At 41.4% G+C, this 280,772-nt stretch overlaps 11 protein-coding genes across 30 annotated transcripts; 3 read left to right on the top strand and 8 right to left on the bottom strand.

Annotated features, from left to right (window-relative positions):
- Positions 1-503: 503 nt before the first annotated feature.
- On the bottom strand, positions 504-25,470 carry slain2 (SLAIN motif family, member 2). 4 transcript variants are annotated; one of them, XM_078168541.1, is made up of 9 exons: positions 24,848-25,470; positions 21,612-21,754; positions 13,266-13,433; positions 12,413-12,586; positions 11,964-12,317; positions 11,705-11,851; positions 6,001-6,039; positions 5,344-5,551; positions 1,391-1,606 (listed from the first exon to the last, which is right to left on the bottom strand). In XM_078168541.1, the coding sequence occupies exons 1-9, from the start codon at positions 25,327-25,329 to the stop codon at positions 1,540-1,542; spliced, it is 1,782 nt and encodes a 593-aa protein (XP_078024667.1). In that variant the 5' UTR covers positions 25,330-25,470; the 3' UTR covers positions 1,391-1,539. The 4 variants fall into 4 exon arrangements, with proteins under 4 accessions (XP_078024668.1, XP_078024667.1, XP_078024666.1 ...); XM_078168540.1 differs by lacking the exon at positions 6,001-6,039 and adding an exon at positions 10,354-10,437; XM_078168539.1 differs by lacking the exon at positions 6,001-6,039 and adding an exon at positions 10,354-10,440.
- Positions 25,471-26,378: 908 nt separating this feature from the next.
- anapc4 (anaphase promoting complex subunit 4) lies at positions 26,379-38,968 on the bottom strand. Of its 2 annotated transcripts, none has more exons than XM_033620688.2 (28): positions 38,690-38,968; positions 37,691-37,806; positions 37,497-37,602; positions 37,270-37,402; positions 37,102-37,176; positions 36,983-37,009; positions 36,828-36,872; positions 36,624-36,708; positions 33,886-33,993; positions 33,598-33,768; positions 33,456-33,520; positions 33,254-33,296; positions 33,064-33,140; positions 32,863-32,963; positions 32,728-32,779; positions 32,558-32,613; positions 31,333-31,379; positions 31,186-31,242; positions 31,037-31,093; positions 30,857-30,950; positions 30,602-30,699; positions 28,814-28,875; positions 28,673-28,711; positions 28,485-28,586; positions 28,323-28,400; positions 28,049-28,198; positions 26,955-27,078; positions 26,379-26,762 (listed from the first exon to the last, which is right to left on the bottom strand). In XM_033620688.2, the coding sequence occupies exons 2-28, from the start codon at positions 37,796-37,798 to the stop codon at positions 26,526-26,528; spliced, it is 2,397 nt and encodes a 798-aa protein (XP_033476579.2). In that variant the 5' UTR covers positions 37,799-37,806; positions 38,690-38,968; the 3' UTR covers positions 26,379-26,525. The 2 variants fall into 2 exon arrangements, with proteins under 2 accessions (XP_033476579.2, XP_033476578.2); XM_033620687.2 differs by having other exon boundaries at positions 28,049-28,216.
- Positions 38,969-55,125: 16,157 nt separating this feature from the next.
- palld (palladin, cytoskeletal associated protein) lies at positions 55,126-125,546 on the top strand. 6 transcript variants are annotated; one of them, XM_033621388.2, is made up of 23 exons: positions 55,127-55,324; positions 58,374-59,363; positions 85,094-85,269; positions 85,625-85,691; positions 86,556-86,673; positions 86,798-86,860; positions 88,254-88,395; positions 88,529-88,552; positions 89,250-89,369; positions 91,577-92,036; positions 94,796-94,831; positions 111,054-111,734; positions 112,574-112,718; positions 113,063-113,164; positions 114,800-114,832; positions 115,864-116,085; positions 117,418-117,567; positions 117,957-118,045; positions 119,111-119,243; positions 122,191-122,398; positions 122,501-122,666; positions 123,604-123,737; positions 123,849-125,546. In XM_033621388.2, the coding sequence occupies exons 2-23, from the start codon at positions 58,375-58,377 to the stop codon at positions 124,007-124,009; spliced, it is 4,419 nt and encodes a 1,472-aa protein (XP_033477279.2). In that variant the 5' UTR covers positions 55,127-55,324; position 58,374; the 3' UTR covers positions 124,010-125,546. The 6 variants fall into 6 exon arrangements, with proteins under 6 accessions (XP_033477283.2, XP_033477279.2, XP_033477280.2 ...); XM_033621389.2 differs by lacking the exon at positions 114,800-114,832; XM_033621390.2 differs by lacking the exon at positions 94,796-94,831 and having other exon boundaries at positions 55,128-55,324.
- Positions 95,953-132,505, bottom strand: cbr4 (carbonyl reductase 4). Of its 3 annotated transcripts, XR_013491695.1 has the most exons (8): positions 132,371-132,505; positions 130,517-130,674; positions 130,098-130,218; positions 129,818-129,954; positions 128,549-128,683; positions 128,213-128,448; positions 97,576-97,654; positions 95,953-96,465 (listed from the first exon to the last, which is right to left on the bottom strand). XR_013491695.1 is itself a non-coding variant. In XM_078168543.1 (7 exons), exons 3-7 carry the CDS (start codon positions 130,659-130,661, stop codon positions 128,270-128,272), a joined length of 717 nt encoding a protein of 238 aa, XP_078024669.1. In that variant the 5' UTR covers positions 130,662-130,674; positions 132,165-132,250; positions 132,371-132,489; the 3' UTR covers positions 127,773-128,269. The 3 variants fall into 3 exon arrangements, 2 of the variants coding, with proteins under 2 accessions (XP_078024669.1, XP_033477151.2); XM_078168543.1 differs by lacking the exons at positions 95,953-96,465; positions 97,576-97,654 and adding an exon at positions 132,165-132,250 and having other exon boundaries at positions 127,773-128,448; positions 132,371-132,489; XM_033621260.2 differs by lacking the exons at positions 95,953-96,465; positions 97,576-97,654 and having other exon boundaries at positions 127,773-128,448.
- Positions 132,506-137,864: 5,359 nt separating this feature from the next.
- On the bottom strand, positions 137,865-185,115 carry sh3rf1 (SH3 domain containing ring finger 1). Of its 2 annotated transcripts, XM_033621822.2 has the most exons (12): positions 184,838-185,115; positions 183,449-183,954; positions 160,366-160,641; positions 159,710-159,805; positions 157,464-157,769; positions 151,753-151,863; positions 146,836-146,963; positions 145,907-146,077; positions 143,812-144,095; positions 143,401-143,717; positions 141,953-142,308; positions 137,865-141,809 (listed from the first exon to the last, which is right to left on the bottom strand). In XM_033621822.2, the coding sequence occupies exons 2-12, from the start codon at positions 183,827-183,829 to the stop codon at positions 141,641-141,643; spliced, it is 2,595 nt and encodes an 864-aa protein (XP_033477713.1). In that variant the 5' UTR covers positions 183,830-183,954; positions 184,838-185,115; the 3' UTR covers positions 137,865-141,640. The 2 variants fall into 2 exon arrangements, with proteins under 2 accessions (XP_033477713.1, XP_033477716.1); XM_033621825.2 differs by lacking the exon at positions 151,753-151,863.
- Positions 185,116-194,673: 9,558 nt separating this feature from the next.
- nek1 (NIMA-related kinase 1) lies at positions 194,674-220,189 on the bottom strand. Of its 5 annotated transcripts, none has more exons than XM_033621863.2 (36): positions 220,130-220,189; positions 219,571-219,728; positions 219,369-219,465; positions 219,148-219,245; positions 218,680-218,763; positions 218,512-218,579; positions 218,335-218,421; positions 217,837-217,891; positions 217,330-217,530; positions 217,156-217,228; positions 215,165-215,316; positions 214,861-214,926; positions 214,489-214,548; positions 214,359-214,406; positions 214,138-214,218; positions 212,751-212,929; positions 212,548-212,667; positions 212,360-212,462; positions 209,698-209,784; positions 209,024-209,107; positions 208,821-208,898; positions 206,585-206,680; positions 206,269-206,484; positions 206,127-206,180; positions 205,771-206,011; positions 204,368-204,475; positions 203,610-203,786; positions 203,244-203,447; positions 203,037-203,142; positions 202,398-202,474; positions 202,088-202,305; positions 201,375-201,532; positions 200,300-200,697; positions 198,530-198,663; positions 198,292-198,424; positions 194,674-195,561 (listed from the first exon to the last, which is right to left on the bottom strand). In XM_033621863.2, the coding sequence occupies exons 2-36, from the start codon at positions 219,685-219,687 to the stop codon at positions 195,548-195,550; spliced, it is 4,272 nt and encodes a 1,423-aa protein (XP_033477754.1). In that variant the 5' UTR covers positions 219,688-219,728; positions 220,130-220,189; the 3' UTR covers positions 194,674-195,547. The 5 variants fall into 5 exon arrangements, with proteins under 5 accessions (XP_033477754.1, XP_033477749.1, XP_033477751.1 ...); XM_033621858.2 differs by having other exon boundaries at positions 204,368-204,493; XM_033621860.2 differs by having other exon boundaries at positions 204,368-204,493; positions 219,571-219,719; positions 220,130-220,181.
- Positions 220,190-222,725: 2,536 nt separating this feature from the next.
- fbxl5 (F-box and leucine-rich repeat protein 5) lies at positions 222,726-230,970 on the top strand. Its single transcript, XM_033622319.2, has 11 exons — positions 222,726-222,861; positions 224,281-224,496; positions 225,324-225,419; positions 225,636-225,831; positions 226,340-226,525; positions 226,668-226,793; positions 227,300-227,454; positions 227,542-227,624; positions 227,744-228,475; positions 229,068-229,216; positions 229,879-230,970. The coding sequence occupies exons 1-11, from the start codon at positions 222,778-222,780 to the stop codon at positions 229,953-229,955; spliced, it is 2,100 nt and encodes a 699-aa protein (XP_033478210.1). The 5' UTR covers positions 222,726-222,777; the 3' UTR covers positions 229,956-230,970.
- A 1,914-nt stretch (positions 230,971-232,884) lies between these two features.
- Positions 232,885-254,859, bottom strand: cc2d2a (coiled-coil and C2 domain containing 2A). Of its 2 annotated transcripts, XM_078168544.1 has the most exons (39): positions 254,664-254,859; positions 254,544-254,575; positions 254,330-254,411; positions 254,053-254,106; positions 253,769-253,849; positions 253,519-253,663; positions 253,112-253,203; positions 252,843-252,944; positions 252,672-252,752; positions 252,380-252,589; positions 252,095-252,251; positions 251,857-251,993; positions 251,629-251,760; positions 247,996-248,205; positions 247,750-247,856; positions 247,499-247,639; positions 247,114-247,270; positions 244,640-244,911; positions 244,197-244,374; positions 243,906-244,059; positions 243,588-243,735; positions 242,783-242,921; positions 242,153-242,356; positions 241,966-242,058; positions 241,775-241,866; positions 240,523-240,690; positions 240,333-240,390; positions 240,118-240,227; positions 238,844-238,940; positions 238,657-238,755; positions 238,384-238,560; positions 237,292-237,495; positions 237,096-237,185; positions 236,899-237,012; positions 234,394-234,528; positions 234,183-234,305; positions 234,041-234,099; positions 233,780-233,957; positions 232,885-233,590 (listed from the first exon to the last, which is right to left on the bottom strand). In XM_078168544.1, exons 4-39 carry the CDS (start codon positions 254,056-254,058, stop codon positions 233,405-233,407), a joined length of 4,836 nt encoding a protein of 1,611 aa, XP_078024670.1. In that variant the 5' UTR covers positions 254,059-254,106; positions 254,330-254,411; positions 254,544-254,575; positions 254,664-254,859; the 3' UTR covers positions 232,885-233,404. The 2 variants fall into 2 exon arrangements, with proteins under 2 accessions (XP_078024670.1, XP_033478303.1); XM_033622412.2 differs by having other exon boundaries at positions 254,544-254,859.
- Positions 254,860-255,157: 298 nt separating this feature from the next.
- Positions 255,158-257,323, top strand: LOC117254264 (uncharacterized). 2 transcript variants are annotated; one of them, XM_033622415.2, is made up of 4 exons: positions 255,158-255,446; positions 255,564-255,814; positions 255,988-256,126; positions 256,323-257,323. In XM_033622415.2, exons 1-4 carry the CDS (start codon positions 255,198-255,200, stop codon positions 257,061-257,063), a joined length of 1,380 nt encoding a protein of 459 aa, XP_033478306.2. In that variant the 5' UTR covers positions 255,158-255,197; the 3' UTR covers positions 257,064-257,323. The 2 variants fall into 2 exon arrangements, with proteins under 2 accessions (XP_033478306.2, XP_033478304.2); XM_033622413.2 differs by having other exon boundaries at positions 255,158-255,814.
- A 133-nt stretch (positions 257,324-257,456) lies between these two features.
- LOC117253712 (uncharacterized) lies at positions 257,457-266,343 on the bottom strand. 2 transcript variants are annotated; one of them, XM_033621334.2, is made up of 8 exons: positions 266,055-266,343; positions 265,860-265,897; positions 265,100-265,190; positions 262,331-262,531; positions 260,993-261,129; positions 260,620-260,886; positions 260,320-260,528; positions 257,457-260,205 (listed from the first exon to the last, which is right to left on the bottom strand). In XM_033621334.2, the coding sequence occupies exons 1-8, from the start codon at positions 266,328-266,330 to the stop codon at positions 259,721-259,723; spliced, it is 1,704 nt and encodes a 567-aa protein (XP_033477225.1). In that variant the 5' UTR covers positions 266,331-266,343; the 3' UTR covers positions 257,457-259,720. The 2 variants fall into 2 exon arrangements, with proteins under 2 accessions (XP_033477225.1, XP_033477227.1); XM_033621336.2 differs by having other exon boundaries at positions 260,033-260,201.
- Positions 266,344-270,764: 4,421 nt separating this feature from the next.
- c1qtnf7 (C1q and TNF related 7) lies at positions 270,765-277,123 on the bottom strand. The gene is made up of 3 exons (XM_033621291.2): positions 276,906-277,123; positions 274,588-274,824; positions 270,765-271,620 (listed from the first exon to the last, which is right to left on the bottom strand). Exons 1-3 carry the CDS (start codon positions 276,925-276,927, stop codon positions 270,992-270,994), a joined length of 888 nt encoding a protein of 295 aa, XP_033477182.1. The 5' UTR covers positions 276,928-277,123; the 3' UTR covers positions 270,765-270,991.
- Positions 277,124-280,772: the final 3,649 nt, after the last annotated feature.

Here is a 280,772-nt window from a genome sequence, read left to right on the forward strand (position 1 = left end):
AGGTGTGGTATGTCTTTTTGCAACATTCGTTCAAGCTTCCCACTGAATCTGAGCTTTGACAGAGGCACCTCTCTTTAATAAATAGTTTCATTTACAGAATGAGTAATTAGTTATAAATATGAAGGCGCATTTTAAACATTTTTAAAGCAATTATAAATGTATTGATTTTAATTACAAAAAAACCCAAAACAAACAGGCAAGCAAATCAATCAAGCAGAGATGCAAAATTGCAAATAATATTGGCAAAACCAGAAATTGGCACAAAATGATAAACAAACAAACAAAACACGATGTTCAAACTCAAGTGAAACTTTAAATTATAGGCACTAGTTTCATAACACCCACCACACCATTTACCAGAACAGCTTCCCTAACACTGGCACACCTTTCGATTTGTTTTTATAGCACAAGAGGTAAAAGCCAGGAAAACTTATTCAACTTGTTCTCAAGACATTGTTCCATATTCTTTTCATGGCATGAATGATAGACACAGACAGAAATCTGTTGAGGGAATTTAATGGACCACATCAAAGTTTTCTCGATTTAACTGGCTGAATGGGTGATCGGGGACATAATATGTTATTGAGTTCAGGTTTCTTTGTTTCTGATATAACTCAGACCTGATGTCAAGCTGTTCTTAAACTGACCAATCTTAGCACTTCAATGGAAAAGTATAATCTTGGCAAAATGTGGTACAAGTCAGAAATGAGGCTTTGGCCGAGGTGTTATCAATCACCCGGGTTTCTCACAAGCTCTGATTTGACACTTTGAAAACAATAAAAGGCTTTGGAGACTTAGCTTGCAGTTGAGGTTTAAAAATGTACATTTTTAACAATTGTAATCTTAAAAGAAAATACTGATATGGATGTTTGGACATATGTTTTTCTTTAAATAATTTGAATAAATAATTTCCAAAACAAACTTGTGCATACATTCTGGCTGATTTTACAAGAGGAGAAGATTCTTAAACGTCATACCCACACAGAGGTGCTTTCACTGTTGCAAGACATCAACAACTCTCTAACATTACGGGACATTTCACCTGCACAGCATCATCATAGAGATCGCTCACCAACATCTGTTAAACACAGAGCATAAAGAGAGAAATGCGTGGAAACATTTCAACCTGAGGGAGGTGGAAAAAGGAACAAGGAAGAGGAGTGGGAGGAAAGCTGGGTAATGAAGTGATATAGACTGTCTGACAGATGATTGCAGTCAAACCAAGGCAGGTGATGTGTCCTCTGCTGGCTGAGCTGGAGTCGGGCTGGTTTCTTTGGCATTTTCTGGGCTGTCTGTCTGCACTATATGCCTGACGCCTCCAGAGCCAGACCCCACAGAGGAACACGATGGGGGGTCCTCTTTGACGCGATGTGGACACTGTCCTCTCCTTTTTCAAATTCTGGATTGTATATATTTTGGGACATAGTCTCTCTCTTTCTTTCTTCACTGAAAAATGTATCTAGGTAGATAAAGTGCCATATTGTAATGTCTGCCTCCTTGTGTTGATAGTTTGACTGGAGAGCCCCCTGCTGGCCCAATTCAGTAACAACCTTCTCTCCAGTTGTCACCTGCACCGCTGCCATATGTCCGAGGAACAGGAAGAGATCTGAGGAGATGAGAAAGGGCATATTCAGGGGAATATGTTGGTTAAATTTTGTCTACAGCAATATAGACTAATTATCCAAGTGCAAGATGTATACACCAATATTTTACACCGTATAACTAATAATTGTTTCTTCAAATTCTTACATATTTAAAAACAAATATAATTTTTGAAAATGGTTAACCAGAATCTTTGACACTTTTGTTTGACCATTGTATATGTTCATGGATTTATTCTACTCAAATGAAAGATTATATACATTGAATTAAACTAATAGTAATATCAAAAAATGCATTGTGAACTTGTTGATTCTATACGGTAAATTTTACACATGTAAATGCAAAATAACAAAAGTTGCTCACAATTTCACTGGATTTCATGTGAATTTATAGAATATATTAAGACTCTCAAACATAAACACTAAACGCTAAACTCCTTGAAGAAGTGTAACACATTAAAAAAAAAAAAAAAAAAAAAAAAACAATATTGAAGTTAATTTATCCCAATTCTATATTTATTTATTTAAGGAAATATTTAACCTCCCAAATGACCATTATCATCATCAATACTCACCCCCTGATATGCAGAATTTGTGAGAAAGACTTTTTTGTTGCATATCTCCAGTAAATGAATTATGAATTTATAAGAATCCACATTTAACAACAGCAAAATTACATCAAAACATGTGTTAACAAACTCAAACAAAAGTTGTGCAGTATTATCCAAGTCTCATTTATCCTGCTGTGTGTATATATATTCAGTATTTGCCATACAGACAGTCCTTTTCCACAGGGAACTGAATTAAAAGTGAAACTTGTGTATTCTATCTTTGAAGCCAGACTCCATTGACAAAAATTAATTTTACTTTACAGCAGGTGCTGCTCTACCACTGCCTTGATCTGTAGATTGTTTGCGTTATTGTGTGACTTTGGTGAATCCGAACTCATCTTTTAAAACACCAAAGTCAGCTACATGAATGGCCTTTCAGTTTGGTGGCATACCTGTGGGAGTTGTTATCTCAGACTCAGCTCTGCCACAACACAACCACACTGCTCCACCTTGTGTTAAGATATATCATAACAAAAAAAAAAAATCATTTGTCATAGAATAGCATGTCATACAAAACTTTCATATAAATGTCATAGTCTAGTAAGTCATGAAAAAATCATTTTAAAAGTCATAGTTAGAAGTCATAAAATAATAAAAAATAAGTCTTAGTATAGTATTTCATAAAAACGAGTGTCAAAAAGTCGCAGTATAGTATGTTATTAAAATTTTTATTAAAAAGTCATACTATAGTATGTCATTAAAAATTTCATTTTAAAAAGTCATAGTACATGTCATGAAATAATTCATTAAAAGTCATAGTATAGTATGTCATGCAAAGTAATTTAAAAGTCAGGATAGTATGTGATTTAAAGCTATAGTGTATAACTTCTACAGGTCCGTAAATGTCCGTTTCACCCAAGCCACTACTAGAGGAGATGACACAATGCTGATTAAGCCAATCGGCTCCTCTAACATCTCGCGGTATTTTTCAATATATATCATTTTTAGTTTGCGTGTCGACCGGCGACATTCCCGCGCTGGCGCAGAGAAAATGCTTCCTCACAACAAGAAGGGAGGGGGAGGAAGAGCGGAGAGTGTCATAGCAAGAGGTAGAGCTCAGGTAGAAAGAGAAAGCAACATGGCGGAGAAGCGGCCGAGACACGGTTCAGAAGTGGATCCTACCACAAAGAAAAAGCCTGGATGTTCAGCTGAAGGTCTATTAGCAAAGAAGGAAAGTGACCGACGGAGAAGGCAAACAAGGATTTGTACTGGCGTCACTTTTCCTCGGTGGAGAGCCCTGAAGGAAGAAATTGGGCTGAGGGCAGACACGGATGTTGCCTTGCTGCTGTTGGATAAGTAAGTGACTTGGTTTATAATTATATTATGAGTAGTATGTGTTGCTGTTACATGTACTGGACCTAGTACTTTATTATTTTCTTGGAAATGGTGCTATGAACGTAACGTAATGTTAGCAGCCTGGTGTTCGCCACGGTGTGTAGCATTGTGTACATGGTGTGAAGCGAGTGTTACTCTGTTTACACGGTGTGTGGCGACAGGCGAGTATTACCCTGTGTACAGTGTGTGGTGACTGGCGAGTGTTACTCTGTGTACACAGTGTGTGGCGAGTGTTACTCTGTGTACATGGAAGTGCCGCCGGCTTATTAGTTGTAATAACGCATTATCCGCTGGGAGGCGACAGAAGTTACACACTATAGCTTTAACAAATCATTAAAAAGTCGTAGTAGAGTATGTCATAAAAAAAGTCATTAAAAAGTTATAGTATGTCATTAAAAATTGTATTAAAGAAAAGTCAGTTTAGTATGTAATTCATTTAAAAGTCATCCAAGTTGGTCTTCAGAAAATTCATCAAAAAGTTCTATTATGGTATGTCATGAAAAATGTCATTAAGTCATAGTATAGTATGTCATCAAAATTTCCATTCAAAACAAGTCATAGTATACTGTGTTGTAATTTTTTTAATTAAAATATTCATAGTATGTTATAAAAACATTAATAAAAAGTCATAGTATAGCATGTCATCAAGATTTTCATTAAAAAAAAGTCATAGTATAGTATGTTATTAAAAAAATAATTTAAAAAAGTCATAATCTAGTATTTCATAGAAAGTCATTAAAAAGTCATAGGTATGTATTTAAAATTTAATTTAAAAAGTCATAGTATCGTATGTCATAAAAAAGTCTCATAAGTCATAGTATAGTTTGTCATTAAAAAATTATTTAAAAAAGTCAAAGTATATTATAACAAAAAAGTCATTAAACAATCATAGTATAGTGTGTCATCAAAAATTTCAATAACAGCGTCATAGTATAGTATGTCGTTAAGAATTTCATTTAAAAACTCAGTATAGTAGGTCATCAAGAATTTCATTAAAAAAGTCAGTATAGTGCTTCATTAAAAAAAAAAAAGTCATTAAAAAGTCATTGGTGTGTCATTTAAAATGTCATTTAACAAAGTCAAAGCATAGTATGTCATTAAAAAAGTCTTTGAAAAGTCATCGTATAGTATGTCATTAAAAAGTCATGGTATAATATGATGTTGAAAATTTCACTGAAAAGTCATAATGTCTTCAAACAAGTCATTAAATTATCAGTATAATATGTCCCTAAAAAAGCCAGTATAGTATGTCATAAAAGTCATTAAAAAGTTATAGTTTACTATGTCATTAAAAAAATCATTAAAAAATACAGTATACTATCTCATTAAAAAAAGTCATAGTACTGTATGGCATTCAAAGTTTTGGCAAGGTAAAAATCACTGTTATCGTCAGTGGAGTCCGGCTCTGAAGAGAGCATAGATAAGTTTAACTATAGGAGTTCAGTTCTCCAAGGAAAGGGCTGTTTGTTTGGAAAATACTGAACATACGACTGGATAAGTGAGACTTGGATTACACTGCATGAGCTGTGTGAGAGTTTGTTCGATATAGTTTTGCTGTTGCTAAAAACAGACCCTATGATTTCAGTTAATTAAGAATTTTCTTTGTTTTTATATTCATCATTAACCAGAGTTATGTGAGAAAAACAAAGTGTCCTTCCTGAATTTATGTTTCTCTACCATTACATTGAGTCCATGTCTGAAATATTTGTATATTTGGATTTTTTTTTTCTCAATAAAGGTTAAAAGAAAAAGAAATGCAAGATGGTGTCAAGTTGTTTCGTCTGTTGCGTACATACCTGCGCACAGGCTGGGCCAATTTGCTGCGAGGCAGAGGGATCCCCCCTCCTGCAGAAGCACTGGGACGGGGCAGGCCACTGCGAGGAGGAGCCAGGGAGCGTGTGGGGGTGGAGGTGGCAGAACCGGGGTTAGACGTAGCCTTTACTGGTTGCCTCAAAGCCAGTGGGGAGGGGGTGGCTGGAGTTCGCAGCTTACTGGGAGAGGGGACTGAGGACAGGCAGAGCAGAAATATAGTCAGATAGAACTGGATTATGTTATACAGTCTTTATATGCTTTCATAGGTTTCAGTCTGTCAGTAGTTTAACAATGAAGTAATGATCACAATGGTGTGAGATAGATATGATTCACATTCAGTATAGCAAAAAATATCTATCAAACATATGTAGATCTTTCTCAACCACATCCATCACAAATGAAGTCAAACCTGTTATAATGCGAGTTTAGACTACAAAATAAACTCTATTAAAAACATTTAAAAAAAGAACATAAAAGCTAATCTACTCATCTTATTGATGTGTTGACAGAATGAGGTGACACACACATACTGCACTAGTGAAAACCAGAAGCACATAATATAGCACGACATCAATACAACCATGGCGTGGAACCACAATCACAATATTCAAAAAAGGTGGAAACCCTCAGTGAATACTCACTGAAATCACCTTCTTCTCCAAAGCAACAGGAGAGTGGGACTAGACAAAGACGAAGACAACAGAGACAGGCCTTAATTCAGAGCTGGGAGGAAGGTGCTGAGGGTGGGCTTCAATGTGGTGTCTCTCACTGCCTGTTTGTTCTCTTAAACTGTGACGTGACATGGACCCCTGACCAATATGAGCAACAATCCTACTCCTAACCTGTGAAGTGTGAAGAGCCCCACAGGTGTAGCAGTGCATAGTGATGGGACAGCAACGGAGTCAGGAGTGTGCTGAGGGACACTCTGTTTGTGCACGTGTAACGTAGCCTTTGGTGAGTCAGTAACACCTCAATGAGTCTACTGAAGTAGATGTGATGCTAAATTACACAATATATTAAGGATACCTGGCATCAGGCACCATTTCAAAACTCATATTCTAATATATAAGTATATGCTCAGTTGCAAGTTTATTAGGTACACCTGGATAAAAGTGATACAGTCTAATACCTGGCATGACCGGGCCTGCAGTAAATCACAAGTTAATGAAAGTTATAATGTTCCAGTTTTGTTCAACCTGTTTTTAAGAGGTGCTGATTCAACTTAATAATCATTTTGGAGGCTGTAGTTTGTAAGGCTGTTGAGCTATATATACAGAGGAGACAGGGTATGAAATTAACAAAATATTTTGGGGGCAATTTTGGCCCCCACGGTCTAAAAAACGGGGGCATTTTCAAAATGTTTGGGGGCCATCAAAAAATTGTAATTATGTTCTAACAATAAGCACATGAAAAGCAAAACCAACTAAGATAGTGTCTTCACTCTTCAGTAGAAACCACTATAAATGAAATAAATAATGGGTTACATAAAGTTATGGTTGCAAAATATCACTCAGGTTTCCTATAATTCAACCAGTTTAAATGTGATGATTTAACCATTAATCCACTGATAGCAGTACTAATGTTTCACCACATTACAGTTACTTTTACTGTTAAAAAGGCCAAATTACTATAAATTCCTTAGATGCAATCCTGGAAATAAGTTAATTTAAAATTTAACATTCATTCTACCTTAATTTTTCATTAATTTGTCATTGTGTAGACACAGATCACTCAAGAAATGGTTAATTTATACTTATGGTACAGCAAAGCCCCCTCCCCTTCTCTGTCAGATTACTCTCACGTAATCAGTGCAATCTCGTTGATTATGTCTGGAAAATGAGTTGTAGACGTGACGGTAAATTAATTTAATGAAAATAAAATGATACTTAAAACTTGGGGGCAATTTTGTCCCCTGGAACATGGCTTTTGGGGGCATTCTTGGATAAATTGCGGGCCAAATGGCCTGTGGCCCTTGCTAATTTCTGCCACTAAGAGGAGTGTGTCTATTATTAAGGCTACCCTCACTGATATAAATGGGGCGGACAAAATAATAGAGATACGTCAGCTAAGGCTGGGTGATATGGAGAAAATCAAATATCACAATAGTTTTGACCAGTAGTAGCTCAGTCCATAGGGACTTGGGTTGGGAACCGGAGGGTCGCCTGTTCAAGTCCCCGTCCGGACCAAATATGGAGCGTGGACTGGTGGCTGGAGAGGTGCCAGTTCACCTCCTGGGCACTGCTGAGGTGCCCTTGAGCAAGGCACCTAACCCCCCAACTGCTCGTGGCACCTGTCCATGGCAGCCCCCTCACTCTGACATCTCTCCACTTCGTGCATGTATAGGTCCTGTTTGTGCATGTGTGTGTATATGGACCTGTGTGTTAATGACAACAGAGTGAAAAAATGTAATTTCCCCTCAGAGGTATATAAAATTTTTAAAAATTAATTAATTAAATCAAATCTCGATTTATATATTGTTGGGTTAACTATTGACGCTTTCACTTAATACCTACACAATGAGATTTTTGATATACAATCACCAGTAAAGTGGATATAATGACTAAGTGTTTAAAGGCAAATAAACAGCTAGAATAGTCAGGTAAGTGCAAAAAATTATATTACTGAAGCCTTTAAAACCAGCAGAGGACAACACTTAGGATATCCAAAATCTAAGATGATATCTAGTCTCACATCACTATTTCAATATAATATCAATGTATTGCCCAGCCCTACTCAGTACAGTTCAACATCACCACAAACTGCAGCTCCCTTAAATGATGATACAGTTCAATTATTACAAAACACTTTCAACAAAACCTGAACGTTCAAGTCTTAATTAAGGTAGAATTTAGTGTAGGACTGCTTAGACTGCATTAGTTGTAGCTAGGTGTACCTAATAAACTGGCAGCTGTATAAAATATAAACATTTTAAACAAAAATGTGATACAGCAAAAATATATAAACATGACAAAATATTTATGTTGATCACTTTTGAGAAGGTTTTCAAATTAGAGACATCTAATTTGGGGATGAAATATTTAATATATTCTGCTAGTACAGAATATTATGTATAATGTGGTCACCCTTCAGTAATAAATTCTGCCATTGTCACTGCTAGGACTAAAAAATCAAACCAAAGGCACGCACATCTCACCGTGGGAGGGCAGGTGCTGAGCTGATAGTCATAGATGAAAAAATGGTGAATGACTCGCAACACTGCAGGACTCTTTGCAGAAAAAAATATAATTTATTTATTGCACCGTGACGTACGTTTCGAGCTGCGTGCTCTTCGTCAGACCAGACTGCTAGGACTATCACAGACAACCAATTTATTTGCCTCTTAATACAGATTGTTTATAGGAAAATGTTGGTTTTTAAAGTTACCAACTTTTTATTATATGTTGCTTTTTTTACTGTTTTTTTTACCCCTTTTCTGCTGTAACAGTGTAAGTTTCCTCACTTTTGGAATAATAAAGAATTATCTGATTTTATTTTCTCGTCTGGCAAATAAGCACCACATATCACTGCATGACACGGCTGTCCAGATGACTAACAATGAAAAGCAGTTTATAAGGTTGAAAAACTTTTTCACTTCATGTGTTTTTTGCACTTCATGTACACAGATATGTAATGAAGACAACATGAATGTCTCAGTGTAAGCTATTTGTTAATGATGCAAGGAAAGCAGGAAGGGCAAAGATCTTGGTGTAATTGAAGTTAAGCTCAAGGCACAAACACATGAATGGCACTTTTCTATTGAAGTAATGTGACTGTCAACCATGGACCAGCAACAGCACAGAATCACTGTTTTGACACTCTGAGCCGATATGAATGGTTTTAGATTTTTACAGCAACATGTCAACACAATCCTCGTGAATTAGCTTTGACCTTTAAAGGTCCAGTGTGTAGGATTTAGGGGACTCCGTTGGCAGAGAAAGAATATAAAATAATAAGTATGTTTTCTTTAGTGTATAATCACCTGAAATAAGTATCATCATGTTTTTGTTACCTTAGATTGAGCCATTTATACCTACATAGGCAGCAGGTCCTCGTCCACAGAAGTCGCCATACTGTACCACCATTTTTTTTTTTGCAGAGGCCCAGAACAGACAAACCAAACACTGGCTCTAGATAGGGCCATTAAGGTTTTCACATTGGCCTATCCGCGATAACACAAACTGCATCGGAAAAACACTGATTTTCAATATGAAACGGCCTCATTCGGTGTTTTCACATGTTTATAATAACAGTCTGTTTGCTTTGGAGAGGAGGAGACCACTGTGGATAATTTGGTTCCCGATTAAAAACCTCCTGAAAGTCTGGATCTGAAGTTGTCAGAGAAAAAAGGAGAGCACACATGAGTAGGTGCTGAGCGAGTGGACTATCTGCAACGAGCCGAACAGCGTTGGAGAAACACTGATTTGTAACGTGAAACTGTTTTATTCAGTGTTTTGGCTGCTTTTAGTAACCTGGTCTGTTTGTCTTGGAGAGAAGGACACCTCTGTGGATAATTTGGCTCCAAGTAAAAACCTCCTGAACAATGAACACTGAGGGAATCCTAACCAGAAGTTCACGTTTGGTTGCATTCTGCAATCCTCACCACTAGATACCGCTAAATCCTCCACACTGCTCCTTTAAACTGTGAACGTTAACTCCTTTTAGTATGATGGCATACTCGTAGGAGTTAGAAACTCAAGCTCAACTCTGCCAACAACCACCCTGCTCCACTTCTTTCTTTTTTCCTCACAAAGAAAGCAACAAAAACAGAGGCTAAACCTGCACACAGATCAAAGCTGGCAACTAGTGCATTAACGCATCTTCTTCAAATCCATTTCAGCTCCATAGAACATAGCCTTTTCACCATATACACTCTATGTGCATCAGCAGTCTATGCCTTAAGTACACAGGCAACTTTAATATGTCATAAACTGTGCAAATGACTGTGAGTGAGATCAATTTCACAGCCTCCAGCTGATTTACGAACAGGCCGTTACCTCTCAGGGCAGTAGGACTTTGGAGGTGCTGTTTAGGTTTCGGGGAGGAGCGAGAAGGGGTCGAGTATCTCGGGAGTTGAGCTGCTGCTGGAAAAAAGGGAAATTTCAGCATGGGAGTCAGACTTCACTCTGCCTGAGTATCACAGCATTACTGGAGAAATAAAAAGGGTGCCGTTGAGGCAATGAAGGCTGTGGAAGCCTGCGATGCAACTTGAGGCCACTAGGGGGCTCTACAGTCAAACATCCACAGGCAGCAGACAGAGCAAAGTGCCAGTGCCATCGTCAGGTTTAACAGCCAATCAACCAGTCTCAGCACAAACAGAGAAATTGAGGCTGGTTTTGGTTACACATGCTTTACAGTGAAGAAGTCAGTGAAAGAGGCAGAGATGGAAGTGTCTCACATGCCCAGTGCAGCCAAAGCTCAGATAGAAAAACTCATCATCAGGATATTAAACCTGACAGCTGAAGAATTACATCTGTTTTGGATGAAGTATACAAACAAAAAATTAAGAAAGATTCCGCCGTAAATTTCAAATATCAGCTTTAACATATGAAAAGTCCAAAGGCTCAAGCCACACGAACACCCTGCCCCTCAGGAGGCTGGTTAGGACAGGATAAAGGCAGTCGCTACACGTTTAACCAGCTGAAACCTGCTCTTTGACCCCTGTCCTCTCTGTCCCTAGGAAGAGAAGGATTACCGTTTCTGGATTAAGGACAACACCATTATCTTTATCTCCCATTACAGGATTACATCAAATGGATAGTCTTAATCCGAAGAGGTGGGATTCTCAAGCTCTCAAAGAACATAAAACCCTTGGACACAAATGTAAAACAATGATAGTGTCGCTGATACCAAGAGTCGCTCCAGATTCTCAGTGTTGCTGGCGCCATGCTCTAATTCTGAAGGATGAGTGCGTTTCTTTGAAGTGAAAGTTATGCCAGGGTGATAAGAGGAAGGAGGCGTGTGAATAAAAGATATTACAACTGAAAATGATCAAAGACAAAGAGGATCCCCAAACGCCAAAGCCATGGCACTACAAAGCAGCACAGTCCTTGTAGTGTAGGTGCAGCCAGAAGGATTAACAGAATTCCCACTCGCACAATGACTAACAAGAGATTACACAGCCTGTCGTGTTTCTGAGTGTTCAGTGTACTTGGAGAGCAAAACAAATATTAATATAATGTCAGCTGACAACACAGTGATAACAACAATGAATGTGACAATCTGAGTCTGGAAGCTACTGAAATCTAAAGATTAATTTATAACTTTGAAGGGTTTCTGTGTTTTGCAGTAAAACGGATTCAAATACAAATATGACAGGTTTTTGTATGTGTCTGTCACAATACTCACTAGCAGACTGGTTCTGGTGTCGAGGAGAGCCACCGTTTGGCACTTGCAGGTTGGACTCACAGCTGCGGCTGTTCTTGACGGGCTCTGGGGCCTGGGCTGTCGCTGCTGAGGAGCGTGTGAGGTTGGGAAGACTACGACGCAGCTTTTCTACAACAGCAACAATAGTAGAGAGTTAGATCAGGCAAAATAATAATTTCCTGAATCACATATTGAACAGCTTATGTCCAGCACTTCCTGAACCTCTGCTGGCTCTGTTTACCTTCATTCTTCACCACATTGGTCTGCAAGTCGTGCCCGTGGCCCTGCAGCGAGTGGCGAGGCTGCTGCAGGCGGCTAATGATGGGCTGAGGCGAGCCACGGCTGTGGCTGTATTCGATAGAGCGGGCAGGGGAGCGAGAGCGGGGCGAATTCCTAGGTGAGGCGCGGGGAGAGTGTCGAGGGGAGGGGCTGAAGCGGTTGGAGGGCAGGTGGAAGGCCGGGTGCACCGCCTCTTCTTCATCCTCCAAACTGTGTGCATCCAGCTCCTGGTCACTGAAGGTGCTGCGCCGCAATGAGTGGCAGGACGAACCTGAGCTCCGCCTTGATGCTGTTGCAGCGTAATCTTGTCTCAAACCTGACAAACATGCATACACTCAGTTACAACACCCTATAAACAAAGTGGTATGGTCACAGAAAACTACTGGAGATGACAGTGGTGCAGGTACATACTCTCTTCCTGCATGCGTGCCAGTATCTGGACATCAGTGACATCATTGAGTTTGTAGGTATTTGAGGAGCCCACTGAGTCCTCATCCATTTCTGAGGTGCTCAGTTCACTGTCCACTGATGACTGCGGGCTCACAGCTGGAGGATTCCTCTCTGCTGTTGCATTTCGCTGGTGTGCTGGCAAGAAAACCATTTGGGAACACTTTAGTGACACATACCCAACAACAGATACTCTGTAATTGTTAGGGGCCAAGTCTACCAAAGAGATTTTTTCCCTGGGGCCAGTATATTTTTTAAATTCTTTGTGATAGGAATGCCACATATTTACGCTGCGCTACAAACACTACCAGCATGATGAGATGCAGGGTGTGAATTCTGCTCTGAATGCTGCTGGTTGGGTTTTTTTCCCTGAGCGCTGAGAATTGAAAAATGTTAAACTGTGGATAAAAACACTGCGCTCGTCACAGTCACTTCATACGTTCAGTCACAGTGGAGGAGGGACACATACCATGAAGACAACCATCACATCTTACATGCACAAGTGCTGAATAACAACAACAGAGGAAAATCTGTTAATATACTAATATTTATATAAGATATTTATATATGTTTCCTCTCATGAACCCACACAGATCATCAGGTCTGTCCTTTCTCCCTGCGTGCTTCAGCCTTACTCTCATCCAAAACAAGTACTCTACCTTGTACTGACAAGTTTACTTCCGCAGATTTTCTGTATCATAGCAACCAGATGCAACCAAAGTGCTCTCAAGGGCTTCCAGCTGGGCGTTTGCGGAGGAGCGCCTGGCATTGTCAGCAGGGAAAACGGGGCCTTAGTGAACTACAAAGAGACACATACCTGCATTCCCGGGCATTAGTTGCTGTCTGACAATGGGCACTCTGCTGGGGGTTGAGGAGGGGGAGTTGAAGCCACTGCTGTACGGGCTGTTGGCTGCGTTTGTGCTATATGGGCTTCCATAGCCCTGCTGGTTGTAGGGGCTTCCATACAGGCTCCTGCGCTTGTTGGCTGCAAACAGAACCAAAACATCAGTCAGTAGATGCTCACTCTTTGACATTACTCTGCATTAGGGCAGACAAAATAATGTTATGTAGTCTGAAGATCCACAACCAAAACTTTGCACAAAGAAATTTAGAAGATTACTAAGATAAACCAAGTCATTGTTGGCTTTGAACAGAAAACGCGACAAAGAAATGTTAGTGGTGAACACACCAAAATCAAGCAATACATTGTAACCTCTTAATTTGATCAGTACTTGTCTATTCATTCCGTTGCAGCAATGCTGAATCATTGCATATATGTCTGAAATGTCACATAATTTCTTTGTTCATGCTGCTATACCTCTACTTTATCACAGATTAGTGCAATTTTGTTTCCGATAACAGTGAGTTAAAACTATCAGCAAAAGGTAAAAATGTATGGCTGTCCCCAAAATAGTGATTCTTTATGAACATCTGGGGCCATATGCATCAATGATGTGTATGCACAAAAACCATGTGTACGCCTTTTCCCGCACATAAACTGGTATTTATAAAGGAGGAATGTGTTGTGAGAATGTGTGCACTTCACGCATTCTTTAGACCAAGTCTATGCATGGTTTTAGCTGAGACAGCTGTGAGTAATAAGGACATTAATATTAACTGAGAGACTCTGTCAAATGTCAATCAAAGACACAAATATAAAGTTAATTTCAAATTAATTATGAGAGATGAATTTCATCATTATTTCTATTTACATTCATCTCCCTGTTAGTGATTGTTTAATGTTTTCCTGTGAAGTACTTTGTAAAGCCAGTTTCAACATAAGCATTCTGAATGAATCATTGATGATCCTGATGATTGAGATTTTACCATGATGATGCTCTGCAGAAATATGAATTAGTGGTACGAACAAACTGCCACTGCTGCGCCTAATGACAGCAGCTCTGGTTGGAGAACCTCGCTGATGCTACACAGTGGGTGACACGGCACTCTCTTTTATTTCTCATTGACAGGTCTAATAAATGTTGGAAGTGCACAAGTATCAATATGCAAATGTATGTTTAAGGGCATTTCTATTATGGCGAACAGTGGGTGTGGAAATGACGCTTGTAAACGTGCCCATCGCCACAACAATCGAGATTTATAAAACAGAATCAGGCTTATGCATGGCTTTATAAATCTGATAAAAAGAATGCCTTTGTGCGTACACACAGTTTTAGTCGTGAGTCAGCACAGAGTTTTATGCATTTGGCCCCTGGAAAATACCAGCCTACAAAATGTCAGTGGTAGCAGATGGGTGAAATGTAGAGGTCAAGATGCTTCGTTTTTGGGGAGGAACCAAGTTCTGAAAACTTAACCGCCACTGTTTCATGTGCCCAGTGTGTTAACATACTACATCTATACACTGTGACCCATAAAACACCCAGACAAAGGCTATTGCCCATTCCAGTATTTACAACGCCAGCAGTGTCTGCTCATAGCCGGCACCTTTATGAAAGCTCTACAGTGTGCTGGCAGTCTGGTCGAGTCTCTTCAACCATATGCTGAGTATGGGCCTGATAGAGAGTTCCTACATCATCAGGCGGGGAGACACACTTAACAATGCATGGCATTCAATAAAGACGCACAAAGAACAATGCGATTCTCTGTGAAATCCAACGAAGCAGCAGTCAAAGGCTCCAGTCTACAGAGTCCCTGGTCTCAGTCATGAGATCAGACTCTGCACAGGCTGTTGTGCACTGGGATAGGTTGGTGGTTTGAATGGTTGATGTCTCTGAGCCTATTTAGACTAACATTTAACACACATTTTAGGGTGATCCGATTACAAGGGGACAGCGCTACATACATATCTAAACAACCACCAAGACTCATTGTGATCCGATCACTTTAACCACTGACTGAGGTGGTCTGGGATGCATTTGACTACATATCTTTTGTAGTGTCAACACTTATACATCCCGGGGCGTCTGTGGCTTAGTGGTAGAGCAGGCGCCCCATGTACAAGGCTGTTGTCGCAGCAGCCCGGGTTCAACTCCAGCCTGTGGCCCTTTGCTACATGTCACTCCCTCTCTCTCTCTCCCCCTTTCACACTTGCCTGTCCTATCCATTAAAGGCTAAAAATGCCCCAAAAAAATATCTAAAAAAAACCAAAAACACTTATACATCCCGATGTGTCCCAAACAAGGACTACGTTATCAAAACAGGACTTGGTGGTTGTTTTGGTGCGGTAAAAGCTTTATAACTCAAAAGTCAAATTGGACAAAATGTTGCGTGACCATCCAAGGTTTTGCTCTATGGAAAGAGGTCTTGAATCCTGCAGACAGTAATATCTCCAGCTGTACTGACATGACTAGCAAGCATGCTACAGAGCAGCTAGCAAAAGTGTGGACATAATAACTCAGCATGGGGCAGTAACAAAATCTGAACACAAATGGTCAGCTGGAGACGCAAAATAAGCAGAGGTGTGAACAGCGAGGTGTCTCGGCTGTCCACTTGTGTTCGGATCACAGAAATGCATGTTAAGACTAGGTCTAAACAAGCTCTCTGAGTCCACTTGTTTATCCATCCCTCTGTTTCTTTCTTTCTCTGACTGGATGTGTTTACACAGCTGGGTGGTGACTGAAGGGGAAGCCTTTTAAGATCAGCTGCCTCCTCTTTCCAATCGCTCCTTCCACTTTCTCCCTCTCCTCCTGCTCTGCACTCTGTCCTGCTGCATTATTTAGGAAATACCATCATGTCCACTCTGCTGCCATCCACACGGATCAGCTGTTGAGGAATGTCAACAACACTGCAACATGTAGGTCTGTATGCTATGCACTTAAAAAAAAGATACCCAATGTTTTCCATTTGAGAAAGAGAGGTCAACAGATTAATACAGTCCACCTGGTGAAACTAACCCCCAATATCAAGAGTCAAGATTAAACTGTGCCTGTCAAGCTCCACTGTGTACTCTCAAACATAACGACATGCCTGTGAGTGCTTACAAACATGAATCATCCCTTGTGTCTGTGCACTATGGAGGTAAAGGAGTCACACTTGCTATGATTAAGAAAATATTTCCCTTGACATTAAACAGTCTAAACTGGCTCAGACTTTGGAGGTCATTAGATGACAACGTGTCCTATCACAACAACTTGAGCGGCACATTGTAACGAAAAAAGACACAGATCAGTCTGAAGGGATCCACAGCCCAGGGACCAACCAAAATAGACTGTCCTCAAATTCTCATGTCCTAAAACAAGAAGTCAGAAGAAGAGAGAAGAACTGCTGTGACAGTTTCGATTTACTGTGATATGAAATTGTATTAGAGGACTTTCCGTCTTGGCATTTCAACTGCGGAAAATTCAGAGCAGTTTCCACGGGCCAAGAAAAAAACCCCCTAAAGGAAGCCAGTACACAACAATATAAAATGAAGGTCTGGAGGGCCTAAATGGTGAAGACGAAATGGAAGACAACACTTGGCACTGAGGTCTACTTGTTATAAAAAAGAGAAGACATTAGGCTTAAAACAGCTGCAGGGAGCTTCAAGAATATCACAAGAAAAGAGCAAACAGAGAAGCTTTTGTAAATAAGAGAGATGAATACCATACAGCAGAAAAAGGTTCAAACTGGCAGAGACACGCAAGAAGGCGGTGAACTAAATGTACAGTACGAGGTCAAAGCTTTTGAGAGTTGGAGAAGAGCAGGTCAGCTATGTAACTGTGGCTGGGACCTCTCTGGTCTTGCATGAGCACTGGATCAACAGTGCAGGACAGCTGTCAAAGCAGCAGAATGAAAAAAAAAACGGTTTAATTGTTCAGCTTAGGCAACATGTGTTCTGACTTCTTACCGGGATGACATGAGTAAAGTAGTGCTGTCTGACTAGTGCAACTCAAAGCCATCTCCTCCCTGCTCTTAGTTATATAACTGAGGCATGTCATCTGGGGATATGATTTAAACAGGGTGTGCACAGAGACAAAAGGCTTGGTCACTACTGACACACTTAAACTAACGTGTTTAAAATATGTGGATGCACTGTAGTGTGTATACTTGCTGATTGAGCTGGTTAGATTGAAACAAACATTTTCAGGTATAAGGAAGTCGTCACTTTGACTCCAATCTTCCACAAGTGAGGTTGAGATGTTTCTTTTTTTCTTTGTAATTCCTTTGACACAAACTCAACCAACTCCATGGCAACAGGGTTTCCATGCTCCTGTTAGAGACCGGGTGTGAAGGAGAGTAGCCGGGAGCCATGAGGGTGTGTCTGTGGTGAGTCTCTTTCACTCACAGACACAAATGCTCTCAGACTGTGCTGCTTAAGATCTGCTTTGTGTGCAGACTTTTTTCTTTCTTTCAAAAATCTTTACGTTCTTGACGTTTATCTGATTTAATTGACATGTCCATCGAATCACAAAACTCCACAGAAAATATGTGTTGCTGGTGTCTTTTAGCAAGCCTTTGTGGAAGTGGTGACAACATCAGTGCCAATTGAGGATAGAGGTGAAGGGAGTGGGGTGGTTGGTATCAGTGACAGGAGGGATATTTTCAGGACCATGGAGGATGACGTTATCCTCCTACCACACCTACAGTGATGAGATCACCACAAATAAGCACACGACCCTAAATCCCACTCAAGTGTCTAGTTATCTATAGTTGGTCAGCTGCAAGACAGATAGCACGCTTTGTTCACTAAGGGTCATCTAAGGCTTTATTTACACAAAGGTTCTGAAGCCTAATTTTTATTATGTTGTGCCTCAGAAATAAGCCTTACCTAAAAGCACAGAAAAAGCCCATAGTAGTCATAACAGAGGGAAAGGAGAAAGAAATTATTATTTCTGTGTTTTGATGAAAGTTGCATTACTGATTCCTTTTTTAAAGAGATTGATCATCAATTAGCCCAAAACAGCCTTTTCCCTCTTTTCTCAGCTTTATCCCTAATCAGACACCCAGTAAACATAACTGATCTTTGAAAAAAGCTGTGCAATTTGGATCCACAAAAGGGCCACAGTCAATCAATTTATCAGCCATTACAAATATACCTTAGTGTCCTTGAATGAGGAGGTCGTTGTGTGTCCAGGTGCCATTCAAGCTCTTGCATAATAGAGCAGAGAAGATCACAACTCTTCCAGTGGACAACCTTCAGCAGCCTATTGCTCAACACGATCCAACTGTCACATGGGCATACCGCTGTCAAAATGGAAATGACCCCTGCTCAGTTTAGCTGCGAGGATTTGAGACCTGCTGTCCTCCTCAGTTAGGGACTACCTATAATTAGTGGCAGTCAAAGGCTCAGAAAACAGACACAGACCAATCAGAGAGGCCCAAACATAAAGTAGACCTGGGTAACATATTAAAGATGAAATCATTGTTTTGTTATGTGTGTTTTATACTGTATACAATGTTGAATTCTCAGTGTAAAGGACAGTGAAACTTAATTAAAACTCCAGTGACATTTATATTTTAAACCTGAACAGCAGCACTACACAGCTCCAACTAAACACTGAGGGGTCCAGATGTCATTCAGACACTGATCAAACTATCAGAGAGTTGATGTGTTTCAGTTATAGCACTAGTTTAACTGCATTCTGGTGCTATAAGATCCTTCAACACAGACCAGTTTAAGATTGTTAGTTCCACCATCTCTATATACCGTCAATTTTTGAGGAGAAAGTGCACTGGAAAAAGGAAAGACTTTGACAGATGTAAATATAAATAAATAAATACTGTACATAGGTCTCACCTAGGTGAGATCATATGGGACAAAATTATAAATATTTTGCAGACCCAGTGGTGAAATATAAATTAAACATCATTTTTAACAAGCACTGCTGCAAAGGAGTAACAAAAGAATAATTCCCCTTTACACTACAAACACTCCAAAAGCCTGATGATGTGCATAGCTTTGAGTGTCTGTCAATCATTTGCTGCACATTCAAGCCTATATCTCAGGAAGGAGACTCCCAAAACATGCACGCATATATTCCTCACAAACCCGCTCAGCTTTCAGTAACTTATAACCACAAGTGGTGATAAATCTCCAAGTCAATGTGCCACTGATTTATTTCTATTAAAATAATCGGTGACTATTTTAGTAGTCAACTAATCGGTTTGAGTCATTTTTCATAGAAAAGTTCTATGAAAGTGCCCCAAAATACTCTTACTGCAGCTTCTTACGTTCAGATATTGGCAGCTTTACACACTCTCCCTTGACAGTGAACTAAAACCCTTTGGCGTGAGTCCAAAACAAGACATTAAATGACGTGATTTTGGGGTTTGGGCGAGACAGACCGACATTTTTCAACATTTTAACACATTTTTCAATGAAACAATTAGTCGACTAATCGAAGAAATAATCAACAGTTTAGTCGACAATGAAAATAATCGTTAGTGGCAGCCCTAGCCTCCACCATTCAGCGATTGACCATACAGGTACACGAGTGCTGTTCCTCTTCCCTTTAGAATAAGGGAAGCTAATCTTCACAATGGAACATTTATGATAGATGATACATCCCTCTGTGCTCTGTTTGTGTGTAGCAGTTATAATAGTAGTTGTAGAAATAAATGGGTAAACATGGAGTAATTTATTGTGTTTTCTTGTGCTACAAAAATCAATAAAAGGAAATAGTAAGATCATTACAGAGGCTCACTGCCATAAATTAAAGCTCTTATATAATTTATTACGATAAGAGGAATCATCACAGCATTTACGGCCCCTGGTTATCAGCCAGCAGGAAGGGACAATTCTGTATTTGTGTACAACCTCTACCTTTGTGGATCAATAATTATTACCCCCACCAAGGAGGTTATAGCTTTGGTTTGGTTTGTTTGACTGATTTTCAGCAGGATTACAGGAAAAACAACTGACCAGATTTTCACGTTACTTGTTTGAAGTGTGTAGCATGAGCCAAGGTAGAACCCATTAAATTTTGGAGTGGATCCAACTCACAAGCTGGATACAGGAATTGTTTTTTCACTGTTGTTAACACTGTGAGATTTGGCATTTTGCCCCAACGGAATAAATGCCATACGTCTTTAAGGTGTAGTGTGTATGATTTGTTGCATCTAGTGATGAGGTTGCAGAACTGAAACTTCTTCCGTATGCTAAGCATGTTGGGGAACTACGGTGGCTGATGCGAGAATGCTAAAACACAAAAATGTGAGCAGCCCTATCTCGAGTGTCACTGCATTCTGAGCTTCTGTAGAACAACATGGTGGACTCTTGGGGGAGGACCTGCTCTGTATTTCGATAAAAACAGCTCATATTAAGTTAACGAAAACAAAATGATTCTTATTTTGATGTGATTATAAAGTAATTAAAACATAATTTTGAATATTATATACTATTTCTGCCAACAGATGTCCCTAAATCCTACACACTGGACCTTTAAAATCCAGTAGATGATAGCAAAGTTCAACAGTAACAAAACAAATATAGAAATAAAATGACTCCATATCACAGTGCACACTGATGCATACCAGTAATCCTCTCAGGCAGCCTGAAGTTGCAAAACTTCACACAGACAGCAGTTGTTATGGAGCACTTGGGGACACTGGTTTCACGGGAGAACCGGTGCAAGAGTAACACCACCACAATGTCAACAATGCTTTTTTCTCAAATTAAGTAGTGGCTATGGAAACATGAATACACATAAATCATGCAAATAATTATACCCTTTCTTACAAATGTGAACCGTCTGCAATTACCTTAACCAGAGTTATTGGTTGTGCTTGCAGTTTTGCACATCACAGAAGGCTGGACGTTTGGCCTTGGTGTAGGTCTGACTCTGCATTTGCCTGATATACAAGAATAATTTACAACTGTCCCGGCAAATTATGTCACCATTTGAGTTCAAATTCTGACAGGGTGTTCAATAACAAACAGCTTTCTAGCAGCTATGGAAAAATCACTGCTCTTTCATTATACTTGCAGTCTTTTACCTGACTACAAGTAGATTCAAAGTGAACTTTAATTGCTTTTATGATTCACATGAAGGGCTCTAATCACTAATGTTATGCGATGAGAAAAATGGAAACTGACAGCAAGAGACTGACGCAGGAGGACTTTCAACAGAGCAACCAACACAAAGAACTCCACTAGTGCTGTTTTGTAGCTCACCTCTACCTTCCAAAGAGAGGGATAAATTAAGTGTATCTCTGAAGTTGTTACTGTTTCTACTACGGCTGCTAAGTTAAGACTACATGTTTCATGTCCACTGCCGTTGTTTACCTGACATGGTGAGGTCCAGTCTGTGGATGAGTGAGCGCTTGGCTGATTCCATCTCAGGACTGGGGTTGTCAAGGGCTTTGCGGCACCACACAATAGGACTCAAGGCTTTTTGCAGGGGACTGTTCACTTTTGCCTCGTACAGCCTGGAAAAATGTGGACAGCATACACAATTGACACTTATATCGCATGTTCACAAAAGCAAAACAAGCAATCGTTACAGAAATATAAACTGTCATCTCTCTTTAACAGTGATCGACTAGGACAGCTCACACCTATCTCGGCTCATATGTGATGTGACCCAGCAGCTCTCAGAGGAAATGAGATCGGGGGGATAACAAGTAATCACAGAATTCCGCAATGTAATTGGCAGATAAGGCGGACAGACAGAAAGCTTTTTTGTGGCTGTGCTTGCCGACTCTAAAAATCACTATTTACTTTTATTCAGATCAATTTCATACTTCAATATTTGAAATCTATTTCTATGTCAATATTTGAAATCTACATAGAGGTGACCTGCAGATACCTTTTAGGCTTGTCAGTATAATTCTCACTCTTACAGTTAACATGTTGCATGTGTTAACTTAGCAAAAAAATGTGGTCGGTCTCTGGGGTCTCCAATAGCAATGAGGACAATGCAACCGTCAGCTCCTGCTGCAGCAAATGTTAAGAATGAACCACTGTCCCTGGCCCAAATTCTTTGGAAAAGTCATTGGGTTCAGTGCATAGTCAGCTGTATTGACTGAGACTATCAAACCCTCCTGATACTGAAGGGAAGACATAAAGGTATAAAATAAGGCTACAGGCTAAATGAATCTACCACTACTTTCCTGTTTGTTGGTTACAGAGGTAATACAATTTGTGTTTGTCCTTAACCACTGAGAAAAAAACAGAAGGGCTTCCACTAGGAAGAGAAATCTGTCAGCAGCTGTCAGCTCTGTTGCAGCCATAGAGGAAGCCTTTTATGATGAAGGCAGAAACATTACAGGCAAAGGAGCACTAGTGCAGAGGAATACAAGCCTGATATCTGGGTCTGCACCTTCTCAACGTTTATCAACACAATGACTATCATTTACATTTGGTGCAGCACATAGTAAATCTCAACTCTCTGACTTCACGCGTCTTGCTCCATACATGAACTCACTGCTCTGACACAATGACATGTGTCATGTCCACATGCAGTTGCTGGGGTGTGACAAGCATCTATTGATAGGCAGAGCACTGTGGGAGCAGGCTGCGTTTTAAATCCAGTCAAATGCTAATTCAGGGATTACAGGAGTCTATGACAAGAGCTGGCGAGAGCTGGGCACTACTGGGTAATCCCAGATATCAATCTGATCCAAAGGGCAGACAAACAGCCAGGGCATAATGAGACTGGCTCTTTGGGCATGAGTGAGCAATGTCTCAAAGTAGTCCGATGTCAAAAGGTTTAGTAGCTGGCACAGGCACACTGCTGCAAGCAACTGAGGGAAGACTTGATGTGCTCTGATGATAAGGAAAATGGGTGGAACAAATAATGTAAACACTTATAACTCTGAAAGAACTTGCATACCGATAAGCAGCATCTATATCCACTCTCTTTATACCATACATGTCATATTCCAGTGGGTTAGTTTCACTGTTCCTTGCCTGCCTGTATTAGGTACATGTTCTCATTTTTTAGGGGCCATTGCTCTTTTTTTTTTTTTTTTTTTTTTTTTAAAACCAATGCACCTACAACTGTTACACAGACGATATATTGCTAAGTGCTGACTGCCAGACCTCTTTCATTGCTCTCAGCTGCTGTGAGCTGGCTTTCCTTTCAACCAACTATGATCTACCTTTGTATTAACTTTAGTAACTGTCATTAAGTTGCATCAGGAGCTACGCCCTGAAGTTGCTTATCATAGCGTCATTATAATAGAAGACGCCAATCAAACAAACCCATCCTAACAGGATGGAGAACAAGGACAGTCTTCTGAGGACGGCACATCATTACCTTCATGTCTAGTCAGTAGCTGATGCCTTACAAATAACTACTCCATTTCTAGACCCTCTGTAAACCCATCTACCAAGTCTCCATGTCTGACATCAGCCGTGTAACACAGACTCTTTTCTGAGTGTAACTCTGCCTCTTTGAGGGATTTCCTTGAGTTGGGATGAGCGGCGAGATTCAGACAGCAGCACAAATCCAATCATACTCTGGAGTTTCAAGGATTACACTTCTAAAGTGTATCTATGCAAAGCCCCCTAACCCTAAAAGCACAGTTACATTACAAACACAATGTATAGGGAGAGGATTAAGAACACGAGTGTGGATGAACATGTAGGCTGATGTAACAGCAGAAAAAACAGATGGAACACTGGCACAGTTTTTGCCCATATTAAATAAGTGCAGACTACTTTGAGTGATGGTGCTCTGTCTGTTTTTTGTCTTTGTCAGCACTGTGCACCTTTTTTGGAGTTGTACGCACTGCTCTTTTTCATCACTGAATAACAGCAGACCAACATGATGTCATCCTTATCCAGGGATGCTATCAATAGCCATTGTTTGTAATCCCCACAAAAACAATGCTCATGAGCAGCTTTCTGACACTGACATCTATTCCTCCATGATGGGATGACAGTCCTATTTCACATCTCTTGCTGTCTCACTTGCTGCGGAGCACTTGTGGCTGTGTGCCAGCTGGTGTGCTGAAGGGAATTCAGAGGAGGAATATAACCATGGCTACCTCTCCCACATGGCTGCTAGGCAGGAAAACAACTTTCAGTTTTTTTTTGACTGTACACACTGATCTCCTGCCACCGCTGCCATGCCAAGCCAAGCCAATCTGCCACACATCATTAACAACAAAACGGTTCAACAGATGATCGGGGACTTCACGGTCCAGACAGCTGAGAGCCTCAGAGGCCTGCTTGATCAGTATCGGGAAAAAATGCCCAAACTCTACGCAAGGTATGAGATAATGGGTAGAGATTTGGCATTGTTTGTATGACAACGCATGTCTAGTATGATAACAGTCCGAGAATGGGCTTGTCATCGCCCACATGACTTGCCAAACAACACCCTTCAGTCAGTGATCCACAATGACACTCCTTCAGCACAGATGACTTCAGATTTCAGGCAAACTACTGAGAAGATGAAGAGGATGTTTATGCCAGACGTTTGTCGTGTTGGCTAACGTGTAGAGCAGCTGTCACCCAGCTCTGAAGACACAGACACGACAGGAAAGGCAAGATACCTCCCAAAGACAACTCACCAGCTGTCCTCGTCTTCGTTTAGACAATCCATGTCTTCGAGGTCTAATATTTCCACTTCGTCTAGGATCGATGTTTCCCCTTCGTCTGAATAAACCCCGATGTCTGAATAACGTGAGTTCATACTCGGCAGAGAGGCGGCAGCCGATGCCCCCTCATAATCATACGCCCTCCTGAAACTGATTCCGTCGTAAGACAGTCTGGGGCTCAAACAGCGGTTATTCTCCAACAGCCCACCGTAGCCTCCCGTTCCGACGAACCCCACCCCAGGGAAGCCGGCCAGACCGGCTGCCATCCCCGCTGTCAGAGACGACGAGTCGTATCCGTCGCTGAGGGGTCTGTGGTTCCCTGACATCGCTCCGGACGAGGACAACATCGTCGACCGACTCCGAAGCTGTTCATTTTGCTGTTCGAGTTTCTTCACCAAGTCCTGGAGCTTCCGCACCTCCAAGTCCGCGTTGATATTTGAGTTGATATCCTCCATAGCGGCTCCTCAGCCCTACGAAAATAGGCGATGGTCTGTGGTGTTTCTAGTCGTTTCTCCGCCGACAGTCTCTTTGTTTCTGTTAACTTCACTGTTCTCTACGTGTTCAAAGAAGACACTTTGGTGTTACACTGACTTAAAAACCTCAACACCGTCATCTTCTCCGGTTAATCGTGGTTGCGGGCAGGGTCGAGGCCATTTTCATAATACTCGTCACCAACTGTGAAAGACCAACAGGCGGCGGCTAACGTACGTCACTTCGTACAGTGTCGGGAGCGAGCACGTAACCAACACCTATTTGCACGTGCACGGATAACTACTCCGGTACAGACGCGTTTATCATTATTTCGCTACGGAAAGGTCGTTTTTACACACGCTTTAAAGTGGAATATGATTATTAAATTCAGCATTTGGGTAATCAAATAATAAAATATAAAATAACTCGACTATTTCTTGACTTGATTATATTTTTAATCTAATAATTTCGTCAATAACTCACAGGAACGCAGTCTTGATTCATTCCTACAAGAAAATATAAAATGAATGGCATGGTGACATAAATGATAAATAACTCAAACGTATCAGTACTATCAAAAAGGGCGAAAGAAATCATTGTATTCTTGTGATTTTGTCACTTTATTCATCTTGATGTAGCAATTTTATTCTATTTTATCTTTTTATTTACTTATATATTTTTCCCCTTTTATCTTGTTTTTGTCTTGTGCTGCTGTGATATTTGAATTTCCCCTCTAGAGGATTCAATAAAGTATATCTTGTCAATGTGTTCAAAGATGTCTTGTAAATTGTATGCCTTGTTTTCTTTTTCTTTATTTTGTGTTGTTTTGTTTGTTTGTTTTTTATTGTTCTTTTTCTTCCTGCTTTGTTGTATTTTAGGAAGCCTTCTGTAACATCTTGGCCAAGGGATTACAGATGAAAAATGGCAATTTGGCTAATTCTGGCATTGTCATACCATGTGTATTTATTAATTTGCACTGTCCCTTCTAATTTAAACTAAACTAAACTAAGAAAAAAACAAGGTTACAAACTACTTAAACAAATATGAACACTACAACCTGTTTATTTTCATATACAAACATTACATGTATTTCAGGATGTTGTAAAAAAGAATCTTTTTCAACAAGCAAAACCTGGATTTATATCTTATATTTATGTCACTTGTTTCTGTGATTACAGTCTCAAGAGAGTTCCAGGGCTTCCTCTGACTCCAGATGCTCCTCAGGTTTTTTAAACACATCTCTTTGTTCTCCAGCTTCATCTATAGTCTCCACGCTCTCCTCTCCCTGCCCCTCACTGGTCATAGTTGTGTCCAGCCCCTCCTGGTCAGCGCTGGCATTCTGCGACTCATTTCCCTCATCATCTTCATCTTCTACATCCATCTCAAAAACACGAATGTGCCTGAGATTGGCACTTAGCTGCCAGGAAAGAAAAAGTAAACATTAGGAGACAGTCCACTGGCAGAAAAAAAAAGGTTTCATTTGACCTTACTGATCTCTATAACAAAATGTAGGAATGTTCCAGTACAGTTCATTCACACATAACACCCCAAATTGACATTCCCACACACTAAATATAATGGGAAGTTCAAGATGTATAATTTGTCTTACCACACAGGCCACTTTGCGGATTCCGTTGACAGCTACAAACTGAGCCTTCATGTTTTCCAGTTCACGCCACTGATTCCCCAACACCAGGCCCTGGCACGGGATGGCACTGCTCTGCTGGTCCAGCCTAACATTGGTCACATGCAACATCTTTATTCCTCATCTCTGCTGTCTTCGGAAAATAATAACTATAATAATAATAATTTTATAAACATAGCACCTTTAAAAACAGATGTTACAAAGTGCTTTGACAGAAAAAGCAAAACAGAAACAGGATACTCAGAAAGCAATATAGCAAAGGAAAGCCGAATGGCCCTACCAAACACAAGCGAGACAAAACTAAAGTAAAGTTAGCATAAAGTTAAAACAAGACAAAAATGCAAGTTGCAAATTGGCAACATAAAGAAATCCTCCCCCCAAAAAGTAAAAGCAATAAAAGGAGAACATAAAAACCAATAAAAGACATAAAAATATGATCATATAAAAGCAAGTCTATAAAGATGGATTTTAGGAAGTGATCAAAAAGAAGTCACTGATTCTGTGAGCCATATCTCGTCAGGTAGGTCGTTCCTAAGCCGAAAGGCAAGGTCACCTTTAGATTTAAGCCTTAACTTTGGAGTGGCCAGAATGGTCCCACCTGAGGATCTAAGGCTGCAAACTGGCTCATATGGGGTCAACATTTCTGCCAAGCTGCTTGGGGCCTGACATAAACCACTTTGAAAGCAATCAGTAAAATGTTAAAATCAATTCTATAACGAACAAGAAACCAATGGAGAGAAGTCAGGACTGGGGTGATGTGATGTCGTCTGTTAAAACCAGTAAGAAGCCTAGATGCTGCACTCTGAACAAGTTGGAGGCAAAAAGTGACCCCTAGTTGATGCCACAGAGGAGGAGGTTACAGTAGTCTAGTCTGGATAAAATTAGTACGTGAATAACTTTCTCCAAGTCTGAGTGTGAGAGCACTGATTTCATTTTTGAGATAGTTCTTCTATACAAGAAGCAGGACTTTACAACTTTTTTTATGAATGGCCTAAATTATATTAAAGTTTGAAGTTTCAAAAATATTTTTAATCCAGTCACTGCTAATCCTAACTCACCTCTGGTTAGGCTCCCAGTTGAATTCAGTCTCACAGCTCAGGGTGGAAGCAAGAGGAATCTGAGCCAGGACACGCTTTCTGTTCTCTTCTTCTGATCCTTGCAAGACCACAGTTAGCATTTCATCGTCATAGAAACGAGCATCCAGGCAGCTGTATATGTAATTAGGCCTGAAAATGAGAATGATGGTAGCAACACCTTCATAGCTGAGGAAAGATTTTGATTTTATATTGGTTTTACAAATAAATTGGTAGGAATGACATGAGAGGCACTTACTGGACTGCAGCACTGTCATCATCTGCATTGTCAAGATGGTGGCTGAGGTCAATGGATATGACACTGTTGGGGATATGTCTGTGCGAGCAAAACAAATATAATTACGAACAGATTAAATACACAAAGAAACTCACACATGCACCCACAATCACACAAACGTACCTGTTTGGGTCAGTTCCTTTTCGTAACAGGTAAAGCTTGGAGGGTGAAATCTCCGGCATGCAGAACACAACATGGTGCATTTTGGCTTTCTTATCATTCCACCTGCAGAAATCAAGAAAAATCATAAATGCAAACATCTTACTGAACAAACCATTAGGATACACCTGGATGTTTTTTGTTTTACGTACAAAGATGGGAGTTCAAAGAGTCGTGGAGTGTTTTCAGAGCTGGAAAGACAATGAACATGGACAAATAAATACAACTTTTATCACATTATTTCATCTATATTTCAAATTATACAGATTAATAACAGAGATACATGATCATACCTCTCTGGCACAGTGTACAGGGGCAAAAAGACAGCCTGTTTCACGGACTTCCCAATCACTTCCTGCATACAAATAAACAAACAATAAATAAGCAACATGAAGAACAAGAGATAAAGCTAAAACGTTTTCATTTTAACAAATCTAAAGTTTATATTTAAAAGGCCAGGGTTCCTACACATTTTTAACAATGAAAATATGGTAGGCATGGAAAGAGCGGTGCCTTAATAAACTGTTCTGTGTTAGTCATCTTTTCTGGTGTAGAAGTCAAAGAAATGTCACAATGTAGCAAGGACAAAAAAAGATTCAGACTCAATTCTGGACTTCAAAAATCTCTATTTTACATGTTGCATGGCTGCACAGATGGTGAAAAACTGTGCAAATGCATAGAGTGTAAAAAGTGCAAATGTTTCAGTCCATGTTGGACTTTACTCAGTACAGAACATTTTGCACATTTTTTAATTGTATGTGCAGCCCTGCAACATGTAAAATAGAGATTTTTAAGGTCCAGACTTGAGTCTGAATCTTTTTTTGTGCATGTCTTCCTTTGCTACACTGTAACAATGAACTTTTAAAACTTTTTCATAACTTTTCCATAATATTTTATCCCATTTCCATGACTCTATTTTGACTTTACACACACTTACTAAGCATTTGCGGACAAACAAACTGCAGGCACTTGCTAACTTTACTTGCTCTTTAGACACTGCTGTTGCCAACTAGCTGTATGTCTATGTCAATACACCAGACGGATATTTGCAAAATGTCAAAGCTGAACCCCTTTTTGGGGGATAGAAAACTGAAGATCATATAGATGTCGATGCAACTTGACAAGTGTTTGCATTATAATTTTGAGAAGGTTGTATGCATTTATTTTTTGTTAAATAAACATTTGTTTTATAGACATACCCATGTCTAATAATATTTTGCGACCTTGCCTGAACCTGGACGTTCACAATACCTTAATAAATTAAGGTTGATCTGATCGCTGTCATGTCCCTTCAGTCAAATCAAATATGTATATTTCGTTGAATCCGGGTATCTGTAATCGAATCATTAGGCTGAGTGTCGTCTGAAAATAACTAACTTGTTAATAGTCAACTGTTTGATCTACAAGCTAAGATTTAGGTTTAGATGACATTGTGATGCTGCTCTCCCCCTCAAGCTAACATTAGTTATCAGTAGTAACTGTCACTAGCATCATTTACCACACTGACAGTGAATATTTAGTATCTTATGTGCCTAAAATCTCAGTGTGAAAGCTTTAGTTAACCCGTTACGTTTTCCTGTTTCTCTTCTAATGTGCCCAAAAGGGTGTGTGGCCTTCGTGATGACATGATGCTGCTCTAGTCTTCGTGTATCACGTGATACTAGTGGTGTTTTAACAGCCAGCAGTGCAGCTTTAGATTTTAAATTAGATATACAAGGAATGTATTTTGCACGTTATGGGATTTTTATGACCATATTTTAAACAAAACCCAACAATGTATATTTAAAACTTTTCCAAAACAATCTGTTAATTCCAAACCATTTTCCAGCCTGGAAAACAGTCTTTCCTTTTTTTCCAGGACATTTGCCATGCCAATCTGCATTACACAGTATTGAGGCTACAGTATGTTTAAAATGCTGTAGGAAAGGTTTCGATCTACATAACGGAACAGACAGAACAGAACGGGCAACACTGTTTCTATTCTCAAGGTCTATCTCAATGTTACATTTTCAGAGTGTTTAATTCCAGACTCTGAGGAAGAGGAAGGAAAAAGAGGAAGATGGACAGCACACAAAACTCACTGCAGGTTTCTGTAGACACTGCTCGATCACATTCTCCATCATCCTCTTGACGAAGTGCAAAGATTTTTGGGGAAATGAAGGAAACAGCAAAGGGCTCTCTACAGTAAATAAACCAGTTTCTCTGTTAGTTCAGGCAGTGGTATTTGAAGGTAAGCCAACACTCAGACTACCTGAGACCCTGTTTATCACCAAACAAACCATAAACGTCTAATTAAAAAACATTTCTGCATTTCTGTAGTCAAGATTATAGTTCACCCTTCAGGTGTGTGCTCTCCTGTAAAAACTTCAGCCACTGGTTTCCCTTTGTATTGGGAGGAGACACGAGGTCTTCATCCTCGTCCTTCAGGTACTGCAGATGAAAGAGAAACCAGAATGTTGTAGGACAGCAGCTTCATTCAAAAACACGTGAAGCTAATGCAACACAAAACCACTTACCTGACCAACACGTTCTACGTTGAAGTACTTCCCTTTGCGATCAAAGAGTTCTTCATTCTGTTAAACAAGAGGGCAATTAAACTCGCTTTGTTTCAAAACAAGAGCAAATGTATTTAATTTTCATCACAAAGCCATTATGCTGATCTCACCTCACTGAAATGCTCAGACAAAAAGTCAGCAACAAAGGCAATGTCTTTCTGAGTCATCTAAAGGGTAAACCAACAAGTTAAGATTATAAAACGATCTCAGGGACATTTTAAAAATCACAAATCTCTCTCTTATCTTTGATAACTCACCTTGTTAAGTTCTGGTGGTACATGCTCCTCACACATTCTTAGCATGGCTGTAGGGAAACAAGAGTTTGAGCAAAAAAAAGAAACTGTTTTGACAAACTAGTGCATATCAAATTGCATGTATGCACACAATGATACATGTCTCTATCACCAAGTCAAACTCCTGCACATTTAGGCCCCGATCACATAGAAAGTGTTTTGCGGGTTGCAAAAGGTGAGGCGCACCACACTGCCTTTTTTTTAAAAAACTGAATCCCGGGGCGTCGTGGCTTAGTGGTAGAGCAGGTGCCCCATGTGCAAGGCTGTTGCCGCAGCGGCCCGGGTTCGACTCCAGCCTGTGGCCCTTTGCTGCATGTCACTCCCTCTCTCTCTCCTCCCTTCACGCTTGACTGTCCTATCAAATAAAGGCTAAAAATGCCCCAAAAAATATCTTAAAAAAAAAAAAAATTCCCAAGTAAAAAACAAAAAAAAACAAAATCATGCTTGCTGCACCTTTTTATTGTTGCCAGGCAACCACCCCGTCACGTCCTTACACTAACCTTCCCATGTAATCAATCTACTGTTTATTCCCCCAGTAACTAGTATCTAGTTCCTAAAATGGACAGAGTACCTGCTGTAGCTCTGGTTGAGGGTGAGAGGCTGTCAGTAAATAGTGTGTTGGGCACAGGGAAACAGAGATCTGTGGGGGTACACAAGACCCTAAAAAAAAGAGGGTGGATCATGGGGAGTACCACCAGTTGGTCCAGGAGCTTCTCCTCGATGATGGCTGTTTCCAGGCATATTTTAGGATGACTCAAGGGCAGTTTGACAACCTGCTGTCTATCGTCGGGCCATATATCTCTGGGTATCCAGCAACCGCTACCACCAGTTTCTCCTCCATTGTTTACCAACTATAAACTTGTTGTCTTGACCACCACAGAAAGGCCGCCTCTCAAATAATCTGATTGGACAATGGGAAAAAAGATGACAGAAAAAGAGATGACTTGGGGCGTTTTTCCGCTCTGAGTTTAAGTTTTTTCAACTCAAGGAGTTCAGAGCACTCAAAAAGCAAAAAACGCCAGGCACCTAGAGTGCCGACACACAAGGTGCATCACAAAGCAAAAACCACGAGCAAAAAGCTTCATTCTCATTGAAATTGAACTGAATTACAAAAAGTTGCCTCCAGATGCCAAAACTCTTTCTGTGTGATCAGGGCCTTACTGTATTTGATTAAGTAGTTTATTCTTACCTACATACAACCACCGAAAAAAGGCCTTAAAGTTTTTCATACTCTTGTCGATGACCCTAAATGACAAAACAAAAGCAGTGATTCTCTGCAGAGCAGCAGCAGGATACACAATCTACACAAATCCTAACATTGCTAATGGTACAAGAAGATAATCAATTTATTAAACTTACTGCAGGAGCTCGTTGGCTTTCAAAGAAAATGAGCCCACAGCTGTGATGGCACCTGAGAACATAAAACACACGTGTGGTAGTTGATGATAAAAGGCTGATTTCTTCTTAGTAATCATGCAGGTTAAAGATGCCTACCTTCTATAGCTGCTGAATCCAGACCGAGGGGCTCAAACTTCTGCTTCCACAAGGACATGCCTTTCACCTCACTGAGGTGATACAACAGAGCCTCGGAGCCACTGCAGCGAGAGACAGACAGGGAGAGGTTTTATTTTTGAAGAGAAACCTCAGGTAACAGGCAGCACTGAGGAGAGGTAAAAGAAAAAAGGCTGAAAATACCTCTGCAGGTGGCTGATGACTAACTTCTGGATGCTAGTGTAAGAGGACTCAATGGACTGACCGAGCTTCTTCAAGCCCTGTGGTGAAAACAGGACACACAAACAAACAGTTACAGGAAATCTGCTATGGACTGCATATAAATTACAGTTTAAACACTAAGAGGAGCATTTGCACCACCTCTAACTCTCACCTTGACAGTCAGCTGGTTCATGAGAAGAGCCTGTAGTTCAGGGCTGCATGAAAGCAGAGAGCCAAGGGTTAGAAACATTAGAAGCATCCCTGCAGTCAAAAGAGCAGTTGAACTAACCGGAGAGGTTTTGCCACCATCTACAGGACACTCTAAACATTGCAACATGACAAACAGCAAATACTAACAGAATTTCTCTTCTCACCTTGATTGTCCCCACAGCAAAAGCTCCAGAAATTCATCCTGAACTTGAGTGCTTGTGTTCTTTTCCTACAAACAGGGGAAATTAGACATTTGTTGTACGCTCTCATTTTAGCCAATTTAGACGACAAACTACGACCTCTGACCTGAACAAACTTAGTGAGTCGAAGATCCATCTGCATGAGGATGTCCTCCCAGGCTTCACACATGCACGTGAGTGAGAGGTGCAGGTACTGCAGCAGGGTGGAGATGTGGGTGAACTTGCGTGCCATCCTGGTCACCTCAGGGAGACAGTCTGACAGCAAACCTGTGTCGAGCTGGAAGACAAAGATAAAATAAGCAAATAAAAATGCAATTTAGAGCAGAGATGAGAAAATGAAGGAAAATAGCAGATTTACAAGGAATGGAAAATGAAGCCAAAACATCTGTCGCACCTGAATGTAGCAGATCTCTGGGTTGTTGTCAGCTGACCTGACTTCTGTGATGACAGACAAAGACTTGAGATCACTGGAGAGACTCAGGCTGCGACAAGTTCCCGATACCTGTAAAGTGTCATTACATTAAAAGAGCTGCATAAATGGACGTATTGTTGTAGCCTTCAGATTAAAGTTGCCATTAAGTATCGATACTTAGATACTTTTTCAATACCACGTGTTTAAAACAATACAATCTCCATATATTTGATAAAATCACAAGAACAAAAGTTATTAAAATGTTAAAACAAACCCACCACATGATTGTACCTGCAATGTCTGAACATTGTTAGTAAAAACAGGAAAAAAGGATCATGTTGCGTGCCTAGGACATTTTTCTTTTTGATGTGGTATTGAAAGGAGATATCAAGTATTGTTTTTTGTTTTTAAACTACTACTGTATCAAAGTTTAAAATTCTGATATTGTGACAACCCAACTTCAGATATGAGTTTTATAGATAGATCGATAAATACTTTATTGATCCCGAAGGAAATTCACTTTGCAGCTGCTCCATGCCACACACATTTCAATAAAAATAATACTTAAAATATAAGATCAAAGAAGAGAAAATCCAAGAATAATATAAATGTAGGCATAAAAAATAGAGGTTTAATTATTAAGATCTTTCAGATACCATCATTTTTGTGCCACAGTTACAATTCAATCCATTTTTATTGTTGTGAAGCTCACAGTGTTTACATTTTGTAGAGACTGCATCAGACAAGAGATGATTCAACAGTAGTTGTTGAGGTCAAAGTTTGCCATAGAGAAGCAGCTAAGCTGCCAGGACACTATTGTAATCCTAGGTATTCTTCTTCTTTCTTCTTCCAAGGAAATCATACTTCCCATTAGGGCTGCCACGATTAGTCGACTAATCGATGACTAATCAACTATTAAAATAATCGGTGACTATTTTAGTAGTCGACTAATCGGTTTGAGTCATTTTTCATAGAAAAGTACTATAAAAGTGCCCCAAAATACTCTTACTGCAGCTTCTTACATTCAGATATTGGCAGCTTTACACACTCTCCCGTGACAGTGACCTAAAACCCTTTGGCATGAGTATGAAACAAGACATTAGATGACGTAATTTTGGGGTTTTGGCGAGACAGACCGTCATTTTTCAACATTTTAACACATTTTTCGATGAAATGATTAGTCGACTAATCGAAGAAATAATCAACAGATTAGTCGACAATGAAAATAATCGTTAGTGGCAGCCCTACTTCCCATGGGTGAAAACTCACCAAACTTTGCACAAAGGTCCAGTCTCTTGCCAGATATCCTCAGCTGTAAACTCAAGCCAATAGTCCTGATGGTGGCGCTACAGCAAGCCTCTAAAGTTCAAAACTTTGAAAATTCATAACAAATCAACCATACGTGCTACAACTTCACAACTTTCATCAAACTGTAGCCCCAATACTGAAGAAACTTTTGTACATTTAAACCTATTAAAAATTATGAAGTTCATCATCTTCAGACTGTCCTACAAAAACTATGTTTCTCAGATTTTTGATTTATCAAAAATTTAGCCTACAGTGCATCAAAATGTTTGACTGTAAACGGTACTGTAAACATATACATGCAAATTCTTGCTAAATAAATCTTCAATGTTCATGAAAAAAAGACAAAATTCTAGAGTCATGGTAGATGATGTGTGGCAAATTTCAGAATTTTATCTCAAAGACTGAATTTTTGACAGCATTTTGAATTTTGCTCTAATGTGAACAATTGGAGTCAATGTAAAAATTTTAAACATCAGTTTTTCACTTATGGAGCAAATCAGTCATTGTTACAAACAAATTACCAACATCTCCATACTGTCTAGATGCAATATGTGTAGTTTCAGATTTTTATCTTAACTGAATTTTTTACAGTGGTTTAAAATCTGCCTTTCCATGCATGGATGGCTGCTTTCCTACACAACGTTGAATGGCTTACTCAGTTTGTGAAGCCACTGTTGAGCTGCTACTTGCCAATTAGCTCAGAGCGGTAGATGACCGTCTTAGGTTCCAGAGGTTGCTCAGAATTGCCTAAAAATGCCCGGACCTGACCCATCGCTGCGCAGCAGCTATAATTGTAAGATGTTCCTACAGTGCGATTCAATTTGAGTTTGTCTTCTGTTTTTGCTGTTTGATGACACAATTCTGCACTTCACATCACATTTTTGCCAGCCTTTATTTTATCAGTGTAAACTTGATTCAAGGAGGGGTATGTGACACTCAGAGCACATCTATAATTCCTAGCAGGGATTGTCTGTACACAGCTCTCAACGTGGAGGTGACTGAGCCGGCTGATAGCAGCTAAAAGTGCTTACAGTGCAAACAATTTGAACAACGGCAGTTAACGGTTTTAACCTGGGCGAACTGGAGGGTGTGCGTTATGCTTCTATGATGATGCTGACCCGCCACTGCAGTGCAGAGCAGTAGCAATTAGCTTGCCAGTGGGTACACACACAGGAACTTACATGCACTCACAGTTGGACCAGCTACCACAACAAAAAACGGAGAAGCTTGGATTACAACACACACAAAGGAGGGTGACTTAAGTCTCCGCTCACAAAACCATTACTCCATTATATCTTTAAATAGCAAACAGTTGTTTACTGCTATATCAATGCTCGGACTACAGCTCCTTTAAATCAATTAGTGTGGGAGATGTATCGGACAATTCTTAGGAATGAACCAAAGAGCCTTACCCCTGTTAGAGTGGCAATCTTGTACATCCCATAGGCATAAAGCTCCACAAATCCAGCATCTCCTCCAAGAACAAGTACATTCAGCCTGCATGGAAACAAAATGGGGCGATGAAATAATTTCCATTCCAACTTCAAAAGACAGCTGCATTAGAAGACTCAGATATTGTTTTTCTGTATGTTGCTTAGACATGAGGCTTAATTTACCTGACTTCTCCCAGGAGATTCATTATCTCATCCGACTTTTCCTCACTGTGACACAAAGAAATAAATACAGACGGCTACTATCCAAAAAAACAAACAAACCACATAACAACAGCTGATATCAAACTACTGAGTTATGTATTAAAATACTACCCCACCTGAAGATCTTTGAAGTGGTGCTATAGCTGAGGAAAAACAAAAGTTTATACAAATGTTAATCAATCAATCCAGGATAACTTGCTTTCTTACTATCTGATGCAATTACTGCTCGTGTTACCTCTTGGGGAGTGTTGGTAACTTGGGAAGAAAAAGTTTGGACTCATCTTCTGAGCTGTAGAAGGAGCTGAGGGCACTGAAACACACCAGACAGACCAAACATCCACATTATTCTACAAAACCAGGTGCCCTTTGTGCCACTGGATTCATCCCTGAGCTTTGTGCATACCTGCTCTCCTCTGTCACCTCCATCCAGTGCATGCAGGTTACAGGGTTCTGCATTGGAAACACGTGGAGGATCTCTGCTTTCTCAACACCACACAGGACCACCTGCTTGGTGTCTCCGAGGCTGAAGGCCAAAACTGGAGATTAAAGAGAATCAAAAATTAATACCTATATGTTCCCATCAACAAGTAGAGAATTATTAAGACAATGATGTACACGGTTGTTCCTTACTTTTGCCATCAGGTCGCCAGGCGAGTGCAGTGATCTCCTTCCCAGTATATTCACTGGGTGGTAAACTCCAAACACGCTGGAAACTAGCCAAGCGATGTAGCAGCAACTACAGACAAACACAAACCATAAAATTATAAAACCATAAAAGATACCAAGACATGTTTCAGGATCAAAACAGAATTTTTTCAGCCTACCTCTCCAGTTGTGTTGGCCAAAGCAATAAGATCCCTTTTAGGAGACCATGCCATACACAGTACAGGGTTGGGAAGCTGTTTCTCTCCCACTTGCCGGAAGGCAGGCATCTTGAGGGCTGGAAAATGTGAAAAGTGTCAGTCAGTCGTTATGTTTACAGTTGCACTTGTCTCACAACTACAACGGACAGTCAGGACTGCAGAAAAAAATAACTGGTGCCAGCTGACCCTCCATTCAGGACATAAATTCCTTCAGAGTCAAGAAATGGGCAAGTAGCATTACTGAACACTCAACAATACCTGTGTCTGAGTCTCCCCATGGTAGGTGCTACACAGAAACGACAAGACACAGGTGGTCTCTATGATAAACAACTAACACCAGTCAATAGTGACAGTAACCATCCCTATGGAATAACCCTGTAACACCAGGCAAATACACTACACACTGTGTCTGTCAAACATATTCCAAGCATGCTGTATAAACTGCATATACTGTCTTTGCCATCTACCTCATGTATATAAGCAACCTGTTACATTAATCATGCCATATTTATTTCAACACCCATTGCACTCTGTATCATTGCACTGTTGTAAGACTGTTATCGAACCTGGCCATTACAAATTATTCCTATTTTTCTCATTTCAGTAGAGTTGGATGACCTGCTACTTTACGACCGACAGCTAATTATATCAGCAACTATTTCGATTATTAACATTATTAGTTTGAGCATTTTTTTCAAGCAGAAATGACACACAATTGCTAGTTTTCTCTGTCTAGTGTGACTCTACATTTAAACATTTTGAGGTCTGGATTGTGCTGTTCAAAACAAGAAGTTTGAACATGTTGCTGGCATCTGGGAAATGCAACTAGCTTGTAAAATAAAAAGTGTGCAGCAGGTTGGTAACTTTAGCACTAGCCACGATCTAAACAGCACAGCGATCTAAACTAACTAACTAACTAACTAACTAACCCACTCCAGTGTTTATTAGCTGGACTCTCACCTTTAAGAGTGTACAAATCGCAATCTTCTCTTCCAATGGTCGCTATTATGCTAGTAGGTCTGTTAGCAGCCGACGAAGCTAATGTAGCTAATGGCTAATTTTACGGTCCTGGACATTACAGGCGGCGACATTATAACTCAAACATAGTGCTGTAAAATATTAATACGCCAACACTCTGCTCTGTTCTGCGACACATTGGATTTATGCTTTCTTCTTGATGTTTTCACACTGAAGCGGACAGTAGCGCCATATTTTCGCTGTGACCAATCACTGAGGAGCAACGGGAGGCGCGAGAGGACAAATTTGTTCACAGCGGAAAACGCAATTCGTAAATGGCTGATTGCACTGGAACCAAGGAAAATATAAAAATATAATATCAATGTTATAATATTATGTTTTGAATATAAATTGTAATTCTTCCCTGACTGGGACTGGCTATTAAAAGAATAAGTTATTCTTATTCTGATTAAGTGGAGATGACAAAGAACGCGGGCTCATACTGCCCTCCAGTGGCCAAAGTGAAGACCTGCAGCACACACATGCCTGACAGCGTACAACGAAGCAATCAGAAATGTCATGGATAGAAACTACGGGGGAAAATGTGCAAATTATTTTTCTAGTGGTCAAAACTTAAGACTACAACCCAACATTCTCTGTGTGAACAATATCAGTATTAACATAGTATCTTTACATTTTGTTATCAAGTAACTATTTAGTTGTTTTACTCTAAAAATTGCATGTATTCATAATTTATTTAATTAAACGCTTGTTGGTTAAAGTTGTCCTGAAGTGAACATGGGCGTTTACTATCCTCTAGTGGTCAGAGTGAGAAACTGCAGCACATTAAATCAGTTAAGCCCAGAGCCCTTGAATAGACAAAAGAGTAACAGACTCTTGGTGTATATTTGTTCAGCACTGCCGAGTTTTACCAGTTTTGATATTAGCTCAGTTAAATATGACATTGCTGCGTGATTGTTGAGTGAAGGAGGTTCACAGGATCAAAGTCTGATAACTTATGAGATAGGGATGAATATTTGACAGCCGGTCATATGAAACACAGTAGGCAAATGCTGAGGTTAGCACAACAAAGGCAAATTGGCTTGCCAGTCAGTCACTATGACAAGTGCAAAGTTTCCAGTGTGCTGATCAGTTACAACAGCACCCAACACTGAAATATAAGTAAACATTTTAAGGAACATCTTAAGGAATTATACTGCAGTGATGCTGCGTGCCTCGTGTCAGGAGTGCTGCAGGATGAGGACCATTAATGTGACAGTTCAGGAGTGGCAATAACTATGATGTTACAGGTCCAAGGGTGCATTGTGGTGCAGGGGCGCTCACAGCATGATGCACAAAGATGGTGGGAATTAAATCTGCTCTAAGCCTTGTCTTGCCCTTTTTGGTCTTGGCAAACTGGTCTGCACCAAAATGTGCCTGCAGTGACTTCCCACACACAGCTCACTTTTGTCTACCCACAGACGTATCCCATAGTGGTTGAATGCATACATCTATACATCTGTATTTGGGAACACTTTATACTTACTGAACATGTATACACTCATTATATATCCATGAGACAACTTCAAACAAATGCAATTAAAACTGATGCCACTTGTCATACTTGTGCCCTATCTCACAAGGCAACGTCAGACCCAGGCATATATGTGTGCCTAACCATTTCTCCGCTTTCTTTTTTTTTCTCTTTCAGCACAAGAACAACAGGGGGATGCAATGGAGCCTGAACTCACCCCGCAATGAAACAACCCCCTTACCCTGAGTCTCAACTCCATGGGTTTTGCAAGCCTTTCCCTGTTCCTTATTTTTAATAAACCAAACTGAGCTTCCCAATAGTGTGGTCTTTGTTTGTGGAAATGTGCTAATGCAGCCTATTTGAGAATGATAACCTTACATATTTTTGTTGTAGTAGTCTGTAGTGAGTCTCAGGTTACTCCTGCTGACTTTAGCCAAAAAGAAAATTCTCATCTCTGTGTCAATGAAGAAATTGTGCATGTGTACCTCTCTCTCTAAACGACTGGAACCTCCCCACACAGCACCATGGTGGAGACTGTACGAGAGGACAGCACAGAAGTTGAGTTTATTAGAAATTAATTTGTTATAGTAAATAAGTACATAGTAAAAAGACAAAGATACATAAAATGCATATGTCTATAAACTGCTGCTGCTGCTGCTGCTGCTAGCCCAGTGACCCATTGTGCTGTCACTTAACAGTCATTGGTAGTCACCTGTCGTCGCTCTCCTTCTGTCCCACTGAAAGTAATTTAGATAACATTAGTTATAAATCATTACAACCATTACATTATCAATAAATGTTAGGGTGTGAATACTCTTGACAACCATACAAGACTAAGGACAGAATTGAAAACATAATTTAAAGCAATAAAAGCAACATGCTGTTTCACCAAGGTAAGGAAAGACTAACATATTTAAACAAGGCAGACAACAATTTATGTTATATACACACATTACACATAGTTATACTGTGTAATAATACATTTCTATCATATAATTATCCTACGTCATTAATATACTATACAATAAACCTTTCATTTCAGACAGAAAGAATGAGAAAGAGTAAAGAACAAGGCCTAAATTAACCTTTGTATTGTTCTGACTGTTCCTTCTCTCCTTCCTTTCTCCCTCCCTCCTTCCCTCTTTCTTTCTTTCCTTACCCTCCTTCCCTCTTTCTTTCTTTCCTTCCTCCCTTTCTCTTTTCCTTCCTTCTTCCCCTCCCTCCCTGTCTTTCCTCCCTTCCTTCCTTCCTTCCTCCTTTCCTTTCCTTCCTCCCTTCCTTCTTTCCTTTCTTCCTTCCTTCCTCCATCCCTCCATCCCTCCATCCCTCCTTCATTCCTCTTTTCCTTCTTCCCTCCCCCTTCTCTTTCTTTCCTCCCTTGTTCCTTCCTTCTTTCCTTCCTCCCTCGCTCCTCTCATCTTTCCTCCCTCCTTCCTTCCTTCTTTCCTTCCTCCATCCTCCTTCCCTTCCTTCCTCCATCTTTCTTTTTTCCTTCCTTCTTCCCCTACTTCCCTCTTTCTTCCATCCCTCCTTCTTTCCTTCTCTCCATCCCTCCCTCCCTCCTCTCTTTCTTTCATCCACCCTCCATTCCTTCTGTTCTTCCTTCCTTCTTCCCCTCCCTGTCTTCCCTCCCTCTCCTTCCTCCCTTTCTCTTTTTTCCTTCCTTCTTCGCCAGTCATGTAGAGTTAAGACTTCACATTTAATAAAGATTCAAAAGAGGACCTGATGCTTTGGAGAAGTGGTTATTGTGCTGTATGGCAATGTGGATCTGGTTGTCATTTTTTAAAAATAAAACTGTGTCCTCTGCCAGCTGACTTATTGTAATTTGTCTGCCCATCACAGACACACCTTCCAACTGACTGTTTTTGATAGAGATTGCCAACATTTCTGCTACCAAAATAAATAAAAGCGGTGAACCGCTGCACCCTTGCCGTATGCCACGCTTCACATCAAATCTTGAACAGGTGCCATATCCTAGAGCTACAGAGCTATTTCCCTTATACAGCATCTGGATTGTACTAATAAATCTTTCACCAAAGCCAACATGATGTAAGGTTTCTAACAAAAATGTGTGTTCAACCAAATCGAATGCTTTATAAAAATCTAAAAATAAAATAATTCCGCTGTCCTGAATAATGTAGCTATGGTCCAATAGGTCTAGAGCCAGTCTTATGTTATTGTGGATTGACCTTCCTTTCAAAAAGCTGGACTGCGTCTCACTAATAAAAGATGAAATTCCACTCTTAAGCCTAGCTGCAGCCACCCCGGAAAGTATTTTATAGTCAGTGTTCAGCAGTGTGATTGGTCTTAAATTGTCTAAAAATCTTTTATCTTTGCCAGTTTTTGGGATCAGAGTAATTAGGCCTTGCTTCATCCTCGACATCAGCTCTTTCTTTTCCATGCATTCCATTATGGCACTAAATAACATATTTCTAACGTCTAAAAGTGAGTCCATCTGTAGGCCCTACCTGGGGATTTGTTGATTGTCATTTTCAAAATAACAGAATCCAACTCCCCAATCTTCAGATCTGACTCACACAGCTGTCTGAACGAGTCATTGATACATGGGATAACATATTTAATTTCATCAAAGAAAATGTCAGCATCTACTGCCGAATAATATTTTCTATACATTTCGGATTTTTTCGACCCCATCTGTCATTAAACAAGATATTGAGTTATTCTGTTGCTTGATTTTTTCCAGATTACAAAAATACGAAGAATTCTTCTCCCCTGCCTCAATCCATTTCGCTCTTGATCTTACAAATACCCCTTGAGCTTTTTTTTTTTCCCCGCCACTAGTTTTCCACTTTGTGGCTGAGGCTTCGGACCTTTCCATTTGGCAGATTGATTTTTGTTTTGTGATTCCATTTTCTTTTCCGTCATGGGGATTCAAAATTTTAGTCAAGCCAACTTGGTTTCAGCATGGCGAGCTCCACACAACACACCTGTTCAGCTCGTTATCTTGAATCAGTCCAGTATTATGTGTTTAAACGGCCCGCCAGTAACTTCTAGGAACTATCCTAGGTCTACATGAGTCACGCGACGCCCAAGCATTTCGGACTTCCATTGTCACGACTCTATGGCACTGAGTCCATCATGACAGGCTCACTGACGCTTCCGGGTAACCTTTCAATATAAAAGCACTTTGTTTTTCACTATCATTTGGCACATTAACTCCTATTTTCCCTTCTATTTTAGATAGCTCCCCTGTTCACCTGAGCTAACCTTACCAGGTGACACACACATGTGACATCCCTCTTCCCAAAAACAACAAGCTGCAGACTGACAACATTCCAACATTTAATATCTCTCACATTCTTTTTTTATGGATAATTTGAATTCATCTGTCTCTGACGTAATGAATATAATTTATTATGGGTAAATAACATATATTGTAGCAAGTGGAGAAACAGTCACTGTTTTATAAATTACTTTAATTTTTCTTGTCACGGGAAAAAAGGAACTCTAGCAGGACTGCAAGAGAGATAAGTGTCGACTTTTCTAAACTCTCACTGTTTTGAATTATGATCCTTGCTGTTGGTCTTGATGTTTTCGCCTGGTTTTGTTCAGTGTTGTATAGCTGGTGCTTTAATTTATTAACTTACCCTTATTATTAATCTTATCTTAATCTTATAATTAAATCATTATTTTGCTCTGTATTTTTACATAAGGAACATCCTTCATGAGATGTTGTATGTTCTACGACATTCAACAATATAAATAAATAAAGAAATAAAAAGGAAGAAACAATGTGTGTGTGTGTTTTCTTTTTGTGAGGTTCTATGATTGCTGGTAATACATGTATTGCTTTGTTGTGGAATAGTGCAGATCGTCGCCCTGTCTCCATACGGCTTTTTTTTTTTTTTTACTTTAATGTTTCTTGAGTTTTAGTTTGCGTATACAACCACAAGTAGGCTACAATAATAACTTACCAGAATGGTAAAGAGGAAATTCAAGCAAAGTAAGCAAAAAAAGGTGAGAAATACAACAGTCATGGCTACAAATGTCCATTTTTAACTAAAAGGGTGTGTGCGTATAGGATCTTGAAATTCATAAGTCAGTTAGTCAAAATGTTTTTTCCACTGACTCATAAATCATCTAGTTCTTTATACATTTTTTCATTTTTTCCCATAGTATAAATCTCTAGCATCCAACCATTGTTTTCTTGTAACAGGTTCAGTCTTGTACTAGTTCCTTCTAGTATGTGATGGATTATATCTTGACCACATATCTACCATAATCTATGACATTATCATTTATATTTCCAAGATACATAACCTTGCAGTCATTATGTGTCCACACTGTTGTTTTTATCATTTGTTTTACAGCACTTTGAGATTCCCCGGAATGTAAAGTGCATTATAAATAAAATGTATTATTATTATTATGTGGCTGAAAGACATTTCCTCATATATGGCATCAGAATAAGGAGCTGCATGGGAAATACTTCACAGTCTGTTGTGGGTTAGATATGTTTAATATGTGCACATGCACATGTGTGCAGACATGTATAACTGAATTTTTTTAATATGTGATGTCATTGCTTTTAATATGGTCCTTGGTCTGGTGGTGGGGGCCCTATCTTGTGGAATTATTACTTCTTCTAATTTTCAAGTCTGTTTTCTTTTGCAGTCACATTTTAAATGACCTTTTTCTACGCTTTTAATTTGAAGGCAAACTATCTAACTTCCTGTTATGTTCCGGTTCACTTCACGGAGTGTTTATGTTAAGACCAACGGTGGCTGTCATGTGCTGTTGGTGCCAGAAAGTTCCTTTTGTGGTGGACAAATAAAGATCGTGTGTGAAGAACAGGATGACTTAGTAAAGGAAAACGTGACTACATCCGCTTAGCAGTCAGACAGACTAATATTGATCACTGACACATTATGAGACAAATTAATTGATTTCATATTTTGAAATCTTGTATATAGTCTATGATTTTCTTTTGAACAGAACCTTGCTACAAAGGGTATTATCAGAAAAACATAGTTTCAGTATCAAAAGCAAACTTTTATGCTAAGGAAACTGCTTTTCACATAAAAAAGAAACATTTTCTGTGTATTTTCTACACAAAACCTTTAACCTGGGTGAAACTGAATCAACAGGTTAGTCTGACTTGAATATTTACAGCTATGACAGATAATGACAAGAGAGATGAGATCCAATTTTGTTTTTTTTAATTGATGTACTTGTTGTATTCCAATTGAAAAACAATAAACCAATCAGCTTTTGCTGCATGGCTTGAAAAAAAAAACAAAAAACGGGAGAACCGGAGCACCCGGAGAAAACCCGTCACCCAGATAGTCAACACACAAACTCACAAAGGCTCAGGACCGGAAATCGATCCCTCACCTGTGAGGTTGCGCTGCTGACTCCCAAGGTGGTCCTGAGAGCTCAAGTCCTGTCTCACATGTGTCCAAAAGGTAACCTGGAGGTGACCTGGATGGGATGGGAGGCAGGACATGAGCTCTCTATTGAATTCATGTTGGAAGAAAAAAGCCTCACGCCAATTTTTTCCTCCAACATGAATCCTATGGGCTCTGTGCAGCATTGAGTATTTCCTGTCCTATACTATTGGATTAAGTGATTAATCAGGTGTGCGGCACACCCAGCACACACCTGATTAATCACTTAATCCAATAGCATAGGACAGGAAATACTCATGCCTACTTCCTTTCAGGAAGTAGTGGAGCTGGTGCACAGAGCCCATTATACGTCACCTAAATGGGACTGACCCTCCTGAAGGACTTGGAGATTAGACTGGAAAAGAACCTGCAAATGGTGCTTCTCTGTGGTGTCTTAAGGTGACGTGTAAAGGTGCAGACTGCATAATCCATTTCTGGTTGTTCTTGACATAATGAAACCAGAACGAGCTCTGCACAGCCCCAGAATCTACAGAGGTCCTTGAAAATGGTCTTGTCCAGGCTTTTAAATGTTTCCGGGGTGATATCATAATCAGCTCCCTGGACTTCGGCCCATATCTTTTCAAACAGGCAGTTGATGATGATATGGGGGTCTTTCAAGTGAATGTTGACCTTCACTTTTTTGTAGACCCGCGTAACCAGCTTTTCAACAAGAATTTGGACACAGAGTTTGTTTTTCTCTGTCTTCAAATCCCTGTCTGGTCCTACATGCAGCACAGGTTCAGCATCTGTCTCAGGTACACTGAGTGCTGGTGCTGCTGCTGCTGCTGTTGGTTCTAGTGCTGCTGCTGCTGCTGCTGCTGCTGGTGCTGCTGCTGCTGCTGCTGCTGCTGCTGCTGTTGCTGCTGCTGGTGCTGCTGCTGCTGTTGCTGCTGTTGCTGCTGCTGCTGCTGCTGGTGCTGCTGCTGCTGGTGCTGCTGCTGCTGCTGCTGCTGTTGCTGCTGCTGCTGCTGTTGCTGCTGCTGCAGGTTCTAGTGCTGGTGCTGGTGCTGGTGCGGGTCTGTCCTCTGATCCCTCTAACATCTGCACAGGAGAGAGCCAAGACAGCTTGGAGCTCTCTATCGGTGTAGACGTTAAGCTGTCATCGTCATCAGCCTTCAGATCTGCACGTGTTGTTCTGCAACATAAACTGACTTTGCCCATGAATGATGTTATCATGCTGCAAGCATGTTCCATCATGTGAGTCAGTCTCAGAGTGTCCCACTTGGTGCAGCTGGAGGATCTGATGCTCTTGGCAATCTCCTCAGACATCATCTTAGTTAGAGTCTCAGAGCTGACACCTGGCTCCTGATTGTTGACGCCCAGAACCTGAGCAAAAGCCTCAGGGACTACATTGCCCAGTGTGGACGCAACACTCTCTTCAGTGACCATTTGATTTTCGTCCACATTTGTCAGGGAGTCCTTCAGGTACACCATCAGATCCATGAGCAGCTCTGCCAACATATCTCTGGTGGCCTCATCAGGTTTCCCATCCCTCAGCTTTTGGAGCTGCACTTCTGACAGCTGCTCGAACAATCTCTCCGCAAATGGAAGAACTTGGTCCACTCCCAACTGAGATGACTCTATTGATGGTGTCATGCTGAGTTATTTCTTCCAAACGTCTCGATTTAAAAGAGTCAAGGTGCAGTCTGCAACATTAGTCTGAGTTCAGAAGAATCGACTCTTACTTACTAACTCGCAAAATGTGTATCGTGATGTCACAAAGGCACCAAAGCCATATCGACGTTCCAAACGGTGACATCATCGAATAACCCATACGCTAGCCCCTCCCCCAGAGCGACTGCAGCTTAGCAACCGTTGCTGAGCACCGGAGGAACGCTGTGTGGCACGGGCATTTTGACCGTTTTCAAATTTCTATGTCAAAGAACTTTATTGAATTAAAAGTTACAGTGCTGCTGGTTCCTGACTTTCCCTAAAAACGTCTTTAGCCTATCCTGTTTAGGCCTATTTAAAACGTCATTTAAGCAAATTTGACAAAAGGCATTAAACATGTGATGATTTCTAGGCTACCTACTTCGGCCACAGGCGGTCATAATGATTGCACGGGTTATGCCGCCGATAAATTGATAAATTTATCGCGCTGCAGCAGATGCATCTTGGTTGCTAGGCAACTATCATTGTCTCTGTCAAAAGTTAAAGTCCGGGAGAGAATTCATTCATTTCCGCTCTGTCCGCAGTCTCTCATTCACCGCTATTATGATTCATGATCGCGGTCGACACAAGCACATCGCGCTCGCGAGGCTAACAGCAAAGTGTTATGAAGATGCACCTGAGGCAGCGACCTGCAGACAGCGAGTGTCCTCAGTAGAGGAGGGACAGAGAGCAGGATGAATGACTGATACTGATGTCTGTGTTCTTCATGTTTAGATAACGTGACTTTCTTCACTCAGTATTGTGATGTCAGGAGGAATATTTATTTTATTGACATGTGAAGGAGCTATGTCATTAGTTTGATTAGTTTATTATTTTTGTTTTGTGTTGTTTTATTTTTATTTATTTATTTTTGTGGGTAAACACTAGGGGCACCAGACAGTAGGGAATATAGGTAGCAAGGTGTTAGAGGCAGGTGATGCACCGGGAAGGGGAAATGGTTTTTTACCAGCAGGACAAAGCAGAAAGGCAGCATGGTTTTTGAACATGTTTGTTTGCTGTTGAAAGCTGAAAATAAACCTTCTGAACGGAGCTACTGGCCTGGAAAATGAATTCTTTGACTGCCTGAGTAAGCCTAACTAACCTGGTGCATTTGTGGCCCTTTGTGAGTGGATTTTGAATTTTCTTCAATATTGCTATTTTTTGAAGGAGCTCTTATTTTTGTCTTTTTTGCCCTTTGAACAAATGGCCACAACAACATATTAGATTTGTTTCCACGGAGACATTATTGAGTTTATATAGTGACTTTGTTGTTGTAAACATGACTGTTGCTGCCACAGACTGTATAAAACTATATCCTGTGTAACTGACCTATAAGGAAAGCATCAGGAGGTGAGGTGTGTGCATGTGTGGAGCAGAGGGAGATGCTGGTAGAGAGATAGTGTGTTATTAGATACTGTTAATGTTAGGCTACTTATTATGCTTCTGTGCAGTGATAGCTCTTTTTTATTCTGTTTCTGAATGCGTGTGTGTGTGTGTGTGTGTGTGTGTGTGTGTATAGGCTTATATATAGGCTATATATATGTAGGCCATTATCTGGTTTTAAAATCCAGCCCAGCTGAAATTGAAATTGAATAGCCCTGTCATAGAGCAGGGCTGCTGGTTCCTGACTTTTCCTAAAATTGTCTGTATTTTTATTTAAACCATCATTTAAGCAAATTGGACAAAAGGCATTAAAAATGTGATCATTTCTACCTATTTTGGCCACAGGAGGTCATAAGATAAATTGATCAATTTATTGCGCCGTGGCAGATCCATCTTGGTTGCTAGGCAACTATCACTGTCTCTGCCAAAAGGTAAACTCCGGGAGAGAATTCATTCACAGATTCAAATGTAATCAATTGTTATATTCGTGTTCTGAGCTCTGTTTGTTGAAATAATTAGCGTTTGTTTTGTGTGATGATCAAAAATATTGAGAAAATGTTAAATTAAACTTGTTGAAAGTTACATTTCTGTGTCACTGAATTGAATTGAAAACTTATCCTAACATCATAAATGCATTACTCTCTCTGTGATATTTATTATGAGAGATTATAGAGTTTGGAATTTGGGGGTAAAAATGGCCTCTCATGCATCTTGCTGCGATGGTCTGCCCCACAGGTCCCCATGGTTGACGTGTGGTTATCACAGATATCAGCTGTGCATCCTCTGGAGAAACTGACTCATGATCTCAATAATAAATCAGAGTTCTGGCAACTTTGGGAACCATTACACTTTTTCCTCCAGAAACTCAGTAGCACTTTACTGTATGGTTTCTTTTTTTCAAAACCTATTAGCTAATTCATTCCTAGTTGCAACATACTGCAGCCTTTGTTCTTTTGGGGTGTTTTTTGTTTTTTTTGTATGGATATACTTTCTAAACTCTTCTGTCTTTATGTCTAGGTGTTGTTTATGTTGTAGTTCTGGCAACTTTGGGAACCATTACATGTTTTCATAGTGATTTTTTAACCAGAACAAAATGTCTTGACAAGCCACTGAGGTGTGAATAGGTGAACTTGTTCTGGACGCATGTTCTGAGCTGCAATAAACCAATGTCCAATGGGCTTTGTCTCTTTGGATTTGGCGATCCATTTATTCTCAAAACAACATGCTCACCACAACAAAGACGGGTGACAGCATTGTCCATATGTAATCAATATTCCATTCAGCAATTCAGTTTTAACAAGCTACAAACTTGATGCTTTTCAACATGCTTCCACAACACGGTCAAGAACTGTGCCTCCACATTCCACACAGCTGATTCTCATCACCTGGAGCGTACCTACATGCCCTAACCCCTAACCCTAACCCTAGAGATGGTTGTGGTGAAAATCCCAGTAAATACTCAGACCAGCCCGTCTGGCACCAACAACCATGCCACATTCAAAGTCACTTAAATCACCTTTCTTCATAATTCTGATGCTCTGTTTGAACTTCAGCAGCTCGTCTTCACCATGTCTACATGACTAAATGCACTGAGTTGCTGCCACGTGATTGGCTGATTAGGTATTTGTGTTAATGAGCAGTTAAACAGGTGTACCTAATAAAGTGGCTGGTAAGGGTATATTTATATGTATATATTTACACACACACACATAGAAACAGGGGCGGCTGGCCAATAGAGGGCGATCAGGCGCTGCCCCTCCTTGAGCCACAAAAAAAAGATGATGATAATAAATGTATGATTATCATCATCATTATTGTCGTATATACACACAATATATTAATTATTCTGATGATTTTCACTTGAAACAGCTCATCCTGCCTCTGAATATCCAATCAGCTGCAGTGTGAAGTCACGTTCTGACCCTTTGGGGCGATATCAGCCTGGCTGGAAATCGCCCCGATTCACTCTCATAGACTTTCATGGAAAAGGCTTTTTTTCCCCCTAAATGCAGGCACTCCAATGCAATCTCTATGTGTTCCGGGAGGGCTTGCCCCAACCAGAGCCCTTGAATAGATGGATGTTATATTCTACGGCACTGGTTAAGCCAAGTAAATACATATATGATAGCGTATGATGACTTCTGGTGAATACTTTTAAAACATATTGACCAACTAAAGTAATCAGACATCACAGTGACAGGACCAAAATAACAACAACAACAAACATAATGTAGGTTATTCTTTAGTGGTCACACGTAGAGACTACAACTCAACATTTCAGCATCAATACTGATTATATATTTGTTTTGCATTACAAACAACAACAAAAATACAACAAAATTAATGGAGGTCATTTTAATTATCATTCCTGTCCCTGTATTTATATCTCATTTCATATTTTATTTAATTTTTGTTGTGCTAAACGCTTATTGGATGACAGTGAACATGCATGGGTGTACACTGCCCTCCAGCGGTCAAAATGAGAAACTGCAGCACTTCAAATTAATAAAGTAAACGATAATACTTAAATGACAGGGTAAGACAACCTCCAGTTAATAGTTTCAAAATAAAGTGACCAACGTGAATCAATTAGATGACACTCACCATTGCTCTGTGTGAACATATTATATAAAATAACTTAATCGTTTTACTCAACAAAATAACCAGAGACGTCATCCTCATGTTTTATGTCATATTTCATGTAATTTTTGTTTTGCTAAACGCTAGTTGGAGATGAAAGTTGACCTGGAGATGACAGTGAACATAAATGTTTACTGCCCTCCAATGGCCAAAGTGAGAAACTGCAGCACGTCAAATTAATAATAAAAATAAATTGTCAATAGTTATGAGACAGTGTAGGACAACTTCCAGTGAATAATTTCAAAATATAGTGACCAAACTGAAGCAATCGGATATGACACAAACATAACAGGAATAATTATGACAAACATCATGTAAATTATTCTCTAGTGGTCAAAATGAGACATTTCTGTGTGGAAATATTACAAATATTAACACTGATTATCAGTATTGTTGAGCATTATCATTAAAGCTATTTATATTAAAGTTACCACTTGTGCTAATAGTATCTGTATCAATATTCAATACTTTGTGATCAATAAAAACATATTTTTTAAACAACAGAATAACTGGAGAAGTTATTCTAGTATTCTTGTCAATATATACATATTTCATGTCATATTTAATTGTCTGCATTTTAAATCAAAAGTGATCACTGCCCTCTAGTGGTCACAGTGAGAAAGTGCAGCACATACACTCATCAAGCTAGCGACAGTGCACACAAAGCCCCATATTAGCTTTTCCGCTGAATATTTTCAAAATAAAATGGATGAAATTGACAAATAGGAGTGACAGTAAAATTGTAACATTTTGAGGCGGCAACAGGGTCGATAGTAATTCAGATAATGAAGGTTATTTAGATGCATCAAAGCAGACATGAAGTCCCCCGTGGAGACATTCAGAGCGAACCAAGGGACAAAAAACAATGTAGTGGGGAAGTGGTGGAGTGCACCGGAACTGGATAACTATTAGACTGTATAAAGGTAAATAATAACAATTAGTCTTATAATTATAACAATAACAACAAGAAGACAGAGCTTTTAGTAGTTTTGCATGTGACTACAACATCTATATTTATTTACTAATGCTAACTGTGTAATGTTAGAGGTATCATATATACAGTCTATGGTATGCTAGCTGAGTTAGCTTGTTTTTACAGTACAGTTTACAGTAAACGTGGATGTTTACTGCCCTCCAGTGGACAAAGTGAGGAACTGCAGCACTTCAAATTAGTTAAGTTAACGTCAATACTTACCTGACAGCTTAGAACAACTTCCGGTGAATACTTTCAAAATACAGTGACCAAACCGAACAAATCAGACATGACCGAACAGACGGGAAATACTTATGAAAAACATTGTTTTAATCATTTTCTAGTGCTCACAGTTAGAGACTATAACTCAACATTTATCTGTCATAATTAACACTTTGTAATCGAACCGCTATTTAGCTGTTTTACTCAAAACGTTATTTTAAACACACAAGTCATTGAAGCATTCATAGTTCACTGCCCTCTAGTGGACACAGTGAGGAAGTGCAGCACGTAAATTAATCAAGCTAGCAATAATGCACTAATGGGTAGGACGCGCACAAACAGTGATCACAAAATTACACATTTTTAGGCGGCAACAGTGTCGATATTAATACAGATTATGAAGTTTAGACGTATCAAAGCAGACATAATGCTACCAGTGGTGACACTGAGAATAAAACTTTAAAACATAACAGTTTGCAACTAGCTTTATATATTTAGCTGGCTACTAATAGCTTGTGCGTTTTTTATTTTATTTTTATTTTTTGTGTGTGAAGTGTGTAAGTGTCTTTAATTTCCTTTGTGGCATTTCTGTTTTTGTGCAGCAGTTCTTTCAATCCAAGATAATTTGTTATTGGGTGCCAATAAAAAAAAAACCTAGAACTTAATGAGTCTTTGACATGACATACTAATAAGATTTCAGCTGGACTATTTTCCTCTAAATTCACCTATTATGTGTCAAGACAAGAACTATGTCTGGCCATACAGGCAATACAGGCCTAATATGAGAAGAAAGTCTCTGTGGCACTCAGTAATATTTTTAAACACTGTAGATAAATACTAATCTGTGACGTAAGGGATGGTGTTGTAGTGAGCGCATACAGTGTAAATTAGTGCTGGAAATGTTCCAGTACTATTTAGATCACAGCACAGATACAAGTCTGTATTTTATAAAAGTCACCACTGAATAATGCAGATATTTTTAAGTGATACCTGAGTATCAGTTATTAATAATTTGGGTATAGTGACGAGGAAGTTGAATTTTAGATTGGCTGGTACGTGTGTGTGTTTGTGTGTGTGTGTGTGTGTGTGCAGTAGACAGTTATTACAGTGGAAATTCCTTCCAGACTTATCACTGGCACTTAACTGTAATCAGTAGATTGATGAAGAACCAGAATAGCTCTGAGAGCACAAAATGTGATAGTGGCCTCGAAATAGACCAAGTGAGGCTGCAGGGCCCTCACTGACGTGCCCTTCTAACCCACTGTTTTCACTTTAGTCTGATGTAACTCAGAGAGTTTAAAGGGACAGTTCAACTCAAATTAAAACATATATATTTCTTCTCTAAAGCCTCATTTATAGTCCTTTTACATACAGAAATAGACATGTTCATTTCAAACTTCGTGATCGTCCATGCCTCCCTCATGTTGGTATAGATACATCCAGTAGATGGCACTAGAGGGCAGACTCAAAGGTTTCTGACAACAACAAACAGTTACTGTGGAGGAGGTCATTATAATGTAACGTGTTGTCCACAGCAGTGGTCTCTTAAGCCATTAAATACATTGCAACATGTGGACAGAGAATTCTTTTAACTATATTACCAAATTGTTCTGTTCCATCATTTTAAAAATGTTTTTGTCCTACGATCTATCTTGCTTGAGCTATGCTACACTACCCCAGTGATCGCCAGTGGTGCTCCATTTTGTTCATATCCATAAGCTTTCAGAAAATGTCTATAAATGCAGACAAAAGGAAAGCAGAGTGTTCTGCTACGTGTCCATGATTTAAATCCATTTTTGGTTGTTTGGCCGCGGCCGTTAAGGTCTCACCTTTGATGGGGTTTATGTCCTGGAGCTTCTCGTTGCTGTGCTGTCGATCGTATTATCCGAGGTGTTTCAGACTGAAGTTTGGAAGATGTGTTTTTTTGCATTTTTGTGCTTTCACATTGGTTTTCTCGACGGACACAGGCGAAGTTTCAGCTCTGTGTCCTTACCGCTAGATGCCACTAAATCCTCCACACTGAACCTTTAAAGTACAGTGGATCTGCACCTTATTTGAATATTAGTCCATGAAAGCTGTATTGACCATAACCAAACCCAGTGCTGAACCTTCATGTCAGCACGTGTCTTTGCTAAATCCTCCCAAACCCATTCTAAGATAACTCACTCACAGGTAAGACAGATAAGTGGGTGGTCTGGTCATTGCGTCCACTCAGCTGGACACGTTGGCCACACTGACAAGCTGCTGTCACTTCACTGTGTCACATTAGATGTCTTCACCAGACAAACCATACTGACATATTCAGCAGGATGTTTGATCTCTCGTCATTAATGAAATCTGTGGTTTCAACAGTGGCCAGTGTGCATCGAGAGCTTCTGAACATCGCATGAACCCAACTGTACAGGCTTATAGGTACGTATGGTGGATGTGTGGTGTCAATTATTACAACAGGCTGCACTATTTTCTGTTTACTGTGTTTGATTAATGAAGATTTGTTCTGTAAAAATGTCACCACTACCGTCTGTTCCCCCACACTACCTTAACACTCTCTCTCCTTGCCAATATTCTGGCTGTGAAACCCGAGCCATGGGCCAAATATAGCCCCACACAGTGAGCAGTTAGGGACCGGGACAGATGGGACAGCAGGCCACTGCAGAGGCAGTACGCAATTGGACCCTGAACCTGAGAGATCCTGCTGACAGTCTGACCAATAAGGCTGCTCTTCTGGAAAGAGACGCTTCTTTTTGGCTCATTCTTACTTAATAAACAGAACAAACCTGGAACCACGAAACCAGGAGAGAGCATTTGGACAAATAGCCCACTTTAAGGTACGTTTTGCTCTCTTATTGTTGATACTCTCAGCATTTTATGGCTTGGTGCTTGATTGTTTATGAATAGCATGACCTAAATCATTTAGAGCTGTTTTAAAAGTAGCATTTATATGCAGTGTCAGTCAAATTTGAGCGTTCTCTCATGTTGACTCTGTCATTTAAAACTATTTATGTGTATTAAATGTTACAAATGCAGTGAAAATACTTATAAGAGATGTTTTAGTAAATGTAATAAGGCTTATGAAATCCTAGAGAGAAAAGGGGTTAATGGAAACTCTGACATCACCGACAGTTGTTAACATTCTGTCAATCAGTCGCAGTGTTCAAAATTTTCCACATTCGTATTTAATAAGCACTGCACTGTTGTTATTGTTCTCTTCAGATGACAGACGGTTGTCTTAATGCTTTTACCCAGTGGCTGTCAGCGTACGTGTGTGTGTGCCCAGCTGTACCTGTGTGTGTCTGAAGGTAGCCACTGAGTTTCAAGGACCTCTCTCCTCAGATCAGGGTGGGTGGGGTTGTGCTGCTGCTGTGAAACATAGCCCAGGGGATTAAAAATAACAACAGCTGGTCTTCAGGACGCCATGAGGCTCCGAGTGTCACACTGCGTCATGCGTGTGTCTTCACCAACAGCCTCACAACATGCTATACATCTAGCGTCAACGTCTCGAGAGATCAGAGCTGAAGAAACATTTTGAACTGCATGTGACCTTTTACACATCTGAGGAAAAAAGTGACAGCAGCATAGCATGTGTAAAGTAATACGTAAGGGTGCATCAGGTGGCTTAGATGTATATAGTACATACGGTGTGTGTTTTTGTGCACATTTATTCTGGATTATGGTGAACGATGCTCTTGGCCTCTGTGAAAAAACCCTCCTACAACTGTTTACAAAATGGCGTCCCCCTAGTTTGGAAAATGTCATAGAGTCATGATATGAGCATATGGACACTCATGTGATTTTACATGTTTGAAGAATTAACAGAAAACTATATATACTGGAAACTTCAATTAAAAGCCTAGTCCTGATTTAGCACCAGTCCCTTTTACTACCCCGGTGTGGCTACACATTTAGATAAATAAAGGCCAGTCTCGATCAGATACCTGGTCTGGTTGCCAGGCAGTTCATTTTTATGGAAATTCTTTGGACGTAACCAGGTTGTTGGATACCCACATTAGCTAACATGTGTAAGCTGCTTAGATCGTGCGTGCACATACAAATGTTTGAACGTTAATCATATGGAGAAGTTACACACCTTTAGCTCGGTTAGGTTCTTCACAATTCAGTCATTCAGATCATTTTACTGAAACCATGAGCACCAAAAAAGACTAATTCATTGAGATCTACCGGCCTGGTAAACAAGAGAGATGGAAAAAATAATGGTGACTCCCTACTGTCATAAAGTCAGAATATCACATCCAACAAGCTCAAAGGATAAGTCAATCAATTGATTATCCAAAAAACAACCATTGGACCCTTCAATAATGAAAAAAAATATATATTTTCAACCATAACTGTCAAACAACCATAACAATAATAATTATATTAATAATAATGTTATTTATATAGCACTTTTCAAAATAATAATTTTTTAACATTGTTTTAAAGTAGCTGTACAAAGTAAAAATCAGTAAAATAAAACAAAATCATATAAAAACATTTTTTAAAAGGTTAAGAAAATGCTTTTGTGGGGCGTCGGTGGCTTAGTGGTAGAGTAGGCGCCCCGTGTACAAGGTTGTTGCCGCAGCGACACAGGCTCGAATCCAGCCTGTGGCCCTTTGCTGCATGTCATCCCTTCTCTCTCTCCCCCTTTCACACTTACCTGTCCTGTGCATTAAAGGCAAAAATGCCCCAAAAAATATCTTTAAAAAAAAAAGCTTTTGTATAAAAATAGGTTTTACGAAGTGACTTACAGATAAAAGTGAATTCAGATCACAAACCCTGTGAAAGCTAACTAATGAAAAATGTGTTTTTAGGAGGGATTTAAAGGTTTGGAAAATGTTATTGATTCATGGTGTGAATATGTGGACATTCAGGTGATTTTACATGTTCAGAGAAAGAACAGAAAACTATATATAGTTATATATCCTGAATATTATTGGGCATGGCCTTTTGCTTTAACACCCACTGGTTGATGCAACTGTAGCTCCAGTCTACCAACGGTGTCAGTATTTACATCCAAGCTCAAAGGTTAAGTCGATTAATTGATTAGTTGACTGACAGAAAATTAATCAGTGACTGTTTAAATAGTTGACTAATATGTCATATATCAGTATATATAGATATAGGTTTTTTTATTGGAAAAAAAACAACCACTGGATCCATCAAGAATGAAAATAATTTTTATCTTCAACTGTAACTGTCAAGGGCGGCACAGTGGTATAGTGGTTAACACTCACAGCAAAAGGGTTCCTCATTCAATCCCCGTCTGTGAAAAGAGTTGCATGTAACAGACAGAAAAATTAGTAAAATCAAACAAAATAAGATAAAATAATTATAAAATAATAAATAATAATAATATGATTAGAAAATAATTTTAAGGTTAAGAGAATACTTTTGTATAAAAATAGGTTTTAAGAAGTGACTTACAGGGAAAAGTGAGTTCAGGCCACAAACCCTGTGAAAGCTATCTTATATAAAATGTGTTTTTCAGGGGGATTTAAACAAGGTCTGATCTCCTCAGGGAGGTTGTTCAATAATCTCTGATAATGTGGAGTAAAACATGTGAGATAAGTACAGCAAAGAACAGAGTGATGGGGTGAAATGTCCTGACAGAAGCAGAGCGAGTAAGAAATGCCAGTCATGTTCACTATGACCTCAGTGCAGGCCTCTGCTAATACCCACCAACTGTGTCCAAACAACACTGGCCTGAGTCATCCTGCCAGCTATGGCTGTGAAGTCTATATTTTAAGCTCGACTCCTCTTGTAACTGTTTGGCATTTCCCTTTGTAATGATAATTATCTCATGTACAGTATAAACTGTGCTGTCTACAGCGTGTAAGTGGGTGTCATTCGGTGGTTAATGACAGTCGATGTGTATTTCAGGATGCAGGACGGGAGTTGGAATCAGCCACTCCCCATCTCTCTGCTGCTGAAGGACCCGGCAGGAGGCGGGACTTTGGAGGGCGATGGGGGGGTGTTTTCTGAGGCTTCCTCTGATGGGGAACTCTACCTGGACTCAGTGACAGAGCTGGATTCTGGAGATGGGGACTTTGCAGATCTTACTGCCTTCTTGAGTGCAGAGGAGATTCATCGTAGCCTGGACCTGGCCCTGGAGGCCATTGGTGACACATTTGTATCTGAAGATCCAGGCCCTTCTCATCCTACATCCCAGGAGCAGGCTCTCCCCTCCCCTCCTGTGCCCCCCCAGACTACTGAAAACCTCACCACAAGCCCAAACCTGCAGCACCAGACCAAAGCCCCCTGCCCAGATGACAGTGCAGCAGTTGAAGTCTCTTCCAGCCAGAATGTGGCCATCAGCAAACCAGTACAGGCGTCCAGTGAGGCTCCTGCCCCCGCTGAGAAGGTCGTCCGCCACAAACCCATCCTGCCGGTTTATAAGCAGGATAAACCCAGGCTGGTTCACGAAGGCCTGGAGCTGAATGATCGGGCAGCTTCTGCCACAGAGTTCTGTAGCCGAGCCGCCACGTTCATCGAGGAGCTGTCATCCATCTTTAAAGGTTCTGCTCGTTTGGAGCAGCAGGTGGAGGAGGACTCCTCCTCTCCTGATAGTGGCTATCTGACTCCAAGGAGTAAGCGACCAGTCCCCCAGGGTTCAGTCTCTGCTCCTTCTCTGCCTCCAGGCCAGCAAGAGGAGACGCAGTACAGCCAGTCAGCCACAAGTCTGGAGCATCAACCTGGAGGCTCGACGGAAGTGGCAGCTTCTGGAAAGTACCAAAACTCTGGAACTCCAACCACACATGGACCGCTGTCTCCACCCTGCTTCCTCCAGAAGCTGAAGAGTCAGGAGGTGGCAGAGGGAAGCCCTATTCGTCTGGAATGTAGAGTCATAGGAAACCCCCTGCCGCTCGTCAGGTAAGGTTTGATCTCATTACAACGTCCATTAAGTAACTGTTTTAAAATGAGCTTTAAGGGGAATCACACAATGTTCCTCAGCAGATGTTTGCAGAGTGATCATGGAACTGAAGATGCTAAATATACCTTTTCCTGAGCACTTTAAGGGCTGCTCGTCCATGTTGGTGTGAGCGGTTTACGCTTTGATCTGAAACATATGACTTCTTCAGGTTGGATTTGACACGCACTGTACACTCTGTATTTTTGTGGAAATTTAACTCATATCACATGTTTCAAATTCTGTTTTGCAGAACAAACAGATTCATTTCTTATTATTCCATAAACTGGGAAAGAAATAAAATAAAATGTATATCAAAATTCTTTCCGTAACTACATAAAACAGTGTCAGCGTGGCTGATCCATTTTGTTCTGTTTATATATTCATTAATTTCTGATGATCTACCTCTGCTCTCTCCCACTCATAGCAGTATCTGTTGAGATATCCACACCCACCCCAATACAGTGTAAGAAAATGGAACTTCAACAATTTTCAACCAGCTTTGTATCATAACAATATAGGTAGTACGTGTAAATTAACTTTACTAAACCTTCCTCCATCTTACCAGTGCTGAGATCTCCCAGCTCAATTTTCACTGACTTTAGGACTGTTGCTCGAACTACAGATTTTACTTTCATATTTTCATTTGCGTGCAACTACCCGACACAAAGAGTATAGAAGCGGATCTTGAGAGTCAGACCAAACTCAGAACAAATGGTAATGCTGATCAAATATACACCAAGATTCTGTTACTCTTTTGCCTATTTATTGCCTATAATGTCTAGAGAAACATATTTTAGCACACTGTTTGGCTGTAATACAAAAACTTAAAATTAAAGCCAGACTGTTTCTTGTATTTTAAAAACAGAGTCTGAAAAAACTGAGATGAAACGGTACAACTAAACAGCTGATCGTTGCCTATTTCTGGCCTTAAATGTCTTCAGAAACATATTTACCGTTTAATTGTATTTCCACAACATTTGTTACCAGATGGCAGCCATATTGTTTTCAGTGGATAAACGCTAAGCTTGCATTTATGTCACCCACCAGCTGGAGCATTTATTGGTCTGGTGCAGCCCAGTGCATTCTGGTAGTTGTAGGTTTTCTACCTCTTAAGCAAAAGCAAACACCACTGCCCTTTTCTCTGTTTTCTCTGGTCATGTAGCAACAAATTCAAAAATATTTTTGTCTCTCTACAGTATAGACAGCCCAGTTTCATGAAGCAGTAAAATACTATGTAATAATAGTAATAATAATAATAATAATATATAATTTTTGGTGCTGACTGCATTAAAAATTAATTTAAAACAAACATTGACATTAACAGAAACAGCACAATTGTTACTGTGATAAATCCACAGAATGACAGTTTTCGTAGGGACTGTAATTTTCCAATGCTGAAAACACCACAAACAAAATTCAATTTACCTTCATTGTATTCAGGTGGAGGCAGATAGCTCAAACTACTGCCTCAACTGCCTGCATGGCTATACAACTAGGTAAATGAAAATATCTGTCTTTTTGTAATTTAAGTATAATGATACTTTAAGAAACACTGTTTTCTGTAAAGACAGTAATTTGTTTACCTGCTGAAGTAAAGTCACACACAGGTCAGGTAACATTAGTACAAACTTCAGCGCTAATATTCAAGATATTGGATGAACATGATCCAAAAATGCGCTGACACACAGCACATGAACAGACCTTTATATCACTGTGTCAGTGATGTTGACCAGACCAGGCATCAGGATTCAGCCTCGTTGACCTGGGCCATTAGAGATAAGGTGAGTCTGATGGGAGGCGGCCAGGAGGTGAGAGTTACCCATGTGTTGACAAGCAGGACACCTGGTTTCAAGTTTGAGGGGACTTCCACTCTGTGTCCATTGGTACCTGTGCCAGTTTAAGCAGGGACGCTTGTCTAATTTATGCCTGGGTGAACTGTTATTCCGTTTGAGCGGACAGCACCCCTTGCCCCTGGTTACCTAAAAATACACTCCTCTCTTGTTTCTAGATATATAGATACCTACATATAAAGATCTCTTACAGCTCAGTCAACATGCTTGCTGTTTACTATAGGGACATACCTATGCTAATTAAAGTTGCAGTCTATTTTAAATGTGACGATTTCATGTGATGAAGGACAGTCTTTCTGCAGGTGATAGTTTCAGTGATCCTGGGCCATAATGTCCATATTGATCACCTTTAAACTTTTAAACCCTCATATTCAGAATAATTCCTTCTTATTGCAGCGCTTCATTAAATCACTATTATCTTAAGTCAATATGCCGTTAAGGTTTGGATGTCTTGTGCATCAATTTAGATGCATTTCACTATACGTCAGCCTGATGTGTTTGATGACTTTTGAAAAATGAGTACTTCTTACCCAGTGACAGAAGGAGTACTCAGAGATTTTACTTATGCAGAACACCACAGTGTAAAGATACTGTTAAAAGTAAAAATCCTGCATTCAAAATCTTACATAAATAAAATTGCAAAAGTATTAGCACAAAACTATACTTATAAATACTGAAATTATTTATAAGTATACTGCAGAGTAGGCCCAGAATATTATATATCACTGGATGATAATATTAATGGATTATTGTGTTCATCCCTTTAATGTTATAGCTAGTAAATGTGAAGCTAGCAAATTATTTGAATTTAATTAATTGAATTTAAAATAAATGTAGTGGAGTAAAAAGTACAGTATCAGGGTGTCTACAGGTATCAGACAGTTAAATTTAATGCTTTTTAAAAACCCATTCAATAATAATCCCATACACCTTTTACCAAATTTAGGACAGATTTTTCAACAAATCATGTTTTACTTATTTAAGCATATGTGGTCTTGTGGACAGGTAATTGTTATGTGGGAATAAATCTACATTTTGCCAGCAGGTAAGCTCAAGTATGAAATAAAATGACAGTATTATAGTTTTTTAAAGATTTGTAAGATCAGAAGTGTGGACTTTAACATAGAAAGGCCTCACTCATTTTCACAAAAAGAAATTAAAAAATGGATAAATTAAATTAGGTTAAATGTTTGTGGTAGTTAAGACCTTACAAATTCAAATTTAAGACTATTGATTGACTTTAAGGCCTTATTGTTGTAACAAGACATGTGTAAGACTTTTTAAGGACCTGTGACACCCTGAATATTGGCTTCCAAATGCAATGAAGTACAAAATAAAGTAGCATAAAATAGAAATACTCAACACCTCAAAGTAAGTACGTATCAAGTAAACCTCAAAGTTATACTTAAATAGGCTACAGTACTTGAGTAAATGTACTTACCTAAGGTTATAGTGTTGACCCCTCCAAAGGGTCTGGTAGAGTTAAAGTCATTCACTTACATTAAGTTTTAAGCAGGCAATGTGTTTTTAGGTGTTTGTGTAATCAGAAGACATAATGTCAGTGGCCCAGGACGTGTATCTCCCCAGTAGGCAATGAGGGGCCTCTTCTGCAGCCGTATAAATAGTCCTCAGGCCAACAGGAGCCAGGCACAGGAATTCAGGCAATGCAATGACAAGGCATTTTCAGTCACCAGGCTCTACATCTCCCCACACCTTCTTGGGGAATATGAAGGTAGTGTGTAGCATGTTCAACCACAGGGAAACAGGAGAGCGCAGACATTGTGGCCACACTGACATTATGTAACAGAGGAAATGAATGGAAGGGTCAGAGAGGCGAAGTGGAAAAGTAGTTTTACCTCTATAATGTAATAAGCTGTGTATAGTTTACATATGTCCCGAAACAGGTTGGAAGTTTGTGATCTTCATGCTGTTGTTTCAGAAAGAAACAGAGGGATTTGTGCAGCAGGTTTTGTTGCTTGATCGATGGCGTATTTTGCGGCAGTGCCAGCTCCTTCAGTGACATGCTCTCAGTATTGTCTCTGCAGTTGGGGAAAAAAATAAAAAGTGCAGTGACTTCCTGTGTTGGCTCTTGAGTGCAGACACTAGATGGCAGCAAATGATATATGTTTCAAAACAAAACTGAGCATCTTCTGGAAGTTCTGGAAGTGTAAAAGATACCCACATGGTGACATATTAAGAAGTACATTTGCCAGAAGTGTTAATCATCTGCATCTGTACTGAGATCCCATATTAGCTGAAGGAGAAACCCAATGACAGGGCTTTCTCTGCTGCTGATGTATGCAGTATAAATGAATACAAGGCTTATGGCTTCTGCTACACTGAATTACAAAATGTTTTATTTACGATTTAAGTGCAATATCTGCATTGTGCATAAGGTACTAACTGTAAATATTTGTGGACAAATGCCCAAATATTCTTATTATCTTTCTAAAATTATACATCTCACACTCATGTCTCTAACTCTCACCTGCCTAGCTTCGTGCTAAAATACTAGCATGCAGCAAATAAAAGCAGTTTGTCAGCTAGGTATGACTGACTATATATTGTGCATGTGTGTCTGCAGGTGTGTCTCATCTTTCTTGTCCTTCTTGGTGGTTAGACCTATTTTCATATTCATATATGTTTTGCACGATTCAAAAAAAAAGTTGTGGAAAGTTAATGACTTCTCTTCACCCTTTGTTTCCGAACAACCTATCCTTGAGAGTTTGCTGCCCTTATTTATACACATGTGTATGTGTAAGAGTATAAGAGTATGGAAAAGGTTGAATCAAAATGGCGTATTTAATTTCCAATGGACAACACCTTTGATGCAGTTTCCAAGCAGCTGACACACCTTTTCACCTCCTCGTTCACTCAGGCTAATAAGTTGTTGCTGAGCTGATGCCAGCATTTTGCACGGCCAGTGAAAGAGACATTCCTGGTGGTCGGGGCGCTGGGCGCGGCCTTCCGTGGTCAGCCACAATTTGTCTCGGCCGGAGAGTCTTATGGTGCTGAGCGCCTGGTATTCTTCAGTATATCCTCATGCCTCTCACACACACTGTTTTATGCAATGCTCTGTTCATAATGATGCATCTCTGGTATTGGGATGCGTGTGTGTTTTATCCTTGTGGGAACCACTTTGTGCATTTTTTCAGGCTGAGATCATTTTGGCCTCTTTTTACATCTTCAAGGGGCTAGTTTTGGGTTAAGATTAGTTGTTGGCATGAGAGAATAGGGAATGTATGCAGTCAGTGTTAGACCCTTGTGTATGTGTGTTTGTGTTGTCAAAGAGAGCATTTCTAAACAAAATTGATGGTGTGTGGTCTGGTTGTGCAGAATACCAAACACACTGCGGGTGCCTGATGACTGATTTCTCACTATTTCAGTGCATTGCAATGCAGACAGAGAAAATCCATCTCCAATTGTGGCATGCTCAGCATGCTATTTTAGGCATTTCGTCTGATGCTCTTCCATGTCATTACCCTAACTGCTTGCTGTGCAATCAAGGCATCTCAAGACTTGACTTGGAGTTGAATGAAGAGAGATGGGCAGTTACGGTAAAGAGCAGCCTCAGCTTGTTGGTTTCAAGCGTATATACACAAAACCACAGGGGAAACGTTTGGAACATGAGAGGCTGCCGATGAATTTTGCCATGAAATCTACACAAGGCGGTGTCTCCAACATCAGGAAGAGACAACATTCCATAGATTGATGATGGAATTCGTTGTAACCCCGTTTGAGCTAATATTGACGGAAAGGATCACAGACGGCAGCAGGCACACAGACAAAAAGGACACCCACATGTACATGTAATTCAGGTATTTACTTTTTTGTCTTTGTCGTAATACTTCCTAAATTGTCCCAATTTTTGCATCAATTTCAAAAATCTTTGTTCACAAGGATACAAAAGGCCTCCCACTCTTACAGACATGGTTCATTCCTGGATACCAAACCACTCAGTCAAATTGTGGAATAATTCATTGCTCCACTAGCCTGGAAATCCAGACCCAAATCTAGAATGATTTTGACTCGCTGAGCAAATTCAAATTGTGCTCTCGTGAGAACTCTGGATTTCCAGAGTATTGCTCCACAGCCAGAAGCTCCAAATCACTGTAGTCTGAGGCTTCAGGAAATACCCTGTGCCTCCTCCTGTTCTTTACCTCCTCATAGGTTACCAGTATACCATCTATACCTTGTAATCACAGTTTTTGACAGATGTTGCCCCTGTTGTTTGCCAACTTAGTGAACAGACACAAGTGACATAAAGATGCCAGAGAGTCAAATAATCTAGTTTTATGTTATATTTTTCCTGGTCTAGATGGTATGTAATTTTATGATTGTAGATGTGTTAATTTTTCAGCTCAGTTGCCAGAAGAAATGTTGGCATTGTATGTTTCTGCAAACCACGGATATGTTACATTTGTATGTTTTTTATGAATCATATCAACGTTTCTAAAGTGACATATTTGATGAGCTGACTTGGGGATGTGCAGACCTCTGCAGACTACTGTTTGAGACCAAGAAACAACGAAACTGGTTGTTTTTTAGCGAATTATTGCTGCGTTTTCAGTGACTTTTTAGCAACCAGTGGCTGTGTTACCACTGGGGATAGTGCCTTGAAAAGCGGTTGTTTTTTACTGAGACATTGCTGCTTTTCAAACCAAGATTATGCCACTAAAACCAGGCATTTGAAGCCAAAACATGAAACATAACCACGTGGCTTTTGTGCCAAACCTAACAACACATTACCATTATTGAAGCATGAAATCAGAACACATCTGCTGCATAATAATGTACAAATGTAATGTAGGCAGAGGGAGTAGAGAGTAGGCTGTCATCATGTCCGTCCTCCCCTCCTACTGCCTCTAATGGCGTCTGCTAAAATCAGACTGCGGCGCGTACAGTAACAACCAATGAGAGCCGAGGAGTCTCTTGGCTGTCAATCATGTCAATCACTGCCCGTGAACTGCGGTCAAATTGTCACACCAGGCAGTATTGATCAAATATGAATCAAGATTCTGTGACTGCATTGCCTATTCCATGTCTCACATGTTTTCAGAAACATATTTTAGTGACCGTTAAGCTGTAAAATTAGAAAGTCAGTCCGGGCTGGCGGACAGTGCCTGGTAGTCTGTTTAACGGTATCCAACATGGCTGCTGGGTCACTCATTGGGAATTAGGCAATGCAGTCCCAAAATCTTGATTCATATTTGATCAGCGCGGCCTAGTTTGACATTTTGCCCGCAGTTCAAGGGCAGTTTTTGACATGATTGACAGCTGCTTTAGAGAATCTTCGGCTCTGATTATGTTCACAGGCAGGAGGGCCAATAGAAATGTTAAAAGGCAATGGAGCAGGCAGAGGAATTTTTGTATTTATTTTATGTTTTTGACAGATTATCTGTCTCATTTAGTGCTGTTTAACTGTAGTTTCAGCAAATGTGATAAATTTATTTTATAATCTAAATGGTGAAAGCAACAACTTCATGTCAAGAAAACATATTTATGTAAAAGACGTACAAAGATTTGAGAAAAAATGATAATTTGTAATGGGTTTGGTGTCTTGTTCAGGCAACCATTTTGGTTTCCCAGTTAGTTTCTCATTTCTTCCTTGAAGACTTTTTGACCTACATTGACCTCCTACACTCACACACACACACAAATAAGGAACAGATGCAAACAGTGCCAGCCTGTTCTTTCATTAGTAGTTACTCTACCAGTGAACAGTTACGGTAGCCCTTCCTCCTACATTGTGTGAAACAGACTTAGGATGAGGTCATAGCAGGTGACCCGCTGCTGACTCATGACGTAGCCTGACTGTAATGCTGCCTGTTTGGCCTGTTTCAGGAAGCCCATAATTTTAAATTCTCCCTCATGGGCTCATTTGATCTCTGCAGGAGGAGGGGGAAGGAAAAAGCACTGGTATGTTTATACCTGCTTTTTTAGAAATTTTGTAAGCATGAGGTCATTTCATATTTAAGCTCCAACTAATGAGAGAAGCTGGAACGACTGTGGGGGTGCACTCGTACTTCAGATGAATGCTACACGGGGACTATTTGACATTTGTCATTCCTGAAACATGAAAACATTCACACAAACTTTAACTACAGATACTGTATGGAGAGATTTAGCAATTTGCTGTGAGGCAGTCGGTTTGACGTATTATTTAGTTCTCACCATGCTGATAACTGAAGTGTGTTCATGACTGCGTGCTATACGTGTACAAAGACGTGTTCAAGGCGTTAGTACATTCGAGCTTGTTCGCTGAAGGCCGCCAAAGAATCTAGTGAGGTAACCATAAATAGACAAAGCAACTTTCATGTAATCTATATGACCAATGAACAGATGATACACCTTTGCACCACTAGTGCAGTCAGTGTCAAGTCTGTCTTACTGCAGATTTCACACATAAACACATCAGCAGTAAAACATTCAGATGGACACACGTCACTGCTATTCCACGGTGGTACGTTAATGGCAGTTGTGATGAATGGAGCTGTCCTGTCTAAGCCTCAGCGGTGGCCCCTGGCCCTCTGCTGGCCTGTAGACAGAGTGTGAAGTTTCACCCAACAAGGTGAGACTTTTCCTGCTCCTCCTCTAGCCTCGGAGACCAGAAGGCTCCTGACCTTGACCTCTTATAGCATAGAGAAACAAGACTCACACTAATCCATTTATCCTGTTTGTAAAAACAGCTATTTTGCACATGCTTGCCTCCACCATGGACATACAATATTAAACTAGACAGCTCTGTCCACCTCGTTTAAATTGTGACGTGTGTGTTCTTTCATTTTTCCTTTCAATAAATCTTGAGTAGTCAGTTAAAAACACTGCAGACTTGTAGGGTGAAACAAGGCCACACAGGAGTTTAATTAAAATGTTATTTCTTATTTTGAGCGGTACAGTATTTGACAAAAATTAAGCATGATCTTGTACATACTGAGTGAACTTTAGTGCAAATTACATCTACAGCTGTTAATCAGGAGAGTAAACCTCTAATGTCTAATGTTAGCTTTGCGCATAGACCATACACACAGCCAAAAAGATTCTGGGCTCATTGACAACACCATGTTGAAATCACATTTAGTGCTTAGTGGGTGAGTCTTGTAGACCGTGAAAAAGGATTTGCCACTGCTTCTTTTTTTTTATGTCCTAAAACATTCATAACAATGTTATTTGGATTTACTATATATGACGCTGACACAATAAAAGAAGGAATGTTGTTATTCTGCCTGTAGTATATGGCCAACCTAGATAGGGTCACTAGACAAGAAAGGGTGAAACAACAAAGGGAGCAGTGTAAGAGTAGAAGAAAATGAGATTTGTAGAGAGTTATGTAAGTGGATCAGTGACAGTTGAAGAAGTGGAATACCAGATTTAATATGAAGCATGTCTGTTGCGGACAAAGGCAGCAGTCATGCACAGCAAGAGGATGGTAATCTAAGACAAGCTCAACAGGAGGATGGGCAGAGGACACTCCATAAATCTTAACTCTGCACTAAAGCCTCTCCTCCACACCGAGAGTTAGTGGCAAACATGCACACACTACTGCTGAAGTTGGTTACCATTAACCAGCTCCGGCAAGCCTTGCATGGTCAGTGACACATGAACACTCAAACTACTTTCAGTCAGATCACAACAGCTCAACTTACTTGGGCCTCACAACAAGTATGGGACCGACAGCATCACTATTTCAAGTACAGGACACTGAAAACTTTGGCCAGGTACACATTAGTTAAAGCTGGAGTGCGAACTTTTGTCTCCCCCCTCTGGCAATGAGACTAATCACACAAACACTGTCGACGTATGCCTCTATTGTTTGTCTTCGCTGTCGAAATGTCGTTCAGGAATGTCACCACAGACATCAGACACACAACTCAAGTATACAGTGAAATACAGAGAGCTATCCCTGGCGGCGATAGGTATAATCAGTATTGTGTAAACTTATTTGGTAAGGGCATGAATGTAGCCGACATTCAATTATATATAAGGCCCAGATGCACCAAACCAACATCAAACTAGTGGAGAGGAGGGCCGACTGCATCGCCTCATGTCGTTTGTTTCTCGGCTAAAAAGCTGCACTTGAACACGCCACAAAGACTACAGCCAACAGTCAACTAACACGACATTCTGTGCCTGTGTAAGAGGAACTAACTCTCCACACTAGCAGGCAGCAGTAGTCTGTATTCGTCATTGAAAAAGGGAAACTGGATGACCAAGAGGCCACAGTAGGTTTTGAAAGAACAAATCATATTTACCGTGTGCTAGACTGCTGTTTCTGCTAAAGGGTTCAGTGGCTAAAATAAAGAATCTTACCTAATCTAATAACTTTGTTTCGATCTCACGCCCTCTTGACTTTGGTTTGTTTGCTGTCCTCACTTCTGTTTCTCTTCTCATGCACTGAGCTAAACTACAGAGTGATTTTATTCACTGACAGGGGACAGTCCTAGGCGCCAATTCAACATACTGAATCAGCTGAATAACAGTTGACCAGGGCCGATGAGGGCCGACTAGAGCCAATGATGCTGGACGCAATGCAAAAACTAGGTCAAGTGACGCTCACGGACAGCTGACCACTGGCTTGGTGTGTCAGGGCCTTAAGTGTTCCGCACTCCAGCTTTAAAGTGGTCAACGCATCAGAGATCTGTCAGTGCTCCAGTTTACCTCTGAGACACAAGGGTCCTGTCTGTCTCTGTTCTCAGTCAGGGTTTGTAGTTTTGAGTCATCCAGGCCTCGGGGTCTGTTCCACAGCTGGGCTGTGAACAGTAAGCACTGGGTTACATTCCTCTGTTCACCTGTTAAATGACTCTCTGCTATTCATCATGCTTGATAAGGCATGGCCATTAGATTCAGCTTACAGTAATCTGCCTTTTGATGAGATATTTTAGGCTGTTATTTTTCCTGGACGTCGGATTCCTGCGCAGCTGCCAAAGAGCTGCGTTTGATGTTGAGCCCGATTCAATTACGTGTCTTTGACAATATTGAAGAGGTGGAATTTAGTGCGTGCTGTTGTATGTGTTTGTGTGTCTTGAGTCTGTATAGGAATAGCAGCAGACTCTTTTGGCACTTGAATTTGTAAAATGCTTGTAGATGTGTTGTGCACTTGGCTGAGTGTTGTGTGAAAATCAGAGTCCGTGCAGGGATACTTGTTTTACGAGCATGCGAGAGGTCAAATGGGACTCGTAAAAACAAGCTCCAATCTTCCTTCCCATGTTCATGTGACAGGATAACAGCTGTGTGAATGTTAAACTGTCTTTCATAGAAACTCAAGATACGTCCCTCAGTCTCTCAATGTTTGTCTTTTGCATATCGCTTAAATAAAATACCCCCTTCAGTTCAGTTCAGTGCTTAGGCTCCTGATATCATTAGGAGAGATGGTTGGAGTGGGGGGTCTGCAGGATTCGGTTTCATATGGGGGAAAGAGGAGGAGGTAGAGGGGAAGATGCTCCATGTCTGGCTCATTTGTGTCAGATCAGAGCTCAGATCTTAGTCCATAAATTCAGAGTGTGGAGGAGAGGTCGCAGAGTTCAATCCCTGACTACAGCAATTTCAGCCTGTTGCCTCTGCTGCCTTTTTTTCCCTTCAGTAGTATTTTGTTGGCAGACGTTTCACAGTAATTTCTCACCTTTTTCATTTTCAACGCAGCAGAATTAGAGTGTTACTGAGCTCAGCACTGACCAATGTGCATTCAGTTTGTGAAGTGTCTTATCAGTGTATTGCTCACTTAAAGGGACAGTTCACCAAAATCAAAAATACACATTCTTCATCTTAGCTGTAGTGTTATTTTTCAGTCTAGATCGTTTTGGTGTGAACTGCAGTGTTGGAGATATCGGAGAGAGATGTCTGCCCTCTCTTGAATATAATAGAAATAGTTGGCACTTAGCTTGTGGTGCTAAAAGTGCCAAAAATACATCTGAACAACTCAACAGTGATTTCTATCCAGAAATCATGGCCTGGTTACCAAGATAATAAACAGACCTTGTTGTGTAGGAACTATTTTCTTTCTACCAAACTACACCCGCCAACCATATCACAGCACAGAAGGAAGCGTGCATCTACTGCTAGCTCACCTAGCACTCACTAAGCTGGCTAATATTAAAGCTCAGCTGAAGAGGACATCATTAATGTTTACATCTCGCACTGTCATGAGAAGGAGCCTCTTGTCCATGAGTAGATGAAGGCTTCCTTTTGTGCGGTGAAGCTGCTGGCAGGTGTAGTTCAGTAGAAAGAAAATAGTTACTACTTGAAACTGCTCACAACAAGGTCTGTGGATTATCTTGTGTAACCCGGTCATGATTTCTGTCAAGAGACATTACTGTTGAGTTTTTCAAGTGCATTTTTTGGCACTTTGAGCATCACAAGCTAAGCGCAATCTAGTTCCATTATATTCAAGGGAAGGCAGACATCTCTACGGCCTGTATCTCCAACACTCGGCAACTCACACCAAAACAATCTAGATTGATAAATAGCGGTACAGGTAAGAGGACAAATCTGTATTTTTGATTTGGGGGTGAACCTTCCAGTTTAAGAACATCAAACTGGCTGAGATTTGGCTTTAGAACTGAAACTGTTACTAATGTTGAGGTGTACTATTCAACCACACACCAGGAGAGGAGGTCTGACTGTCATGGACGTTGATCGTTTTGCATTCTTGTGTGTTTGCATGTTTGTGGCAAGGTTGTGGGTGGCTGGTAGATGATGCACATTTGTTTGTTTTTTGGGCATATTTACTTTTCCGGGCCCACAGATGGTCAGAAGTATGTCGCTTCCTCTGTATAAAAACTCTCAAGACAGAAATTGCATCCAGCTTATGCAAATAACAGGACGTCAATTACGACAGGGCAGAGAGGAACTATCAGAAAGAGTGAGTATCTCTATGATGATAGTTAGTCTATGAAAGATAGAGCTGTACAGTGGGTGACTAAGAGTGTAGCCATACTGTACGTGACCACAGATCTGCGCCGTGTGGTTCAGCTATTGCATTAACTCCATCTAATTGTTGTTCCGAGAAAGTTATGATACATACCTTAAAGGAGCACTCACACAGACTGTTATGTGGTTTGTCTGCAGCTGTAATTACTCAGGGGCAGAAAGATCGATGATTGTGGCTGTGGAAGAAGCTATAAAGTTGTAAAGTGATGAAATCCAAAGCACACGATCTGATGTAAACCTCCTCTTTCAGTGCAGGTGTGAGCACATATGTCGAAACCCACTGCAGCGTGGATATTTGAGGAGAGATGTTGGTTTAATTAGGCCCATGATGGCTCCATAAAAATTAAATAATAAATCCTTCACCAGTCAGAATGATACCCATTCATACCCACAGCTAGTTTTTCTAATAAATCACAAAGGCATAAGTACCCTCACTGTTTGTCTCAACAATAATAAGACATCTGATCTTGTTGGCCAGCACTTCCCTTTTGTAGAGACTTCATGTTGCTGTTTAAAAATATGGGCTCATTTATTTTATGTGGCTGGTGTGTTTAATTTCGGGCTCTTCTGAATGTTGCTGTTGTTGGTTTTCATGCTGGATTTATTTGACAGTTGGGAGGACATACTGAGATCGCAGTATGACATCATGAGAGGATATAGTCTCTGTTTTTGTTAGTGTCATTTTGTCTCCTTGGAGCAAAAACAGAAGTTGTCATGACTACATGCCCCCATTTTTTTTGTGACGTCAACTGACCCTTGAAAGACCTTTTTAAACAACGAAACATTATGTGGAAGTGGGTGTCTGATTGAATATGCATTAAGGTTTGGTTGGTGTGTGAGAGAGAAATTATTTTGCTGTTGTTAAGTGTGTGTCAATGTTGTTTTGAGTCCATGTGCACCTGTGTATGTTTGTATGTTAATAAACCCAGGATGTTGCTTGGTGGGAGGAATCTCTTTATTCTTGTTGACTCATATTTTGGAAAGCTGCTTCCATCTGCACACTAAGATTTTTTTTATTCTTGACTCTCTCTTCTCTCTCCGGGGGGAGACCAGTCAGACAAAGCAGTGGGCCTGAGAAGGTCGCTGTCAGTCATTCAGTAATTAATGGGAACATCCAGAGACTGCAAAAGCCCTTCTTCTTATTAACCCATGTTTTATAGTCACTTCGGGGAAGTACGGTGCGTTTCATGTTGTTATCGCTACAAATGGGAGGGAGTTTTTTCACAAACCAGAGGAATTTGAATAAAAGAACCGCATGATTACAGTGTGTGCCACTGGGACAGGACGTTGTTAGGTGTGTGTTCTTCTCATCATAGATTTTTATGTTGTACGATCTCACACACAGACACACACACCCAGTAACAAGCACCATAAATAATCCCATCTGCTACGTCCCAGTGGTATGCTCTCAGATTCTTCATTGACAGTGACCAAAATATCACTAGTTCTATGTGGATTAAAAGAATAATTCAGATTCTCTGATGTGGGGTTTTAAAAGATACTCATCCATAGTCAGTGTACTACCAACAGTAGATGGCGGTCTGCACATACCCAGTTTGAAAGTTGCAAAAGCCAAACAGTGTACTGCTGTGGATGAGGATAGCAGCAAAATGTATTTTAGCTACCTAAAACTATCATTATCAATTTAAGTGTACACTATATTTAGAATATTTTATCCTCCAATGGGGAACAGAACTGAAACTTGTATATAGCCCTTTTACACAGAGATCGTGTTATAGAGTCGCTATGATGTCCCTTCTTTACGCAACAATGGCATCATCCTGCCCCAGTGTGATGTTAGATAGCATGCTGGCATCCTGGAAGCAAAAGAGACGTGACAGACGTGACATCTAACACAAAGCTTTCTAAACAATAACAATGGCATAACATGGCAAAAACAATTATTTACTGTGCGTGTTATATGGCAGCTAATCTCTCCCTCTGCTCAAAGGATAAGGAGCTCCTGGACCTCATTGTCTCCCCGACTTGCGGACATTTTCAGCTGCTGTTCTTCTTCGAGTTAGCTGCTAACTGCTATTGCTGATTTTTAAATCTCTCAGACAAAACATCAAGTCTAGTGGCTTTGAAGAGAGCATAGATAAGTTTCAGTTCAGTTCACTTCCCCATCAGAAAGGGCTGTCTGACAGTAAAGTGGTGAAAATATTCTAAATACACTGTACACTTGATATTTACTTCATACAACAAAACATCTGAACTATCCCTTTAAATCCTGACTGGAGCCCCCGCAGAGAGTCAAACACACCACACCCTTTCATTCTGCTGTGGATTGTAAATCAGACACTAACCCCTCTGGCTCAAAACAAACCACAGATACCAGATTTATATTTGCTGACCAAGGTGAATCCAGCATTTGGAGTGTTTGGGATTATTATATGGTCTCAATTTGTATGTGTATAAGATGACCGGTCACAGTAGCCATGACCATTTGTCTTGTACTTGCCAGGTGCTACCAACTCAAAGTGGTCTATTTAGATCCTGACTTACCCCAGCTATTTTTGTTCAGGCCTAACTGGGGTTTTTTAAATGGCCTACTTAGTTCTGGCATGTGGGTTTCATTAAGTAAGGGCCAGTATATTCAGTGCCCTCTCTTTTTGTATCATGCTGTAGTACGTACTGAAACACTGTCATCTTTTATTTTCATGATTCCCCGGCCCTGTAGCCGCAGATCGGAGCCCCAGAGGTTTCCATGGTGACAGGGTCGTTTGGCTGGAGCCCAGGGTTTGCTGCGGTGCTTTTGATGGTCAGCACACTGTGGCCTAGACTTGTATAGGAGCAGAAAAAGTTTTGTTTTTTTTGTTTGGGAGACAGATTCCACAAAGAAACAGCTAGAATATCCATGCCCTGGCCTTCGCTTGTAAAAATGTACAAAACATATCACATTAAATGACGTTTACCTGTGAGGGGTGGAGAGTTGCAGTGAGTTTGACAATCATAGGAAGGATGTATCCTTGTTGTAAGGAAGAGAAAATCATGGAGACAGTTTGACCGACCGCTGGAATTATATGAATGAATTCAGTGTGGGCAGCGCTGAAACAGTTTTTGTCTTTTAATTGAGTCTTAAATGTATTTTTTCTGCCCTTCTGTCTTGTGTGGAATTTGGCAGTTCGTGGCTGCTCCCTCCCTCTCAGCTGTCTGCTCAGTCCGAGCATTATGTGTATGTCTGACTGAGTGACTCAGAGTGGCAGTCCTGGTGTGAGAGTGTCAGTGGCTCAGTGTGTGTCATGCTGTCAGGAGGAGACGCTCAGTGTGCAACCTAGATAAAGGAAATCATCAGTGACTTTGGTTTTAACTCAGCTGGGAGCAGCGCGACAGCTCAGGTAAGTTTGAAAAATCTCACTTGGCAATTTCCTCTGCTGGTGTACTCACATCAAGCTTACGTGGTAATTGTTGTTTTACTCTGTACAGTCTAGCTATACATCGATTACTATAAAGGGAGATGAGCAGACTCAGGACACACTCACAATGAATAAAAGTACTGTCATGTGGTTGACATCTCATTGAAGCTGGCTAAGGATGTTTGTCTTTTTGGAGAACTTTTAGTTTTTTACTTTGGAAAAAAAGTGATGTTGCTTTCCGAAGACGACAGCTGATGGACTGTGTGGCATTTCTTTTTGAATGAATGAATGAACCTATGAATAAGTTAGTCTATATTGTTGTTTGTGGACAAAAAGAAAGCCCCGTATAACCCACTTCTTTGAAATCTATTGATTTCTGTCGGCCTTCGGACAAAAATGGCTGAAATTAATTTGTGTGTGTGTGTATGTGTGTGTATGTGTCTGTGTGTGCATGTGTGTGTGGGGGCATCCCCATGAGTGCCGAGTTGTTTGTATTTGTAGCTCAGCTGCTGCATATGTCTGTCACTATTTTAGTTCTCTCTCCCTCGCTCACACACACACACACACACACACACACACACACACACACGATTCAACAATTCATTCTTGCACTTACATATAAAGTTGTTTGTTGATTCAAACTGCAGGAACAGTACATACATTGTTCGTATGCATTACCTACTAATAAATTCTTCCTAACCACAGTACAAATTTTACATTTTTCATTACTGCCCATGATGATTCATGAACCATTTGCCTGCTTGGCACACTGACTCTGAGGTCTGCTCTCCTGTGATGCATCACTGGACACTGTCTGTTGATGGACAACATGACGGCAATTTTGCCAGTGTAGCCCACCCTCCCTCCCCCTTGGTTAAAAATTCCTCAGAGGAAAGGATTCTTTGTTGCTTCCGGTCAGAGCTTCGACTGTCATCTGCAGCTGTCTGCTGTCCGGAATATTCCAGTGAACTCTGACCTCTGATCCTGTGCCACCATTAACAGAGCTCCATCATCAGTTGGCTTCTGCTTCATCTATCATCGTGTATCTTCCTGCGTGTATCATCTTTAATCAAGACATTTGTGGCTGCATGCCTTTACGAACACGTAGCAGAGCACTTAGCTCAGTGTCAAATCTGGGATGCTAATATTTATTTTTCTCAGATGACAACACTCAAACAAATAGATGCAATTTAGTAGAGCAAGCGTCAATGTCATTTAATATTATGTAGTTCCAGGAAGCTCAAAACAGTGACATACCAACACCCTTTCACAGCATTAAAACTGTATTTCACTAAAGTGATCCTTACTACAGACTGGTACACTGCCACTGCAAATGTTTGCTTGAAGCAGCACTAAAAAGCTTTTTAGGGGGCAAAACAACAAGCACAATATCACACAAGTGTTTGGCATATTATGCACGAATTACGTTCATATGGAACATAGAACATTAGCATTGAAACTGCTAATCCTTTTCAGGGTTGCGGGGGGCTTGAACTGATCCCAGCTGACCTGCAGGAGGCAGGGTAAAACCTCAAGAGGTCAGCAGATAATCACAGGGTCGACACACAGAGAGACAAATATTCACGCTCAAATTCACACCTATGGGTAATTTAAAGTCAACAATTAACCTAACCTTTGGACCATGGGGAGGAAGCCTTAGAACCCGGGGAACGTACGTTACCATGAGGAGAACGTGCAAACTCCACACAGAAGGGACCCGGCCAGCCAGCAGGTCCGGCCACAGAACACTATAACACAACCATCACAACTCCATAAATATAAATATAACAGGGTCTTGCTATATGTGCCACTATGTTCACCAGCTAGTTGCCAACCTTATCTGTCTGCTATTAGGTGCTGGGCAGGTGGTGTGCAGTGCATTTATTAGAGCAATTCCACGCCTGCTGCAGCTGGTAAAGATGCTGATAGGAGCAGATACATGTACAAATGTAGCTGATGGGAATGCCATTAATTTTGCAGACATTTGGTCATAAACCAATGAACCAATGAAATTTCAGGGAATCACAAACTTAATAAAAATCATCCTAAGGGGTACATGAATGTGTGCTGTGCCAAATTTTCTGGTATCGCATCACTAAAAGCCAAAAATATCGACCTGCTGGTGGCACTAAAGGGAAAGTCAGAGGATCAGGATCAGCCTTGTCTCCCAGAAGTTAATCATTTGAAACAGAAAATATGTTTTGAGGGAAACTTCTAAGGAAGTTACGTTTTCTATTAATAATGACAAAATGTTGCTTATTAACGTGCCTCGCGGGTCGCAAAAAAATGTTGATACTGAATATATCCGCAAATCTTTTTCACTGACAACCATTTTCAGTTGTTTTTTGCCAAGATAGGCAATCCCCACAGAGTATCCACTTGTAGTGACAACATTATTTTTTATTACCTTTTTGTTAACATGTACCTGAAACCACGACATTTCCCAAACCTTAACCAAAGTGCATTTGTTGACTCAATCTAAGACAGTAGTCTGGACACCAACCCAATATTCTAGTGTCAAGGTCCTGCACTTTGTACGTCTGCTCTTATCCCCAACCACCTCATTGTGAAGAAACATTGTCTCTGAACAGAATCCAAGCAGCGATTAAGGTGCCACAACAACATAAAATAAGGCAGCAGTTTAGTAATATACAAACTAACTAAACCCCAACGAACAATTATCCTAGTCGACCTATAGTCGTCATTTAGGGCCATTAGTCGACTAGTCATCCGCATGTTTACGATATTAATTTAATTATTAAGTTACATATTTTGGGGGCTGGGCAACACAATGGTTTGAGTTGAAGGTGTGAGAAAGAATAGTATCAGTAACATTGTTAACACTGCGCTACATTACAGAGAAATAAAAAACCGTACTAATGAACCTTAATTAATATAGGCCTATATTTTATCTGCAAGTGCACGTCACACACTGAGCGAGCCGCCTGTTAATGACGCTGTGGGCTAATGGGCATGTAGCTACTTCCATGTTTCAGATGATACGTCATGTTTGTAGTCGACCAATGAAGATGAGTTTACATATCACCTTGGGTTCGTCCTTCACCTTCTCAAAATGATCCCACACTTTGGATTTCCTGCTCGACATGTTATTAACTAGCCTGTGGAATAACCGCAGGTACCAGCCCTGGAAATTAACCTGACTCCTGTCTGACTGCTGAGCGTGGACACTTCCTGTGTCTGTCCTTTCAAATTAAATTCCCACATGGTCCAGTCATATAGGTTTGGATTTATTTTGACAAGGTTTTTTTTTTTTCTGTGACTAAGCTACCATGATGACCTTTCTGATCGACTAATGTTTGGTCAACTTGGAGACAGCAGTGGATGGATTTATCCTCTGGGGATAATGAATATCGGTACAAAATTTTATAGCAACCCATCCTACAGTTGTTGTGATGTGTCAGTTTGGACCATCCATCATCACAGAAACAGACGGTTCGACCAATATTGCCATCCCTAGAGCCATACTGCTAGCATGGCTAAATACATATTCAGTTCTTTCTTCTCTGTTAAAGAGGACAGATATGTTTGCTGGAGACAGCAGAAAGTCAGCGTGTTAAGTTCCCAGTTTAATGATGGGAATATTTTGTGGGTGGGTTAATGCTGCATTCAGTGGTACCAATATTGGTGCCATTGCATACCTGGAGGGCAGGTAAATTATGCATTATGTGATAAAATGGAAAATGACTACAATAAAGAGAGCTGTGGTGGGAACAAATATTTCGCAGCTTTATTGAGGCTGAACTCTTATCGTCAAGCTACATTCATTGTCTGTGTCAGTCAGCATGCCTGGGAAAGAGAAAACCCAATATGCTTGCCATCTTGTGTTTGCATGAATTAGGAGATTGCTCCGTCGTGGATAATACAACCGACGTTGGTTGCCATAGAGTTTGGATAGTTTCAGTTGACCTCTATTGTAGTTTGTAATTTGGGATAAAGACAGCCTTGATGCCGCTCTTCTTGTCCAGTTGCACTTTGGTTGACTTCTGCGGTCCACAACCTAGAAACTGAGCACTAAGCAAACCCGGGAGTAAAATACAATCATGTCTCAGGAAGTATGCATTTAGTCTACCCATTCTTTATATCCAATATTGATTTTTGATTGACTTGTGGGTGTGTTTTTGCAACCTTGTATCCTGTCAAGGTCGTCTTTGTCAGCCCTGCTCCTTTCTTTTTCTCTTCGCTCTGTGCTCTGGCCTTCGCTCGTTTGGGTTTGTGGTGAAACTGAGCCTGGCTTCATAAAATTTTCCATCAACAGCAGCAAATAACAACAGGGTCAGATGAGGAGAGCGTGGCCCTCAGCACGCACTATGGAGGCCAGGGCAACGGGCTCTGGTTTGGCCCTTCCCGCAGATTGCTCTCTTCTTCTATATGTGAATAGGTTAGTGAAGGGAGCACCATGAAACCGACATCATCCTTCCGTTATTATCTGGGGCATCATCTGGCATCAATTGTCTTAACTGAGACGTGCATAATTGCTTTCTCACATGCAGAGAGCTGGTGACAGGCTGGTTGATTGTAATAGTGGTATGTTTAGTCACCGTCTTGGCTGGGTGCATAAAGAGGTGAGGCGTTACTCTGAAGTCTTTTTTGCATGCATGTTCTGAATAGTTGTGTTTTATGATGGCATTGTGTTAAGAGGAAATGGGTGGTTTAAGATACTTTCTGCCAAGAAATTTGTACCGTCCCTCAGTTTCTCAAAGCACGGGGTGACTTGCTATTCTAACACACCCTGCTTCCCCTCCAAATGAGCCTATTGATGGCCAAGTTCCTTCTACGCCGGCTGGACGGTATGTGACTCAACAAAGTCAACACTCCCCCACTGGAGAGAACGCTGCACGCTGTTTAGGTCTAGCAACATGTTCAGCACATTCCACAGAAATAGAGAGGGGATTAAATAAACATTACCGTCTGTCTCTAAATGAGTTTACTCACTAATTATACATAATAGTAGATCATTAAGGTTGATTAATAAGGGGTTTTTATTGTTATGCTTGTTGGGAATGGTTTGTGCTTCCTCGTTTATCTCAGTCAACCCTTAGAGGAGCTGATGAGTCCTGTTCCCTGCTTCTGTGTTTCGTCAAATTGTGCCCAAACAAATTTACATTTCCATTCCTTTTACTCCTACTGAGCAGATGGTCTGTGGGTTAAATGCAGCAAGGAGAGCCTGGTAGATCTTTCTGCCATAACCAGAATGGAAAACTACTGAAGACATTTAATAAAAAAAAAAAAAAAAACTTGTGATGAATGCCTGAATTACAACTGGAAATGCCGTATTTTATTTCTTGGGATCTGGACAGATTCAGGCCACCCTGTGGAAAACATATCCCCCTGCTGTTTGCTGGCCTCTGTTCACTATAGTTACACACCAAACACACACTTACAGACCCTCCAACAGTTTTAAATTCCCCCATCACAAAAACAATAGTCATTTCCTTTTATGATGTCATGTGTACATACTGGATAAACCCTCTTCTGTATGTGTTTGATTCAACAATGTCCAAATGATTTTCCTATATTGAGGGAGATTTGTATTGCGTGGTCCACATCAAACAGAGAGCCTATGGCTGCAAAGTCCATAGTGAGCCATTTTGATTAATACAGCAAGTGACTTAAAAGAAAGTAGGGAGGTTTAACCAACAAAAGAAACTTGACTTTCCCAAGCAAATCACCAGCAGACATGGCAGTCACCCAAACGAGTTGTTTCCCCTCTTCCCCGCCTGACTATAATCCGGAAAAATGGATTTCAAAACCACACAGACATATTGGTTTGCTCAAACAATAAATTTTTTATTCTCAATCGCCAGCTGCTGTCAGTTTTGTACCAAAGAATTTGGCTTGTGTCATGTAACTATGTCATGTCACACAGGATCTCTGTGTGTATCTTTGAAGAACAAAAACTGTGGTGAGTCACAGCTTAACCCCGAGTCCATTCCATGTACACCAGACAGTTACAGTGGACAACCAGCTCGACTTTAAATGATGACTCCCACCCTGTTCACCATGAATTTAAGCTTCTGGGTGGAGGTTTGTAGTCAGGGTTCCCACGTTAGTGAAATTCCTGAAGAAATTATGAAATTGGAAGAAATGTTTCTCAGCTCTTTCAGTCATTTTCTCTGGCCTGTCTCTTCTCTTAGCCCCTCGTTATTTTCTCTCTCATCCTCCATTTTGAAATTCCATGTCATCAAATAACATCACCTGTCCACAACATAAGCGCATTGTGCCACAATAACAATCATCTGTGAGAAACACAGTGCCCTGTATATAGTAGTAAGGATTACACAAGGCTTTTATGCAACAAATTTGCATCAGTGAGATTTAGTTATCGAATTTCTCAAGGTATTGTTTCAGCCCTAGTTCCTGATATTACAAATTAACTGCTACAAAACACCCACATTTGGTGCCTAAAAAGTTTTGTTGTTAGGTGAACAGTAGTCTGCATTAGTCCAAAGCAGGCAGGCATCACACCTATGTCACACGCTATCCACCACTGCCTCCACCTCCTGATGACAAAGACAGCTCATATACCACGTCACTTAAGAAACGCTGACATGACACATTTGAAACGTACAAATGTAACATATCCGTGTTTTGCAGAAATGTACAATGCCAGCATTTTCCTCTGGTGACTGGGCTGACCTGATCCCTGTGTTGTCATAGCCTTTCTCTGTCTGGACTGTGTGTGTGATGCACAGAAAGCTAAGTGTTTGAAGCGTGGCAGATGACTCTTCACCTTCGTTCCCTTGAGGGCTGAGACACCAGCGGTCTCCCTGCTCGTGCCATGAGCAACTCTTCTTTATTCTCATGTCACGATCTGTTTCCTGTCATTTCACACACTGGCCAGCGCCTGGGTCCGTAATAGTGACAGCCAAGTTTCCGTTGTTTCACTTCATCGAGCGATAACACAGAGAAACTACCCTGAGGTGTCTATTGTACAAGGGGGTTTGATATTAAAACAATGACAGAGAGAGCAGAAACTAAGTGACAAGCCTGCACTGCTCCACCTGTCACTGCCACTGATGAATTGCTCCCTGTGATCCTTCTCAACGATGACAGAGCATATAATTTTTCCTGTCTGACCCGGCCTGACTCATGCTCATTCACCTCCTGTTCCTGTTCTTGCCATTCATACATTCACTTTCCTCGTCTCAGTCTCTGCTCCCACACCCACTCTGTCAGGTGTGAATTCTTGTCTGTTGTCTGAATACTTCGGCTGGTAGATCGCTTTCTGGAACAGTAGTTAGCCCTCTGTTTGACTGACACACCAGAGTGTATAAAATCAAGTAATGGCTATGCAGCAGGATGTTGGGAATTTTTATACAGCCCTCCAAGATAGCTGGAATGTCCTCAGGTCAGGCTTCCGGACAGACAGAGCAGCTGTTCTTCCGGCATTTAGGGAATTCCTGCCCCTCCTCCTGTCAATGCAGAGGTCGGGAGGTGAACAAGACATAAATGTCCTCTCTTTTAATAGGGTGCTGATAGGCTGTACAGTGTGTCAGTGGTGTGTGGGTATCTTGATTTGATGCATCATAATCCACTTTAAAAAGAAGATTAGTGCTGATGAATGCATCAAACAACTCCCACAAATCAAGACATTTGAGGCCAGCGTTTATGCGTATGTGATTGTAGGAGGTGGGTGGTGTGACCCCTGTTGTTTGATCCTGCACTTGATGTGGTACCATGGTGATGAGGGATCTGCTTTAATCATAACACTTGTGAAGAGAGATGAGACAGATGAAGCTGGTCGCGTGGTAGACTCTCTCATCCCTCCTGGGACGCAGATCAGGGAACAAAGCCGGTGTTAGCAGACCCCAGGGAGGTGGTACAAGGCCGAGGCGCCTGTCCAGACACACAGGCTTCTGATTGGAAGGAGGGAAAGGGTGTATCTGCTTCCCGTAACACGGCGTCTCGCCAGTGCCTCAGGGCGGCTGACGTTTGCCAGATATGGAATCTCAGACATGCCCAGAGGATGTGTGAGTGTGTGAATGAGTAGTTATTGGTGTTAGTTAGATTGGCAGGCCTCCATCTTGTTGGGAAAAGGTGTATTTAAGTTCAAGTATTTGTTAACAAGAGTAATGGCCCTTGCTTGTCTGATAAGATTTTATTGAAAGGAAATATTCTTGGCTGCTGCTCTGTAATGAGATTTTTTTTCTGTACTGGAGTATTCATTTCTTTTTGAAAAAAAGCAAAGTAAATATTCAGCCTAAAGGCAATGGTAAAAACATATCACGTATGTAAAGTGCTGCAGGGGTGACGTTTTTTTTTTGTGTGTGTGTCGGCTAACCTGGAGGTTAACGTCACCATGATTCCCTCAACAAAAAGCCTGTGAAATGTTTCCACTGGGTTTTGGATTATTGCGGAAAGTAAGATCTGGGGAAAACAAAAGGTTATGACACCTACATGTTTTAATCAGCAAGATAATCTTCACAAATGAACACAAATTTTATGATTTTTGAAACATAAATGCAAATGCTAGGAGTTCGCTATAAACAAACTACATCATGATCGCATGCCTCAACATTGCCACCACAACAAGGCTGTAAATCCATGTTCAGCGTGACGGCATTCTGTAGTCTCATGTAGCCACTTATTAGCAACCGCCTTTATTAAGACACTTACAGGCTTCAAAATTCACGAGTGGGGTATTTACTGACGCATCTTATGTCGTAGAACAAACTGTAAAGTCTCTTTTTAAGCATGTGTTAACCACAGACCTTATTTCAGGCATCTAACCTAAAAGCTATTCCAAAAACAACGCTGACCTCAGGACAAGGGAAACAGGGGTGCTAAAATGCTAACTCACTTCGTGGTTTTCAGGACTCATTCTTGCACCACTGTATTACGACCCCTTTCTTTGTTAAACTCTGGATCTCTGGGTCGAAAAAGTTTACCATAAACTCTAAACAAAGTTATATGTTGCATTCTTATATCTGGTAGGACTGATGGTTGAACTAGCTAGTTTTCTCTGAAGAACTCTAAGGGAAAGTCAGGAAGAATTGAATGCATAGTTGTACACTGTGACTGTTCCAAAAATAACCCTAGCAACAGTAAATTAAGATGCTTCATTACAGGCAGTATATTCAAAAAATAAGTTTCAAATTATTTTAACAGTTTAAAAGTTTTTCTATTCTGGATAATGCTAGCTGTACCGTATTTATTTCTGAATCAGAAAATGATTAAAATAAAGGCAAAAATAAGGCAAAGTGCTGCAACACTTAAACTCAGAGTAGAAAAACTACAATGAACTGATACTTTTAGAAAGTACTATGACAAATATGTGCAATATAGTTGTTTCAAACATAGCATACAACATAGCACAGTTTGCTAAAGCATTAGCATGGAGCACCAGTACAGGTTACAGAGGGATGAATCTGATGCCTTTGTTCTCATTTACTGGATTACCAGTGTGTAACTCTTCCCAATGCTTTATCAATCCAACTGCAGTTCAAGTGATTACTGTAAGACTCTCTTCAGGAATGCAAAAAAAAAAAAAACAGTTGCTCTGATTGGTTAAAGTTTGTGATTCACCTCCTCCACCAGGTGGTTCTGTGAAGGCCGTGAGCTGCACAACTCTCCTGACATACAGATCTGGAGGGATGGTGACCTGCACACACTGGTGATTGCTGAAGCCTTTGAGGACGACACAGGACGTTATACCTGCGTGGCTTCCAACAGTATCGGAGCAGACAATACCTCTGCTGAGGTGTACATCGAAGGTCAGATGTTGTCATATTAAGAAATGATTGTATTTTTATTTTTAAATCATGTATAAAATTATAATGTTTTACAGCACAAAAGGAATATTGCTTTATGGCACAAAATTGGGCTGCTATTCTTCTGACACAACTGAGCTCTCAAGTCAGTGGATAAAGTTGGACGTGCTAAAAGAACAAGAGGCAATTTCCTTTTTGTACAGAATAAACATTTAAGAAATAAAGTCATAACACAACAATCTTCCAAGGAATCTTTGAGTTTCGAACTCTCATTATTATTGGTATTTTTACTGTTGAATAAATGCCCTGTATCATAAAGAAATAACCAACACTGCTTTCTGTTTTTGTCCCACTGCAGGAGTTTCATCATCAGACTCAGACGGAGAGGGAGCTGTGTCAAAGTCCAGATCAGGAACTATGCCTCAGTACGTGTGTTTTTGCATGACCTCTTGTGACCTAGTGACCCAATGAACCTTGAACCCCTGAACAGGTTAACCGAGCCCCGCAGCAGCTAATCAGGTCTGCTGCCTTTAAGTAGGCCCTTAAGGGACCCTTAAAGAGCCATAAACCCGACCCAGTACACAGGCCACAATCTAAATTATGGGAGGTGCAGAGGGTTAATATGGTAAAACAAAAAAAATCACCCTATCAGGATTGTCCCCTGGACTTATTTCCAAATGTTAAACTTTGTACTCTCTTCTTGCTTTCACTCTCTTTTACTTTTCTTCCTTTTCTCTTGAATCATTTCCTTCTGCTTCATATGGTAACTTATTAATTTGGTGAAAGGTTGGACCAAAGTGCACTTTTTTTTTTTGGCAGATCCAGATGTGGAAGCAGGAACTTTTAAAAAGACCTAACATTACAAAATAATGTAGAAATTACTTGACTGAGAAAAATTATGGCGCACATGTTTATTTTTTCAAGTACATCAGAAACAAGATGCACATGAAAAATCACTAAACTTTTTCTATTGTAACAATAATGCATTTAAAGGATTGTGCATGCTGCCTGACATCACCCGCTCTGTGTTTCTCTAAATGTTTTTGATTATTATCTGTTGTATAAATCTGCCTCCATCTGGCCTATTTCCTGATTCCCTTTCTGTTTACACACTGAAGCCAACATCACTGATATCATCTTAATTGCTGGGGAGACAATTTTCTTTGATTCAAGTATCATATTTTAACTAAAAGCATATCGAGTTGAGAAATGCCTACTTTTTTTTTTCCAGGGAAAGGTTTTTTTTTGTCTGTGTATGTTGGTTCTGATTCATGCTTTGTTCATTGTAGAGTTCAGAAGAAGACTACGTCAATGTCCCTGACGATACGCTCATTGTCACCCAAAACCCCCGAGGTCCTTCCTCGCCGCTCTACCCTGGTCCAGTCCCTGTCTACTCCCCCACAACGGGTAAGCACCTACAGCACAGTGCTGGACAGGAGATCCACACAAGCTCATAAAAGTGGTCAAAAAAGTGGAACATTCTCTCCACTGACATGACGCCTTTCTGAATGGACTCAACCTTGTCTTCTAGATGCAGAGCCCAGTGTCGTCACTGTATGGTGGTGAGGTGTCAGGTCCTCCTGTATTTACCAAGGTAAGTCTGCACACTACATGGTCAAAAGCATATGGACACCCTACCATTTAGCCTCAGAAGAATTTAAGAGGTTGAGCACTGATGTTTGGGAATAAGATCTAGCTTGCAGTTGGCGCTTTCATTCACCCTAAACTGCAGAATGAATAATAAACTATTTCTTAGGATTTTTCTAAGCACAGAGGCACCAGCATGAAACAGTTCCCCAAAATGTTACCACAACATTTGTAGCATACCATCGTCTACAATATTTTGTGTGCAATAAACCTACGATTTCCCTTAATTGGAAGAAAGGGATCCAACCCAAACCATCAAAAACAGCCCAAGATACATGCATACTTACGTACAGTACATCATGCATGCAATACATACACGCATACAGTACATACATAACCTGATACACATGTACCCAGTCTCCTTGCCTTCCCATAATAACAGTATGCAGTGCTGTGGCTTTCAGCAGTGGGGGTCAGATAAAACACAAGCTCAAGAACACCCTCTTCCAGCTCAGACTCTTCAACACTCCCCCAGCTCCCCCTCCCCTCAGGCTGTGGGTCTTGTGATGGCGGGACTGAGACGGGCTGAGGCAGAGCTTCAAACAGCCCTGCCAAACCCACAAGGGTCAGGTCTCTTTCACTCTCATTCAGCCAGTCAGGCCCTAAATCATTTTCCACTTCATTACAAAAAGACATTTGTTTTTCTTCACCTCCACCCGCCTTCCTTTAAAGACTGTCGCGGGCTTTAATCATCTCAATGAGAGGATATTCGCCTCTGATGTCAGCAGCACTGTGATGTCACCCATGCAACACAACCACACACATACACTGTCAGACCCATGATGTGCATTCCACCCCTGGTCTTCCCAAAATATACCCACGAGAAATAGGATGAGGCTCACAGGCACATGTATTTACACTGACACTGAGTGCCTCTTGGTGATGGATATAACAGCCTATGTCGCTCTGGCCCTGTTAACTAGCAGAAGAGACAACACAGTGTTGAAGGTGGCTTCTCCATCAGCCCATATGTTGATGGGTTTTTTTTAGTTCTACTGAATGTTTTTATATATCGGACATCTACCATTCTAGTACCTGTCTCAAAATAGAGAAATGAATCAATTCTTTTTTACCAGTGGGACAGCAACCTGGTGTTCTGTAGTGAAAGAGAGTATTTAAAGACGTTTGTGTCCACTGGCCTCTCAATTCTTCAACTGGTGTTTCTTGATGGCGTGTCATATTCGAAAATCTCTGTCTCCATCTGTCTCCATGCTGTAATTCTGAGACAGATTTATCTTTTTCATTACCGGTTTCAGTCTCTTCTCATTTCCTCGTCATTCTTCACCCACTCGCTCCTTTTTCTCATTACCTCCCTCTTACTTTATCCCTCCTCTGTGCAGCTGCTGCAGGATGCCCAGGCCTCCGAGGGCCAGGTGGTGGTTCTGGAGTGCAGGGTCCGTGGAGGCCCTCCTCTGCAGGTCAGATGGTCCCGTCAGGGAGAGGAGATCCTGGACTCCCCCGATTTTCGTATTCTACAGAAAAGTGAGGCATTCTTCGTAGTGGTCATGAAGCCTATTGTACAGCAGCTGAGTGATTTTAATTATGTATATGCTAATAACCAAAATATTTCTTTCTGTCGTCTCTTCCTTTCTGCCTATCTTATACTGTGAATCAGAGCCTCGATCTGCAGCTGAGCCAGGTATGACACCTCAATTCCTCCCAGGTCTATTGAAATATGACTTTCAATTACAACACTGCTCTCATGTTCCAAGCCACAGGCAGCGGTTAAATTAGTAATGGATTAATAGATGTGTCTGGACACTCAAATTGAGTTTGATGGTTTCATTATCAGTTGCAGCCTCTCACTTGGTCATGACTACACCACAAGTTAATAAGTCTGCGTCCCACAGGACACTCATATCACACCTACAACAGTCACAGGGAGTCCCTGGGAAAGTCTGAGAAACCAGAAACCTCCGACACACACACAAAATCACACATAAACAATGACATACGTGTTCATTTATGTCAGACTTTTCTCACCTTTGTGACTCAGGGGTCATTTCAGGTGTTCCTTTCAGGCTATGCGTCACTCAGACGTCCCTGAACATCTGTGCCTTAGTGTTTAAGTGTGTGTCTGTCTGCTCTTCATGAGTAGTTACATCCATGTGTGTTTTTCTTTTTACCCACTGCTCTGTGTGTCTGACCATGAACAGTGACTCACCAGTCTACCGTGTACATAATTTGTCTTTCTCTATTGTATCTCATTACAAGCAAATCAAGTGCTAACATGTCACTTCAGTCCACACCTGTGCAGCTCACTCTCCGTCTGTGCTTTTAACTCTTATGATCATAAACAATTTGTTCACTAAAGGTGTATTAATGGTCTTTTTTAGAGGAGATCTGCACCTTGGTGATAGCTGAGGCCTTTCCAGAGGACGGAGGTCTATTCTGCTGCACTGCGTCCAACCCGTATGGCTCTGTTAACAGCACAGCCCAACTCACAGTCACTGCAGGTGCGTCCAACACAGGCACAAAGATGGTCAACATATTGTAACCAGGCAGCGTCTGGGTATCAACAAACAGCAGGCACCACAGCTGAACGTTAGGGACAATGTGAGACGGCCTTAAGATGCAGTTCCTCTTTACTCCCACAGAGTCAAAACACCCTCTGTAGCAAGTTAAATTCACTTCAAGCCAAGAGCAACAGGAAGTGTATCTATGTTCCCAGGGTCCTATATTTCCCAGTTCAGTATCTGTCATCACATGTTAATGCTCCTATTGTGTTTGGGTCAAATTTGACCCGTTTCAAGTTAAAATATTTTATAGATATTATCCAGTTAACCCTGACCTTTTGAGGCAATAGTTGAAACTCTGTGACTCTAACCTTACCCTAGACCTCTTTCATAATCTTAACCTGTTGGGTAATGGCAATAGTCAATTAGCCTCCTACTGATTTTCTTATCCTAATAAGTTTAATAATTATTTTTCTCCTTTTTTCATCTTTTGTTTTTCTTTTTCCACTCTTTAAATTGGTTATTTAATTGGTTGACTAACTCTTATTGTGTTCAGTTTAGTGCTGAAATAGTTAAGTTGTTCTCCATTTAAAAAAGAGTTACTATTATCTAGACTAAGACCTATGCCAGTGCAATGTCATGACCCCCAGAGTGATGACTATAGTCCACTAACCCAGTGGTTCTTAACCAGGGGTCTGGGGAACCTCAGGGGTCCTTAAATAAGTTCCAGGGGTTCCCCAGAATAATGGGGAATAGTTTATTTTCACTATTTAATTTACCATAATAGTGGGCCCAGTATAAGAGTCATAAGAGTGACTGTTCTGGTTTCACTTTCTCCTTACTCTCTCCTCACTTTCTCCTCAACTGTAACAACATAAATGACAACCATAAAATTCTTATTTCACAACCAAATTCTTTTCTGATGGAGGTCCCTAAAGCGGAGTCTTATGAAATTAGGGTCTGTGACTTAATGAGTATCAATTTAGGGGTCCTTGACACAGAAAAGGTTAAGAACCACTGCCCTTTCCTAACCCATGTCATATTAAGTGAATACACAGCTGGGCAACATCTTTTTCAAGCTCCCATGATGTGCTATATAAAACTAGGGCCCGTGGGACCGTGAGAACATAGGAATGACACCCAACAACCAGCTAACAACATGTCAAATTAACTAGCATATTGCTCACACCAGCAACAAGCTGCTCAACCCACCAAGCAAGGGCCAAACAATCATCTTCAGCTACTTCATCTTGGCAAGTGACAGATCATACACTCCTGTCTATTACATCATGTACAGTAATACATCCTGTTAAGCTAACTAGCATGCTGCCTGAGCCACCAAGTAAACCAAACACCAAACAACATTTCAAGCCAGCCAAGCCAGGGTTTTTCGAGCTTCAGTCACAGATGATGTCATCGAGCATAAACCAACTCTAGGCTTCAAAACAATCCTTTGGAAACCTACTGGTGATGTCCCAAGACTATACACTGATCCTGTTCTACAGTTACATTTAACAGCACTGCTTAAAGGGTCTCTTTCCTCAAACAAGAGTAATATTATTCCACACAGATACATTTATTTTTAACTTCAATCCTTCATGGTCACCGATAATGTCCTATAAACAGTAGTGATCATCAGTACATTTTCTAAAATGCTCCCGATGTAAGAACAGATCTTTTTTTATTGTCAGATGAAGCTGCAAATTTCTCATCTTCAAAGTTTTTAGTCCACAACAAATGTAACTAGCAAATGAATCAGGGCTTGGTTAAACCAACTGCTGACAGTCCAGTAAATCCCTGGGGGTCGGGTGGTTTGGGGTCAGTTATAAAAGTGATGTTTCATGTTTACAAGATGACCACATTTTGTCGTTTTTATGATTGTGTAGTCTGTGTTTGAGAGGGGCGAGAGGTGTCAGCTGATGAGCAGCTCTTTGCGAGTACAGCAGGACACAAATATTTCTGTGTGTATCCTCACAGACAGAACTGTGTATGTACTGTGCAGGGCTCATTGCACAGTTTAAGGAAAGGATGAATAAACAGAAATTGCATCAGCCTGACTGGACCCAGCTGCTGCTTTAGATCAGATCAGCTGTGGTACAGTTGTGTGTGTGTGAAATCTCCATCTACTGATTTATGTTGGTGGCCAGGAGAAAAACTAAACATCCCAGTCCAACATTTTCCACTTTTCTTTTGTTTGTTTCCTCCAGGCGTTGAGGACTCATCCAGTAATGGCATGTCTGGTGATAGCTCAGGGTTTGAGGATGTGGCAGCCTTCCCCCCTCCTCCCCCACCAACAGAAATCAGCCTCCTAGAGCTGCCACCCAAGATGCTGCCTCAGCCCGGTGGTTTTCTTATCAAGGAGCTCGAGATCTGGCCCGGTGTGTCATCCCTGCCTCCAGTGCAGATGGGCTCCGAGGTGGAGGACAAGGATAAGGGGAAAGGGTCCATGCAGAATGGCCAACCCCCAAATCCACCATCACCACCTAAAACGAGCACCCCACCCCCACCACCCCCACCTCCGCCACAGTCTGAGCCTGCAACAGATGTCCTAGTCACAGCCCAAAGTCCAGCCCAGGTGGCACCAGACTCTCCTCCATCCACAGGCAAGCTGTCTCCATCCCCTGGGAAGGACGGTCCCCCACTGCCTACCAAGCCTAAACCAAAGCTGTGAGTACCTGTGGTGTCCCCATGTGTCTGTGTCCCGAGGGCAGGCCAGTCACCAGGGAAGGCTGGTGGGAGGGAGACAGACTGGGAGGCCTGTCTGAGGTCTGGTGGAAATGATAGTGTCTCAGCTCTGTGAAAGGGTTAACGGGGATATCCCAAGCCTTTTTAGAACAAAAGCATTCCCTCTGCCTTTATGTTGGTGTCACTGTGGCATCGTGTTAGCCAGGGCGAGCCTGCCTGCTGCTCTCTGTCTGTGGCTGTAAACAGATCTGTGTGGCTTTTGCTGGATGGCTCCTATTGTGTCTGTCTGACCTCGGACTGCATGCCCAGCCCAGGACAGAGCCATTGTGTTTATTTCCTGAGCACCTTTCTGTGAGCTCTATAGGGATCAGGTAGGATGTCACTGTTATTAGAGGAGAATTGAATGGCTTTATCTTCAGTGGTCCTGTGTTTTGATTCTGATTCTGCCGTGGACAGGCCTCTTGTGCATGGATTTTTATCTCACATGCTGATGCATTTCTTTTTCATTAAAGTTTTTTTTTTGCCTTTATTAGAATAAAATACCACAGACAAGAAAAAAGGAGAAAGACACAGAGAAGGGATGGGAGGTCCACGTCCTGACTTGAACCAGGGAGGTTACAATTACAAGAGTAGCATCTTTATCCCCTACTAAAGTCTACCAGGGTGTCTCACTGATGCCTTTCTGGTGACTAATGACAGCACAGCATACACAAATAATTGCAGTGTATTCTTCCCCCTATTGGCTGGTTTAGAGATATTTGTTTTCTTCTCTTCTCTTTATTTTAGCTGTTTTAGAGACAGTAAGTCTGTCGGTTAGCCGGTTTGCTCACCACGTTGTTCCAGACTAACATATCTCGAACATACATTTGATGGATGGTTATTAAATTCTGTAAAAAAATTCATGATTCCCAGAGGATGAATCCTACTTTTTTTCTGGTGCGACCAGCAGTTCAAAATATTATTCAGTGAAATATCTCAACGTTTACAAGATGGATTGACAACAAACTTTAACATTTGTTGTTCCCAGACGATGAATCCCCTGAATTTTCATCTAGCGCCACCATGAGGCTGACATCTTTTAATGGATTGTGGTAAAATTTGGTGCAGATGTTTATGGTCTGCAGAGGATGTATTGTAAAAACTCTGACTTTCATCTAGCACCATCAACAGTCAATATTTCTGCTTATTCAATACTTCGGTTTATGACTACATTCTTGCTTCAGCTTTACCTTGTATTTGGTACCACTTAGCAAATATTCACATGCTAACTTGCTCAACTAAAATGTTAAACATTATACCCGCTGACCATCAACGTGCTAGCATTGCTGACATTGGTCTTTAGCTCAAAGCCCCACTGTGCCTAAATACAGTTCACAGAACGTCTTGAATGGTCATAGACTCCTATACCCCTTTTCCACCAAATTAGCTCTGGTTCTTGAACATGTTCTGTTCAGGATTCACGGAACCTTAGTGTTTTCTAGCAAATGAGCCTTCTTTTCCACCAGGTTTGAGCCGAACCATTGTTTTCAAGGATGCATCATTAATGGCGAGCACTGCGCAATGCAGTTTAAGTAAAAAGTAGTAGTTTTGGTCAATATGCTCAGAACAGTTCAAAATTAAGTGCTCAACCCGGAACAGATCCAGTTTCATGTTGGTGAACAAAGGGATACTGGGGCAAATTCACAAAGAATGGATTGTGGCCGCTGATAGCACCATAAATAGCTCATCTGCCCTGTCTCAAGGTTTGATCACAAAAGATATTGTGCTGATGATATTACAGTGCAAACACAGCCATAAAGTTTTACAGCTGAGCGCAATTATTCATGGGGCAAAGTAAAAATGTTGCCTTTGCACCAAGAACACAGTAGGCAGAACACTGGCAGAGAGAAAAAGAAAACTGAAATTTTCTGACTGCAACCTACAGGTCCTGACTGACAAGGTGCAGAGACATTCCTCTAAACTTCAGGCAAGGACTTTAAACGAGACAGACAGAACTCATATTTGGAATTAAATATTCTAGTCTGTCAGTGCCATTGGTGCTGCATATGGGTGTGACACCCCTTATAAATCAGCTTCAGTTACCACCAACTCTCTGAAGACGCTAATAATTTTCACTCTAACTGCGTGTGGCTATTAGCACTCATTTTTGAGAACTGTTTTTGCAATAAGGCTCATTGGCATAGACAGGGGCCAATAATGTGCTTAATGTGTGCATATGACCTAATTTAAATACATGCAAATAGCGCAGGAGCACTGAGATGCTATTTGCTTGGCAGCGGAGTTAGGGGTGCATTTCACCCTTTGCGGGTGCTTTCAAAATTACACTTTCTTTTAGTTTTATTTATGCAGGTTTAGCAGCTGCAAAAGCCACGCAATCTTCTTGTGAATTTGCCCATCAGTCCTTTTTTGGCTCTTCTCTTATTTTTCGCTCTTCATATTTTCCCCTGCAGTTTGACAAAACTTAGGTGGGGAGTTTTTTTTGTAGAGGTGTCTAATATTACTGTCACAGTGTTAAACAATGTGAGCAGTATATCCCATCAAAAGCAGATGGTTAAAAGTGTTGCTGTAGGTTATGACAGGCTGCATTTAGACTAGAGTTTGGTTACAGTGCAGTAAAGCTTGGTTCTTGCATTGCACAGTCGATTTCCACTGCATGTGTACTGGGCTTTCTGCTGATGGATGCTACAGTATTGCATATCTGTTGACATAAATGTCGTGACTTGTTAATTCTGTGCTTCCAGAGCTGAGAATATAGAGGAGGAGGCGGAAAATTACAGGTAAATATTTGACTGTGAGGGTGATGCTCTGGATGTGATCTGAGTGGCGCCACACGTAGCCTCATTAATCAAGCTATCACGGATGCAAACACAGACACAACAGTAGAAATTACGTTAAAGTTTCTGACTCATTCCGTATAAAGTGCTTTACATTACTACACTGTGGGATGATGAATGAGAGGCAGCAGTGAGACAAGAACTGAGTGGAATCAGCTGATAATATACAACAAGAGAGATTAATATTCCAATCTGTAAATCAATTTTCTTTTGTGCCGTGCAAAACATTAATGAGATTGATCTTATGAATATGAAAAAGATAAAAAATAAACAGACTTTTGTCTCCAGATCAGACCTCTATGCTGGATGAATGAGGCAGTAAAGCTGCTTCTAACAGTTTATCCATAATAACAACGTAAATACATTACTAAAAACAATCAGCTCCCAACTGTGAAGCAATTAGAAAGCACACACCACCCCTCTCCCCTTTAAATTCTATAATTACACAGTAAAAACAGCAGCCCCGCCATTAACCAAAGGTCACGTTTCTGCCAGACTGCACTCTGTTTCCTCAGGTAGTATGTAGGGAACAGAGACTGACCACTCTCAGCCTAAGACCTTCGATTTTATCATGGAGTTCATCATATCCTGTTTGTCGTGTGGCACATCCCCTGCAGACTGATAAACTGTTTCATCCCTGTGAGTCACATGCTGTTATGAAACATCAGCAGAGCTCAGTAAAGCCTGCAGCTTTTGAAAATGCTCCTAGTTTGTTACTTTAATTGTTTTTTTTTTAATTTACATTTTATAGGAGTTCTTTTTAATAAGCAACACTAACAGAGCATGTTGTTGAGAAGCTATAAATCCGATAGACAGAGTGGAAACTATGCTGTGTATTTTTAGAACAAGGCAATATCATGAAATACCCTAATTGTTTAAGTGTATTTACATAAAGGCAGTGGGGATCAGTATAGATGGAGTTTTATTACCTGCAGTTCAGTGTCTATTTAATACTTATCGAGAGTTATTCCTACAGTTTTCAGGATTTCTGTACATACAAGCCTCTGCTCCCACGTAAATGTGACTCATATGCGGATATCCCCAAAAATGAATCTCAGTCGTTATTAATTTATACAGGGACAGCTGCATTTAATAACATTACAATGTTAACACTGGTGTTTGTAGCTATTGGTAGATGTGTACATGTTCACAAATCTAGAATAACTCGTTCTAAATCATATGAATAACACGCTGGAAGCCTGTGTAAGGGATGATTTTTGCTTCAATAACACCGAGCTGATGAGATGGAGGAAGTCGTTGTGTGACTTGGCAGGCAGGCGGGACTTCAGGAGACCTGAGCTGTGAAAACAGACCCGCTGTTTTTTCTGTGCTGAAGGAAGAGAGAGCAGGGTTGGTAGGCATTTTGGTTTGATGCCCGGCGTTAATGTCAGACGTCAGGATAAGAATCAAAGGAAATTCTCAGGGGAGAGGCCCAGATTGGCCAGTTGGATTCGAACCAACCATCAGGTTTGGAGAGAAAGCAGAGTTGTACCACATGGTAGAGAATAGATAGATTGCAAATTGGCAGCGCAGTCTCGTTGTAGCTTCCTCTGGAGGGCAACATTTTGTCAGTAATTCTGCACATAGAAACAAATAATATTTGGTTACTTGCTATAGTTGTAAAATTGATGGATGTGTTGTTTTCAGACTACTGTAAGCAGGATAAAACCAACAAGTGACACAGAGTACAGCCAGTGTTTTTACTGCCCTCTCATAAACTGCTCCGAGGATTAAGCATACAAAGCAAACATACTTTGCTAAAATTACCTACTTCTTTAGGTAGATTTGTTATGTATGGCAACTAAAAGTTATCTTGGGATCGAAGCCTATTTGATTGAAATGGTCTTGAAGATAAACTGGGCTTCCTGCAGAAGCATCTAAATCAGGGATGTCAAACAAACGGCATGCGGGCCAGAATCAGCCCACCAAAAGGTCCAATACAGCCCACTGGATGACTTGGCACACCTAATAGTGATGCAGTGAATCATGGATTCTGCGTCCAAGTGTTTGTGAGGGTCTCATTTGGTCCACATGACATAAATGTCATCATCCACCCATGGTCGTGAGGGTCCAAAGAGGCCCTGTACAGACGTCCACATGCAGCCTATGGTCATGTGGACTGTACGCATAGCAGACAAAGCAAGTTCGATCCTAAACACTGCAGTCAAGACAGCCACAGCCAACTCACCACAGTGAAGTTAGTTTAAGTTGGATATTTGACAGACAATCACTCCACCCAAGCAGCTTCTTCGTTGTTTCTTTTTCACCTGATTCTGGCAGTTGGAGGACAGTAAGCTCACTGGCTGACATGGACCCTCAATTGTACTATGAATACAGCCACGGGCACATCAGCATGACCACAGCTGTCCGCGGACATTCAATACAGAAACTATGTCCGAGCCTTAAGAGGTAACAGTATACACTTCCCTGGAATAACAATGAATACTGACTGTGGTCATTTTTAAAGATATTAAACATTGCGCAAAACATCAAAGTCAATCAGCAGCTTCAACCTTAAAACAACATCGGTGGATCTCTATTGCTAAGGCACTGCCAAAGGGTCTGTAAGCCAGGGGATAACCTAACCTGCTTCCTCAATAGCTTCCACTTTAGTTTGGTGTGGTGATGCCAGCATTACCACACAGGAGTGGACATGTGTGGAAAAATGCAGTGAGTAGTAGACTTACTGAATGTTGAAGTTATTTTTCTTGAGACATCTCAGGGTTTTTCACCATCTGTGAATGTTTTCAGAAGTACTTCTTTACACTGAAAGAAAGGGAAAAATTTAGAGTTGTTCTTAAAAGGTTATTATGCCATGGTTTTACTGGTCCAGTCGAGTCAAGTCCCTTGTCTAAACAAAGATCTGTCAGAATTTTGTACTACCGTTATTTACAGCTCTGAATCGCACTGAGAGAGGATACTACGAGACAAGCCATAATTCAGCTGGATGACACGTTGTATCTCAAAGTAAGGTCACTGCCATGTTGGACAGAGTTATTGTCTCTCCTGAATCGACAACACAACTCCCCTCTGTTCAGGGCTATCCAGGGTTTAACTGTACACATGTGACCATATGCAGGGCCACATCATGAGAGACTGATAACACATGGAGCTTGTAAATTTGCGTGTGAGTGAGCGCTCATGCACATGCGTGTCTGTGAGTATGTGTTGATGGATGAGGTGTCAGTGATGCTGGTGTTTGGTGTCAGCTTTTGTATATTGTTAAAGGTACACGTTTGCCCAGTGTGACATTTCACAAGGACGTTTCTTCCCTTCATGTCTGTGTAATGACATACCCTTGCTAGTACAAGAGGTGCCTGTGGCTGTGTGTTTTCACATTTCTTATACCCAGATTTCACTATCGTAGCTTTGCTGTTGAGATAATGCCTTCCTTGTGTTGCTAAGTCACTTACATACCTCTAGGTTGGAGGAAAGTACATGATGATGAAGTGAAACAATAATATTGAGTAACCATTTCAAGAAACCAAAGCCTGTAAAACGAGACTCCAAGACAAAGGAGGAGACAGTTAAAAGTGTCAAGCCAGTGCAACACGTCGAAGGTGTGACCACACTGATATTGACCGTGATAATAGGGGCAAAGCATTATATTATAGGGTGGGATAATGTCTGGGTGGGCGTCACGCACAGAGCACGAGTAGCAGAGGCAACAATTATCCTCGAACCATTCCACAGCTTAATCTCTCTTTCATAAGACCAGGAATCAACTTTGACAGTTGAAATTGTTCTCTTGCACGTATTTCATTCCACACAGTGCTGTTCATGTGTCAGACGAACTCTCACTAGCAACGTGTCTGTGGATTTTTACAGTATGTTCATTTTTACTCAGTACGCTAAGATTACAGATGATGAAAAACAGGCACACACGTCGACACTGAACAGGACCTCAGTTTAGCCTTCTCTAACTACGCTGCGGGTCTAAAATGATTCCAGTATTTGCTGATTATTTGCTAAAGAGATGGCGTAGTAAGTAATGACTGACTGGGTAATCTAAGTAGGGTGGTAGCATAAAGCCAGATGGTGGAAAAAGAGAGACCTATGTTGTGTGTGTTAATTTAAACGAAGCAAAGACTACTGGTCATACGGTAAGCAGTGCCTGCACTTAATTATAAAGAGTTTTGAACTAATATTTTAAGTGCAGCTAAAGAAAAAGTAGCCCCCTAAAATTACTATTACTTTTTCAACATGCAATAATTGGTGCAATTATTCAACTGTGCAATAATCTTAACACCTCTTGAACATACATAATTATTCAACATACAATGCACATTATTGTACATACTTTGTATGTTTATTGATGTATATATTGTAGTAACCATTACAGCACAATAAATGTTTTATAGTTATAAATGTAACATTAGTTTATACAGTGTAATGTAGCACAATGCACATATTTGTATATTTTTACACACTTAAAGACTCATCACAGTGAAGATGTACATTTTATTCCTACTTTCTCAAGTACTAGTGTAAACATAGTAGCATAATGCACATTTTTATTTCTATTTTTCGAATTTATTACTATATATTTACATACTTCTATTTCATACTCATAGTCTTACTTATTATAATTCTCTATTCTTTACATTAGAGCAACTGAAATGAATCACAATTTCCCCTCAGGGATCAGCAAAGTATTTTTGATTCTGAATAAAGAATGATCGTTACATTTTAAAGTGAAGTTTTTTTACCGATACTCTTTTAACTAAGAGCAAACAACGACAAATTACCGAGTGCTCACAGGTGAGAGGTAGTGGACTCCAGATGAGTGCCAGGTGCTCTTGAAGTTGAAAATCGTCAATTATAGAAAAACAAAAAAGCACAAAGCTTGCTTCAGGCACACCGACAGAGCCAAGGATATTATAAAATGCCTTTATTAATTAGGGCATGTCAATATAAAATAACTACGAAACGCCGACCGGTTTCGACCATACAGGGTCTTCGTCAGGGTGTGAAAGAGACGAAGACCCTGTGTGGTCGAAACCGGTCGGCGTTTCGTAGTTAGTTTATATTGACATGCCCTAATTAATAAAGGCATTTTATAATATCCTTTATAATATCCCTTAACTACGAAACGCCGACCGGTTTCGACCACACAGGGTCTTCTGAAGCAAGCTTTGTGCTTTTTTGTTTTTCTATAATTGACTCTTTTAACTAACCTAGAAAGAAAATTTTTTGCTCACAATGACAATTTAAAAAAACCTTTACACTGTGCAGACCAAGCCTCAAAGGCACAGGAGCTTAGATCAACAGTGTGCAAGTGATGCCATGTGTGTCACTTACCAACTTTAATGTGTCCTGGCTTTGCACACTTACATACTGCAGTGATAAATATGAGCAATGGTCTAATCCACTTTAATGTGGCCTGTATTGCATGCAGCTTGACTTTATACCTTTCAATCCCTGTCCGCTGACATAATTGCCATACCACTGAGATTAAATGATTTCTGCAGTAGCTCCAAACCTCTTTAACCCCAGTGAGGCTGTTGTCAGGGGAACAGCATACAAACTGAAGGAAACAAACAGCTCTTTGCCAAAAGCCCTCATCAGTCTCCCACTGTCACACACATACACACAATGTCTACTTGTGTTTACAGTGTAAAGACGCAGCAGGTGATTGGTTGTTGCTGTCCATGCCTCTGAATTTGTTTTTTTACAATAGACTACTGATAAGATTTTTTTATGTTGTTCTATGGATTTGCATCCAATTTTTCTATATTCTTCCTGTGCTGCATTGTGGAGCAAGGAGCTCTGGCTGCCAGGATTTGTCGCATATCTGCGCTGTGACTCAGAGCTTCCTCACAGCAGTGTGTTTGTGTTTACGAGGTGCAAGTCATGAACTCTCTAATGAAGTATTAACAATCACTTTCTTGTCGAGGTGTTGCTTGCGGTTTTATGGAAAGCGGGAAACATGCATGCTAAAGAACCACATATGGCACTGGATACACACTGAGAACTTTGCTTGTGGGTTTATCATCATCATCAAACGTCTAATTAAAAATGGAAGTAAAACACTGAGTGTGGATCAGTTCCCTAACTGATACCTTCACTTCAGTGAACGCAGGCCAGAAAGGTTTTTGATTACCAGCACATGGAGGAAAAAAAAGGGCAGAACCAGAAAGTTAATTGTCATCAGGGAGAAAAGGAGATTGTGCAATAGAATAAAAAGCTAAATGAAGTCACCAGAGACTCAAGGGAGCAGGAAAAGCAGATAATTTCACATCAAACCTCCAGAGTGAGAGATGGGCAGTCCTTAAAAGGACATGGGAGACACAGGATTGGCTGAGACACCAGACCAACTAACCACTGGATTGGTCGGTCGGGCTAGAATGACCTGCGTGGAATGGAGAAACTTTCCAAATAAGGAAGAGAGTTGTTGGAGCTGACCTTCATAACACAGAGAGGGGGCTGGAAGAAAGAGGGGTGAGCAGAGGGGAAAGGGAGCGATGAAAAGACGCATGGAGAGATGAGGGGAGCAAGAGACCAGGGTGTATGCTTGGGAGTTGACAGCATGGAAACTAACAGGCCTCAATGATCCCCTCATAGAAAGCAGACTGTGTTTCCCAGGAAAGAACACCCTGGTATGTTAAACACTGAGAAACACACAGATAAATACACATTACCGTACACACACACACACACTCAGAGGATCACATTGTTTCCGGATGAGGTCAATCAACGTCTGATTAAATCCTGACCTTGGCTGTTGGTGCGAGCGGTGTGTGTGTGTGGCTGCAAGTGTGGTATAGACTTGATCTCTCTTTAGACACACTCCCAGTCAGACCAACACACCACTTCCACTTGTTAATTAGAGGGTGTAATAATGTATACACACACTAATCTCATGACACAGCTGTCACCAAGAGCCGGCTCTGAGCGCAGAGGAGATTCACTCTGACTCGCATTTTAGTGTCAGTGAGTCAATACACATGGAATGACTCGCATCTCTAGAGAGAGGAAGACCCTCTCCTAATGGATCCCTGACCTTTCCCCAATATGCAGACACACTTACAACCACACAGGGCCAGATCCCTGGGCTCCCACCTCCCATCAACACGCTGTGATTCATCAGCAGCCTGGAAAACACACGGTGGCTCTAAAAATAGAGGTATTACACATAAAAATAGAAATGATAAGTTCCCAAAAAGGTTTTGTTTCATGCTACAAAAATGAAGGAGAAAACTCTCTGATTGAGAAACTGAATATTTGTGAACATATTTCAGTGAATGAAACCTGATCTGTGCGGTTGTGTTGGGAGTGACTTCGTCTCCATATTGTTCCAAAGGTCTAATACTGCACGTTACATAAAACTATTATGTTCCACATTCTCAGCATTGTTCTCTGTGTACATGTAAAGGGTGGACGGTGTTTCTGCGTGGCCATAAAGAATAACACAGAATGTGGATTTTATTTCCAGAAAGGGCGTTGTTTCAAACGTACAATGGGCAAACTTCATTTGTGTCATCCATTATCACAGGTGATTAATTTCTCAAATCTGTCTTCTATTCTCTCTCCTCTATCACCCTGTCTCTCCAGCCTTTTGTCAGTCAGGAAACAATACAAATGTGGACACAAAAAGACAAGTAAAAGCAATCAGCAATAGGTGTCTCTCTCATTCTGCTTTTCTCATATACGTTTTCTTTATCTGCGACTTTAAAAGCTGTTGTTATTTTTGGTTCCTGACTCCCAAAGGGAAGTTCCTCCATCAGCACAGTATACTTCAGAGCTTTTATTCTGAAGGGGCTCAGTCTCAGGCAGGCCGGGAGCCTTTATTGTGAAGAGGAGGAGCTCACAGACAGACTGACTCATGCAGAGAGGGAGAGCGAGCGACTGCGTCTGTCACTGTCTGGCTGCTCAGGGCTCTATATATGCTCCTCACACCTGGCAGGGCAGCACTGAGACATAGTTTACTCTCCTGCAGGGGAATATCAGAGCTGCTGCACACCAAGACCACAACACTGAAGGTAAAACCTTTCTTTTATGTGGACTGACAACTTTTTTTGAATCAGGCAAACTTCAGCAGGGCTGATAGGATGATGGGGAAATGGATAAACTTGCTTTTTGAACTTTTAAACTTTTAAATTTTTAACTCTCAGGGAGGAAACTTTTTTAAAAATGTTGCGTTTATGTTGTGTTTTGGGTTGTTTGTTTATTATTTATCTTATTTATTTATGTCAATGAAAAAGCACTGGAGTCTGTCATTAAATTTGAATTAGGGAGTAAAGGAAGAAAGACGAAGACAAATGATTGAGGCAGAATAAGGACTATTTTTTCCTGTTTTCCTGGTTTACCAGTTTGGCATGTTAATGTTTAAATCATATGTTTTCAGAATGGGGGTGTGGTTTTCTGGGAGCACTGAGAGGCTGAGTGTGTGATACCCATTCATTTGCTGGAGGCTCAGGAAAGGTAGTGAGTTCAGGCTATAGAGAGAAAGAGCAGAGGAGCGGCATCACCAACAAAGTTAGTTTTCTTTCTAGCGTTGCGTCTGTGATGCAGTTTCGACTGTGTTTATGTGGTGAGGTTCATTTGTTTGCAGAGCTCCTCGGTGGAGTCAGATGGATTAGTTAACACAATAGAGTCTGTTAGGTGAGAAAGCTTGTGTCTTACTCATCTGACTCTTTCACTGACTTGTTTCCTCTTCACTTTTGCCTGTCTTTCTCCCCCTGACTCTTCCTTCCCCTTCCTCCTCCTTCTCTCCCTCCACTCCTGCTGCTAATCCCATTTGATGGCAATGTCTTTCCCACTCCAATCCAGAGAAGAATGTCTTCAACATTCTTGCTACAGAGAAAGAAAAAAAAACACTCCCAGTCTCACTTGGACAGAAAAGGCGGAGGAGTGGGGAGAGGAGGGATGGATGGAGGTATACAGAGAAAAGCAGGGCTCAGTGATTGCAGAGAGCCCTCTTTACCTACACTTGGATATGAAATATGAGCTCAGACAGAGAGCAAGGGGGGAAATAATAGTAGAAGAAGAAAGAAAGAAAGTAGGGCAGGGAGAAAGTGGGTGAGCAGAGCAGCCGTGAGCTGTTGGTGCGGCTGGAATAAGAAAAACGCTCTGTTTTAAAGAGAGGGGGAAAGGAAAACAGTCTGGTTCTGTTTTATGTGGTGTGTGTGCAATTAGAGCCAGAGAGAGCGAGGAGAAGGGGGGGTTGCCGGGGTACCCAGGGAGGAGAGGGGTTGAAAATAAGTTAAGGACATCCAGGAGAACAAAGGCAAGAGGGAGAACATGTCACCTGACAGGGAGGAGGTGAATGAATGGAAGCTGCCGGGGGAGAATAAAACGCTTTTTCGTATGTGGGATATATTGAATATCGTGTGTTCCCAGCAGCAGCAGATTGGTTTTTGGGGTCAGACAGAACTGTGAGATTATATTGAAATGTTCTCGGAAACTTGGAGTGGCTCCTTAGCTAGTCTGCTTTCTCTTGTGAGAGAAGAGGGAGGCAGACATGCAGAGGAGGAGGGAGTCAGGAGAGTGATGTGTGTGAGAGAGTGAGACACAAATGAAGAGACCAAGAGTGCATGATTAGAATGATTCTGTGTGCCTTTTCTTGGTAATCTTGTATTATTACAGCGTGTCACTCCTCTCAGAAAATGTTAAGAATATTCCCAGTCTGACACATATCCTGTCAGAGGTGACACAAAAACCATTTCTACCAAAGAAGAAGTAACTTATCCTGCAGTTTAAACAGATAGTGTTACTCACAGTCTGTCAGTGTGAAAGTCATCCAGACACCAGCGCAGTCATTACGTCAGATTGATCACCTAATCCAGCTTGGGGGCATCCGACAAGTTTGTATTGACGCGCTGAAGCGATGACGCAATGCTCGAATACAAGTGAGGCAACCATGAACCAGGTGTGTGTAAAAAAAAAAAACAAGACACACCTTGACCAGAGAGGGGGGTAAGCGTCACAGCTGTGGTGATTTGCATTTCTGCTGTCGTGAACCCATTATCTGAGTCACAGTTTGGGTTGAGCACTGTGCGTGTAATGATCTCAGGCGCCTGTGTTTGTGTTGTAGGTGTGATGCCGGAGCTCGATTTGACTATTTGGATATAAATCATTAACAAATGGCAAGGTCACTCCGTTGCTGAGCCACAGATGTTTGCAGAAACAAATACACAGAGGTGTGATTCAAACACAGAATGGGGCCTATAGCCTGAAAGTAGCCACAAACACCCACTAAAGCTTTCCACTTGCCTAACAGCCTGGATGTTGTGTTTTGTGCATCTAATCTCCATTTTTCTGTTTATAAACACCTTCAAAATTTTAAAGAGAACAGGCAAGTCCTCAGTTCCCCTCATGTTGTTGTTTACAGGAGGAAACCCCTCATTACTGCCTATGTTCACTCAACCACTTCCTGTTCTCTTCCTCGTCTGCTTCCTGTCAACAGCTGGCCGGTCTAATAATCCGTCTTTTCAGCCAGCTGCAGAGCTAACGAGATGAGCGGCGGATAAAGCTTCAGACTGCTCCCAGCTTGCTCCAATAGGTCGGTGGATCAGCGGATGAGTTTCTCACGCAGCCCGGCTCGTTATTGTTCAGGAAGCACAAACAAGCAGCACCGAGTAAACACGGCCATTTAAGATGCTGAGGTCTTCATTTATTAAAGCAAGATGCTGCTGTTAAAGACCTGCTGCGTCTGGCACGTCTCGGTGTACATCACTGGGCTGTAAAACACTCTTTCAATTAAGTTACTGTTAAGCTGTTCCTGGATCTGTTTATTGAGCTTTTCCATGTAGAAACTGGAGAGACAAAGTTACTCCACACCAGATTCCTCTTTGCCTTTTCTACCCTTCTTTCTTTCCCCCCCATTAAAGAGTTTACAGACAGGATCCAGCCCTAGGAAAGTATTTTTCAAGATGAAAAGAGGGACTGCTTTGCCTATTTTTACCACCAAAAGTAAAAAAAAGAGAGGCAATGAGGGAGAGAGACATAAGAGTAATGCTGTGTTACAGAATGACAGACAGAGGAGCTGGAGCGTTTTCTCTCAGCGGAGCACGGCGCTCTGTGGGCCAGTTGGCTCGGACCAGAACAGCAAAACACAGGGCCGTTGGCATAGCGACAGAGGAACACTTCCCTTCTAATTCAGCCCCAAGTCTCCGCCACAGAGACAAAGAATAAGAGCGAGTGATGGAGATCTGCTCTGCTTCTCAGGCCATTTGTAGATATCTTATAATCATTTACACGAGGGAAGGGTCGGGCTGTTTTAGAGCACAGCTGGGATGAAAAGGCAGGACGTGGTGTGCTCTTTGTGGTCAAAGCGGTCTGGTAGATCAGAGCTGGAGGGTCGCTGAGTCTGGATGACCTTCGCTTGACGTAAATCCTTAAGTGGGTCGTAAAACTATTCATGCAGCTGCAAATTAAACAAGCTGACCTTTTCATGCGCCTGCAAATATGAAGCATGCCAAACACCTCAGTAAGAGGCTAATCTATTCTGACAAAATCAGAATTTTATTATGTTGCATTGTAATTAGATGTAAGTCAGATGCCATTTTAAAGGACCAGTGTGTAGGCTTTAGGGGGATTTAGTGGCATCTAGTGGTTAAGATTGCAGACTGCAACTAGCTGAAACTTCTCCTGGTTAGAGTTTCTTCAGTGTTGAGTGGCTTATACTGGGAGACGAGTTATCTGAAGAGGTTTCTCCCTCACAAAAACAAATGGCCTTGGTGATTTAAGCTTGTAAAATCACTGAATGAGGCAGTTTCATGTTTAAAAAATGGTGTTTTTCTGATGCTCTCGTTGCAGAGGGACTGCTCATTACAATGGAAGATGCAAAAAAAGAAATGATAAAAGTATCTAGAGCAAGTGTGTAGTTTGTCTGTTGTGGGCTACTGTAGGAACATGGCGGTGCAACATGGCGATCTCCATAGACCAGGACCCACTTCCTATGTAGATGTAAACTGCTCATTTAAGATAACAAAAACACTATGATTCTTATTTTCAGGTGATTGTACACTCAAGAAAACATACTTAGGATATTATATTCCATTACTGCCAATACATCTCCCTAAATGCTTCACACTGGAATGCAGAGGGATCTCTTCTTTCTACTTCCTGAATCAGGGATTTCTTGACCATTATAAGAGAGAGAGTACCGGTATGTTATGATACCACATAAAGGGTTGCTCAGCAGTCTGGCTTTGTGATGAATGAAGGTGCTTTTGTAGCCGTAGTTACTTTATATAGAAAGCACCTTTTAAGGCAATAGAGATGATGTAAGTTAAAGCTGGATAACATCCACTCTACCTTCTGCTCATACACTTACAGCATTTATGTCAAAAACATAGATAAAAAGCTTCAACGGCCTTTGGGGTCTTTCATGCTGAGGCAGTAAAGCGGTGTGTGTCGGGTTGAGAGGGATGAGGCCTCGAGGAAATTAAGTGTGTTTCCTCTCTGCTGGAGCAGACGGGCAGGGTGCTTTGTGCCTGACGCTCCAAGAACACAGCCAAAAAAGGAATCAAACCGCTGCAGAGCGCAGCGAGCCTCACGAGCTGCCAAACTATTCCTGTAAAAGCACTCTTTTGGTTGAGGCCTGAACAGGAGAGCTTTGGAGAATGTAAAGAAAAATGTATACAGAGAAGGGGGGACACGTTGAATCGATTTTGCACTCTTGCGGTCGGTGAGGACAGCAGCAGGTCACTATAAGCTGGAATGATCGCAATGAACAGTTATGAATTAGTGACTATTTATTTGGGCATGTGAAGTCTCCTCTTGAAGGGAGCATATGACCGAAATAACAGGCTAAGACAGGCTAATCAGTCATGTTGCTGTTGGATTGTGTGGTGGATTTGTTACACTATGCTACAACTGTCAGTTTTGTGAAATACTCACTGGTGTTGTTTGCAAATGGATACGGGGGGAGGTTAAAAGAAGGGGGGTCTTCTTTGCATTCTCACAGATGAAAAATAGTCGAAAGACTCTGCTGATTATTCAACATCTGGAACAGATTTGGGCACGTGAACTTGGTCCTGGTGGACTCCTGACAACATGCACCACTGGGATGCACAGTATATTTTGAACAGGCTGCCTATGAAGAACTCATCAGTCTCATATACACATAGCTGTATACTCTGAAGGTTTATAACTTTCTCAAAGACTCACGTCCTCCTGATCCTCAAGGAGAGCTTCTAGAGTTCACTGCGACTAACAAAGTTAGTCCACTTTAAAACCCTCTTGGTGCTTGATTCAGTGATGCTTCAAGAAAGCAAAAACTAGATCTGAGCTGATGGCTCTGCAAAATTTCTAACCTCCCTCTCTCCCACAATGACGTGAATCAACCAAGCTGGGGGAGAGACTGGGCAACCACACCTCTGTGAAAAAACATAATGCTTCATCATCAGGACCCATCCCTGGCAAAATGACACCACATTGCATGACATTTGTGTTTTTCTTTCATCACAATGCCATTCAGATACCAGGAGCCACACCTCAACCGTGTGGTTCAGATAGAAAAACATATCTGAGCTCACAACAGTTTACACTCCATTAGGGTAAACTGTCACACTGTTGAACAGAACTGTTTTTCTCACTGCTACACTTATCTCATGATTCCTTTACCATACTTGATGTATTGTCAACAGGCCGGCTTTTTAGCAAGTCTTTGTGAGGGGCTAGAGGCTGATAACCTATCAGTTCGTGCTGCTGGTGCAGCAGTTTCCTTCCCAGAACACACACACACACACACACACACACACACAATTTGTCCACATAACACTACTTTGCCTGAACCCTCAGGCCTGACAATCTGTCACCTTCAGACCAGAGGAAAAACAGTTCACTTTAACTCCTGTTGAAAACCATCAGTGTACGACCACGTGCTGATGTCATCCTCAAAATCCTTTAAGTATTTTAATAATTAACATGTTCACAATTTTCTGGCCAACACTTTGATTGACATTCTAGCTCTTCATCGATTATGCTCGCTTTTGGCATCTAACATTACTGCCAGTTGTGTTCTGACTACAGTTGGACACAGACCAGACGATGGAGTCATGCATAAATCGACAACAGCTGCATGATTTTGTAACATTTTTACAAGTCTTAGTTTGTTACAGAGACCCCCCCCCCCCTTTAAAGTATGCAACATATCCTCATACAACAATTCATACGAGATTTAATGAATTAACACTCAACTCTATAATTACGTGAGTTAAACATAAATTGCGGTGCATTCATTTTTGTAGGTATACGCAGTAGGGGTAGGGTGCCAATATTACAAAGTCTGACACAATACGGTCTTGATTCAATGCGATTCAGGGGCCTGCGATTGATATGAGACGATATAGAGTGTGCCAGGGCTGACGTCAAAACCCAGAAGTTTAGCATCGCGCTGGTTCCCGGAAGAGAAAGTGAATGTGATTTTTGCATTGCGTTTTGGGTTATGTCAGAAAATGAGCTCTGTGGCTAACACAAGTTTATGATACTTACAGGTTTTGTTCAGCGAGATAATCTTCACATATGAACACCTTTCATACCGCATTTGAAGCTTAAATGCGATCGCCAGAAGTAAAAAGCTAACGTTAGGCTTTAACGGACTACATGACTACTCCACCGTCGCGTGACGCTTGATGTCACCGCCACTAAGCTTTCAACTGATTTCTGCCACTTTATTTTAAAAACATTGTATAATGGGGAAATCGGACTGTTTAAGCTAAATAAGAAGCTGTAATGGCGGACTGCCAGCACTCTCGCCTGTTCGGGGCTGATGACGTTTAAAGTCCCTGACAGGGTTTGTAGTCGTATTGAGCAACTTGTTAGCAACCGCCTTTTTTACGACACGTAAAAGCTTCAAAATTCACAAGTAGGGTATTTACTGACGTGTTTTATGTCGTAGAACAAAACCTGAAACTCGCTTAAGCTTTTGTTAACCACAGACCTTATTTGAGGCATTTTACCAAAATCCCATTCAAAAAACATATTGACTTTTAGACGAGAGAACCGGAAGTGCTAAAAGCGCTAATGGAGTTCCGGGTTTACTGGCACACTCTATTATATGCCCATATAACACAATCTGTAAGTGCAACAAAGTTGACTTTATACTGACAGCACATGGGTTAAGTTAAATATCGGGCTTTCTGTCAGAAGGACCTTTCTGAAACAAATCTTTAAATTTTGACCAAAATTGTAATAATCTTCCTAAAACTTCAGAAGCATAAAATTCAGCTCAATAATTACTGTTAAGGTTCATAGACAAAACAATGTTTTTTTGCTAGTCACTCATTATTAGCTTAAGCATGTTTGCATTGCATATATTTGCATGCACTTTGTTTCCTCAACTCATAGCTTAAATACACATAATATTCTTACTCACCATCGGTTTGAGTCACAGTGTCCCACAGTTGCATTTCAGCCTGACGTTGAAACAGAGGAGCTAATGTTGCAGTCAGAAGTTAGCAGGCAGGTAACGCTACGTCATGTTTTATCCCTTAATGGCATTGTTTACATACGCCACGTGCTCTGTCTGTTGACCTGTATTTTCTCTGAAATCAGAAATATTTCCACTGCTGATTTATTCCTGAGTTAATAGCTACATCCTCGTTATCTTTCTCTTGGCTGCTTGCCATCTGCCTGCTGCTGTTTGACAGTGACACAGAATTTCAAACTAAAGGTAAAGATGATGATATGGAACATGTTTTTACTCTGCATTGATGATATTGGATCATTGATGACTAAACCGATACTGATCTAGATCGATGGATCGTAACATCCCTAATAGGTAGTGGTGTAGTTGTAGTTGATGAGGTGGGTGTACTACTATGTGTTGATTACCAGGAAGGAAGTCGGTGTAATATTATATTCTAAGAGTTTTTTGTGGATATGTGCGTATACTGTAAACAGACAGAAAAAGAAGTGGGTATAGCCTGCTGGTGGGCCATCACGAAGAGAGTATAATTGCATAGTATGACATAAGAGACTAGGGAAAAAAGTGGATATATCGATATTGGTATCAGTTATCAGTCAAATGAGTTGTTACATAGGAGCATATCGGATATCAGCAAAAAATCCAATATTGTGCATCTAGTGTCTACCCTCCACTACACCACGGAGTATACGTACAAGCAGTACATGAGAACGGCCTGAATGACACTTCCTTAAGGAAACACTCTCGTTTGTGATAACTGTCACTGACGACCATTCCTCTGCTTCACAGGAACGCGTCTCAGCTGAAGCAGCTGCAGGATCAGATTCTATTGGAGCAACAGGAAGCAGCCAACTGGCAGCAGCAGCAGGAACAGCAGAACCAGGAAGTCCCACCTCCACCTCAGCTACCATCTCAGGAAGTGCCTCCACCTGCCCCGTCATCTCCACCTCTTCCACCTCCTCCCTCCTTCCAGGAGTTGGAGAGCAGCGCAACCATGCAGGCAAGCACCTTCAACTACGCCCGGCCCAAGCAGTTCATTGCTGCTCAGAGTCCCAGCGGAGCGGGCTACGTCACCCAGTCCTCTGGCTCCTCAGGGTCCAGCCTGTCCTCCCCCCTGTCTCCTCCCACCTCACATAAGCCTTTCACCAGGGTCACCGTGCCCCCCTTCACCAAGGCCAGCAGCGTGGAGTCTCCGAGCTCTCCTTCCTTCCCACCTCCACCTCCGCCCTTCTTCGGTTCCAGTAACCTGTCCTCTCCATCAGGCCCCGTCCAAGACTTTCCACCACCTCCACCTCCTCCCCCTCCGCCCATGCCCATGTCTCCAGCCCTCTCAGATATGTCCTCGCCATTCTCCTCCGTCCCTCCATCTCCAGCCTCCAGCTTCCTGTCCTCAGTGTTGCCCTCCACACCCTCCTCACCCGGCAGTCCTACAGTCAATGCCCTGGGCCTTCCTAAAGGCAACGGCACTGTGTAAGTATCCCTCACATGCACTTTTACAGCTCTCTGTACAGTGTCTGTCAAGTTACGTAAGTGTTTTCTTTATACACAATGTGTCTCAGGCGAGTTGAGCTCCTCGTCAGATAAACCTGCTGGCAACCAGAGGCGGAATGTCTGCTAGATGGAATATGACATGTTTACATTTTTATACAGCATGTTTACAGGGAAACGCTAACTAAAGACTCCTTTGAAACACACACAACCCGCACACATAGACACAAAGGTGCAAGAGCTTTAGCACCCACAGGGGAAGAAAATATACAAGATGACCCCAGAGTGAAAGGTGTGTCAAAAATCAAATAAACACTCAGACTTTGGTTTTGTAATTGTTAGCTGTCAAGATCTATCACTTCAGAGAGTTATTTGCGCAGCTCATGTGGACTGAAAGGTTGCTGGATTTCAATCTTGAGCTCTGCATATTAAGTTAGCCGATAAAAATCTGTTGTTGTCTAGATAATTCTCTTCTGATGGCCGTCCAGGAGGGAGAAATTTTTGATTTTTTTTCCCCTCCATCAAGGACATTCCACCTTAAAGTTTTTGCCAGTAATTTTTCATCAGCCCCTCACTCACTTCTGCCCTCCCCCTCTCACCCTGGCATTCCTGCTGCAGTTGTGAGAGATAAGAAGACACATTGTGGAATGCTATAGCTGGACAAGTCCAGATAAGGGTGGATATGAGAGAGCCAGAGTGGGAGCAAAAGGAGCTGCAGAGGGAAGAGGAGCTGCGACACGTTGAGATAATGTGCGTGCGTCACAGAGCAGAGCGTCACGGCGGTAATGCTGACAAATGTTTCTGTTTTGTCCTTCTTTCAGCAAAGCGTTCCCCAGGAAGTCCTCAGTCACCAAGACGCCCCGCATGGCCTCTGACTCGGACATCCAAGGATCCAAGGACGCTGTCATCCAGGACTTGGAGAGAAAACTGCGCTTTAAAGAGGAGCGCATAAGCAATGGTCAACAGGTGTGTGCGTGTGTGTGTGTGTGTGTGTGTGTGTGTGTGTGTGTGTGTGTGTGTGTGTGTGTTAGCCTTATTCCATTACTGAAACAACTGTGTGTTTGCAGGCAATCACATGTCATTAACACAGATTAACAAGTCATACAACTATTCATGTAAAAAACTACCCATAAAAGTGTATTTAATCTTGTTGTGCCATGCACCCTGAAATAAATTCATAATGTTTTCTCCATAAATAATTACATCCCTAATTAACACAAGATATAGTTGCTAGCTGATGGTGTGTATAAGAGTGTTTTCTGCAACTCACAAACTAACCCCCGGCTGATCCCATTAATCCCTGCTTCCAGAGGTTAACCTATGAGGAGAAGATGGCTCGCAGACTGCTGGGTGCCGACAACGCTGCCACAGTCTTAAACACACAGGAGACAGAGGAGGAGACGGTCACACAGGTACGGTGGCTCTTTATCAGGATCCACACACTTGGAGAGGAAAATCACACACGTACACACTCACTTGAAATCACACAGGCATGGAAGTGTTTGACCAACAAACAACACTAGCAGTACTGTTTTTTCCTCCAGGACTCCCACTGTTGCATGTACACGACACAAGCACCTTTCTGTTTTGTCCACCGATACGTTGCTGGTGTCATTCCTATCTCATGACACACTGGCTTTTGTTTATATACTGTTGAATTAGAGCGCACCCCCCTCACTCCTGCCCCCCCCCCCCCCGTCCCTGTAAACACTGTTGAAGAACAAGTTATGAAAGCAGGGTATAAACACTGCAAAGTCCTCCAGAGCCCTCCATAAAAAGCTCTGTTTATGCAAACTGGTGGAAACCAGCATTGCTGCAAACATGCTGCTGAGTAACACTGTTTGAAGGCTCACATAGACGTTTGTCCGACTTTGAGCCACCAGGTAGTTCTGTGGAAGTGCGAGAGTGTAGCACCTCAACACAGTGCTGGTTGTTCATTCACGCATGGAAGAAACTATTTGTCGATGTTTTCCTCTTTACTGTAGTCCTGTCTATCAATCAAGATTATTTTGATGCGAGTTGCAGAGTGTTGTGGTCTTGTGGTGCTCAAAAACATACACTTGAAAAACTCAACAGCAATGTCTCTATCCAAAAATCATGACCCAGTTACTCAAGATGACACACAGACATTGTTATGAGCAGTCTCATGTAGGTACCATTTTCTTTCTACCGAACTACACCCACCAACTGTATCACTGAGCAGAAGGAAGCTTGCATCTGCTTGCTCACCTTGTACCACTGAGCTAGCTAACGTTACAGCTCAGAACAGGAGGATGCCACTGATGTTTACATCTCGCGCTGTCACAACCTCGAACCTCGCGATCATGAGTAGCTGCACGCCTCCTTATGTGTAGTGATACAGCTGGCAGGTGTAGTTAAGTGTAAAGAAAATAGTTCCCACATAAAACTGCTCACAACAAGGTCTGGGGATTATCTGAAGTTTACGGGTCATGATTTCTGGAAAGAGACACTTCTGTTTGAATTTTTCAAATAGATTTTTTTGGTGCTTTAGAGAAGGCAGACATCTCTACGGACTATATCTCCGACACTCTGCAACTCACACCAAAACAATCTAGACTAATAAATAGCACTGCAGGTAAAAGGGAAAACATGTATTTTTGATTTGGAGGTGAACTGTCTGTTTATTATTGTTACTTAAAATTGCAGCAAGTACCAAAAAATGACAGCAGAATGAAGGGGCTCTGAATGACACAGTGCCACACACTGATTAGTTACGTGAAGTCACAATGCAGGTTTAGGCAACACCATTAGAACACAAGTTGTGTTCACAAAGTGCCACCTCGTGTGATCTAGCCTGTTGGCATGACGAGCAATCTGATTGGTTGTGGCATTACAGCACTGCATGGCTCTGAGCCTGGGAATGCATCGTGAGAAATTGTGTTTTCATGGTGAAGCATGTGCATTTTAATTTTCTGTCTTGAGAGCAGGTAAGATTGAACATGCACACACACTGAACACACACATACAGACTAACTGTGATGCACAGTGACAGTACAACACACAAAACCACTTTTTTCTCTCAACAGGAAGTCAAGCCATCTCCCCATTTTCCTCAAAAGGTGTTTGAATCCTTTTTGTTTCTCTCTGTCACCTCCCAGTTTTTCACTCACTCTGTGTAAAATGTGCACACAAAGTCACGCTAAAAGCTAGGGTGCGTTCACTTTGTCCTGAGCAGGGTCAGGACTGGGGATTAGCTGATAAGGGAACAAATGCAAAACAACGGGCATCAGTTTGTTTTTCGGTCCCTGTGGTTCTGTATTCACTGTGTAGTCCATTCACAAGCAGGTGTTTCTGTAAACACAACAGAACAGAACTGATTGAGCATGTGTAAAACTTGGTCCCTGCACCTCTTACAGTAGGTTGTTGTTGTTTAGTATGGTTAGTTTGAACTCAATCAGATACTGAAGCATGTTGGAGCTTGATCGCAACACAAGTATCTGTCAGCATGTTTGGTTTTTACACAGACTGCACTTAGTTCTATCTTGTTTCCATCACGCAATGCATGCCGCAATGTTAATCTGCGTTCAAGATTTAAGAAGCAATTAAGTTATGTCTTTAGAAAGGAGGGATAATTGAATATTACTTTGTTAGATATGTAAAAAGGAACATGCTGCAGCAGCTGCCTCAGTGCTATTACAGGATAATACCTCAGTAGATCAGGATGGGCTACTTCTGTGATTGCTGTCGTTATGAGTGGCAGATTGAGGATAAATGCTGGTTCTGCAGCTGTTCCCGAGGCCTGTCATTATCTGTGTGATGATGTGTCATCGGACCACGCCGCTCTGCAGATGTTCTCTCTGCCTCAGCAGAGCTACAGTGATGAGAGACTGATGGGAGGTGGTGGGGAGGAGGAGTGGCTCATCTGGGCAGAGAGAATTAGGAAATTGAGAGAAAGTTGGTAGTTGGGGTGACAATGAAGACAGGTTAATGGGTGTGTACAAAATGTGGAATAAGGCAAACAGGGTTTTATTGAGAGCTTTCTGCACGCTCTTACACATGCTTGCCACTGCCACGTGATCACGCCAGCCTAGTCTAGTATTACTGTCTGCTGTCTCTAAATATTTTCTCTTTCTCCTTCTCTGTCATGTAGGAATACAAAGTGTCCAGCTTTGAGCAGCGCCTGATCAGTGAGATTGAATTTCGTCTGGAGCGTTCTCCCGTGGAGGAATCAGACGACGACGTGCAGCACGATGAAGACTCAGCCGGGAAGGGGGTGGCACCATCCTTCGACCAGAAGCTCAAACACTACAAAGTCTTCGAGGGCATGCCAGTCACTTTCTCCTGCAAGGTCCACGGAGACCCCAAACCAAAGGTGGGAGGTTGAACAGTCCCGGAAACAATCTCATCACCCTGAATGACTAAACATTGTTGGTGATGATGCTGTGGTGATTATCAATAGATGGTAATTTTGAAGCACTGATGATGGCATGACTCCCTGGCTTCGGGAGTTGCTGATGTGTGATGTTGATGATGGAGGGTGCAGATATTGTACATATGCTCTGTGTTGTGATAAGGGGAGGCCCTTTGCAGGAGAACACACTGGCCCGGGCTGGCTGCCTGGCTCTGTGCACATTAATGACATGGTGATGACAGGCTTCAGAATGAAGTGATGGATTAAAAGAAAGGCAGAGATAGAGGTGGAAGAGAGATCGAGCACTGCAGCAAAACAATTTAAAGATGATACTGCATTTTTGTTTAAAATGTAAAAAAAATAAAATAAATAAATAAATTAAATATATGCAAAAGGCACATATTTAATCACACATTTAATTAGATAATGCTTCATGTGCATATTTAAAAGTACTGTATGTAATTGTATACATATGCTAATGTTAGCTAATATTAGCTTGCTTGCTAACATGTACAAATTGCTACCTAGCTAACATAGCAAAATTCGAAAAAAATTGATTCAGTGATTTCACGCGCGTATGACAAGAGTGCAAGTCAACAAAAAAATATTCTATTGTTCAAACTCTGAGTTTAGTGTAAACACAACATAGGAGAGAAGGGTCACTAATAACAAGGATTTTGTGAAAGTTACACACAGAACCTTTAAACATAACATTGAAACCTTGTCATACAAAAATAAGTACCTTAATGTAAGTCATCAAAATATTTTTTTCCATATCCTGCATCAGAAATTTCCACTTCATCTATATTCTAAGGTTTTTACAGAGGGGTTTGTTCATATATCATTCATAGCCTGATATATATGACATTTTATTCCTAAAAGCATGTCGAAAATCGTTTTTTTTAAAGGCTTTTGACAGTACTTTGTGATTTATGGACTGATTAAACTAAGATATCTAAAATTCCCTTTGTAAAAACTGTCAACTCTTAATATGTCAACAAAATAAAACAGTAATTTTGAACCTTGCTTTTAGCTCAGATTTCTGTTCTGGAAATGTATGCAGATCTGCACATATTCAATTAAATAATTCATCATTTTCATATTTAAACATTTAATTTCATAAAATGTGTAATACAAAAAATTATCTTTTTCTTATCTTACATCTTGATGTAAGTATTCAATATTCAATTTCATGGTGATATCTATCAGTTAAAAGTTTTACCCTATTCACCTGGGCTGTCTCCCCTTACAAATAAAAAGCCAACTTGTCTGATCTGTCACCTTGTGTCACAGGTCTACTGGTTCAAAGATGGCAAGCAGATCTCCAAGAGGAGCGAGCACTACAGGATCAGCCGTGACGCTGATGGTACCTGCTCTCTGCACACTGCTGCAGCCTCACTGGATGATGACGGCAACTACACCATCATGGCAGGCAACCCTGAGGTGAGCAGACGGGTGCAGAGCTCTAGAAAAAAAACCCACACCACTAAATATTACATAAATTTCCATGCAGCGTTTCATTAAAAGAAAAAAATGCACACACACGCCTGTTTGGCTGCTCTTAGAAGAGGTCAGTGCCCATTAGCGAGAGAATAATGAGTATTAAGATAATAGTCTCCAGCCTGAAGAGGAAGAGGGCGTTGAATGAGACGGGAAACCGCTAAAGCCCTGATGAGGGTCAAAAGTCCATGTGCTACATGCTTTCTAACAGCTCTTTCTAGCTCCAACACTCACTTGTTATTTCCTCCTCCCTGTCTGACTGCTGTGTGTGCTGCAGTGGAGTGTCAGCACCTCATGAGCTCCCTCTCTCCGTGTCTATCTTCCCCTCACAGGGCCGGGTGAGCTGCACCGGCAGGATGATGGTCCAGGCTGTGAACCAGCGAGGCCGAAGCCAACGCTCCACACCTGGACACATGCGCAGGTGAGACTTCACTGACCCGCAAGAGACGGAGTAAAGACTAAACAGAATATCTTGGTGTTTAATTCACAACCTGGAGCTGCTGGCTGGCACATGTGCTGCAGGCTGTTCACCATCTGCGTGACTTCTGTGCTCACTCACAAAGATTTTATAGTGTGTATTTTTCTGATGTCAAATGTTCCAAGAAGCTGCTATTTACGCAAATATTTGCTGTGTGCTGAATCACAGTTTTCTTTCCTTTGTTGGGCTGTCGGCTCAGGGAAGAAAAGCTCCGTGTTAATGAGAGGGAACACCTGTTTGCTCTGTTCTGTTTTTCATTGCTCTAATGACCTTGTATATACAGTGCGCACTCATCCGAGCCCAGATATTGGAAAAAATGCACTGAAGATCACAGACGCTCCTCACAGCATATAAAAACACCTGTAGTCTGTTATCTAGATGAACACTCCCTGAGCTCGGAGATGTTTTGAGAGAGAAGAGAGATGGAGATAACAATCAGTGTCTCCCACTCTCTTTCTTCTCCCTCCCTGGTTGACATGCAGGCAGAGTGGTGATGTCATTGTAATAGGGCCTAATCACAGGAACACCTAAAGGTCCTGACCTGCTCTACAGGGTGGAGGGAGACTCTCATAGAAAAACATTGTGCAATCCTGTATTGTATAATGAAAATAATAAATCCTTGAATCCATGAATAAGCAAGTGGAAGAAAAAAGGCCCCAGAGTTCATATTACGTCTATGAAAGAAGGGATGTATCATCTACAAGAAAGCATGAATGTGTAAAGAGTATTGCACTCTGTTTCTTAAATGTTTAACTCCCAAAACAAAGGGAGTCTTAATCCCACATCCGCAAAACTAAAAGGTTCTGTGCAAATGAAATACTTCTAAAAGCTGGAATTTGTTGATATTCTCTAACAAAATGTGTCTTCTTTGACAAAATTGAGTCTTTTTTCTGTTAAAATTCCACTTTTTTTAAAATAGAAATTAATTAAAGTTGCTAAAATGCTTCACAAAACATCGAGAAGTCAGTGTTTGATCCCCAAAACTGTACGTTTCCGTCTCTCTATCAGGCCCAGGTCCAGGTCTAGAGACAGCGGTGATGAGAACGATAACATCCAAGAGCGTCACTTCCGCCCCCACTTCCTGCAGGCGCCCGGTGACCTCATCGTCCAGGAGGGCCGACTGTGCCGGATGGACTGCAAGGTAAATACACACCTCTTACTCCTGAGAGTGCAACCTGTGCTAACATGGGTCTACAATGTGACTACATGAGGAAGGAAGGTCAACGGCTGTATCGAAACACTTTTCATATAAAACAGTTATTCACTGATTTTATTTTAGTGCCTAAAATTAGCTATTTTTACAATGTGGCTTGGTAAAAGATTTTTTTTTTTTTTGGCGTCAAATTTTTTATTGAGATTCAGGCTACTCATAGAAACTCATCACAGAAATAACACTAGTAGATAACATGTCATAAATTTTATTATTTATTTATTTTAGGAATATCCTGCATGGTTTATCTTAGATATTTTCCTCTTAAACACCATGCATCCCAGCCACTGAAAGGTCCATACTAACAACATCAAGATAAACACGTCCCAAATAAAAGCCTGTCGAGTTCAGTGATTTAAGCAAATAATAGCCCGGGCTACTAATTGAAGTTTTACGGTAAATTAAGAAAGGCAATACAGTACACTTCACAATTCAAACCTTTGTCAATAAGAAGCAAACCACTTTCCTAAAGAGATTCATACAAGAAGTCGTTGGAGTGTGGTTGGTCAGCTTGGCTTTGAGACAAGCGCTGCTCACTGAGGGACATTTTTAAAACTTAAAAGGGGGAAAGACAAATTATACACTATGTTTTTCAGTCTGCTGTGGCATGTCGAGCTATGAACTTTAATGCGAGGAAGACCTTTTTTGTACATGACCGCAGTTTCAAGGCCTTTTTTTTGAGAAGTTATGTCACATTTTTACTTTAACCCTCTGCCTGTTCTCTTACAGTAAGTGTAATCTAATGGGATAACGATCTAAACTAGTGGAACAGTTTAGCTAACAGCCAGCTTCTGCTCTAACCTCCTGTGTTTCTAACCTGTAGGTGAACACAGTATCCAATCCATGCTGCTACTCTTTGATACAGCAAAGAAAGACAGATGGTTTAAAATAACTGAGACATGACTGGAAAGGAAAATGCCCTCACCAAAGAGAATATGTTAATCATAGTAATAGAGAGAGCCATTTCAGATCCGCCCTTTAATTCAGTGTCTGTATTGCTTTAAGGGAGGCTCCGTGTCTCCGCTGCCAAAGAAACATTTCCCTTTTCGTGCATTCCAGGTTCTTTGGGGAATAAAAATGTTTCATCACTTCCTCACGTTATGAATGGCTCAAAGCACACAGGGCGAATACAGAGGTGTCATTTTTCAGGGATTAAGTGGGATCAGGTTTTCTACAATTATTTCCACTCACACCACTTGTGCTCATTTTCTCTCTTTATCTTCTTCATCATCACCTAAACTCCCTCCAGCCTGCAGCACTTAGAAACTCTTTGAAAACGGGTACATGTAATAAAATAAAACAGACCCACAATTAACTCACTATAAAAAGACTGCCTTTTTTATGCTTGTTGTCAGAAATAAACTGAGAGTCTCCATTCCTTCAGAGCCCGTAATGTCAGGGATATTTATAGCAAATATTTATTTCCACATCATTTGTGGCTTTCAAAACTTTCCATGCTTAAAATGTCCCGACTTCTAAAAGCGTATTGGGCCTCTTCCAAAAATACCTATCACTGCTTAGTCTACACTACTTCATGATATCTGTGAATTTCACATTGTCACACCAAATATGTGCATGGGTGGATTAATGAACAGGCCAAATGGGCCTAGGCGCAGGGGCCCAAAGTGTCACAGCCCCCGCTTGCCCTCAACTACAAAATGTCACTCAAATTAACTGGCACTAACCAGAAAGACTCAAAAAGACCACAAAGAGATGCAAAGTAAGTACAAAGAGACGTAAAAGGACCAAAAAAGTCACAAAGAAACCTCCAAAAGTCACAAAACGACCACAAAGACATGCAAAGTACATACAAAGAGACATAAAATGACAACAAAAAGTCACAAAACAACCAAGACAGACACAAATTAACCTCAAAGAGACACAAAACGACTACAAAGAGATGCAAAAGAAGTGCAAAGAGACACATAAGGACCAAAAAAAGTCACAATTTAACCTCAAAGAGACACAAAACGACTACAAAGAGATTCAAAGGAAGTACAAAGAGACACGAGGACCAAAAAAAGTCACAAAAAAACCTCAGAGACACAAAATGACCACAAAGATACGCAAAGTACATACAAAGAGACATAAAATGACTTCAAAAAGTCAGGAAACAACCATGAAAGACACAAACATACCTCAATGAGGCACAAAAAGTCAAATATACCCCTAAGGATACAGAATGACCTCAAAGAGACACAAAATGACCACAAAAATACAAAAATAAACCTCAAAGAGACACTAGAGGACCACACAAAGTCACAAAACAACCAAGACAGACACAGTTAACCTCAAAGAGACACAAAATGACCACAAAGAGATGCAAAGGAAGTGCAAAAAGACATAAAACCATTACAAAAAAATCACAAAAGGACCAAAAAAGATCACAAATCGACCCCAAAGAGGCACAAAACAACCACAAAGAGATGCAAAGGAACTACAAAGGCACAAAAAAACTATGATGAGACAAAGCAACCAATAAACACACAAATATACCTTAAAGAGACACATAATGACTACAATGAGATACAACAAGGACACAGAAATTTACCCAAAAAGGAACCAAATCAGAATAAGACTTTCTGGGGGGCAGGGCGAAGTAAGTGCTGGGTTTCTCTATTAAGAGACAAGGATCTTCTCTCAGTGCAGTTTATTCCCATGACAAAGCATCCAGGCGACCAGACTCCTCTAGACAAACACAGCACAGACAGATTAACCAAACACTTCTGTTTTCATACTCCCAATAAACACACACTGCCCCCACCGAACACATGCAGCTAATATACTCATTTTCTCCAACAAAAACAAGCACAGACGGCTCCACGAACAAGCATTCACACATTGACTGAATTTTAATGTGTTCTTTTGCCCCCGTTAGGTGAGCGGCCTGCCCACTCCTGACCTCATCTGGCAGCTGAACGGGCAGACCATCCGCCCTGACTCCGCCCACAAGATGCTGGTGAGGGAAAACGGTGTGCACTCACTGGTCATCGAACCCGTCACCAGCCGTGACGCGGGCATCTACACCTGCATCGCCAGCAACCGAGCTGGGCAGAACTCCTTTAACCTGGAGCTCATTGTTGCAGGTAAACAGAAACATTTAATACAGTAAAGGGCACGTACGCAGACGATACATGCTGGCATGATTCGGAGCAGGAAAACATCACAGTAACACGCTCTCTCCACAGCCAAAGAGATGCACAAGGCGCCTTCGTTCGTCGAGAAGCTGCAGAACACAAGTGTGGCTGAGGGTCATCCTGTGCGACTGGAGTGTCGTGTCACAGGGGTTCCCTACCCACAAATTTTCTGGAAGAGGGAGAATGAGTCATTCACTCACAACACAGACAGAATCAGGTAAGAAACATCCAGTGTGATTAAACCAGATTAAGAGCGTTCCCCAAAAACATGGACATCAGAATATGTTTCCAACCTGGACACTATTTCCAATGTTTTCTGTCTAAATGACTGATGAGAGCAACAATTTTTGAAACTGGCCCAGTATTGAGCAAGAGTGCTGTAGTTGAGAGCAGCAAAACAGGATGCATTGCAACCACTCAGGACATGATCACACTGTCAGTTTATGTCCCCTAAAAGTGCTCCCTTTATGCCACTGGCAAGTTCAGATTATCTTTTAGGATCTCTACAGAGAGAGACATTGATGTTAAAGAGTAAGATCTTTTCTGTTTAACCAGAAACGCCCCTGAAATCGCCATCGCCAAACCCACCAAACTCCATGTAAATACCATCAATTTTAGTGTGAACAGAGCCAGCATATTTTCACATCTAACTGGGTGAATTAAGGGTTTATTTCAACCAAACCAGAGCTGGTGATTGTTGGAACAGTGGGAAGTCAAACCAAGTGGTTTATGTGAGGTTTTTACTTGTTTCTGTCGACTTTGAATGAAGTGAGTTTTATGATGATAAAATGACTGTTTATTTAAATGGAGTCTGGTGGCTTTGGCGATATTGATTTCGGGGCTGTTTCAGGATAAACTAAAAGGATTTTACTATTCAACAAAAAGGTATATCTCTGTAAGAATACTTTCAGTAAGTTGTCAGACACTTAAAAAAGAAGAAAAAAAAAGAATTGCTTTTAATGAATGGAAATTGCAGGTGCACAATTGCCCTGATTGATTACATTGCAACCTGTTTTGCTGCCACAGACGTCTCACTCAATACTGGACCAATTTTAAAAACTGTTGTTTCCATTACTCACTCAACATGGGAAAACAGAGTTCAGGTTGAAAAATCCAAATTTACCCTTTAAATTTGTGTCAATTTTCTTTCCCAGCATGCATCAGGACAACTGTGGCTACCTGTGTATGATCATCCAGCCAGCCATGAAAGAAGATGCTGGCTGGTACACTGTGTCAGCCAAGAATGACGCCGGCATTGTATCCAGCACTGCACGCCTTGATGTCCACGGTAAGTTCTGACTCTGAAACACGCACTGCTCATTAAATCGAGCATGTCCTGTGTGGCTTTTTTCCCCCTCAACACATCATTAAAAACCCTCCTCCTCTTCTCCGTCCTCAGCTCAGTGGCAACAGCCTAACCTCCCCAAGCCCAAGAAGGTGCGTCCCTCCACCAGCCGCTACGCCGCACTGACAGAGAGAGGGCTGGACGTGAAGGCGGCCTTCTTCCCCGACTCCAGCCCGCTGCCGCCCGGTGGCCTGGTGGAAAGTGACGACCTGTAGAGACCACAGGGAGTTCACCCCCCAGAAAAACCCTTAAAGCTGCCCTTGTTCCCAGCACTCCTGAGACAAATACTTTATGACGGCGACGAGGGGCAGAACAAAACCTTGTCCACCTGAGGGACTCTATCATTGAACTAAAGGGTCGGTGGGCAGTGAGCCGGTGCAACCACGGTTTTCATATGTTTTTATAGTATGACACAACCTATTATACTACAGAATTCATCGAGTTGTTTCCCCATGCTTCGTTTTATCAACTGGACCTGGACAATGATTGAAGTGTTTACCACGAGGAAAGACTGTTCATAAATACGCTCTCTTATGTTTCTGTACGGTTGATTCTGTTTTTGCAAAGGGTTGTCTGTTTAAGTGCCTCTTATGACTGTAAAGAAAAAAAAACAGGTTTAAAAATGAAACCTAGAATTACTATGCATGTTCAAGTGGTGCCATTTAATATACACAGACTAATACTGTATCTGTACGTAGCACTCCACCAGCACTGTTTAAAAGTGGACCTGCGGGAGAGACTTAAAAAGAGACTGAATGATTCAAAGCATTGTAGCTTTGACGAAGGAGATCATTATTATGTGGGCTTGTGCAGCACAGTTTGCAGTTGCAGTATCATACAGTCTCAGTGTTGTCATAGATTTGCTTATCGGAAAAGGCCGGGCCTTACAAACAGGATGGTTTTTTTAGCAGAAGAAATGAGGTTTGGGAAAGAGGACGCTCACACATGGATGAGATTTGTTTGTTTGTTTGTGGGTGCAGCAGAATTTAAGGAGGTTGGATTAACAGACACAGGAAGAGACAGCGATGGAAACAAGCAGGTTTTTCTGATGGACATTTAATATGATAAGTTCATTCTTAATAGAGGGATTTGAGTGACTGTAGTGATAACAAAAATGGAAGATAATGGAAAACTGGTGATGGAGGTTCATTTTTGTGATTTTTTTTTTCTTTGATGGTTTATTTGAAAAGGGTGTATTGAAATGTTCTCACTGGAGAGAGGGTGCTGTGAAAGGTTTCAGTGTATTTGTCACACACATCACAGATTGTCCATTTTATTTTTGTATGAAAAAAAAAATTCCCAACAATCCTGACATAAATTATATCAGCAACCTTTTGTTCACTGACAAAACAATCCTATCTGTATCATGAAGTTTTATAAATATATTTACTGCCTTAAATCACTTTCAGGCTTAATGCAAACACATTTTCTCTGCATGTTATTTTTGGACACTTATACAGTGCCAAACGACTGTTTCCAGGATGTATAAAAACTTTTTTTCCCCCCCCACTATTCAGGGGTACAAAACACTCTAAGCTGGTAGAAAGTGAAAGCAAGTTATATTTATATCTACTATTTTCGTCACCTCTGTAACTCTATACAAAGTGGACATCTTTTTCTGTCTGTTCGGAGCTTGCATCAGCTGACAGTTACTGTGTTTGCACATTTCTATGCCAATCAATGCCTGTATATGGATTGTTCTCCTGATATTATTTTAGGTTATGAAAGTTAATAAAAATCAAACTCTTCAGAGACAGCGTGAGATGTTTTTATAGACTGGCAGGCTCTTCCTAAAACAATAAGAGAATGCCAAAAAACACATCATCAGTCACAGTGGAAATACCATTCTTGCTAAGATTGCTAATCACAGTGTAATGCAATCCAATGCTTTAATAGGAAATACAGCGTTTAGGATGTTTGTACATGAAAGAGAACACTCGAAGTTGTTCATCTGAAGTTATGACACTCATGGAAGGTAATGGCATGCTTCAGTGAAAGGAACAACCAGCACAGCATTTCAAATCTCATCACTGAGCATGACAGCCACCTCCAACCCCATCCATCCACACTACTGGTCCAGAGCTGTAACCAGACACTCAAAACATTCCCAGAGCTAAAAATACCCCCCTCCCCACCTCCACCACTACCTCTAATTTCCTCCAGCTGTAGCCCAACATGCCTGGCCCCTCGACAGGCCCCTCCAGAGGTGGGCTCAGAGGGGCCGCTGGCTGTGAGGGGGTCTCCCTGGGGCGGCAGGGAAACAAAACACGAGCGCTACGATCAGTGGCGGGCGCTTTACAGTCATGGAAAAAGACCAACAGCATTCAATCCACTGATCAAATTTAGGACCTCAGGGCACGGAGGTCTGGACTGGGCCAGACACTCTGGAGTCAGTAGCGTTAGTCATGACCGAGTGTCACACACACATCAGACCACGCCTACTGTGGCTGGACAGAGTGACTCAGCAGAAAGACAGAGAGCAGCAGGACAGTGGTTCTCTGAGAGATGTGGTTTTGTGTCTCCTATGTCAACAACTAACTGCCTTTTTACAACTTGGGCAAAAATTTTGTTCACTTTTTGTGGTCTGCGGCAAGAATTTTGATGGTAAACACCTATGTCATAGTCACAGCCGCCTAAACCGAGACTAAGTCATGACCAAGACCGGAGCAGTGCAAGTACCACACCGCATGACACACTTATAATGTGAAAGATGCAAATCATAGGCACTCCTCAAAGTGATTTGAAAGATCCACATTCCCATAAAAACATCCATCCATCCATTTTCATCCATTTACCCAGGGCTGGGTCATTGGGGCAGCAGGCTGAGCAATGTACTCCAAACGTTCCTCTCCCCAGCAACATTTTCCAGCTCCTCCTGGGGGACCCTGAGGTGTTCCCAAACCACATGAGCTAATATAATCCCTCCAGTGTGTTCTGGGTCTGCCCCAGGGCCTCCTACCAGTTGGACATGAAAAACACCCACGGAAAACAAATGGAGATTCAACTTCCTCCACCTCTTGTACTGCTACACCGTATGTGGCGACTGTGGCTGAGAGGTAGAGCGGGTCAGGTCGTCCACAAATGGAAAGTTAGTGGTTCAATCCCCAGCTCCTCCAGTCCGTATGTCGAAGTATCCTTGGGCAAGATGCTGAACCTTAAATTGTGTGAGAGCGTGTGAACTGAGTAGCAGGTGGCACCATGTATGGCAGCCTTGGCCACCAGTGTGTGAATGAGTCAATGTGTCATGTAGTGTAAAAGCACTTTGTGTGGTTAGGAGAGTAGAAGAGCACCATACAAGTGCAGGTCCATATGTGAGTATGTACAGTATAATTGTACCATCAAAAATGTAGAGATGTTCTGATACCATTTTTCCTTCCCAATAATGATTCCAATACCTGCTCTTGTACACCAGCTGATGCCGAGTACTGCTCCCAGGGAGCTGAGATGATTGCTATGACTGGTGTATAGAAAGGCTTTATAAGATTGCTGGTGTTGAAACTGGCAACACTGGTGCCACCCCTTGAAACTAAAGCCTTGCAAACTGTGCAGTTGGCCTTTTTACCAGTGGGGCTTTCCAGTGTAAAATGTTGCCAAATTGTTGACGTTTCCTTAACAGCTAACGTTAAACTACTCACCAGAAATCAACTCTAAAATAGAAATTGCCAGTGGCTGCACAGCGTAACGTGTTATGCAGGCGACTGTTTTAGAGCAGCCAAGAATTGCCTTCCAGGAAAACTGTCGTTTTATCCGGCTATGAAACTACTTTTAAGTTTTCTGAGGAATTACGTGGTATTAGGTTAGTGCATAGACTTGCATACTCACTGATACCTGATCCAGCATTTAAGGCAGTGTCGGGGTGTTTCCGATACTGGTATTAGCTTTGGAACAACTCTAGAGAAATATCTTGAATTTTATGTGTGGGAATTTTTCTTTTTTTTTCTATGAGTAAACAAATTCAAACAAATACTAAAGAGCTGAAACCAACTTAATCTTTATTCAACACTCCTTTGTTGCACAAATGGCAATTTTAGTGATATCCCTGCAGCTGTGGTCTTGACAGGTCTTGTAATAAAATCCCGAGTCCTCTATATCTGAGGCCGAGACAAGACTGATGAAAATGTGGTCGAGTCTGAGACAAAACCAAGACCTTCAAAACCAATCTCAAGTAATACAGCGCTGGCAAACACTATGTCCAATCTCACACTCCTACAGCTTACCAGATGTGACTCGACATGTGGCCACAGGGCAATATCCAACTCCAGCTATGAAGCATTGTTACGTGTAAATGTCCACTTTTGATCAGTCTGATGCTCCTCAGTCATGGGTAACACAGAGCCCACTGCCCCTTCATCTTATTTTTGAACCATTTCCTCTATAGTCTGATAGTTTTTTAAGAAAAAGCAGAGTGAGGCTTTTACCTGCCTCGCTGCCATTGTTTTCAGAGGAGAGATGATTCCAGAGGAAGGCCCCTTCCCTTACATGGCCAGCTGCAGTCCTCCATCCACCACCAGCACCTGTCCTGTAACGTAGGGAGACTCCAAAAGGAAGAGGACAGCATGGGCTACCTCCTCTGGCTCGCCGAATCTCCCCAGCGGGATGGAGCGTACCCCAACCTCCTCCTTCAGCCCTGCGGTCATGTCGGTGTGGATGAAACCTACAAGAGTGGGCAGGGACATGAGAGAGGTTTAAAAACAGGACAAATAAGAGGACAGAGACAGAAAAAGGTGATGCAAGAAGATGAAGGTGTACTGTACCGGGAGCCAGCAGGTTAACTCTGACATTGCGTGATGCGACTTCTTTAGCCAAAGAGCGTGTGAAGCCCTCTAGACCGGCTTTACTGGCACTGTAAACACACTGGCCAGCGTTCCCTTTCAGGCCAACAACAGAGCCTGCAAACAACAAACAGGCATCCATTAAGATCACTTAGTATGACAGACATGTTCAAAAGAAACACTTGTAGGAAGCCACTACAGTTTGTGATGCCATGATGCTTTTACAGGATGATAGATACAAATCACTAATATTTACACATGTACCAATCTAATGCGTTCTGTAGGCTTACCTCGGTTCAAGTCAGCAACTGGTTTCAATTTATCTCATTATACTAATAAAATCAATGTAGTAAATGAGCAAAAACATGGATGTAAATGTAAAATGTACCACTACAAATCTTTAAAGTAAGGCTGCAAAACTTTGGTGAATCCAAAGAAAGTACCAATGATGCATAGTGCCACCTAGTGACCACACTGAAAACATGATGTCAACCATGAGGGCCACTGGATTCAGGGAAAATCCCATCTCCACCCTGAAGTGTGGAAATTTAGGCTCAAAATGTTACAAACAGAAATGGGACAGCACTTTGTAGCAACATATCAGGGCTTAATGATGCCAAAACATGCTACGTATGGTACACCTACAGGTTTGGGATATTTTGTTTTATGTTTTTACCCTCTTCATGGTGAAAAGAGCCTATACACTGAATAAAAATGTTTTAACAATTAGTCATCTAAAAGAGCATTATTACATATACGGCCTGGCACCTTTTCCTCTAGATTTTGCCAAACCTCAATAGCGGTGGCTAGTCTTGATTATAGGCTTGGCTAGGCTAGCTATGGATTACAAATCAATTTAAAGAAAATAGAGCATTTAACAGTGCATGGACAGTTTGTTTGCTTTCACCACCAATGCTGCAAAATTAAAGTACCAAATAATCGTACATATTACTCTGCAGAGTAGCTGTCTTGTGGTAAAACATATTAATGTGTGGTTATTTAGACCTATTAGGCTAATTTAAACTTAATATGCTGTCCTGTTTACCTTCAGTAAAAGGCTCCCGATATGAACTGTGGGTTATTCCCTCAGGTACCATCTGCAGAAAGTGTGCATATAGGGCTCAAAATATCTGCAACAGAGCTCTCGTGCACTTGACAATTTGACAGTGGGACTGCCCTAAGCCCTCACTGACTTTGTGGGAACGCGCCTCAAAATCTGAGAGTGTGAACACTGCAATTGGGCCTCAGTACCTATATTAACAATGGCAGCTCCCTGGGTTTGCAGCATGCTGCGCAGCGCTGCCCTGCAGGTCAGCATGGTGCCCAGCAGGTTGGTGTGAAGCAGAGCAACCATGTCCTCCGACTTGGTCCTCAGTAACAGGGCATCCCTGTACAAACACACACAGTAATAGGAGAGCCATGAAGTTCAGTGTTTTGTGACAACATCATATCCATTTTTCTATGCATATATATGTCCATACATACATTTGCAAATGCATCAGCAGAGGAGCCGGCTCAAGTGTCTGCTCACCTATTGATGCCAGCTGCATTCACGAGATAAGAGATGTTCCCGCAGGTCTTGTGGATCGTCTCAAAGGTTTTCTGCACCTCCTGCTCTTTAGAGACATCACAGCTGAAAGCCACATGGTCATCTAGAGTGCAGATACAGAAGGTCTGTGAGTATATTAGTTACAAGACTATCTGGTTATAACAGCTGCAGGTATTGTAGGTCTACATTTCTCCTATTCTATAGCACAAAAGCACTGAATCAGGTACTGTGTGTGAGACTGACAGGGAAGTGGGGGAACACTGTCAGCTTCATATTTATTTTATTTAATTCCGTCTGGCTTTCCATCTCAGTAAATGTCAGGGCTTTCTAATCACTATCAGTTCATTGCCTGAGGTTTACATGTTGCCTACTGATACATGTTTGTGTGTACAGCTCTGTACCTCCACGCAGAGATGCAACAGTGGCACGGGCAGCTTCTTCGCTCCTGGAGACAACAGCCAACCTGCAGCCTCTCTCTGCCAGCAGGCGGGACACAGCCTTCCCAATGCCCCTGGAGCCCCCACACACCACTGCCAGCCTGGACATGACTGACACCACACTGCAGGAGAGACGGCAGCATCGCACATCAACACAGCACTGCACACGACTGTATTTACAACTAGAGCAATGGAGTGGGTCCCACATGTAGTTTGTATCTACGGCCGATACTGGCTTTAAAATGAAATACTGGAATCAGCCAACATGCTTTTTCTTATTTTGTACAATGAATTATTATCACATACACTGAAAAGTATTGTATTTCATGTTTCCATCTGCAGACCAAGTAACCCCCCCCCCTTCATGGCAACAGTACTCTCCAATTGCAGTGGCCCCCACCAGGAAAAAAGCAGCATGCCACACTACACAAACTGTTTAGAAATGTCCTGTGGAGCGTGACACAAAGCTCAAGGTGTCGACCTGGCTTCTAAATTTCCCAGGTCCCAATCTGCTCAAGGATTCTTGTGATGTGCCGGTACGCCAGATGTACCCTAATCCAAGGTGGGGCCTCCTTGGATCGGACTTGGCTCTGACCTGTGGAGGCATGGACACAGGATCTCTGGGAGTGTCCTGCCATGGGTGCAGATCTGATGACAAGTTTGGGGGGGACACAATCAGTTGTGATGTTTTTTAATTGCACGCGTGCAAATCATGCCCACAGAGCCCTTGAGATTGCCAGCATATTTCACAATTTCATAGAGGCTCATCACCATCACCAAGTCATTCTAAAAGCCCTACAAAGAGAATCATATGCTTACCTTTACTGTTTATTTCTCTTGAACAGCCAGTAGTACATGGAACCAGCCATCACCCTCCTTTTCACTGCTTCGCTGTTAGTTAATGCTACTTCTAGTTTCAGGGTCTCAGGCATGTTATGTCCACTCACGTTCTCATCTCTCGCCTCTCACGGATTCCCATTTCTCCTCATCATCTTCCCTTTCTCCCAGTATATAGGACTACTGTATACATTTGTTCAATTTCAATCATTTAAGCTATTTAGAATTGGGGGGGACAATTTGTGTTTTTCAGAATTTGGGGGGGACATGTCCCCCCCCATCCCCCCCGGGATCTGCACCCATGTGTCCTGCGGTGTCTGGCACCAGTGCGTTGTGGGTTAATGGCACGTGCCACAGATGCTCATTCAGATTGGGATCTGGGGAATTTGGAGGCCAGGTTGACACTTTGAGGTCTTTGTCACATTCCTTGGGCCATTCCTGAGCCATGTTTGCAGTGTGGCATGGTGCATTATCCTGCTGGGGGGCCACTGCCATTGAGGAGTACTGTTGCCATGACGGGGGGTACTTGGGCTGCAACAGTGTTTGAGTGGGTGCAACATGTCAGGTGGTATCCACATGAATGCCAGAACCAAAGGTTTCCCAGCAGAACAATGCATTGGAACAAAATAATCAAAGTTATTCACTTCACCTGTCAGTGCTTTGAATGTTGTGGCTGATCAGTGTACGCCACAATACATCTACTACAATAGACAAACCAATACACGCATACCACAATACATATAGTACACATACACCAAAACACTTACACTAATACCTCTTAAAAGTTTGAGCGCATGCAGCTAAGAGTGGGTACAGCTCTGGAGAGAGTGGTTGGAATCATGTGAGAGGATTTAATAAAACCTGAAAGCAGGAAAGACTGTTTCAGTTTTAGGGTCATATTGTTGTCTGGGGACGTCAGCAGCTGTTCAGCTTGTTAACTGCGCCTGTATCATATAATTCACAGAGCTAACTGTAACGTACCTTGTTTCTGACTGATGTGTGTTCCTTGTTCCTCCGTCAATAAGTTTACGTGCAGAAAAACGACCGAGTATCAGAGAGGTGGACGCTCATGGAAGTCGCCATGTTTCTTCTCAGTGTTGTTGCGCTGCTCGTCATCAGTCGGTAGATGGCGCAGTGGACACACAGTCAGAGCAGCACAGGACCAGTCATGCTTTTCATGCGTCATGGTGAGGGTTTGTGTTCTTAGACAGCCTCTAAGCAGCCAGATTAATATTTGTCTATATGGAATTCAAACAGCACAACAACCTGACATTGTCTCCGTGAAAGCTGTCAGTTCTCTAGTTATTTAAACAGCCCAGTAAAACTTTCATGCATTATTTCCTTATGTCTGCAAATGGCAGTCTGGATACACAAGCAGTCACTAACACATTACTGGGACTGTAAAGGCACATCACTACAGAAAAATGTGTTTTTATATGACAGCTGTTGGGAGTGTTTGCAGTGCCAGAGGCTTCAGTGACCTCACTGAGGCCTACTTTAGAGGGATAGTTCAGATTTTTTAAAGTGGGGTTGTATGAGGTTCCCATCTATACTTAGTGTATTACAGCAGGGGTGCTCAAATGGGAGCAATCAATGTCAGCTGTGGATGGGTCAGGAGCAAAATGTATTTTATTGACCTAAAAAAAGTCTCACCTAAAACAATCTATAACTGGTTAACCCTTTGTAATCTGAGCAGACTGGCTTGATTTCTTTCAAAAACTTCTTTGGGAGGAAGACAACGAGCAATGAATGAAGAAATTATCAAAAAAAAATTGCGAGAATTATTAGTCCTTAAATGACCTCTTAGTGCACTTTGGGGTGTTTGGGATGGGAGAAAAGAAAATAAAAGGTTTCCTTCCTGATAAGGTACTATTACAGGTATTACGAGAGTATTAATTTTCCCATTAGTTCATTTGTTTAATTTATTTTTAATTATTATTCTTTATTTATTTCATGTATATGTGTATATGTATTTGTATGTATTAATTGCTATTATTATTATTAATAAGTAGTAGTATGTGTATAAGCTTTTTTTGTTGTTGATGTTTTTTGTTTGCATATATACACATGTATATTACTTTTATTTATTATTTCATTTATTGTCATTATTTTATCTTATTTACTTATTTATTTTATTTTTTACTTAATTAATATCATTATTATTTATATTATTTTTAAATACTTTTTTATCTCATTCATATAGGTATTTATTTCATTTAGTAGTTATAATAATCTTTCAGTTGAGTATTTCTACTACTTTTTATTTTATTTATTATTGTTATTATTATTATTTCAATTTATATATCTCTATATATATATATATATTAATATTTATTTCTAAGGTGATCAATATATGGTTTATACCTTTTAACTGTATATAACTGTAATGTTTTGTACCTTGTTTTATGGATATGAAGGAAACAATAAAAAGTATAATTATAGGAAAATAAATTGCAAGAAATTAGTAAAACGAGAAAATTAAAATCAAGGAAATTTGTGAAAAAAGAAAGTTAAAAACAAACAAAAAGGAAATGACCTGGAAGGAATGCTCTAAAATTATAATAATTCTGTACCATAATTTTAAATATGTAATAATAGTTATTATAAATATAATTTTCCCTTACATTTTTTTCCTTTTTCCCTAGTTTTTTTTTTTTTATTTATAATTTTCTAAATCTTCTATTTTTTTGCAGTTTGTGGAATATTTCTTACCGATTTGCTCAGGGTTCAAAGGTTTAAATACTTGAAAAAGGTGTCTGAAAGCAGCACAAGAAAAGTGATGTAGCTCCAGGTTTCAAAGAGTTAAGGGTTCGCTATAATGAGAGTATTTCACCTTTTCGTTAGACAGCTTGTTCCAGTGGGGAAGCTGATATCGGCTCTCTCTTCAAAGTCACCAGACTCCATTGACAAAAAAAGTAATTTTGGCTTGCAGAGAACACAGGAGCTGCTGGTCTACTGCTGCCTCAATCTTTTAGTTAGTATGTGTTATTGGTGAAGCCAAACTAACCACTTTAAACACCAGTCACACAATGGCACAAAAACGTAACTGATCAAGGCAGCGGTAGACCAGCAGTTCCTGTGTCCAGCAGTGTTAAGTCACTGTTTCTCTCAATGGAGTCTGGCTGTGAAGAAAGCAATATAACGGTTTCAGCTCCCCATCAGAAATCACTGTCTGACGGACACATAGCATACACTGATATTGATTATATTTGGAAGGTTGCTAGAGTACGTTTTATTATGACCCCATCTGCAGCAGCTCATTTCTTAGCTTTCTTGGCGGTACTCCTGCACGCCTCTCCAAACTGGGGGGTGTCGACCACCATCTGCTCTATGTAATACATTGACCTGTGAATAAGTACCTCATATAACCCCACTTCAAAAAACCTGAACCGTCCCTTTAATAGTATGATAACATTCCCATAACGCCTTTTCAATATGGAGGCGTTTACTGCAATATCTATGTAAGGAGACTCTTATTTAACATGAATAATTACAGTTCTGTCTGAGTTAACTTTCAGAAGATTAGTTATAAATACTGACACATAGCCCGCACACTGAAATAGCTCATTGACTGTTAATTGCAGTCATTCATTCTCCATTGTGCTTCATGTATCATTGTTCCCCACAGACATATATATCACCAGGAAAGCAAAACTGTCACCAGTGTTAAAGACAAAAAAAAAGTGAGTGATGTTGAGAGTGGGTGGCCTCGGCCTACACCTGGACGGTCCATCAGACCCAGACAGGCAGGCAGGATTGATTTTCTGAGGTTAAATCACATTCACAACCAGTGCTGCAGTGGACCTTTGACACTGAGACCTACAGTCTGAATCCAATCCATACTGCAGCAGAAAAACACAACCACTCCGAACTGTGTAATTTATTGAAAATGTTATTACTCTTTATCACAGTGTCCATTAATAAACAGTGTCTGTGTGTCAGAGAGAGAGGAATGGAGCTTGATTTGTATTCCGATCACCTCCTGAACACCAAGACATTATTCCCCTCTTTCACACCTTACTGATCTAATTATACTTACCAACACAACCGTATTTTGCTCGCTCACATGAGTGCACGCACACGTACAAACACTCAGACACACAGTATTAACCCTGTAGCACTTCAGTAGGTCCTGAGATCAACTTAGTATTTCTTGCCTACTGGCTCGTGCACATATTCACAATTCAATACTTTCAGAACTGCACGACAAAAACAATTTCTGGAACTATCTCCTATTTTTGGAAGCTAACACAGCTGTTCATACTTTTACAAGTTACTTTTTTCTCAGTATTACTATACTGGAGTCATCTAAAATCCCAATAGCTGGAACCTTTGAATTTGGCTCAGAGAGAAAGAAGACGGGACATTTTCTTTGAACATGTTCGGTCATTGTGAAATCTCTTTGAAATCCCAGCGCGTACTGAAATACATTCAAAGGAGCAAATACCTGGCTGTCTGTTATGTACAGTAAAGGGTTCAAGAGGGACTTGACTGACACTCCTTTGAGTGAGTGACTTGAAACGGCCGACACACCCTGAGCTTAACATTATCAAAAAATTCTTGACCTTGAGACTGCTGAGCTCTTGACAGCATAGATTATTGGATTTTACCGATACTCCGTGCACACAGCTCCTCCTGCATTTACTCATGTCATTCAAATATCCACTTTTCACATGTATTAAAGGAGCAGTGTGTACGATTTAGAGGGAACTACTGGTGAGGATAGCACATTGCAAAGAGCTGAAACTGCTCCCAGTTATAATTCCTTCAGAGTTCATTGTTGTTCAGTGTCAGAGTTCAGGATGTTTTTAGGGAGGTTTACACGGTCCATACCTCTCCAGAACAAACAGACCAGGTGATTAAATCCAGTGAAAACACTGAATGAAGCAGTTTCATGTTAGAAATCAGTGCTCACCTTTTTCTCACCTCTTCCTCTCCAAAACAAATGGAGCAGGTGATTTAAATTCATAGAAGCCCAGAATAAAGCCATTTCACGCAAAAAACAAAACTGCTAACTAGAGCGGCTGATGCAAAAACACAAAAATGTGAATGGCCCTGTCTAGAGCCAGTGTTTGGTTTGTCTGTTGTGGGCTACTGTAGAAACATGGTGGTGAACATGGCCATTTCCCTGCACAAGGCCCACTCACTATGTAGATGTAACAGCTCATTCTAAGGTAACAAAAACTTAACTTAAGTCTTATTTTCAGGTGATTACACACTAAAGAAAACACACTTATTATATTCCATTTCTTACACTGTCCCCCCTAAACCTCGTGGTAGCTGTGGTTCGGTTCCAGAACTGAAACTTCTCCTGCGGTGGCCAAAGCGAAAAGGCAAATGGCCCAGTCTAGAGCTAGTGTTTGATTTGTCTGATATGGGCTACTGTAGAGCAACATGGTCGACTCCGTGGAAGAGGACCCGCTCTGTATGTAGATCTCAAAGACTCAATCTAGGGCAGGGGTCAGCAACCTTTGCTATCAAACGAGCCATTTTTGGCTTTCTTTTTGGGATTTGGAATCAATAGCTATCCTAGCGAGGGAGGCTTCACTTTAGCTGACGAAATGTGGAACCTTCTTTTTTCTTTTTTTTGAGTGTATAGTTTAAACATTTTTACAACTGGAAATTGTAAGAAGCACTTTAGGCCTACAGTAATGAAAAATTAAAATTAAAATGTTAAAAATCAACTTTTCTAATTCCATATAATTGTTTGTAAAAGCCACATAGAGCCACTGGAGAGGGGCTAAAGAGCCGCATGTGGCTCCAGGGCCACAGGCTGCCTACCCATTCTAGGGTAACGAAGCATAAAGAGCCCTATTTTCAGGAGATTATGAACTAATGAAAACATAGTTATGAATATTATGTACCATTTGTGCCAGTAGATGCCCCTTAATCCTACACACTGGACCTTAAATCCACCCACAACTCAAAGTTCAGTCAGACAGCGATGACCTTTCATCAGATTCAACATTTTCCTGCATCTGCCAAAGTATAACGAGCAGAGTGGGAAAAAAGTAAGAAACAAATCAGACAGAATGATTCAAAATCTTTGCAGAATGAATGTAGTGGTTTTTGTATTATTCCTCCTAACTATAGTCTTATGCTCATACATTGGAATAACTTATTCCCATGGTAACCCATCCTCTGCAGGGAACTGAGCGCAGCACAATGACCTCTCTGGGTGCTTGTCAGTTCCTGTCAGCGTTTCCCGCTGAACACACTGGAAAGGCTCACCTCTCTTTGCAACAGTTTGCTCTGCTGTAAGTCACAGCAGAAGCTCCTCTGCAGCCAGAGCCCTTTTTATTCCTGCAGACATTAATGACCACATGTTCTGTGACTTGCCCTAATTACACTTAATTAGGAACAACTGTCTTGCTGCTTGTGTTTTATCGTATGCATGTTTGTTTACTTTCTCTCTAAAAAACAGAGGCACAGACAACACATTACTGTCATGAATTAATGACTTAGCCAGAGGAAATTATGGAAACCATTAGCTTTTATTGTTATAGAGACTTTTACAAAATGTGCTATTCCCTCAAATACTTCAAAATGTTTATTTTTTCACATAATAGATTTGTGCCAAATAGGTTGATTTCAGTTTCACCATTTTCAGACAAACAACAAACTAACTACAGACAACAAAAAAAAAAAAAAAAAAAAAAAATCAAGTAAGTCACCTTGGCATGAGGAAAATCTGTTAAGTTGAATCAAGCAAACTTAAGTTGCCGTGTTTTCCACTAAATGAAAAATATACTTTATTAACTGTTATAAGAAATGCTTCATGTTTTGAGAACTGTGCAGCCTATGCATGAACAATACGGATGAGAAGTCAGTACGATTAGATAAGTTATGATAGTGCATAAATGTGTACATCTGTGTTGGAGTAAGTCTGACGTGTATATTAAAGGCTTACCAGTGAAATGAAAAGACACTCAAGAGGAGCAGTTTAGCATAGAGCCTGAGGTTGGTGTGGTGATTGCCAAGACAACAATGCGACATCAGATTAATTCTACATAAGTACCAATTCAGAAAGACAACAAAAAAAGGCCCTAACAGTGATTTGTACCATCCTTTTCCACATACTCTCCAAATTTCAAACAAGCTACAACATATTCCAGCAGTCAGTTACACAGTGGTCCCCTCAGTTAACAACAAAACACTAAAAAACAAAAAACAAACTTGAAACTATGGGTCCAATTCAGTCAGTAAATCCATTCTCAAAGCCAAATTTGGCACGATTCAGTGATTGCCTCAACTTTTAAGTGTTTAAATACCCCATAAGACTTGCTGAAGATCAGATGAATAAGTCACATTACATTAAATGTTGCGGGGTCAACTGAGGCAGGAGGCGTCAGTCTGTTACCTAATATCTTTACTTTGAAGAATTTATCCAATGTTTTTCAAAGAATACACATTGGGATATTTGATCTGGTGGTCTTATTTCCCCAAAGTATCAATTCTAAAACTGCCCATTAACGTATGTTTATAACAGGTACCGAAACTACGACCATATCCCCTCCAATCACATATATATCTTACAGTAATTCAAGTCAATACAATACTTAACATTTAAATCTTTGTATAGACGTAATATACAACAAAACCCAACCACAAAATCAAAAAAATAAATCAAGGGGGTCAAAGTGATTGATTTCAATAAAAACTTAACTTTCGAGAATAAACAGAATTACACTACACATCTCTTCCTGTGGAGTGACACAATGATATGTTACTTTAGGCAAACATTCTGTGCTTTAGCTAGCTGTGTTTTTATTGCCACAAGTCACATTAGGAATGAGTTAAGCACTGTTTACACCTGGTATTAACGTGTCCTGGGTGATCGGATCACAAGTGCACAGCTCTGAGTACAGGTGTGAAATGCACCAAATGCATCCTCAATGCGTCTTGAGATTTGACTGCTCAGACCACATTCGTTGGTGGTGTGGGCCGCGTTCCACACCGAAGGGGCGCCAAAGCTGACATCCTTGCTTATCTGAAGCGCATAAGAAAACTTTCTGTTAGTGCAGTTACACGGACACAGCGCTGAAAGACCATCTCGGGATCCACTCTCCTCCAAGCAAATGGCGAGTTCAACATCTGCCCGGTTAGCACGAGCTAACACAGCAGCAGTTCAATAGTCCCAACAGACTCACACTGACACCAAAACGGCTTGAATCTTTTGTCAACACATTACTTACCATTAACAACTCTCAACTTTACCCAGAACAGCAATAGTCTTCTAGTGCTGCTTGTCTCATGATAACAGAGAGAGACAGAGAGCGGTCTGTGAATCAATAAACTGTGTGCAGCCCTACAATTAAGATTTTACCGTAGACCGTAAAAATAATGGACGTAGCTACCATTTCGTCATCCACTGGTTTGTGGACTCTCGCTTTGAAGCCTTGAGTTTGGTATTTCGGCCACCGCCATTTTGTTTTTTTGAGCCAGAAGTGACCAGATTTGGGCGAGAGGCTGGCGCTGTGATTGGTGACAGGAGTGTCTGACTGAGAAGCTGAGCCTGTCACTCAAAGTAGTCCGCCCTTAATAATGTGCAACGTTGAGCCTTAATCCCTGATCAGTTGTCATGAACAGGGATATTAGCTAACGAAACCAAAACCATTTTCATACCAGGCTGTAAACATGTTTATATCTGCTGTCAAGTTAGGCATTTGAACATGGGGGTCTACAACTCACTTCTGGAGCCAGCCTCAAGTGGCCATTCAAAGAACTGCAGTTTTTGGCACTACCTCGTTGGCTTCATTTAATTTTACATAGTAAAGGCTCTAAGTGTGCCAACACCAAGACAAATCTCCCGCCGGTTACAAACAACAACACATTTGGTCCATGTTTATTTGCATATAGAGCGGGGAAGTGACATCTGATCACAGGTGGTTGAGACGCATACTGAGACGCATTCTAATGCCAGGTGTGAACAGAGAGTCGGAGCTGTTCACTTGTGATCGCATCACCCTAGACGTGTTAATACCAGGTATAAACATGCTCTTATAGTGTACAAAAACAGAGAGCCTGCTGAAGAGTGAGTGTGTCCTGTCTGTGAGCTTTACTGCATGTCCAGGTTAGTTAGACAACAGACCCTTTAAGAGCAGCACATGTCAGCCTCTGTGGAATTTGTGACAAACATAAATATACACTGAAAAGAATCTGCTGTGCACCGTCACTGTAATGTTATGTCGCTCTTGTGATGTAGAGCTACGTCTGGGAGAGAAGCTACTGTGGTCAGTAAATACAAAGAAGGTACAAAGTAAGCAATATTTGACTGCAAAGTCTATCTTGGAGTGTGTTTTTCCATATATTAAAAAGGCATAACCAAACAGTCCTGCAACCCATCTAACACCACTGTGTCTCCTGTAGGAGGCTCTGCTAATCACATGCAAATATTTGATCGCTGCAGGTAGCAGTCCTCAGCACTTCAGCCTTCAGGGGAAAAAACTGAACGCCTGTGAATGGCCCACGGAAATATTTTGCTATGTGCAATGTTCACATGGCTGTGAATTGTAGCTCGAATGTGCAATACAGCAGGTCTCTCTTATGATCCTCTGGTTCAGGTAAAGCCTTTAGAGCTGGGGAAGTATCCTTTTTCCTAAGATACAGCACAAGCGATGATGACACTGCTGATTTGTTCTGGTCTGCTGCATCTGATATACCTGCTCCTATCTGCTGACAGTTTGAAATGATGGTAAAACAGCAGTCAGAGGGGGAAAAAGCATATCTGATGTTGTAAAATATGGCATAAGGCATGTGCCATCTTAACCCCTTAATGTGTTGCACTACAAAAAGGCCAATCTATGAAATAAGTTAAAATGTGTAACATATCTATATCAACAGCTCATACTGGTTGTTTTAGGACTAATCATCTTTGTGTCCTTATGTACAATAAAGTGAGGAACAGTACAAGGCACACATTTAACAGCTGAATTGTTACAAAGATATAAATAATCAACAAAAAGGAAAAGTTCATGAGTAGTGTGCTCTCCTCTAACTCTGTCCACTGTGCTTTCAATGACAACATATTCGGTTCTTCTCTGCAGCTCTCTCTTACGTGCCACTAGCGTTGTTTTTCAGTGGCCACAGCCACTACGGGCTCTAAGGAGTTAAAGTGTCAAAATGATGGTCCGGTCCCGGCAACTTCACAAGTGCCGATCCGTTTGGTTTTGCACGGAGACACACTGTAGCGAGGCTAGCAGCGCTCAACTGGGTCATGGTGGTGGTGACCAGGGTTTACTGCAGTGTGTATTAGATGCTGTCTACAAAGCTGCCAGGGAACAGTCCGGTCCTGCCGTTCCTCTGCAGTGTGCCTTTGAACCAGCCGTCTTCCCTCTTCCTGTGAACAAACACAATGTCGCCCTCCTTAAGTTCCAGCTCAGCCTCGCTCTGGGGAGGATATGATACCACCACTCTGTACCTGGGGAGGACAGCCAGAGGCACAGTTAGTGACTGATACACACTGCAACAATGTGATAAGTCATGATACTTGTAATATACTGTTACACTTTCTATGAAGAGAAAAGATGAGCAAGACAATGTAGCAGATTTACACCAACGCACCTCTCACATATGATGGGCCGTGCATCGTGTTGTTGAGATAAGAGAGAGGAGCATGGCTGGCGAGGAGGAGGAGCAATAGGTGCACATCCATCAAGGGGACTGCTCTTCCGATGTGACGACTCAGGGACTGCAGAGGATGGAAAGGCAGAAGCGACAGCAGCAGCAGCAGCAGCAGCAGCAGGTTCAGGCTCGAGGCAGCTGATGGAGCCGGAGGGAGGGGAGGTGTCAGGTCCCACAGCGCCATGTAGCACCTCTCCAGCAGCAGCTTGTTCCGCCTCAAGGGTAGGAGATGAGGGCGGTGAAGGACGAGACTTCTTCTTATTGGACAACAGCTTCAGAAGACTTTTCTTTTCTCTCTGCAGCAACAACCGCAAAAGCATAATTTAAGTATGTTAGAGAACTGCCACAACTCCTGAGGCATTGAGGCACAAGTCAATTTCACAAACCACAGACAGGTAGTGCCTGGAACTGGCTGTTTCTTTCCCACTGAAACTCCTATTTTTAGTACAGACAGGTTTTAAACCATAGCTTGTAAGACAAAAACCATGACCACTGTCTGTTGCAACAGACAGAACTAAATGACTGAAAGACAGAAACAACTCTTCATGTTGACTATTTTTGGTGGATCCCATCAGTGTCAGTTATAGCATCCTTACAAATGTCATACAATCCCATCTACTACAAGGCATTTTAATCATCGGGCAAATGTTATGTGTTCAAAGGATCTGTCATTCCCCTTTTTTTTAAGACTTTTTGTTGTTGTTGCATTTTTCATGTTTTTATTAGAAGTGAGAGGCAGATATAAAGGGGGGAAAGAGAGGAAGACCTACAACAAATGGCCCTGACCAGGACTGCTGCAATAGTGAGGACTCAGCTTAATTTATACGTGGTGAGCTACCAAAGCACCCCAGGATCTGTCATATATAGCTTTGCATTTATTGTCTATGTAAACAGCTGTGCAATGCATTCTGGTGGCACAACATTGCATTTTGAGATACAGGGCGTCACATTGGCCTCTCATCATTTGCAAAAAGTTGAGCTCTTTGCTACTTTATGCAAATCAGGAGCATACAGTGTGACTCGCAGCCTCTGAAAACTCCCCAAAAGTTTTTAAACGAACCATTGTTGATCCAAAATGAAGACAGATTCAGCAACTGCATGGCTTATTACTCGCATCAAATGTTTTCAGAAACGCATTGTGGTGAATTATTTTCACTAATGTAAGAGAAAGCTGGCCCAATTTGAAATCTGGGTGCAGACAGCCCACGAGTAAAAGTGTTGGAGAGGCACGCCTAACATGCAATACTGGAAAGTGCAGCCACCCCTTGCGTCCAAAAACGCCCATGTGGACACATACTATTTGTCAAATATGGTCAAATTGTAACAGCAATGGATAATTACATACAGATAATGTTTAAGCACACAGGAAATATTTAAACATATCCAACCTTGACGTCCTTGTCCAGTCGGCAAGCGAGAGCTGTGCTGTTAGACGTGGAATTGAGAGCAGAGCTGTTCCCAGAGCCGGGGACAGTGAGGACAGCTACGGGTCTCAAAGCATCACCCTCCAAGGATGCAGCGCTGACATTGGGTGGTGTCAGAGAAGCGGCGGCACAGCCCATTGCCACGCCAGCCCGGGTACAGCATTGGGCAGGATTGGAGGAAGGCTGGGGACACACTGTAAGGTGTGGGATATAAGTCACAGGTGTTGCAGACTGGATGGGTGTCACAGCTGCTGTGGGGCGGTCCTGACTGTGACATGCAGCTGCAATTAAGATATAAAACAATATCAAACATTAAAAACCTCTTTTATACAACAAGCCAACATCCATTATCCGTTTCCCTGCCGGTAGATTTACCTGTCCTGACTGCATTACGAGCCTGATTCACAGTCATCTGGGAGCTGACATGCAGAGGGACTTTCGGCTGTTGACCTGTGGCTGTCTGAGCTGCTGTTACCACAACTGCAGGTTGGGAGTTGGCAGGCACCGCGCTGGAGCACACAGTCAGGGGTTTGTTGAAATCTGGACCTGGAACAATGGCCCCAAGGGATGCAGAAGAGGGGCTGACGATGGTGACCCCTCTGCCAGCCTGAGTGCACAGACTCATGGGCACTTTGGGCTGCGTGCTCCCTGATGCCGTCCTGAAGAGAGAGGGGACAAAGACGGGTAAGATCTAGAAGTCTGAGGTGACAGTAGAACAACAGACTAACAGGATGTTTTTATATCTCATAAACTGTATTAGGTTTTTATGTTAAAAAATGAGCTGACTCTTGTGTCAGTGTGATTGTAAATATTTCCAATTATTATTATTTTTTTTATAAAAATGGGGGTTTATCTAAGTTGAAGCAGTTAGGGATCACACATATCTACTAAACACAACCCACTGACAGACACTGAAAGCTGATATCAACAAAAATACATTTTATAGTAACACATTACTACAAGAAATCTGCATGGCAATCAACTGGTGTGCTTAATGGAAATTTTGTGTAAAGCTGGAATGTTTCTTTGGTCAAATGATGGGTAAGATTTATTTATAAGGCATTTTTCAAGACAATTGTTACAAAGTACTTCACAATGAAAGCATTATATTTCAAACAAATAAGAACAACAAAAGCAAAATTTACAAGACAGAAATAACAACACAATAGGCATGACAGTTAAAAAAGCCCGGAACTATAAGTGGGTCTTCAGAAGTTGATTATTTTTTTAAGTTTTAGTTGAAAGGGTCATCTAAAGTCCCAGACACACCAAACCAGCATCAAAGAACTAGTGGCGACAAAGCCCGGCTGTTGCAAGGCCTCACGTCGTCTGTGTCTCGGCCAAACACACTACAAAGACTACAGCCAACGACCAGCTAGCATGTACGTTCTGTGCCTGCGTACAGGAAATAACTCTCCATAGCAGCAGGCGGCAGTAGTCTGCATTCATCATTCAAAAACGGAAACCTTGGAAGACAAACTAGATGGATTCAAGATGCTAGTTAGCCAGTTAGCACATTAATGATCCAGTGTGAAGGATTTAGAGGATATATTAGCAGAAATGGAATATAATCTGATGAGCATATTGTCTTGAGTGTATAATCACCTGAAAATAAGAATCGCTGTGTTTTCGTTGCCTTCGAAGGAGCCATTTATATCTATATAAGGAGCGGGTCCTCGTCCACGGAGATTGCCATGTTGCATCAAACACTGGCTCTAGATAGGGCCATTCACATTTTTGCATCTGCCACTGTAGTTAGCGGCCCATCAGCAACGAATGCAATGGGAAAACACTTTTTTTCCAGGTAAAATGGCTGCATTCGCTGTTTTTTATTGGTTTTAATCACAAGGTCCATTTGTTTTTGAGAGGAACAGACCCCTGCGAATAATTTTGCTCCTGGAAAAAACCTCCTAAACAATAAAGACTGAAGGAAGTCTTACTGAGTAAAGTTTCAGCTGGTTGCAATCTGCAATTCTCACCGCTAGATGCCAATAAATCCCCCTAAATCTTAAAAACACAGCCTGATGTTGAAAGAACGATATCTACCATGCACTGACAAACAATAGCACAAAGTGTTTTTGCTAAAGACCTCAATAGTTAATTAATTAATCTCACCTACTGTAACAAGTCCTCGTGCCCTCTTAACTTTAGTCCTTTGTTTTCCTCACTAATGTTTCTCCTGTCATGTAATAAGCTGAATGGCCAATCAGAGTGATCCCTTTGACCAACAGGCTCCAACGGTTATTCAATATGCTCAGTTGGCCCAAAAACACCCAACAAGGGCAGAATGGTGCCAACAGTGCAGAACAGAAATATACTCTGGGGCTTCCCCGTGTAGAGTCTAATAGGTAATAAGTTATCATAAACAGGTGGCATTATTAACCTTTGGCTATGCATCACAGACAAAGTGGATGTGGAACCAGGCGTGTGTATGTGTGACTGAATGTACAGTGTGTAATAAATGACTGACCTGCTGACTGGGCTCATATAGTTCCCAGGAAAAACTCCAATCTTGCCAGTGTGCATGGAGGTGCCCTTGAACCAGCCATCCTGACAGCGTTCCAGCACCAGAAACATCTCTCCCTTTCTCAGTTCCAGCTCATCCTCCTTACGGGGAGTATAGGGGAACATCGCCACATAGCTAGATTCAGAACAAACAGTAAACACAGATAAGACAACACAAATGGACACATGCCAACATGGAGCTAACATAGATTATTTTCTCCCATATGGAAAAAAAAGCAGTTTGACAATTTGTTCAGAACACCATTTGTTCTGGATTTATCCCGCTTTCCCGCTGTACATCTGTCATCATCTCCTCTGAGGCCCTCCAGCAGAGACCATGCCCTCTGACCCAGAGAGAATCAGCACTGGAGGACAAAACAATTTGCGGGTCATCTCTCTACAGCAGTGCAAGAACAGGCCTGGAAGGGCAGCCAAGATGATAGGAGTCTCAGCTGGGATGTTTTCACTCTGATTTCAATGTTGTCAGCAGAGGGGAGCATAAATGCCTCAGAGTCTGACACGCATGCATAGGCAGACACAGATGATGGAAGAATAGCAGGGCATGGGTGGATCTAATTCTTATCAGGTGTATGGTGTCTTAGAGGAGTAATGAGGGTGAAGGTGAGAAGGTCAAAAGTCAGGGGTGACAGAAGGGATTCTCCAATGAGACCCAGGAGACTGTCACCCACAAGTTTTGACCCCTTCACCTGTGCACATGCTCGCACATTGCAGCCTGACAGCTGAGGGGGGTCACAGACAGGCGAAACCTTCCCCCATGTGCACTGAGCATTTCCATGAAGGCCCTGGGCCATCGGTGCACAAACCGCTTCTGACATTTCACTGCGCATTTAAGAAGACTGCATATTTTTGTGTGGAACTGTTTTTATAACTCACACTGTGGGTCTTTGTCTCCCACTTTGGTCGCTTATGCTGGGGGAGGGTCTCTGTCCCGCAGCCAATGAATATGCTGCTCCATCCACGGAGGACTGTGGGGGAGGAGGTGGGGGCGGTGGGAGAGCATCCTGTAAGAGAAGAATAGGAAATCATATTAGTAGTTTGATAGTATCAACATTTTAATTACAATTACACAACAATTCATCATTCATCTCGTTTCAGTATGACGCAGTGAGACAAAAACAAGTAACATGAGCCTCAGAAAACAGAGTGTATGTTGCGTAAGAGGAGAAACCAGTTTGTTTATGAGTAACAAAGAGGGAAAGAGAATGAGAGATCATCTGTCATCTGGGATATTCCCTCCGGTTTGCCGACACACTCAGGGAGAGTCTGGTTTGGCAGACACTGTAGCCTTGTCCCTGACTTCCCCCTGCAACTGAGAATCTCCTATTCTGCTTGTTTGTTTGTTGCTAGGAAACCACATAGCTAGATGTTAAATCCATTGCAGTATTTAATTGGGACCATATGAAATGAAAAACATGTCCGTCAACACACTTCAGAGTAACCCTCAAACCAAGCATGAGTGGATTCATCTTGACTCTCTTGTTTTCCCTTGTTGAGCGTCTAATGTCAAAAGAGACTCAAGCTTTTGACTAGAGGCTAATGATTGCGGCATGATGTTAGCAGAGCCCTAAATAAATTAGTCTTTTGTGTGCTACAAGATTACAGGATTAAAAATAAGCCACCAACCTGCTATGTCAACATAGATCACTAAAAACAACACAACACACATTTAAAGATTGTGAGATACTAAATGAGGGCGCTGTGTGTCGAATGATAGTCTTAAACCTAAGAGCAAGACGAGACTTCCCAAGCTCAATGTTGCCAGCACTGAGCTGCAGAGTAATAGCTTCCATGACACAATGGTGGAGGAGAGAGGCACTCAGACAGCCCTGTGGTATGTGTATAGGCCTATGTGTATGTGTGAGTGTCGATGTGCATTTCGTTTCACTGCTGACGCTTGGGCTGAGATAATTAGGTTGCCTGCAGGCTAGAGAAATCATCTGTACAAAAACATCATGTAGGGTTCCCAAGTGAAGCGGAGAGCTCAACCTTTTGTGCACACATTCCTGCTCATTCAGAAACTCCACATGCCAGAGCATACACATAGACAGACAGGAAGTGTGCGTGCTGTTTTGTGTGGGATAAAGGGATTTCTTGACATTTTTAGTTGTAATGATTGTTTCTGCTAAGCAGGAACATGTTAAGAAGTTAATTTCTGCTTTAACAGCTCCTCCATGTTCTTTATGGAGTTTGTTGACAAATTGTGAAATAATAAAGCTTCTGTATGTTATTCTAAACACAGTCCAGATTAACGTTTAGTGGCTACACAGCCTGAAGTAATGAATACCTGAAGGCTGCTTGTTAGCAGCTGATGGCAAAGTGCCATGAGGCAGTTCTTTTCATCTAAACAAACTCATCTTCTCAGGGGAGAGCAAAAGTTGTGAAGGTCACATTATTATGTGCATTGATTAATTCAAGCCAGTGTTTACAGATAATTCAATACTGTATACCTTTATGCCATTTTATGTAAACACGTTTAACCCTTATATTTCTGCCATGCAGTATATTAATATTCAAATTTGAATGTTGGATTAAAATAACAAGTCTTTTAAAGAGGAAAGGGACCCCATTGTTCCAAGTGGTGTTATTGTTTGCGCCACTGTCGCAAAGAAGAGTTTCCCACTTAAGACCCGTTTCCATCGAGCAGTACTGTTCAGTTCAGTTTGGTACGCATTTTTCCACAGTGAAAAGTTGTGGATGGTACCAATGGTACCACTCTGTACTGTTCCCATGTTTGGTCCCCCCTCTGTTGGGGTACCTAGCACACAGATCTGGTACTAAAAGGTGGAGCTGTTGCTGGTCTTGAGGCTCATGTAACCATTGTTCATACTGTGGCAAGTTTTACATTAGTAAACTACACAAAAATATGTTTTGCTGGCTGTTACAGCAGCTGGACTTAAAGAAAAAAATAACTTCATTCACTTGGCCGTCTGCTGGCAACTTTTAAGGTGGAATGTTTCCTTGTAATTTTACTCATGTATGAGTTGACGACATGAATTCATCAGCACTTCTGAAAATTTAGTTGGTGTTTTTTGTCTTTCTTGATGACACAGACTTTTACTAATGAGTGGATCTTAAAATGTTTAAAAATATATATGGTAATTTCAACTGGATTATGTGACCTGCATATACTGTAATTCTCACTTGGAGAAAAAAAAGCATCACGGAGCATCGTTCCTGTGGGCTTGCCTGAGAAGGACTGAATGCACAAACCCACTATTTTAAAATATCCCATGTAGAGAGACTCTCACTGCAGCCTGTTCTATATTGTTCTGAAAATGTCGGCGTGCAACCTCAATGTCGGCGTGCAACCTCATGCAGACAATACATGAGGTGCAGACGTTCTATCTATGAGGAAATACAGTGTGTGCTGGACGGAGCAGTGAGTGACAACAACACCGCCCACATTTAAGGGTACTGTTTGCAGTGTAAACGCTAAACGGAGCTATGGTCTCTGCGGGGTTACTTTTGGTTCCAAAGGGACCACATCTAAAGTGTTTGGTGGAAACTGGGCTTTATTTGTGGCAGCCCGCTACGTTATCAGCATTTGTTACCACATATCAATTTTCTATTTTTGGAGCTGGACCGTTCATTAGGAGTGCTGTTGGAGTATATACTAGGGTTGTCACGATACTAAAATTTCAAACTCGATATCGATACCCAGGAAAATATCCAATACTTGATACCATTTTCGATACAGCAGCAAAAAATTAAGAGGCATGTCATTTTTTAAATAAAGATCAGAACAGTAACATCAATGATAACAACAAAAAATCCCCCCAAAATAAATAACAACCAGAAACAAGATCTGTCCATACAAATGTATTTATCTACAGCCCTGTTTATTTTCTGTGCTTTTGGTGAATTAGCACCATATTTTCATTGCTGATCAAATAGAGTTGGTAGTTTAGGCTCAGGATGCTCCTGTTTCTACCTCACTATGTGATCAGAGAACCAGGGGTCACAGGAGAAACCAAACGTTTTTTCAGCTTCAATCTGTGACTTTACAGTTAACATAACTTTCAGACACACATAATTGTGTTGTCCTGTTAAACTAACATTGTCTATTAATGTTACAGACGGGCATGACTGATAAAGTTTTCTGGTTAGCTCCCACATTAACATTAGAAGTTATATTTTAGTTTGATGCTGGCAACACCAGCTGCTCAGCTGCTAGTGAGGGTAGGGGCTGTACCTGCCGTCTGCAGCGTGTTGTGTTCACTTCACTAAATATTTCCAAAGAGCGCTTATTCATTTATCATTTTTGACCAAAACTGGGTGCTCTGATCCTCCTGCAGCCGCGCTGGCCATATTACAGCAACAGAAATGTGTGCATGCATGCACAGCGACGACAGCAAGCTGGGTTGCAGCAAGGGCTCTGTGCCTGCCAGACGTTGCCTGCACAGCATGTGTCCGTCGGACCCGTCGCACGCACCCAACAGGCGCTGAGGTGGCGTGCACTGTTAGTATCGATACTTTTGTAAATTATTATTGTATCCGGATACAGCGTTTGAGTGACAACCCTAATACATACACTGTTCAGTTATTGAGAGCACCACACTCTTGGGGCAAAGAGTGTACTCTGGGCACAGACGAAGCAGCAGGACGTCAGAAGTGAAACTTTACCTTTCATCAATTCATCTAAAAATAAAACACTTTATTTCTTAGAACAGCATACTCATTTTAGTTTTATCTATCCCTTTAAAGACATACTTTAGAAGAAACCAGCTACATTTTCATGGAAACCACGTACTCCTGCAGTCCAGCACTGGGTGACTTTCACTGTCACTGCCCTCTGCAGCAGCTGCTCCTCTAATACATCAATCTGATCAGCTATAATTGACCTGACCACAAACAAAACAACTGATCAATTCTCCCTCCCCCATGACTCAAACTCAACAAACTGCTGCTGTGAGTAAAAAAAAAAAGTCACAGAGAGTTCCACCTGTGCTGCGTTCACAGGTCTGCAAAAATGTCCAAATTCACAGAGAGGAATGATCATGAACGAGAATGATCATTCAACTGCTGCCACACTGATTCAAAATCTGTGGAAAACACTGCAACCAGAAAGCTTTCCGTTTTCCTCAGAGCCTAGTTAATACCAACAACACAGGACACACTACACTTGTTTTCCACATTTACTTCAGATACGCCACCATCTGGCATTTCCCGCTACTGGGCACAATATCTGCAAAGAACTTACAAGCTCTGTGGTAACTGGGGATACCTACACAGGAAAACAAAAGCATGATCCTCTTCTTATTTTGGTTGTGCAGTGGTTAACGCACCTCCTTTGTGCCATAAATGGAGCCTTCATTTTCCCAGAAGATTGCACCCAGTGGCAGACAGCATTTAGAAGTGAAAGCAAAGCTTACAGGGAGCCAATCTAAACGCTGATGGTGTCGTTATTCTATAGCAATTAGATTGTGCAATCAACATTTACTCCACAATGATCCAAAGCAGAGACTTGTCCATTTTCACTTTAAATCGATAGAAACAATGCCACAGAATGACACATGCACACACAAATAAGTCAACTGTCAAAACAACATAATGTGAAAATTGTCTGAATTTGTAGAAGCGCATTTTATTTTACAGTAAACAGAACTTGAATATGAATGCATTTCCCTTGGCTTGAGCCATATAAGCATCTGTTTAGTTTTCCAGCAACAGTCTCTTACTTAATTTGAATCCATTGCTCCAATAATGTTTAACAGGTTTTGGGTATTTTGGTTGTTGCTCTGGGGCCTGGTGTTTACAAGATTTATTAGACCTGTAGAGGATTCCACCTACCACAGTGATGGTTGTGTAGCTTGTCTCCGAGGGAAATGTGAAGACCGTTGCTGTAGTAACAGGACTACTAGGGGGTGGGGTCACGATTAGTCCAGTTGTGCAAATGTGTACCTGGCAACAAGATGGAAACGTGGACCAGTAAATATACCATAATGAACTCAATGTATAGGACAAGCTCCACTCACACATGAAGAACAAAACACCACATGCTTGTCTTACCATATATCATCATATGGGAAGATGGACTACATCATTTCAGAGCTCACACCACAATTTCATTTTAACAATATTCTCCCTCTCCCCTGTCACACTGTATGTAAATGATTCAGAACAGGGATGCACACATGTGGGACTGTATTCTGGTGACTTAGCCATAACCACAATGGTGGTCTGATGACTTTATTGGCCAATGGGAACCAGGTGACTGCCCATCAGGATATTTCACTGGGCATGTTTAAGAGAAATGCTTTCTCCAACCAGTCATCCACATGAGTCATGGTGGTGTCCTGGTAACAAGGCTATACTGTTGGACACACAATATCTCCCTGTAGCCTGTGGTCTCTCTCTCTCCATGCATGACTGCTCCAGACAGAGCCGCCTCTTAAGGTGAACCTTTCAGAAAGCAGACAAACCTCAGATTCAATCTTTACTGCTTCCTTATCTATTGTGCACTGGCTGTGCCAAAGGAAAGCAAAACCTAACAGAGTGCTCAGAGGTGACACTGTGAGGAAAATGGCTGCTGGGCACGTATGCTGTGCTAATTTAAAAAGGACCTATTGTGCTCATCTTTAGGTTCATAGTTGTATTTTGAGGTTCTGCTAGAACAGATTTACATGTTAAAAAAAAACTTTTTCCTCATACTGTCTGTGCTGGAACACCTGTATTCATGCTCTGTCTCAAACGCTCCTTGGTGCCTGTTTCTTTAAACGCCTCTCCTGCAAAAGCCCAGTCTGCTCTGATTGGTCAGGGTTTCTGAGTCTTTCGCATCTTGGAGTCTCTGCATCGTCACTGTAGCCGTGGAATGACTGTAACAGAGTATACCCTCTTCTAGGGATCCACAGAAATCAATACTCACAGTCAAGGCCAAAGTTGTGAAACCGTGACAAGCCGTGACAATTCGCTGTTTCCTCAGTACCGTAGGTAAAGGGGAGGGGATGCAATTCTTCTAGACCGGACGCAGCAGCATATATGCCTACAAGTGTAGTGTAGTCTGTTGTTAAATGCCAAAGGAAGAAGAACATCTACCAGCATGGCACACCAACAATAACATGTGGAGGATGGTGTCAAATCCAGCTGCAGCAACAGCTGCAAAAAAACAGCGTTGTTTTTTTCTGAGATCAGTGTATTTTTTGAATCACATGCAATAGGAGAACTACATATTTACACTCTGCAACAAATGCCAGCAGCCTGACAAGGGGCTAAGCGTCTTCTTGAAGTTGAAAAAGGTAAACTTAAATGTGAAACTCAAAACACTGCGCTTGTCACGGTTACTTTTTACCCAGCCGTCCATTAACAGTGGAGAAGGGGCGGGACAACTACTTTAATAAACAAGTGTCACATGTACAAGAGCTGAACAATGACAACAATGGAGGAGAAATATGTTAATATACTGTGGGCTATACACGGTAATATATGTTTTTTGTGTTGGAGGAGGATCATTAGGGATGAATAGAAAATGTAATCTAATTTTAAAAAATGTTCCGATTATTTTTGGGGCATTTGCCTTCATTACACAACAGCTAGAGAGTGGCAGGTAAGGGGGGTGAGAGAAATGGGATGATACGTACTAAAGGGCCACAGGTTGGAATCGAACTCGGGCCACTGCAAAGGACTCAGCCTACATCAGGTGCACTTTCTTCCTGATGAGCGAGAGGTTTAAATGTTTTTAATAAAGTAGTGTTTGTTTAAGTACACGGGATTCATGGTTTTGTTTTTTACCGCGATATCAAATTGGGTTTTAAGAATCGTGTTATGGCTACTAAATTTCTGGTATTGTGACATGCCTACTTTCTACCATGAAAAATGACAAATAAAAGCTTCAAAACCAAACTATTCACAACCAGTCACGTTTCAGCAGTAATATGGTCCAAACTGAAAAATAACAACATCAGCAACCAAGATTAATGGTTTCCTTGATGTTAGCAGGTAGCTAGCTACATGTAGCCGTGTATGTGATGTTAACACTTGCAGTAATGTGCCTGGAGCAGAGGACCATTTAAAGAAATCTGTAACAATGACGTCAGCTTGTAGCCAAAGAACAAAAAAAAAAAGAAAAAAAAAAGGGAAAGACAATTCAGAATGGCCTGAGATGACGTGAAATATGAAGAAAATCAAACATAATAAGTCCCCTTTAAATAAGTACATTTCTTTTAGAATTGAGGAAGAATGCAATCAACAGCAGCCTGCTTTAATTCCTTAAAAAAATCTCTTCTTGTTTAGTTCATTGGTAGATGAGAGACACGTTTATTTCCGAGACTGACTACTTAGCCCCCTAGGCACCTGGGGCTTACCTTTGTTGGTTTTGTCTGGGTGTTGGAAGGAGAGAAGATGAGTAGAGGTGAAGGAGGAGAGAGGAGCCAAAAGAAGCTGTGCATACAGCGCCTGCAGAGTCTCGATTGTATCTTTAATAAACACAGTGATGTGTAAATCAAATGTATTGTTAGCCCTGTTGTCACCTGGGAGGATAAGTTCACAGGCACACGTCTGGAGTCATTAAAAACCTGATTACACCTTCCGCATGGCGAGAAGTCTTTGATGCCACATAAATCATAGCAAGATGAAAGGTTTTGGTTTGAAAAAAGACAGAAGATCCTCAAGATCCACTTTACTGTAGACAAGCACTCTCCTTGTCTGCCTTTTACAAAGAAGCGCAAAAACACATACGCTGTGGATTAAAGATTAATGATTGAGCTAAATAGGGAGTTTTGGAGCGTTTCAGGAAGTCTGCAGCACCCAGACAACACAAAAAAGGACATTTGAGCAAAAAACTAACAAGCTGGCAGAAAATAAAGGGGAAAGGGAGAGTTAGCTACAAGCTCCCAGAGCCTCAAAGTGGGACAACAATGTATGTACAGTCTGAAATCTGTTGTCAAACAACTCACCCTTAAGTGTTTAGATGACAAAGAAAAAAAGGCAGCTTTTATACGGACATGGCAGCCAAAGTTTAAATTAAAAAGAACAACGTAACAATTTTCAAAATCCTGCTGTAGATCACCTTCACCTGATTAGATTTTCTGCTTGTTCTCAAACTTGTGGTTACACTTAAAGAATCATTAACAAATGTTGAACAATGAATTCATTACAGTTTAATAGTTCAAAATCACCACACAATGGGTGGCTCCTACTTGAACACGGTTTACATATTATTATTATTAGCTGCACATTTCAGTGTAGGTCACAGAGGGCCTCATACTGTGTTAAATCAGCAGGACACTTGTAAATCTGCTTGTCTGTTGTTTTGACAGTCTAGCACCGAGTCAAAGCCGATCTCCAGCGGCTGGCAACCATAAAGCAGCTGCGAGTTCCTGTCATGTCGGGATTGGTGTGGAAACCTTGAGGGCTGAGCTGGAGTCGTTTTTGCGGACGAGTGGAGTCACGCATCCATGATTTCAAACGCTTCGATGGAGCAATGGCCTGTTTGGTATGATGGGGAAAAGGGAAGCCTAATTGCTGACAGAAGGAGAGTGGAGCCTTTGAACAGCAACAAACATCTTGTGAAAACAAAAAGAGCTGAGGCTGGACTCGGGTTTCCAGTTACATGATTGTGTCGTTTTTTTTCTTTTACAGTTTTGCATTTAAATACCACTGAACAGGATATTGTAGGGTTTCCTTTATCCGATAATTGCCGGTCTTTGACCGGGAAATCTGTTGAAGTCCGACATATTTTAATCTCTCTGGTCATAATGTCTGGTGAAAATAACTCCCTCTGAGAATATGTAGGCCGAATACAGTGTCCTAACAGCAAGCTTCACTCTTTGTCCACACTGAATCTGTCAAATATGCACTTCTGTTACGTCATGTAAACAAACCATGTACCTATCAGCTGTGCACTTGAGACCACACTGGAGATGTTGCAACCACTTAACAGATGGGTGAGTACATGATTCTTTTTCTATATTTGTACTTATATTTGCACTTATTAAACAGAAAACTGTTTTATATTTTGATATTTACTGGAAATTGCATAAAATATAACCATCAGCAACTAGGTTGTTCTTAGCGATGGTCATTTACCAGAAACTTTTAGCTCCCCGCTGATCTCTTATTCAGTCAGCTGCCACCTGATTTGGGTTTTGTTTTTGGGAAATGAGGATGTGTGGTATAGATAACAATGCATTTCAACTTCAAGAATCAGCTGTACATTGCAAAACTTACTAAGCAAGCAACAGGAAGAAACAGAAACAGGGCGTCCAACAAAAGTAGGACATTCCGATAGAAAACAATGCAATCAAATTGAGTTGTTGCTGATGCTCAGTCACGTTGCATTCAGTTAGGACACAGTAAGCCAATGAATGTAAACAAGTGTAGTACTTAATTATTTTTTTTAATAGCACTATTATGCATGTGAGTCTAGGGCTGGGAAATATATCAATATTATATCCACATTGTGATATGAGACTAGATATAGATTTTTTCAAGGGCTGCCTCCTGAAAATCAATCAGTTGGAGACCCCTCTTAACTGACTGAGATCACTTTGGACACTTTGGTCCCCAGATTTTGCTGCAGAGTGAGTGCTCCTCACTATCACGCTGCTCTCCAGTACAGGCAGCTGCGGACACGGCACAGAAGAGGAGAGGCTTTGCACTGTAAGGCTCCGAAATATTGTCATTATCTGGCTTCTACTTAGAAGGGGTGGCTACAGCTCACAACAACATAATACGATACAGTCTCTGGCTTTTGTCTAGTTTTGGCAAAAAATGTTGTTGCACATTTACAATCAGTCGTTAGCACAGTAAGCTTGTTTACTATAATATGTGAATGTTACTGTCACACTGAATGTCCTGCTAAACCCTGTTCAAACTTTCAAACCCCATATGGAAATACAGAACAAATAGTTGAATATTTATATGGCTGCATTACAGTAAATAAGTAATTTTGTTTTCTAAACTTATCAGACTCTTGATATACTCTTAATATTTGATTTTCTCCATATCGCCCAGCCCTTCCTGAGTCAATTCAGTAAACACAGATTTTATCTGACCATAATTTCTCCCATTTGTCTGGCACACTGAATTTTTCAGGACATGTGGTCTGGCACCAACATGGACAGAAACCTGGGATACTGACAATCAGCTGTTTAAGAATTATTCAGTGCACTGAATTAAAACATGCCATGAGGTGCTCGCTTAATAGTCAATAAGCAACAAAGTGAGGGAACATGATAATGTAAGTATTGCACATTACTCCATCTTTCTACATACTGCTGTAAATTGTGGAGAAAAAGTTACAAAAAAGGACAATATCCTTTAAACAGCTAAATATATGGTATGTTATATTTTATATTTGCACTCTTTCCCACTTTGTACTTCAACTGCTGCATAATTTCCCTCAGGATAAGAAAAGTTCTATCTTATCTAATCTCAAATTAAGCTTATTTGTCATACTGCACTCCTCTGTTTTTAGTCAACACATTAGTTACAACTTCTAGGAAGGGATCTGCAATGCAGCAGCCACTCTATTTCACCCCCTCCCTGCCTGTGGAGTACATTACCTGTGAAGGTGCGCTGCAGGAGAGCCCCCCACTGATCTCCCCGATTCTGGCAGCTGCTGTGGGGTTGCTAGAGCTGATGAGGACGGGCCCACTGATCTCCATGGAGTGGCGCTGGGGGGGAGGAGCTAGCATGGGTTTGTGGGACATGGTGAGAGAGGTAAAGGAATGTCGCTTCTTGCTGTTCTTCTTCTCCCCTGCACGCTGGGCACCATTGCTCTGGGGCCCCGAGGAGGCCCCCTCACCAGAGTCTCCACTGGAGTCTGACGGCTTGTCCAACTCTATAAGCTGACGAGCTGCTGAGTTGAACTGTGAGAGAGGAAGACAGGCAGGGGGCAATGAGGAGAGAGTAGTAAGGTGGAAATAACAGATAGAGGGGAAGGCGTGATGGAGCTTTAAGTATTAAAGTGATCATGAAAACTGTCACTCTCTATCACAAAGCTGTCATGGAAGACCTCCATCTTTATCTAGTCAGTAGAGATTGTGAGCAGCAGCATGATCTATCAGGTCTTTGTATTAGGGTACATCCACACCAGTACATTTTCGTTTTAAAACACACACACTACACTACTACACTCCACACTACTACGGCGTTTTGGGAAAATACTGCTGACCCCGTTTTAGTAGCGTGGATGGGAGGAAACAGAGACTTTTAACAATGATATGAACACCCACATTTGCTTCCTGATCTCGACCGGTCTTATCAGTCACAACGTGTAAGGCCAAAATGTTATATCTAGTTCTAGTCTAGTGTTAATGTCGAGCCCTGTGACAAGAAAAAACTTGCTCTGGTGTACACACAATGGTACCAGGTAAAGTTCACTCAGAACACTGGCCCATTTAGTTAATCTAGAGATAATGTGCAGCTCTTTTTCACCCATCAAACAATCAATTGGTTGAAGGGTAGGCAGAATTTCAGGTTGGTTGAATAAAGCCCTAGTAATATATGTTTTCAGTCGTGTGAGTATGGACAGGTTTTTTTCTGAAACAGTGCTAAAATACTCATGTTTAATGAGATTGTTTTCATTATAAAATGCCATTTTAAAATGAAAACGTATTAGTTTGGATGTGGCCTCAGTCTGAGGGAGCTGACGGTTCTGAGACAGCTCTTTAACTGCAGGCTTTGTGACCCTTTCATTCGGTAATGTGCAACTCTTAGGTAAAAATCAAAGGCGCAACACTAAAATGGTTTCAGTTAATCAGAGGGTGCTCTCACTTGCTGTCACATGTTGCACGAAGCAGCTCCCTCTACTTAGGACATAAAAGCCAAGCATTTCACTCCAATTCAGGAGTCAGCCTGTGCAGGTTCATCACTGACATGTCAGCATTTTAAGCCAGACAAGCAGGATTAGGAACAAAATACCAGGTAAGGAACCTTAACCTCATTAAATTTAATACCACCTTTAACAGAAATTGTAGAGTACAGTATGAAAACAACTGAAAGAGCAACAGAAGATCCTGAGGCAATAAAAACGCTATGACCTAGATATTCACTGATCAAGCACAACCAAAAGCATTTTGGGATGCTCTGTATGTTTGTGACAGCACTGCATTTGTTTATGAGTCCCTGAACATGACTGCATACTATCTAGTTAGAAAATAACATACTGTATTCTGCTACAAAAGTTCCAGCTGCATAAATGTATAGCTTTAGACATAGTCCGCATACTGCTTCTACAAAACCCTCACAGTGTATAAAAAATATGAATATAAAAGGACAGAACACATACGAAGGGAATAAAGAAAACTGTCAATGCTTTGAAATAAAAATCCTCTCCCACAGACTAACCTCAACACACTGCTGCAATGCTTCAACCCAGTACCTTATTTAAAATTGAAACATTATTCTGAGATTCTTCCACTGTGCAAAAAGGTTTTGAAATTTCGTATATTTTTTCCGCTTGTTTATAATATTCATGACAATAGAACACACGCTGCCATTGACAGCTTTTAAGTAAAAAATGAAATGATCTTTATAGGACAAAGATTTACTTAATACTGTCTGGATTATTCCTAAAGCTTTTATGTGAGACCTGTGGAGCTCAGACAGGGAGAGAGTGCGACTGTCTAAATCTTCAAAGACATGTTTAGTGTCTGTGAAACGTATGAGCATTTCAAAAGGAGAAGAAGTATCATAGATATTTTTGTGAGACGTATATGGAAAGAACACTGCGTTCAAAGGACCTTGGCACTTTATTCTATTAATGCTCGGTGGCATTTTGACATTAAAGAATCTAGTTTATTCTTACCTCGACATATGAGATGGGAAAAATTCCAATTTTATCTCCCAGCATTCCCTCTGCCCAGTTTTCATCCACTCTGCGGATCACAGTCAGGATATCGTCCTGAAATTTAAGACACACAGGGGCATGAGGAAGAACCTAATTAAGGATGCTGCTAACTAAGAGTGTTTCTCATCCTCGAGGAACAAGCACTGAACAGAAATAATGAGGTAGGGGCGATATTTTATTAAAAGGACATACCCAAGAGTAAATACACTAGAGTCTAAGGTATGGCATTCTGTCTGTAAAACTACTTAGTAAGCTTGTTTCTGTTTTTGCTCATGTGGAGTATAAACAACTGATGACAGAATACAAAAACATCAAAGTATGACCCAAACAGCTGGACAGTTATAACCACTCAATGACTGCAGTTAAGCAGTGCCTTGCTCTATGTGGCGTTCATTCTATCCAGCCTAATTACAGTTGTTCATCAAGAAGTCTGCCTCAAAATCAAAACCATTTCTCCAGGCGTTTTTATGAACAGACGTTACGTTCTAACACACACATAACTTGAGAAAATGAATGCTTAGAAGACAGAGTGTCACTGTAATGAGAGGTATTTTTGTTTTACTACAGTGACCACGTGGCAGACCAGTGGGTGTTACAGTGTTTCTTTGTCTCACCTTGGAGAACGGCAGACAGTCCTTATCTGCCTCCTTGTCTTTGAGCTCAAAGTCATAGAGAGCTTTGCACTGAGGTGGTGGTTGTGGCAGCGGCTTGATGACCTGGACAAAGTTGGTGGGGAAGAAGCCGTGGACTCCACCCATCTCCCCGTGGTACCAATTCTCATCCACTTGCCGGCGCAGGATGATAATGTCACCCTTGCTGAACTTGAGGTCTCCTGGTTCCTTGCCATCATAGTTGTAGAGCGCCTTGGCACAAGGGAGCTGGGGTACACCCTACAAACAGAGATTGAGAGTGAGCTGGGGAGAGGAATAATGAATAAAGGCTACAAGTTACACTGTATTCCAGCTCTGTACTAGCTACCAATTCTTACCATTCATCAGTTTATAGTGAATTCATATTGAAAAAGGGGCAAAATTAAGTACAATTGGTAGTTGTCAACTATGAAATTATACACCAACTAATTCAGAAATCAATTCATCAGTTTGAGTATTTTCTAACAAGAAAAAAAGGTCATAACTCCCTGATTTTGCTTCTGAAATGTGAATATTTTCTGATTTCTTTACTTCTCTATGACAGTAAACTGAATATTTTTTCGGTTGTGGCCAAAACAAGACATTTGAGGACGTCGTCTTTGGCTTTGGGAAACAGTGATTGTCATTTTTCATCATTTCTGACATTTTATTATCAAACAACTAGGGGATTAATCAAGAAAATACTAAACAGATTAATCGACAATGAAAATAATCATTAGTTGTAGGCCTAGTAGTTGGTATGCATACTTAATTTGCTTATGAAACAGAAACAGCTTTTTAAAATTTAAACAAATTGCAGTAGTGAAAAGACAGCTTCTGGAAAAACATAACAAAACAAAATAAAAACAAAATAACAATGCAAGAATGAATTCAAAAAATAAAATAAAACATAAAACATAGAGAATGAACATTCAGTCTCAAAAATTAAAGTGGCACAACTTTGCTTTTTCTTTGTGAAGTCCGTTCAAGCCTAATTGTAGAGCCCCTCTTACGCTGCTTCTTCAAGGCTAGAATTTCACGCCGTTATGCCGCTCTGACATTCTGTATAAAAGGTAAAATTGCAGAATTGGGGGGCAGAGTGGTCTCACCTTTAAGCTGCCATGAGAGGTAGTAAAAGCGCCAAAACAATATTTATACAAACACAACAGCCGGCAGGATGGGATCATGGGCGGCATGGGTGTGACGTTTTCATGACATATGTCTGCGACCCACTGCAAAAAGCAGCTTACAGCAGTTAGCAGCTAACTCAAAGAAGCAGAACAGCAGCCCAAAATGTCTGCAAATTGTGAGAAAAACAAGTGCGGAGTAGTAGACGATGACATCAGCCCCCATATAACAGGGATGGTAAATGATTGTTACTGCTATGTTATGTCATTGTTATTGTTTATAAAGTGCTTCCGACGCCTATTTACATGTCACACTAGAGGCTGACGTTGTTGTGTTTAACTTCATGCTCCTGTCATGCCTACTTTTCCTCTGCAATGCTGGCATGCTGTCTAACAATCACACACTGGAGCGGCATGATGCCACCATTGTTTGATTCTGTGTAAAAATGCAAAGGCGGCATAAAAGAAGGGACTCTGTAGCGTTCCCATAGCCCAATCTCAAACAGGGCTTAGGATTCATACAAAGTGAATCACCAATCAAAAACAGAGCAGTGCTAGAGAACAGTGGATTGCAAGGCTAAGGCCCAAAGAGGCACTGTAACAAGCTTGACAACAGCCCATATAAAAGCCATCACATTTCAAAACAGTATTCACAGTCTTGTCACTTCTGAATCATTTAGAAGCCAGGCACTATGGGAAATAAAATTATTAGTAAGTGTTTTTGGACACTACAAACAAAAAGGACACATAGATTTGAGACCGTAAACTGTCCTGTCTGTTCCCTGATAGTGAAAAGGTCTATGTAGTGTGTTCACAGTTTAAGTGTGATGAGCCTCGCTGGTTGTGACTAGCTGACTAACGCCTTCAGAGGGCCCAGGGCTCTGTCCCTTTATCTTGCAGAGGAAGGTTTTGTATCTCAGCCTGCTAGCCTGGAGTCCTGAAAGGCCCATTCAGGGAATGACAATCCAGGGAAAGAGGGACAGCGAGTAGGGGGGAGTAGCAGGATAGAGAAGCATCAATGTTCTCCATTCAGGGTGGGTGTCCATGAGGAAGGCTTCAGTCCAAACCAACCCCCCACCATTTATCCCACTGCTGTTAGACATCTTTTGCAGTGATGAGAATCACAATCACTGGACGTAAACTCTGGATTTGACACTGCGGAGTCAACGAGGAATATAGACTGATAAGAAAAATGGCTGGAACTCAGGCAGATACTGCCGGGGTGATAAAGTAAGCCAGAGAGAGAGGGGTTAAAGCAGAGTTTCGAGCAGGCTCTGCAGTCTTGTTAAAGGCTAATGAACCGTTTAAAGGCTCAGAGGAGAATAAAAGTACAGAATGAGCCATGATGGTGAGCCAGGGTGACATTACCCTGCTGCAGAGAATCACACAGCCTAAAGCACAGAGCCAATCGGTCTCTGGCTCTGCTGGTCCAGTCTGTGGGGAGGGAGAGGAGGGAGGAGGGGTACTGCAGCCCCCTGCACACTGCACTGGAACTGGGCCTCCTTTCAGGGGGAAACAGGGCTTTTGAGCCCACCCAGGCCTGGCAGGGAGTTTCGTGATGAAAATGCAAATGAAAGTTGAAGCTCTGCCATTTTTGTTGCAAATGACAGAGCAGGTTCAAGCTACACAAAGCCAATGGGATCTGATTACATGGTAAATATGAAATGCTCGTCCCCTTGAAAGTTTTTAAGCACTTGTTTGTACACCGAGGCTGAAGCTTAATAAAACCTTTAGTAGCAGCACAGTGTCCAAAGTCAGCGTGGTTATGTAATTACTTTTGCACATGGTAAAAACAATTGCACTCATAAAAGGTGCTGGTAAATAAAGTAAAGTGTATATACAAAACAGTGTACTAGAAAAATATCTACTTTCTATTAGCCAGAGTGGTTACGGTTAGACTCATGGGAAGTCCAGATTTCCCAGCTGATATCTACTGAATTAGCAGTTTTTCCTGACACAGTTCTGTACGGGACAGAACAGAACAAAGTCCTGACAAGCTAATGGGTTACAGTCCCACACTCTTACTGCCTACTTCTCAGCTGGTTTTTGAACTCCCTATTCTGGCCTCATAAAAGCGGAGTTGTCAGCAGAGGTACATTTCCATGTTTCATTCGGTTAAACTTAGTGAGAGGGAGAGAAAATCAAGAGATTGACTAAAGGGGCCTCTGGATATAAGAGGTGGTGTGAGTGTGCATGGCAGCGCAAACCTGGGGATGATGGGTGATGGCTCTGGGGGTTAATATCCGGTTTGTGTCCATGGAGACAGTGCTGTTGTGTCTGCAGTGGACCTGCATAAAGTCGCACCACCAGTCCTGACCAAACATCCCCTCTGGAGAAGAGAGGGGTCTGTGCTTCTAACGGGAATGTACAGAAGAGAGCTTAAGATCTGCATCTACATAAAATGCTCCTAAATGAGTCTCATCTTAGGCTTCTCTCAACACATCACATAAACACACACAGATGCACACTGATCCTCCTTGCCTTTATCACTTTTAGACCCTAAGGTACATCTCTGCATTAATTTCTGCCACAGAAAAGCCGGTCCTGAGTTCAGGCTCCAACACCAAACGCCCTTGATAAAAGAAATCTACATCAGATAAAATTTTTCTGGCCTAAGGAGGAGCAGGCAAGTTTTTCCCTCACTCCACCTCTGCAATTGTTCTCAACATCTGTGGTGAAAGTTTATGGAAGTAATTATACAGCAGCACACACCACTGTTGGGCTGCTGTATGAGACTTGTAAAACTTCTCAGACTTCTAGCCTCTTTAAAGATTTAAAGTAGATGACTACCCACAGCAGCAACACCCTGTTTAAAACTATAGGTAACCACAGGGTTGTGTGCACACCACAAGAGGCTTGTGGATCTTTATTTTGAGGCCCCCAACATGGTCTGATTTTAATTCATAATTATTACAATCCTACAAAAATAAATGTAAAATAAAATCTCACTCTGCACCTTCACTTGCTCTCATCCCTACACTTGCAATAATATTCAAAAATCCAGTAATAATATTCAGCTGCCAAACCTTTTCAAACTGGTAAAGCTGTACAACGTGAGCACATTTCTGACCCGATTTTTAAGCTGCACATCTCATTTGTCAGTTGGATGAAATTCAGCTTCATTGGGCGTTGTTAGCCGTGCAGTTTACCTCTCCAAGGTTAGTGCCTTATTTTTTCATTGTGCCTGCTGCCCAACGCAACAAACGACACAACACATCTCTGAATGTAAAATGTGGAGGCCACGTTGGCCGAGTTGAGACAACAGCATACTGTCTCTTTGATATTTCCTCTTCCTCCTATCACAACTAATATAAACGAGAGAAACATAACTCATTATTGTGAGCCGTACTGCTGTACTATTACAGACCGCCGCTAGCAAACACACTTCTACCTGACTTGGAGCTTTCAAACAAATCTTTATTTACAATTGTCGATTGCCAAAAAGGGGGCAGGGGCTGATGGGCCATTTCATTCTCTATTTCACACGTACAATGTGAGCACATACATCGCGAGCTCTGGCTTAACATTGCAGACAACCTACTCCAACATTGGGCTTTGGACTTTCACAATTACATTTTTAAAAGAGGCTCAAATCATATAGTGAATGCACAGCTTTAGATAATAGAAATTTGCTGACACCAATATTTTGTTTTGCAGACTGCTTGACATAATGAATATGTCCATCAGCATATTACCAGTTAAAATGAATGCTTTGAGGACTCGTGTTATTACCCTGTATCAGCTGGATAAACAGGGAATGAAACACATCAGTTAATTAAGCGGTCGACAGCCGACAGCTGCTTTCACAACCTCCTCACACCACATTTTAGAGTTGTTAATAGTTGTGAGGGGTGCAACGATCAAAAGAAAACCTTACAGTAATTTGTTTTTAACTGAAACGTCTGCCCCTTAAAACCAAATTAAACTTGCTTTACATTTTACCAACAACTTGTGTATCAAAGAAGACCCACATCTTTACAGTTTTATTGTCAGCTGCAGCGTTACAATATGACAGGGAACGAACAGACTGAAACTGAAACTACAACTGGGAAGACAGGTGAGATGGGGCAAGATCTTAATTCTCAACAAGTGTGAGAACAGTGCCTCCTCTTACATAAAGATCGGAAAAGTCCAAACAAAACACAGGAAGCCAAAGTTTGCACATCTGGATTATCTGAAAACAGAAGTTGATAAGTGTTTGCACTCATTTTCCTCTAGGGGCTGGACGACCAGGTTCAGTTCAGTACAACGCTTTGTTGGAAATCAGTATTCAGGCATTAGCCTCTTCACTTTCATCATTAGATTTTACTTGCAGTAGTCGAGAGTGCTAATGCTGTTATCTTACCTGTGTGTACGAGTGACAGACAGACAGATAAACAAAGACGGAGAAAGCCAGAGGAAAAGAGAGCGATTAGGCCCAACGTGTAGAGCATCAGCTGGTGTATGCAATTACTCTTGTACTGCAGATAATGCAATTAGACCTGTGTGCTAAAGGGATTTGGCTGTTATAGTGTTCTCTTCCACAGCACTGGATTATAACTGAATTACCCAAGTGTTCTGCTCTACAGCACAGCCAAATGTCAACTACCAGCGAGCAGACAGGCATAAAAACACAATGCATGCATGCACGTAGTGCTACGGAGGTAAGACTAGGTCAAATGGGGAAAATTACACTAACAGCTTGCCTTTACGCAGTAATGTTTGCAAGAGATGTTTTAATAACAATAAAAACAGGCGTCATGTAGATTTGTTACAGATGCAGTTTCAACACAGTTAAATTGTTATGCTATAAACATGGTTCAGACAAGCAATCAGCGCAAAAACCTCAATAAATTATGAACCTGCTATTGTGAGTACGTCAAGGTTACACGTAGCTTTTTCTCTTTCAGCAGTTCAAGGGTTGTGTGTAACCACAGTAGACAGAAACCTTTACCCCCTATGTGTAAGTGCCAGACATGACTCCACTCCCATATGAACACCTCCAGGAACTCCACAGGGGGTGGAGAATGAACAGGGGGTACTACTGCCAAAACAGTGTATACGGGTGGGTGGGGGGTTGTCTGTCTGGTTTGCCCCTCTACAAACATCTCCAGGCCAAGACATGTCAGACATGCTATGAGAGGGAGCACAAGCGGCATCTGCCACACTGACCAGGTGGTCGTAGGACATTTGGTGTTCATTACCAAGTCGCTGTTAACTGACAATCTTGCCACCAACACTGTGGCACAAGCACTGACACATGATGGGAGTGAGGAATTCTGATGGCCTGGGCCATCTTGATTCCATTAGCGCTGCATTAGTTTAAATTGATTCCTAATGGCCTTTTTAATGACCGCTGTAGAGCAGGCTTCTTTCACTGCCTCCCCACACTGTCTAAAAACCTGAGGGTTTATTGGTGTCAAATGCAGGAACTGGACTACAGACAAAGAGAGGCAGACAAAAGGCAGTGATATCAAGCCAGTAGCCAGAAAGAGACCATTTAGATGTCATCAACAAAACTAACCAGCACACAGCTGAAGGGCTGAAATTGTACATGTAGTTGTTTTTGTACATTTCATATACAGTCTGTTTCTATATTAACTTCTCTTTTTTAAACTGTACTTGATATATGGTTATGATGAATAAATCTTTTGTCTAATTGTACTGACAGTAGGTTTGTTAATAATACTAAAAGAGAATCTTTATTCATGGCATTTTTTTGCTGCACTTGAAAACAAATTGGTATTGATTGATTGACGGACGGCTGTCGGTAAATATCTGTCACCCTAGTTGGTACGGTGTGTCCCACACTGTAGCCCCAGTCAGCTTTGACCCAGCATGCTGAATTGCTGTCAGCAATGGCAGAGTCCATCAGTGAATGAAATCACTCTGATTGGCAGTTCAGCTCAGCACAGAAGAAGAGAAATGGAAGTGATTAAGTACAGAAAGACTTAAGGTCAAGATGGATTGATACCAAAACAAACTTGTGATATTAGATAAAATGTTAAATATGCTTTGTTCTTTCCACACTAGATTTTATTGTTAATGTGCTAACTGGCTAACTAGTGTCAAAACGGTCTTCAAGTTTCCCTTTTTTGAATGATGATTACAGACTCCCGTTGTCTGCTGCCGTGGAGAGTTGTTTCATCTAACGCAAGTACCGAACATAGGTGCTGGTTGGCCATCTGTAGTCTTTGCAGCATGTTCATGTGCAACTTTTTGGCCGAGACATGGAGACGTCAGCGGATGCAGCAGGGGGCCTTCATTGCTGCTAGTTCTCTGAAGTCCGTTTAGTGTGTCTGGGCTTTAATTATTAAGGTTTATTACAGTCAAACTACTGCTCTCTGCTACTATCCAATAAAAGAAAAGTTAATGTCATGTAATATTTATCTTTTAATAAAAAATTATAGTGTATGCCCTCAATTTCCATTTTTTTCCTGTGGTGTCCAAAATGGTATCAAATACCTGTACTTTCCAGAGTACTGTATTGACTTTAGAAATTCCAGTATCGTGACAACACTGGTCCCATTAGAGGTAAATGTGGTGTATATCCAGTTAGTAGCTATATCCAAAAAGTATAAACACGACGATCACCAAGAATGATCCAATCGAGTGAAAATATATAAATAGGACATGCCAAACTTTCACTCACTGACATCTGAATAATGCTGTCACACAGGGACCTTCAGATGAGCAGCTCCTGTCACAGCAGAACCTTATGACACAGCTCCCTCTTTGGGAGCCGTTGTCTCCCTCTCAGTTTGAGACAAAAGAAAAACTTGCATTCTCTGGTTTCTATGGAAACTCCACACAGGAGCACTTTTTTGGCTATTTATGGGTCTCTTGACAGTGCCGTGAATCTTATAAAAGGGAGTTACTGAGAATCCAGCCAGTATCCCGTTCTGGGAGAAAGTGCAATGATGGGCCCCTGGGCAGTGGTGAAGTTAATGGGCTTTCACCAAAAAAAAAAAAAACAGTTTGACATTTTGGAAAATGTGCATTTTGCATTAAATAAATATTCAGTAGAAAGGAGGAAGTCCCTCTGACACTACAAAACCTTTATGGCAGCATGGTACTGAATGCGTCATTTTTATACATCCCCAAGCAAAGCCATGAAGTCCAGGAATCTGCAAATGTTAAGTGTCAAATTCAAATGGTTGTACTCAGAGCTGCAACGATTAATCCATTAGTTGTTAACTTCAAATTAATCACCAATTAATCTGGTAATCGTATGAGTCAAACTCAACTCAAAATTGTCTGATTCCAGCTTCTTAAATGAGAATATTTTCTGGTTTCTTTACTCCTCTGTGACAATAAATTGAATATCTTTGGGATGTGGACCAAACAGGACATTTGAGGGGGTCTACTTGACCTTAGGGAAACACTGATTGACATGTCTCACCATTTTCACCATTTTAGACAAAAAAAACCCAACTAATCAATGAATTGACAAAGAAATTGACAGATAAACACAAGGTTTCCCACACATTCATTTATTTGTGGTGGCACACCACGATAAGAACATCTGTCACCACATAATGATTCTTTATTTTTGGAGCTGGGCTGGTCATTATGAGCACTGATGAAATATAGGGCTGCAACGATTAGTCGACTAATCGATGACTAATTGACTATTAAAATAATCTGTGACTATTTTAGTAGTTGACTAATCAGTTTGAGTCATTTTTCATAGAAAAGTACTATAAAAGTATCCCAAAATATTATTGCAGCTTCTTACCATCAAATATTGGCGGCTTTAGACACTCCCATGACGGTGGACTAAAACCCTTTGGCGTGAGTACAAAACAAAACATTAGATGACATAATTTTGGGGTTTGGGAGAGACAGATCGACATTTTTCAACATTTTAACACATTTTTCGATAAAATGATTAGTCGACTAATCAAAGAAATAATCGACAGATTAGTCAACAATGTAAATAATCGTTAATTGCAGCCCTAATGAAATATAGACACCATTTGGTAATTTGTTGTACCAAGGGAGTGCACAGTGTACCCTGGATATAGACAGAGCAGCAGAACGCCAGGCAAAGTGAAAGTGAGACTTAACCATGTCTGAAAGTTTGCTTTCACTCGCCTCTGCAACAGCCGCTCCTCTTATCCATCAATCTGATCAGCTCTGATCAGACTGATCACTCACTCCAGCCCGCAACTCAAACTGCTACTGAGGAAAAAAAGACCCCATGAGTGCATTTATGGAGCCCTAGTTTTATCTAGGCCATTACAGGAAATGTTTACAAATGAATGAATTATTATTACAATATTGGATTTACAGTATTTGTGAATCAACATGATAAATTACCTTAACTTTCCCAGGTATTGATTTCTCTGGCATTTCCCATAGAGAAACAACTTTCCATGCTTTTTGTTGGACCACTTTCCACTATACCAGCACCATAATGCAATAAACGGAGCCCACAAGCAGAAATCTGAATCAATCAAATCCAAGCCCAGCCCTGGGGAACTGTGAATCATTTATCTACTTGACTGCATTTTGTAGGGAGGGAAAGAGGCAATAAACCATTCAGGCTTTTTCAAAAGCTTTACCCTACGACAATCCACTGTGCTTGTTTGTTTCCCTCACTACATAGCAAATGAGGTCCCACACATTAGTCTACAAGCACGACAACACTCAGAGCAGTCTGGAGCCCAGATGGAAGCTTGGATCACATATGAGATGAACAGGAAATTTTCAAAAGTCCTCGAAACTCTCCTGCTGTTCCTCTTAATTTTCTTCCATGTTCCTGAGTCAGTGAAAGCATCCCTCACTTCGCCTCATGCTAAGATACAAAAAAAAAGGACAGTGGCCACTACTCCCCTAAGTGCCAGTTACACACAAACACATCTCAGGGGTAACCACTCACTGACCCCAGCAATCTACCGTTTTTATGCCAGTTCCTGACCCTGAGGTGCAGTCTGGGGGCTCATGGGAATCTGGGTGCTAGACTATGATCAAAGCCATTCTTCCTGGGGTTGGGATACAGGCAGGGTACATAAGGCAGCCATGTGCAAAACCAGGAAATACATTGAGATTTCTGTGTTTAGGTGGTGGTGATGGTGGTGGGGTCTATAAAAACATTCAACACATGGACATACAATCAAGACATTTCTGAGCTGAGTGCACTTAGTAAGCTATAGATTAGTCATCAGAAGAAAAGCATTTTAGCAGGAAGGGAGTATGGATTTATGGGAGAGCGTATGCACACACCGTAGAGCTGTCACACATGCGGTTTTCATGAAGCTCGTGTGTTTGGGTTTATGTGTAGGCTCCACTATAAAAATGCAATTGCACGAAACCACTTGCACATGAACTGGCACATCTCTTTGGGGAGCCTTATGCGTATGGGCTGGTTTCTTTACCTGGCTGGCCTCAGATGAGGAGTAAAGGCCGGTTCTGGGTGGCCCCAGGATCACCCAGTCTGCGTGTCTGACTACGAAACTGAAAGAACAGAACTCTTTAACTCTGTGCCAGTTCATACACAGGGCTTAACAACTGTTCTCACAGGAACCCACTCACATTTCAGAGCAGACAGAGAGAGCAAGGAAGCTAGATGCAAACTAGAAAAAGAGTGGGAGAGAAACAGTGTGAGATCAAAAGACCAAAAAGAAAATGAGGCACAGAGAGGAAGGAAGGCTTGCCATTCTGAACCTATAATATGGTTCTGTGACAAGAATACGCAGACTAGTAAAGTAAGAACAATTAGGAGCAGCAAAAACGGAGGTACAGAACTGGGATGGGCAACTGATGAAAATCAGATGAGTAACATTTCCAAATAATTTTCAAGAGTTTTACAGATCAGACCTAGAAATCAGTCAAAAAGCAAAATGTATGCGCATGGTGGATGACAATGTCCATGTAATATCTATTTCTATCTGCAACACTCTATGAATTACACAACCTCTACCCAGTATTGGTGAATCTTTTCCAATAAAAGTAGTTGCACTAGCTCCAAAAGTTGCTTATATTTGCCAGATGACTTCATACACTCATTTGCATATTGGCGACTATATTGCGCATTAACGGAGCATTAAAACTTCCTTATATTAGATTGAATACCGTGGTTAGCACTGTCGCTTCACAGCAAGAGGGTTCCTGGTTCACACCCGGAGTGGGGGGTTCGAACCTCTGGGAGGGGGAGCCCAAAAACTTGCAGGTTAATTGATGAATCCAACATTGAATGCGAGTGTGAATGTGAGCTTGAGTGGCCGTCTGTCTCTGTCTAAGGGAGCGATCACACCGAGATGAAACGCTATAAACGCGACGCCAGTAAAACCATTGTTTTCCTACAATACGGCGCGTCTTTTTAGACGGGTGTTTTTCCGGCATCTTTTAGACGCGTGTAGACACTGAGAAGTTAAAATATTTTCAACTTTTTGAGCATCAGACGGCAGTAACTAGCGCGCATTGAATAAGCATTTCCAGCATTTCAAGCGTCTTTGAAGCGCCCGCGTCTCTAGCGTCTCATTTCTGTGTGATCGCCCCCTTAGCCCTGCGATAGTCTGGCAACCTGTCCAGGGTGTACTCTGCCTATCCCAGGATACGCTCCAGCCCCCCCGCAACCCCCAACAGGATAAGCAGTTACGAGAAATCAATGTATTAGATTCGATAGAAAAATCCTAAACAAAATATTTGAGTGGCACACTATCGCATATACAGTACACTATAGCGCAACACCTTGTTGCGCTTCCAATCCAGACAGCAAGCGTGTCAACTTATCCACAGAAAGTCACTATAACTGAACACCCACGGCGAGCAACATCTCATCTCCACCTGCCTGTTCCACACCTAATGCACAGCGCAAGAGGAGAGAGGGGGAGAGACCCCGGCTGATGGTGGAAGAGCTATGGATTTTGATTACTCTTTACAGCATGCGTGGGAATAAATTGTTTCTCTGTTTAGTCCAATTAAGTCACTAAATTAGTCGCTGGTTGCTATTTAGACATAAAGTCACTGAAAGGATCTGGAAAGTTGCTCAATCTAGCAAAACACTCGCCAACTTGGCCAACACTGCCTCTGACCATGCTGTAACACTATTTAAAGACACTGGAGACGAGTCAATGTTGCCTCCCGTGAGAACAATTAGATTTTCACCCACTACCAGTGGCAATAGCTGAGTAAGCACCTCACTAATCAATAGAGTATTTGAGTAAAACTAATTATTTTAATCAGTAATTAGATTGTAAAATCATAGGTACCTTCATTTGTCAGGTATTTAGTATCCTGGATTAGCACTAAGAGAGGAGATGCACATAGGAAGTTTGCTTGTATCCAAGCTACAGAGGGATTAGTTCACAAATGTCACAGTATCTGTGTATTGAGTACCAGTCAATATGAGCTGAATACTAAGCATTTCCTCACATTACTCTCCACTGTGCTGGTGAAAGCGTGCAGTGTCTGTGGCCTTTTGTTCCTCTTAGTCATTCAGGGTGAGCCACCTGCTCTGCTCTGCTTAGGCTGACTTCGATTTACGCAGGGAGTTGCAAGTCTTTGGGAAATCTGACCAGGAACTGGACAACTACCCACTCTGTGGGCTGCTAAATCTCAAATAAAACCTGCTATAATTACAGCTCTCTATTGTTGTCTGTGAATTATCTTACAATTGTCCACTGTTGCATGTCAGACTAGTGGGCAACTGAGGGACATTTGCTTGCATTGGCTGGTATTTGTACTCCTCTACAGTGGACAAACAAAGCCAGGATATTGACACAGTACTGGCTCAGGGCCAAGGCACAAACACTGCATCTGTTTTCCGTCTCAAGAAGCACCACAGCACTGACCATTTTTCACTTCCTTAAGAAAGTGTGTGAGTGTGTTTGCCCATTCCACCCTCGACTGAGCCCAGATGTAACATGTAGCTGCTAGCTTTCCTTACTCGCCACTGAATACTAAAGTGAGGCATCACGTTCTGGAGTAAGAAGTGTAAATCTCAGGAACTCCATTTTGGAGCTCTCACTAGTTTTTTGTTCTTCTGCAAAAGGTTTGCTGAGTGGTTAAAACTTAACAGGACTGTGCTGCACAATTACAGCAGTTTCTCCATTTAACGAGTTTGTGTCACTGCTCTGTCAGAGGCTCCAGGTTTGTGCTTTGCAAGGACAGTTCAGTTTTCACTTTACAGCAGAAATGTAATGTGAAAACAGCCAGCAGTTCTATGTTTTCTGGCGCTCAGTATAAAAAGAGAGTATGTAGCATATATTTATACAATAAAGTGTTAGTAAAGAATCTAAACTTTTCATGACTATCTTGGTTTTGACTGGCCATTAGAGGCCGGAGCAAAGCTCATAAGCCTGGAGACATTTGACAAGCAGACAATTCTGCTGGCACAGACTCACATTACAAAAATCCCAGGTTACTGTGGTTACTCAGTCCACAGTAATACCATTAAGCACTGGGGAGAAAGGAGAGACAGATGCTGGTGCCTCTAAAACTAATCAGGATGTCCATATACATGGGAGCTAATGGGCCTCTCCTTGACATAATCAGCATGAAGATCACACCTTTCTAACATGGAGAATAAAAACACAGGTTGGCTGGCTCAAGCCTGCACTGATATTTCAACATGCTGTTGTCGTGGACCTGTTTGTGTACTGACTACACACCTGTGTTTTTGTGGGTGTGCACTGTATAATGGTCCTCGTGGATCTAAAGTCAGTCTGTGACTCATTAAAACAAACATCGCCCTGGCTTCACCAGGCCAAACTCACAGAGGGCTCGGTTTGTGGTTGTGTAAAACAACTGGGCTCAAAGTGCATGGGCCTCTAATCAGAAAAGGTATGATGGGATATGAGTTGGAACGTAGTTCTCCAGTCAGCGCTTGTGGTGGGATGTGTGTGGAGACAGTATATTATAGATGAAAGCCCCTACCCCAAGTCTTTGTTAGCGCTCTCCCGTATTCAACTCCACTTCAATAATTAATCACACACTGTCAGCAACAGAGACCCCACGCATGTGGAGTAACTGCAAACACACACTTTCAGTAGCCTGGTTTTCAAGATTTATGCTATTTTATTCCAAAATACAATGCAGACTAATCATTTTCTTACCACCTGTATTGGAGAAGGAAAATCTCAAAAACTATATCAATGAATCTATTGAAAACAGCTACTTTGATAAATTATTAAATACTGTTTTTATTCTGCCAAAACTGTCGAAAGCTGTTTTAGCACAGAAGTTGCACTACATGGCCACTACGAAGCGCCTTCTTTACTTTTTAGCACAGGACCAGACAACGATCCTACAATGTCGCCCCAGTGTGGGATTTTAAGGCCCTGACACACCAAGCAAACAGTCGGTGCTCGGTCACTGGGGAGGGCTTCGGTGAGCATCCGTGGCCCTCTTGTGTTTCTTGGCTCTCGTTGGTGCTAGTTGGCTTTTTCAGCTGATTCAACATGTTGAATTGGCATCAGCGGCTATGGCAGTCGTGACTGGCAGCTCAGCTCAGTGCACAAGAACAGAATCAGAAGTGAGGAAAGTAAGCAAACAGCTAGAGTCCAGAGGCAGTGAGACCAAAACAAGCTTGCTACATAAGGTAATTTTTTCTTCTTTTTTTTTAAGCCATTGAGCTCTCTGGCAGAAATAGTTCATGATGGTTGATGGTTTTTGTTACTGTTTACTAGCGCACTGTAAATATGCTTTATTCTTTCAACACTGAATTGTGTTGTTAATATGCTAACTGGCTAACTAGCCTCAAGACGGTTTTCCGGTTTCCCTTTTTGAGTGATGTTTTTACATACCACTGCCATCTGCTGGTGTGAAAATTTATTTCCGCTTACGCTAATGCAGAACATATGTGCTGGTTGACCCTCAGTTGAAGTCTTTGCGGTGTGCTCATGTGCAACTTTTTGGGCAACGAGAGGTGACGCAGCGTAGGTCTTTCGTCACCGCTAGTTGTCTGGAGCCAGTTTGGTGTGTCTGGACCTTACGACAGCATATGCCAGCAAAGAGGGGTGTCAGATGTAATATGCAACAGTAGCCATGTTTCCATCAGCCTGTTTAGATGCAAATCTAGAAGTATCGCATTGGAAAATTATGATGGAAATGCCAAAATTCGAATTAAAATCCCCTGATTCGCACAAACTAAAATACGCTCGCTTTAGCCAGGTTTTGGTTGATTCGAAAAAATGTTGATTCGCAAAACGGGGGATGGAAACAATTATGTTGAATTAAGTCTGACGTAGCGCACCTCTCTCCATGGTGATATCCACACTCTGGGTCGGGAAGGCGGTAATGCATTTACAAGCTGGTTGCCAACCGCCAGAAAACGCAGAAGAAGAATGCGAGACTTGTTTTGTTTCTGGTTCTGCGGAAAACTCGTGAGGATGCAATGCAAACAACTCGCAAGTTCGTAGTTTTCACCAAAGTCCGTACATTTAATGGAAACACACAGGATTTATATTTCTTTTAATGCGCATTTCCCAATGATTCAAATCACTTTTGGATGGAAACATAGCTAGTGTCAACCTCTAGTGTGACATATAACATGTATGTCAGCAGCCCTTTCTAATCAATAACACATGGCATAACATGGAAATATCAATCATTTACCATCTCTGTGATATAGCAGTTTATCTTAACCTCTGCTCGGAGGGTAAAGAGCTCCGAGACCTCATTTCTGGAACTGTTCATCCTCTGTGAGTTATCTACTATCTATAGTTATATATATAGTTATAGTTATCTACTAACTGCCGCTTGTTGCTTTTTAAATCTCCCAGCATTGGGTTGCACACATAGTACACCGTCAAAACGTCACACCTGTCCCGTCCATGGTCCGGTCTTGCCAGCTGTCCGTTTTTCACAGACATCGATTCGGCACTATTACTGCCTTTGCTGCCGGATTAAAGGCACAATAACTCTGTACCCCCATCCCACAATTGTGCCTTTTAAAAAGAACGGCGAAGTGGAATAATGCCGTGACATTCCCGCCTTGAACAGGCAGGACAAAAGGGACTATACTCTGTGATTCCAGCTTAATTGGGGTGGGTTCTCTGTTTATCTGTGTTTTTCTATCATTGTAAACAGAATCCCTTCGAGTCTTGGACTGCTGTCAGTAATAAAAATAAAAGACATCTGAAAAACTATTCATTAGTTGCAGACACACATCGATAGTAGGCCTGGAATGCTGATAATTTTCACAAGATATTGTTAACCTGGGATCTTGATAAAATCATTCTCTTCAAAGATACATAATGCTGCAATTTAGTTTCACTTATCAGTCATGCTGCATTTAACTACCTGTGACAAGCAGCCTTGATTAGAAATGTATGCTTCAGGGAGCCATCTACAGTTTCCGAGTCTCTTTTGATTGTGACTACTGTTTTGACTGCAAATAAATGTGTTGTGACAACCCATGGTGCATAAGCTGTGGCTGGGCAGTAACACTGGCACTCATTACAGCAGATATGCGGAAAAAAATACATAATGCCTCAAAATAAAGTATGCAACACATCATCCTCTGGACTCCGGATACCCAGTGCCTTCTCACAGCTGGGACAAAGATGTCACTCAGGGGACAGCTGCAGATTAACTGCACCTCTGGGCTCTCTAAGAAAAACAGGAAACTTTTCAGCATATAGCAGAACAGCAAACACCCTCAGCTTACAGAAGAAAGGCCAGAGATCTGAGGAAAACATTTAAAATATTTGATAGAAATATTTTTCTCCATCTCAGAAGGAGGTCTGGGACCACACATCTCTTGTGCTGCAGCAAGGTGAGCCACAGGCAACCGCACTGTGTGAAGATGTATCAAGAGCCAGTAATAGCTCCCGGGTCAGAGGTCAAACAACTGAAAAACGAAACTCCCAGCAAATCATGATTCTGCCTTAGGGATGGGAACTGAGCACTTAACATGCCAGCGGTCAAACGGCCCATGGATGACCAATCCTGGCCCACCAATCACAACACAGGGTGAGAGGTCAAACTGCTCTGTTAAGGCCAGGCAGGTATTAGGGGCACCTCGGGAATAAAGGAGGGACACAATGAGACACATGTTGTCGAACAGCTGACAAAACAGTTAAAAGAATATATGACACTAAAAACAGTTGTAAATCAAATTGGTGTCAATACATAACACCAAAGCCAGGAGACCAGCTTACATAATGTTACTGATATAGACTGCATTAATATATGACAGCACACCTACTCAAAGTGGTGTGTAAAACAACTGATAAGAGCAGGTCCACAAAATGTTTTTCCAGGAACCTTGGCCACTGGACCCCACATATAAAGAAGAGCTAAAGAAAGGCTTTCATTGGCCCCCACAGGTGTGACGGGGGGATGTTTAAAGAAGGTCATGACTGCTTCCCTTACTATTGTCATGCTGACAGACTTGGCAGGAGATGAGATATGGACAGAAGAAGCAGGCTTGAGCTGTTGGCAAATGTAGCATTTTTGGTTGGTGGACCACCCCAGAGTTTATTGTTAAAACCGCTGGAAATAACAACAAACACATCTTTGTTAACACAACCTACACAGTGAGGTTAAATGTAATCATCAGTTCGCACAGAGCAAGACAGTTGAAACTGTCCAGAAAATAATGGCCAGATGGCTAGCACTTTGGATGAATATGAAAAGATGTCTTGCAACAAGATAAAACTGCCACAGATGAGTCTGCCCCGGGGCTTTCAGGTGCCGAGGCTGAGGCACATCGCTGCATGAATGACTATCACCAGAACTACAGAATTCATGTGTACGACAGACACAGGCCTCTAACATCCTTTCAAATCCACCACACTTACCAGTGAGTCAATGAACAGCATTACAGCGAACAGCAAAAACAACAGTCAAAAGGCATGCATAAATATACGTTGAGATTTAAAGAAGGTTTACTGAAGAAGGTGAACATGAGCTGGCAATTGGGGCGAGACTAGACAAGCCCAATGTTTTGAGGAGAAACAGTGACCTGCAACTACTCATGGCATTCCTCAGAGACACACTCACTAACACAAAACATCCTTCTCCGTCTGGGGGAAAGAGGTTAAAAGGAGACTGGGCAAAACAAGTCAACTCATTCCTTTGTGAGTCTGGAAAATCTTGAAAGCCCTAAAAGACAAAGAGAGGCACACACCCTTAGTCAGGGGAGCAGTGTTACCCTACAATGAAGAGGCAATGGCTGCACCTTAATCATAAGATTACGTCTTTTGAGCTGCACCTTGGGGATTATGTAAACCTATACGTAGAGGACAGTAATTTCCCACAGCGTAACTGGCCACTTGCTCATTCACTGTATGTTTTTTAAAACATTGTAAGAATGATGAGGGATGTGAAAGTGATGATGAGTGTGTTAGACTGCTCACATGTTCAAGTTGCAGATTCTCCTCCTCGTGCCCAATGCATAATGGGATAGGCTCCACTCCACTGTGAGCTTGTAAAGGATGGGCAGTTTAAGAAAGAGATAAATTGATGGATTTTCAACCGTCTGGGCTCCACATCATTATGTTCCACTTACAAGTTGGTGGTGTGAAAATGTCTCATTATCTGCTTACTCTCTGAATACTTTAACGCAGTCAGAAAACATTCATTTAAAAATATAATCAATTATCTGGCATTGAAAAACTGCACTTGTCAATAAGAAACAAACTGACTTGAGGTGTATTAGATAAGTGCGTATAAACAAATAGTGACAACCAGAGACGCAGACACACAGGTTGCCTCACTAAATAACAAGTGTTTTGTTTCCTCAGAATGAGAGTCAGCAGTCAGCCGTAAGAGGAGAACGGGGAGCGGTGCCGACTCACTGTCTAATAAACTCTAATCTCATTAGACCTCTAACAGGCTCCAGCCTGGATTTAGAAAGCAAGGAGGGAGGAGGTACATGGCAGAAATTATGGGAAAAAAATACAGCTTGTGTCAGTGTCTCATAAGAGAAAATTACAGGTGGCTCCCAAATCCCTGACACGCACTGTCCAGAAGGTCACGGCTACTTGTAGACCTCCGTGGGAAATACAGAGGAGGCAAGGGAAAAGTGTGAGCGTGTTGAGAGAGCAGGAATGAATAAACCAAAGCCCTCTTGAAAATTTCCCGGTGGAAAGCAGTAAGTATGTGTTTGCCAGTATGTGGGCAGTGTGAGGGTGTAATGACGGGGTTCTGTCGCGCAGGCAGAGGTCAGCCAGTCGGCCAAGAGGAAAGGCTTCAACAACAATATGATGTCATCAAAGAGGGCCAGTGTGACTCATCGACCTCAGACAAGGGAGGTGCACAGGAATTTTAATGAGATACCTCTACATAAGGAACCCATAAACAACATTCTTTTTCTCCGAAGAAATAAATCAACTACAAAGAGATGGGACAAAACACACCGCAACGTTATTATAAAAATAACTGGGAAACGAAAGACTTGGCAATGTCTTGTGGGTAGAATTAGACGTCTTCCTTCAATCAGTAGCAAATAATACCAAATTAAAAGGCTGCGTTTTGCTTCCTGTTTGTTTAGAATCAATTCAGTGGATTTTAAGATAATGAGAAGTAATGGCAGGTGGAGGGATCCATCAAACGTAAGAGGCCTATAAAAAAGAAAAAAATGTTCCTTGTATAAAGCTCTCATTACCAAAGACGAGACAATGACCTAATTACATCCCCAAGAGCCGAGGAAAGAATAGCGTCTCATTTCCCATCAACTAAACACACAAAAGACAGACACGCATACACACACCAACACACTCATCAAATAGGTAGAGTGACGTTATTAATGTTAATTAAAGCCTTAATACATAAGCATTAATGCATATGTTAGAGCTCTACATATAACCTAAGCTTGGTTAATACACAGCATCAAATAAAAATGAACACAAGTCAGCAAATCCGCTTTTATGTCTGCTTGGAAATGTCCCTGACTCTCTTGAACAATACAAGGAAGTGGTTCAATGGCTTATAACACTAACGAGGAAAACCATCATAGTGAAGTGAGCCAGGGATGACCCTCCTTCTACTTCCACAAGGAAACCTCTGATGTCTGAGGTTGCGACTCTGGAAGAAATAGGACACTATATCAACGGAAGAGCTCATCTTGTTCTGCAGAAATGGAGGAAACCGTAGGAATCTCAGGGAGTTCAATATAATCTGGAGTTAAGTGGATAATAACTGTGGACAAATGTCTGAATTGGGCATGAATCGGATCCATGTGTACAATAATTATCATTTAATTTCACCATATTGTGTCTCTTATTATGCAAGCGCAGTGCCTCATTTCTTTTTTTATCTTCTACGGACTAGTGCTGTAACATTATGGTTTGTATGTTTGCTTTTTGAGAAAAAAAATGCATAAAATAAAGGTTTTAAAAAAAAGAATATGAAAGCTTTTATGACAAAGACAGAAATAATCATAAAAGGAACTCTATTTTGAGTGTGAGGGAGTACTGGCTTAACTCTCCAGAGGACCATAACAGAAGATAACTGAAGATATCCACAGAAAGCTCTCCCTAATTCTTCTTCCCTCTTCTTCATTGGCTTCGACCCCTGACTGCCATGACTTCTGCTCCCTAACCTTTGACTTCCAGACAGCTCCAATGGCTTTACTCACTCTCACGCAAAAATACCACTGAGCTATCTGTTCTCAATCTGCGTGAACAAAATACTGTGTTACATGAGTCAACAAGGGCAAGAGGAAGACAAAACATCCATGTAATCGAGCACCACGGAGGTGAGTCATAAACCTGACTGTGAAGGGCCAGACAACCACAGCTCCACATTCAAGATGAACCTTTTCATTCCCCTCATCAAAGAAATGCCGGGGCAGAGTGTCAAACAACTGCTGCAACCCTGGAGATGGTAAGAGGAGGGGCAGAAGAGCTGACTGCGCGAGGTTACTCGCTAAACATTTGTCCCTTTTGGTCCTGACGCCTTCACTTAACACTCATCAGCTTCTGTTCCCGGTAGCCTTCCATACACACAAATTCTCTCTTGGCTACTATGCGCGTGTCGGTCAGTCAGTAAGATCAGAGGGGACCCGAAACAAAACCCTGTTGTGCATCTGTCAGGCAGTCCCCACCGCTCTCCCCTCCCAGCTTTTCTCTGGCCATATAAGAATTGGAGGTGGAGCTCTGCCTGAACGGGGGCACGACACCAGAGGAGCTGCTTCAAGCTTTGAGTTACCCCAAAAATTCGGGGGACAGATGACGAACAATAAAGAAGTGGGACCGAGGGTGTCACCCAGGGGCAGTGAACCGCTCAATCCCCATGGAGCACTGGCCAGAGATCAGAATGGGCAATCAGCAAGGGCTTTGATCTCTGCCTTTTATGTCCTGAAAACGTTACACCTGCACAGCCATGTCTTTTCTTGTTCTCTGTCATCAGCTGAATGCCTTAGGATGGTGGCATAGACTTGGGAGACGCTATAAGTAAGTAGCATGACATTCTACAGAATAGCTGGAAATGCAAGAAAAATAGGAAACGGCATTTGAATACACTCCACAATTGTAACACTCAGACAAAACGCTTTTATACACGGTGTGTGCATGGGGGAGGATTGTACCCCGCATGCCTACACTGAGGGATTATAATCAACTGTCAATCTTAAAAAAACATAAGAGAGGTGAAATAATGTGGCAGTCTCAAGTGTCCACCTCTTTATCTCAAACAAACAGGCTTTTCAGAATCGAGGGAAATTCCACAATGCACAAACAGCTTTGAAATGAGCACGAATCCTCTGAAGTGATACTATGGCAAATGAGGCGGGTCCCCCAGTAGCGATTTACAGCAAGGCCTCTGATCTTCGTACCTGCATGGCTAGGCAGACACATTATCAGCCCTTTGACATTCCAATGATTCTACACAGGACCTTGACATCTTTTCATCTACCTTATCCTCCCTACGTGGAGACGAGAGGTGCTCAACAAGGGGCCCGCGGGTTTTCCACATTTTTTTCTGCTCTCTCACATTTTCTGAAACCGTCACACATAGTATGTACTACTAGAAGTGTCATTTGGATACATCTACAGCATGAAATACCAAGAATATTGATAAAGGCACTATTTTTTTTTCACAACGGTATTTTTTTCTGTTACATGCTGGCATTATAAATTCAAACAAAATATTCTGGGCAGCTCAGAGAAAAGTAACACGTCCACAAGCAAGTGTGATTTTGAGTTTTATAACATACATAGCAGCAACAACATACTGGAAATTGAATTTCCTAGAGATTAGTGTAAATAATACAGAAAAAAGCAGTTTTTGTTGGAGGTAAAGGTTCAATAAATGCCACTAAAATGCCACCAAAATATTAAAGCAATAAATGCCATGACATCTGTTAGCCTCAGCACCTGCTTTCAACTGGTAAGTGTTTCCACATAACCATTAAGAGAGAAACACTGACTCATTAAAATCCACCCATGTTAACTTGGCCGTACAGAGGCTTACAGAAAGAAGAATCTTAAGTATTTTTTTCCTACTTCCCTGAATTGGAAAGCTCATCTCTTTCTCCCTCTCTCACCTCTTTAAATAAAACTGCTGAAAAACAGGGTCCCAGCATTTCACGTTTTCTTCTGCTTCTCTAACTATACTTTACAACTCCTCTCAGTACTGCAGATTAAACAACCACCCTGTAGTCCCACCCTGCAATTCTCACGTACATTCACAAGCCACACTACAGCAGGGATCTCAACCGAAAGAAAGACTTTTGCATATGGCATTGTCAGCAACTAAGAAAGAACTGAGAACCCTTCTTACAGGAAAAGCCCGGCTGCAGTCGGCACAGAGAGCAGAATCATCTGTTGGCGCAACTGTTTACTGCTCTCAATCACTGCCATTAGTAATGTTGGGCTGCTAGTCAACTGGCTGGCTTTCGGATCACCATGATAACAGTTAATCCGCAGCAAAGATTAGAGAGCCAGTAATGCAACATGCTGCTTTTAATCCACACAGATTTTCTCTGTTTTGTTTCATCTTGACCCTAACAATGGGAAACACAGATTCGTGCTCACTGATCCATGTGCAGTCACAGTGAGTATACTAACCCGTACAAGGGTGCTCTTAGCCTGAGCTCGTTGGGGTTGTGCTCCTGGGGTGCCCTGGTCCCGGGTTCCACTGCTGTGTGCTCTGGCCACGGCTCCAGAGGTCCCATTTGTGCAGACTCCTGCCCCAGGACCAGCCCTTCGGGGCCGCTGCTTGATGCCATCCAACAGCCTCACAAGAAGGATGTTGCTGGGGAGTTCGTCCACGGCACACTCCACCAACGTCCGGCACTCTGGACAGCGCAGCTCTCCGCGTGAGCCTAGGATGCCTTGGAGACATCGGCGGCAGAAGGTGTGCTGACAGGGAAGAACCTTTGCCGAAGCATCAAGCCGCTCCAGACAAACAGGGCACTCAAGCAAATCCAACAACACTGACTCGTCCATTCTCTGCGTGCTCTGCCACTACTTCAGCAGAAATACATGATGCTGATGAGGTTTTTGTTCGGATGCAGGACCAGCAGTGTCACGTCACTCCCATACCTCGGCTGTGGCCATGGCATCTGCATCAGCTATAAAACAGGGTCAAAACAAATTAATCAACTGTGCAGGCCAGAAACAGGTCACGATAAGTGCACAACACACATCACATATAGCTCAAACTGTGGAGTGTTGTTCCATTTGTAAAGCATGGGGAAGGTTACATCTCAGCTGTCACAGTGACAAACTGACACATTCACGCCACATTTGATATCACAGCTAAGTGTTGATGAGCTGACAACACTGGGAACACGCAAAGCTACTGTCCTGTTGTCTGTCAAAACAGCAAAGAAATAAAGGACTGAAGTTAATCTGATGTACTCAACAGCAGATGATTGCATCTATAAACGGTGACTCCTTGGACCCTGGTGCATGTACGTACATCAGTGAAAGACTGTGATTTGTGTTTCAGGGGCGAAAACATGGAGAGAAATGTATCAAGAGTGTCATCAGCTAACTTTGTATGATTGTTAATAACAAAGCCACCACCAAACCAGACTGATGCAACCTGTTTTATAAGTGCTGACATCACAATAAGGCATTTCAGTGATAAAACACAGATTTTACAAGCCTGTGCAGCGGTGGTGTAACGTTACTCCGGCAAAAATGTCAATATTACGTAACATGAAGCACAAAAAACGTGTACTGAGACTTATGTGACTTTTTATGACAGCGCAATAGTGGTTTATCGGCAACGAAAGAAATTAAAACTACCGACGTGTAAATAAAGTAAGTTTGTTAGCAAATACCGCCGCTAGCGAGGAGGCTACTTTAATGTTGTACCTTTAAACTAACAATAAGAAGTTTTTACAGCGTTCGTACTTTAAAAAATAATGTTTTTATAACTTCTCAGACGAAAGCACTTTATCTGTAACACTTTAAACACATTTACCCGCTAAATACAATTCAGCTTACCTCTTCCAAAACAGGACTCCTCCTCTTGTTGCCTCGTATCTCCCAATTTTTGCTTTCCTGCTAGTTAGCAAGCTACCTGGAATAAACCAGCCACTTATCTGGAGTCTTCACCACACGAACACTGCCGTCCTTCAAGAGAGAGGTTTTCTTTTGAGGTGTACAGCTTGTAGTATAAATACACTTTCGTCAGATACTCAAGTAAAAGCTAACATGAAAAGGACACAGGCGAGACAACGGAACTCCGACCGCACCGAGCGCCATGCTAGTACGCTACTTCTGTTCTGCTGGATTGTGTTGCTGGAAACAAGCAGAGAGGGGGAGGGAGTGTGTGGGCTTCAGGGGCTGTCGGGAACGGGGCAATTATGGGGGGGTTAAGTAGTAAGTGCGCATAACGGAGACAAAAAATCACCCGAGTTGTAGTGTTTGCATATAAATTTGTTTTGATTTTTTGAGTTTTAATCATTGATACGATGACAGATTATATTTTTTAAAAAGTTAGACAGATGCAGAAAACAACGAATACATTTCCGACATGTCCTCTCTTCTCTTATATCACTGCCACTCACTATCATTTCGTGGCGTTTGAAACTAATAACTTCTACACACATTAACTTAATCACATTGTAAGATCTGTATATCATTATTTCCTTCCACAGCTACTTGAAAGTCGAATCCTTCAGGAGAGAAGCGGAATTTCCGAGGTGACAGAGAACGCGGCGTCCAGCGTTGTCAAACGGGCGTGAACTGAATCGTCTAATGGTATGTAATGATGTGTCAAATAGCAGCATCTTTTCCCAGGCGGAGTGGAAAATAACTTGTTTTTCATTTTATTATTTGGCTGCCCCCGTGGATATGTCATGCGGTTAGCTGAAAGCATGCACTCCTGATAGTGTAGCTAAATGGCATAGCTACTTAAATTACCTGCAAGATATGGATGTTATTGTGTTGCATGTCAGCAGCATCCTCTGTTCAGTCACAGATATCTAACCCTCAGACACTTTAAAGGATTTATGGTCTGTTGTGTTGATGTAATAGGTACCAATAAATGGGCAATTACTTACTTTAAGATGCTCTTTTATTTTATGCCCTTATTTTTTTGCAACATACTGCAGCTAAATGAGAACCAGAGAGTGAATAGGGACATCTGGTGGTCATATTTTACAGTATTTTATAGTGACAGCAAGCAGCAAAAACATGTGTACTTTGTAGTCTTGGGCCAACAAACTAATGCCAAGTCATGCATACAGGATGTTGATGCTATATTAGTTTTAATCCTGCTTGACAAAATGTCATGTTATTGAGGCAGCTATTAATAAACTGTGAAATCACAACTGTCCTTATCTCATTTAATGTTGCTTTACAGTGCAAGAAATATTCCAGTATAAGTTGCGGCAAACAAAGAACCTTATTTTGGATTATTCTATCCTTTATCTTTTCGTGTGGTGAAAGCAAACTGATGGATCTGTCATTGCCTGATATAAAAATAGACAAAAGACCCACAGGGAGAGGGAGAGCACTTTTCCAGAGGCACTGCTTTTATTACAAAAAATACACTTGGAATAGACCTTTGACTCCTTATAACCTTCACAGCAAAGGCACAGGCACACAACTACTTGAGGGAGAGGAGAGCAAGTGAGACACAGTCTGACAATAAATGTGTGATTTATTTTTATCTCATTTGGAGGACACTGCATCTTGAGCAAGAGAGAGGGATGAAGTGGAGGAAGAAAAGAGCAATAAAGACGGAGATTTATATGGAGGTGGCTCTCTTCTGTCACATGTGATCCCATGGGAGCTGGCAGGAGCCCTCAGGTCATATTTCCTCACCATGAAGAGGCAGCGAATCCGCCCCTCCACCTCGGCTGAGACAATGGCCACTGCCCTCCTTTTCTTCTTGACCCCTATGTATTACCACATGCTCACATGCTGCACACATTCGGTGTTGTTTTGTGAAAAGACTTCAGCAGACATTGCTTAACGCTATTCAGAGAGGCAGCAGAAATGATTAGTAGACTTTGAGAGGCAATAATCTTTTATAATGACGGCACCTGAGGGCAAAACAAGATCAGTGTGTGCACACACACACTCAGAAACACACGTACACAATAGTATGATGGAGGTGACAGCTGTGTTACAGCCTATAAATGGGGACAAGGGAAGCAGGAGAGGACACGACAAGACATATGTCCCAATTTCCAGGAATGGATGAACCTTGACAGAAATATTGCCCCTCTTGTACAGTCCATTACTGTAAATAGATGTTCAAGATTCAAAGCGCTGAAACACAGCGAATACCAAAGCGAAGGACCATTTTTAAAAAGCAAAGTGCAGATCACAGAGCTGTTATTTACAGTGCTGCTCACAAGATGACAATACTACATGGTTCACTTTTTAAAACAATGATGTCTTAACTGAGACCAGACCAGAATCTCAAGGGCCTAATATGCTATTAAGATCAGGACACTCATTCAGTGATCTCCATTTGTATTACTTTGATAAGGCTTTCAAACTTACTAACTCAGCCGGAGGCAACCTGCTTTCAAATTAGATTAGGGACCACAGCTGAATGTCAATGAATGCTGCCTGATAACGGTTCAGTGCGTATATTTCTCTATGGGGTGATTTTCCCTTTGAGAGCTGGGATCAAGCCAACCACCGACCTTATGAAAAATTCAGACTGAGAATTTAATTAATTTTCTTCACAAGTATAATGTCAAACAGAGACAATGGGCTGCAGTGTGTGAGACTGTAACCTATTCTAATGTTTTTGTTTTCCTTGTAGCCCGGTCTAATTTTAGTGCTGTTATCATATCTAACAGAAATTGTGAACAAAAAGCTGAAGAGATCTGTTTTATTCTGTTTATACAGATGAACTTAAGCTATTTATATCTTTCTTTTGTGTTTAACTAGTAAACCACCACAGGCGCTGGAACCAAGTATTGACTTTTCAGCTCATAAGTTTACATACTCTGGAAGAATTTGTGATATGTGTACCGTGAGAGATCAGGCAAACACACATTTCTGTTATCTTTAATGTTTTCCTAAAATACTTTTTATTGTTATATCATTTCATGTATCTCACTCATTACGAAGCTCATGCACTGATGACATTTCTTTCATTTTTTTTTTTTAAAGTGAGAAATTATGTGTCACCCAGGGATACATCAAAATAACAAACTATTGATATACAACGATAATTAGAAATAGATAACAACAGTTACAGTACAGGTTTGAATTTTAAAATATGTTATTGTAATTTTAGTGTCATAGAAAAATATCTTTGATTCAATTTCATATTTCATGATTCATCATCAGTTTTTCTTCTTTCAGTATTTCAACCTTTTAACCTTCAGCCTTTATGTCTTGTTGCTTCTGACTGTTTTCTAAAACAGTGTAAAATGGTGAAACTTGATGTGGTACTTTAACATTACTATAATTCTTTACCAGGAATTGCACCAAAGGGTGAAGGTCATTGCTGGTCATTACTGAATGTAACTTCTCATTTGGAGATAGCAGAAGAAGTTGGAGTGTGGTAAATAACATTATTCCATTTTCATTTAGACAATGTCCAGATACAGCCAGTCCCTTTTGTGCCCGTATATAAAAAACAGTGTCATGTTTATCTGGGGTAAAAACATTAGCTGTTTCACCCTCAGTTGTATCAGATGATTGAATGGGTTTTATTTAAAGTCACCAATCTTTTTTTAATATACAACACCTATTTAATATTCTTTATGATCCCACTCCACCCGATTTTCTAGAAATATTAGTATCGCTTGATGCCGAGAAGGCATTTGATAGAGTGGAGTAGGATTATCTTTTTTACACACTCAAACCTTTGGAGCTGTGATGCTGGCATCGAGGGAATACAGAGAAGTGGTTTGGAGTAGTGATGCGCAGGCCGACCCGTAACCCGCAGGTCAGGTTGGGTCGGGTCAAGAAATGTTCACTTTATTCGCGGGCGGGTGGGGCAGGTCATTAAAGATTAAATATGTCGGATATAGCCTACTTGTTAACAACACTGTTGTAGGTTAGGTAAATGCATGTTACGTGCTACCTGACGTCACAAAAGTGCTAAGCAGCGGCCACAACAAACCAGAATCAATGAAGTGGTGAGGGTGGAAGAAGAAGTGAGGGAAAGATTACGGTCGGGAGAGTACAGAGTTAAAAGAAGGCCAAGCTGCTAAACCTCATGTTTGGGACAATTTCTGTGAGGTAGTTAGTGCAGCAGACAACAGCAGCATTGGCTACGTGAATTGCAATTCCTGTGATAAGCTATACAAGCATGAGAGCCTCAAGAGGGGTATGTTAATAGCGGCGGGGGTGGGGTGGGGCGGGTTGTGAAAATAGATGCGGTTGTGCGGGCGGGATGGAGCAGGTCAAATTATTTCATAAATGCGGGACCCGCGGGTTGGAAAAACCCCCGACCTGCGCATCACTAGTTTGGAGCATTAAGTATCACTATATGCTGACGACATGCTTTTATATCCATCTGATCTGTTAGTTAGCTTATCAAAGACACCTAATCTATTAGAAGACTTCTGCAGAATTTTGGGAAATAAAGTTAATTTGCAAAAGAGTGATATAATGCCAGTAAACACTGCAGCACTGAGGTACATTGTATTTTTTCAGTCGTATTTGGGATTCACTGCTTTTGTATGACTTTAAATTTCAATAAAGAGACCTTGAGCAAAACAAAACAAAAAAACTGCAAGGCATCACATAACAGCACAATCTTTAAACAAAACATAGCAATAAAGAAAATACTGAGACGGTCCCTGTTCAAAAGTAGCATACCCTTAGTTCTTAACAGTATGTAGTGCCCTCTTTAGCATCAATGACACCTTGCAGTCTTCTGTAATAGCTGTGGACAAGGCCCTTTATTTAGCCATTCTTCTTGCCAAAAAGCCTCCAGGTCCTTTAAATTGTTGGGTATTCTTTCTGAGCTGCAGGCTTGAGATCTTCCCAAAATGGCTCAATGGTCTTGAGGTGAGGAGAGTGTGACGGCCACGCCAGTACCTTCACTTTTTGCTGCTGTAGCCGCCGAAGGGTCGACTTGGCCTTGCTAACATGCTGCATTCACTCTGTTATTCATTTTGACTAAATTCCTTGTTCCACTGTCAACCTGATCAACCCCCATGCGTCACAGAAGGGATGGTGTACTTTTCACTATACACCCTGTTCACTATACTCCAAACGTAGTGTTTGTCATTTTCAGTTTGGGTCTCATCACTCCAAATGACTTTGTTCTAGAAGTGTTGAGGCTTGTCTAGGTGCTGTTTTGCGTATTGGAAGTGGGCTGCATGATTAGTCACATTATCCAACAAGAATTACCGCTATGCCGCTGTATGCCTCTGTGAACCCTTCAAGGTGCACTTACAGGTCACATCCATGTCTGTAAAAACATGAATGCTTCTTTTCCTGGCAACACAGACGATCTATACAGTCGGTACAGTTTTATGCTGGGCACCCAAGATTAGTGTCACTAATTCAGTATCTGACCAAATGTCTCTCCTTCTGTTCCTGAGATATGACATTGAATATTGGCCAGAAAGAAAAGTGTTTTTTTTTTTTTGCAGAACATTATGATGTCACAGTGAAGCTGACCGTTGACCTTTTGGATATAAAATGTCATCACTTCATCATTTTATCCTGTTAGAGATTTGTATGAAATTTTGTTGTAATTTGCACATGATTTCTTGAGTTATAGCCAAAAACATGTTTTGTGACATCACAGTGACCTTTGACCAACGACCACCAAACTCTAGTCAGTTCATTCTTGAGCCTAAGTGGACGTTTGTGTCAAATTTGAGGAAATTCCCTCAAGGCCCTTTTGAGATATCACATTCATAACCCATAACCTTTAACCTTTGACCTTTGACCACCATCCTTCTTGACTCAAAGTGGATGTTTGTGCCAAATTCGAAGAAATTCTCTCAAGATGTTCTTGAGATATTGAATTCACAAGAAAGTGACGGATAAGGTCATAGTGACTTTTGACCTTTGACCCACCTCACATGAGTTCATCCTTGACACAAAGTGAATGTTTGTGCCAAATTGGAAGAAATTCTCTCACAGTTTGCTCGCTGTGCTTAAGATATCATGTTCACAAGAATGAGATGGACGCAAGATCAATGTGACCTTGACTTTTGACCTTTGACCATCAAAATCTAATAATATCATCCTTGAGTCCAGGGGGACGTTTGTGCCAAATTAGTAAAGAAAAAAATCCCTCAAAGCTTTCTTGAGATATCACAGTCATGAGAATGAGACAGATGAGGTCACAACGACCTTGACCTTTGATGTCCCCCAAAATTTAAACAGCTTATCCTTTTTTTTTTTTTTTTTTTTTGGCGTGGGTTGAAACTGAACCCTTAGTTGCTGCAGTAAGGACGAAGCTTTAGCACATTGGGCGCCTGCTCTACCAGGTGAGTTACTGGGCGCTCCTAATCAGTTCATCCTTGAGTCCAAGTGGACATTTATGCCAAATTTGAATAAATTCCCTCAAGGTGTTCTTGAGATATTGTGTTCATGAGAATGAGACACACAGACTGATTGATGGAAACATAATGCCTCCGGCCATGGCTATTGCTGGCTTGGAGGTATAAAAAGCATCCAGTTTTCACAAATTCTGCCAGGGGTAGATACATTTATGAGCACAGTTGTATTTTAGCAAATCAAAAACAAATCTTACAGTCAACAAATTTAAAAGTGAAAAGGTTGACATTCAAATAGGACAGGGATGAACAAAACCAACAACAATGCTTTAATCTGACTCCAAACTCAGCCTATGATGTCATTTCCTCATCAAATACTTCAAAGACACCATAAGCATTCAGAACCTCTCATGCTCTTATCGTGGTAGGACAGCTGCCTACCTTCATGTACACTACATGCCTCTTAACAAACAAAATGCAAATCACTGCTGAGATAAAACTACCACCCATGGATACTGGAAGCCACATAGCAGGACATAAAACAGAATGACCAAATCTGAAATGGAACAACAAACAAACACGGCATCATGCAGCATAAATATTGAATGAAGTGCTCTGTGCTGCGTACGGCATGTAACAGCTTTAAGTGCTGTTCCTCTCCGTCCTTTGACTAACAGCCTAAATAAAATCAGAGTGGATAATGTGAAAGGCTAGAGCCAGCAAGAACCCATCCAAGACATATTTACAATGTAATCCATTACATAACCTCACCATGGTTAAAATAAAGTCTAATATATTTGACTTTGCATTTGCATATTTAATATGATATACATTGTGCAACCTCAGCTTGAAAAGGCATGCTGGGTGTTTACATTTGAATTTTATGATGCCATAATTTCAGCACAGATGACAAAAAGTTTGCAGTTTAATTTTAATAATGGCAGATTCATGCTAGGGGTTGGTATTCGAAATCTGCCTGGTCATCCATCAAAGCTCGGAGTGCAAGGTCTTATCGGGTTGTTGTAAGTGAAACACCTACCAGGACTTTGAATTGAGGAAAACAATTACAACTTGTTAAATCACTGCAGCATGAACGTCATGAAAGGCTGCAGAGCTCCATTATCAAATTGGTTTGTTTAGTCTTATTGGGAGGATGCTACAGTCAATTATTTGGTTATGCTCCAACTCAGAGGAAACACACCCTCTTCTCCTGTCACACTAAATCAGACATGGTGTTAGAACACTGGAGGCTCTTGTTATATTATTCCACGGGGATTGCGACCACAAATAAATCTTGCTAGCTGACAGAAGGGTTAGTGGTCTGTTCAAGGGCTGGGGATGAAAATAGTCTCATGTACTCACCAGTGGTGCAGCACTCCGATGATACGTGGAAAGCAGAATGATTTTCTTTCAGACCTTCACATTTTCAATCTAAGACTCTCAGCTCGTTCAATTATGTTCCAAACACACAAACAATTTGTAATGGTGGATTTTTATTCCAAATGCTTTCATAAATCATTAGAAAAACCCGATTAGGATACACTGTTGTGTGTTGTTTTTTCTGTCCATTCCAATAGACGGATCATCTGAACGCAGAAACCACCTAACAGTAAAAATGACTTGTCTTCACAGACTTTTTTTTCCAACAAGAAAAACATGAGTTTATTTATTTTTCATTGTTAACTCATATCATTGAATGAAATGATGCTTTAGAGCAGTGGTTCCCAACTGATGGGTCGTGGTCCAAAAGTGGGTTGCGGGTTTGTTGTTAATGGACAGCAAGGGACAGTCAAGTTTGTAAAAATGCGCTTTACTTCAAAGTACAGTGAATTTTCAGCACAGCGTTTTTATTTTTAAGTGTCATTTCTTGCTGTAGAGTGAGTGACTAACGGACAGCTACTTGACAGAGACAGAAAACTATAAGTATTTTGTTAAGTTTTTGTCATCACGACTAAAGTATCCCCAATTTCTGAAGTATCTCCAGAAAACAGTACATTGAAAACCTCCTGAGATTGATATTCTCTATACATAATTGATACAATGCATTATTAGCTGACTGTGTCATTCGAAATGAGATCAGTATTTCCATACTCATTTTCCGGTGACATTCAGATCCCCCATCAATTCTGATGCACAGATATTTTGGGCAAAATCAAAGTTAAAGCTATAAATCTTTTATATATTTTGAAATGTATAATTAATAGTAACAGCTCATGTATATTTTAAACAGTTTAAACACAAATATATGGTTAAGAAATATGACTAATAAACTGAAATGTGCCTCACAGTCAGCCATGCTTGTTAAAAAGGGGGCGTGGCTCTACAGCAGTCCACTTTAGATGATGTGGAACACTTTGATTGGGTTATTTACATACCATCAAATAAGTCTGTGCATATGAGTGAAGTCAGGTGCCAGTAATCATGAATCTACGGTGGTCCTGATTCACATACTTTATCTTTTTACTTTCAGTATGTACTGCAGCTGCCCCTGAACTTCAACCATCTTGTCTTTATTTCTTGGAGATACAAAAATACTAAAAAAAAATGCCACTCACTTAATTTGCCGGATGATGAACAACCTGTATGTAGTTTGTATTTAAAGTTAGAACTGCTTAGATTGTAGATTCTAACATATTTGCAACAGTGAAATTAGAAATGCATTTCTCTTTCATTGTTATTTTGTTGACTTAATCAGTTATTATTCCTTTTTTAACTGTTTCGGATGGTCATCCATCATTGTGACTTCTGCCAGCTGTCAATCAGCTGTCAATAAGCTGTCAAGCCGTCATCTGTTTGCAGCTCAGTCGATGTGACGGATTGTCCGCTGTGCAGAGCATTGTGGGTCAGAACAGCCAGAAAAGCATGCTGGCTTGCATACTGCAAAATCGGACCAAATGTAGTAGAACATCCTGGTATTTTTGGCATACTGTATTCGACATATTATGGATTGGGACATACTAAATCTTTTTCTGGTATACTATACGTTAGTGGTTCCCAACTGGTGGGTCGTGGTCGACCTGGTGGGTCTGAATGGACCTCAAGTCACTCACAAACATGTCAAGTTTGTAAAAGAGGCACTTTATTTTCTAAGTACAGTGAATTTCCGGCAGAAGCTTTTATTTTGAAGTGCCGTTCGCGGTTGTAGAGTGACAGAGACAGCAAACTAGATCAATGACATGGCCAAAAAACAAAACCACTGCTATATAGTATGGTATTATGGGTACTGGAATGCACAGCTAGACATTCTAGAAAAGTTATGTATTGGGATGGACGGGGGTGTGAAAGGGTTAATAAAAAGCATTTGTAATAAACAGCTGATTTGTAAGCACAGATATGTCTACATTTAGTCATACCTTACAGCGTACATGGTAGAAGAAAAAAAAGATAATAGTCCTCAGATTCTTAAAAAAAGTGTTTATTTCATATAAAGATTCACAACATTTAATTTATAATCAAATATTAATTATTAATATTATTATTATTATCATCTGTACCATTGCTTACACCATCAGTACAACTCCCTGCACTGAACATCAGCCTGACCTGGCCCACTAAATCACACCAAGCACTCCGATGCCACAGTCTTGCTACAGTACTTGGCAACACACAGCAGTCTCACAGAAATCCTTTGATTTAATTTTAGGTTAAGGGAAAGAGTAAGAAATGTGGAAAAAATGTATTAGATTATATCTCACTTTGTGTCTGGTGAAAAGAGTTGTAAGAAAAAGGAGGTTCAACTGGTTCTGAGTAAATCATGGTACACCTGCTTTGAGGGTGACCTGGTTTATGTTTTGAAGCTATGGTCGAGTATGTGACAATTAGAAAGAGAGCACCTGAGAGGATCAGATCTTTGCCCACCAAAATAAAACGCCTCAGCCAATTCTGACTGAACCGACAACAAACTGAAAAACACAACAGTTTATGCTCTTAATCAACGTGACAATACATGTGTTTCATTCTTTTACAGATACAGACTTTCATAAACATTTGACAGAACCTTGGAGTTAACTTTGGTTAATAAGAACGTGTATTTGATAATGCACTTCTGAATGAACACTAGTTAGAAAATAGTTTCAGGTGCTGATAGTCAAAGGTATGAAATACAGCCTCGAGTGAACTAGTTACTCATCATGCAAGTGTGCCTGAAACACTGTTAGATGCGTGGCTGCAAACACTTCATGCATAGATCCTTCTGCCAATGATGTGCGACATGGGAAGACATCAGATAGCCAGCAGATTGTCCTAGCTGCCAGCAGCACTACTGCTCGAGTCATTATTCATCATTATCTACAAGAGAGAGAGGAGAGAGAGAATCGTGTTGGGACAGATAATTAATTAGAAAGGCAGAGGTCATTGGTTAGATCATGTCTCTTAATGGGAAATGACAAAAGGGAAGCAGTTGACTAAATTGGCACAGAACTGGTACAGACTTTCATGGTTCCCAGATGACATATCCTCATGACTTTGATGATCCCTTTCAAAGGGATAGTTTGGATTTCTTAAAGTGGGGCCGTATGAGGTACTTATCCATAGTCAGTGTATTACCTACAGTAGATGGTGGCTGGCACTCACCCAGTTTGGAGAAGCAGGCAGGATTACTGCCACAGAACGGAATTAAACAAACGGATCGAGGGGGCAGTAGACAGGTAGCTTACATGTTTGGTAAGGTAAAATTACTTTTTTTTTCGTCAGGAGTCTGGTGGCTTTGAAAAGACAATAGATAATGGCTTCAGTTCCCTGTTAGAAAGGGCTGTCTGACGGCAAGGTAAAGTGGTGAAAATATTCTAAATTCAGTGTACACCCAAAATGATTTTTTTTACATTTTACACATAGCAAATGTGTCAAAACACACTTTATTTTGAAGTGCAGTGAATTTCTGATACAAAGGTTTTATTGTGAAGTGCTGTTTAATGCTGTAGAGTGAGTGACTAACATACAGTTATTTAACGGAGACAGCAAACTAGCTCAACAACATGGCCAAATGCAAGTATGACACTGATCTTATCAAACGGTGTGGACCTTGACCTAATGACTATGGAGAAATCTGGACCCTCTGGCTGGACCAGTTGGGAACCACTGGTCTATTATATGTTGCCAAGACAACTTTAATATAAACATTTATTATGCAGAGCAGATTTTGGGATATTAATTACCAGCTGATCTATTTATCAACTGGAGCCATACAGAGTGCGTCCCTGCCTCTTCAGAGCATATGCCACATCCACAGCAGTCACGGTCTTAGGTGACGGCATCACAGATCACGCTCTCCACATCAAGCTCTCCAGCACACCATGGGTCTTCTCATAGAACAGACTGGAGAAACACTTCACCACAGCGAGCCAGACGGTGATAGGGGGCTTGGTGATACGCTGTTATTATTTAATTTGAAGTGTTTTATTGCTGTTCAAATGTAGGCTGTCATTTGGCTATTTTAAACATATTTAAAACGTTCTATATGGCTGGAATTCTGGAACATTAATGGCCATATTGGCCGTCAAAAAAAAGTCCAGCATAAACCCTGGTTAGCGTCTGTGCCGGTTCTCCTGTCTGCTTCTAGAAACTGGTCACTTGCCCACCATCTACTGCAGGTAATACTCCCACTAGAACTAAGTACCTTATACAACCCCACGTCAAAACATCCAAACTATCCCTTTAATGGGAACAACAGGCGTCAGAATTGACCTCAAATTGACAGTAAAGTCTTCTGAAACTTGGTGCTTGGATGTAATGGATTTTTTGTCTGTGACTGTAGCGGATAGATTATACTGCATTACAACAGTACATGGGTTTGTTCTCTGTTCGCTGCCTCAAAAAATATTTTAAAATAAACCCAGTGTTATTGCTGCACGGATGGGAACCATGAGAAACATCTTTCATAGATCTTGAGATCGGTCCTCAGGGGAGATATCTGACATTTATCATGCATCCTCCATTTCTTCTACTGACGACAGTAAAAATAGAAAACAAAAGAATTGTCAAATAGGGATGTTCAGCGAGAAAATTTATCTTAAGACTGCTCCTGTCCTGAGGGAAACCTGTCAAACTCAAAAGAAATATTCCCCCCCCTCCCTCATATCTTTTTGTATCTGCTGTGGCCCCAGTCTGACAACTGACTCGACACACGGCAAGAAAAAGCAGACAGACAGTATTAAAGGGTGTGTTTCACAACTTCTTAGTCCCTCCCCGACTCTGTAGCAATGTGAGGAAAGAGGATAGGATTTGAGAGATTAGATTAAACACTGACTCTGCTCTGACATGGCTCTGTGTTGTGGGAAAACCACTGAGTACAATTCAACACTGTTGCTGCTGACCAGAACTATTAACCCATTTGTGCCCAGAGCTGAGGAAAATTTTCAAAACTGGTCAAACTGTTTGGCTGCAAAGTGCCGTTTCTTATTATACTATATTTAGTCTTTGGTCACATGGGACTTTTTTTTTTTTTTTAAATATTTGAGGAAAAGACAGGAGTCACATGTGCCCAAATACTAAATATAGTTCAAGGAAATGGCTGTATCTCAGATAATACAAGGAGCACAAAAAGTATTTGGTATATATGAACTCCAAACATGTTGAATATCAAAGATGAAAAAAATGAATATGTTAGTATTAAATAGACACAATGAGCCTCAATCACTGACATGTGTAGAAATGTTCTTACTCTGCACAAAAAATAAGTGTGCACAGATGTACTGTTACATACTTGTCCAAACTGTGTCAGTAGATTTCAAGACTTTAGACCAATTAAAGCAAATGTTGTGGCATTATTTTTCTTATTATACTAAATATAGTTGGGCACAAGTGGGTTAAAAAGAGATACACATGTCTGTCTGCAGTTTACACAGGTGACCTAAAAATTCAGGAGGAAAGAGTGTCGTGGAAAATGGAGATTCATAAAATAAAGTGAGGAGGTGTCACTCAAATTACAAAGAAACCTGCCATGTTTTTCAGAGACTCAGAGGAAATGAAGAAAAGATAAAAATATCCACAGTCAACTAACAAGTATCTACTGTCACTAACCTTCTTGGTATGCGCCATCTGCCATCACTAGATGAAGGATGTTGGGATACAGATGCTGGTGCTCTGTTCCCAAAATGCGTAAGACCAAACTGGAGCCCAGGTCAATATTCTCATCTTCATCTTCATGTATAGCCTTACATGCAAAAAACAAAACATCTGTTTAATCAATCTGTTCAGTCAGTGTTATGTTACAGCAGTTAACGGTGTCAACATTTAAAGCGATGAGAATATTTCACACCTTAATCTTGTTGTAGGCCTCAATGAACTTCTCAAAGCCCATCTGCTGCTCCAGATTGAAGCGAAGCTCCTCCAGACGACTGAAAATGCTGTCGTGATGCACAGTCTCTCCGCCCTGGTCCTCTCCACTGCCATCTACGGTGCAGCAGAATTTATTAGTTGTCATTACACTGTTAGACTTGATTATTCTGTGGGTGCTTCGTTTGCAAAAATAACCTATTTATTACACAGCCACTTATTAAAGGCATGAATCATCTGTCATAAAATATTAATTCAAGATTATTTTTTTAATGAGCTAAAGTAGTTTGCAAGCTTCCAACCATGTCAGCAAAAGTGGTAATGTTTGTTCTTACAATAAAAGAACTAACAATAACTGAATTAAAGTGTGAACTGAAGTGAAGTGAATCTTAATATATAATAGTGTGTTATGTGCACAATGTACTGGCTATAAAATACTGACACCAGGCTCCCTATACGCCTCACTTTCACTGTGCAATTTTGTTTGCCACCAGGTACAATCTACCGGGAAAAAGAAGGCGCAATTTATGGCATAAAGGAGGTACGTCAACCACTGCGCAACCATAACAGGAAGAAGATGATGCTTTCGTTTTCCCCAGTTTAAGTTCTTTGCACTTACTACTCCCAGTAGAGGAAATGGCGGACAGAGGAACAATCCAAAGTAGTGTTCTGCGTTGTTCAGGAAAAAATAGAGAGTGCTGCACTGGGTTAAGGCACTATGTGGTTATAAAAAAAAATCAGGTGCTTTTCAAGGATGAGACAAATAGTCACATACAGATAAAAAAAAACTAGCCAGCTCAGTCAGTGTAAAAGTCCATAGTACAGGTAGGCAGCCCAAAAATGCATCAGACTCAAAAATCCTTCATTAATACATGGATAAATCAACGCGTCTTGACTAGAGAGTCTTCATCAGGGTGACTCTCTGGTTGAAATGTGTTGGTTTATCTATGTATTAGGGTGACACCCTGATGAACTGTTCTTCATTCACTCAGGAACAAGGACGTCCGAGCGAACCATAAAGACTTCTGATACCCCACCTTCACAGTGTACGGTGTGTCTGAGACAGGACAACAAGGAGAAGATGAACGTTCAGCCAGCTCTGGAGGGGATCAGGGCTCCAGCAACAGGCAGCTCACCATGTTGTCCTTCCTTAAACCCACGCTCAAGCAGATCATCATGGTGGGGAAGTCCATGCAGCTGTTGAAAAATCTGGACTGCAAGGAGACTAAGCAGTCTAGATCCTCCAGAGGTTGACACCCGATGAAGACTCTCTAATCGAAGCTCTCCAGTCAAAACACATTGGTTTATCCATATATTAATTAAGGATTTTTAACTACAGTCAGAGTGCCTTGAATGCATTTTTGGACTGCCTGTACCATGGACTTTTACAGTGAGTGAGCTGGCTGATTGTTTTTTATTTCAGAGGAAAACGGAAAGTGATCCATTGCCTTTAGCCGCGTTTCCAGCAAACACTTTTGGTATGGTACCCTTAGAACCTGTGTGTAACCATTATGGACACATACCTAAACCCTTGATCTGTTCTGCATTTCCGCCGCAAGCAGTACTCTTAAATGTAGGTGGGGTTGTTACCAACTGGTAATAGCTGCATCAGTGCTCTGTCCAGCTCCTGTTGATCCACTGAACAAGGTTGTGCACTGACATTTTCAGAACAAAAAGAAAAGGCTGGAGTGTTTTAAGTCTCTGTTGCAATCGATGGAATATTTAAAAGGCAGGTTGCTGACGTTACTCTTACCTGAGTGCCACTCCTCATTGAGCTGGCTGTTATCACTCTGGTTCCCCTCTTCCACACCATTAGTAAGCAGCTCCCCTGCTTCTTCATCACCAGGACTCCCATTAGAGCATTCCTCATCTTCTTCCTCCTCATCCTCTTCCTCTTCGACCTCCTCCTCCTCCTCCTCTTCGTCCTCCTCTTCATCATCCTCATCCTCATCATCAACAGCCATCTGATTGTTGTCCTGATCAATCTCAGCTGCTATCCTGTTGAAGAGTGCCTGGTCTTCGCCCTCTGGAGGGTTCCCGTTAAAGTCTCCTGCACCAACCTCTGGAGGGCTTGTCATTAAGTCGTCCTCTTCTTGCAGCAGTCTCTCCATGGAGGCCTGGATGTCCCGCAGATCTTCATCCTCATATGCACTAGGGAGCGAGAAATATGGATATTACACACTGTGTGCCATCAACTGGCTGCATTCATAGTTTCTTAGTAAAATAAAAACCTGCATCCATATGTATTGGTAGTGGCTTGTTGAGGGTGCTGCAGTGCCCTCTGCTGAACTGCAGACGATATGAGTATTGTAGATTTTTTTTAAAAAAAGTATACGATTACAACATTGTTTTGGGTTTGAGTTGTTGCCATCTGGGCTGGTTGATAAATTGCCAGCAAACACTCTGAAGTCCAAAGAGATAGATACCTGCACAAACCATGCTCCTACAAAAAATGATGTTCATGTATGTTGAAATGACAGTTAAGCTGTTGTTAATTTGTAGGTTACTAAGTTGTAGGTGTCGAGAGTGCTATTAGCTAAATAAACGCTGGAGAATGGCTGTCAGGGTTATTGAATAAAGTGATGTAACACTTCTGCATATTGGGTGGCAGCACCCCCCAGCTCAAATCATCTGCCAACTCTAATGCCTGTGCCATTTTCTAATGTTGTCTCTCATGCCTACAAAATGACTGCCAAAATTGGGGTAAGGAAATAAATTGGTCACTAATAAAACTACCAGCCATCTTTAAACTGCAGCAGTTTATGATGCCAAATTCATACAGTGTGGCCCAAGCGTGTCTTTGCTTTTGAGGGTTTAATCTGTCTTACTCTTCAGTCTCTGACTGGTCGTCATCTTTAGCTGCCTCCTCCAGGTCCTCGATTTCCAGGTTGTTGTCTGGGGCAACGTTCACATCACTCGTCACTGCAGAGTCCTGCTGAGAGCTGAAGAGACGACTGAGGTCTGGTAGTGAGCAGGTTCGCAGCATCTGACAACAAACAGAACGACATGCTCAGTACTTTGATGGGGCTCAGACTTGACTGAATCGCTTACAAAAAAAAGGTCAATTACACAATAACATTATTTATAGTACGCAACAACTAAACCCTAAAAGAGCACACGACAAAACCTACAACATTCATATTCTGTGTGACTCTTTGTGGGTGAAAAATGTTGGGCAAGGTTCTGCAGATCCCCATGTCCCTGATGAAGGTTATGAAAGATATAGGTTGATGGATGCTCTTTCTGTCCTATCAGACCCACTGCAGCTTCAGACTATGTGATTAATGTCTCTGGCTCTATTCCAGACCCCCTCATTAATAAAGAAGACTGAATTCCTCCCTAAAAATACCACACAAGTCTCGACATTACACCAAGCACAAGAACAATTTCCTCAACCCCTGAAACAGCCGTTCACCTGATCATGTGTCATGTAGTACCATTAGACCTTCCCTCATAATGTTATATTATTTTCAGCATAAAACGCACGAAAAAGTAAGTAAATTTTTTTTTTTTTAAAAAATTTAACTCAGCCAGTAATCACCTTGGGGTTGTTGGCGTCAAACATGCCCGTTGAGAGACCAATGAGGAGGGCGTCATGGTGTTTGGAGCGCAGAGGTGAGACAGAGCGTGAGCGAGAGGCCAGAGAGGAGGATGATTCATCCATGGAGGACTGGGCTGAGAGGAGTGCAAGGGCTGCAGTGCGTCGGTGGGCCGGAGAACACAACTTCATAAACAGGGGCTCTTCGCATTGTGCTAAACCTGGGTGAGGGAGGCAACGGGCAGATTTAATTAAGATTATAATCATGCTGGAGAAAAAAAAGCGGCTTTGACTCACTAAACATAAACCCCACCGGAAGATTCAGTTGGTTTCTCTGCACTCTTCTCAACCTCTTTGGTGCCTGCTGGTCTTATAATACCCTCTGGTGGCCTATAAGACAAATACACTTTAGCTCCACAAATATGATGCGATGTCTTTTAATGTATTAAAGAAGCAGTTCACTCCAAAAATGTGGGTACACCCACTTTTAACTAAAAAAAAAAACACTGAGTAAAAAGTGGCTGCTTTTTCATTTTGGTTTGAAATGGTCAACTACTTTCTTAAAGGGATAGTTTGGATTTTTTCTAAGTGGTGTTGTATGAGGTACTCTAAAGTCAGTCTGTTATTTACATTAGATGGTTGTCAGCAAGCCCCTTGTTTGGAGAAGCAGGCAGGAGTAGCGCCACAGGTATGGATGGGGGCAGCGGCAAAATGTATTTTACCCACCTAAATAAATCAGTATCATTTTAAGTGTATGATATATTTAGCCCCCGTCCACAGCAGTACATTGCTTAGCTTTCGTGTCGGTACTCCGGTCTGCTTCTACAAACTGGGAGTGTGCCGTCAACCATCTACAGTAGGTAATACACTTATGTATAAGTACCTCATACAACCCCCCTTCCAAAAATCGAAACTATCCCTTTAACATTAATAGAAAAAAATGAATAGTTACATTGGCTGTTGGGCTTCCTGCTCCCACGCCTGCTGCACACCAGCAGGGGGATGCAAAGCCTGTTTAGGTGTTTCTTCCAAAACCACTGACTCCATGTCTGCTGGATCTAAAAGAATTCAGACAGGATAGGATTGCATTTGCTGAAAACGTAGTTTAAAATGAGGAGCTGAGATATCCAATCAATGTCAGGTTGAGTGTCACACTAACCCTGAATCTCAGTGAGGTTGGGTGGCAGTGATACTCTTTCTCCTGCACCGGCTACAGACATTTCCTGATGTGAGGCCTCTGTGAAGTCTGCACGCTCCTTCTGAACCTCTGGGCTCTGAATCACAGCAGACGGCGTTGGCTTAGAGGGCAACATTTCAGTAGGTGTCTTCTCAATCTCAGCTGCTGCTGTCTGGCCAGGCTTAACTGTGGAGAATATAGCATCATCAGCAAGTGAATATACTCCTAGCACACCATAACTGTTCATACAGTATCTGAAAATAAAATAAGTAAAACTGAAACAACTTAAAGAGAGTCCTTCAAGTCCACATAATAACATAAATGAAGAACATTTCAGTGAAGACTAACCGAGGCTTGAAAACTCTTCCTCACAGATGGTGACATTCTCCAGCTGCTGGGTGAGAGGCTGAAGCTCTGCCTCTTGAAGTACTCTCAGCACCTGAGAGTCTGGACTCACTCCCCACACCTTCCTGGGAGCTTCTTCCTGCAGCCCACCCATCCGTATGACTTCACCCACTGTTTGCTCTGAGACATGACAATGAGAGAGAAGAGAGACTCATTTTGTATGTCCTCACTGCTAATTGTTGCTAATTGTGTTCTTGCCATAGAGAGAAGTGGACCTAGCCACCGTGATGTCACCCATTGGTTTGTGGGCTACCATTATGAGGCCTTAGGCTGCATTTTGGCTGTTGCCATCTTGGTTTTTATGGAGCCACAAGTGATCATATTTGGACAAGAGGGTGGAGTTGGGGAGGATACACATTGCTACTCCTTCATCCTGATTGACAGGTTCTACCTAATGAGGAAAAGCTAATGCCACAGTCCTTTTTCTGTTTCCCCTGGTCATGTAGCACCAATTTCAAAAATATTTGCATCTTTTTACTACATAGGTGGCCTAGTTGTATGTGACGACCCTCTTTATATCTGTAAATACTTCCTTAAATACAATCGGACCTCTTTTTGCAGCAAGTGGAGTCGCCCCCTGCAGGCCGTTAGAAAGAATACAAGTTTAAGGCACTTCTGCACTGGCTTCACTTTTCAGACCTCGAGGCTACATTAGTTCTTCATACAGTATATGGTTCTCACTCTGGGAGAAGTTAACTCACCAATGGTCCTGATGCACGTCTCCTCTAGAGTTTGTTGGGCTACAGGGAGAACAAGTGGAACTCCTGCCTCCCACTTCTTCCTGTCTCCACCAGAGGATGGCCTATCTTCTGGAGACACTGAGGTGGCTGGTGAGAAAATGTTGGGAGAAAAAGCTGAGCAAAATTTTGTCAAAAACCTTAAAATGGCATCACTAACATGTATAACTTCTTTTCAGAGCAAATTTAAGGTGATCACAAAATTTCTACAGCACAACTGCTGGTATGTGGTACTATCATCATGATTATCTCTACTATATCCTACCATCATCCTACTATTATCCTACTATCCTACTATTAAATGGAGAAACCTCTGGCCCTCCATCCATCCGTCTGTCCCGTCTGTCCGTCATCATCTGTTTTCCTCCTCACTGCTTTGACCTACTTCTCTGAACTTGCACATAGGCTTTCATCTTGGTCATGTGCAGACAGCCACGATGCCGTTTTTGCTTTTTTCCCCACATTTCTACTGTTTATATTCGCGTTTTTGTCCACTACCCATTCATACTGTGAGCACCATTAGCAGTGCGAGCTGCGCATGCGCGGAGACCACTTCGAAAACACCTGCACTGGGACCACAGTTTGGCTGGGAAGCCTTTATCTCCAACACTTGTGGATCGAAACCTGTATGTGTGTACCTGTGTGCCCACGCATGGCCCCAGCCAAAACTACTACTCCATGTATTTTGCCATAAAGCATGTTTCTAAATACAATGTGCATTGTTTGTCTTACATTAATATTTATTACACAGTGCATTTACAGTGCTCTGATTTTGCATCTCCTCTAATATACTGTTTTTGATTTCTTATTCCTCTATACATAACACATGCCCGGGTATGGACTAGTTAATAATTGACAATAACAATAATAATAATAATAATAATAATAAATCAAGCAAGCTAAATCATTTGAAAAATGTCTCTTTCAATTCTGTATCAACGAGTGCTGCAGAAGACTGTATCATAGAGCTGCAACAATTAATTGATTAGTTTTCAACTATCTGATTATCAGTTTAAGACATTTTTTAAATTCTCTGATTCCAGTGTCCTAAATGTGAATATTTTCTGGTTTCTTTACTCCTCTGTGACAGTAAATAGAATATCTTTGGGTTGTGGACAAAACACGACATTTGATGACGTCACCTTGGGCTTTGAGAAACACTGAAACATTTTTCTTCCTTACATGTTATAGACCAAAAAACGAATCAGTTAATTGAGAAAACAATTGACAATGACAAATAATTAGTTGCAGCCCTTTTAAGAACTATTAGTGTGCCAGTATTTAAACTTTGTCACAAAATTCTAACAATATGATCTTGTAAATGTATCTTTTGTTAATACATGGGGCTGAGAGTTGGCTGGACTTACTGGCTGTTGTGGCACAGGTTTCCTCTAAGGTTTGCTGAGCCGCAGGAAGTACAGGCAGTTCTGCTGCTTCCCACTTCTTCCGGTCTCCGTTCAAAGAGGGACGTTCCTCTGTGTCAGGCTGGTTCTGTTGGGGAGCAGGACTTGGTTCTGCAGGCGGTGGAAACGACTCCTCCACCTCCTCCACTGGATCCTGGCCTTTTAGGTTCTGGTTAAGTCTACGCAGAATCTGCTTTTTCTCACTCTGTTACACAGAAAGCATCAAGTAGTTTTATCTTTCTAAACATTGAATCAGGGAAGATACAGAATTCTTGCCATTTTAACATACTGTTACTTCAATTACTATCTCATATACTCACCTGGGTGACTGTAGCAGTCTCTGGCTCAGGCATCTTTTCTTTTAGTGGAGTCATCTGCAAAACACAAAAAGCAATATTCAGTTTAGGAATACAAACAACACTATGACGTAGGATGTGACAGACTTTGTAAATATATACTGACTGCTCCAACATTCTTTAGGGCAGCGGTCATGGATATAGCAGGGGTGGAGGGTTTAGATACAGGCAGGGCTGGAGTTTTGGCAGCTGGGTCAGGCTGAGAGGGACTGGGCTGTGGAAGAGGACTGTCAGAGGTAGATGACACTGCTACTTCTGCTACCGCCGCCAGCGCTACGTTTCCTGCTGCCATGACGCCAACCTTCATCCCCCGAGCTGCAAGCTTCCACAATACACAATATCCAAGATTAGACTACACTTAAACTACTGTGATGCACTTGTAAGGCCAAGTAATGGTAGGACAAAGAGATGACAGAGCTTACATGGTCCTCCCAAGCTTTTTTCTCTCTCTCGTATGCTTCTCGCCTCTTCTTCTCTAGTTGCTCTTTCAGTACAGCAGCACGGGCGTTTGCTTGGGCCTGGCAGGGATATATATAACAAAGGAGGAAGAATGAGGCTATAGCCAAACATTTTTTAAGCAATAAAAAGAATTCCATCTGACAGCAATCTCTTTTATCCTCTAAACTGTAAAATAAAGGATATCAGATAGCGTCTCTGTTGTCTTCATGAAATTGTGTCATCTCGTTAACGGTTTTCATTCTTGTCTCACTGTCTGCAGCTAGAGCAGAATGCAGCAGTGAGGCTTTGAAGTGAGGACTAACAATAGTAGTCTTGTTTTGTTTTCTCCACACTGGTCACCAGGCAATTGTAGAATATTGATTTATAGGACTGTGCTGCCTGCAGGGCTCATGCTGGTCAAGCATCTAGTTACATCTTCTGATCCTGATTACACTATTCCTACACATTATTTCAAAACTCCACACTTTTCCAGACTCAAATTTCCAGACTTCTCTATGGATTTTTCAAACCGTATTTGACATCTAAGCACAAATAGCTAGATGTTTATTAAAAAATGTATAGTTTTAAAATCAAACTGTTAATATGTGTGTTACATTCTGACTGTATACTATTATGTTCCCAAACATATTCATGGACATTTCAAAACATTTCCAAGACTTTTCAAGAAAAATGAAACAATGTTTTTGTTGACCTATTCGCCGAGCGTTTTTCAAACATATGAGATACTCAAACATAATTTCAGCTAGCTGGCATACACGAAGAGAGAGAGAGAGGGAACGCAGGGAGAAAATGAAGAAACGTACATGATGATAAACAAAACGTTGTCACACATTGACGCATGCTAGAGAAATGTTAGGTCAACAGTTCAGAGAAAATAAATTTGCAGTTATATTACTTTACATCGAAGATTATCCACGGAAGATTACTGTAACAATTTCACTACACAAAACAGAATTCCATGACTTTCCAGGCCTGGGAAATGTGATTGTGAAATTCTATGATGTTCCCAGGTTTCCTATGACAGTGGGGACCCTGTATAATAAGGCACTGTTGCTTATACAAATCAGCAAACCCACTTCAAGTTTGATGCACACCATATTATTCAAGCTGCGATTCATTATATGATTCAAAGTTATTGCTACATTTTCTTTCAAACTAATTTGGTCACTGATGTCTGGACTTACACTTAAAGGGCACTTTGGGCAGAGCTGTGTTCAGGTTATGACATCTAGGCACAGAGGCAGCTCTGAGAAGGAGAGTGCGCTCAGTTGCACGCCATACTTCTTGCCTGGCTTCCAACAACATCAAGCCAGTTATTGCCTGCACTCTCTCACACAGTGGGAAACATCTGGCTATGCTGCCTCTCTGTTTGGACAGGATTATATGCTTGTATGATCAATTTATTTTTAGAAATCCTGAATTATACTTAAGAAAGCAGAATAGGGGCAAACAGGGTGTCTACAGCTATCAGCCACTTAAAATTAATTCTGTTTAACACCTTTTCAAAGTAACTTTTAACAAAATTTAAATTGTTCATCATTTTCTTATTAAAGCATTGCAAGTAGAACGTTTAAGTGTATATGTGGTCCTGTGCAGTGGTAGCTTTTATGTAGGAATATGGTTATTAAAGTGAGTGAGGTTAATCTACATTTTGCCAAACCTTAAGTACAAGCATAAAGTAAAAAGACAGTATTTAATTCAGTGGTAGGTTTAAAGATTTGTACCATCACAAATGTGTTTTTTTACACAGAAGAGCTTGACTCATTTTGACAAAAATAAATGAAAAGATGGATAAATCAAATTAAATGTTTGTCACAATTAAGACCTCATAATTTAAATTTAGAACTACTTAATGACTTTTTTAATGTTTATATAATTGAATTTAAGACATTTTAAAACGTTTTAAGGACCTGCAGACACCCTGACAGTAGTGTGGAAACTACTTCATGCTTTTCCATACTGTGTAGGAACTCTGTGATTACACAATAAAGAGAACAAGTCACAAGCTGAGGTTGTCTGGAGGGAAGCTGTTGGTCTTTTCAAAATGTTAGCTTACATTGACTGACGTTATCTTTGTCTTTTGCTGTCATTTTATTATCTGTCCAATTTAGTCATTGTGTCACCAGTTTGTCTTTGTTGTTCTTGCCATCATCTAAATGTTACATGTTGTAAAATCAATTATTTTCCTGACAGACTCACTTTTAAAGCTTCAATCTTCTTTCTCCTGAGCTCAGCTTCCTCACTGGACTCTTGGCTGTCAGAACCATCACTGTCATACTGAAACACACACACACACACACACACACACACACCAACAACAACAACCGGGAAACGAAATGTCAGAGAAAGCTGAACGCGCTCATTATAAGGTGCTCTCAGAGTCTGAGAGCGGAGGACTGTACCTTCTCTCCTCTGAGTCGGGCTTTGATCTGCTGACGCTCATTGAAGTTCTGCAATCGGATCTGCCTCAGTCTTGACAAGTACTCCTGAGACCAAAAACAGAAACGTTACATACTGTATGTGAGACGCACTGGCACAGACACACACAGACAAGGCACTAATACCTGTGGTCACAATCATACAAAAATAAAATACACAGGTAGCTAATAAAAGACAGAGTTTTACCAACAACACAGTATGATGTCAGCATCTGTACATTTACACATCAAACATTCAGCCAGAATAAAAATATCACATTCTGCAGTTAACACAAAAAGATGAATATATTTATGTTCTCCAATCAAAGCAAATAAGGCTGCAATACACAACTCAAAACTGGTGGTGAGGTTATTCGACATGGGACATTATACATAATAAAAAAAGGAAAACAATGGTATTTATTATTGTGAACAGCCATTATCGGGAGGCAAAATAAAAAAAGTAGTACAACAGCTCACACTGGACAGTGGAACACCACAGGCTGTGCAAGGGGTGGGGCATGGGTTTGAGCTGCTGGGTTGGATTATGGGTGTGTCAAAGGGAGTTTTGTGCAGACATATGAAGGACGACGAGCCAAGCCAGACGTGCTATGAGTGAGGTGGAGTGTGAGGCTGGGCGTTCAGGCCTGGGCTCCTACCTCCTCCTCTTTGTTGGCTTTGGGTCTCCTGCACCGAATCGAACCAGCCCGGCTTCCATAGATTGCTGCCAGGTTTTGCCGAGTGCCCTGTTTACCGTTCAATTTAACCACATTTTAAAAAGGACGCAGCCCCTTGCATCTAACTGCCACAACAGTCAGGAGCTGGGGCCAGGAGGCAACGTTGGATTGATCATATTTTTTTTTATGTCAACACTGAATCAAATCACTACATGTCAAAAGGGAACGTTTATAATAAATGCTTAAATGTGCAGCTCTGCATAGTATTTTAGCTTCTTTTAGCCCACTGTTGTGTTTTACAGTGTGCAGATTAACTCTTTGATTCCCTACTCTCATCAAACCCCTTTCCTGCAGCATATGGCAGCTGGTTTCAAGCAATAAATCTGCTCAGCACCAAACAAGGGAAAGATTAAGTCAGCAGCTAGCTGAAGAAGAAGGTTAACCACCAAGTGAAATGTTTCTCAGGGGTCGGTAAAGACAATACCAGGTCAGTATTGTGTTGCTCTTGGTCTACTGGATGTCTAAGGGACCAACTGTTGACATACACATCAGCTACAACAACTTAATATGGTGAGAACATGTCACAGATGTTTGTCAGTGAGCTTTTTCTGAGGTTCTTCTTCCCCCCAGTGGCTGAAAATCTATTACAGCAAAACATTCAGACAACCTCCAAAAACAAACAAACAAACAGGCCTTGATAGACTCTAACCATATCTGATTAATCTGATGGATTTATTTTATCTTTCTGGCCTCTGCTTCTTATATGTTCACCTTTCTTCATCAGCCACTCTATTACTTTGGCTCAATGCTATTTGTGGTAAGTAGGTATCCTACAATAGGCTTGTGTGTCCTCAAGGAGAGAGCAGGGACCTGTATATAGCTGAAGTTTTAAAAAATATATAGATTAAAGACATAGACATCGATGTAAGCTCATTATCTGATCCACTAATAATCTGCTTTTTTTTTTTTACACATCTACCTAGATCTTTGCTCAACAGCATTCAGTGGGTTTATTTCAGCTACTTCAACAAATGTAGTAAATTGACTCAGAAATACTAACATATAATCTCTAAGGCCTGTTTCATCAGTTTGACCATCACATAATGAGCAACAGAGGTAATTATTCACTGATCCTACGTGTCTGAAGCTTCGTAACGATCTTTACAACTTAATCTGAGATTACACATTATGTGCCATAAATATGTGTATGAGTGAAAGGTAGTATCTAATGTATAGTTGTGTCTAAATTTAGTACTTTATATCTTATCTTTTTCTAATTCTGATACATATCTTTTTTGCATTTGATCTTTATTCTATACATATTCTAAAGCCAATCAACTTGCTTTTCTATCTGTGATATTTGTGCTGTTGTAACGTGAATTTGCGCAGCGTGAGATCAATAAAGTTTTATCTTATCTTAAACATTTTAGTGTAACTGCTCTAACAAACTCACAACTGTCTTGCGTGCACAGTCACACTGTTATAAAAAAATAACAACACTCAGAGGTTTCATTCTGAGCTGAGGGCGATGTTGTCTAATATTTGAATGAGAGGGCAAAGACTGCTGTTCAGAGAAATTAATGACAGCACATAAAAGCCGTAACTTAAGATGGTCCTGAGACTGAATCAATGAGGAAATGAAACAGTGTGTCTGGTTCTGTCAGAGGGAGGAGACAGACAGAAACTCAGGGTTTGTTGAAGAAACCCCGCCAGCAAACAGTTTAGGTTCACCTGATAACTGAGCCAGAGTTTCAGTTACCTCTTTTACTGAAACTAAAAACTTAGAGTTTCCCTCTTGTCAGAATTAACAATCTCAGAGTTTATACTAAACCTACTGGTTGTTCATGGTTTGGGGCCAGCGGTGAGAGCTGTTCAGTCTCAACCTTACAAACCAGCAAACCAGAACCATAGGGCTGGCCCCATCTATGAATTTCCTAGTCAACCAATAGTCGTCATTTAGGGCCATTAGTTGACTAGTCGCCTGCATGTTTATGATATTAATTTAATTATTAAATTATATGTTTTGGGCGGGGCAACAAAACCGCACTAATGAACCTTCATTAATATAGGCCTATATTTTGTCTACAAGTGCACGTCACACAGTGAGCGAGCCGCCTGTTAATGACGCTGTGGGCTAATGGGCATGTAGCTACTTCCATGTTTCAGATGATACGTCATGTTTGTAGTCGACCAATGAAGATGAGTTTACATATCACCTTGGGTTCGTCCTTCACCTTCTCAAAATGATCCCACACTTTGGATTTCCTGCCCGACATGTTATTAAGTAGCCTGTGGAATAACCGCAGGTACCAGCCGTGGAAATTAACGTGAAATCTTTCCAACTAATGACCTTTCTGGCTGACCAATATTTGGTCGACTATTAGGGGGAAGCCCTACAAAACAATGATCTGTAACCTGTTTGATTTGATTCAGTGTTTACATAAAAAAAGCTTAATGGAGCTTTAAGATTCATACTGATTGCAAGAAATACATCAGAGTCACTTTTCATCTCTGTGCATAGAAAATCATACCCAGTATGCGATGGGTCATAATCACTATGATATAAAAGGTTTTATATTTCAGTAACATGACTAAATACTCAACAGGTTACCCTTTAAATGACAGTACAAGTCACACTACGTACCAGCTGTCCTTCAGCACGCACTTTGTTGAGCATGGCTTCTCTCTTCCGCTGTAAAAACTCCTCCACCTGATAGGCCCGTCCACCAGCCACCTGACCACGTGGCCTGAAAACAGAATATGGTTATAATACAAGGATGTGGATGTTCAGTCCTTGTCTATGTGTATTGTCACTTCTGATGCTTGACTAACCTACTGATATGAGCTGGTTTAGAAACTTGCTGCAGCCTCTGTAGTTCTCGTTTGATTGCATCAGGGTTTAGGAGTCGGGCAGGGCCGTTGGGCAGAACTGGGCCAGCAGCAGCCGGTACACTTGTTACACAAAGAGGTGATGCCATTAAAACAGTTACTCAACCCACTTAAATCAACTATAATAAAGAGACATCTGAACCCACCGAATGGGACTGCCTGGTCCTGCTGAGGATCCCTCTCTGCTGACGACTTTAGGCTGTGGTTTAGCCATTTGGTCTAGAGCAGTGTAGTAGTGCTCATATGGGGGTTTACTTGGGACATAGGCTGGAGCAGGACCCTGAACAGAACTTGGGCCGGTCCTCTTTCCACCACCTACAAAACACTGAGTTGAAGGGACAAAAGGTTATTTTGAAACTGATGGAGGAGCTCTATGACACGGTGTAGAACTGATTTGTTATGTTATAATGATGCAACATAAACTGTACAAGAGAAGTGGACACAGCCTCTAGATCTGAAAAGTGAAGCCAATAGGGAAGTGCCTTTTCTAAAAGTTTATGGTCTTAATCACTAGCTTCAAGTCTTCTCCAAACTGGCATGATGTTCATTTTGTAAATTATAAAACAGAAGATAAAGCAGGGTATAATTTAGGGCGTGGTTACCTTGTGATTTTAAAGTCACTACCACTGTGACTTGTCAATCAGGATAAAGGCTTAGCAACACGTATCCATGGCACTGTGTACATCGAAAGGGTTACTTCGCAGATTTTCAACCAGTCACATCGCTGTCACCGTGATGTGAGGATTGTGTGTGCAGGTGAAAAGGGTTAAGGTGCCCCTAAAACCATCAGCCAAAATTCACCGCATGATGTGAAATGACGTGCTTCATCCGGCAAATTTTTGCTCAACGCACTGGTGGGGATTTTTAAACGCTGCCAACCCAAGCAGGGCCTTAACAGCGCTCACCTACAAACAATCCCCACACCACTGTGACACAGACATGGTTGAAAATTAGCAAGGTATCCCTTTAAGTAGCCGTCAACTTGTTATTTGGTGTTGTCTGTGTTTTTGCCTTAAAACTTTGACCCTTTCAGATCATTTTGATCACCTAAAAAACACTAGTTAGGCCTCTGTTGTACTGAGAGACACTCTAAGGAGTTGGCTGTTCTTTTTGCATTTGTCAAAATTAGCGTCCTAATTAATATCACAATTAACGTAAATTACAGATGCAACTTGCTAACCAAGCTAGCTAGCGTTAGCTGGTAACTTAGTATTGGCAAGGCTAACGGTAGCTGGCCCAGCTAGGCTGGACAGGTAGCAGATATAGCTGGGTGTGCAAAGTGTCCTGGGGTTCAGCCAGATCCACGTCCAAATATGGTCACTTCTGGCCCCGTAAAACAAAGATGGCATCGGCCAAAATGCCAAACTTGAGCCTTCAAAACAGCAGTCCACAAACCAATGGGCAACGTCAAGATGGCTATGTCCACTTCTTTTAACAGTCTATGCAATAAAATCACAACTATGGAAATACTTTAGGTAACAGATGGCATGAGTGACACTTTGTATCATAAAAAAGGAAATGAGTTTCCAGTACCTTTCTCTCTGGGCTACTACCTCCACTGGAACTCAGGACATGTTTCCAGCCTTGTTCTCTGGCTTGATTTATACGATTGATCTGTTGTAGATCACAGATTCATCATTTTTTTTCAGTTTTAGATGGAGACACACAGGACATTTACCCTGTCCAATGCCCCCACCCTACTACAGTAAAGAAGAGAAATTACTTTACCCCTGACTAACACATTTAACACCTACCTTTTCCTTTTCATATCTCTTCATTTGCTCCGCTTTCAACAGGAACACCTGAGGGCAACACAGTTGTTTTACTTTCAGTGGTTTCCTGATCAATCAGAAACTTCACAGAGTGATTTAACAAAGCACCCACCTGCTCTCTCTGTTTCCGTTCTTTCTCAATCAGCTCCATCCTCTTCTTTCTGATGCCATCCTGCAGCAGGAGGCAAAAGCATCACAATCAGAAAATGACATCTTAATAAAGAAACCCACTTTGAGGCAAGAGGCAGCAGGACTGCTCTGTCACCGGGCACACAAGTGAGGAGGGAAAGGTTGGTTAACAGAGAAAGAACACTCAGAATGGGCCGGGAGCAGAAAGCGGGTGAATATAGGGATCAAGCGTAATGAGAAGGAGGGAAAACTATAAATGCTGGAAGGAAGGGGCCTTCATGTGTGAGTAAATGGGGAGAGAAAAGGAAGGGAAATCTAATAGTAAATTCAAGTTATGAGGGGCTCTCAGCTGTACCTCATGCTTTTTCCTCTCTTCCTCCACTTGACTCACTCTTCTCTGGGGGGCTGCTGGGAGAGGGGCCTAAGCAACATATGACACTGGGGTTCAGAGGTTGCCCACACACTATGATGTTAAAACACACACACACACACACACACACACACACACACACAGATGGAAGAGGCCTCCGGCATGACAGACTAGAAGCTCGACATCAAATAGAGCTTTTTTCTTTTTTAAATTTCCTGAGCAAAAAAAAAGTCATGAGTGAAGCTCAAAAATCACAGCAACTTGTCATTAACGTCATCAGTCTACTAACCGGTTTATGTTTTACAGCTGGTTTCCTCTCTGCAGGCTTTTTGGCTGCATCCAACACCTTCCTCACTGTTAAAGGCACTCCGTATTTGGTGGCTGGTTTGGTAATCTTCTGGGCTGGACTGAGTGGTATGGAGCCAGGGGCAGGACGCTTGGCTAGTCACACAAGTAGGAAATGTAAAAACATTTATCCGGGTCAGTATTCAACAGCAAATGCAAATGTGCTATGCAAACAAATAAAAAAGACATAAAAATTACAGTATGATTTCCAGGATGTCTACACACTGGGCTCCACAGAATAATAAATAGAGGAACATTCTATCATCTAAATGCAAATTCTGTTTTGTTATTCCCACTACAGTTGAAATGCACCTCATATTTTTACCTCTGGTCTGCATTGCACCAACAAGCACCAACAGAAGCACATGTCGCATTTATCTCTCCCTCGATATTTATGCCTTAGTAACTAACACTACTGTCAATGTTTATCAGAGAGGTACTATCAGAAGACACAGTTTGTGTATGTTTAGTTTCTTCATTTCATTCCTCATCCTCCAACTCCTGATGACTCCTTATGAGCTATAAATATACGTGATCCAATCAAGTCAACAAATCCCTCTCATGAATATACCCCACCCATATAATTAATTTTACAAAATAATAAATCACATCATGAAAGCTTAAGATGCTCTAACTGCTCTTAAAATCTGACTTAATAATGTGAACTGATTCTTCGTCTAGTTTTTAAGGGTATTTTTAAGGGTACAGAAACTACCCGTAACATAATGGATGTAATTCTCCTTTCCAAAGAATAGAAGGAGTTAGGTGTAGGATTAAAAAAAAAAGATCTGGTGGCTCCTGGTGGTAGTATTTAAAAAGAAACTGACAGACAACGCTGCACATAATAAAGCATTTAGAGTTTTTCCATGGGCCCACTTCCAAGCCGTGATGGCATGCATTTCTACTACTGCCTCACAGCTAGGGAAAGCAATGCAGAGCCATGCTGCTGTGGTCCTGTCTGGTAGCAGGGCTGAACACAGCCAACCCGTGACAGTCTTCTCCCCTAGTTGTGTCCTCAGCGGCTAAACTTGTGTGTGTCTGTGCCAGAGACCAGGGAGGGAGCTCTGCTTTTAAAAGTTTCTGTGTTCTGCTGTCAGTATTTCTAGCTTCTACCTGAACCTCGCTTTCAGCTCAATTTGGGCTGTTAAGCTACTGCTGTTGCAAACCAAACCTTTCCTGCTGTTGCTGCTTCATATTTAATGCTTTCCTCTATTGAAGTGGTGGGATGCTTTTATTTTGAAGATTGTACAGGACATGCAATTTGTTTGTCAAGTTAGGGGAGCTTCTTTAGTAGTACTAGTCTACAATAAAAAGAGGTTTCTAATTAACCACATATGGACATATTCTGTAAACATGTAGTCAGTAGATCTAATAGTAGTTTTCGGTATTTAAATACTGCAGGAAAAATAGTACTGTGGTTTGTGACTAACACATCTCAAAAGGCTATCAAGATAAAACAACTAGACTGATTGTGGCCATTCACGGCATGGCTACTACCACTACTACCTCCCCAAGTAGCCATGGGATGATATGAAAATTTCATGCCACAATTATCCTGGCCAAAATAATTGCAATTCATGACATTATCCCGTTAATCATCAAAATATGCTTTTAACTTTTAAAAGGCACTGAAACATACTGAAATCACTTTATCTTATATTTTGTTGAGAAACAAACATTTTTATTGTATCACAGATAGGTCACACATCTTTTTTAATGAAACCAAACAATCTTTTTGAGGTTGGTGCGAATGCAGCCTGTTTTTGCAGAGTCTCTTTTATTGTTCGTTGCCCAGCGGTCTCTTGGGATACTGCTGGACACAATATCCAGGTAATGACACAATTATTCCAATAATGGAAATTCTATGATCAACATAGTGTGAGTGTTTATATCATCCCATCCCTTTCCAATATGGAAAACCCCTAATTCGCTTACCTGGTGACCCCTGCACCACACCCACTTTAGGCTGCTTGTGAAGAAAAGTATGGCGGAATTCCTGAGCAATGATCTGGAATCAGAAGAGAATATGTGTTTGTTGTTTTTTGTCTGAACACAGTAGGTTTTATGTAACTTCAGTCTGCATCAAAGACAAATAACAGTGTGCTCTACCTGTGGTGTGAGGAACCTCTCTATCCTACAGGACAGGAAAGGTTTGTCCAGTATGCTGCTAACTGAGGGCCTCTCTCGAGGGTTGCGTTTAAACAGCTGTGCCAGGAGAGAGCGCAGTTCTTGGGAGTAGTGAACAGACACTGGAGGGTAGGAGCCACGGATGATCTTCAGAACCAGGTTTTTCATGTTGCCAGCTTCAAACTGAGGAGAAATATGATTAGAACACACAAATAACCACTGCAGAGAAATGATTTAAAGTCATCATGCTCAATCATAAGCAATGATGGAAAAAAAAGCAGGGGTTATTAAGGCAGTGGTCGAGACTAGGAAGAGCTCCAGATCTGATTATGAGACTCTCAGGAAGAATGACTCATTCTCTGAGACTTAGCTTGTCAACCATGAAACATACAGGGAAGAGATCAAAGCATGTGAGTGAGCACTGCAACGCTGCTTAACATACATTACATCCACATTAATAAATAAACAGCTCACATGTAGGATACTTACTGCATGCTTAAGAGTGCACATTTCATAAAGGACACACCCAAGGGCCCAAATATCACTGCAGAGGGAGGGAAAGTAGGGAAAGTGAGAGGAGAGAGCATACAAATGGACAGGCAGGGATAAGTTCAGGGGTAGCTTTACGATCATTCATTCACTTGCAATGTTTTTCCTTTCTTTATCATTCAATAGAGAAAAAAAGGTTTCACTGCTGAGAAAACAGCACAAGACATTAAGATAGTGCTAAATTTACTTCACTGTTTGTAACTAGTGGATTAGATTACATGTATACTTAAAATAGTTAAATAGGAAATCAATATTTGCTTCCTGCTGTAGCTGCAGACAAGCAGGTTCACTCAATAAAGAGGAGACACGATACCTTTACATCACCCAGAAGCCGCCACCTAATCCGGCACAATTTGGCGGAACAGAACTTGTCCCCTGGATTACTATTAAATATTCATGTAAACCACCAACGAGAGAGACACAACATGAAGTTAGTACCTTTTGTTGTTGTACGGTTTATTCTCGCAGATCTCTGGTGATAGGTAATACGGTGTGCCTATACATGTTCTTGCCAGTTCTACAGTGCTGAAAATGAGAGAAGAAAATGGAAAATGTATTATGCTTTACTATTCCCAGACTCTATTCTCAGATATATTTCGATGACATTTTACATACCTGTTCAGCACCCTTGCAATTCCAAAGTCTCCAAGCTGCACAGTCCCATCTTTTGTCAAAAATATGTTCTATGCAGACATTATGAAAAGACATGTAAATAAGACAACACGTGATGAATAAACAACTTATAATCACTGAGGGAAGGTATTGTGGTGCATGACGCAATACCTGTGATTTAATGTCCCTGTGGAGGATTTTTCGATCATGCACGTGCTTAAGTGCCAGGCAAATCTGCACAAACCAATCCAAGATCTAGGAGAGGAAGAAGAAGGTCAGCCCACATTTTACAGTGTCAACTTAAGTCAAGTCAGAGTTATTTATAGAGCACATTTAAAATAAACAAAGGCTGACCAAAGTGCTGCACAAAGAGATGAAATAAAACAGAAGCATTATCAAGTAAATAATAACAGCATCAGTATCTTCATAAAATCAACAAAACAACAAAATATAATACTGGTAAAATATTTTTAAAACATGACAGTATTTCAATGTAATGTTATTCTAGTTAGTTATTAAAAATAAAATGCTAAAATAGTCTTAATACATTTCAGAGAGGACAAGATATGAAACAGCACCAGTAAATATAATCAGTTCAATCCACTTGTTCATGGACATAAAAGAGAATTAGTGTCTTACTTGCTCTTCTGAGAACAGTGCTCCTTTCTGAGAGTTGATCTTCTTGAAGAGGTCTCCGCCCTCACAGTAGTCCATCACAATATATAGGCAGCCTCCCTCTAAAAAGAATTTCATAAGGCTTTCAGAGTTGTAATATTTGGCCTAGCTTTGGATATTATTGTAAGAGATGAGCTCTGTGGTTCTCTCAACTGATGGCTGAGATATTTGGATTGTGTGAATACCTTCAAAAGACTCCTTATACTGGACAATGTTGGGGTGACTCATGTTGGCAAGAACAGCAACCTCTTTTCGAGATTCCTGCCTCTCTTTACTTGACATCTGTCAAAATAAGGAGCAGAGAGAGGGATGAAGCAAGGTAGCACAGGGGGGTGCACATTAACAGCTGCATGTGAAGCTTGTGTAACATTATGCATGGGGGCTTACTGCAGATATGCCAATCTCCTTGATGACATACTGGTGTCCATCCTCTTTGGATTTGACAAGGATGGCCTTTCCGAATGAACCTTCCCCAATTTTCTTCACCTTTTCGTACTTGTCCATGTTAATGAAATGACTGGCTCCTCATGCTGGATCTGCAAAGACTGGACAGAGTGAGGAACATATTACAAAGCTCGAGCCGGTGCTTTGATAATAACACTAAATATTTAATGTCGCTGGCTTTGTAATATTGCATAAGTACAGTAACCCTGATTGCTTGTCGTCTTGTTAATACACAGTAATGTTAGCGCCGTCATGGAGCGTTGTCAGACAGAAAAGCATCTCTTGCCTCAGACGGGCTGTGATGCTCAGACAACACATGCTAATACAACTAGTAGCAAGACAGCTAACGTTACCGTTACATAGCAGCTCGGGGAAAACAGTACACCAAGACCACCCTAAATAAAATATATGCGCTGTCAGTGCACACAACACCGAGTAATATAATTAACGTAGCTCGCCATAGGCAGCGTTATGTAAATGCTATCAGGAGGCTAATACTTACCATTAGTCTTTTCGCTGCTGTCTCACAGAGGTTCTGACTTGCTGCTGTCCTCGCGCTCTCTATCTAACTACAGCTCTCGTTTGCTGCATTTTCATTGGTCGCCTTCAGATTTCACGATCGTCAATTGGTTGATGAAGTTGTCGATCATCTTTCACTGTCATAGGCCCCACCCCCAAAGGCACTGTTGCTGTGGACATTTTCCATAGCAACCACAAGCCAATGGTGGAAGTGTAGCGACAGCTGACACTTTAGCACCGTGTTTTAGGACAACCAGAGACACTTTATCTGTGATTTAGGTCACGTTTTGGTATTAATTTGACAGAAACATAGAACTTTACTTTACTTAAATAATTATTAATGGCGAATGGCAGACTACCGAGTTGTTGAAGAAGTAATCAGATCAGTTACTTAAAACTTTAAACCTGAGCAAAGTGGCTTGATTTCTGTCAATGTTTTCAAAAACACAGTCAGAAGGCAATGTGCAATTAAAGAAGAAATTACCCAAAAACTTGCAGGAAATTAGTAAAAAGAGAAAATTCAATTTAAAAAAAACAAAACAAAACGAAAGAAACAAACACTGAAATGACCTGGAAATAGTGCTTCAAAATGAAATATAATATGATATAATATGTGATAATAATAATTATAAATATAGTTTTCCCTAGCTTTTTTAATTTCTCCCTATTTTTTTGTAATCATTTTCTAAACCTATTATTTTTTGCAATCTGTGGGACATTTCTTATCAAGCTGCTCATTGCCTTTTTCCCCATGTTTTTGAAAGACACACCAATTTGCTCAGGGTTCAAAGTTCAAAGACAGTGATGTCGCTCCAGGTTTCAAAGGGCTAAAGGGGATCATCACCTAAATAAAGAATTCCAGTATATAATTCCCATGGCTCAGGGAAGTTCAATCAGTATTTGTGAATTTGAGCTACTCTCTCAAAAGTCAGAAACCAGAGAAGTAAGTTTCAAACTCTTGATGTCATGGGGTGTAAAGCAGTGGCATAAGGAAGTTACTACAAGCCCCTGTGCACATTATTATGATGGGCCCTAGTGCACACTATTGTGCATGTAATGTCTTGACACAAATAAAGATCAACATACGTTCTATCCAGAAATCATCATTGCATATCTGACAAAAACACAAAAGAAAGTAAGAAATTAATAATTTAATTGAATAGTTTTTATAGTATATTCATAGATTTTATTGCTTATATAGAAAAAAGCACATAGTTTTGTTTTAACTAGCTACTGAATATTTAAAAAAAGAAAACCAGGTTTACCTTTTTGAGGACATGTATAGCAAATGGCATTTTAAATTAATAATATATACTTTTTATCATTTATCTTTGTACTCAGGTATATTTCCAAGGTGGTAATCTGAATCACTTGCAAGAGCCAGCTCTACAGGCCCCTCCACCCCAGGGGCCCCAGTGCAATCACAATGCCTGCACTATCTATATTTATGCCCCTTGTTTAAAGCCTCCAGCTGCTCCACAGACAATGAATAGGAGTCTGATTTTATTTTATTTCATTGAAGTGTTCGCAGTTCTGAAACGGAAAATGTACCCATATGCTCTGAACATTCACCTGGGGCTGTTTTAGAATAACATGTATGTATGTATGCATTTTGAAAATGGGCGTAATTCTAACCTTTAAGTACACTTAACAAATGTACTTAGTTAAATGTCACCACTGCCAATAGCTAATGGTAGGCAAATATGATCTTTTGAAAACAACATTGTGTTAAAATGTTCTTGAAATTTAATTCACAAACCAACCAACTACTTTCACAGGAAGTCTTAGACAAAAAAATAAATAGCCTACATAATATTAATTTCTAAGAAACACATAGTCCTTTATTGTACTAGATAAAATTGATTAATTAAATGAATTGAGTGAGAGTAGTAGATTGCTACTGACTCTTTCACACAAAAGAAATAAACTATGATGGAGATGGTTTTGCATTTATGCCCACATCTATAACAGTTCAATTAGAATTCAATTAGATTTTAATTCCCAGTATCACAAATCACAAGTTGCCTCAGAGAGCTTTACAGAATACGACAGCATGGACCCTCACAGCAGATAAGGACAAACTCCCCATAAAAACCCTTTAAGAAACTTCAGGAAGAGCAACTAAGGAGGGATCCTTCTTCCAGGACGGACAGACGTGCAATAGATGTCGTGTGTACAGAACAGATCAACATAATAAATTTGCAGTAAACATTAGTTCTTCTGGGAAGATAGGTATATTAATGAGGTGGCAGTCTGAATGAGTTACAGGAGCCTGTTCTCTGGCCATCATGCTGTTGGAGGGCCTGCTCTCTGTAAGGGCCCCTTGTCCCATGGGCCCCTACACTGTCTATATTGACGCACCTGCCTCAAGTAGGATTGTAGGCCCTAGGCAGACACTTACATGTAAACCAACATGGGGCGATTGGAAAGGAAGAGATATATGTGATATGTGCATGCTCGCATGTTTGAATCCCTGCCCAGTGCAGCAGTAAATAAACAGGTGGAGGCGGAGGAAATCTAACACGTCCATATTCATAACCTGCGGTCACATGAGCTGCTCGCACGCGCAGTCTCCCAGTTCGATTGTATCTGCGACTGTGCAGATGACGCACTGAGCTTCAGTGTGTAAAGATGGCCCCTTTTCCGGACGAGGTGGATGTTTTTACTGGCCCACACTGGCGAATGAAGCAGCTGGTGGGCCTGTACTGCGAAAAGGTGTGTATAAATGAATGTCGGTTGTCAATTTGGTGTTTTATAAAGGAATATATGAAGTGCGTGTGGCCAGCGGACGAGTGAACGCCAGTTAGCACGTCAGCTAGCGTTAGCTTGTTTCTGTAACGATTGAGTCAGTCGAAGCAGATGGACTATCACGCCTCACGACTACATTGGGACCGTTTGGTAGCTTCGAGGTTAGACTTATAAACGTGAAGTTAGCCAAACATGGAGGTGTTTGCTTATCCAGCACTTATGCGTATCGGGTTGCACTTTTAAGAAAACATATTTAACGTTATCGATATACAGCTAAGGCTTGCTAACCGCTTTAGCTAACGTTAGCTTAACCAATTTACAAGATACCTTGTTATGCAACATTCTTAAAGCATCTCAGAGCAGTCTGTCATGTTTCCATCAACTGTTTTATAACATTGGAGACGTTCAGGCTGTATGTTAAAATTTCGACAAGTCAGGTAAACTCAGTGACAGTAGATAGCGTCATGTAATTACGACGGTTGTGCAAACGTGAGCTACGTGACACTGTAGCGTTACAGAAGCCCTGAGTGGAAAGTCAAAGTGTTGCAGCAGCATTAAAACATACTGAAGTACAAATACACAGAGAAATCAAAATAAGTAAATGAAATAAGAGCTAGGCCATGTACAACTTGTGTAAGAGTAGAAAAAAAGGATTATCCAAGGGCAATTCAAGTTAAAGTGGCAAATTATGAGATGAAGTTATACTGTATGATTAATAACAGCTGGTCTAGTGTTACGTAAACAACACAGTAGAATAATGTGTGCTGTGGTTAAGTAATATCACTTAGTGTTGTCTGTATTAATAAAGTAAAATAGAAATGTAGTGTACGATGTGTACATAGTATAGTATGATGTACCCAAGTACATGTGAGGTACAAGACATAGTCAAAGGTTCAATGTAATAGTAGTAATATAAATATAATATAATCTAGTACAGTGGTTCCCAACTGGTCGGTCGTGGTCCAAAAGTGGATCGCAGGTCCATTTATTTACAGTGACTTTCTGGCACAGAGCTTTTATTTTGAAGTGCTGTTTCCTGCTGTAGCATGAGTGACAAATGGACAGCTACTTAACAGAGACGGCAAACTAGCTCGACAACATGTCCAAACACAAGTATGATACTGAGGTGTTAAACTGTGTGGACCTTGAACTAATGACTAGGGACAAATCTGGACCCCAGGGCTGGACCAGTTGGGAACCACTGATCTAGTATAAGTTAAAATACAGTATGGTGCAGTATAGTATTGTTATTAGCTGTCTAAGATTACATTCTCTGTCACACTGCAGCAGGTGCTAATTATTTTATTTATTACATGGGTATCACTATAAACACTTATGACATTACATTTTATAATAAATGATTGTTTCTTTGTTTTATTTCCACAGTTGTCAAAAACCAACTTCTCCAACAACAATGATTTCCGCTCATTTCTTCAGTCACTGTGCGCCACCTTTAAGGAGTTCAAGATGCACGAACAAATCGAGAATGAGTACATCATCGGCCTGTTGCAACAGCGCTGCTGCACTGTGTACAACGTGCATTCTGACAACAAACTCTCAGAGATGTTGTCCCTCTTTGAAAAAGGATTGCACAACGTCAAGGTAAACATGCATCAACGCATTATAGAAAAGTTTATTGTCCTGCCATGGCCCTAGATTGCACCTAGGCTTTACTTGAAATGAACACATATGAGCTCTGCAGAGCTTAGCTGATAGTTGTTGCTCAATGGTGGGGTAACACTCTGTCATTAGAATAAATATCACATAGCCAGATTGCAGTACCAACAACAGAAGAGCTGTTATTTTCATATGTACATGTTAAATGTATAGATTGGAAATAAATCTGTATCTTTTGAAATACAACTTTTTTTTAAAGCCCTTTTTTAAGTTTTAGCATCCATTTTTCTAAGTTTTTGTCACTATTGTGTGATGATACAACTTGAAATTGTATTTATTTATAAGGAAAAGGTCAGCTGAGAAAGAATTGTGCTGGTTTGTATAAGAAAGGTGGGGTTGTGTTTTTGTGACCTGCTTAACAAGATAGAAGAGTTATTGTTCTCTCTCAAGCCATTGGCCAACCAAAAATGGGCTTTCCAGAATGATGCAATTGTGTAAATCTTAACTTCCGCTCTGCTCCAGACAGTTTGTAAAACAGAAAGGAACATTCTGTGTCTTTGGGTTGAGAACTGTCCTAGAGGAAAGATGTTTCAACTGATATCAATAATGTTGTGCTGAGTTATTTGTATTCAGCTGGATGACCTTTTTTGAATTTTCCTCATTTCCTAAAGAGACTCTGACAAGGCCATGAATTGTATGTGCCATGTATTAAAAAAAATACATGTGCTAGATGATACAGACAGGATTGTGAAGAAGTCTCAACTGACATGTTTAAGAGATCCCATGAATTAATAATTGCTGTGTGTTTTTAGAGTGAATATGAGCAGCTTAACTATGCCCAGCAACTGAAGGAGAGACTAGAGGCTTTCACACAAGACTTTCTGCCCCACATGAAGGAAGAAGAAGAGGTACAAGATGTTCAAATTCCTATTTACTGTTAATATAAATATCTTTTGATTAATTGATTCCCTAAAGCATGGGTAAGACTAAATTGTGTTCCATAACAACAAAGGGAAAAGACATGAACAATAATCCCTAAGGAAACATTTTCAAAAACATGTATGCTCATACCCCTGTGAATGACACTGTTGCAAGCTGTTTATAACCAAGGAGAGTCGTTGCAGGTCTTTCAGCCTATGCTTATGCAGTACTTCACCTACGAGGAACTCAAGGACATCAAGAAACAGGTGATAGCACAACACTGCAACCAACACCAATGGGATTGTGCCGCTGAGGTGCTGAAGGGCTTCAGTTTGTGGAGCCAGGCGGAGGAGCTGCAGAAAGCCTTTAAATATGCTGACCACGAGAAGACAGATTATGGTTAGTGAACATGTGTTATAACTATTTTTTATGCAAACAAGCTAGACCTCATTAGTAAACAACTAATTCAAAAGGCTGATGGATAAAGAAATATATATTTGAAGCCCCAACATTGTCTAGCACTTGCAGTATAATAAGCTTTTTTCCGACAGATGACATTTTAACTTGTCATAAAAAAGCTCAGGTGTTAATAATAGCATAAACAATGGCTCTGTCCTAGTCAAGTGTCCCAGTAAGCCACGCCATTGTGGCAGTGAGACAGTATGTACAAAAGCAGGACCTTGAAACTAAGGCAACCAAGGTAAATGGCTTTCGGCCATCTTTAATTTTATCATTAACACCTGTGCTTTTATATTGTGACATGTCAAAAAGGTCTAAACTACTTAAGTCATTAGTTTCATTAAAGGATAAATAGTCTTGGAAAGCGAATTGCATTTATAAAATATGCATTTGATAATTTCAGTTTTTAAGTCGATGACAAATAAAGCTGTTTTGTCCTCCTCCTCAGAACTGGAAAAGAACAAGAATTCTTCAACCCACATCTCCCAGCTTCCCACAGAAATCATGCTGAGGCTGTTCCACTATTTGGGCCCTGAAGATCTGTGTCGCTGCAGTCAAGTGTGCAGCTCTTGGTCAGACCTGGCCAAGACCGGCTCTCTGTGGAGGCACCTCTACCCTGTGCGCTGGGCCAGAGGTAGGCTGCTCACAGCTGTTGATTACCTCAAAGAACAAAATATTGCTTACTTAGCTAAATGTACCCTGCAAAAAATACTTGACCTGCATTAATTTATGCAGTGGTGGTCCTCTGCTAATAAATGTTTTTCTCTCTAATGTAGGTGATTATTATAGCGGCCCCCCTGGGGATCTGGACCAGGAGCCAGATGAGGAGTGGGTGAAGAGTCGGCAGAATGAGGGTCGGGCCTATCAGGAATGGGATGAGGATGCTGATGTTGATGAGTCTGGTGAGGTTTTGTTATAAGCAAAGTACATGCCAATGTTATTAACTGAAGATGATCATGTCGGAAAGCTATTAAATCACAAGTGTGCCCTTACAAACACAATGTCCACTGATTTTTACACTGGTCAAATGTAAAGAGGTTTGTGTCATAAACAGATTAGACACCTCAAAGTCTACTAAAATATACTTATTTAAAAAACTAGTATCAAAAGGCATGGGCTAGGAGGTTTTGACATCTCTAATATTTGATTATCTCGTGGATTTAAAGTAAAGCGTGAGAAAATCCAAATGTATTTGCCCAGGACCCTCAGGCAGGGCACTCTAAATTTGCTTACATGCTGTTATCGTGAATTCAGTCACCTTAATTCACCTTCTCTCCAGCTGCACTCTGGCAAAAAGGTAAATAAATAGAGCAAGCCATAGGTTGTGCCTCGCAGTCCGTTTGTTAAAGGTGATGATTAAACAGACTTGTACAGACTGAGAATGTTCTTGTTCATTGTCTTTTTTAAGATGTGTCGGGCCAAACACAGGGCTCCCTGGCCATAAGCACTGCTAAGCGAGAGAAGAGGCTTCTGAATGGGATTATCCAGAACCTCCTGCCAGCGGTGGGTCCGTCTGTCAAGTCCATTGTTCTGGCCTACAGTTCCACAGTCTCGAGTAAAATGGTATGAAGTTCTCACTTTGACACTGAAATTGACGATACCCGATAATGAAGACTGAGTCAAGTCTGAACTGTCATGTCCTCTTCTCAGGTGCGCCAGATGCTCAGTTTCTGCCCCAATATTACTCACCTGGACCTGACTCAGACTGATGTTACAGATTGTGCATTTGACAGGTAAATATATTAAAAGTCATTACTAAAATATTATATAATTTGCCTAGGGCCAGCCCTGGTCCATTCTTTTTTTTTAACTACAGGAAACTCATCTCATTGTCCTTGCTATCCTCTTACAGTTGGTCGTCTCTCGGAGCTTGTCTCTCTCTGGAGCACCTGGATTTGTCAGGGTGCGAGAAGATTACTGATCACACCATGAAGAAACTGTCTATCGGGCTGGGTGACCTCACATCCTCCACCTGCGTTGACAAACGTTCAGACCGGCGAGCCAAGCTTCTTAAAAGTTCCCCAGTACCCATCACGCTCATGGACGAGAGAAGCCTACATCCAGTGGTGCGGAAGAGGCAGGCCATCATTTTTAAGACAGGGACAGGTCGTTGGGGCGCTGCCTGCACCCCCACGTCAGTGTGGGTCCTGGACCCCTCAGACCCTGCAGATATTGAGGATGCTGCAGAGTGGAGCCGTCGTGGTGTGATGTCTCTCCCTGAAGCAGAAAGCTTTGTAGAGACACAGCTCGTGGGAGGCTCGTGCTGCTGCAGGAGGAGCAGGAGGCGTGGGCACAGGACTGGCTCAAATGCCTCCTATCTGCATCAGCAGTATGCTATGTCTGGGGAAATGTTTTGTGGTCACTCTACCTGCTGCACTAGTGACATGGCCCTCAGGACTTTTTCTGGGCCTCAGTGCGAGTCAGGCACCACCAGAAGCAGCACTGCAGAGTTTCGGACTAAATGCTCCTCCTTTGGGGGCCTGCAGTGCCTGGAGCATGAAAACAGGACTGACCAATCAGCAAAACGCTCACTGAAATTTCTCAGTCTCTCTGGATGTTACCAAGTGACAGATTTGGGCTTGAGGTAAAGATCATACATTGCTCTTTTTCCAAACACTCCTTTTGCTCTTTAAACGGCCAAACAAACCTGGCTTTAAATGGATTTATATGAAAGGTTAGTATCTTCAGAAATGTATGTGATGCAGTACGATGAACGCCGTCTTTGATCAGCTGAAAAATTCCAACGTTTTGTCAGGTTGCAGTTTCAAAACAACGTGTAGAGCTAAGTGGCACATGTAGTTATTTTCAGTGCCAGTTGAAAACAAGTGGTGTAATAGCTTGTGTGGGTGCGGTCAGTTGTGCAAGCACTCTGCCACTTATCTTTGCAAACTCCTTATCCCTGCAGCCTTACTCATGTACACAGTTTTGGTGAGATAGACAGATGTGAATGTTTATTCACATGGCAGTATAAAAATAGAAATGCGGGTTTACTCATCAAATTATGTTTCCATCAGTTATTAAGTAAATGCTGATTATTAGATGAAGGCTTTACATTTGCTGTAGTCAGCATCCATTATTAGCTTAAGACTGGATCATCAGTGTCTATCTATACATTCTCACTGCTGGTGTGCAGGTTGCTCTACCTGTAATGAGGTTGCACCATGTGTGTGTTTCAGGGCTCTGTCGCAGCGTGGAGGGCTTCCTTTCCTGGAGCATCTCAACCTGTCTGGCTGCCTCTTCATCACTGAGGTGGGGCTGCAGGAGCTGGTGTCAGCCTGTCCTTCCCTCAATGATGAGCACTTTTATTACTGCGACAACATCAACGGTAACACTCAAAAGTGAAAATGTTAGGGGTCATTTTTCCACTGAAACACAAAACTGTACATGCTAGTAACTTTCAGATTACATGCCAGTAGTGTTAGCAGTCAAAGTGCATGTTACCCATAGTTGCAAAAATAATTTGAAAGCATTAAATGTAAAAATATGGACAGCATCATTGCTCACGTGCACCAAGTATTTTCCTTTGCTGAGGCATGTATGGTGCATGAGGAGAAACCCCACCAATGCAGTTGTGCTATTAAGCCACCAGGTGGCTCTACAATGCTACATAGCATAGACAAGCATAGACATGAATTGTACAGGTTATTTCTAATTCTGTTACACAAGTAAGGTGCTTTGGAGATAGCTGTTTCTTTAAACTGGATGTGAATATGTCATGATGCAGTTTGTGGCAACTGTAACAAACATTCCTAACCCCACCTGCATAGCATGGGTCCTAGTGTTACAGATCCTACTAAGGTGGAAGGTAAGTAGGCATTACAGTAGCCAGCACGATGCCGTCAGAATTCACTTCATCTTATTCATTTATTTAATGTAAATGTAATGATTCACTCTTTGGATTGTGTGGGTAAGGGTATGCACAAGCAATTTCATATGTCCTATGTCATGCAGTTCAGTAGGTGACCATTGTGTGGTGTTTCTGTCCAGGTCCTCACGCAGACACGGCCAGCGGCTGCCAGAACCTGCAGTGTGGTTTCCGGGCCTGCTGTCGCTCTGGAGAGTGATCCTGCCAAGCAACGCTCTCCTTAAACTTCACGTCTCCCTTTTTATTGCACTTTATCCTGGGAATACCGGTTGCTGTACTTTGTGTCACTCAAAAAGTTTCTGGATGAAACTGTAAATTTGCTCCCGTTACTTCCCTTTTCCATCTATATTAAATGGAAATAATCTTTTCGAAAAAGAAAACGTAAAGGAGTGATGATGGATTTGAAGTGTCTGAAAATGTACATTCTGGTTCCTTTTTTTGGTTTGAAAAATTAAAAAAGACAAAAAAAAAGCTAGGGAAGAGTAAACACCAAGTACTTTGTGTTTTCTGTAGTTACACCAGTTTTCCTTTGTCACTAAAACTATACTGATTTATAAGTCTTCTCCCCCCTGCTGTGTTTAGTTCATCCATCTATAATCAGCATAGTGTAGACTGACATCATCAGCATCAATTAAACAAGCTTTATCATCTATCTGAGAGGGTAATGTGATTTCATTGCTGGTTCTCCTGTAGACTGAAGCTGTCACGTTGTTGACAGTTACAGGTCAGAATGAATATAGTCCCACTGTACATGGAGGACGTCCCTCACTTTGATGTCCATTTGATGCTTACACAGCAACCATTAAGTTACAGAGTCACCAGTAAAGGATGTACAGACATATGGATTGGCACATGATGTTACAATGTAGTCTTATCATTTTGTCCAACTTTGTGATACCAGATGTTCATAGTCATCAAAACAAGCTTTAGTTTTTCTTCATGCACGCCAGTGTGGGAAAAAACGGACCAATGTTCATATAAGAGGGATCTGGATACGCCCAGCACTGATGAGGCTTTTAGAGGAGCTGAAAGGAGATTAAGAATAATTACCCTCAGATTGGGAGAAGCTTACTCTGTCAGTTTTCAATAGATTGTACTTCATCTTTAATCGTTCTGCAGCAGGATGCATTTCCTTGTTCAAAGTCTTGCATGAGGAGTTCTATTGAAAATGTTCAATTCATAAACAGAACAATAAAAGTATCTTGGGGTTAAAAGCTCTGTTATTGGTTGTTTTAATTACTTTGTGAACATGGTTAAGATATTTAGAAATCGAAAAGTTTGCAAGTGTGACGTTTCAGTGTCTCAGCCAGAGTTGATTTGTGCTTTTCATTAGTTTTTATTTTTGTTTCAATTCATTTCCAGAGTTGGTTTAGTCTGTTGATCAAGTTTTTAGTTGTTTTAAAATGTGTAGTTTTAGTTTATATTTTTATTAGTTTCAGTAGAAGTTTTATTTTATGCCTCTACACCGGTACCAGCCATGGCCAAAGACATTATGTTTTTGGGTTTGGGTTGTCCATCTGTCTGTACCATTCACGTGAACTAGTATCTCACACTCCAGATAATTTCTTCAAATTAGGCACAAACATCCACTTGGACTCAAGGATGAACTGATTAGATTTTGCTGGTCAAAGGTCAAGGTCACTGTGAACTTGTGCCTATCTCATTCTCACGAACGCGCCATCTACAGAATGCCTTGAAGGAATTTCTTGAAACTTGGCAGAAACGTCCACTTGAACTCAACAATGAAGTGATAAGATTTTAGTGGACAAAGGTTAGTGTGACCTCATAAAACCTATTTTTGGCCATAACTCAAGAATTCATGTGCTAATTAAGACAAACTGTCAACTTGCCTGTGACATTAGATTGTTCTGCCAAAACACGTTTTAGGCTATTACTCAAAACCAGCACTCAGGAACAGAAGGGAAGATACTGAATTGGTGACACAAATCTTGAAACTGCTGATTGTATAGATCTGTGCTTCAGAATATGTAGCTTCTTAATGGCACCGTTCATATTTGAAGCAGTGTCAACTGTCATGGCTACATGTAAGTTTGGATGTTTGCGGGGGCATACAAGCGTGAGCAATTCTAATTTTATTATGATGACAAGTGTTTGTCTGGGGCAAAATTTAAGAAGTTCAGAATAGGTATTACAGTACAAATACAACACTTTGTGAAGGCAGCTGACTGACAGCCATGTAGCCATTCCAGTGTCTGTAAACATATGCACCAATGCCTCCTCATGTTTGTTGTGTTTGTTAATTCGACCAAATTGACAAAGACTAAAACTAAATACATTTCCTGTATATTTTTATTTTATTTTAGTTAGTTTTGCAAGTACACAAAGTTGTTTCGGTTTTTGTTTTTTTTCTTAAGTCTACTTTATATTTCAGTTATCTAAAATGTTTTCTTCACACCTAATTTCAGCTTTTTTTAGTTTATAATATAGTCTATAATAACCTTGGCAACACATTTAAAAAATAATATCAGGAAACATATTTTGTGAGCCCTGAATATTGAGCTAGCACTTAATTACGGAAGACTTCTTGTTGGTGCTAATTTATTACTGTATTTTAGATTTTAGGCTGTTTTTGTCAATGGCGTTAGATTTTAGTGCAAGGCATTTCTACATATTCTAACTACACGGTTACTATGGATACTCAAGAAGTCTTATAAGGCATTAAATTCATTAATCTAAAAATAAGGCCTTAAATGGTTAAAGTGTCTTAAATCAATCTTTTAGAGGTCTTAAAATGTTTAGGACATGAAAAGTGGAATTCTAGGAATCCTTTTTTCTTATGTTGCATTGCTAACATCTTTTTTGTTTTTAATTAATTTCCAAAATGCAAAAAACATCAGGCAGATCAGGTAAGTGGAACCAACAAAAACAATGTTTTATGTTACAATAATCATTTGGGCAAATTTGTCCATAACCCCCATTTTATTTTTTTATTTTTTAAATTTAAGTTTTCGTTAAATTGGTCTTAAGTTTTATTCCCAGTGGCATCAAAAAAGTCTTAAATCCAACGTGCCTTAACCTGTAGGAACCCTGTTACTGTCCGGCTCTTTCATATATGTTAACATAAATTAACTAGAACACTCAGAGAGCGCAGACCTCTGCCAAGCAGCTCGGATTTCCCACCATTTTATTATTTTTTGTCCACTTAGCTTCAACCGATCACCACCAAAATTTTATCATCTGTTCCTTGTCCCATTATCAACCATTTCATCAAAATCCATCCAGAACTTTTTGAGTTATTTTGCAAACAAACAGACACCGCTGGCGAAAACATAACCTCCTTGGCACAGGTAATTAAATGCTGAGCACAATAAAGTCAAATACAACAGCACCACGAGCTAGTGCCTCAAAAATGGCTGCTCTCAGAGTCAAGAACAAGTGAGCGCTATAAAGTCCAGAAAATTGGGATTTAATACAAAGTTATTAAATTGTATTGGATCTGATGTACAGATATAAAACTGATAACTTCTTTACTTGATATCCATTATATACATTAGATTTACAATAGTGTAAAAACAGTGTGTGAGTCATGTGATTACATAAAGTCGTCAGCTTAAATAAAGCTTTAGCACATTTCTATACAAAAGCAGTGAGGCACAGTGATCCACAGTGAGATGAGTGTCTCTTGTATCATGTACGCACCAGCGAGGCCAGGTACACCCACACAGACAGGACATTATTAGGGTAGGGGTGCACATACACTGCCAAGGCAAACTCCACATTGGATGCGTGAACATTGTGAACTCCAGTGCTGTACACCGCCTCTATGATGGGCCGGATCTCAGAAAAAGGCAGATTCAGGGGGAATCCTGAAATCTAAAAACAAAAAAAAGCCCATTGGTTATTTATGAGAGGATTTTATTAATGTGACACCCTGTGTTCAGCCAGCTTTCTTTTTCAAAGCGGAGAATATTCTATAATTGAAACAACAGATTGATGACTGATGACATCATGCAGTGACTCAGTCGAGTAAGTTCTTTCCAGGCGTTCCCATGTCACACTTACCCTGTTGTCTCCCAGCAGGCTCTGCAGCTCGTGGCGGTGCCCCTCAGCCATGTCCCGCCCCCTGCTCAGCTCCAGTTTGGGCAGGAACTGTTTCAGGGTGTTGGTGCAGTAGCGATTCCAGCGGGTTGGGTGACGAGGTCGCCACTCCATGATCTTCTCCTTCAGGATCTTCTCAATTCTACAGAGAGGGAGCTGTTAAATGAGTTTTGTCTAGTGTGTAATTGTAGCCCATCAAATCAATATGACACAGTGTTAACTCGCCTGTCCTGAAGCTCTGCTGCAGCTGCTCTGTCTGTGCGCCGATATGCCAGCTCCTCTACCTAAAGAGAATTAGATTTAACAAAATATGTAAAAATTATTACTGAACATATATCAAGGTTATAAATTTGTGTTGAACACTCACTTGTACACTGGACAGCCCAGGGTCGGAGAAGGATCGGGAGAAAAACGGCTTCCACAGATGGGCTTTACTGATGTCAAAACTCATCGTCATCGGTGACGTATACTCTTGAATGTTAAACCACACCTAAAGTAAAATTTGGATAAAGTTATATAATCTGCTGCAATCTAAAGGAAATGATCTGATGTCATACAGTTGCTCTCTCTTCACTCACATTTTCAGCATTAACCAGGCAGCCAACTGTTTGCAGCGGGCAGAAGGTGTCATACTGTCCGTAGTACTGACCACTGCTGGGATTCCAGATCAGGTAGCGGTTCTGCTCTAAAGTCAAGACATATGCTGTGGGCCCCTACGAAATAAAGACATCAAAAATCTAAGTTCAAAACGCATATACAGCTGGGCATTTGTGAGATTAAAAACACAGGGGGTCTTCGTGAGATGTGTGTCTCACAGAGTCAGCGTGGATTGATACAGTTAATAAAATGGAAGCACATCTGTTCATGAGATGTGCAAGGAGGTTAAAAGGAGAGATCATATCACGTCATATGCTTGGGGTACAACACGTGCAGTAAAATCAGGCCAAATAGCTGGCGCGCTATCACAGAACATGGAGATGATTGATTCGTTCCATTGAGGAGTCCGCAGTCGGCTAGTCGGATTTTTTTTTATACGAAAAATAAAAATATGGATGAGAACTACAATTCTGCGATTACTAAAAAGGTCCTTTATAAAAGACAAATGCTTTCTGTATGAAAACGTTCTAATGTACAGTACAGGCCAAAAGTTTGGACACACCTTCTCATTCAATGCGTTTTCTTTATTTTCATGACTATTTATATTGTAGATTCTCACTGAAGGCATCAAAACTATGAATGAACACATGTGGAGTTATGTACTTAACAAAAAAAGGTGAAATAACTGAAAACATGTTTTATATTCTAGTTTCTTCAAAATAGCCACCCTTTGCTCTGATTACTGCTTTGCACACTCTTGGCATTCTCTCCATGAGCTTCAAGAGGTAGTCACCTGAAATGGTTTTCCAACAGTCTTGAAGGAGTTCCCAGAGGTGTTTAGCACTTGTTGGCCCCTTTGCCTTCACTCTGCGGTCCAGCTCACCCCAAACCATCTCGATTGGGTTCAGGTCCGGTGACTGTGGAGGCCAGGTCATCTGCCGCAGCACTCCATCACTCTCCTTCTTGGTCAAATAGCCCTTACACAGCCTGGAGGTGTGTTTGGGGTCATTGTCCTGTTGAAAAATAAATGATCGTCCAACTAAACGCAAACCAGATGGGATGGCATGTCGCTGCAGGATGCTGTGGTAGCCATGCTGGTTCAGTGTGCCTTCAATTTTGAATAAATCCCCAACAGTGTCACCAGCAAAACACCCCCACACCATCATACCTCCTCCTCCATGCTTCACAGTGGGAACCAGGCATGTGGAATCCATCCGTTCACCTTTTCTGCGTCTCACAAAGTCACGGCGGTTGGAACCAAAGATCTCAAATTTGGACTCATCAGACCAAAGCACAGATTTCCACTGGTCTAATGTCCATTCCTTGTGTTTCTTGGCCCAAACAAATCTCTTCTGCTTGTTGCCTCTCCTTAGTAGTGGTTTCCTAGCAGCTATTTGACCATGAAGGCCTGATTGGCGCAGTCTCCTCTTAACAGTTGTTCTAGAGATGGGTCTGCTGCTAGAACTCTGTGTGGCATTCATCTGGTCTCTGATCTGAGCTGCTGTTAACTTGCGATTTCTGAGGCTGGTGACTCGGATGAACTTATCCTCAGAAGCAGAGGTGACTCTTGGTCTTCCTTTCCTGGGTCGGTCCTCATGTGTGCCAGTTTCGTTGTAGCGCTTGATGGTTTTTGCGACTCCACTTGGGGACACATTTAAAGTTTTTGCAATTTTCCGGACTGACTGACCTTCATTTCTTAAAGTAATGATGGCCACTCGTTTTTCTTTAGTTAGCTGATTGGTTCTTGCCATAATATGAATTTTAACAGTTGTCCAATAGGGCTGTCGGCTGTGTATTAACCTGACTTCTGCACAACACAACTGATGGTCCCAACCCCACTGATAAAGCAAGAAATTCCACTAATTAACCCTGATAAGGCACACCTGTGAAGTGGAAACCATTTCAGGTGACTACCTCTTGAAGCTCATGGAGAGAATGCCAAGAGTGTGCAAAGCAGTAATCAGAGCAAAGGGTGGCTATTTTGAAGAAACTAGAATATAAAACATGTTTTCAGTTATTTCACCTTTTTTTGTTAAGTACATAACTCCACATGTGTTCATTCATAGTTTTGATGCCTTCAGTGAGAATCTACAATATAAATAGTCATGAAAATAAAGAAAACGCATTGAATGAGAAGGTGTGTCCAAACTTTTGGCCTGTACTGTACATTAGAACGTTTTCATACAGAAAGCATTTGTCTTTTATAAAGGACCTTTTTAGTAATCGCAGAATTGTAGTTCTCATCTCATGTGTCCAAACTTTTGGCCTGTACTGTATGTTGACCACCATCCATTCGAGCATACCAAAAACTTCTGTGAGGGCGAGCACACCAAAAGAGCACCTGCATGTTCTACCCCACAGCTCCCATGAGGTCAGAGAGTGTGTCCTAGACTTCATTTCATAGTCTTGGAGACGTGTGGGTGACGTACTAAACAGATCATTATACACCTGAAATCTCCTCAGGTTTACATATAACTGTTACACACCTCTGGTATAGCAGTGCCAATTACAAGCCAGGCTTTCTTTCCCATTGACAGGAAGTAGTTGCACAACAGGACAGCGTGTTCTTCTTCATCTCCTGCCAGGAGGCTGAGGAATTGCTGAAAAGAAAGCAGACACGTTACTGTAAGATGAGCATTTCTCTCCTCTTACAATCACAACACATCCGAGGGGGTTCACTCACATCACAGGTGCTCCACAGATCACAGGCACCAGAAAACGAAATGCTGTCTGGCAGAGACGGGATGAGTGAGACGAATCGGGCAACCAGGGCCTGTGTGAGGATAAAGTCGGTGTGTCACTACAGTAAATCTGATCAAATAAGGAATAAAAAGATAGGAGGAGTCCCTTTCAAGATTCACTTCAATCAAGCGACTGACCGAGGCCTCCTGGAGGTTATCAGGGAATGCATCCAGTAACTCCCGTGGGGGGTTGAGTGGTCGAATATAACGTGTGATGAAGACCGTCTTCCCGTTGAGGTCTATGACGGTGGTAACGCAGGGTCGGTCCGGGTAGCGCTGTGCCGCGTCCTTCTCAAACCTCTCTGAAGCCTGCAGTAGATTTTCATCCTCTTGGCTGTCAAACTGCACAGAAAGGTCAAAGGTTACAGCAGAGGAATATTGGCCAGGCGCGATGGAAATGAATCAATATGACTTAAAAATGATGTGATCATGGATGGGTGACTGAATGAGTTACCTTCAACTCCTTAATCTAGCACATGTAGCAGAGCAAAAGCAAGTAATGACAAAAGGACGACAAGCATAAGAACAAATTAATACATTTACACCAACTTAGCACAGCATGGACAACATGTGGACATAAATGATAAAATACTGATATAGACACTCAAATGAAATGAAATGGATGTATCTGAAGACACACATGAACTAAGACAAACTACCACATGATGATGATGCAGGCTGGGCACTACAAAGCAGACAGGAGCAATCCTCTACTTTGGTATGGAAGCTGAGAACAGCTGTGCTTGCACTTAATTATATCATTTCATCCTTATCTCGAAATAACAGAACTTGTTTTGTGGTGATAACAGGTTGATTTATGGGAACTCTTGGGAAAACAAGAGGCAGATTTCTTGAAATAACAAGATCATTTATAACAAGAAAAGAAGAGATCAGGGATTAATTATGGAGAGCTTGAAAATGAGTGTCTGGTTCATCTGATCACATCTGATTCCAGCCTTTAAGATCACTGTCACAGCTATTGAGAGGATTCATAAGTCATTCATAACTGTGTTAGAACTTTCTCTCCTTAGTCATTAGTTCAAGGTCCACACAGTTTAATACATTCAGAGTCCTACTTGCGTTTGGCCATGTCGTCAAGCTAGCTAATTGATTATCTTTTTATCTCGAGCTAAAAAAATTCTCGTGATCTCACAATACAGGAATTAAAAAAAAAAAAAGCAAGCACAGCTATTTTCGACTTGTGTACTCTGGCACTTAAACATGACTTACCTTTTCCCTGATGGACTCTCCAGGCACCAGCTGAGGTTCAATGGTGATGAAGAGTGTGATAAATGCCCCCTCACTCAGGCTCCTCATAGTGTCATAACCACTGTTAGTGCCATGGCTCCGCTCCTTACTGTACCCCAGTAACACTGCTGGTGTATTCACCTTGAATGTTCCATCAATCTGTGCAATTGAATTAAAAAAAAAATAAAAATAAAATCAGTCAGGAGTTCATACAGTTAGACCTGTTAATAAATCCACAACAACAAAGACTGTCACCTTGGACTGAGAATAAATGGTGCTGAAAGGAATCCTGACAGAACCCAGCCAATGCTTCTCTACCCAGGTGTGTATTGATTTCCCTCTGTCTTTGTCACTCTGAGGAGCAAAGAACAAATATTACAGTTAAAGAAACATGTTCTGATATAATTACTGCGAGTGAGATGTGAGAAAACGTTTTACTCACCACTCCAGTTTCATAAACCACCTCATCAAATATGTTGATGAAGACTTCGTCTCTGACTGACTGCAAGACTGCAGCACTGTAGTCACCATTTGGGGCGCTGTAGAGAAGAGGAAGAGGAGTTTTGCATTTCTACACATGTATGTGTTAGGTGCACATAGCTACAGTATCTGGAAAGTGTTGTATGTTTTGAAGCTATGTAAGTTAACATCCTCCTGACACCAGAATTTAAAACCTAGGTACAGTACTTGTATTAAAAAACTGTGTCATTTAATATCATGAAAAAAAAAGTTCTATGCACAAACAATATATTTTTTTTAATTAAAAACTGGCACACAGCGCTGGTACGGAATACATCCCTGAACATGTGCCTCCGACCACAGGTTGAGGATGAGGTGATTTTCTTCCTTGTTGTTTAATCTGTGCAGCCTTGGGTTGAAACTCTGATTGTACATATGTTTCTTTCTTTTTTTAAAGCTTCAGTGCTTTCAATACAATCCAATCTATAATTCAAGGACATTGTTTTACTTCATGCAGTGGTATCAAAAAAGTACTGACGTATCGACACTTTTGACAACCTTTATATAAGTCTGGTGTAGGCAACCTGTGGCCCTAGAGCCACATGCGGCTCTTTAGCCTCTCTCTAGTGGCTAAAAAACATCATGTGGAAATTAATAACGGTTTGATTTTGACATTCTTCAATTGTAAAAATGTGTAGCCTGTACACACACACACACACACAAACACACACAAAAAAAAAGTTTGAACATTTTGGCGTCCATCGTCTTCAGCCTGGCGCCTTTTCCTCTACATTTTGCCAAATCTCAGTAGCGGTGGCGACAGTAGTCTCAAGTCTCCCTAACTTGGCTATCTAAGGATTCCAAATCCAAAAAAGGAAAAGTGTTGGAAGAAAACAGAATTTAATTGTGTGTGAAGAGATTTGTGTACTTTTACTGCAGACTCCGCAAAGTTAAAGTTCCAAGTAATCCTAAATAGCTCACTGCAGTGCCCCCTGGTGGCTAAACATATTAATGAACGCTCAGTTAGACCTATTTGTAATGTTGAAAGTTAATTTAGATTTATCAGGCTGTGTTACTTCATATGTTTTGCAGCTCCGGATAAATTTTTGTAAATCATTTTTGGTCAAAAATGGCTCTTTTGATATTGAAGCTACCCCTGATCTAAGTGGATAAAGCTGATAGCACCAAGTTGCCAAAACAGATGTAAACATTGATCATAAAACACAAAGATCAAGCCATGAAGTACACAGCTGTCACCTAAACGGTAGCTGCAGCTCCTCGTTCCAGCAGGGGTTTGGTCCATCAGCTGTGGTCGTCTGCAGCACTGTGCGCTGGAAGGAAACCTCCACAAAAGGCCGCACTTGTATCTACATCACACCAATAACAAACACACAAAATACATGATATAAATCACATGCCACTAAAGATCCTGCTGCCAATCAACTGTAAAGTACAGTTGAGGTGTATTATACCTGGTTGACAAGCCAATCGCTGCCTTGGATGACGCTCTGAGACGACTGTCCTGGTTTGCTGAAATAAAAACCCATTGACAAAGTTCAATGTCTGTCAGGCGTCTAAATTGTACAGTTGTTATTTATAAAAAGAGGAAGGAGGATTTCAACTACACTATTCTGAATTTGAGTGGATGCACTTGGCACTCACCTGCTCTGGGGCCTGCGGACAGGGATGTCGTAGGCCCGGATGATGTTGACCAACAGTTTAATGTCTCCATCAGACAGATTCTGAGCCGTCACCTTCTTTCTCTCTTTCCTCTGAGGTTTCAGCGGCCGCTTGGGTTCAGCCAGCTTGAAAAGGTTAATTCCCAGAATCCTGATTTTTACCACAAACAGCCGTCATTAAGTCAACAACCAGCAGGGTGCTCATACATCACACTGTATGCAAATGTTCGCTGAGAGATCAAAAACATGTTTCAAAGTGTGGGACAGGATCGTTACCACCAACAGTACTCAGTCCCTCCAGGTATCTGCCATTTTATGATCACAATACTAATTAAGAGGTGATGATATACAGCAGGAAAAAAAAACTTAAGTTCATCTTAATTTTTGAGAAAAAAAAATCAACCTGTTTCAGTGAAATAAGCTGCAAAATCCTGAAAGGACTGAATACTACACAGGGTCTATGGACACTACTGTACTGGTACTCAGGGTTCAAACGAAATGGAGAAACAGAGACATAGAGGGTGGGAGAAAAAGAAAGAGACTCATACCCTGGACCTGCCCCACTGTTAAAAACGCATAGCAGAAAAATAACAGAAAAATTGAACAGAGAAAATTATAACATTCACTCTCAATGATGATAAAATGTGCAAAGCAACAGCCAACAGTGTGATTAGAGTCGACAGTTTTACATTATTATGTATATCTGTATAAATGCCATCAAAGAGTGAAATTAACTTCAGATTTTCTGTTATCATGTCCACATGTTGTGAAACCTGCTTTAAAACACTGCCTTGAGCAGTTCCAGAGGACAGTATTACTCAGCCAGTGGAATGTCGTGTTGAGTTCAAGATCAAATACGCCGAAGCAGCGCCAGGCCAAGAAACATACTTACATCAGCCTGTGATTTATATCGGTCCTGCCACTCTCTGTGATAGGTTGATTTGGCTGTGGATCCCACACTTCAAAGCACTCCAAGTTATTTAACCTTTCCTTTACAACTTGAGCAGGCACTCTTTGTAATTTTTCAATTCTTTTGACAAGTGGAATAAGCGTAAGATATACAGAAATGATAGATCACATGCAAACATGCTTGAGTCACTATTTTGTGATTGGCAAGAAAGAAAAAAATTACAGCAACAGGCATAACACAAACATGAAAGAATGTCAGCTGTGAAAGATGGGAGTTAAAAGGGAGGCAGACTATTTAGTCAAGTAATTCCTGGTGGAGTATTTACCCAATGCTTGGTATCTCCTCTTCTGTCACCAAGTCAGACAGAAGGTAGTGATGCTTGGCAAGAAGAAATCTGTTGATGACAGATTCTCGGATCTGTGGAAAAATGCCAGGATTATACAACAGATGATTGGCGCTATTACATGCTAAAGGCTGAGGTAACAAAAACATGTTTACATCAGATGGGCTGCTCACCTTCTGGAGGTATTTGGCCACTAAGGCTCTTTGCGAATCCAGATGTTGTTTAGTGTCAACTTTCTCTGTCTCTTTCAGTCTCTTCTCATATTCCTGAAATCATTTTTACCCAAAAGAGGAAAAGAATGAATGCATTCTCATTTGCCATGTCCATAATATTCTGCTGGTAACTATCTGCAGGGCTGACCTGGAACACCTTGTCAGTGACCTCCCTCTCCAGGGCAGGAACACACTTGTAATTTCGAAACTCTGCAACTTCCTGGTTCCTGAGCCTGAGCAGCCGAAATCTTTTGGACCTGTCCAACTCTTCATCAGTCACAAAGTTGAACTCCTCCTGCAGCTGCTCCAGACGGAAGTACTCTGGAGCTGTTACCTCTCCACTACTGGCCACCTGGCAACCACAGGAACAAAGAACAGAGCCATGTTTTTATTGCAAAAATTAGGGTCCTTGACTATTGAGAAGGGCTGCAATTAATGATTATTTTCAGTCAATTTATCTGTTGAATATTTTTTCAATTAATCGATGAGTTGTTTGGTCGACAAAATATCAGAAAATGGTGAAAAAATGTTTCCCAAAGCCCAAGATGAAGCCTCAAATTACTTTGTCCAGAACCCAAATATATTCAGTAAAAAATAAACAGAAAATATTTACATTTAGGGAGCTGGAATCAGAGATTTCAAACTTTTCTTCTAAAACAAACTAATTGATCGATTATTAAATTAGTTGGTGATTAAATTAATAGTTTACAAGTAACTGATTAATTGTCGCAGCTCTGTTGTTGAGACCTCTTTCTTATGCACTGATTCCGATACCCACTTTCAGCAGTTGCATGATGGAGGCATTTTTAGGATCGTTGGGGTCCAGTCGAGACTGCGTGGCCCACTCTCCAATTTTTTTCATGTCATATAGTCCAGATGCCCCGATATATGTGACCGCATCAAGACGGCCCAAGCCACTAAAACACATAAGAAGAAGGGGAGTGATTAATAGGAGTAAAATTAACCATTGACTTGTTTGTTACATGTTCAAGGACAGATTTAAAGGACTACAAAGATGCCATGTTCTATACTGTATGATTTTAGACTTATTTAATGTGATTCATTTCAATGTGATATTTTACGAAACTTGCAGAGACTTGAACCATCAGACAAATGCGTTCAGGTGCAGATGTAGGAAACTCTGACATCAAAGTTTGGGAATTTGCATCAAAAATGAATGAGCCTTGTGATTCACTGATAAGCCAAGTTGTCAGAAAATAAAAACAATAAGCAAAAATGGAAATGTTCAATTTGAATATGTTCATTGCCCTATCATAAACAGACTTTTCAGAAACGTACCCTGCAGCATAACCTCTGATGCTAAATTAAATCCAAGTTTAACATGATTGATTACCTGTATTAGCCGAGCTTCAAGTCTGAGCATGTTGCCAAGTTTATATCATGCTGACACAAACTAAAACCACTGGCTGCCTGGAGGCTAGGAAAATGCATTCATGAATATAAACACCATTCTTTGGAAGATGATCAGCAGTGTTGTAAATCACACAGGATATGTCGTTCATGGGCTAATACATTCATTTACAAGTTACAACCCACCAGATCTGTCCTTTCAGTGACATTACCTGTTCTTACCGCCAGGCTGTTGAGACACAGGAGGGGCGAGCGGTACGTCATCCTCCCCAATCCCCCACGAAACACAGCACGACAGCTTCCCAGAGGTCAGCAGGGTCTGTTTGTTACCACCATTGGCCTCAAAAGAGAGGGGCACGTCTGACGATGCAAACAGAGAGAATCAGAGACAGGAGGGACTGAGATCACTCAAACAAACAAATGTGAGGGCTGTGATTCATACTGAAATATAGATGTTATCTTTGGAGTGGGAATGCAATTGTGGTTGAGAGAGTTTTAGGTCTGAACTACAGTCAAATGAAGGCATTTACCACTTCCAACACCCTCATGGTCAAACATCACTCTCTGGTTGCTGCTGAACTCAAATTCCTCCAGAGGGACCTTGCCCGTCAAAACTGAGGGTTCTGGCACTGGAATAAACACTTGAGCCAGGAGGGAGCATGATGAGCCAATCTCCTCAAACACCTGCCCAGACACAGAAAACACACACACACACACACACACACACACACAGAAATGAGAGAAGAATACAGTTCATGTGGTAATCTATCAAGCAGATAAGTGGATTACACAAAGTGGAGGCATGATACATGTTTCTGTACCTGTAAGTTGATGCTCTGCGGACAGTTAACTATCTTGAGATTGAAAATCTGGCCAAAGTGCCCTGTGAAATCAGAGGTCAAGGGTCTGCTGTCTGTTCGGGAGACTTCTTTGCCATTGTATAGGATCTTGATGAAATGAGAGCGCTTCTTAACGTCCTCTCTTCGAGCTATTTCAGGCCTACGACAAGGAGAAAACAAACAGTCCACAAAAAACCTCCACAGTGCAGTGAAGTCCTTTCATTTTAAATTCAGGGTTACACTTCTTGGTTTTCTAAAAAACAGTGAAAAATCTGCCAGTGGCTGATATATGCAGATTTATTTTCTAGATATCAATGTGTTTACTAAAAACTAGCTACTTAGTTAACACTGACCCTGCCCCTTGTTTCTTACTTCTTTTCTTTTTGTAAAGAAACCCAGACCTTCCTCTGTGTTTCTCTTCATACCTGGGGCAGAGTTCACTGGCAGTGATGTTTCCAGATGCAGACAGCTCAGGGATCAGGATGGATTCTCCTGGTTTCCTGCGTATCCTGGAGGCTTTCTCTCGGACTCGCTGCTCTATAGAATCAAAGTCTGGCTTCTCTGGAGGCTCCGGCTTCGGGGGTCCTTCTTCAATGGGCCCCTCTGATTCACTCACCTCCTGGTCTTCATCTTCTTCTTCGGTGTCATCCTGTGGCTGGCCTTTCTTCTTCTTTTTTCGCTTCTTCTTTTTGGCTTTCTGAAAACGCAGGATGTGAATATATGAATATATATGCATATATTCACACACTGTACAAGCCTATCTTGATTTCAAACCAACAATTAAACTTCAATAATTTATTTTTCTTTATGAGAGACAAAGCAAACTACTGTTGTTTTAAATAAAGAAGTCAGGCACTGATTGGCCCTTTTTAATTATTATTCTGTATTATGGTGCACGCAGCATCAGTCTGCAGACAGCAGAGCACAGTGAAGGGAGTTGGTTACATCACTAAGTTGGAGGTGTGCAGCTTGTCACCTGCAGCTCAGGCCGGGAGCCAGGTCTAGCCCTCATGATGTTTTCTGCTACCTTTTTTATTATTATTTCCTGTTAGCCTGTATATACCTTGGGCCATCACAAATTGATAACAAGCACCCCCAACTGTGGGCCGTTTGGTCTCAGGGGTCCCAAAACCCCTTTTTTGGGACATATTTCTGGCAAAATGACGTAAATGCAAATATTAGGGCACTACAATGGCAAAGATAGTCATACAAGTATGAAATTTGGAAAGGAGTATCCTGTCATAAAGGGGAACGTAGCAAAGTAAGATTCTGGGGCTTGTTGCCATTTTATTTCAAAATATCACACACAACATCCCTGCAAAAAATGACTCATCACTTATGCTTCACTTGCACATAGAAAACCTCCCAAGTTGATAAGCTTCAATTTGAGCCCAGGTTGACCTTTCTATCTTGAAAATTACACATGCTTTGTCCAAAATTTGTCACTATTGACATTTTATTTTGTTGTACTATTAATATTGTGCACAGCATACAAAACCCTCTGTCCTTTCAACCCTCACTTCATACAAGGAAAAAGTCACTAAAAATATAAATGATCAAGCATACAGTATCACACCCACAATCACATAAGAGGAGGGATACAATTAATGAAGCAATAAAGGCGATTGCTGTAGAAGCACACAGGTCTACTGTACATAAAATGACATTGTTTTGATGGTTTCTGTTTCCAGTAAGATTAAGGATGCAACATACTGCTCAAAATCTTTGTTAGAATGATGTTATTTCAATATTTATCTTGACAGTGTCAGGTATGCAATATTATTCTTATCAGTCCCAATAAAGAAGAAGAGATAGTTACTATTATTTGATAACCATCTGTGGAGGCTCTGCCATAACTTAGTGGTGTTTGGACATGAAAATTAATATTTACGCAGACTCCTGTACGTAATAAACATCTTCATGTCTGCTGATTGACTCACTGAAAAACACATTGCATTCCCTGTGACTACTCCATAATAAAAGTCAGTTTGTGTTTCACCAGTTTAATGCTTTTAATGTGAAAGTGCAGCAGTACAAAATGCTCAGTTTGCATAAGCAGTAAGTTTATATGGCACTGTGCGATTTGGGGCTGTCCCACATGAAAGATGACCAACGTGAAAGAAACATGGGCGATATCTTTGGTCATGTCTCTAAAAAGGAAGTCCTACATTGCACCATGAGAGAAGTTCAAGGATGGCTGTTGTCACGGTCTTGCGATCTGGGATACCAGCACAGAGGAAAACCTTGTCAAGATGTGGCATCAGAAGCCTTGTCTGTATGCTGCGTCCTCCAGTTCTTATCATGATCGGGTAAAGAAGGATGAAGCATGGAAGGAAACAGTGGCGGAGTTGCAGCTGCCAGGTGAGCAGCCTAGCAGCTAGCAAACACACACACAGACACACCGCAGTATATAGTGTCCACAAAACTTTAGGTTATTTAATAATGTGACCCTCTGTGTTTTGCTTCACAGTTGGAGAAGTAATAATCCGCGCAGCATCCTTGTGAATCGGACATCAGACAGTCACATCAAACTTGATGTCGTACCCGAGTTTATAAGATCCATGTCGCACACTATAGCTTACACTAAACTAATAAGATTGCTAAATTCTCAGTCTGTAGGAGGCTTTAGATGTCTTTTGATTTTTTTCCCCCAATATGACAAACATGATGAGCAGAACATTTTAAAGTTTAAAAATCAACTTGATGGTGCTTTCTGGTAAAAAAAACAAAACAAAAAATGTCTCTAAATTACTTTAAATCTAGTTTAGCCTTTTTTTCCACTACAATTTATTGTTAGTTAATCAGGCAACATGGTATCAATAAATATTATTCTGCAGTGAATGAATATGGGCTGATGTCAGCATGGTCGATAAATTTTCATTTGAACTCAAGTTGGTACCTGCTTTCTTCTCCAGAGCTTCCACTCCTCCAGCTGTTTCTTGTACTCGGCCAGCTTTCTCTGGTAATCTTCATCAGTCTCTGCCTCCAATTCCACAATCTCTGCCCAGATATCCTCTTCATACTCTCGCTCATCTGTTACCCGGTCCACATTCTCTCTGGAGCAAGGTTGAGAAAAGAAACCACACACACAGCATATTAATGACAAGGGTACAAGCATGTGTGGAACACTATAATGTGAAGATATACATTTTTCAACAAGAGGGAGGAGTGAATGTGTAGTAAGATTTTTATTACCAAACAATTCCCTTTAAACAAGACAGGAACACAGTATTTCATTTAAGTTTGATGGAGCAGCACCAGCATAATTGTCTAAAGAGATTTACCTCCTGAGGTAGAGCTTATAGGGTGTGTTGGTGAACTTCTGAAAGTCTCTCAGGGCCTTCATCTCCTTCCACACTTTCACTATGCTTTTCAACAGAGTCCTGTCTTTCTCCTGTTCAGTGTCTCGTAGCTGCCGAGTATTCCTGTGATATCCAGGGGAAAAACACACAGCAGGAATATTTCTTGTCTGTCGTGGTGCTACAGAATATTGGTTTGAACAGCACTTGAATGGAGCTCAATCTGGAAAACTCACCTAACCTCCCGACTGTACTCTGCTATCCTCTGCTGCATGGCTTGAGTGAGGTTCTCCCCACCATGGACCTCAAGCATATTTCGCAGTGCACTTCTTAGTCCATTCAACTACAGCACACACAGAAAACACATGATATAAACTGTATCTGTGGCTTATTTGAATAATAAGGGAAATTTCAGGACCTATTCAGGATTGCAAGGACATTTTAGCGTCTTTGTAACTGCTTCACTATTCAGTAAACTTTACCTTGTCAGTCAGGTGTCCTGTGAGATTATTGCGCTGCCTGGTGAGGTACTGATCATACAGCTGAGCCAGACGGGCCCCCAGGACATGTTCACGACTGAAAAGTGGGTGATGAGAGAAGATCAGCCCAGCGACATCAACATCAATCTGGTAGTCCCCCTCAGGGTCCGCTGCACCAGAGATATACAAATTTGCATACTTGGACTTCAGGGCCTGGAGGAGACAACAACATCATCCATCATGCAACGTTTGGAAAATAACAATCACGATGAAACATACTCGGTGCTTGTCATTTGCTTGAGCGTATCTAAGTACAAGTGCAAGTGTAAAGGAAGCGTGAAATAGTTGGCCAGGCCATCAGGGAGTGCTGTAATGAAAAGTCATGCATGACAATGATGTAAAATAAACACTCAATTGAACTACAATGGAAGCTCTGTTTTCGCAGTGATCAAATGTGGCAGCTGTGCCTGTCTCCAGAGTAAAAAAAAACATGTGAAGACAAGGGTTCTTTGGGGGTTTCCAATTCAGATAGTCTCAACCAGTGAACCAGATCTGAGTGAAACCTGCATTGACAGTTTTTTCAGGGTTCCCATATTTATCATATTTTGCCTATATGGTCAGACATTTAGAAGTGTGAATGATGTCTGGAACAAGCTGCTTTAAATAAGGATACAGCTGGACAATGCAGTCTGAGTGCTCACAGAATTTGTCATTGAGCTGTACCAAATACCTGTCTTGACTGAGCTCAGATGTGTTTTAGTTTTATTTATTATCCCCATAATGCACAAATATATGGTCAAGTCAAGTCGATATTATTCATACAGCCCAATTTTGCAAATCACAAATTTGCCTCATGGGACATTACAATCTGCACAGTAGGGGTTAGTCTCACATGACCAGCCTCCCTTACTTCGGAATGGGAGTCTGGGGACATTCGTCTTTCGTTTTGTAATAGAAATGGGCGGGGATATCCAGACCACGTGACGGCATTGCCATAGGAGTGGCACGTATGTTCCATGTAACAGAGACGTTGCAGCTCTGCAATATAGCTGAATCAAATGAAATCATATTCATTTTAATCTCTTCTTGCGATGCACTGAACACTTCCTTTTCTGTTGTACTACGGACAACAATTTGGGGAACAGCAATTCCGGTGTAGGCGGGTGTAAGGCAAAGCTAATAAGCTGTTGGTCGGGGAAGTACGGAAGTACATGGATTTGGATCCAATCACATCACTGCCGCTGGGAGCCAGCACTAGTTCTATTACAACTTTCCTATGGGAATGTCCACAGACGACAGAGTCAGCCAGCGTGCTGACATCATCGGCGTCTGTGTAAGAGACTAAGCAGGGGTGTGCCACATCATCTCGTTCAAATTCATATCGTGATACCTGCAGTATTTCAGCTTGTTGACATATTGATGTCATACTGTTACCCATGGCAACAACAAGCATGGCTGAAAGCGAAATTATTACCGACTATGGGGTGGTTCCAAAAAGAGGAGCAGCTTCAGTAGTGTGGAATAAACTGCGGCGTCCTGAATGTTTTATGAACAGCCCCGGACTTCTCGGACACTTTTAGCGACTTACTGCTCAGAGAGAACTCATTCAGCGGCTCCTCTGGCAGCAGCACAGCGCCTCTCCCTCTCCTCTTTAGCGATGTGTCGTCAAGTGATTTTGTCATAAACCTTTGGTAATGTAAACCTACGTGACGCCCGCAGCTCAACAAAAAACTACATATATGTGAATGTGTGATAGTTGTGGTATCATAACAGCTGATTAGAGGAGAAATGGCAGAGCATAAAGGTCCAGGTGGAAAAAAAAATAACTCAATCTTTTAGGATTTTACTAAAAGAGGAAATTACCTGCTGATTTATATATATAGATCCCAGGGGACATTTTTTGTATTTGGGAGCTGTTTAAATGTGTAATTTGTGGTCGATTTTATTTTGTTGTACTAGTAATATTGTGCACAGCATACGAATCACTCTGTCCTTTTATCCCTCACATCCCTCAAGGTAAAAGTCACCAACAAATAGAAATGATCAAATATACAGTATTACAGTTTTATTAAAGCAATTAATCTGAGTTATGTAGAAGCACACAGGTCTACTGTACATAAAAGAGATAACATGATATTGTTTTGATGGTTTCGGTTTCTGATAAGATTTTTAACGATGCAGAACATTTCTTAAAATCTTTGCTAGAATGTTATTTCAATATTTATCTTGACAGTATCAGACATGCAATATCATTCTTATCAGTCTCGTCAAGAAGAAGAGATTGTTATTATTATTAGATAACCATCTGTGGAGGTTCTTCTATAACTCTGTAGTGTTTGGACATTAAAATTAATATTTACACAGAATTTAGCACGAAATAAACTTCTTCATGTCTGCCGATAAAAGGAATACTATGCAGGATTTTCCTAAAAAACTATGTATAGACTCATACAAAAGTAAACCCATTTAAGTTTAATTAACAGTGATTTCCAACTGGTCCAGCCACGGGGTCCAGATTTCCTCTTAGTCATTGGTGCAAGGTCCACACAGTTTAATATACTAAGCATCATACTTTTGTGTGGCCATGTTGTCGAGCTAGTTTGCTGTCTCTGTTAAGTGTCTGTCCGTTAGTCACTCACTCTACAACAGGAAATGCACATCAAAATGAAAACTCTGTGCCGGAAATTCACTGTACTTCAAAATTATGTGTTTTTTACAAACTTCACACGTTCACGAATCACTTGTGGTCCATTTAGAATGGACCCGCGACCCACTTTTGGACCGGAACCACTGTACTAGAAGTGTGTGTCAGTGTTTTTATCTATAGAGACCCTGCCATCTGACATTTGTTTTGTTATTTTGCTGTGTTTAGGATGTTTGTGCAAACAGTCTCATGCTCAGCTGAGTAGTGTGCTTGAGCATGTGTGCATTCGAACTCTGCTCGAGTGGAGCTCATACTCACGCGCTGAGGCAAACTAAGGGCACGCTACTCGTAGGCAGAAGTGTTTTATATTTCAATGTGTTAGTAAAAAAATGCAAGCGTTTGAGAATTACTGAGCTTTCGGATAAATGAGACTTGGATTGGGACCTTGGACTGCAGGTGCTGTGTTTACAGTTTGTAAAAGGATGTTTTGATATGTTCACCTTTTTTACACTCTCCATTTGAGGGCATGCAAGAAAAACAGTTTTCTTCACAAATTCAAGGTAACACACAGTGAAAACTGATATACAACTGGTCATCTTGTGGGTGAAGTATTCTTTTAAGGGAAAAGCATATAAAATCTAAAATTCAATTTCCATTGTTGCACTTCTTCAAAGGGTGACTTCACAGCTTCTTTTAACGCCCACAATGCCCAGCTGGAGTTTTGATCCAGCTGTATATTGTCTGCTGAGATGATATCACTGATGTGTCATCCTCCACCTCTGCTCTATTCCCTGATGACAAACGCCTCCCCCCTCCCTGCTCCTTTGTACCAAATGCCATACTGCCCTTTTGCTTTTTTTCAAAATGGCAAAAGGGTTAGAGAACACTCAAGTGTGAGGGTGCCACCACATTTTCAGTGTATCAATGTGCACAGTGCGTTAGATGTGGCAAATGAACGGAGTGATCGAAGTGAGAGCGGGCGTGTGTCTGACCTTCCTGTACACAGTTTGCAGTGCAGGGTCCAGGTCTTCCTCCAGGTGGAAGAGAGGCGGTCTGGTGGATGATTCTTTTATGGGGTCAGGCAGAGCCATGATCCTGCCATCATCTCCAAACCACTTCTTTCCCTTAATGAAGAATTTAAAAAGATATATTAATTAAAGAACTCATGGATTTAGGGGCATGGACACTGTTGAGCTGTCTGGCATGTTGGTTGAAATTACCCCATCTGCTTTCAAAATGCGGTTCTCCAGAATGTTCTCATTGGTCAGGGATACAGGAGGCCTCTCCCCTACATACAGACCCTCATCCTCCAGATAACGGGGCTTCGTGTTCTCAGGCAGTTTACTGGAGGTTGGAACTGTGTCAATGAAAGATAAAGTCAGTTAAAAGATTTTAAAGATAGTTCATATTCTCAGCAGTGTGGGTGTGGATCAGGTGGTTTTCTACATTACAAAATACCTGTTCGAAAACTTGGTGTAAAAAGGTGCTCACTCTCTTGCAGAACACGTTTTTGGTACCCAACATACACTGCTTTCCTCACTTCCAGGAAGTCCTGTGGTGACTGTTCAATGACAAATAAATCCTCTTCATCTCGTACAAGAGGAACTTCTTCACTCTAAGGTGGAACAAAGAATATGAGGCATTTAGAATCTACTCAGTTTTATGCAACTGCAGCTACGGAACACGCGGAAATAATCAGGATACACACAGGTGATTTCTTACAATATAATTGTTGGTGTTTACCTGGTCTTCATTTTCATCTTGATCATCTGCTTCAGCATCTTCCTGCTCCTCAGCTTCGTCCTCTCCTTCTTCATCTCTGCCCTCCTCAGCTGTTTTTTTCTGTTTTTCTTTTTTCTTGCTCTTCTTCTCAGTCCCATCTGGTGGATCTGGCTCAAAGTTGAGTGTAAAGAAGTTGTATGCCTCCTCAGCAGTCGGTAGGCCTTTTCCTGTCTGTATTTGCACAAAACAAATAAATAAATACAAAAGAAATACTTTATTCTTAAAATGACTGCAATGTTGTCTTCAGCCTTACTCGTCTTGCTGCTTCTCTGAACTTCACCCTGGTGCTGAGTGCAAGAGGGTCATCGTGTCCTCCAGCTCTGTCTGGATCAACCTGTAAAACACTGTGGGTTAAACCTCCACTGCGATGGGTACAGTCATGGTGAAAGGACGCTGTGTGACCAAAATTGAAATAGATGCTAACCTCTCGGTCAAACCTTGTTACAGTGTCTCTATCTCTGAGGCTCTGAAGGCGACTGGCTGTCTCGAGAGAGGCCTCCTCCTGCTGAAGGCTCTCACCTTTAGACTGAAACACAAGAGACCATACTTATACATCAAAATATTTCATCCGGGATTTGCAGTTATGAGTGCTTTGTTTTGGAATTGGATATCTTTCATTATATTATCTAAATACAGGCTAGTGTGTGTGTGTGTGTGTGTGTGTGTGTGTAAAAAAACAACAACTCAGTTTACTCTGGCTGCTCTCAGTTTCTCTTCCAAGCGCCGTGTCACAAAGCTGTCTAAATGCTGAGAGCTGGGAGTATGCTGAAGTCTTGAGGAGACACCTAGAAGACAAAGCACATCATGAAACAATAATCACATGTATTATTTAGTGCTGTATTGCTACTGACACTGACTATCTCAAATCAAATTCTGGCACCGACTGCTTGGATATTGCCAATTGTTTTAGTCATTTTATTTTGAGAAGTTAGGTCATTTTGTTACATGGAAAAAGAAGTGTTCTTTAAATGTTGACAATAAAGGATCATGCAGCACAGTTTTGTTACTGCAACTGGACTTTTTCAAAATGACCTCCAGCTCTGATCAGCCAAAAAGCATAGCGGGTGAGGGGCAAATTTAGAGAGAACATGGACACTAACTTCTCTGAGATCCAGTTGGAGGTCTTGACAAAACCGCTGGGTCAGCTGCTTTTTCAGCCGATCCCTCATCTTCACTGTGGGGCTGAATGGTGGAGATCTCCTCCACATCATCATCATGGGACTGAGCTGAAGACTGGTCTAGCAGCTAATATATGCCAAGAGATGGAACAGTATGTATACATACACTGTTAAGTGAGTACAATGAAACAGTAATAAATAGCATTAAGGGGTGCAAGAGGATGATAAGTACCCTTTTCTTCCGCCTCTGTCTCTGAGCCCTTAACGTGCGTTTCAGTGTCTCCCCTGGGTCTTCCTCGCTGCTTTGAGGTTCCTGGTGCAACACAGGTATGCAACTGAGACCAACAGCAAGACTGCAAATGCAAACTGTACTGCTATCCACACTGCTATTAAGCACAACTTGAAAAGTGTTCATTGGCACAGGGAAGAGAGAATAAGATTGGTGTTAAGCAGCCAGTAGCACACACAGCAGGGCAACTACAAGCTACAAAGCTAAGCTACAAAACACACACCAACCTTCATTGTAGTTTGCAGTTTCTCCTCTTTCAAACTGGTAGACGGAACCAGAGCCTATCAAGTATAATTAGATTTACTAAAGCAGCTCTTTTATCTGTGTTCCTGACTTTTAAGTGTGTATAGACTAAGTAAGACATTCCTCCAGGTCATGCTGAGTCTTGTCAAGGAGGGTTCTTGTTCACTTTGTGCTGTATGTACTCTGTGTGGCTTCTGTCAGTCCACAGACACAACACCTCTGTAATAACACTATTTAACGAGATAGCGTTTGTAACTTTACCTGAATGTCGTCCTCATTTTTGTTTTTTACCAAAGTGTCTTGTAAAGCACGTCGCTTCTTGCGCAGCTTTTCTCGGATGTCACTAAAACAGAAATAGAGGCGGTCCTTTTAAAACAAACACAGGTAACTGTTAACGCTAGCTTAGACGTGTAGCTAACTAAGGTTACAGGGAAGTGGTTAGTTGTAGGAAACAATAAGGGATAAACTAGGTTACCTTGAGGAGGCCAGGGTGGCGAGGATAGTTTTCTGTACAATAAAGAAAGTACAGAAAGGCAGGTCAGGGCTGTGAGCACTGTTGTAGTTTAGCTAACGTTAACCGTTAAGTCTGTATTACCCGGCTAATGTTAACGTCCTACAATGTAAGCATCTCTGCGCTCGTGTCGCTTGTGCCTAAATCTGTAATTTTCCGAGACACTTATTCCTCTCCCAATATCATAGACTGTATAAAATATCGAAGACTGTGGTCAATACTTAGCAAACCAGCGCCGTTATCGCTGCCTAGTAACGAGATAAACTACTCTTCAACCTACCGTGGAAAAAAAGCACAAACCATTCCTTTTGCAGGATGTCCCGCCTTACTGTGCTGTGATTGGCTAGTATGTTACTTCAACGCGTGGTTGTAATTGGATGCTAGGTACTACTGACTGTGACGTTGACCAATGACTTATTTCCAAACCAAGTCAATATCATAATACCACTGTATAAAAATACAATACAGTACTTATTTGATTGTGAATCAACCACTAATTCATTTCAAATAAAGTTCATTAAAAAAAAAAACAAGCCTCGTGACGTACTTCCGATTTTCGCCAGTGAGCGGCACTGCAGTTTCCGGTTCAGTTCCCACTCCAGTCACTACGGCGGTAAAATGAATCAGTATCAAGACGTGGGCGCTGTAACTGTACGAAAAAGGAAGAAATATAATGTCAGGGATGCTTTTAAGTTTCAGAGAACGACGGGTGGCTCTAATGAGCACTGCTGTGTGCCACTTTGTACCGCTTCAAGTCGCTATAACAGCGAACTCAGCTTCCACCGCTTCCCGAAACAAAACGGACTTCGTGAGGAGTGGCTGCACCAGATTCGCAGGACGGGATTTACGGTAACTCCGCATACGAAGGTATGCGGCCGACATTTCGAAAAATTCCACATTCGTGTTACTGTTAATGGTAGACGGGTTTTAGCTGCAAGCGCCGTGCCAACATTGTTTGCATGGAACAACTATGCTACCAGCAAGACAGGGGCCGGGACTCGACCGACATCAAGTCCGGATCCAAGCCCAATGGAGACCGAGGAGGAGATGGTCCCAATGCTCGAGGACCACGACTACGGAGCCTGTCGCGTGGTGTGCGTGAACCGGGAGCGGTATGAAAAAATGCGTGAGGAAATCGAGGCGCTGAGACAGCAGCTCCACACACTCCATATGGAGAAATCATTTGGACTCGAGCGGTTTGCTTCGTCACCAGAGGACATCAGATTTTACACCGGGTAAGATATCTACAACAAATCTATCAAGCTAAGTTAATAGTTGTAAGATCAACGTTTGACGCTACAAGTGGTTGCATCTATTGTCTGTTTTACTATTTTCTCTCTGTCTTCTTATTCTAATGTCGAACTTGTATGATAACTAATTCAGCTGTAATACTGTATCTATATTTTAGATTCCCCTCATATGAGCATCTGATGGCGTTTTGGAACCTGATCAGTACAGCTACAGCCAAACTGGTTAGGGTCACCACCAGAGCAAGGAAAACCTATGCCACTAGCACAACAACTGAAAGCCCCTTAACCAGACCGACTGTAAGTACCCCTCCCCCAACCACACACACACACACACACACACACACACACACACACACACAAAGACAAAGTCTCAGCGACACAAAGACACACACAGACTTAGAGACAAAGACAAAGACTCAGCGACACAAAGACACACACACAAAATTGAAAATGATGATTTTGAACTAACACTCATTAAACATTTCTCCCCCAGAAACTGCTGCCGATAGACGAACTCTTCCTCTTCCTGACATATCTGTCCACCGGCTGTACCCAGAGGGAGCTGGGCCATAGATTTAACATCCACCGAGCCACAGTCAGCCGAGTCATCGTGACCTGGGCCAACTTCCTCTACAGCCTACTGGGCTCGGTCTGTACATGGATGTCTCCAGCAGCTGTGAAGGCCAGTCTTCCACGTGTCTTTCATGGCAGCTACAGCGACACACAAGTAGTCCTTGACTGCACAGAGCTACGGTGTCAAACTCCTTCATCCCTGCTCCCTCAGAGTGAAGACTTCTCCAACTACAAGTCCCACCGCACCTTCAAGGCCATGGTGGGAATGTCCCCTCACGGAGCCCTGACTTTTGTGTCAGTACTCTTTGAGGGTTCCATGAGCAACAGGGAGGTGTTTCGTCAGTCAGGGATTACATCACTCTTAACACCTGACATGGCCATCATGGTTGATAAGGGCTTCATGGTGGATGACCTTGTACCTGGGACTGTTCATTGTCCTGCCTTCCTCTCCAAGAAGATGCAAATGCCGGAGGTGGATGTTCCGAAAACGCAGTCCATTGCTCGTTTGAGCGTGCACGTCGAGAGGATGATCCGAAGAGTTAAAGAAAATAAACTCTTTGATACCATTATCCCTCTCTCCATCGCAGGGAGCATAAACCAGCTCTTCACAGTCACATGTCTCCTCTCAAACTACCAAAATGGACCTCTTGTCAAGAAATAGAGATATGAAGTTTAAAATTGTGGCCATATCACCATATCCTCCTTCTGATGAACTTAACATGAACATGTTTATTCCTCAGCTTTGTAAATTACATTTTTCATAGCGAGTCTTATTTTTGTACAGTTGATTGATTCTCTCTCACATCTTTTATTTACTTAACACTTCTTAAGGCTAAATTTTGTTTTGAGATTGTGCAATTTTGCACAAAGTAATGTACGTGACATACTATGTATTTCTGTAAGTAAACTGTGAACAAACAAGTGCACATTTTCTGCAGTTACTCACTCATGAATGTCTTAACATTTCAGCCTGAAGGCTCTACAAGCGCAGCTCAATAAATTATAATATCATGGAAAAGATCATTTATTTAATTAATTCAATTCAGAAAGGCAAACTCATTTCATAGATTCACTACACATAAAGGGCAGTATTTCAGGAATTTGTTGTAAAACAATGTAAAATGATGGAATTAATTCCTGACGATATTGTAAACAAATGGAAGAATTGTTTAGTTTAGAAAAAAATAATTGATCTGTTAAACTCCAGTCACATGTAGATGTAATGTGTGGTGTGGAAATTGAAACTAGAAATCTGCTGATTATTACAATTCTAGCAATGGCAAAATTTTATATATACAAATCTAAATTCATATTAAAAAAAGTATCTTGGGGTCTTGTTCATGAGTGAGGGTAGAATGGAGCGTGAGATGGATCGGTGGGTCGGTGCTGCTTCTGTAGTGATGCGGGCGCTGTGCCAGTCCGTCGTGGTGAAGAGGGAGCTGAGCCAGAAAGCAAAGCTTTCAATTTACTGGTCCATCTACGTCCCAACCCTCACCTATGGTGATGAGCTCTGGGTAGTGACCGAAAGAATGAGATTGCAGATATAAGTGGTGGAAATGAGTTTCCTCCGTGGTGTGGCTGGGCTCAGCCTTAGAGATAGGGTGAGGGGCTCAGACATCTGGAGGGAGCTCGGAGTAGAGCCGCTGCTCCTTAGCGTCGAAAGGGGTCAGTTGAGGTGGTTGTGGCATCTGATCAGGATCCTCCTGGGCGCCTCCCGCTGGAGGTGTTCCGGGTACATCCCACTGGTAGGAGGTCCTGGGGCAGACCCAGGACACCTTGAAGGGATTACATATCTCATCTGGCCTGGGAACACCTTGGGGTCCCCCAGGAGGAGCTGGAAAGTGTTGCTGGGGAGAGGGATATCTGGGGTGCTTTGCTTGGCCTGCTGCCACCGCAACCCGGCCCTGGATAAGTGGATGAAGATGGGTGGATGGATGGATGGATGGATGGGTTGAACTTAATTTAACTCTACACAGTTTAACTCCTGTTTCATATAACATTTGATTCTCTGCAAATTGTGAACTCCTAACCATTATTCAATGAACATTTTACATTCAATCTTGAACCATATGTTACTATCAAGGACAACAAAAGGTTAGATAACACTGTAAGATAACAAAATAGGCCAAGTTATTTTAAAGCACATCTGTTAAAATAACATTTATTTTATCTAGGGAAAAAAAATTATACTTATTATCTTCACATATGCCCCTCATAAGTATTTGTGCAAATTTAGTTAATTGACGAATCAGATCTTTCTTATTTCATAATAAAGACCAACTAGAAAATTAAGGCAGAGGCGAGGGACATCTCGTACATCCTGGGGGCACATACTAAATGGTAAACGGATGGACCTGCACTTGTATAAGTCACTTGTTCTAGTCTTCTGAAACTCAAAGTGCTTTTTACACAAGTCACATTCTCCCATTCACACACACATTCATACACTTGTGGCCGAGACTACTATACAAGGTGCCACCTGCTACTCAGTTTTTAACACACTCACACCGATGGAACAGCCACCAGGAGCAATTTGGGGTTCAGTATCTTGCTCAAGGATACTACAACATGCGGTCTGCAGGTTAACCACTGATGTTTCGATTAGTGAACAACCCGCTGTGTCACAGCCGCCCACCTACTAGGCCACACTATAGTAGAGATGATCCAGGCAGGAACTGAAGAGCAACTGAAGCATAGGAGACAGGACTAATCCAAAAGTGTTCAAATTTTTTTTTTTTTTTACAAAAATTAAAATCATAATTAATATATAAATGTAGTAAAAGGTGCAGCTCTTTTGCCCTTTCTCAGCTACCCAGGCCAGCGTAGGCTCATGGCTCTGGATGATACTCTGAATCCAGTTCCCCCACGGTTTGCCAATGGCCTCTGAACACCTTAGCTTTGGAGTTTAAATATATACTGTGTATATATATATATATATATATATATATATATATATATATATATATATATATATATATATATATATATGATATATAATACAGATAAAGCAAGGCACCCAAACAGCACTATGTACTGTTGTACAACAGTACAACAGAGTACCATAGCACAACATTCAGCACATTCCATGCTCACTTTCCAGACACCCCGCGACAAATACACTGGTTGCAGTCACATTAGTCCTTCAACCCATCACAGTGCAGGCAATGACACCGGCATGGTGCTTATACACACAGTTGGTACAAACAAGAGTTGAGGTATGATCAATTACAGACACGTTTTATGTTGTAAAAACACACACACACACGCCACTCAGACCAAAATTCCTGAGGTACCAGACGTGCCTTGGGCATCCAGCCTTTACGGGGAGGGGGCTTGATAAGGGGCACAGTGGTCATGTGTCCAGCCTCTAAGGAGAGAAGAGGAAGGTGAGGGGCACTGTGACAGAGCATGCAATATTCTGGGTTGCTGCGATACACCTCTACAGCTTGATAAGCTTTGAGTCCCAGACGTCGCTCCTTTTGGGTTGCTGTAGCGATGGTCCATGGTTGCTCCCTTGTTTTTCCCCGCACCAAGTTGACGTCTACCCCTGAGCTTTACCCTTTGGCTGGCCACAGAGTTATGGTTAGCGGCCCGCCATAGATCTTGTGACTGTTTCAAAGCCAGGTTGTTGGCACCACAGCGGCCGAACTTGTGCATTGCCGCCTGCATCATGGAGGGATTTCGCTTCAGCCTGTTGAAGGCCTTTAAAAAAGCTGATCCGGCCACCTGAAATTCTTCACTGCTCTGCACCATTGCTGCAAATTCCTGGCTCATGGAGTCCCACTCCTGTGTGCTGACTCTAGCTGGAAACAAAAAAAAACTTAAATGTCCAACAGGGCAAAGGATTAACCCTTATTTTTAATCAGCAAGCCATATACTCATATGCATAATTGTGAATCTATTTTAGTTGAACTAACCTTCCAGTGTTTCATCAGCCTCAAGCTCCTCAACAGCTTCCATGGATGTTTCTGGAGTACAACTGCTAAGATCTGAAGTGAGATGTGACCCACCAGATACTTTAATTGAACAATCCTGATCCTGAAGAGGCTTCAGTAAGCCCTCATGGACGTGGACATCATCCTGTGCACTGCATATGTATTCCTTATGGAATATCTTATAGTAAAGTCTGAAAAACATGACATTAACAGCATAATTAACTCAGATCTGAAATACTGTTTGATATAAACATAGTATGAATAACCAGTCATGATAAATACCTATAGCAGAACTGCAGGTCAGGACAGATGGAGCGGTCTGCTGAAGCACTGACGTAATCATTCCCGAACTGAACTTGCAGATCATGTTTAAGAACATTCAGTGCAGAGGATGGTGAGCGCCCTGCTTTAAACAACTCTGTCAGCTGCTCCACAGCCTTGCTGCCCACATCCCGGTGACGCAGAGCATCCGGTGCATGAATGTTGTGGTTGTGAACATTCACGACGTCCACTAGTGTGGGGTAGGTCGGAATGTGGGGATCGGTACTTCTGGGTGGAAAAGAGCAACAATCATTCTGTTAAACTGATTTATACAGACATGTATTATCACATGAACACAATCATTGCTTAGAATATGAAGTAGGGTTTGTTTAACCTGCTCGGCCGTCCCAAGGAGATCTCAGTGCGTGCAATGGCAACTTTGAGTTTTGCAGGGCAATCTGTATTTTTGGACGTCCCATTACTCTTTCGTGTCGCCCTGGGCCTGGTGTTATGCTGGCACCGGTATTCTGTCTAAATTATTACGGAAAACTGAATTAGAATTTTTGAGTCATGATGAAGAAAACATGTTTTATGAGGCCACAGTGATCCAAGTAAATGTTTTTTGCCAAATTTGAAGAAAATTCCCTGAAGGCGTTCTTGAGATATCGCATTCATGACAATGGGACATACATATGTATGTACAGATGTTCAGATGGACGCACAACCCAAAACATAATGCCTCCGACTGTGGCTATCACTGGCGCTGAGGCATAAAAATGATAAGAGGAAGTACAGACAGTCCACAGTCAAGTTGGATAGATAAGCATAGAGGAATTTTTGGCACCTTCCGAAAGGTTTGAGCCAAAGGAAATTCACCAGCGCCAAACTGAAAAGAACTGAGAATAAAACAGTGATTTAGATCCTCTTAAAAATGTGTTTGATAGAAATATAACAAACAACTTGAACAATCAGAATATTGACTTAAATATGACATCATTAACTTCCAGCAGTCACCTTCATTCTCATCCACAGCTGTTATATCTTACACATGCGGCTGGCGCTGAATAAGCCAGCTAAGCTGCATTGTTTAGACTGGGCCTGAACACTCCACTGTGAAGCTAGCACTAATGGGAGAGACAGACCAAAGACCAAAACAACCTAATTGAGACTGCTTAAGAAGGTGGGTCTCAGTCTGCTTCCAAGCAGATTCTGTTGCATTTCTTTTGTTTTGTGAAAGCAAACCAACTGCAAACAGGATTTTAAGAGAGCAGAGATGTGATTATAGCATGATTTTAAAAGATTAACAACTAAATCCATCTGCTGATTGTGAAGTATGTTCAGGAGAATTTGATTTCTCCACGTGGGTCCTGATGATGCAGGATGACAGTCACTAAACTGTCCACTATGGATACGAATCATAAAACTTTTTTTTTTTTTTTTAAAGATATTTTTTGGGCATTTTTTGCCTTTAATTGACAGGACAGTGAAGCATGAAGGGGGAAAGAGAGAGGGAGAGACATGCAGCAGAGGGCCATAGGCTGGACTCGAACCCGGGCCACTGCGGCAACAGCCTTGTACATGGGGCGCTTGCTCTACCACTAAGCCACCGACACCCCATGAATCATAAAACTTTTAAACGTTCATATTGATAGAAGTGGCAGATTAGGAAAATTGAATGAATGGCCAGAAATGTTGTCACAACACCAACTGTGTGAAGAAGTGATAAACCTACTTTGAAGATGACCTTTGAACCCTTAGTAGGCCTCGTGTAGTCCACTCTCCACGTAACTGGCATTAACTTCAGCCACACCAGTATCTCCTCCTTTGATGTGAGGGACATCCGTAGGGTGGCTTCAAAATCCGTGTGGTCACTGGTCACGTTCACTTCTTTGTAACTGCATATATGATACTGATACTCCTTTGGCAAGAAGTCCTTCAACACAGACAAGATGAAGTTACTAAGAGGACAATTAAAGTATGACATCTGTTCGTCTAAAAAACTAACATTCCAGTTTGTTTACCTCAATAAACACTGATCACAGGTTTTGTTAAAAGATGAGCCTTAGGTTAAAGAAAACTTGGCGTGGGAGCCACTTCACCTCTCAGCAAGACAGTTAAAGGGAAATTTCGGTTTATTTCAACCTGTCTCCTATCGTCCTAAATTTGTTTCAAGTGACTAGTGACATAAAAATAATAGTTAGCATGTTAGCCGTTAGCCTAGATACAGCCGGGGCGCATAGTAGCGTCAGACCTGTTAAAACGTAAGTGAACGGGCAACCTTCAAGTACAAAGTTAGTCCACTAAACAAGCTATTTTTCCACAAAGACCGCCTCATATCATTAGGATAAATGTCAGAGAACATTTAGAAAACGACATGTAAATGTGTTGTCTTACCTTACCGGTGTGCTGCCATGTTTGTTGTTTACCATTTAGCTCTGCTTTCCAAAGCAGCGATCTCATACCGTGCCTGAAATCTCGCGAGAACAAGCAGCAACAGCTGGAAGGCAGAACCGGACAGTAGCCTGAAAAGTTCATTCATTTATTTTATGAAAGATTTATAGAATAATGGCTGACTTTTTGCCAGACTTCGACTTTGTGGGGGAGGAATTTGATTTTGCAGGGTTTGATGGCCGACTTTATTTATTTGAGCCAGAATACACTGATGAAGAGCTTCGTGAAATTGAAGAACAGAGGAGGAGAGAGAGAGAGGCGCAACAGGTAGAGGATGAGAGAGGAGGAATGGCTGCTGTAAGGCTGCGTAGCTCTGGAGATTGGTGGTGTACCTGTGAATGCTGTGCCCCAGTGCCCACAGAAGAGGAATGCCTCTGTTGCAAGGAATGGGACCGGTTGCAGCCTAATAAGGCCTTATTAGGCTGCAACCGGTCTGGATGGTCTAGGTCTGGATGTGACCGAGGACGAGACACCTCCACCTGGAGTAGTATCCAGCTGGGCTTTATCTAGAGCTGGCGAGATATATTTCGGCTGCGCTTTGGAAAGCAGAGCTAGATGGTAAACAAACATGGCAGCACACCAGTAAGGTAAGACAACATGTTTACATGTCGTTTTCTATATGTTTTCTGACATTTATCCTAACGATATGAGGCGGTCTTTGTGGAAAAATAGCTTGTTCAGTGGACTAACTTTGCACTTGAAGGTTGCTCGTTCACTTACGTTTTAACAGGTCTGACGCTACTATGCGCCCCGGCTGTATCTAGGCTAACGGCTAACATGCTAACTATTATTTTTATGTCACTAGTCACTTGAAACAAATTTAGGACAATAGGAGACAGGTTGAAATAAACCGAAATTTCCCTTTAAGAATATTGTTTATTCAATATATGTACCTTCGTGTCACCTTTGTCATCTTCAGTCACCAAAGTGGGTCTCGTCCTGACAGGTAAAGTAGCCAAGCAAAATTAGCCCTGCCTGTGTGTCATGTGCTTCTTTGCTCATCATCACCAGTCCACTGAAGCAATAAATTCCTCAGTGAGTGCTATATTGACTGACAAAGCTGAGCTGCAAAATCTGTTATTCTTCCTGCATCTAGCGCCATCATTTCACGTGACAGTGACATAGTTGGATAGTTGGAAGGGGTAAACTCGCTATGCTTCTAACAATGAAAAGAGTAACCCAAAATATGAGTGCAGAGGATGTTGTGTTTCAGCTGACTCAGATATTCAGCTGTATTTATGTGAGATGGATTCCCTCCTCTGGGTTGGGGGAGAGCTCCTGTCCCAAGTGAAGGAGTTCAAGTATCTCAGGGTCTTGTTCAGCAGTGAGGGTAATATAGAGCATGAGTTGGATCGGCGGTTTGGTGCAGCATCAGCAGTAATGCATCCATCTACTTCCAAACCCTCACCTATGGTCATGAGCTTTGGGTAGTGACAGAAAGAATAAGACCACGAATACAAGCAGCCAAAATGAGTTTCCACCATAGAGTCTCTGGGCTCAGCCTTAGAGTTAGGGGGAGGAGCTCAGACATCCAGAGGGAGCTTGGAGTAGAGCTGCTGCTCCTTCTATTAAAAAGGGGTCAGTTGAGGTGGTTCAGGCATCTGATCAGGATGACTCATGGGTGATTCCCATTAGAGGATTTCCGGGCACGTCCAACTGGTAGGAGGCCCCAGGGTAGATTCAGAACACGCTGGAAAATTATATAAGTCATCAGGCCTAGGGAACACCTCGGGATCCTCCAGGAGGTGATGGAAAAAGTTAGTGAGGGGAGAGGGATGTGTGGAGTATCTCGCTCAGCCTGCTGCCCCCGTGACCTGGCCCCGGGTAAGCAGATGAACATGGATGGTTGGAAACGCAGCGGAGAGTGGCTGTGGCTGCATGAGAGGAAAGGGATCCTCCAGAACCAGTCAACTAGATTTACCATCAACACAGATTGGACGTCCACATAAAAGGTGGCAAATTTTCCCCTCAAAATCACTACGGTTATACAAACACATAATGCAGTGGGACTCAGCACTACATTTTCGCAGGGTGTTTCAAAACCACTTACCATCAATTCAGAATACTGGTCTATGTTCTCAGAAGGAGCTGTGCAGGGAAACCGCTTTGCGTTGCTGATGCGAGGTTTGAGATTTCCTCCCCTATCAACATGAACAATTGCTTTAGTTGCTGTGTCAAGATTAGCTAGGTCACTTGTCAGCTACTTCAACACCAAACTACGATATTACTAACCTGTCCTTTCAGTATTTAGCAGGCTTTTTTGTCGATTAGCCTTAAATACCTGATTTCATGGCTGTTTTTCTAAAACATTGTGATGCATGTTACAATGTCTTTAGACTTTTTTTTGCAGCAAAACTACAGGAGAAGTGAAAATTGCAAAAATAACTGCGATTCTTTCATACAGAATTCATTAAAAACCAATGCAACTTATTCCAGTGAGAATAAACCCCCATTAATCTGAGTGTTCTACATAACATGTTGGTGAAGATTCTCAGTCATCCAGGATTTGGTCATCTTAAGTGCTATCATAGGCAACTGGACTTGCTTGAGTTTCTTGAAGACACGTCACCTCTCTCATCCAAGAGGCTTCAGTTCTAACAGACTGATGTAAAACTCCGATACGTCACACCAGTCTGTTGGAAGAGAAGAAGCCTCTTGGATGAGAGGTGACACGTCTTCAAGAAACTGCGATATAGCACTTGAGATGCTCTTCGTAACCTTACCAAAAACACTTAAGATGATAAAAATTCTGTAACCAAATGTGCTTAATTTGTAAATGAAGAAGTGCACATGGGTTCTTTATTGAATACCTTTTTCTCCTCAGGAATCTCATAGCAGGGTTTTCACCCTGAGGGAAAAAAAAGATGACATCATCAAGATATCATACAATCACAACTGGTTAATAAATCCCACACATTCTTTTTTTTTTATGTCTAAACTATTTTCAAACAGACAAACACGATTTATGCTAAATTAATTACACATGCATATTTAATCAGACATACTTTGATTCTTTCAGCACTTGTAACAGCTCTGGATACAACAGCCTCTGTTGCCATGACTTGTCTTGTCTGATGTCCAAGATTTTCAGCTACTCTCCGGATGTGTTTTGCGGTAGTAAAGTGTTTGTTAATTGATGACTTCCGTTTGTGTTCCAACAGAACGTCGCACGCGGTGCAAAATAGTTTACCTCCGCTTTCATACATTAAATCAGGAAACTGCCTCGCTCGGTCTTTGGCTGTAATTTTTGTTGCCACATGTGAAACGTTCCTGTCGCCCATGTCTGCGTCCTCACAGACAGAAACAAGGAAGTGAGTGTGGTGACGTCACGCACTGGGCTGCTGTGATTGGTGACACTCGTGGGAAACGAGGATGATTGGTGAGATTTGCGTTGGCGTTCCTTATTAATACATTTTGTAATCATAACACAACTTTAACTCTTCAAGGAAAAATGTTTTGTTCCATATGAGAGACAGAGAAAAAGAAAAACAAAACTTACATATACTGAAAGAGTTTGTTAATAGTTTAGTTTTTTTATTACAAGCTTTTGGGTGAGTTGATTTGAATACAGTCAGGTCCATAATTATTTGGACAATGATACAGTCCATCAATCAATGAATCAATGAATCAATTGGATTCAGGTCAGATGATATGACTTGGCCATTGCAGAACATTTCACTTCTTTGCCTTAAAAATGTCTTTGGTTGCTTTTGCAGTATGCTTCAGGTCATTGTCCAACTGCACTGTGAAGCATCGTCCAATGAGTTTTGAAACATTTGGTTGAATCTGAGCAGATAATGGTGCCCCAAACACTTCAGCTTTCATCCTGCTGCTCTTGTCAGCAGTCACATCATCAATAAATACAAGAGAACCAGTTCCACTGGCAGCCATACATGGCCATGACATAACAGTACCTCCACCATGCTTCACTGATGAGGTGGTGTGCTTTGGATCATGAGCAGTTCCTTCCCTTCTTCCTTCTCTTGTCTTCCCATCATTCTGGTAGTTGATCTTTGTTTTATCTGTCCATAGTATGCTGTTCCACAACTGTACAGGCTTTTTAGATGGTTTTTGACACACTCTAATCTGGCCTTCCATTTTTAAGGCTAACCAATGGTTTGCATCTTGTGATAAACCCTCTGTATTTATTCTAGTGAAGTCTTGTCTTGTTTACAAGAGCAGCAGGATGAAAGCTGAAGTGTTTGGGGCACCATTATCTGCTCAGATTCAACTAAATGTTTCAAAACTCATTGGACGATGCTTCACAGTGCAGATGGACATTGACCTGAAGCATATTGCAAAAGAAACCAAAGACATTTTTAAGGCAAAGAAGTGGAATGTTCTGCAATGGCCAAGTCATATCATCTGACCTGAATCCAATTGAGCATGCGTTTTTCTTGTTGAAGCCAAAACTGAGGGCAAAACACCCAAAACACAAGCAGGAAGTGCAGACGGCTGCAGTAAAGGGCTGGCAGAGCATCATCAGGGAAGAAACCCAGCATCTGATGATGCCTATGTGTCCAACACTTCAGGCAGTCATTGACTGTAAAGGATTTGCAACCAAGTATTAAAACTGACTGTTTAATTGATGATTATGTTAGTTTGTCCAAATACTTATGAGCCCTTAAAGTCAGGGGACTGTGTGAAGAAATGGTTGTAATTCCTACACGGTTCATGCTACATTTTTGAAAAAAGCCTTAAATGAAAGCTGAGAGTCTGCACTTTAAGCAGGTATTCATTGTTTCATTTAAAACCCATTGTGGTGGTGTACAGAGCCAAAATGATGACAACTGTATCATTGTCCAAATAATTATGGACCTGACTGTATATGTTGAGATCTGTTTGTTTAAATGCAATATAGGATGTTAACTTCCTCAATAGTTTAATTTTACAAATGTAAAATTTGGCTAAAACAATGGCAAATATATGTGATATGTTGTTCATTTCTGGAAAAGAAAACAAATGTTAATATAAATATAAATATAAATCATGTTCTTTAAGTAGAATTTCCTGCTTAATCCAACTGTAAATCAGCCCCACAATACTGTCATATGCAAACACTGAAAAAAAGAAATGTTACAGATCAGACACCAGCCAACAGGGAGCAGCACATGACTGGAGGTTACTGGTATATCTGAATTAGCGTCTGTGCTTCCTATCTGAGATCGTAGACCACTTTGTGCTTTGGTCCTCCTCACTGCGCCTCCTCTCCACCACTGAGCTCATTGCGCCCTAAGAGGGTACTGTGGAGGAGGCCTATGAGCACGAGAACCTTAAGTACGCCGAGCTGGCAATGTGGCTGAAAAGCAAAGGTTTACCCAGTTGACGTGGCCTGCAGAGGCTTCTCGGGCAAGTCACCTACCAGGCTGCTTAAAGAAATGGGAACTGGAGGCCAAGCCCAACGTCAGGCCATCAAAGCCCTCTCTGGCGCAGCTGAACAGGAAAGTCGGTGGCTATAGATTAAGAGGAGAGATGCCACTTGGGTCCTGAAATACCACTCACAACAGCAGGGTTTGAGGGAGTAAAAGCAGAGAGGGCACACATGGGACGCCAGGTGTTGCCGATGAGCCCTGTGGAGGTGTCGTGGGCCCATCATTGAAACACCAGTGAAGGAAGGTACCCACCTGATGACCCCAATGAAGCATTTACCCTCCCTAAACCCCCATCCCCTCCCTCAGTATGGCTCCAACTTTTACTCACAATCGCAAGTATGTGCAGCAATAATTGACCATTTAAACTCCACCTAAATTAAAGTTTGTTAAGTTTTTCTCCTGTTAGTTTCTTTTCTCTTCTCCCCTCTCTGTCCAAAATGAGTGAGTAAGGGGAGGTGGAGCGTACGGCCAGCACCAGCGGGGGAGAGTTCAGTCTGCGCAGACATCTCTCCTTGGCTCTGCCTTCACTATGCTCCTCCTTACTTTTCTATCTCCCTATGCTCTTTCCTCCTTTTCTATACATCTAACTTAAACACTAGTCATAGTCTCAGTATGTGCATTAAGGGACTGTAACATCAAGTCCTAAACTGAACTAGCATGTCCTCCACAAAATTACAGAAAGAGCATTTGTCTTCTGACGTACAGAAATTATTTCATAACAGGTTGATGTTGGGACCAGCCTGTTGCACCTCTGCCAGTGCCTGGGCACCAGCTGCAGGGACTACAGCTGGGAGCCATCCTTCAATAATGTTTAGCCCCTTTAATCACCAGAACATCTCAGAATGGTGGGGCAACCATCGGAGATGTCTCCCTGCAGCTCTCTGCAGCTGGATTCAGATTCCAGGTGGTTCCACTACATGGCTTCTTGGCTCCCCCAGTTCTTATATCTCCATTGTAGCCATAGCCAAAAGCTTCCCTTTTGACGCTTCTTCTGAGAGGTCTTTAAGGGCTTTCTTGACCTTTGGTGACATGAACCCTATGTCCCTTAGGAGGCGCCTGGTTGAGAGGCTTGTAAAGCTACAGCAGACAACTTCCACTGGGTAGGTTGTTGTTGTTTAGCCATTTTCTTGATATTAAGATTATATTAACAAATAATGGAATTTATCAGGACTAATTGTTTTGTAATTGAAAATTTAAAAAAAAACAAGCAGCAGCCTCTGGGGATGAAAAATAGAGCCAGTGCCAGAAACTGCAGTTCATTGAATGTCCACCAGAGGCTGGCTCCAAAACTGAGTCAATCCGCTTATATATGTTTACAGCCTAACACAAAAAAATGGTTTTGGTCTCTGTAGGGAATTTTAACATCCATGACAACTGTACAGGGGATGACTTTTTATGTAACTTTTTTAAGGCTTAAGGTAATGCATATTTCAGTTCGTTTTGATCGCCACCCCTCGCTCCTCCTTAGCCCCACCCTCTCGTCTAAATATGGTCACTTTTGGCTCCAAAAGCCAAGATGCCAAAATGCTGACCTTAAGGCTTCAAACTAAAACTTCACAAACCATAAGGGTGATGTCACTGTGTTCATGTCCATATTTGAACAGTCTGTGGGGAAAAAAATGCATTATCCAACCCCTTTTTCAGCACTTGTCATTCAAACAATTAGTGAATTGACAGATCGGCCCACTAAAGGGTCCAAGAAGCCGTAAATGCGTAATGCTAACCTGGTGTTCTCCTGTCAAGCTGTTGTGTTTTTGGCAGTAAAAAGAATGTTTGGCACAGTGTGAGACGGGGGCGCCAGATTGTGAGGTACAGGCTCTGTTATCTCAATGATCGAGGTGTATACGAGATAGAGTGGAGGTAGTGCATCAGGGTCTGTAATCAGGCACCTGGCTGCCATATGGATCATATGGATCAATGTTTTTTATCGTGGTGAGTTTGTCCAAATACTGTTGTTCGACCTCTGTAGCAGGCACAATAACACAACAACACCATCACACCATTTGGGGCAGGGGGCACAATCTTGTAAGGTTAACTCTGTTCCCAAAGTGTATCCTCAGTCCAACAACAATTACATTTACAATGTCTGGGCATGTGAGTGGAGGTAGTGCATTGGGGGCTGTAATCCAGCTCTGGTCTGCCAATTCACCCTCACAATATGGCGCCCCCTTCCAAAAAAATTAACAAGGCGTGACATCAACTTCACATTCTCCATAGCCAATAAAAACACTATGGCTGACCTGTTTTGACTCTTTATATTATATTTTACAGTATATTTGTCTCACACATGCTTCAGTTTAGCTTTTTTGTAAAGGAAACCCCCAAACAACTCCCTACAGTCAACAATGTTTATTTAAGTTATTATTGATCCAACTCCCAGCCAAAAAAACAAATAAAGAAATGTGTTCAAGCTTTATCAAATATTATAATTTCAAATCAGTAGATAGGTTTCTATAGTAATAATATAACTAACAGTACAAACATTTGTATAAAAATATAGTTTGGCCATACCATATGTGTAATAAAACTATCAAAACAACTAGCAGTTTGTGTTTTGTGTTTCCCAGGTTCTATGCATAGTCCTCGGCCAGTGCGTCAAAATAGTTTGTGTCTGCATAGAGAAGGAAGCCAGAGAACAAGCTGTCGGCCCAGCCCGGGTCTGCAAATAAACCATTCTGGTCGTGAAAGAAGATCTCCAGCCACACCTCATCTTCTGGGTTCAGGTACATCACAGTGGCCCCAGATGCTACGTCATGGTTTCCCGTGTTGGCATCAAAGGTTTTAATGCGGTACTGGCCATTCTGCACCAGACCGATGGCCAGATGTTTATTGGCCAATGTAATGTCATAGGAGAAATAATAAATGCCTGGGTATGCACAGATGAACTTGCCCGTCTGTGGGTTGTAGTGTCCGCCCTCATCAAACAGCACCTTGTTGAACTTGATGGGAGTGTTCTCTGCAGGGTAGCTGCTGGTGATCCCCACCGAGAAGGCAGATTTAGGCAGAAGGCTGCCACACTTGCAGGTTCCTGCAGTTCCACGTGGCCCTCTTTCGCCCTTCTCTCCTTTTTCTCCGTTGCGGCCTGGAGAACCAGGAAGGCCCACGTCTCCGTTCCCTCCTGTGGGGCCTCGTTTCCCTGCAGGGCCACGATCACCTCGGGTTCCTATCTTACCTGTCGGGCCAACTCTGCCCTTCAACCCTGAAACAGAAAAACCATGTTGGGGTCATTATTTCTGCACAGTCAGTGATAGAATAAAAAAAAATCTCTGCCATATGAGTCTGTCTCTGTTCTGCACTTGTTGAACCTGGCTATTAAAGTAATAGTCTATGGAAACACAAAGCCCCACCCAATGTTATGTATTAAGTCACCCTTGGAATAAAGCCACCTTGACATTTGAACAGCACAGATTCAGCTTGATTCATCCAAACTATCTTATATTCAGTTGACGACACGGTAAATACCCTGCAGATAGGGAACACTTCAAATCACCGTATGTTTGTGAAAACACAAGCAGAGTATTCTGAATGCGTAGCTTCATGCTCAGATGGAGGTATGTGTCTGAATTCCTGTTTCCACACATAATGGAAAACACAGGTGCACGATGCCTATCACTGACAGATTCATTGCAGCTAGATGGCATACATGATATCACTACAGTGGTGCTGCTGGTCCCTCCAAATATTTTTGCAGCTTTATAGCAGCTTGAAAATTTTACTTTATTTTCAAAGAAAGAAAATATGTTGTCCTTGTCGGCAGACATCTGTGTTAAAATTCTAACATATTTTGAATTCAACCTTCACTTACTAGCTTTGAAAAATGATTTTTGGGGCATTTATGGAGCCTTTATTAGATTGAAGTAGTAGAGAGATGACAGGAAATGAGCATGAATGGATTACTAAACAGGACAGACAGACACAGGCCCAGGAGCCCAGAGTTTCAGGGCAAAATGTCATTCAAATTAACTGGAAGAGACTCAAAATGGCCAACAACAACAACAACAACAACAACAACAACAACAACAATACCTGCAGAGACACAAAATAACTACAAAAATGGGCAAAATAACCACAAGGAGACACCAATTGACTGTGAAGCGACACAAATGACCAAAAAGACACAAAATGACCTCAGTAAGACACACAATGATGTAAGAGACTTAAACAGCTACAAAAAGACACAAAACAACCACAAGGAGACACAAAATAACGACAAAGACACGCAAAACCATCATAAAGTCTGTGTCTATGTAGAAGAGGTGGTGGGGCCCTTTGCATATCTGTGCCCAGGGGCCCATTGTCTCATAATCCGCCCATGGAAATAAGTAGGAAAAAGATGGGGAATAACCAATCGACAACCTCCAGAAGAAAAATGAAGCCAAATGAAGTGCCAAAAACTGCAGTCATCAAATGCAAGCTGGCTCCAGAAGTGAGCCAATCCCCATAGACCCGAATACCCAACTTTACAGCAGAAATGAACATGTTTACAGACTGGTTCAAAGAACGGTTTTGGTCTCCATAGCTAATTTCAACACTCATGACAGCTGTCCTGGGGTGAATTTTTATACATGTCACTTGGTTAACTGTTATTAAGGCTGAAAATTCTGCATATTTAAGGGTGGGGTGGCTTTGCAGGAAAGCCCAATCAGTCTTCTTTCAGCATTGGCAGTATGAAAACAAAATCAGGGAGTGCAGCAAAATGCCGCCCACCTACTTTTGTTTATACAGAATGCACCTTTTTCGGGGCAATGGGGGCATGAGCAAGTAACAAAATGCATAGCTCAGCATGTGACGTTAATAGTGACGTACTCCGAGGGAAGCCCTAGCTGGTCAGTCCTTCGGTGATTCTCTCATAAGTCGGCCCGTCCTTCACCACTCCCATCATTTGACGGTTAATGGCCTCTTCGTTTGCGAGGGCAAGGAGGGCGCACAATTCCTTGTCTCCCCAGTTGCTCATCTTTACAGTGTCTGTCAGGTTTGTGTTTCCCTCTTGCTACTAGTTGCTTGCTCATTCCTGCTATCAGCTGTTTCCTGTTTACCCACCGCCAGTGGGTCGCACGTGTGGCATCATCAACAGCTCCTCCCACAAGTCTTCAACAGCCCCTCCCGTGGCGGAAAGGCGCCTCTTTCTTTTTAAACCAAAAAGGTTCCGCCAATATGTCTACCCTACGAGGTGGAAAATTGGGCACCTCGGATCAACTCACCAATCCGCCTCTGTGTGTCTAAATGTTCGCAACTTGCTGGCAAAACGGCCCAACATTCGCGGAAAATCTGGCAGTGTAAAAGGGGCTTATGAGTCAGATCCACCCCTCACTCCTCCACAGCTCCACCCTCTTCTCCACATATGGTCACTTCTGGCTAAAAACAAAAACAAAATTGGTAGCATCCAAGTGGCAACACCCGGTCCTGAAAAATGAAGCCAGCATGGAGGTGCTAAAAACGGTGCAGTTCTTTGAATGGCCACTTGAGGCTGGCTCCAGAAGTGAATCAATCCCCATGGGGTGGGGGGGATTAGAGTTTTTATATAGCTCACCTGTTTACATTTTATTAAGGCCAAAACAGCAATGGCTAACTTGAGGTTTCAAAACCAAAGTCCACAACCTAGTGAATGACATCATGATAGCTACATCCATTATTTGATTAGAGTCAGTGGGAGTGACATTCAACAAAGGTCCCGGTCTGATTCAGGGTCAGTGTCCTAGCCACAGGGGCACCCCACTTCCAGTTGAAAGCTCTGGGGCTAGTAAGTGAGCCTTGAGTTCAGTATGGTTTGCTGTTGTGTCCTGCTGTTTCTTATTATAATGCACAGGAGGTGCAGTTTTCAAATACAGTGCTCATTAGCTTTGTACTGTCAGTGATGATCATGTCCTTCTGGGGAAGTTGGAGGCCTGAGGCCTGATAGATTTGTTATTCATCCTTAAGCCTACAGTGGGTGCTATTCTAAACAACTCCTGCATAGTTTGTCTGATACTTCATTTCATAACCATGCTATTAATGGAAAAGCATTTTTCAATGGAACTCATCACTTCATCTTCTCTACGTCAGCTCCTGCTCATGCCAGCTGTCAAGTAAAGGAAACTTCTCTGTGCCAGCTTCTCTCTTGCACAGAGCGGTAGTATTTATTTATCAGCACACATAAACTGATGCTGTACCTGTTTATGTTGTATACCTGTGTCTCCCTTTTCTCCCTTTTCACCCTTCCTGCCATCTCTGCCATCTCTTCCCGGGATACCCACATTCCCATCTGCTCCTGGGGGCCCGCTGGGACCGGGTTTGCCAGGCGGGCCCGGTGACCCGGGGACACTGCAGATCAGACGCGGTGCTCCTTTCAGTTTGGTCTCAAACAGCTGTCCGAAGACACAGTGGCACAGACAGACTACTCCCATCAACGTCCACATCCTCAGATCTGCAAATGCAAACAGTGAGAGAACTTTACTAACATTTAATATGCTTTTAGCACATCTCTGATGTGTTTGCACAGTGAGATTATTATTTATCTAAGCTCAGTGCTCAATATAAAGTATCAACTGTCTAAGATGAAAATTGTTGCAGATATTCAGAGCAAAGGGGAAAGAGAGAAAATAAAAAGTGGACAATGTGGCAGAAACAGTGTGTTGTGGTGCCAGACTCTTAAACAGGTTCTGTCCAGAGATGGAAACCAGTTATCAGTTTTAACAATACAACCATAAAACACTTACAATGGTGTTGTCATGGCCGCAGACAGAACAAAAACGTATCCGTGAATCTAATTTGTGATCAAGTGTGCAGCATGAGGCCAGATGTAAGCCTTGTAATGAGAAGCAATTGCTATTTGACTCTGTCTCACACACTGATGTTCTCATTCACCACAGAATTGCATGTGAGAGACCTCAAACGAAACCTTTGTCTCTGTTCCAATTTTTTTTGGCCTAAACATTCCCAAGTTATGACATAACACCCAGCACAATTTCTGTCAAGGGAACCTAATCATGAAGCAATGGCACTTGCGCAGACAGAAACATTACACATGTATGTTACAGGAAGAGAAAGACAAGATCTCATCACGTGTAATCATGTGTAACTGCGCTTCACTAACAGAAAATTACCATGAAGCTCAAAAGTTATAACACTGATGAAGATCCAGTAGTGGTGACTGAGGGACTGCACACAAGAATTGCATACTAATACCATCTATGGGCGCTTTCCAACAAGATGTTTGCTGCTAGGAGAAAATGTTTAGGGGGGGGTGACCAAATGCATAGAAAAGATTTATGGATTTGATGCTTGTTCTTTGCATTTTTGTCCACGTGGGTGTGAGAATGTGAGTTTTGCATCAGCTCTTTGGCTGCCTGTCAGTGGGAGCGTCGGAACATGTGTGTCAGGTTTACAGAGAGGGATCATCCACTTCTCTTGTCTTTCAAAATAAGTGCGTCTTTTTTATTGCAACATGTTGTCCTTGGCACCACGCGCTCTGTCTGTCAGCACAAGATGCCTGGATTATCAGACAAATGGTGTGTGTCCTAGCGGGGCAGTAAACACAATGAGATAAACAGGAAAGACACACAGGCGCGTGGACACGAAGAAGCTGAGGCTGCTCTGTGAAACACACAAAGCCCCCTCCATACTGAGCATGTTTTTGATTTTGAGGGTAATGACCTGGCCACGGAGCCAGTGTGAGGTCCTGTGAGAGAGAAACCCCGCCCGCCAATTCCGCTCTGCAGCAATGATGTCAGCATTAGTAGAACTGCTATTATTAAAGAAATGGTCGTCTCTGTACACACGCAGGTGCATGCATGAGGACATAAATGCATGTGGAAAAACACTCTCACATGTACGCTACTCATTAAATCATAAGTTACATCTTTAAAAAGGGAAATAAGTTCACAATAATTTCAAAATAAAGCCATTATTGTTCTTTGTGTTGATAATAAGTTTGTCTTCTATCAGGAGTTCCTCTAAAACAGTGAAATATCTAGCCTCTGATCATCTTCTCTTCCCAGTGAACAGGTGGAGCAAGGCGGATCCTACAGATAAAATGAAAAGACTGTGTTTGGCCATCCCTCACTGAAAATGTCTGTGTCCACTTTAAGCAGTGGCAGCCTCTATGATGGCCTCTGGGTGTTTGTAATTGATGTCAGACCCCAGTTTAGCAAAGATTCCTGAGGCGGAAGTTGATTTATAATACCAGGACATCATGTTGGAAAAGGTTTCAAAAGAACAAATCAGACATCAGGGAGATATTTCACCACATATATTTGTATAAATGCAGTTACACACACTTTGAAGCCATGCACACATACATGTGGGTGCAACTGTACACAAACACTGACACACACAGACAGGTATTTGCAAAGTTATTCAAGGTATTCGCTCTGCAAGTTCAGCTGCAGATCTTACAGACAGCAGTTTTTCTATGATGTCCATCTTTTTTAAAATATCCTGAATGAAAGATGTTCTGTGAAAGTCAGCAAACAGTACAGCACAGAGATATGTAATCAGTGTTCTTACCCCACAGTTGGCAGCTGTTCATCTCCAAAGCTGAAATCAAGTTTCTCAGTGAGTATCTCCGTCCTATCTGCTCAGATTCGGCTCTTTGTGATGATCTGACCCTTTGGTTAACATGTTATTCGTCTTTTCTTTCCCCTGCTGTGCTCTCAGATGTCTGCGAGCAGAGCTCAGCTGCTTCTCTCACTGCTGACAGCGTCTTGCAGTGCAGCAGCAGTCCGTGCTCACTCCATCCAACCCTCCCTCCCTCCCTCCCTCCTCACCACCTTCCCCCTTATCCACTCCCTTCTCTCTGTCTCATAAACGTCCCAAGGCAAACAACTATCACCCAGAGCAGCACAGCATGTACATACAGAATCTACTCCATTATGTCATGGATGAAGACTTCTTAAATACGAGACACCCAGAGAAGAAGCCAGCAGCTTGGATTCTCAATAAGGGCTGTTGTTCTATGGAAAGTCAGATTAATAAATGGAAGAAGTCATTTGCGCCTCGCTGACCTCAGTGTTGATCTCACTTGTATTTCTGACACTCACCCCTAGATGGGGCCAGAACTGATGTCAGGAGGAGTGTTGGGGGATTCAGTGGCACATAACAGAGGCCACCTTTACAGATCCAACATCATAATAGTATATTAGCATGACTAGATATTTAAAATTAAGTTCTTATTTCAGCCAATAAAGGTGTTAATGCTTGCTTACTTCATGTAACACAGGAGAGGTATTTTGTACAGTGGTTGCAAATGTACAGGTAGATGGATAAACACTGATCAGCCAGAACATTAAAACCACTTACAGGTGAAGTGAATTGATCATCTTGTTACCGCTTGGAAACCCAGAATCCTGGAATTGACGTGGGTAACACTTGACATGGATCACTCATCCAAATACTGTTAGAAACAAAGTACACCCCCTCGTGGCAACAGCATTTCCTTATGGTAGTGGCCACCCCCAGCAGGACAATGTGCCATGCTACACTATAAAAATGCTCAGGAATGGCCCGAGAAAGGTGACACAAAGCTCAAGGTGCAGACCTGGCCCCAAATTCCAATCTGATTGAGCGTCTGTGGGATGTTGCGGTGACCCAGAGGTCCTGTGTTCATGCCTTGACAGGTCAGAGCCAAGTCTGATCCACAGTGGGACTTCTGACTTGTAAAGGCATGGACACAGAACCTCTGGGGTACCGCAATGTCCCATGGATACTCCCGATCGATACCTGACGCTCTTTGTCACATTCTTTGGGCCATGCCTGAGCAGTTTTTATGGTGTGAATTGTCCTGCTGGGACCTCAGGACAGGACCTTCTGGTGAATCTTGTGGTGTCTGGCACCAGGACGTTGGTGGTGGTGGATCCTTTGAGTCATGTGGGTTGCAAGGTGGGGTACCAACATGTCCATGAATGCTTGATCAGATTTGGATCTGGAGATTTTGGAAGTCAGATGGACCTCTTTGTCACGTTCCTTGGGCCATTCCTGAGCAGTTTTTGCAGTGTGCTTTGTCCTGCTTGGGGGCCACTGCCATGAGGGGGTGTGCTTGGTCTCTAACAGGGTTTGTGCGGGTCGTGCTCATTAGGTGGCATCCACATTAATATCAGGACCAAAGTTTTCCCAGCAGAACAATGCATTGTGACGAGATGATAAGTGTTAATCACTTCACCTGTCTGTGGTGTTAATGTTGTGGCTGATCAGTGTAGATTCTCATGTGTATCATTATCGTCCATCAGTGGAAGAAGTATTTAGAACCTTTAAGTAAAAGCAGCAATATCACAGTGTAAAAATACTCCACTGTAAATAAAAATCCTGCATTCAATTCATTCTGCAGCGAGTGTGCCTTTCTTGGTTCCTTTGCTGTGTCTGTGCTTTCTAATTTCAGGGCTGCAGACCTTGATTGAGTGCAATCAGCATCATGTGACACACCTGGGCTCAGTGCAGCCTCCATGTACATATACGACAGAGCAGTCAGTCTGGTGTTGTTATACCTGCTCATCATACCTCTGATTTGTGTCTTTCATTCCTACTTTTCATTAGTTTTTACACCGCAACACCCAAACAGCACATTTTCACTCATTCATGCTGTACACAGCTGACACCACAGGTTTCCCCTATCTATTTGGTGACTTGTTTTGATTACTTTTTAGTTAATAAATCACATCATTTGTTAATTTAACTGTGTCTCCCGCTCTCTGTCCACTCTAAGAGTTGGGCTGTGACAGAGTTGGAAAGCAGGAAAAAAAGTTCTGCTTCACACATTTATATAAATTCTTTTGGGCTTTTCTGTAGTGTTTTGTAAAAAATTAGATCATTTATCTCTCCGGGCATCAGACAGTTACTTAACACAAACCATACGAGAGGTTTAGAGCAGAAATGTGTCTTTGGTAGAACTGCCAACAATTCATAGACAGCTGAAACATGACAAGACTCAAATAGACACTGCTGTTTAGTGAGGGGTTGAAATTCAAGCTGGTTGGGAATCAGTGATTTAATCTTTGACTATGCAGTTTAATAGGTCAATCATTAGTTTTTGTAAATTCTTAATCTGCAAAGTAACTTGTAATTATAGCTGTCAGATAAATGTAGTGAAGTGCATTGGGCAAAGAAGTATTTAGAGCCTTTAATTAAGTAAAAGTAGCAATACCATTCATTCATTTTATCACTTATCCTGTTTAGGGTCGCAGGGGAGCTGAAACCTTTCCCTGCTGACATTGGGTGAGAGGCAGGGTACACCCTGGACACCAGACTATCACAGGGCCGACACATAGAGACAGACAGCCATTCACACTCACATTCACACCCACAGAAACCCCCCGACCCATGGCACCACTGTGCCATCTAGTAGACATACCACAGTGTAAATTTACTTCATTACAAGTAAAAGTACTGCGTTCAAAAGCTTAGGTGGAGAAGTAAAGTATTAAATGTTCTCATTCTGCAGAAAATACCACCAGAGAGAAATAATGAAATAATAATGAAAGAAGTATTGATGCTGATTCATCAATGCATAATGCACATATAGCTCCAGGTGGAGCTGGTTTTAATGATTCTTTTATACAGTAAGCAAGTTAAGTCCAGTGGATCAGGTCCATGCCCCCTCCAAAGGGTCACAAGATAAATCTGGACATTAAAGGCTGGAATAAAGGAAAAACAAAGTTCTGCTTCACACACTTATATACGCTTTTTTTTTTTTTTTAAATGACATCATTTCCCCTCTGTGGGCCTCAGACTGTTATTTAACAGAAACTACGTGAGAAGTTTAGGATGGAAATGCGTCTCTAGTGAAATTACAAGCGGCCACAAATAGACAGGTGATTTTTATGGGGTCAAAAGTCAGACAGGTTGGAAACCATTGGTTTAATACTCAGCAGTGCACAGTATTTAATACGTTTATGACCTAATTATCCTTTTTATGTGAATTCTTACACTGCAAAGTAATTGCTAACTACAGCTGCCGAATTTATGTAGTGCACTAAAAAATATATTTCCCTCTGAAGTTAGTAAAAGCAGCAGAAAATGCAAATAATGATTCTCCTGATCAAAATCTTCTGGCTGTCCCGAAATCTCTACTAAAAACTGAGGGTGAACATGCGTCTGCAGTTGGAGCTCCCACTCTTTGGAATCGTTTTCCCTCAGCTATTAAAAATGTTGAGTCAGTGGATATTTGTAGGAAGCTGTTAAAAACTAATTTGTTATGTAAGCACTTTGTTTTATGTGTACCTGCCCCCTGTGCAGTTTCAAGCTCTTTTTATTATTACTTTGCACAGTTTGAATGTCTTTCATGTTTCTAAATGTTGTAATTATTTTACCTCAACGTCTTTATTGTCCAGCACCTTATAACTCTTGTTTCAAACTGGGCTTTATAAATAAAATGTACTTACT

Source organism: Epinephelus lanceolatus, chromosome 6 (assembly GCF_041903045.1).
Source record: "Epinephelus lanceolatus isolate andai-2023 chromosome 6, ASM4190304v1, whole genome shotgun sequence".
In the NCBI taxonomy this organism is placed as follows: domain Eukaryota; kingdom Metazoa; phylum Chordata; class Actinopteri; order Perciformes; family Serranidae; genus Epinephelus; species Epinephelus lanceolatus.

What these genes read in the sequence shown, in the direction of transcription:
- slain2 (XM_078168539.1), bottom strand. Translation starts at nt 25,329, where the DNA reads ATGGAGGATATCAACTCAAATATCAACGCGGACTTGGAGGTGCGGAAG. An exon ending in GGCACGCATGCAGGAAGAGA is followed by an intron (nt 12,318 to 12,412) that starts GTATGTACCTGC and finishes CATGTTTGTCAG; the next exon opens with GTTTGAGACAAGATTACGCT. An exon ending in TTGGCCCAGCCTGTGCGCAG is followed by an intron (nt 1,607 to 5,343) that starts GTATGTACGCAA and finishes TCATCTCCTCAG; the next exon opens with ATCTCTTCCTGTTCCTCGGA.
- palld (XM_033621388.2), top strand. Translation starts at nt 58,375, where the DNA reads ATGCAGGACGGGAGTTGGAATCAGCCACTCCCCATCTCTCTGCTGCTG. An exon ending in AGATCAGGAACTATGCCTCA is followed by an intron (nt 85,692 to 86,555) that starts GTACGTGTGTTT and finishes TGTTCATTGTAG; the next exon opens with AGTTCAGAAGAAGACTACGT. An exon ending in CCTAAAGGCAACGGCACTGT is followed by an intron (nt 111,735 to 112,573) that starts GTAAGTATCCCT and finishes TCCTTCTTTCAG; the next exon opens with CAAAGCGTTCCCCAGGAAGT.
- LOC117253712 (XM_033621334.2), bottom strand. Translation starts at nt 266,330, where the DNA reads ATGGGCGACAGGAACGTTTCACATGTGGCAACAAAAATTACAGCCAAA. An exon ending in AGATTCCTGAGGAGAAAAAG is followed by an intron (nt 265,191 to 265,859) that starts GTATTCAATAAA and finishes TCATGTTGATAG; the next exon opens with GGGAGGAAATCTCAAACCTC. An exon ending in ACCAGTATTCTGAATTGATG is followed by an intron (nt 262,532 to 265,099) that starts GTAAGTGGTTTT and finishes TCTGTGTTGAAG; the next exon opens with GACTTCTTGCCAAAGGAGTA.
- anapc4 (XM_033620687.2), bottom strand. Translation starts at nt 37,798, where the DNA reads ATGCCTGCCTTCCGGCAAGTGGGAGAGAAACAGCTTCCCAACCCTGTA. An exon ending in TGAACCAGCTGACTGTCAAG is followed by an intron (nt 33,141 to 33,253) that starts GTGAGAGTTAGA and finishes TTTTCACCACAG; the next exon opens with GGCTTGAAGAAGCTCGGTCA. An exon ending in TACCACCAGAACTTAACAAG is followed by an intron (nt 31,243 to 31,332) that starts GTGAGTTATCAA and finishes TTTACCCTTTAG; the next exon opens with ATGACTCAGAAAGACATTGC.
- LOC117254264 (XM_033622413.2), top strand. Translation starts at nt 255,198, where the DNA reads ATGAATCAGTATCAAGACGTGGGCGCTGTAACTGTACGAAAAAGGAAG. An exon ending in GACATCAGATTTTACACCGG is followed by an intron (nt 255,815 to 255,987) that starts GTAAGATATCTA and finishes TCTATATTTTAG; the next exon opens with ATTCCCCTCATATGAGCATC. An exon ending in GCCCCTTAACCAGACCGACT is followed by an intron (nt 256,127 to 256,322) that starts GTAAGTACCCCT and finishes TTTCTCCCCCAG; the next exon opens with AAACTGCTGCCGATAGACGA.
- c1qtnf7 (XM_033621291.2), bottom strand. Translation starts at nt 276,927, where the DNA reads ATGAACAGCTGCCAACTGTGGG. An exon ending in GAACAGCTGCCAACTGTGGG is followed by an intron (nt 274,825 to 276,905) that starts GTAAGAACACTG and finishes TTGCATTTGCAG; the next exon opens with ATCTGAGGATGTGGACGTTG. An exon ending in GGGAGAAAAGGGAGACACAG is followed by an intron (nt 271,621 to 274,587) that starts GTATACAACATA and finishes TTTCTGTTTCAG; the next exon opens with GGTTGAAGGGCAGAGTTGGC.
- cbr4 (XM_033621260.2), bottom strand. Translation starts at nt 130,661, where the DNA reads ATGTCCAGGCTGGCAGTGGTGTGTGGGGGCTCCAGGGGCATTGGGAAG. An exon ending in AATGCAGCTGGCATCAATAG is followed by an intron (nt 129,955 to 130,097) that starts GTGAGCAGACAC and finishes GTGTTTGTACAG; the next exon opens with GGATGCCCTGTTACTGAGGA. An exon ending in AGTTAACCTGCTGGCTCCCG is followed by an intron (nt 128,449 to 128,548) that starts GTACAGTACACC and finishes CCACTCTTGTAG; the next exon opens with GTTTCATCCACACCGACATG.
- fbxl5 (XM_033622319.2), top strand. Translation starts at nt 222,778, where the DNA reads ATGGCCCCTTTTCCGGACGAGGTGGATGTTTTTACTGGCCCACACTGG. An exon ending in TGGGCCTGTACTGCGAAAAG is followed by an intron (nt 222,862 to 224,280) that starts GTGTGTATAAAT and finishes TTATTTCCACAG; the next exon opens with TTGTCAAAAACCAACTTCTC. An exon ending in CCCTGTGCGCTGGGCCAGAG is followed by an intron (nt 226,526 to 226,667) that starts GTAGGCTGCTCA and finishes TCTCTAATGTAG; the next exon opens with GTGATTATTATAGCGGCCCC.
- sh3rf1 (XM_033621822.2), bottom strand. Translation starts at nt 183,829, where the DNA reads ATGGACGAGTCAGTGTTGTTGGATTTGCTTGAGTGCCCTGTTTGTCTG. An exon ending in GACTGGACAAGGACGTCAAG is followed by an intron (nt 142,309 to 143,400) that starts GTTGGATATGTT and finishes TTGTTGCTGCAG; the next exon opens with AGAGAAAAGAAAAGTCTTCT. An exon ending in CGGCCCATCATATGTGAGAG is followed by an intron (nt 141,810 to 141,952) that starts GTGCGTTGGTGT and finishes TGTCCTCCCCAG; the next exon opens with GTACAGAGTGGTGGTATCAT.
- cc2d2a (XM_078168544.1), bottom strand. An exon ending in CGCAGAGCATCAACTTACAG is followed by an intron (nt 244,060 to 244,196) that starts GTACAGAAACAT and finishes GTGTCTGGGCAG; the next exon opens with GTGTTTGAGGAGATTGGCTC. An exon ending in GCCTGGTTAATGCTGAAAAT is followed by an intron (nt 234,306 to 234,393) that starts GTGAGTGAAGAG and finishes ATTTTACTTTAG; the next exon opens with GTGTGGTTTAACATTCAAGA.
- nek1 (XM_033621858.2), bottom strand. Translation starts at nt 219,687, where the DNA reads ATGGACAAGTACGAAAAGGTGAAGAAAATTGGGGAAGGTTCATTCGGA. An exon ending in CCCTAAAGAATGTTGGAGCA is followed by an intron (nt 206,181 to 206,268) that starts GTCAGTATATAT and finishes TGTGTTTTGCAG; the next exon opens with ATGACTCCACTAAAAGAAAA. An exon ending in GACGTGCATCAGGACCATTG is followed by an intron (nt 203,787 to 204,367) that starts GTGAGTTAACTT and finishes GTCATGTCTCAG; the next exon opens with AGCAAACAGTGGGTGAAGTC.